The 288,358-nt window shown below is 37.3% G+C and overlaps 1 protein-coding gene across 1 annotated transcript; it reads left to right on the top strand.

Moving 5' to 3' along the window:
• Nucleotides 1–218,832: 218,832 nt before the first annotated feature.
• Nucleotides 218,833–219,907, top strand: LOC149190036 (uncharacterized). The gene is made up of 2 exons (XM_089410418.1): nucleotides 218,833–219,540; nucleotides 219,641–219,907. Exons 1-2 carry the CDS (start codon nucleotides 218,833–218,835, stop codon nucleotides 219,905–219,907), a joined length of 975 nt encoding a protein of 324 aa, XP_089266544.1.
• The last annotated feature ends 68,451 nt before the right edge of the window (nucleotides 219,908–288,358 follow it).

Below are 288,358 nucleotides of genomic sequence, written 5' to 3' on the forward strand. Positions count from 1 at the left end.
GCAGGTTGCAATTTTAGAACTATATGATCTAAAAGTATAGAGATACATCAGAGGCAATATCGAGCTCATACAAAGTGAAAAAAGGTGTGTAGATTCTTTTAAATTTTTGCTTAAGATTGGTTTGAAAATTTATTTTGAAGGAATTCAAAGGGCTAGTAGAGCATTATTATCAGTAACTGATGCCCCGAGGAAAGAAAATGCAAATACCTAGTAAGCAAATTGAAAGATTTAGCATGATTCATGAAGAAGAGGAAGAAATGCTACATGATATATCAAAATTACAAGAACAAGTGCAACAAGTGTCACTTGCACAAAAAGAAACAGAATTAAGATGGATGGTTTAAGGAAAGATGTAGAAGCTAAGATGGATGGTTTAAAGAAAGGTGTAGAAGCTAAGATGGATTTTTTAAAGAAAGGCGTAGAAGCTAAGATGGATGGAATGGAAGCTAAGATGAATGGCATGGACGCTAAAATTGATGGCATGGATGATAAGATGGAAGAATTGAAGATAAATATGAATAAGTTGCTACAAGAAATGGTCACTAATGGTGAAAGGGTACTAAAGGAAACTCATGATGAGAACAAAAGAAATGTTAAACATGATTCCATAGACTCTAATGTTGGATTGAAGACCCACCATATTCCAAAAATCGATATGAGGAAGTTTGATGGCAAGGATCCCGCAACATGGATATTACAGATGGAGCAATTTTTCGATCTCAATAATGTGAAAAACACACAAAAGGTACGTATTGCAACTTTATATTTGGAACCAAATCAGTTTGTATGGTATCAATGGCTTTTCCCTAGTAAAAAAATTATCAATTGGATAATTTTTACGAAAGAATTGACAGCACATTATGAGGATACAAAAAGCAACACTTTTTTTAGCCAATTGATAAGTCTCAAACAAAAGGGTTCAATAATGGAGCACATTGAGGAGTTCCGAAAATTGAACATAAGGGTAAAAAATATTCCAGAGGAGCATAGGATTGATGTGTTCATAGGGACTTTAGAGGATAATATCCAACATGATGTTCACCTTTGGGAACCTAATTCATTAGAGAAGGCATTCAGGTTAGCAAGAAAAATGGAAAGGAAAATTATGGCAACCAGGAAGCATACCAGTTGCAACTATAAGGATGGAAGTGTTGTTACCCCTAGCCTTCCACAACCTATAAGGTTGACACCACAACAATTGGAAGAAAAAAGAGCAAAAGGGCTTTGTTACAGTTGTGATAGCAAATACACTAAAGGTCATAAGTGTGCTGAAAGGAAATTATTCTACATAGATTATGAAGAGGAAGAAGAAAAGGAGCAAGAAAGGTCAAAAGAAGAGGATATACTCTAGGAACAAAGCCTAGATAAAGAAGAAATGAATCCGACCATATCTTGTAATGCATTGGCTGGAATTACCACTCCTCAAACCATCAAGATAGAAGGACAAATCAAGAAGAAAAAGGTAATAGTGTTGATTGATTTAGGAAGCACCCACAATTTTATTCATTGTAAGGTAGCAAAAGAATTGAATTGCTTCCTATATCCAACACCAGAGTGTCAAGTGATGATTGCAAATGGAGGAACGATAAATTTCTCTGGAAAGTGCCATAATATCAAGCTATCCATGGGAGAATATGCATTGACTAGCCTAATGCTTTCCATTCCAATGGGAGGTGCTGATGTTGTACTAGGAGTCCAATGGCTACAATCCTTGGGTACAATAGCTTTTAATTTTAAAGAACTTTTCATGAAATTTTCTGTGGAAGGAAAGGAAGTTGAATTAAGGGGTATTGCAGGGAAACCAGGAAAGATAATCAGCTCTAATGGTATGACAAATCTTCTAAGAAAGGAACAAAGAGGTGTAATTGCACAATTATGTTCGCTAGATGTTTCCACATCGGAATCATCTATTTCTCCAAATCTCAAAAAAGTCCTGGACAATCATTCCAAGGTATTTGAGACTCCCAAAGGTCTCCCACCTATTCGTGATCATGATCATGCTATTCATATGATTCCAGGAAGTGCTCCTCCAAACATCAGGCCATACAGATATCCCTATGCCCAAAAGAGTGAAATTGAACGTATGGTTGCAGAAATGCTAGAGGCTGGTATAATTCAACCTAGTCAAAGTTCTTTCTCTGCTCCAGTAGTATTGGTGCACAAGAAGGATGGATCATGGCGCATGTGTCCGGATTATAGGGAGCTCAACAAGCTCACTATTAAAGATAAATTTCCCATTCCTGTCATTGATGAATTACTGGATGAATTGCATGGATCAATTTATTTCACCAAGTTGGATCTTCGTTCAGGATATCATCAAATCAGAATGAAGACTGAAGACATTTAAAAAACAACATTTAGAACTCATGAGGGTCATTATGAATTTTTGGTCATGCCTTTTGGCCTTACCAATGCACCTTCTATATTTCAAGGTTTGATGAATTCCATTTTCAAACCCTTCCTTAGAAAATTTGTGTTAGTATTTTTTTATGATATACTAATCTACAGCAAGCCTTGGAAGGATCATGTTGAACATGTTGACAGGGTGCTACAACTATTGGAGGAGAAACAATTATATGCAAAAATATCCAAACATTTCTTTGGAGTGCAAGAGGTGGAATATCTGGGTCATATTGTATCTCATGAAGGAGTTAAGGTAGACCCTAGCAAAATTAAAGCCATTAAGGAATGGAAAATCCCCGCATCCATAAAGCATCTGCGAGGATTTCTTGGGTTGACAGGGTATTATCGCAAGTTTGTTAAGAATTATGGGAGAATAGCAGCACCTCTAACAACATTATTTAAGAAAGATTCATTTTCATGGACTCCAGAAGCAACAAAGGCCTTCGAACATCTTAAAGAGGCAATGTGCTAAGCACCGGTCTTAGCTACACCAGACTTCACAAAAACCTTTATTGTGGAATGTGATGCTTCAGGAAATGGAATTGGTGTCGTTTTAATGCAAGATGAAAGACCCATTGCTTTTGAAAGTCGTCCAATCAAGGGAAAGTTTTTACACAAAGCTATTTATGAGAAGGAAATGTTGGCAATACTACATGCACTTAAGAAATGGCGACCCTACCTAATGGGAAGACACTTCAAGGTAAAAACGGATCATGATAGCCTTAAATACTTTTTAGAACAAAGATTATCCTCTGAAGAGCAACAAAAGTGGGTCACAAAGATGTTGGGTTATGACTTTGAAATCATCTACAAAAAAAGGGAAGCAAAATGTGGTGGCAGATGCACTCTCAAGAAAGGATGAGGATGTGGAAGCATTGTTGTGCGCCATTTCTATTATCCAACCAGATTAGATAAATGAAGCAAGGGAAGAATGGAAGAATAATGAAGAAGTGTGGGCACTTATTCGAAAGTTACAACAAGATTCTAGTACATCTGATACATTTAGCTGGCAAAATGATTCATTATGGTACAAATATCGCTTATACCTCTATAATAATTCACAACTCAAACAAAAGATTCTTATGGAATTGCACACTTCTCCCTTAGGAGGGCACTCAGGATTTTTAAAAACTTACCACAGGGTTAAGAAGGAATTTTTTGGGGATGGCCTTAAATCGGATATTCAAAAGTTTGTGGTGGAATGTTTGGTTTGCCAACAAAATAAAGTTGAAACAATTAAGACCCCGGGTTTATAACAACCTTTATCCATTCCAAGCCAACGTTAGGAGGAGGTTTCAATGGATTTTATCACAGGTTTACCCAAGTCTGAGGGAAAGAGTGTTATCATGGTGGTAGTTGACAGACTTACCAAGTATGCACACTTTTGTGCATTATCACATCCATTTAAAGCCAGTACAGTTTCTATTGCATTTATGGAAACAATTCAAAAGCTACATGGAAACCCAAAGATTATTGTAAGTGACAGAGATCCCATTTTCACTGGAAATTTTTGGACAGAATTATTTTCTTGTCTTGGTACTCAGTTATCTCATAGCTCATCTTATCGTCCTCAATCTGATGGGCAAACTAAGATAGTAAAAAAATGTTTGGAGGGATATCTTCGTTGCTTTGTATCTGATAAACAGACACAATGGGTCAAATGGTTACCTCTGGCTGAATGGTGGTATAACACTTCCTTCCATACAACAACAAAAATGACCCCTTTTATGGCACTTTATGGATATCAGCCACCATCCATCACATCATATTTAAGAGAAAATTCTAAGGTTCAAGCAGTGGAACATCACATCGAACATCAACAACAAGTCCTCCAACTCTTAAAGGATAACCTTGTGTTGGCACAGAATAGAATGAAACAATGGGCAGATCAACATCGCAGCGAAGGAAGTTTTGATGTAGGTGATTGGGTATTCCTACGGCTACAACCATATAAACAAATGTCCCTCAAGCAAGCTAAGAAGGATAATAAATTATCACTAAAGTATTATGGTTTGTACAAGGTGTTGCAAAAAGATTGGTACTATGGCATACAAATTGGAGTTTCCTGCAGCATCTCGAGTGCACCTAGTTTTCCATGTTTCATGTTTAAAGAAGGTTATAGGCGACAAGCTCCCATTTCAAACAATATTACCAGAATTTGACGAGGAAGGAAAAATTATATTGGAACTAGAAGTAGTCACAGAAACAAGAACTCGACAACTACGAAATCGATCAATTTCGGAGTATCTCATCAAGTGGAAGAACTTATCCACTGAAGATTCCACATGGGAGGATGAAAATTTTATACAGGAGCATCCAAAACTACTCAAGCATTGAGGACAAAACTTTTTTTGAAGGAGAGGGGCATGTTAGGTCCCTATAATACTAGTGATTACCCCATTACTATTGTAGTTGTATCCCTTATTAATATTGTTGTGCCCCTATTGTCCCCATATTTTTATTATTGTGCCCCATAGAATACCTCTATTGTTATTTTTGTGGCTTTATATTATTATTGTTAGGTTGGCTAGGTTATATTGTGACTCCTTAGACTCCTATATATAGAAAGGAGGTTTTGTCATTTGAATCATCCAAGAAATTTTCATTTATGTAATGTAAAGGAGGTTTCTCCCTCAAAGGCTGAATTCTAAGGCGTTGATCTATCTTTTCTCTCTTTTCTTGAGCTAGTTTCATAACACTGTATCCTCCCGCTCTATGTGACAATGGTTGATCTCCCTTTCACGAGAGGGAGTATTCCTTGGTGATAATCAAAATTGAATAGTTGTTGTAACTAGTGTGAATTAAATAGATTTTCTAATTAAACAAATAAATAGACCAAATTATTGAATAAAGAGTGTTTTAAATAAAATAATGTTTTTTTTGGGAAAAAGAGAGAGTAGGTACATAACTCATGAAAACATATTAAGTAAAAACTTCATTAATGATGAATGAATTAAATTAACATATATCATAATTCACAAAGGTTAACTAGAAATATAAATATAAAATTATAGAAAAGACAGAAATTAAGGCACACTAGTGTTAAATACATCTAATTGAACTAGGTAGTTTAAATAACATAACATCAAGTATTATTTTTATTTAACATGCATAACAATTAGAATAATTTAATTTAATAATTTGAAATAATAAATATTGGAGAGTTATTAAATTAAATGTAATATGTGAAACATTAGACAATCAGAACAAGTCAAATAATAGTTAATAATTTCACTTTTTACTATGGAAAATATTGAAAAAAATAAAAAAAATTAAAGAACTGGTTTTTATGGCATTTGAATTTATGGTGCACATAACCCTAAATATCATGTACTCATGGAATTAAACCTGCAACCAATAAACTCAAAATATGATTTTAAAGCCCTAGATATCAAATATTCCAAAGTATTTAAAATCATTTAATATATTTAAGGATAATGCATAGTCAAGTTAAGCCACCATTATGGAACAATGAACCAACACATAAAATTGAAATTACAATAGAATACAATGTAAGAAGAAAAAAATGAATTATATTATTATTAACATAACCTTGATGTCACAATGAAGGAGGTCATTTGTAGCATATACAAGATGGTTTTAATAGTTAAAGTCTTCTTCCTCAGAGCTACCATCCTCCAACCTGCCAAAAAACTCCTAAAATAAACTCTTACATTCTCTTTTATATCTTTGGGAATTCGTTTCCTTTTTAGTTCTCATAACTTCCCAAATGAAATTACATTAATCATAATTATTTTGACTAAATGTAATACATATTCCATTATTTAATGACTTTCGGCTCAAATCATCCACCTTAAAAATCCTTTAAATAACATCTCTCGCATTAAAAAAAAATATATAAATTAATTCTCAAATATAAAACATTATAATAAATGAAAGTAAACCATAAAATTACATTTCATAATGTTCTCATTATCTCACGAATATTATTAATGAAATTTATTTTTTTATCTTAAGTGAGACTCAGTAAATTGTTTCCCACTATATAAAACATTAGGTCATAATTATGTATTTAATGTGAACATATTTTCTAGAAACACAAGATAGAATCCAAAATATTAAATTTAATATAGTTTTCCTTTTTAATTGTTGAATGTTTTGCTCCTCCCATGCTAAATTGATGTTGTAAAATCTCTTCACCCAACCATTGAAAAGAACAATTTTAAGTTTAAATAAAAGATATCTGAAACTTATATATATCGAAAATTTTAATTATAAATTTCAAATTTCTACTTTGACATAGATTTCAAATAAGTTTCTAAACAACTTAAACAATATAATACTGTATACAATATCGTTGAAGTTTTGTGATCAAATGATTGTTGGCTGTGGAATGGCCCAAAAGTTAACCTCATCGGCAGGCTCGATGGCTTGGCATGCTACGTCCATCATATTCAATGATTGGTTTATGAGTCGAAGTCATAATTTTGAGGAGGGAATACTAAATTCATTTAACCTCTCAAGTTCATTTTTCAAATTTATGTCCAGTGGTGTAGTTATAGTGGGTGGTTGATTTTACAAATGAACCCGACAACAAGGATTAATTCTAATTTTGGTACTGGTCATCGAAGTCCAATGAAGTATAAACCATCAGATCTAAAGTTGGTCAACGACCATTACTTTTCATTGGACCCATTGATATTATAACTCCAAACATAAGTCATAAGTCACATTGGGTAATCCGAATGGTCTAAATCATCAAACATTCATTCACCTTCAATATTATTAAAAAGCACAAAATTTTATAAGGGGATTTTTAAAATTCGTTGGAGAAATTATGTTGCCACTAATATTTGTTCTATTATTTTATTTTTGTTAAGCTTGGCAGGTCCATTCCATTTTCTATTATAAAATAAGCAAGCTTACACCACATAGATTAACCAGGTGGCCTCAACTTGCCCCGAAGGGAAACCAAGTCTGTTGGTCACCAGTCGGCGTTGTAAGCCATCTAAAAACAATATTTTCTTAATCTTTCCAGAGAAGCTAGATATGTATCTATCTCATGTCCATACACTACATAACTGTAAAAACTGATATTTGCAACATAGAAATTAAACGCTAACTGCATAAAGCGAAATTATGCATGGGTAAGAGTCTAATCCTTCTGATCCTCTGAGGCAGATGCAATGGGTGCTGGATCCTTGGCAGATGCTCCTGGCATATCATACAGCTCCAGTATGCAAGGGATATGGTGGTCAATTCTGTCCAGCCTAATATCCTATTTATGCAGCTGGAAGAGGATTTTCTCCATATCCTTCTTATAGTTCAGCATTCCCTGTAGTGTCACTGCCATACCCACGGAGATCTTCTCCATCGCCTTGCCTAATAAGCTCTTCGTTAACCAGTACAAGTACAAGGTTTGCTTGAACTGTGTGATTATTCCACGGGTGTTACCTGGATCCAGGATTAGGGTCCTCCAATTATCCATTTCTTCCTCTATCTCGCTTCCTTGTTTTACCTCCTCTTCCCATTCTTCTATCAATTTTCGGATTCCAGCATCTGTCCCTTCTTAGTAAGCCTCCGTTGCTTTGGTGATGAGATCTTCTACTGAATTCCGACCATTACATGGTTCTAGAATCTCTATCACTTTCTTTGCGAGCTGCAGACATGGATACACCCCAAGCCCCCTACCAGCTACTCCCCCCACCCCTTCCTACGAGCATCTAACTGACTAACCCTCTTGCATTTCCTCGCCACATTCAAGCTCCCACCTGACCTTGTTTACAAAGCGCGAAGCTTCGCAACCCCACAACAAGCAATTTCCCCCCAACAGTCATGGGTTTTACCGATTTGACAGAAGGTATGGACACAAAACCAGGCAATGGAAAGAAATTTCCTTCCCCATTGCCACCAACAAGTTTCTATCCCCCAATTCTCTTACTAGTTACCCTACTTTCACCCTGACAAAACCCCAACCAGAACATAATTACAATGTTGAAGTGGAGCCGAATTATATAACCGAAGTCCGTAGGCGTTCGTCATTGGCCTTGGTTCTTCACGTTCCGACATCCTCCCACTGCACTGTAACACCACCCTTCTCCACTAGCTTTCTTTCTAACACTACACGTTGAGGTACCTATCCTGCCAATATACCCTGCCTTACTTCCAGTCCCGCCACCTTGCCCACCTCCCCAACATGCATTCATGTCAAGGGGTCACCGCACCCCTTGCCTTGACCATGTGGGTGATGGCAGTATTAATATCCCAGGTACCATTCATGACTACATCCAGGTTGTCGCAACTGTCATCCCGCATCCCGTTCGAGATAATATTTGTTCTATTATTTATTTCGATGACATTTTAATGATAAGTGTATGTTCATGTGGTAAATACCATCGAGTTCTTTTATTAATCGTTGAGTGGAGTGAATAAGAAGTGAGGTAAGAGGATATGTTAGTTAGGTTTAATGATTTTAAATATTTTTCAAATTTTTAATTATTTAATTAATGTTTTTCTTTATATTTTATTTTTTATTAACAGTTAAAACTTGTGTTTTGGTTATTTAATTTAATTATTAGTTAATTTGATTTGATCTTTTTATTTTTTATTTCATTTTAATTTTAACTTATTATAATAATAATTGTTATTATTTATTTAAAATTAAGATATTAATTTTTTAATTAGTATAATAGTTATTTTATTACAAGTTATAATAATCATTACAATAATATATCTAATGCAGGGCAAACATGAAAATTGAAGGAGTGATTTTTTATTATGAGAATATGAGAGAAATTTATATAACAAGGGAGACATGAGGCGAAACTGACAAAAGGAGCCAAGATCTAATTAGGGTCAGATTGACGATAACGTTCAACACTAACTAGGGATGATGCTCCCCTACAAAGGATCAAGAACGTATACCAAATGCATTCACATTGGCCATGGAGTTGACTTATGAGGACAAGACAACTCAAGGACAAAACATAAAGTAAAAGAAGGAAAGTATTTGCATGTCAAAGTTTTGATTTATCAAAAACAAGAATGAAACAAGAGTTAGACATATGAGATCCACAACATGCAAAAATTAACAAGTTTAGCGAATATTCAAAAAATATTTGTTCATAATTTTCAGTTTATTGAGTAATTATAATACCGAGTTAGGGCACATAATCATATTTTAGTATATGTCATTCTTCATAAGAGCGTTCAACACTATAACAAGTCATACATTTTTGTAGTTAATTATCAAGAAAATACATAAGTCATAGAACTAATTAAGATTCATAAGAGTGACTTCCATTTTTTAGTAAAGTTTTATTGAAACTAGGGAGACTAGTTGTTAGGGATTTTGGTTCCCGTTTGGTTCCATGAAATGAGTTTCCAGAATTGTATGTCACTCCACTGCCAATGAGCGTCCATAGCCCCGATGTAGTCATCCACTATCCTGAGATGAGGAACTCTTTGAACTCTTGTTTTACCCTTCATGTTAGAGATCTTCGTTAAATATATTTAGCAAATATTACATTCACAGCATGGGATGATTACGCACTAGAGTTAGTCCAATATCACTGACCTTGCTCTGCTACAAGTGAGTGTCCATAGCCTTGACGGAGATATCAACATACCCCATCGAAAGTTACCTCAACGGAAGGAATGGGAGGATTACACACTAGATTTTAATCTAGCACCATTGGCCTTACTCTCCTACCAATGAGAATTTATAGTTTTGATGGAGATACCAGCATGCCCCACACAAGAAAACATCAGTTCCTATACCAAGGGTAGTATGGTGATAAGGGAAGGTCTCATGCATGGCTATAATGTAACTAGTCCTACCAAAGTTTCAATTATATTTTATGAAAGCCCAATCTTATGGTTATAGGTCTAGCTCTTATGACTCAATGCAATCCCTTAGTATTTATGTGCAAATAGCATGAAAGAGAGTTGTGGTGAGCAATGTTAAACATGAAGAATAAATTAAAGAAATTGAGATTTGATCCCTTTAAATATGTTACCCCTTAAACATGATTTACAAACAAAGTCTTTAAATAAGTATTAAAAACTCGTTAATATAGTTCGTGCTAAGAATTCATAGATGTGTATTCCATTCTACTACGATCGCATAAAGACTCTTCAAGATGCAAAAACCTTCATCTTTATTGATTCTAAACCTAGTAAGAATAAAAGTTCTATTTATGTACATGGTTTACATACAATATGTTTCAATGACTATATTTATCAAAGAAATCGAAAATCCAGTGTAGCCAAACATGAATTTTATAATGACAAGCTTACTAACATTGGGTTCCATTCTTAACCAAAATTGTAGTATAGGAAGTAAAGAGTAAGATTTTTCAACTAACTTGCATCCTATAAGAGAGTAGATATACAAGCAACATGAAATTGATGTTCTTTTAAAAACTTGATTCATCCATTCCTCCACAAAGTCATGATATCCCATTTGAAAATTTAAATGATCAAGATTTTCAAGCATGAATTTTTTAACAATTATTTCATAAGAGGGATTCTTGTTGCTTTCTGAGATGGTGATAGAGTTAGTCCCACAAAATCCTTTAGATTCATGATTTAAAACATATAAAGAGTATTCTTCGAAATAGTCATCATGTTTCAAATCAAAACTTGTAGTACTATGATCAAATTCCTTAGTACGTCGCAAAAGAGATTGTAAATGAAAATAATTATTGTCATTATATGAGGCAACAACCTCAAATTTTGAATAAAAGTGTCATTATTAGAAACATGGGAAACTATGTTTTCCTCATTATAAGATTTATGTTTTGAAAACCATGAATTTAAATCATGGTTATATTGTAGGATATTACATCGGTTATAGCTATAATAACTGGGAGGATATGAAAAGAAATAATTGATACATTCAATTTCATTTTCATTTATAAATTCATTTTCCTCATAGTTATCATAAACATGTTGTGAAGATAATGATTCAATTAAGTTATCATAGCCCTCATTCTGACAAGTATTAAAAATATCTAAAGTATGTTCAAAACAAGAACTAAACTCGTGATCATATTGTAAGTCTACTTCATGACTCAATTCATCATCATATTGATCATAAAGAGGAGGTTGGGAAAACTCAACATGAACATCAGGTGAAGTTGAGTTAAAATAGTCAAAGATAAGTTCATGTAATAGTTTCCCTGCGATATCCCAAAAAGGTTTAAGAATATGATCAATAGGTGGAAGAATCTCTTTGTTTATCAGTTGTTGTCGAGGATTTTCAAGAATACGTAACATAATGTCTGATTAGTTAGGTGTAGAATCAAATATTTCAAATGCAACCTCTCGATTACTATTATTATTATCATCCTCTAAGCATGAAATCAAAGATAGATTAGATCCACTAGGAGATATATAATATGAATATTTATTTAAGAATAAATGTGTTATATGATATCATATTAAAGAAAGAGAAATGTTTTGTTCATGATATTCAAGATTTGACAACACATCCTGTTCATTAATAAATTTCATAAAAGGTGATTTTTGAAGGTTTTCAAAAATAGATTCATTAATGTTTCCTTCTAATTCAAATTCATAATCCATTTGGGTTTCTTCATTTTTATCATCATATTGATTTTCAAGGTTATTATCATCATTATATTTGCAATAGTCAAAGTCAAGTAATCCTATAGGATACATACATTTATGATAGTCACGAAAACTTGTATGAAAACTTTTGAGAGAGGAAATTGTACCAGGACGGATACTTTTGTACCACTTTCGAGCATCGCCTTCCAAGGACATCATGAATAACTTCATTAGAACATCTTCATGGTGTATCTCCATCTTTGGTATGCACTTGTGGAAATCTCTAATATTTTGTGTCAGATTTTCACCATCGTGATTTTGAAAATGGGGCAGGTAAGCATCCCATATTTCTATGTCTGGTGACTCATGTGGACAATCTGCAACATCAGAAAAATTCAAAGGATCAAAATGTGAAGAAATCCATGAAACCGTCCTTGAAACAAAATCTACAATAAGCCAAATTAAGGAGTTGCCAGTTGAACAAATAAACAAGAAAGATTTACCTTCAACCCTATAAGGTGCATAAAATTGTAGTCATGTCTACCAATGGGTCACATAATTAACCATTAACTTAGTTACCAGAGGAAACAAAATCTTTACAATTTGATCCCCGACAACGATGCCAAAATATCTTGGTGCTCAAATTGTCTCGGTGACTGAGGACAACATGAGACCACATTACTGAGGATCCTAGATCCTCCCCCTCTATGTGATAAGGACTGACCTCCCTTTCATCACAGTGGGTATTCCCTGGTGATAATCAAAATTGAATATTCGTTATAAAATAGTTTGAATTAAATATATTTTCTAATTAAACAAATAAATATTGCATCTTATTGAATAAGAAGTGTTTTAAATAAAATAGTTTTTTGGGGAAAATGAGATGTTAGGTACATGTTGAAGAATCTAGGGCAAAGTGGTGTAGTGTGATTCTTCGTTACTTGATAACAATTTGTGGAGTTTTTTTACTTTTCTTGTTAGCTTATTATTCTTCCTTTCTTATTAGTGCATACGTGTGTACGTCAGCAAATTGCTATCAAAACATAAAAACAATAACACAAGATGTTGGCTCTCTTCCAAGGTGAAAACCTCTCTACTCTTGAGAGGAAAACCCCTTAGTGAATTTCTCTTATTGAAGCTTCTATTGATCAATGCCAAACCCTAGACCCCTGACAAAGAGACCCTCCAAGCACAAGTCAAGTCTTCACTCCTTTCTGCACCTTATACCTTGGCACTTCTTCTGGCACTTTGTCTTCCAACACTTCGTCTTCCAATTAGATTCCTTTCACCTTATAATGATGGGCTCCTTCGCTAGGCTTAGGAGTCCTTGGAGGCTTGATATCTCACACAAACAAAGGACTATTAGCTGTTGTCATCCCTTATTGCACCTCGCACATGTGACTGTTTTTATCACTAGAAACAATGCTTTATACTTGGGTTTTTTGCTTCCTTACCTCGCTTGAGGGCATGTATATTTTGAATGTATATGTGGTGGAGTAGTTATAGTGGGTGGTTGGTCTTACAAACGAACTCGAAAACAAAGGTTAATTCTAATTTTGGTATTGGTTATTGAAGCCCAATGAGGTATAAAGCATCTGATCTGAAGTTGTGAAGTTGGTTAGTGGTTTGAACTTTTATAAGGGGATTTTTGAAATTCGTTGGAGAAATTATGTTGCCACAAATATTTGTTTTATTATTTATGTTAATGGATTTATAATGACAAGTCTATCTTCATGCGGTAAATACCATTGAGTTCTTCTATTAATTGTTGCGTGGAGTGAATAAGAGGTGAGGTAAGAGGATATGTTAGGTTGGTTTAATGATTTTAATTTCTTTTGTTATTATTTAATTAATTTAATTATTTATATTTTATTTTTTTATTAATAGTTAAAATTTGTGTTTTGGTATTTAATTTAATTATTGGTTAGGTTGATTTTATTTTTTACTTTTTTATTTTTATTTTTAATTTATTATAATTTAAATTGTAATTTGTAAGTGTAATTATTAATTTAAATTAAGATATTATTTTTTATTTAATATAATAGTGATATTTTTACAAGTTATAATTATTATTATAATAATATATTTGATGTAAGGTAAATATGAAAATTTAAGGAACAATTTTTTATTATGAGAATATGTGAGGAAGTTATATAGTGATGTAGGCACGAGGTGAAACTGACAAAAGGAGTCAAGATATAATTGGAATCAAATTGGCGACAACATTTGGCTCCAGTTGGAAATCATGCTCCCTTGCAGAGCATCAAGAATGTAGATCAAATGCCTTCGCATTAGGCATGGAGTTGACTTATGAGGACAAGGAAACTCAAGCACAAAACATAAAGCAAAATAAAATGAAACAAGAGTTAGACATATGAGATCCATAGTATGCAAAAATTAAAGAGTTTAGTGCATATTAAAAAAAAAATTGTTCATAATTTCATATGACTTGATACTTAAAAGGGATGAGTAGTTGATGCACTATTGCAAATAGTACCTTGCAAGAGAATTCAAGATGAAATACATGGGCTTGATGCATTACTTCCTTGGGCTAGAAGTATGGCAAGGTGATGGTGATTTGTTTGTGAGTCGGGGAAATTATTCCTCTGAAATACGACAAAGATTTCATATGCAATATTGCAAGCCTATAGACAGACCTCTAGCTACAAACTGGAATAAGAAGCATGGTTCCTTAGGAGAGGCACTAGATTCTACCATCTATAGACAACTTATGGAATCCTTGAAGTATCTGGTGAACACAAAGCCTGACATATGCTATGCAGTTAACCAGCTGATTCAAGCCATGGTGAAGCCTACCAAGCTGTATTGGAAGGCAACAAAACATGTGTTAAGATACCTTAGAGGTACAACCAAGTATGGGTTATGGTACAGGAGGACATAGGGAGTGTGTTAGGCCCTATAATTCTTCTATTTGTTTCTAAAAATACCCCTTCCTTAACCTATGTTTCACAAATCAAACAAGTCTCCAAGAATACAATTTTAACTTTTCTTATGTTTCTTTGGGTATAATCGATATATGTTGCCTATCTATATTAAACGGGTAAAATAGATTAATATTTTAACTAGAACTTTACCATCATGTTACCTAAAAAATATCTTACAATGGTTGTCATTAATTTCAAGATCAGAGTGTTATAGTACAGGAAGATCATATCCTGAGATTCTTGCACTAATCTCGGTTCTTGCACTAAAGAAGGGAGACTATTGTATTTGATGGTTTGACTGAGAATTTGATTGTGAGTTGTCAAGGAAGGAACCACATGATTCTACTCTTAGTCTTCAATATAGTTTTGGTTATTGGCCTCTTGCAAATGGTTCGAGTAAAATAGAGTATGCAAGGGTTTCTATTGTCAGGAGTCAATTGGTAACAATATGTATTTTTGTGACTGGCTTGATATGGATGATAGCATGTGTAAAATGTATATATATCAGTTACAAGAATAGATAGGCTAGCAATACTATGGATAGTTTCTTGTGTTGATACTTTGAAGGCTTGTATTGCCACAACCTCCTTTGAAGTTAGATCTGTTATTACACTGAATGTATTGAGAAAAGACTTTTTGCACACTAAAAGGAGCTTAATTTGTATCGCATAAGTTAATTTATTTTATCAAAGGGAAACAATTTGGTTGGCTAGGGTCCAACCAACTCAACTTGTTCTCCCTCAAATTGTTTATTGTGTGATATATTATGTGCTAAAGCTGGTGTGTGCATTTGTGCATTTTCGATTGCTCATGTTGGGTTCATGTGAAATAGCAAGAAACCTTGTGCATTATCTGTGAGGAAAGGTAATGAATCAGATCTGAGATTTATTATGATTTTTAAGAGTTATTTCTTGAATGAAATGTTTAGAAATCATGTGCATTGTTTATGAGAGCCAATAATGATTAAGATCTGACAATGTATCTTTTCATTTTCAAAGTTATTTCTTGAACCAAGTTTTAAACCCTAGCAAGTAGTTTTGTAATAGTTCTTTTATCTTATAACAAATCGAGACAGGGAGATTAGGTTGATGGTGAAAAAGACATGTTTCACATTGAAGATTTAGTTTCACAGCAAGAATATGCATATTTAAGTTTTTTTGGCACACATTGAATATCCCTCCAAGTAAATGAATGATGAATGTTGATATTGTGTTAAAAAACTTGAGGATCTCTGTATGAAACTACATATTAGTGAGTAGGTTTACTCTCTTCTATAAAGTTTTATGATTTGAAAGATACATAGTGTCACTGGTCCTGTGAAGCCCAGGATAGCAACTCAGTTTCCTTGAGACTTTCAGTGGGGGAACAAAGATTCCTTTGTTATTAAATTATCATTCTAAGTTCCTTATTTTGGGTAACTTATACCATATTCTCAGATAAACATATATTTCTTTTGAAAGAGGGTATTGATTGAACAGGAGCATTGTATTATTGAATTTGGTTGGTGTGGTATTCTTTGTCTTGTGTGCATAGGTGTGAATTGTTTCATTTATGTTTGATAAAGTTTCTATTCCATGTCAAGATTTGATTTTCAGTCACAAAACAATGTGTGTTGAGACCGAGAATGCAATTTTAATTTGAGCAAGCTTTTATTTCACACCATAATAGCTAGATTTCCACACGTTGTCTTTAGTGCAAGAACAAAATATTCTGAGAGTGAAAGAACAAAGTTTGTTTAAAGTACATGACCATAATATTTTGAATGGTTCTTTAGAACAGGAACACATTTTTCATTTGATTGATTATGCCATTGAATCCTGAGTTCATTTGTTTTGATATGAAATATTTTTGAAAAGCCTCTAATTGTTATTTTATGTGGAGATCCAGTTTCTGGAGTGGTTTTGGTGTTACTGTGTGAACAATGCAGGAATAAAAGTCAAGGATTTTAATTTAAGCCTTTTTTAACATGATTAATTTAATTGTCGGGATAGAGATAGGAGTTACAAAATTTGTCCAAAAAAATTGGAATTGATTGTGCTATGCCTTGAAGTATACGAGGCCCTGGTTTGACAAGTAAATGTTGTGAATTGAATGTAAAATTCCACCAAAAAACATTTCGGCACCGTTGTTGGGGAGGCACTTAAAGGAATTCTGGTATAGTTTTGTTTTTTTTTTTTATAGTGGTAAGTATGCTTTGTTTTTTATTTGCAGTGTGCTTATATTTCTTGAAGGAATTTCCTTGGCATTAATTATGTGTTGTAGACATAATTTTTTGAATTAGCTACAACATTTGAGTTTGAAATTATTTTTTCTAGCAAGAATTTTAACAATTCTATTGATTATTTCTGGTTTAATTTCTTTCAAAATGCATGACTAGGAGAGGTAGTGGTCCAAAGCCCAGGAAGGGAAGACCAAATATTGATAAATCATAAAAAAATTCTCATGGTGAACCTTTTGTTGTAGGTAAGAATTCCAAGTAGATACATACCAATCACAATAGTACCTTTCACCTAGACTCTCGAGACAGTAGTTTAGGAATCTCACAGCCAGTCGAGGGGAAGAAGGAGACTATTTGGACTGAAAAACTAAATCTGAGACACAATCAAACTTCATAGTCTACAAGAAGTGGTCTATTTGGAGGAGGAAAGATGGAAAATAATGAAAAAGTGCATGGAGAAGGGACTGGCGAGAATCAACCACTAGAAGAACAATCCACTTCTGGATTTCCTATTGTGGACCCAAATGCAATTGTTCAAATGACAAGCATTCCACCTTCTCTTCTTCCACGCTTTCACAGTAAGGCCCATGAATATCTCAACTCTTTTATTTTTGAGTTTGATATACTTTCTAGAAGTGATGACTATTCTTTGGATGCCTAGAAGCTAAACATTTTCCCGGCCACTACAAGAAAAGAGGTAATTGGTGAGGGTCATGCTTGTGACGAACCTTTAAGGTCCATCACCAATGTGACATATGGTGACAGTCTTTAAAAAAGCGTTGTTGTAAGTGTATATAGTGATGGTCCTTTAAGGTTTGTCACCAAAGCCATTTTCAATGACACTTTTGGTGAGGGTCGTTAAAGGCTCGTCACTAATTCTCTCTTCGGTGACACTTTTGGTGAGGGTCATTAAATGCCCATCACTAATTCTCTCTTTGGTGACACTTCTAGTGACAATATTTTATTGACCGTCACCAATAATATTTTTGGCTACTTTTGGTGATGGTCAATAAATGTTCGTCATCATTGATCATTCCAATGAGTTTTTTATAATGCTTCATGCCTGTGACAGACCTTTAACGTTCATCACCAATGTTGCATATGGTGACGTTCTTTAAAAAATCGTTGTTGTATGTGTATATAGTGATGGTCCTTTAAGGTTTGTCACCAAATCCATTTTCAATGAAACTTTTGGTGAGGGTCGTTAAAGGCCCATCACTAATTTTCTCTTTGGTGACACTTTTGGTGAGGGTCGTTAAAGGCCCATCACTAATTCTCTTTTTGGTGACACTTCAGGTGATGATATTTTATTGACCCTCACCAATGCTCTTTTTGGTTACTTTCGGTGACAGTCAAAAAATGTTCGTCATCATTGGTCATTCCAATGAGTTTTTGATGAAGCTATGTACTTGTTACTATATTTGTTGTCAAAAAATAATGATTTAAGACCATTGTTGTAGAGTCTTTTTTATTATGTGTCCGAGGTCATAGTGGTTATAATAGTCAGTCAATTTGTTAAGAATTAATTAGTGTGTATCATTTCCCTCAAGTCATAAGAATATAGTTTTCCTATGAGTCAACACATGATTCATTTCTATTAGGTTTATTATCTAGCAAATTTCCTTTAAATAAAGTTCCACTTGTGTGTGTAGGAACTATATTATTTAATACATAATCCAGCTCTATCAATTCTATTAATGAGAGAGACCTAACATTCCTTGGCACCTCACATGTCTTGGAACTTCTTTGTACCTAGAACATCTTGCCATGAGTAGGATGCCCAAGCACATGTTGGCATGCCCTAGCATAGCATAAAACTCCCATATCACGTGTTGGCATGGAGTAGAACACCTTGGAAAAATACTGCATTGAAAAACATTAGAAGTTGGCACACATTGGCACTTGGTATGTATTGGAACATATTATAAGTGTGCCTAGCATGCCCCTTTTGAAAAAGATAAATTATCGACTTATTAACCCTCTTATGTGTTCATTTCCCTGAATTTTAGCTTGTTTATTCCTTTTTTGCCTTGAAACTCCTTGACGCATATTGGCATACTATGGTACCATGCACATCCTAGCATGTCTTAGCACCTGGAATGCCCTGGAACTATTTGGCACATGTAGCACACCCCAAAAATACCTAGCACACTCTAGCACTTCTTGATATTCCCTGATATTACCTGGCGTGCCTTACCCGTGCTTAGCATACGTTGTCACTTCGTCCTTCGCATGAAAACTAGCTCTCATTAACACTCCCCGACGAACCCTTATATTCATTCACTTCCATGAATTTTGACCTAGTGCTCCCTTGTGTTGTCCTAGTACTCCCTAGCACTCCTCAGTATGCATTGGCACTCTCTAGCACACCTTAGCACTCTTTGATACGCTCTTCCACTTCATATCATGCATCACACTCCCTAATGCACATTGGCACATTGGCACGTGTTGGCACTTGGCAAGTATTAGCATGTTTGGCATGCGTTGAGATGACTTGGTATGATCTGGCATGGTTTACATTAAATTTATTTAAGATTAATTATTGGAAACTAGATGAGAAGAAACAAAGTAATATTTGGCACTTAGAATGCATTGACACTTGGTACTTGGCACCTATTGGAATGTAGTGTTGGCTTTCCTAGCATGACCCTCATGGAAAAGGTAAATTGATGACTTATTAACCCTATTATGTGCTCATTTACTTGTAGTTTAACTTGTTCCTCCATTTTATTCCCTTGACATCCCCTGGCATGCATTTTCACACCCTTGTACATCTTGGCATGCCTTCGCACTCGACATGTCTTATCTTGTTTGACATGTCTTCGTACTATCTGGCACATGTCAACATGCCCTAACATTCCCTAACACACCTTGGTAGTCATGACCTTACAACTAGAAATACATTTTTCCATGACTTGGGAACATTACATTCACTAGAACACCTTGGCACTCCCTAGTTTTCACGCCCTTTATTATCCTCCACAATGTCCCAGGCTGATGAAGAGATTGACGGAGGTAATCACAGACAAAGCTTTTAGTTTGGTAGCTAGTCCTACCAAACCAGATAAGGCTCACTCTATGAAATCACAACAAAAAGATGACTGGAATGTAAAGGATTTTATGGTAGATAGCTAGGTTCAAGTGGGTTTTGGAAAATTTAGGGTTTTGTTGCTGGATAAAGGAGAAAAACCAAGTAGGTAGGTCAGCGGATCAAAACGTTACAACAAAAAATACAAAAAGGATAAAGGTAGCATTATTTTTGTGATGGATCTTAGGGTTTCTCGCTGTATTGTAGTGTTTAGAAGAAGCGAAAGGTATTAATGAGCATGAAACATGAATTCATTAAGCAAGAATTAAAGTAACACATAATGATTTTTCCATCAAAATAGAGCTTTATGCAAATAATTTTGTTTATAAAATGTAAGGAAAACCATTGAATAATTGATGAATGGAAAGAGAAGATTAATATCTTTCATATAAAGCTATAACAGAGAAAAAATAACATCACAATCTTACTGCACATGAATTCCTAGATAATAGTTGCAAATTGTGTCCTTTTATTTCCAGAAAATGTCCAAGTGCAAGTTACAATAGTTCTCTCCTCTGAAATCCAACCCATTCTATCACTAATAAACTGATACATAAAGACCAAAACAACATCTCCCCGCTCTTAGGGGTTGAATCAATGACTCTAGGAACTGTTCCATGAGGTGTTCTAACCAAACCCTAATGTCTAGGGAAGTTAAAAATGACTTCTACAGTTAACTTTGACTCCAACCTCTCTCATAAATGTGGTCAAATTTGCATCAAAAAAACTTATAAATACTAACCACCCATTATTTACATTTACTTTCACCCCTTACATTCATCTACTTCACCCTTTTGACTTTTACTAGATTCAAACTAGGAATTACAAAAAATTACATAGTGAAAAATTTACAAAAATCTTAGAAATTTCCAGGTGTACAACGAGCTATTAGAGGCCATTTTTGAGTGCCTTTATGAAGTTCAAATCTATATTGAAAGCCTTTTCTTGAAATATGGGAGAGTGTAGATGTAAAGAAAAACTATTTAATTTTCTATTATAAATGTAATTTACATATGCATGTACATGCACTCGTTGATAGTTATAAATCTAATAGGGAAAACTCAAAAGAAGAGACTTTAGAAGAGGCTAATTAAGTACCAGACAGTTAAGCATTTGTGATTCTTGTCCTTCCTTTCTTTAGAAGCAAAGACTTCTCAGTGGAAAGGAAGGAGGTTCTGATTTTTTTCCAACTTCCTGAGGAGGGAAAGAAGATAAAAATTCAACCAAGAAGAGCAGTGAAGATTGCAGGCAGAGGAAAATTCTTGATATGGGCTGGACGCAGTGGAATACCTCACATAGAACTACTTTGGACTAGATTGGTAGAGGTCTTGAGATCTGCAAAGTATCTCAGGCTGGGAAAAACTGTTCTGGTAGTTGGAAGCTCGGGGGGGTGGGCATGCCAAGGGGGGGGGGGTAATGCAGACGTCATTATCAATCCCATTGGAAGGGTGGAGGGTACTCTTCCTATTTAGTTATTCCTAAACTGATAACCAACGGATAAGTATAAGTATATTAGTCATTTTACTGTGTTTATTTCTTTTCTTGAATATAGACAGTAATGTATGTACACAGTATAATATGTTTGAGTTCGAGTTCAGTGTAGAAAGTGTGATTTTGTAAAGATGAAAGAAAATAGTAACAGATACTGTAGTTGACAACTAAGTAGGTTGTCAAGTAAGTATAATCATTAACTCTTTTTATTTTAATGGGTTTGTCCTAGTTTCCAGAGACTTAGTTAGTTTGGCCCTTAGGCTGAAACCAAAGGCTAAACAATTTGGTATCTTGAAGAAATAAATTAAAAACCCTTGCGGGAGAAACTACCTAAGAAACTGTAAATAATAGGGTAACGATTGATTATACTAAATATGATATAAATACAATAGGAATAAAGAAACAATAGAAAGGAAATTGTACTAGATACTAGAAACATGAAAAGATAATGTGGTGACACACACAAACTTTGGAAAATAATCATAAAACTATATACAGAAACTCAGAAAATGTGAATACATCTGGAGATAATCATAACATACAAACAAGAATTCGGAAGATGTGAATATATTTTAAAATAACCAATATATATATATATATATATATATATATATATATATATATATATATATATATATAAAAACAATAACTTAGGAGCTGTAGGGATATGTATTTACTAGAAATTGAAGAGAAGCCATTTCTTGTTTCTTAACAGTGATTTCCATAATCATACGAACTAAAATAAGAAATAGTTCATGAACTAGTTGAATAAGAGAACTATAATTCTATTGGGACCAAGAAGTCTTGCTTAACTTAACAAATAGGTTCAATAAAACCAAATAAGAAAGTCCTTAATAATTTAAAGGAGCAGCCATATTCTTGTCTAAAACCCTCGGCTTAATTAACAAAAAATAATCTGAATAGGGCATGAACAAATTTAATTCAACAAGAAATAAATGTAACAACAAATTATGTACAGTGTCAACACAGAATCTATAATGAGACTTAAAATTTAGAGGGCTTGACCAGTGGTCATCCCTTTGAAAACATTTACACCTATCCAATGAATGCAAAGCATCCATCTAACCAAGCTACTAGGGCCAGCCATGAATCAAGTAACTAAGATAATTGCCATGAAATTGCCTAGTCAGTATTGGGTCGACGAAAGAGGTTGAAACCCCAGAAGGAATCCTTAATCGTCACTGGTGTTAAGGGGTACCTTTAAGTGCATCGACTGGGTTAACTCCCTCTGCTTTGCGCATAAGTTTATACAGAAGCCTAGCAGGAACAAATTAAAAATGGTACCTGCAACATCCAACCGGAGGGTGTCTCAGTTAGAACTGGACACATGAAGTCAATAGGGTAAACAGTGAGAGAAACACAAACCCTGCAAAACTGAGAAAGAAATTGGGCATACATGTGTAGGGAGAGGTAGTCTATAGAATTTGTGACCTGAAACAATTATTACTCTTTAAAACCTTCATTAACTAGGGGAGAAGTTTATTAGACACTAATGATCACTGGATTACCTCCAACAGAGAAGGGCGTAACTCATTGCAGCTCACAAAGAAGGGCGCAGTTCATTGCAGCTCGCAGCAGAACCCCGAACCTCTTACAAAGGGAGTGAGATTTAAAAAAAACAAGTCAGGATCATGAATCCCTCCATTGTTGACATAATGACTAGCAGAGATACCTTACCTGCCTCATGCCCAAAGCTGTGACAATGAAACTGTGCAAATGCAAGTGCCAGGCGAATGAATTAGGGCACCAGTTGTAGAGCGATTTCACCATACCGATGGAAACGCAATGAGGAACGGGTTGAGGTTTCAGGGAAGGGTAATACCCTAACTACTCATTTAAGCTGAACCGTTGATCCTCAATGAAATCGATGATGTAGGTCAGCCCAGGTGTCAAATGTAAAATGAAGCTTGAGAAGGTTCTTCCACTACTGAGTTGATTTAATGGATGTCGACATTGAGTTATATAGTAGGTTATAAAAACCAAAACCCAATTCAAAATGTTGTGGTCATCGAGGTAGGTTGTATCAGAGGTTAGCTTTACAGATTAAATCAAATAAAATAAGATAATCCTTACATGAATATACATGGTAACTTTAAAAGGCAATCTTGGGTTGTTCAAAGAATAATTTTATTTTTTATTTTTTTACTTTATAAGAGTTACATATATGAGAATGACCCAAAGGGGTGTTACAGTTGGTTAGACCTTCCTAACTTTGTTGTTGAGGATTTTTCTGGAGGTGTGGAAGACCTTTGACTAGAAGTAGCTAGCCTACCAGAAGATGTTAAAGGTTGCAATTTCGGATTTCCAGTTTGACTTGAAGATGCTCTACCTTGAGAGTAAGTATTTGACCCACTTGAACAAGAAATAGTGTTATATCTTCATGGATTAGCATTGATTCATGAAATTGGAGAAGTAGAATTTCCCTAAAGCATTGTAAATCAGTGAACTTAGAAAAAATAGGAAATACGATTTATTGATCATTACCCCTTGGGAAAACTAAAAGATATCCAGAGAACAATATGCTCCTAAATAAACTTTCCAAAACTTCCATCAGTAGCAATAAAGAAAACATCCCTTCAAGTATAACAGATACTCATGAAAATTTGCTTGAACTAAAGAGAAGAAGCTTGTGCTCCAATTGCTTGAACTAAACATGAGAAGCTTGTGCTCCAAACATTAGGGATTCATGGAGACAAGTGATGTTGTAATTACCACAACTCTTGACATTAGAAGAGAGAAAATTTGCATCAAAGCAATTTACCATAACTACATAAAGAATGAAATAGGGATAATGGAGAGAAAGATTTAGTAATAAAAAGTAGATCCATTTTACATGTAGAGTGAGAAGTGTCTCGCCCTTGAGGTTATTCTGCTTAATACTTGTGGCACATAAATCACTCCACTCCGTAGTGTACTTGTCTCAGAAATGTGTTAAACACAGGGAGCATCTTGCTTCAATGAAGGAAAATGTGGAGTGCCTGGGGAGTCAGAAGCATGTCATTGCATTACAAAGCAATCTTAGGAATAGAAATGCATATGTGATGAGAAAATGGCTTTGGAAAACCATCAGTATGCACCAAAAGAAGTGAAAAAGAGAAAATATGTACCAACATTAATTTGGCAAGTAGAAGAAGAAAAGAAAAGAAAAGAATATATATATATATATATATATGAAAAATAAATGAATATTCTGAAGGCATAGTCATATTTCTATAGTGCATAGTGACAAGTGCATATTGCTAGTAGAAACATGAAAATTCCTTCCAACTCTTGCTGCATGTGAATTATAATCCTACTGTGAATTGTGCAAGCGATAAGATGCATTTAGAGAAGCACTGTCCCTTTAATGTTGAGCCTTTCCATCAAATCTTATACTCTGTGCTGATCAGTTTGCATCAAAGTTTCTACGCTCGTACATATCTACTTTTCTACATGGTGATTTCTCTTTATCTTCTAGCTCTGAATGACATTTTGTTTACTAATTTTTATCTTCAGCGACTTTTAATGTGTCATGATTCTTCTTGAATTTATGCCTTATGGTGTTTCCTTTGCAACATCTGGTACAATTGCTAGTTTAGATCCATCTTAACTCCAAATCAGTCAAGCACCGAGAGGTATCAAATCTCTTTTCACTCTAAAATAGGTGTGCATATAAGTTATACTCCACATGAATATCATGGATCAATACCATGAGTCATTTTTATTTTTATTTGTTTTTATAGGATTGTTTTTGTTTCATTATTTTTATTTTATTTTATTTTAAATAGTTTAATTTAATTTAATTTATATTTTATGTAATTTGACTTAGTCAAAATATTAAACATTACATTACAAGTGTCTTTGGATGCAATAAATTTTATTATATATATATATATATATATATAATTTAACTTTTTAAATATACATTTTATTTTTAATTTTATTTTGTTTTCTCTTATTAACTATCTTACACACAACGAATTTCTACTTTATTAATGCAGTCTAGCTTCAAAGGATCTCTCACTAAGTTCACAAATTCACTCACTTATATATGAGATCTAATCCCAAATGTTGAAAGAACTATTAATGGAAACTCCAAGGGAATAAACTTAAACTAAAAGAGAATTATATGTGATCCGAAATAAATCATATTCATTAAAATGTTTTAACATAGACATATAAATAAGTTTGAGAGATATTTATTTTTTAATATTATTAAATTCTTAGTAATTAATTAAATAAATAGTTGTTAATTATTATAACATTTTTTTCCAAATTTTAATAATAAATATTATTTTTCCTTATAACATTTTTTTATAAATTTGCCATGGTTCTTTGAGTACATTATTTTCTAAATTCACTATTATTTTGTGAACCTTGTTAGGCTAACTTTATAAATTTACAAGTTTGATCACTTATATATCTCTCTATGTGAAATTTAATTCCAAAAGTCTACTAAAAACTTGATCAAAACTTTAAAAGAGTAAATACCAAAAAAATTGTAATATAACCATACTACTAGCTCAATAAAAAAATAAAATCACATTCTTTAAAATACTTTAACATAAATACAAAACAGGTCATAGAAATATTTGTCTATATACACTATAAATCCACAAATGACTAATTGAATAAGTAATTGTCAATTAGCATAGAGCATTTTCCAATTTGTTAAAACACTTTGAAAATATAAAACAAGACTTAAAAATATTTATCATCATACATATTAAATAATTATTAATCATTACAATTAATCATTAAATTTTTGTACGTTGAACGTTTATCATAATTTCTTAACTTTTTTAAAGTTTAAAGGACTATATTGAATTGATAAGAAATTTGATCAAATACGACCTAACCATATTATATTTTTGTGGATTATTTTTCCCAACATTGTATTCAAGTAAATATAATAATCTATACTTTGTCAATTGATAGAAAGGAATTGGAATAAAGGTGGAAATTGTAGAATAATTACAAGTCACTTTTATATGTTATTCATTGTGCAAATTATTAGTTTTTATAACATTATTTTGCTCTACTAAAAAACAACCTTCCTTTTTTGTTTCATATATTCTCATATACTTATCGAATTTTAGTTTTATTATGTTGAAAAATATATTTGAGAGTATAATTTTTTTATTTACATTGGAATTGAGAATGCTCTGGAGAAGGTAAAAAAGGTACAGTAGTGAGGAAGGTGCATGGAAATTCAATAATATTCTCTTTATATCGCCAATGTTAAAAAAACGATAGTTCCGCCTCCCCATTCATAATAATGACAACAAGTGGGAATGTGAATTTTGAGTGAGGCCCAACTTTTTGATTTTATTTTTCCAGGGCCCTCCACTGGTAGCTGGGTGCGAAGGGAGGGTTGTCAAATCAAGTTACTTTCCAGCTGTTGGAGACTGAATTTCTCTAAACGTCACTGTGAAAACGAGGTGAACCAAAACTGCCAATTATTATAATTATAATTAAAAATGTTAATAATTGAATTAAAGATAAATAGGTTTAAGTTCTTTTCAAAGAAACCGAGTTGATGGATAATCTTAACAGAATCCAACATAATATATAATATATTTCGTTGTCATCTGTCCCCACCCATAAAGGACCGTTCGGTCCATGGAGGGATGGACGATTTCTTTTTCGTATATATTTTCTTTCAGGGCCCCTTGGCTTGTTTCCTTTTCGTATATATTTTCTTTCAAGACCCCTTGGCTCTTTACCTTTATCAACCCAACAGAATAAATTAGACGTCTTTTTGCTTTGGTATGTTTGCTTTTATTTGCTTTTACTAACATGATTTAATCCAAATAAAATTAATGAGGGCTTTCGCTAATTTTATAATTATACAACATTTGATTATGGTTAAGGTGACAAATATTTTTGTAAATTTATTTATTTTTAAATATTTTATAAGTATAATTATATTAATAAATGAGGTTTTTATATTATTGATTAATTATTATTATTAGTTAATGTTACTGGTTTTATCTCATTGTCATTAATGGTTTTATTGATTATTATTATTATTATTATTTATGATAATTATAAATTTAAAGGATAAACTCTAAAACTCCTATGCATTATAAATTCAAGGGAACAATACGAAAAGACTAAAGGGATTAATATTATAAACTCAAGGTATAAAAACTTTAAGTTAAATATTTTAAACCCTAAAATAAACATGGTTGACCATGGTTCATTTTCATATTTGGACAATCTTTATCTTGGATATTTTTTGTCACAATGTGACGTTGGACTATGGTTGATTTTCATATTTAGGAAATCTTTGTCACAATGCCACAATGGACTATGCTTGACGAGAATTATAATCCCAAAAGACTAATATTATAATCTCTTAGACGAAGCAAAGTCTTCCCCAAACCGCAAAAAATAACCAAACCTTAAGACAATGCCACATCTAGACTGTTGGAAGAAGCCAAACCTGGAGACAAAGACAAAACCAGACTATTCGCTGAAACCAAACCCTAACATGGTGCCAAACTCTAATTAATGGGCCAAACCAGCCCTTACCTATTGGCTCTTTAGATGCATTAGGTTTTCAAATATGTAATATAACTAAAATTTGTGTCCGCTATTCCATTTTGTGCTTCAAACATTTGATAGTTTATAAAGCAGAGTTGGAGTGGCCCCGAACACAACCAAAAGTAAAGTATTACGTAAGCCACGAGATGGCTTCGCGTGAGTTAAAGAACTATGAAGAGATGGACTGCTTCTTTTTAGGGTATATATTTTCTTTCATGCCCTCTCGTATTTTTACTTTTATGAGCCCACCGGAATAATTCATACGTCTTTTACTTTGGTGCGTTTGCTTTTATTTACAATATAACAATATTCTTAACCATGACTATTCACCCATTTTACAGTGGATGTTATTATCTCTTAAATAGGCTTTCTTTCAATACCATGGGCCAATACCTTGAGTTATCAATACCACATACCCAAACTCATTTCGAAAAAAACAAAATTAAATTATTTAATTATAATTCAATTTTATAACATTTTTATATTAAAACCTAATACTTACAATAAACATACAATATAACAAGATTATAACAAGATTCTCAACCATGGATATTCACCCTTTTTTACCATGGATATTATTAACTTGTTTCAAAATCAAAATATTTTATAAATATTTAATTTAATTTTTATTTTATATTATTTTTAAACTAAAATCTAAAAGAAAAAGCCATGGGGAGATGTTGTAGTTGTGTAAATATTTGTAAACATTTACATGTGGTCTCAATTAAAAAGTAATAAAATGTTAAGAATACATGTCTTTCATCCCAAATCCCTCTATACGAGCCCATATCCATCTTAACTTTGGATCTACCAAATGCTAAGAGGGATCGAATGTCTTGAGATGCAAACCTCTTTTAGAGTGAAAGGAGATTTGATCCCTTTAAGGGCTTGGTAGATTTAGAGTTAAGATGAATCTAAACAAGTTATAAAACATTTGATTATGGTTAAGAAGACAATTATTTTTCTATATTTTATCTTTTTAAGTATTAGATTATAATAAAAATGATTAAACCATTCAAAATTTATAATTAATTCATAATATAATAAATATGAAACAAATAGGTTAATTATTATACATAATTTAAATCATATCAAAATTTCAAAATAATTGTTCTACAAAAATTTAATCATATTGAAAAGAAAACAAAATATCATTAATAAATTTATTATTATATTTAAATAAATAAAATAATTATTACATAATAATAATATTGTTTTTTTTTTTTTAATTTTTAAAATTTCAATCAATTGTATTCGTATCAAAAGAAGTTTACATCTGATTCCAAGGTTCAAATAGAAATCCATAGATTCAATCCAAGAAGAGAAGAATGAAATTGCTCATGATCAGACCATTTAACCCAAAAATAATTATTGTAGAGTGAGAGCCCAAGACCTCGCTTATAAATAATTGATCAATAACAAAAAAATGCATCATAGCCACATAAAATTATAGCCATATACATCACCCTATGGACACTCTGACACCAACAAATAGAAAACGCATGGATGATTCTTCAGATAAGCCAGAGGGAATTCAAAATCAAACCCAATCCCTGATAAGTGTTCAACATATGCAAGGAGTTGGACAATCACATAGAAGAATATGACCCTCCTAGAAATCCCCTAACTCTCTGCCAACATAGCACATAAGAAACAACCTCCATCGAAGACATAGAATTTTGCAATTATAACAAATCCAAAATGTTGCAACAACACAAAAATGAATTGTGTCCCTTTAACCATTGAGAGACATAATAATTGAGGTGGAAAAGAGATAGGAAACATAAAATATTTAACGACTGACAACAACCATTTGACATAAGAACCTTTTCCCTTACCAAAATTCAGATATACCTGGCTCCCATAGAAAGAAAAAAAATGGTGCAAATAAAACAAACCATTTCATGCCCCATAACAGAGATAAGATGTAGACTGCCCTGTAGAAACCAAGTTGTAGCAAATGAAAAATGAGAACGAACTACCTAAAACCACCTCCATCACTGATCATGATCTGAACAAATTAAGGCAGGCGCTTTATTGTCATCATTGAGAGGAGGGTCAATAAGATCTTTGCAAGCAAAGTAGCTCACAAAAACACCTTTCATTGAAGCCAAACATTGGTCGACATTATCCAGACAAAAGATTTGATTTCTCAACACACACTTAATGTCCTCTAACGAAGAAAAAACATTATACTTATCCACTTGCTTGTCCTTAAAATTAAGGTGCAAGAGAGTGATCATCTGTTGATGAAGAAACAAAGAACTTGTTGCTGCTCAAATTGTCCCAGTAACTGAGCATAGCCTGAGACGACGTCGTTGAGGATCCTATATCCTCCTGCTCTATGTGACAAGGGTTGATCTCCCTTTCACGAGAGGGAATATTCCCTGGTGATAATCAAAATCGAATAGTTGTTGTAACTAGTGTGAATTAAATAGATCTTCTAATTAAACAAACAAATAGACCAAATTATTGAATAAAGAGTGTTTTAAATAAAATAATGTTTTTTTGGGAAAAAGAGATAGTAGGTACATAACTCATGAAAACATATTCAGTAAAGCCTTCATTAATGATGAATGAATTAAATTAATATATTTCATAATTCACAAAGGTTAGCTAGAAATATAAATAAAAATTAAAGAAAAGACAGAAATTAAGGCACACTAGTGTTAAATACATCTAATTGAACTATGTAGTTTAAATAACATAACATCAAGTATTATTATTATTTAACATGCATAACAATTAGAGTAATTTAATTTAATAATTTGAAATAATAAATATTGGAGAGTTATTAAATTAAATGTAATATGTGAAACATTAGACAATCAGAACAAGTCTATTAATAGTTAATAATTTCACTTTTTACTGTGGGAAAATATTGAAAAAAATTAAAAAAAAATTAAAGAACTGGTTTTTATGGCATTTGAATTTATGGTGCACATAACCCTCAATATCATGTACTCATGGAATTAAACCTGCAACCAATAAACTCAAAATATGATTTTAAAGCCCTCGATATCAAATACTCCAAAGTATTTAAAATCATTTAATATATTCAAGGATAATGCATAGTCAAGTTAAGCTACCATTATGGAACAATGAACCAACACATAAAATTGAAATTACAATAGAATACAATGGAATAATAAAAATATGAATTATATTATTATTAACAAAACCTTGATGTCACAATTAAGGAGGCCATTTGTAGCATATACAAGATGGTTTTAATAGTTAAAGTCTTCTTCCTCAGAGCTACCATCCTCCAACCTGCCAAAAAACTCCTGAAATAAACTCTTACATTCTCTTTTATATCTTTGGAAATTCATTTCCTTTTTAGTTCTCGTAGCTTCCCAAATGAAATTACATTAATAATAATTATTTTGACTAAATGTAATACATATTCCATTATTTAAATGACTTTCGGCTCAAATCATCCACCTTAAAAATCCTTTAAATAATATCTCTGGCATTAAAAAATATATATATAAATTAATTCTCAAATATAAAACATTATAATAAATGAAAGTAAACCATAAAATTACATTTAATAATGTTCTCCTCATTATCTCATGAATATTATTAATGAAATTTATTTTTTATCTTAAGTGAGACTCAGCAAATTGTTTCTCACTATATAAAACATTAGGTCATAATTATGTATTTAATGTGAACATACTTTCTAGAAACGCAAGATAGAATCCAAAATATTAAATTTAATATAGTTTTCCTTTTTAAATGTTGAATTTTTTGCTCCTCCCATGCTAAATTGATGTTGTACAATTTCTTCACCGAGCCATTGAAAATAACAATTTTTAGTTTAAATAAAATATATCTGAAACTTATATATATCGAAAATTTTAATTATAAATTTCAAATTTCTACTCTGACATGGATTTCAAATAAGTTTCTAAACAACTTAAACAATATAATATTGTATAGAATATCGTTGAAGTTTTGTGATCGAATGATTGTCGGCTGTGGAATGGCTCGATAGTTAACCTCATCGGTAGGCTCGATGGCTTGGCATGCTACGTCCATCATATTCAATGGTTTGTTTATGAGTGGATTTCATAATTTTGAGTAGGGAATATTAAATTAATTTAACTTCTCGAGTTCATTTTTCAAATTTATGTGCAGTGGAGTAGTTATAGTGGTTGTTTGATTTTACAAGTGAACTCGACAACAAGGAGTAATTCTAATTTCGGTACTGGTCATCGAAGCCCAATGAAGTATAAACCATCAGATCTAAAGTTGGTCAACGACCATTACTTTTCATTAGACCTGATGATATTATAACTCCAAACATGAGTCGTAAGTCACATTGGGTAATGCGAATGGTCTAAATCAACAAACATTCATTCACCTTCAATATTATTAAAAAGCACAAACTTTTATAAGGGTATTTTTAAAATTCGTTGCAGAAATTATGTTCACTAATATTTGTTATATTATTTTATTTTTGTTAAGATTGGTAGGTCCATTCCATTTTCTATTATAAAATGAGCAAGTTTACACCACATAGATTAACCAGGTGGCCTAAACTTGCCCAGAAGGGAAACCAACTCTGTTGGTCACCGGTCGGCGTTGTAAGCCATCCAAAAACAATATTGTCTTAATATTTCCAGCCAAGCTAGATATGTATCTATCTCATGTCCATACACTACATAACTGTAAAAACTAATATTTGCAACATAGAAATTAAACGTTAACCGCATAAGACGAAATTATGCATGGGTAAGAGTCTAATCCTTCTGATCCTCTGAGGCAGATGCAATGGGTGCTGGATCCTTGGCGGATGCTCTTGGCATAACATACAACTCCAGTATGCAAGGGATATGGTGGTCGATTTTGTCCAGCCTAATATCCTATTTATGCAGCTGGAAGAGGATTTTCTCCATATCCTTCTTATAGTTCAACATTCCCTGTAGTGTCACCGCCATACCCGTGGAGATCTTCTCCATCGCCTTGCCTAATAAGCTCCTTGTTAACCAGTACAAGTATAGGGTTTGATTGAACTGTGTGATTATTCCACGGGTGTTACCTGGATCCGGGACTAGGGTCCTCCAGTTATCCATTTCTTCCTCTGTCTCGCTTCCTTGTTTTACCTCCTCTTCCCATTCTTCCAGCAATTTTTGGATTCCAGCATCCGTCCCTTCTTAGTAAGCCTCCGTTGCTTTGGTGATGAGATCTTCTACTGAATTCCGACCATTACATGGTTCTAGAATCTCTAACGCTTTCTTTGCGAGCCGCAGGCATGGCTGCGCCCCAAGCCCCCTACCAGCTACTTCCCCCACCCCTTCCTACGAGAATCTAACCCTCATGCATTTCCTCGCCACAATCAAGCTCCCCCCTGACCTTGTTTATAGAGCGCGGAGCTTCACAACCCCACAACAAGAAATTGCCCCCAAACAGTCATGGGTTTTACCCATTTGACAGAAGGTATGGAGACAAAACTAGGCAATGGAAAGAAATTGCCTTCCCCATTGCCACCAACAATCTTCTATCCCCCAAATTCTCTTACTAGTTACCGTCATTTCACCCCGACAAAACCCCAACCAAAACATAATTACAATGTTGAAGTGGAGCCGAATTACATAACCGAAGTCCGTTTATGCGTTCGTCGTCGGCCTCGGTTCTTCATGTTCCGACGTCCTCCCAATGCACTGTAATGCCACCCTGCTCCACTAGCTTTCTTTCTAACACTGCACGTCGAGTTACCTATCCTGCCAATATACCCTGCCTTACCTCCAGTCTCGCCACCTTGCCCACCTACCCAACATGCATTCATGTCAAGGGATCACCGCGCCCCCTGCCTTGAGCATGTGGGTGATCGGAGTATTAAAATCCTAGGTACCATTCATGATTGCACCCAGGTTGTCCCAACTATCGTCTCGCATCCCGATCGGGATAATATTTGTTCTATTATTTATGTCAATGACATTTTAATAATAAGCGTATCTTCATGTGGTAAATACCATCGAGTTCTTTTATTAATCGTTCAGTGGAGTGAATAAGAAGTGAGACAAGATGATTTGTTAGGTAGGTTTAATGATTTTAAATATTTTTCAAATTTTTAATGATTTAATTAATGTTTTTATTTATATTTTATTTTTTATTAATAGTTAAAATTTGTGTTTTGGTTATTTAATTTAATTATTAGTTAATTTGATTTGATCTTTTTATTTTTTATTTTAACTTATTATAATAATAATTGTACTTATTTATTTAAAATTAAGATATTAATTTTTTAATTAGTATAATAGTTATTGTATTACAAGTTATAATAATCATTACAATCATATATCTGATGCAAGGTAAACATGAAAATTGAAGGAGTGATTTTTTATTATCAGAATATGAGAGAAAGTTATATAACGAGGGAGACATGAGGTGAAATTGACAAAAGGAGCCAAGATCTAATTAGGGTCAGATTGACGATAACATTCAGCACTAACTAGGGATGATGCTCCCCTACGAAGGATAAAGAACGTATACCAAATGCCTTCACATTGGCTATGGAGTCGACTTACGAGGACAAGAAAACTCAAGGACAAAACGTAAAGCAAAAGAAGGAAAGTATTTTCATCTCAAAGTTTTGATTTATCAAAAACAAGAATGAAAGAAGAGTTAGACATATGAGATCTACAACATGCAAAAATTAACAAGTTTAGCAAATATTCAAAAAATATTTGTTCATAATTTCAGTTTATTGAGTTATTATAATACCGAGTTAGGGCACATGATCGTATTTTAGTATATGTCATTCTTCATAAGAGCGTTCAACACTATAATAGGTCATACCTTTTTGTAGTTAATTATCAATAAAATACATAAGTCATAGAAGTAATTAAGATTCATAAGAGTGACTTCCATTTTTTAGTAAAGTTTTATTGAAACTAGGGAGACTAGTTGTCAGGGATTTTGGTTCCCCTTTGGTCACATGAAATGAGTTTCCAGAATCGTATGTCACTCCACTGCCAATGAGTGTCCATAGCCCCGATGTAGTCATCCACTATCCTGAGATGAGGAACTCTTTGAACTATTGTTTTACCCTTCATGTTAGAGATCTTCGTTAAATATATTTAGCAAATATAACATTCACAGCATGGGAGGATTATGCACTGGAGTTAGTCCAATATCACTGACCTTGCTCTACTACAAGCGAGTGTCCATAGCCCCGACGGGGATATCAACATACCCCATCAAAAGTTACCACAACAGAAGGAATGGGAGGATTACACACTAGATTTTAATCTAGCACCATTGGCCTTACTCTCCTACCTACGAGAATTTATAGTTTTGATGGAGATATCAACATGTCCCACACAAGAAAAAATTGGTTCCTATACTAAGGGTAGTATGGTGATAAGGGAAGGTCTCATGCATGGCTATAATGTAACTAGTCCTACCAAAGTTTCAATTATATTTTATGAAAGTCCAATCTTATGGTTATAGGTCTAGCTCTTATGACTCAATGCAATCCCTTAGTATCTATGTGCAAATAGCATGAAAGAGAGTTGTGGTGAGCAATGTTAAACATGAAGAAGAAATTAAAGAAATTGAGATTTGATCCCTTTAAATATTGTTACCCATTAAACATGATTTTACAAACAAAGTCTTTAAATAAGTATTAAAAACTCGTTAATATAGTTCGTAATAAGAATTCATAGATGTGTATTCCATTCTACTACGATCGCATAAAGACTCTTCAAGATGCAAAAAACTTCATCTTTATTGATTCTAAACCTAGTAAGAATAAAAGTTTTATTTATGTACATGGTTTACATACAATATGTTTCAATGAAAATATTTATCAAAGAAATCGAAAATCCACTATGGCCAAACATAAATTTTATAATTACAAGCTTCCTAACATTGGGCTCCATTCTTAACCAAAATTGTAGTATAGGAAGTAAAGAGTAAGATTTTTCAACTAACTCGCATCCTAGAAGAGAGTAGATATAAAAGCAACATGAAATTGATGTTCTTTTGAAAACTTGATTCATCCATTCCTCCACAAAGTCATGATATCCCATTTGAAAATTTAAATGATCAAGATTTTCAAGCATCATTTTTTTAACAATTATTTCATAAGAGGGATTCTTGTTGCTTTCCGAGATGGTGATAGAGTTAGTCCCACAAAATCCTTCAGATTCATGATTTAAAACATATAAAGAGTGTTGGAAATAATACTGAGAGGGGGGGGGGGTGAATCAGTATTATCAAGTTCTTTTAACAAATCTTCCTTATTTATACTTTGAATTATTTTTGCATATCAGTACCATAAAATAATGAGCATGAACAAGAAAAACAGATAGTCACACCAAAGAACACCAGATATAAGGTGGAAACCAAATGTGGGTGAAAACCACCTGCTGCAATATGTCTCTATCTTCTTTCAAATTAGAAACTCCTTTTACAATGGTTTTGTACTGGTGTAGTCCTTTACCAGTACGCAGGCTGCAACCTGCATAGAGCTACAACTCTCTCTCGTTTTCCAGTCTCTCCTGGAAGGGAGCTACAACCCCCTACTTCTTTTCTTACAAGGACCACTTTTCATAAATTTTCAAACTGGATCCATAAACATCAAATGATCATCAAGTATAAGAAAAACACCAAGTCAACTGTAGTAACCAGATCAACAATAAACCCAGAACACCTTATCAACAAAAAAATACAGCCAAACAAAATGTCTTAAGACAGATACACAATTTTTCTTTCTCTGGTCTGCGTGCGTACGCACTTCACCTTCTGCTCCCCTGCGTATACCCGCAGAGACCCTTCTGCCACACTGCGTGCCCACGCACTGTTTCTTCAACCGCACTGCGTACTGTTACTGTAGGTACGCACCCAGAGACACTATCGTGCCGTGTACTGTTACTGCAGGTACGCACCCAGAGACACTATCGCGCCGCGTATTGTTACTGCAGCCACGCACTCATAGACACTATCACGCCGCATACTTTTACTGTGCATATGCACCTGAACCTTTGTCGCGCTGCATACCCACGTAGTTCTCCTGTTTCTGCTCTGCGTACCCACGCAGCTCTCCTGTTTCTGCTCTGCGTACCCATGCACCTGTGCCGTCAAACACCTGCGTACTCCTGATTAGGGCCGAATTGGCAGTCCACAAGTGTGGCACAGTTAGTCAGATGACCAGATCTGATCGTGCGCTCGAGAGATCACACTTCATAGATTCCCTTTCCACTTATCTTACATATAGACCAAGATTTTAACCCAATATTTCAGATCTTAAGATATTCAATTGCAAAGATACTTAGCCAAGTGATCTTCTTTGCTTTATATAGGCAAACTCCTCCTAAAATCATGGATGAATACCACGAGCCAAAACCATAATAACACAAATACCTTCGGCTAAATACCAAGGGTTAAACACAAGAAACCCCACGTGTTCTTTTCTCTGCCTTGAAGTGAGTGCACTAGGGGTACGCACCTTCTGAACGGCTGACCTGCGTGTCTGGCCGCGGTCCCTTCACGGTGTACCTGCGGGTACACATCTTCTGAACTGTTCTCCTGCGTACTTCTTAATTTTCAACAAATTAAGAGCCTTGCCACGGGTGTTGCCATCAAGTACAACATCTGTAACATATAGCCATACCAGAAACATAATGGCAACAAAGAGTATTCTTCAAAATAGTCATCATGTTTCAACAGGAGCATTGTATTATTGAATTTGGTTGGTGAGGTATTCTTTTGTCTTCTGTGCACAAGCGTGAAATGTTTCATTTATGTTTGATAAAGTTTCTATTCCATGTCAAGATTTGATTTTCAGTCACAGAACCATGTGTGTTGAGACCGACAATGCACTTTTAATTTAAGCAAGCTTTTATTTCACACCTTAATAGCTAGATTTCCACACAATGTCTTTAGTGCAAGAACAAAATATTTTGAGAGTGCAAGAACAAAGTTTGTTTAAAGTACATGACCATAATATTTTGAATGGTTCTTTATAATAGGAACAAAGTTTTCATTTGATTGATTATGCCATTGAATCCTAAGTTCATTTGTTTTGATATGAAATATTTTTGAAAAGTCTCTAATTGTTATTTTGTGTGGAGAACTAGTTTCTGGAGTAGTTTTGGTGTTATTGTGTGAACACTGTAGGAATAAAAGTCAAGGATTTTAATTTAAGCCGTTTTTATCCTGATTAATTTAATTGTCGGGATAGAGATAGGAGTTACAAAATTTGTCCAAAACCTTTGGCATTGCTTGTGCCATGCCTTGAAGTCTACGAGGCCCTGGTTTGACAAGTAAATGTTGTGAATTGAATGTAAAATTCCACCAACCAACATTTTGGCACCGTTGTTGGGGAGGCATTGAAAGGAATTCTGGTAAAGTTTTGATTTTTTTTGTAGAGGTAAGTATGCTTTGTTTTTTATTTGCAGTGTGCTTATATTTCTTGAAGGAATTTCCTTTGCATTAGTTATTAGTTGTAGACATATTTTTTTGAATTAGCTACAACATTTGGGTTTGAAATTATTTTTTCTAGCAAGAATTTTAACAATTCTATTGATTATTTCTGGTTTAATTTCTTTCAAAATGCATGACTAGGAGAGGTAGTGGTCCAAAGCCCAAGAAGGGTAGACAAAATATTGATAAATCATAAAAAATTCTCACGGTGAGCCTTCTATTGTAGGTGATAATTCCAAGTAGATCTAGACCAATCACACTAGTACCTTTCACCTAGACTTTGGAGATAGTAGTTCAGGAATCTCATAGCCAGTCAGGGGAAGAAGGAGACTATTTGGACTGAAAAACTAAATCTGAGACACAATCAACCTTCATAGTCTATAGGAAGTGGTTTGTTTGGAGGAGAAAAGATGACAGATAATGAAGAAGTGCATGGAGAAGGGACTGACGAGAATCAACCACTAGAAGAACAATCCACTTCTGGGTTTCCAATTGTGGACACAAATGCAACTGTTCAAATGAAAAGCATTCCACCTTCTCTTCTTCCACGTTTTTACAGTAAGGTCCATGAAGATCCCGAATCTTTTATTTTTGAGTTTGATATACTTTGTAGAAGTGATGACTATTCTTTGGATGCCTAGAAGCTAAACATTTTCCCCTCCACTACAAGAAAAGAGGTAATTTGTGAGGGTCATGCCTGTGACGGACCTTTAAGGTCCGTCACCAATGTGACATATGGTGATGGTCTTTAAAGAAGCGTTGTTGTAAGTGTATATAGTGATGGTCCTTTAAGGTTTGTCACCAAAGCAATTTTCAATTACACTTTTGGTGAGGGTCGTTAAGGGCTCGTCACTAATTCTCTCTTTGGTGACACTTTTGGTGAGGGTCGTTAAATTCCCATCACTAATTCTCTCTTTGGTGACACTTCTAGTGACGATATTCTATTGATCGTCACCAATGATATTTTTGGTTACTTTTGGTGATGGTCAATAAATGTTCGTCATCATTGATCATTTCAATGAGTTTTTGATAATGCTTCATGCCTGTGACAGAGCTTTAAGATCCATCACCAATGTCACATATGGTGATGTTCTTTAAAAAATCGTTGTTGTATGTGTATATAGTGATGGTCCTTTAAGGTTTGTCACCAAATCCATTTTCAATGACACTTTTGGTGAGGGTCGTTAAAGCCCCATCACTAATTTTCCCTTTGGTGACACTTTTGGTGAGGGTCGTTAAAGGCCCATCACTAATTCTCTTTTTGGTGACACTTCAGGTGACGATATTTTATTGACCCTCACCAATGCTCTTTTTGGTTACTTTTGGTGACAGTCAAAACATGTTCATCATCATTGGTCATTCCAATGAGTTTTTGATGAAGCTATGTACTTGTTACTATATTTGTTGTCAAAAAATAATGATTTAAGACCATTGTTGTGGAGTCTTTTTTATTATGTGTCCAAGGTCATAGTGGTTATAATAGTCAGTAAATTTCTTAAGAATTAATTAGTGTGTATCATTTCCCTCAAGTCATAAGAATATAGTTTTCCTATGAGTCAACACATGATTCATTTCTATTAGTTTTATTATCTAGCAAATATCCTTTAAATAAAGTTCCACTTGTTTGTGTAGGAACTATATTATTTAATACATAATCCAGCTCTATCAATTCTATTAATGAGAGAGACCTACAATTCCTTGGCACCTCACATGTCTTGGAACATCTTTGTACCTAGAACATCTTGCCATGAGTAGGATGCCCAAGCGCATGTTGCCATGCCCTGGCATAGCATAACACTCCCCTATCATGTGTTGGCATGGAATAGAACACCTTGGAAAAATACTGCATTGAAAAACATTAGAAGTTGGCACACATTGGCACTTGGCATGAATTGGAACATATTATAAGTGTGCCTAGCATGCCCCTTTTGAAAAAGATAAAGTCCCGACTTATAAACCCTCTTATGTATTCATCTCCTTTCATTTTAGATTGTTTATTCCTTTTTTTGCCTTGAAACTCCTTGACACATATTGGCATACTATGGCACCATGCACATCCTAGCATGTCTTAGCACTTGGAATGCCTTGGCACTATTTGGCACATGCTAGCACACCCCAAAAATACCTAGCACACTCTAGAACTTCTGGATATTCCATGATATTACCTGGTGTGCCTTATCCATGCTTAGAATACCTTGTCACTCCATCCTTGGCATGACAACTTGCACTCATTAAGACTCCCCGATGCACCCTTATATTCATTCACTTCCATGCATTTTGACCTAGTGCTCCCTTGTTTTGTCCTAGTACTCCCTAAAACTCCTCAACATGCATTGGCACTCTCTAGCACACCTTAGCACTCTTTGATATGCTCTTCCACTCCATAGTATGCATCACACTCCCTGATGCACATTGGCATACTGGCACGCGTTGGCACCTGGCAAGTATTAGCATGTTTGGCATGCGTTGAGATGACTTGGTATGATTTGGCATGGTTTACATTAAATTTATTTGAGATTAATTATTGGAAACTAGATGATAAGAAAGAGAGGAAGATTTGGCACTTAGAATGCATTGACACTTGGCACTTGGCACCTATTGGAACGTAGTGTTGGTTTTCCTAGCATGAACCTCATGGAAAAGGTAAATTGATGACTTATTAACCCTATTATGTGCACATTTACTTGTAGTTTAAATTTTTCCTCCCTTTTGTTCCCTTGACAACCCCTGGCATGCATTGTCACACCCTTGTACATCTGGGCATGCCTTCGCACTCGACACATCTTATCTTGTTTGACATGTCTTCGTACTATCTGGCACATGTTAGCATGCCCTAACATTTCCTAACACACCTTGGCAGTCATGACCTTACAACTAGAATTACATTTTTCCATGACTTGGGAGCATTACATTCACTACAACACCTTGGCACTCCCTAGTTTTCACGCCCTTTATCATCCTCCACAATGTCCCAGGATGATGAGGAGATCGACGGAGGTAATCACAGACAAAGCTTTTAGTTTGGTAGCTAGTCCTACCAAACCAGATATGGATCACTCTATGAAATCACAACAAAGAGATGACTGGAATGTAAAGGATTTTAGGCTAGGTAGCTAGGTTCAAGTGGGTTTTAGAAAATTTAGGGTTTTGTTGCTGGATAAGGGAGAAAAACCAAGTAGCTTGGTCAGAGGATCAAAGCGTTACAACAAAAAATACAAAAAGGAGAAAGGTAGAATTATTTTTGTGACGGATCTTAGGGTTTTTCAGTGTAGTGTAGTGTTTAGAAGAAACAAAAGGTATTAATGAGCATGAAACATGAATTCATTAAGCAAGAAATAAAGTAACACATAATAATTTTTCCATCAAAATAGAGCTTTATGAAAAGAATTTTGTTTATAAAATGTAAGGAAAACCATTGAATAATTGATGAATGGAAAGAGAAGATTAATATCTTTCATATAAAGCTATAACAGAGAAAAAATAACATCACAATCTTACTCCACACGAATTCCTAGATAATAGTTGCAAATTGTGTCCTTTGATTTCCAGAAAATGTCTAACTGCAAGCTACAATAGTTCTCTCCTCTGAAATCCAACCTGTTCTATCACTGAAACTAATACATAAAGACCAAAACAAAATCTCCCCACTCTTAGGGGTTGAATCAATGACTCTAGGAACTGTTCCATGAGGTGTTCTAACCAAACCCTAATGTCTAGGGAAGTTAAAGACAACTTCTACAGTTAACTTTAACTCCAACCTCTCTCATAAACGAGGTAAAAGTTACATGAAAAAAACTTATAAATACTAACCACCTATAATTTAAATTTAATTTTACCCTTCACATTCATCTACTTCACCCTTTTGACTTTTACTAGATTCAAACTAAGAATTACAAAAAATTACATAGTGAAAATTTTACAAAGATCTTAGAAATTTCCAGGTGTACAACGAGCTATTGGAGGCCATTTTTGAGTGCCTTTATGAAGTTCAAATCTATATCAAAAGCCTTTTCTTGAAATATGGGAGAGTGTAGACGTCTTTAGAGTATTGTTTCACTTAAAGTTACCAATGTTTGGCTAAGATATGGCCATTCTCCCAAGGTGTCTCTAGGTGCGCAACGAAATGGAAAGAGGTGAGAAAAGGTGTTTTTTGGCCTCTTGTTTTCAAATTTCTCAAAACCTGAGTCCCATACCAGGAAGGTGGGAAAATGGGGTTTGAGATGGGGTCATAAGCTTTCCAAAAATGCTGATTTTATGTCATTTGGAACCCCAAGGAAGAAGCAAAGCGTGAGCTCATTGTGCTGCTAGACAAAAAATTGCTAAAAAATTGCAAGTCTACACCAAAACACAAAAGTTTCTCCAAACTCTCCCAAAATTTGTCCAGAGATGCCTCCTTATCATACCCAGAACTTTCTAACACTCCCTATCATACACTATTATTCATTCATTTCCATGCAATTGAAACTAGTCCTTCCTTGTGTTTCCCTGACACTACCTAACATACCTTGTCAATGTGTCCTTAGCACACCAAGAACTTGCTAAAACTACCTATCACACACCCTTATTCATTCATTTACATACAATTGAAACTATTCCTCCCTTGTGTTTCCCTGGCACTCCATAGCATGTGCTGGCACCACACCCTAGCACCTGACACCTCTTGGCATGCCTTAGCACTTGCCATGTCTTGGAATGACTAACATGCCTTGGAACTTTCTAGCATGTGTTATATCTTCCTAGCATTCCTTTCACACCTTGGCACTCCCTAGTTATCATGGCCTCATAGATATCCTTACTTTTTTTGTGACTTTGGAACCCAACCAATTCATTGAAAAAATAGTGTTGTCCCTAGACAAAAGTCTCCATTTGTCTAAAATTGATTTTTCCATCCCCTTATCGTAATCGTAGTCTTACCTATTGCAAGTCCTATTATGAAATTATCCTAATATACTTCGTCCTTGGGACACTTGGAAGACACTCTTATTCGTTTGTTTCCATGCACTTTGACCTAGTTCTCCCTTGTGATGCCCTCACACTCCCCAACACTCCTTGACATGCATTGACATTGTCTGGCATGTGTTATCACATATCTTCATTCCTTGGCATGCCCTGGCACTCATTTATTCCTCATAACTACCCTTATTGGTTTTAAGACTTGGGAACCAACCAAGTCCTACCTCGACTACAACCTCTTGACCAAGTTACAGTTACTACAACTATACTATCCCTTGTTCACCTAAGAATGGCTTATAACTCATCTTAGACTACTCATGCCCAATCTTAGCTCCTCTAACTTAAGAAGTTACCAAGTCAAGTCTCATGTCTAACCATGGCCATAAAACAACTAAGCAACATAGTTTACATCTTGACATGGCATAGTACTTGGCATGTCTAACAATCCCTTGGCACTATGTGGCACATGTTGGCATTCCCTGCATGCCATGGCATGTTTTAGCACTACCTATCCTACCGTACCACTCCTTGACATGTCATGGCACTCTTGCATGCCTTGGAAATACCTACCATATAACTTTGTCACTCCCTCCTGAGCACACTTGGAATTCACTGACACTCCCTATCATACAATCTTATTCATTCATTTCCGTGCATTTTGAACTAGTTTTCCTTTGTGTTTATGTCGCACTCCTTAACACTCCCTGACACACATTGGCACACCCTGACACGCATTGGCATACCCTAGCAAGTTGCCCTAACACTAGCATTTCTTGGCACCACCTAACATACCCTGTCGTCCCCTCCTTAGCACACCTAGAACTTGATGACAGTCCTTGTCACACACTCTTAGTCATTCATTTCCATGCATTTGAAACTAGTGCGCCATTATGTTTCCCTGGCACTCCATAACACTCCGTGGCATGCATTGGCACACGTTAGCACCTGACACATCTTGTCATGTTTCCCTGGATTCTAATATGCCTTAACACTGCCTAGCATACCTTATCACTCCCTCCTTAGCACACCTAGAACTCACTAACACTTCTTGTCACAAAATATTAATCGTTCATTTGCATGCATTATTTTCACCTATTGCTCCCTTGTGTTACCTTAGCACTCCTTAACACTTCCTAGCATGTATTTTTGATGGAAAAAAAACTATATATAGGGTAACTCATCCTCCATTTGTGGACAAGCAAATTTGGTTGAGTCTGTAATAAGAAGTGCGAAGATAACCAACCAAGAGAAGGAAACAAAGGGAGAAGATTTTGGTGTTGTTTAGGGGTCTATTTTAGGGCTAATAGATCCACACGTGCGAAGGAAGGAAGACGTATCTACTATAGTAAAGGTCGAAGATCTTGTTATTGTCCAAGAAGTCGAATCAAGGAAGAATATAAGCAAGGTTACATGCCGAATTATAATAAGAGTTCATACCATCCAAGCGAAAATGATCAAGGTTCAAAAGGTTGTTCAACCACACATTCTAGGGTTTATGCAAGAGGGCCAAGAACTACAAATCTGATCCATCGAACTGGAATTCGAAGGATAGCCGATTTATTGAAGGAAGAAGCTTGATCATCATTGACGCAAGGAAAAATAAGGAAGTTGAATCAAGGAGGCTTGTGACTTAGTCTTGGAGAGGTCATTGAGTCAAGGGTCTAGGCCATGGTCTTGGTATTCATCAATTGAAGTCTATATAAGAAGAAGATCTCGTTTGGGTTTTCCTCTCATTTTGGAGAGGTTTTGGCCCTGGTTGATCGCATATTTTATATGTCTCCTGTCTCCTCATTGTTTATGCACTGGTAGATGTTTGATGAAGAATATTGTTTTGAGAATTTTTTGTTATTGTGGATTAGTCTTGAATGTGTTTGTGTACGAAAAATTGGTTGGGTTTGTAAACTATGAGTAGAGCAATGTTTGATTGATGCATGCTTCCTACAATAGAATATGTCTCTTACTTAAACAATTAATTTAGTGGAAACATGGGTATTTGGACAATTATTTTGGAATTTATGCACCTTACAAGTACATCAAATCATATAATGCATAAATGTAATGGAAAGTTGTAACATGTTACATCATAGAAAGGATGTTGATAAAATATGATAGCTTAAATGTACATGATAGTTTGGAAAGGTGGGGAATAACTCTTATTTAGTCATAGGTAGCCTAATCAATTCCTTTTTTAATATTTAAATGTCCATGATGATTTTGAAAGTAGGTGGGTAGCAATTCTTACTCATGTCATAGATAGCCTAACGAGTACTTTTCTCTATCTAGAATGATACTAGATACAAAACTTTTTTGTATTGTGTGCTTCTTCAAATTTTCTTACAATATATCATGTTAAAAAACCTTTAAAATAAGCTTCTCACTTTGGTTCTTGCATTTGTGGTAAAATCTAAACCTAGCTTCTGAAAGTAGTGTTATTCTAGAGGATACCAACAATATTTTTCACTCCATAAAGTTTTTAACCTATCTTTAGTCTTTGATGAGTTTTTTTGGATGATTTTACTTTAAAAATAAAGATGCATATGCAATTTTCTCACTTGCTAATTTAGAATCAATGAAAAAAATCAAAATAATTACTTACATTTATTTGCAGAGTTTACCTGAAATTGATGGAACATGATGATTACATCAAATGAGTGTGAAATTGAATTTTGAAATTTTATTAATGTCCTCAATGCATGGAAAATGTAATGGGATTAGATGATAAGTTAACATGTAAGGTATTTAGTGAGACATTGCTTCTCTTCTAAGAAAATTATATCTAAACCAAGTGCAATACCAGGGAAGGAGAGGATTATGTAGTGTGCAAAGCTTAGTTGTGTGGGTTTGGGGCTAAGGCATAGTTGCTCCATTTAACTGAAGTAAAATGAGAGGAAATGAGGCAATGCATACTTTGTAAATCTTAGCTATGAGGATTTGGGGTTCAAGGCTTAGTCACTTCACAATTGAAATAAATGGAGATGAAATGAGACAAGGAATTGCAAATTATTAGTTATATGTAATGAAATTAAAGTGAGTAAACACAAAGTATCAAAGTTCGAAGTAGAATCAACCCTTGTGTATGAAAATTCAGTCAAGCATTTTTTATGGCTGAATTCCCCCTCAAATATACATTTGATTAATGCAAAATCTTAGAAAACCACATTTATGTAATCGAGGTATCCCTCTTAGATGCACAAACCTTTCCCCTTGGCTTCCCATTGACTTTGAGGTTGTGTTCCCCTACACTCCTATATGATTACTAGGGATACTACACTCCAACATGATGGATTCTAAGATATATTGTGATAGGGGGGATGAGGGTTTCGAAAATTCTTGTTGCCACAGGAAAGTCTTGCCATGTTTAGTTCAACAATACGGTAGCAAAATGCTCATGTAGAAGGAATTATGGTGCTTTTTCAATTGTGGGGAATAGAAATGCCATACATTATGGTGCTTCCTTGTACAATATTACCAATTCATGGAGAAAGATCAATGGTTCCTTGGGTGGAACTATACCAATGTGTGGGTGGGACCAGGCTCATGAGATTCATTTTTTACTACCATCACAATGAATTGCAACCAAATTGACTCATGAGATTAATTTTTTATTGCCATAACAATGAACTACATCCAAATTGGTTATAAAAGATTACATTGTTAAAAGTTAATTTTTAGCTTTAATGTTTGACATAATAATTATAAAACCAAATCTCATTTGTTTAAATAACATGGAAACCCATAATATTAGTATTAGATAATTAAACATTAATAAAAAATATTTATTATTTTTTTATTAATTATATAAAATCCAAATCTGAATTTGTTTAAAATTACAACTTACAACTTGGTTAATTATTTTGTAATTTTGAAAAATAAAAAATATAATTTTTTGAAATGAGTATACAATAAGATAAGAAAATGTACATTCCATACATTTTGATATATTCATAAAATATAACGTTTTTAAAATTCATAAAAAAATAAATAATTATAATTAAAAATGTTAACGATCATCCAAATTAAAAATTCAATTTCTACCACGTTTTCTTGCCTTCCTTAGTGTATTTGAATGAATGTTGAGTAGTTGAAAAAAAAGAAAAGACCATTTTGCCACGTTTTATTCCCCGCCTTACTACATTCGAATGAATGTTGAGTAGTTGAAAAAATAGGAAAGCTCAATATGTGGCGTTTTCTTCCCCACCTTAGTGTATTCGAATGAATATTGAGTAGTTGGAAAAAAAGGAAAGACAAGAACAAGTTTTCTTCCCCGCCTTAGTGTATTCGAATGAATGTTGAGTAGTTGAAAAAAAAGGAAAGACCACGGGCACAGTACAATCTGATTTGTGGCTATATGGAAATAGGTACAGGTTGTTGGATCAATCTTTAGGGTTTCTAGATCGATGGCCATTCTTAGAATTGATTTGAAAATTTGTTTTATATTTTCACATGAAATGTATGTTGAGTAATTGAAAAAAAAAAAGAAGACCACGGGCACAGTACAATCTGATTTGTGGCTCTATGGAAATAGGTACAGGTCGTTGGATCAATTTTTAGGGTTTCTAGATTGATGGCCATTCTTAGAATTGATTTACAAATTTGTTTTATATTTTCACATGAAATGTTGCAATAACTCGCTGGCAGTTATTGTTTCATGGTTCAATTTGGACGCATTGAGAAATAAGATTGAGGAGGATCTCTTGAATGGCTTGCTCACAAAACATGGATCTATTTTCGCTAGGCAAATTTGGACCACGATGGAAGGATTAGAAGCCTTGGTCTTGTTTCAAGAGCCTAAGAAAATACTTGCATAGGTACCATTTCTCTCCTTTAATTCCTTCCTCGATTTCAATTGCTTCAAACAATCTACCAACTTTTTCACCTGAAATTAGGTTATTTGGGTTTTTTTTTTAAGAATTTAGCTTCAAATGAACTAGCCCCACAATTACTATAGTGGCAATGAAATTTATATTAAATATAGGTTGAACTCTTATAGTAGTTTGGTAGTATACCACACTAGAAATTACAAAAATAGTAGTTTGGTAGTATACCACATGATGAAAAAAACGGAAAAAACAACAATGTAGACTTCTCAAGGTAACTCCTTGCCCTCCCTCATTTCAATGCAACACGAAAATATTTTCTTTCTCTCTTCCATTTCATGGCAGTTCTTAATCAGAAATCTCAATTTCAAGCTTTGTTACCAGAAACACAACATAAGTCTTAGTATATGAAAAAAACCCTATAAAAAATGGAACAGTACGGAAAACGATGTTTTATACGGTAGTTTTCATTTTATAATGCAAGAAACTGGGTTTTCCAAAAATAATTCGTTTCTTGAAACTGTTATATGGAAACCGTTAATCTGGTTCATTTGCAATATGGATATCTTCCCGATTGGACGTTGACATGAATCATAAAAAGCATTGGTTTTCTGGATATTTTTTGAAGGTATTTTCATAGTCTATGGTTAGAAGTCAACCATATATAGCTTAGGTGCGTTCTCCCTAGTGACAACACCTTGCAATAGTGTTTAATATATATTTAACAATGTTGACTATTTAGGGATTTTATTAGTTAAGGTTATGTTATTTTTTTAATTGTAGCCTTTGATGTGTAGCAGTGTATGGTTAAGTTTTTACAATTTTTTTTTGTTATTTTTGTGTTGCTTTTATTTAAAAGTGGATTTAGTGATTGTATCTAATATTTAAAATGTGTATTTTTATATAAAATTATATATATATATATATATATATATATATATATATAAGCTAAAGTATGACCTTTAATTTTCTATTGAACCAGGTTGAAATAAGTACAAGCATTTGGTGGCCTCAACCTGCCCCAGAGGGAAACCGAGTCTGTTGGCTACCTTAAGTCTTTATAAGCCGACTAGTAGCAAAAAAGAATAAGTCTGTCTATCCATGCAAGATGAACTATACTGCCAAAAATATTGATCTGATTTCCTATCAACATTAGAAACTATAAACAAAAGGAGAGCTACTTCTTGACTAACTATCAAGGAAACCATGAGCACAACTTGAAGGATTAATCTACTGTGTTTTCAGGAGGGATGTCTTCATCTTTTGTTACTGGAACTATCTTCTTCAGTTGTTGTTGAATCTCTTCTAACTTGTTGTCCTGCATGCGCAGAGTGATCTGGAGGTTCTTCATTTCTCTCCTTAAGTTTGGGATGCCCTGAGCCATCTCAGCCATTTCCATTGCCATATGCTCCATAGATTTTGCCAGTAATCTCTTTAATACCCAGTATACATGAAGGGCCTTCTTGTAAAGAGATAGGTGTCCCCTGGTATTACCCGGGTCTGGAATCAAGTTACCTCAGTCCTCCATCTCTGGTTCTAAGTCCTCCTACATTGCATTGGCCTCTAGTTCTTGGATTATCCTGCGGATATTAGCGTCGGTGCCTTCGTTATATGCTTTTTCGCCCTCCTATACCATATGCTTCATGGTTTTCTGGCCACGTCTCTGGCCAACTGGAGATGCTGGTCTCTGTTCCTGTCTGCAAAGTTGACGACCTCTACCTTTGCCCCTACATCCTCTTCCTCAACCTGGGTGCGTGGGTTTGTTCTGGGTGGGTGTCCTGCTTCCCTATCCAACTTCGAAGGATATATTCCCTGTAAATTCCTCACCTCCAGGCCCTCGGGTTTTCTTTTCCAGGTTCGTTTTCTCCTCTTGCTGGTCTCTCCCAGGGTTTCTGACTTTCCCTACTCCTCCTTTCCTCGAGTGGATTTGGTGAAACTTCTCTGTGGTCTTCGCTTCCTCCCTAAACATCTGTTCTTCTGTCTCCACCTGGCCCTGATCTATGTCCACCCGCATTCCTTGCATGGTTTTATCCTGACCTGTCCGGCTTCCTCCCTTGCTCGTGTCGGCCTCTGCCTTCCCCATGCTCTCACACTCTGTCTTCTGACTGATATTGAAATAGGTGAGCTCCTAGTCCTTCTCCTTTCGACAGTCTTCTACAGCTGTTAAACCTCTTTCCGTTTCTATACTCCCGCCTGTAATCTCAGTATAGGCAGTGGACTGATTCACGTATACATTTCTACTCCCAAGGAAGGTTGCAGAGTGTGCCACCTATTAGCACTCAAATCCGCCTTAGGCTGAGGAAGGCAAAACTCAAGGCAACATCATACCACACTTAGCCTCGTAGCTAGCCCTACGAGGACAGGAGAGGGCTCTCTCCGGGTCTATCTCGGCAAAAGGTTTTCAAAGGGGCTGAGATGACCAATAAGGAATACTAATCTTAGGCTAGATATTAAGTGCAGAGGTTTAAAGGTGATTTTTTGGGATTTTTGTTGAATCAAAGGGAAAAGCAATTTTGGGTGCGAGGATGAGACACAGTTTCTGCAGAGGTCTGAATGGAGCAAGGTAGGCAACTGTTTTGATGCTTTTAAAGTGATGAGGTGAATAGATCAGACAGGTGAGGAGCTAAGGAGAGCAAGCAAGCACAAGGGTTCTCCTTAAACTGAAGAAAACATGGAAAATTAAACAAATTTAAAGGCAGAGCATAGCAAATTTATGGATTCTACCTTAACACTTCATTTGTTCAATTGCAGAAGATGAGAGAGGGAAAATGATACACATAACAAACTTACAAGTACTGAAAGAAGCACACCATCAAGACATAAAGCCACAAGAATTCCAAATAGTGCTGCAAATCCCTGGTCTTCCCTTTGCCAAAATGCTGAAGTAAAATGTACAATAAAGTCTCAAAGCCTCTTCCCAAAGAGTCCAACCATGAAAATGACTAAGAAAATACATAATATAGGCAAGCTAACACATTCCCTTGCCTCTAGGGGTCGCGCTCGTCATCCTAGGAGCTGTTTCAACCAATTCTAAACAAAGCACTATAATCTAGGCAGTCAAAACAACTTGCCTCTATAAGCTAGGAAACCAATTCATTCATTAAATGTTTGCTATTTTATGAATGAATCATCTAGAATAGGTAAATAAGTGTCAAGTCAACATAAAATTACATTAGTTACATGAAGGAGGGTGAAAAATCCCATCACAAGTCAAAACTGGGCAAATTCCTGAGCTGGAAGGTGCAAAATGTGCAAAAAATCCTGATGCATAGCGCGCCTGAGCCCTACGCGTAGCGCGCCTTTCCACCTACTTTTGGGGCACTTCCCGGCATCCAAATTGAGCTCAGGTTGGCTTGTTGGAAAGCCCTGGATATCTAATTTCCAACCCAAGTTTAATTTTCCAATTTTATGTCCATTTGCCCCTCCAAAAGTGCATTCGCCCAAGGCTGCTACCTGTGTGTCCAAAAATGGGCAGTGAGGTCATTTTTTGCATGTTTTTTTGACCTTTTGGGGACCCAAACCTTGATGAAATGCCTTGGCAGTGGCTGAGAAGATGTATTTCATCATGAAAAATCCAAAAATGAAAACCTTTCGTGATTTGGACCTCCCAATCTTCAGGGTAGCGCGCGTTGAGCCCAAAAACCTGTTTTTTACATAAAAATTTCAAAATTGACAAAATTTTCCCCAAATTTCTTGAAATTTGGGCTGGGGGTCCCCAATCAAGTACTATGCTCAATAAAAGAGGCTTCGGCCAAAATTTGGAGTGGATCGGGCCTTTTCCGCCGTTTTAGTGCCTTGCTCAATCGCCTCTTAAGGATCTTAATTTTTGCTTTGCAAACATGCATGCGGGCTCAGTAATGATTCTTCATGTGACGAAGCAAGTCTTTGTCTCTATTAGCTTTCACCAACAACCCCTCCAAGTGTCGGTTGACCTTCTCAAGCACAAATTTCCACGCCACAGGTGTCAAGTCACCCGGTCTTTTACGGGCCAACCTACGGCCTTCACGGATTCGTTGCAGCTCTATAAGTGTGTGCTCGTCCACTAACTGTTTATTGTGCTGCTCTAGGTACCTGATATATGAAACTGTCTCATCATGACTAGTAAAAAAACCTGATGGCTCACCTGAAGGCCTCTCCTCATGCTTGGGATTCTTGCCCTTATCCTGTACTTGCAGTGCTGCTGTCGAAAGCGAGGCCCCTTCCACACGAGGTGGAGATAACACTCATTGTGCTGATGAAGTCAACGAGACCCCTTCCACCTCGGTTGGAGATATTACTCGTCGTGTAGATGCAAATAAGGCCCTATGTCCTCGCTGATATGTCACACATGCGGGAGTGCTGACATGCTCTATCTCAGGAATATCAAACTGATGTGAAGGGCCTCCCTTGTCATGAACAATCTCAGGAGGTGGCTGTGGCGCTGTGAAAAGGTCACGAGAAATAAAATCCTCCCAAGTAATGCCCTGCTGTGCCAACTGATGCATCACTATGATTTTGATCAATGCATAATGATAGATGCTTTTATGTTGATGTGCTGGGCTCTTCCTTTGTACTAAAGGCACCATCCTCTCTATGTTGCGACACATGAAAAATGGAATGTTCATCATACGTACCCTTGTAAAATGCATCAACAAACGGACATGGTACATGTAGAGACGTGAGAATCTGCCCTCACAACTGAAATATCGAATGATGAGTTTCATCAATGGTGCATACTCATCCCTTAGGAATCTGAAAGGAAAAACTGCAGTCAAGTGTCTTACACATCCGGGCTTAATATATGGCTCATAGTGAAATCTGTCTAACTGATGGCGTTTACTCCATTCCTCCCCTACATTTGGTATCCTAGTGGCCTAAGCAATAGTCTCGGGTGACAAGGTGAAATTCACTCCGGCAAGGTTTACATGACCATCCTGCAAATGTAGAACAAATAAACGGACTAGTTCCCGATGATGCTGGATTTGTGAGATCCGCTCACAGTATTCAAAACATGATAGATACCGAAAAAAATCCATTGCAAGTGGACAAGCTTGCAATTGAGCCAAAGAGGTAAGCTCCTCCCTAACATGTCGACCACCTTTTCCACCTTTGTGATACCTCCTTGGCACACTTACCTCTAGTGTAGAATCACTATCATAATCCTGCTCATAAGCTGACTCGGTCTCTGACATGTTATATATGCTGATATACAACTGTGTGCAAAATTTGACTGTAGACTTTTTCTTTCTCTCAAAATGTTGTGACCAAGGGGACACAAATATACAAGGGAAATGTTAGGAAAGGGGAAACATTAGGGAAATGGGGACAATTGAAATAAAAAAGGAATTTAGGGAAGGGAAAGGACATGAAAATCTTGAAGTTTTAGGGTTTGGGATGAGGTAGGGTATGAAAATATGTTTGTAGTAGAAGGGAGGGGTTTAGGATTTGAGGGAGAATAGTGTAGGGTTTTAGGAGGAATTATTGGGGAAAATAATGGTAAATATAGGGGATGGGGAATCAAAAGGAAATAGGAAAATGAGAACCTTGGTTAACATTTACTTTTGAAACCCTACAGCAATCTTGGCATTTAAATCCTTACAGCAAATTAATGGACAAGGAGGGTTTTTGTACTTGGTTTTCCATGGCAAATATATCATAATCTCTTACATAAAACGTCCAAAAACCAAGAACAAGCCATGAATGTAAGCCTACCTGTGATTTGATGCTTGAGAAGAGGTGTTTTAGTGATTTCTGGCCAAGTTCTAGGCATACACTTCAATGCGTAGCGCGCCTCACCCAACATGTCGCGCGCCCCTGATGCGTAGTGCCCGTGCAAAATTACACTGAAAATTTCGGCCTGATGCGTAGCGCGCAACCGATGTGTAGCGTGCCCAACCTGATCCGTAGGGCGCCTTGGAAATAGCCCGATTTGCCCTCAAATTCACAAAATCTCCTTAACACAATGCTCTTTTCTTTTGGAATGTAGAATGGGTTGCAAATGAGGAGAAATATCTTCATATAGACTCCTCGTTGATTTTTGCTTAACCCAAAACCCATTTTCTTATGTTTGGCTGTTGACACTTTTTGAAAATTAATAGGCTTTGACCTTTTTGATTTCCCCTTTAAAATTGGTTTAAATAATGATTTTATTTGATAATTTTTGCAGGGATAGCTCTGATATGCTCTCGCAAAGGAGACTAAGGCTGCACTTGAACGATTTGAAGAGCTGAAAATTTTGACAATTTTTACAAAAATGAGATGGCAACTTATCTTCAAAACAGAGTTTTGAAGAGAAGTCCTAATTCAGCTGTACAATGATGAAAATTATTGAAGTGATGATCTATCAAAGACATCCCTCTGGCCTGCTGGTCTTCTAAGACTTTTTCAAGACAAAATTGACTCAAACCTAGACCTAAGACCTAAAAATTTAAAACATGATTGTAAATGACCTTTGAAGACTTATTTTAATAAGCATGCCTGAACAAGCAGTGCCAAGCACGAGGGGAATGAATGACACAACCCACTCCATCAAAGTTATGGCATGCCTAACGAAATGCAACTGATCAAAACTGGTGGGACACCTAATCATGAAATGCAAAAGAGCTTTGATCTCTGGTGGAGGGATAACTAGACCGACTCTAACACCACCTAGCCTTGAAATCCTTGCTTCTCCTTTCTTTGGCGCATGTAGTCCTTAGGATCGCCCTCTCCTACCCTTATTAATCCTGTGCTAGCTACTTGACGCCCCATCATTTTATCGACGCCGATCTTACCATCTTCCTTCATCATTTGATCACCGCCGTTCTTGCCACCTTCCTCCTTCATTACTCTGTCACCTCTATTCCTCGGGATTCTGCCGAACCTGCAAACCATCACAACGTCCTGTATAATTATGTTGTTTCGTGGTGGCTTGCATTGCCACCTTCCTGCCTTCATTATGTTCCCGCACGTCGCCACCTCTTCCACCCCGATCGGGGGCCATCTGTAGCCTTTATCATGAAGTTGTACTCTCATTGTCATCCTGGGTAATGATTAAAGTGAGGGTCTCCCATCGTGGCTTGTCCATTTGAGTTGGCCATATACTATCTACCTTTCCATCCTGTTCATTGCAACCCCAATTAGCTAGGAAGTCTGCTGCTTTATTACCGTCCCTTCTAACATGGTTAAATATTTTGTAGTCTACGTGTTTCATTATGTCTGCCAGGTCCTGTATTAGTCCTGCCGTCCTCCAGCTCTTCGCTACCTATTCCCAATCCTTTCCGTTATTCAGTTTCCTAAGAATCTCTATAACTAACTGTGAGTCTCCTTCAATCTCCAGCTGTGTATATCCATTTCTTATTGCTATTCTGATGCCTTGGTAAACTGCCATCAATTCAGCTTCATTATTACTCATTATGCCTCCCCGATCCGCATAAACCCATCTGGTTCATCCTTGATTATCTCTGAAGATGCCTTCGAATCCTGCTGGCCCTGGGTTTCCTTTAGAAGCCCCATCAAAATTTAGTTTGATGAAGTTTTCTCGAGGGTATTTGAACTTGGATGGGCTCTGGTTCTAGATGATCTGGTTTCTTTTCTTTTGAGGATAAACCATGCCATACTCCAGATTTACACTGGCTAAGATTCGGCCCTCCTCTGGGGTTGTTTTCCAGTCCTCTTCCTCCCAGGTCTCCGCTAGAATAGTTTCTCTTATGAGATTTTGGTTTCGCTTCCATATCATTTCTGGAGGATTGGCTTTGTCTTGAAATATTCTTTGATTTCTCTCTTTCCATATTAGCCATATATTAAATCCCATTACTAGACTCCAGGCTCTCCTAACCACCGGACTTGAGAATTGACCTTTTCCCCAATGGAGGATGGTTTGTTTGATGTCAAGGGGATCCCTGTTTGATTTTCCAAAGAGGTTCCTGACTTCTTCCCATTGTTGCTGGGCAATAGGGCATGAGTTCAAGAGGTGTTCCTGCATTTCTGTGTCCCGTTTGCAAAGGCTACATCTAGGAGGTCCATAGAATCCTCGCTTTTGTATCTGGTCCCAAGTCAGGATTCTTCCTTTTCCTACTAACCAGGCGAACAAGGTTACCTTTGGCCACCAGTTGTTCTTCCATATTTGTTTCCACACTGGTGCATCCTCTTCTTGTTCCTGACGAGTGGTTAGATAGTAGGCTTCCTTTACCGTGAAAGTTCCCTTTGTGGATCTACCCCATCGAAGTATATCTGGGCCTGTTCTAATTTTGATTCTTCTTGATTCCATTTCTTTTACAAGTAGCGCTCTCTGTTCAGGATCTATGTTACTGTCCCATTCTTCTGGATTCCTCCAAATTCGCCAGGTCTCATCTTGCCTTTCTTCTTTCCAATATTCGTTAACATAATGTAACCCTTTTGCTGTAGCCTTTTGATATGTATTTTGTAGGGCTTGTATCTCTATCATCCTCTCTCTTTGCTGCCAAGCTTCCTCCCAAAATTTGGCTATATTTTCGTTTTGTATTTCCCAGAAAGCATGCCTGTCTATAATATCTTTGTTTTGACTGGCCAGGTCCCATATTGTGGAACCTCTTGGAACTTCCTCCAATCTAAGAATGTCTTCAGCAGTTGTGGGCATAGAGTATTTTTGGGTCCAAATCTTTTTCCATAGATCTTCTCCTCCCCTTATCCATCTCCACCATAGCTTCGCTCCTAGAACTTTGTTCACAGTGCGTGGATCCCTAAGACCTAGGCCCCCTTCTTCCTTATGCTTTGTTAGGCCTTTCCACGATATTAGGGCCCATTTCTTTTGTTGTTTTGGACCTCCCCAGATGAATTTTCTGAATATTTCTATCATTTTTGTACATACTCCTTTGGGGGCCGCCATTACCGAGAGAGGATAAATAGGAATTGCTTGAAGAATTGATTTAAGGAGCACTAGTCTTCCTGCTATGTTCAGCGATCGGAAGGACCAGTTTGCCAGTATGTTCTTGAGTTTCTCCACAATTTGCTACCAGTTTTCTATCCTTAGAGGGTGTAATGCTAATTGATTTCCAAGGTATTTTGTAGGTAATTCTCCAGATCGGAAGCCCAGGGTTCTGGTTAGGTGGGCTTTGACCGCTTCTGGTGTGTTGAAAAGGAAAGTGCATGATTTCTCCCTGTTAATTTCCGTGCCTGAAGCTTCCATGAAAAGGTCCAGAATCCGTTTTACCCTCTTAACTTCTCTTAATGAAACAACACAAAAAAGCATAATGTCATCAACGAACTGCTGATGAGTAATAGGTAAGTTGTTTCCCCATGGCCTCAGTCCTTTGATTTTTCCTTCCCTCAATTCTTTTTTGAGATATCGTCCCAGACCTTCTGCTGCAATTATGAACAAGAATGGGGATAAAGGATCTCCCTGTCACAGTCCTCTTGTAGCATTGAATGTTGAGGTTGGTGACCCATTTAAGAGAATGGAGAAATTGGGGGTGGATATCATCTCATATAAAATTATAAATTTAAATGTATAAGGTTTTTTATAAGTTAGTAATGTTTGTTATATGTTTTTATAAATTAGTAGTTAAATAATTTAGTTAATTTTTCTAGTTAATTAATTATTTTATACAAACATTGGGACACAATATTTTTTTTGCCATTAGTCTAGTTTATAACCTCTCAAATGATTGGAAAAGTATTTTGATAAAACCATCCTATATAAAAATTTATAACTATTAGACTATCTATAATATTAAATATCATCAACCAAAGACATTAATTTAATATATAAAAAATAATAATTATCTATTATCCACCCCATTAATAGTTTTATCCCATAAATACTTTTTTCATCGGTGATAAGAGAGATTATGTTAGGTAATTTGCAATAATAAAGCTTAATAGCAACAAGCTATTGATTAATATGTCCATAATACAAACATAATTTCAACTATGATAAATATGGAAAGTTTCATAATTACATAAAATAGTAATAGAAATAATTGTAAATTTATAAAAATAAACAAGTCTCAAAAATCAAAATACAAAATAGAAATCCATCATTTAATAAATTTTAAATACAAAACAAATAGGGGTACTACTAGAAGAAAATACTCCTCTTCATTTATAAATAACATGTAGATCTATCTCTCTCAAGCATCAAGAGAGATCAAATCTCTCTCTCTCTCTCTCTCTCTCTCTCTCTCTCTCTCTCTCTACAAACCTCTTTAAGTGAAGAGATTTGATCCTCTCAACGCTTGATCCACAGTTAAAATGGATCTAGGTTGCGTTACTTATTAGCCTTTGAATATGAAATGGATCTAGGTTGCTTTAGTTATTAGCCTTTGAATAGGAAATGGATCTAGGTTGCTTTAGTTATTAGCCTTTGAATAGGATACATTGTAGAAAAATACCATGGACAAAAACCATGGGTTAGGAGTACCATGGGAAAAAACCATGGGCAAGAAAAAACTATGCACTGGATAATTTTATGTTTTTTAATTTTTTTATTTGATTTGATTTTGTTTTATTTTGACTGAGTTAAAATGCCAAATATTATAACATATTCTCCAGGTGGAAAGGGTCTCTTGGCACAAAAATCTAACAACCAAAAATATATTAAGAGGGGCCTAGAATAAAATACCTATATTATGACATTTCTTTTCAAGACTTCAAGGTCTCTCTCGCTTGTTTCAATTTATGAAAGAAAATTGAAGAGAAAAAACTAATAAATTAAATAAATATTAAATACAGAACCATGGAATCTAACAAAACCATGTGCAAAAACTAGCAAATTAAATGAATATAAAGTACAAAACCATGGAATATAACCAAACTAGTGGTCATAACTTTTTTCAAAAGTTATTTTAACATAAACAAATCTAGGGCCTAAAAAAGAATGATTTGGTAAGTTCTAACCATGGGTGATAACATTTTTCTTAATGTTATTTTAACATAATCATATTTAACAACTAAAAATGAATGGTTTGGTATGTTATAACCACAAGTGATATTTATATATAATATTTAACAAGTAGAAATTAAAAAAAAATCATAGTTTAATAATTTATTTCACTTATTTATATTGATCAACCACATGTGTTAATTGGAAACATTGACTCAGATAACAAATTTTAATGGATCCAATAGAATAAAATGAAAAATAATAAACAATAACTAATATCAAGAAAGAATATCTAAATTTAACTATTAAAATTTAACATAAAAATAAATTTACTATACAAAACCATATATATGATGCATTAAAATAATTAATATAAAACATGACTACATATAATAATCATTTAATCAATGCAAATACAAATATGAGGTAGCCATTATACACTTTAACAATAATTATGGTAAATAATATATACTAGCATAGATCCATCTTAATTTCGGATATACCAACACCCTAACGGGATCAAATCTCTTTTATAAATTAGTAATGTGTATAGATATTATATATATATTTTTATAAATTAGTAGTTAAATAATTTAGTTAATTTTTTTTTCTCACAAACTAGCATTTTAATATCTAGTTCAATTATACTTTTAAAATATATTATTTTTATTATTATAAATATTAGTTTTCTATTAAAATGGATTAAAGATAAATTTTTGAAAGTTTTCTCTTTAGATTTTGTCTTCAAACACATGCTATAGTATTTATGGTTCTGCAAGTGGCAATAGTTTGAGACAACCCTTTATTTTTGGCTCTATATCCAATGGATATCAACTCAATCTCCACCATCTTATTACCCAACCATGAAAACAATAACCCAATAATTATGTGGAAAATGATACAATAGATCCCAAAATTGAGGTCCACTCATGTCACATCCAAGAATATATACAATGTATGTGGGATCATGTACTCATCCGAAAAATGCAAAGGCTAAATCAAACTTGAATTCGGTGACAAGTGTTTCTTCACTATTATATTTGCTAGCCTAGAGGATCAAACATGGTTATTCAAGAATGGCTTATGTGAGAAATGGAAACTTTGTTGATCACTATAAGTATTAAGGAATGGCCAATGTGAGCAGCTAAAGCCTATGAGAAACTTCCTATGAACCATAGTATTTGAGAATGTTAATGATGAATGCTTGATTTTATGTTTCATATTTTGCTTGTTTTTTCTCTCTCCTCGTTTCTTGAATGTGAAACAAGTGCTTGGTTGTATGTTTCATATTTGTCTTGTTTTTCTCGCTCCTCGTTTCTTGAATGTGAAATCTCCAAACTCCGTTTCTCGTCTCATTGTTGTTTCTCATTTCGTTTCCCCTTTCTGGTTTCTAGTAACATAGATTTCAAGCCCTTCCTTCTAGCTTTGGTTGAATTTCTGCATTGCTCTCAACTCCAAAAGCAGGTGATAGAAGGGATGGGTAGAAAGCTTGGTACCTGAGATAGAGTTCAAGAGGAAGAAACATTGAGTCAGTCATTGCAAGATTCCTCTCGTGGGGTAAAAAGATCACAAAAAGGCCACAGTAAGCCCCCAAGAGAGAATGAAGATGCTATCGCATTCAGTGGTAACAATCAGAGTATAGTGCAGTGTCATATATTCAGGTCCACCAATGACATCATATTAGCAAAAATCTAAGCATGAAAATATATTGAAACAAAAACAAAAGAGAAACCCTCACTAACTCGTTAGGCCCTTGCTCAATAATAGGCAACATTTGGGTATGAAAAATCAGGGATCCCTTCTTCAAAGTCCCTGATTTCTTTTATAGATCTCTTCATATTGATGGATGGCTTCGACCCTCCTCGAATGGCCATTGGATGAGTGTTGGGCAGTTGCATTCATTAAAATTCCTGGCAACTGTTTGAAATTTTTTTAATTTAAAACTTTTATACAGAACTTTGACTTTCGCATTTTGTAATTTGGTGCATATGTTTTCCGATCATGCCACATTTGTTAAAATAAACTACATATTTATTTTCTTTTGATTACGTTTCTCAACTATGGTCGTGGATTTATCTTGGAGAAGTAATGAAAATAATATATGTTCCAGGGAATTGAACATATGTTTTTTCATCACTTGTATCGATATACTTTGACAGCACGGGAATGGAAAGTCGAACCCATCACTTCATCACATTATGACCGATACAGACTTTCCTAGCTGTTGAGAACAACAAATATCCCATATCATTCGAAGATATACTAATGTTATTCTTTCACCTTGAGATGGATATATATTGTTTTATTGCTGTAGGGAAACAACCAGTACATTACGATACATCAACTATACTCAAAGGCAAAAACTATTTTTCCTGTACAACCACGTTGAGAGTAATAAGTATCTTCCCATGTGTCATCATAGCAATAGATTCCATTTTGCTAATACATTTTGTTTCTCATTCTAGTGGCCACCATTATTGTGCAAGTTTCTCCTGTCACTTTCTGCCTCCATGAAAGTTGATAAGAAAATGCTAAGATAATGCTAAATGTCAAATTTTAGCAGACATTTTGAAAAACTTTTCGATCCATTTTCTAACAAGGTCCACAATCTGCTTTGATAGTACTATGATGTATATATTCCAAAACTTGATTGTCTTTCATAGCTAGACAACTAATTTGATAAATGATCTCTTTAAATCTATCTTGGACTCAAACGTTATTGGATGTTCTTGAAGATCGGCCAAGTCTTCACCCAAAACGTCCAAACATATCAATAACAACACATAGTATAACATAAATATTCATCCTCATCCAATTATTAGATGCGGAAATGTTCCTCTAAAAGCCTGGATTTCCCATACACTGGGGTTATTACTTATATAACCCCTAGTTTTAGTTTCTCTTGCATGTTTGATGATTCAGCTAGAATATGTCAAAATATAGAGTTCCTTGATGTCTTCACTCCAACTTCTTGGATGCCATCTCAAAGAAAGGCTCAAAGGATATTCCAAATATTATCTTTAGAGGCGGCCATATCGACCCGAAAGGTCGAGTATCCATGCCATCAGTCACAATATTCTATGCATGTGTACATTACCAAGAAATTTATCATCAATAAACATTGTTGCAAGACAACAATTGTTCAAATAAATTTCTAAGACATTCTGGATATCTAAAGAGATTTCCTTTTAAAGTTCAAGTTCAGTAAAGCATCCAACATATGGATCATGAAATAGTGGATCCTTACACTAATATATTCACCATGGGATTGAGACAAAGATATACAAATTGTAAACTCCCTCATGTAGATGAGAAAGTGGTGTTGGAAACTCTCCACGTTAGAATTGACATTCTTACCATATTCAAATGGCATCCTTCCTCAATGTAAACAATTCTTCAATAATATGGCCACTCTTCCACATGTGTCACTTGTCCCAATCCTCATGCTTAATTGGCACACTGCACCTATGCATTTCATTCGACAATGCGTATGTCTAGGGAATTTATATCCACTGTAGTGGGTCTTCATTCCTCTTCTATTACAAAGAAAACTTCTCAGGGTAGGGGAAATCACAACTCCCTGGCCTCTCTCATTTCATTGCAACACGAAAATATTTTCTTGCTCTCTTTCCATTTCACGAGAGTTCTTCAATTAGAAATCTCAATTTCAAGCCCTTCCTTCTAGCATTGGTTGAATATTTTAATTTCTATCAACTTTAAAACAAGATGATAGAAAGGATGGGTAGAAGGCTTGGTACCCAAGCTAGAGTTGAAGAGGAAGAAACATTGAGTCAAACACTGGAAGATTCCTCTCATGGGGTAAAAGGATCACAACAAGGCCGTAGTAAGCCCCCAAGAGAGAAAGAAGATGCTACTGCATGTAGTGGTAACAATCAGAGTATGGTGCAACATTGTATATTAAGGTACCATTACCATCCCTTCAAAACTTCGATTGCAGAGGAAAGAAAAAATATTTTAAAAGCAGAATTTGGCAAATTTGAGGCTATAATTAGCAAAGTGGAAAGCTTGCACAATTTTGTTTAGAGACCTCGTGGGAAAGTTACATATGTTGATACACTCTTTGATCTCACATCCACACTCCTCACTACTGTTAACAGATCACAAAATATTGATGGTGATACTCCAGTTGATTTTATTAGTAGTGATATTCTAAGAAAATATAGTGACTAGGCATATGGAAGCAGGTCTTCGAGGGAAATGATGATCAAACCCAAATATCATGGAGATATATTGTGCTTTTAGCTGCTTCTTTTTTCCAGCATTGTTATAGACATTTTTGGGCACTGCAACCCCAATCATAAATGTCCATAAACCAAGGGCTCTTAAGTCCCTAAAAGTGTTATTCCAACCCCTAAAAGAATAAGGTCAACTGATTACATCATCTCCCAGAATTTCTCCATGAAAAACTACTCAGAATTGGTCAAAATTGGACCACCTCACCTGCTCCATGGTCAAAGTGCGCTGCATCCCACCTAAATGCACACGGGAGGTGCGATGCATACTGAAACGCCCTTCTATGGGGTGTGATTGGCGAGAGTGGAAAAATGGCAAGGTCAATCTGCAAGGTGGAGGATCATGGAATCTTCTAAAAACTTCTCCTGTGACACTTGCCTCTCTGCATTCGCCCATGGATGAGTAAGATATAATCAATATCCAAGTGGAATCAAGAACTATCAGAGAGAGGACACTAATCAAATCTCAAAAGCTGACTCAACCCCTTGCAAACATCTATATATGGATCCCTCATCCCAGAGATCCAGAGGCTGGAATTTTGTATCTTGTAAGGAAGTGCTGCTGGTTTGTTGGTGTAGCATCATAGTGTTGGGTGATCTAAGCTTTTCATGAGGTGAAGAAGGGCTTTCTTGCGGAGAGGATGATGTTGGATCAGAACAATTGGTTGTAATCCTCTTTGCTATTCTTGATTATTAATAAATATTTTCAATTTTTCCTCGACATTCTTGTGTGATTGACGATATATGCATTTGTGTGGTCAATATATATCTGGTCCTATATTGTTTATGATAGTAGATCTATGTTCTTGGATAGTGTTATGCTGCTATGATTCTACAGGTGATCTTTGAAGCTGGGTAGACGAGGAAGCGAGTGGCGAAGATCTATCAGAAGGGAGAGGAATCAAGCAAGGAACCAAGCGCAAGACAGAGGTTAGTCTCCTTTATTCCCCTCTTATCTACTTCTCATAAAGGAAAACGAAAGTGGTTTTATTTTGTTTGTTTCTAAGGTAGCTACCAGCCTTAGTGGGACTAGCAGCTCTGCATAAACACTAGATTTCCCGATAAAAAAATGGCGACTCCGCTGGGGAGTGAATAGATTGTTTGCTTGTCTATATTTGTTTGCTTTATAAACTTACAAACGGAGCCTGAAGTCAAGCGAGCTAGCCTTCGAACTGCGTTTTCTATGCAAGTGAAAAGTAGATCAATGCTGCTTCAGTCTATCTCCGGGTTTTGTTTATGAACTGAAAAATTGATTTACAAGCTCTCTAATTGCCCTTGTGGTGGCTCTAGTAGCCTCCTTAGATCTACCCCTGTGGTTTATTTACTGATTACCACTTGCTCGGCCTAAATCCCTAAACTGAGCTGCAAATTGTGACTCGGAACCCATTTGAAGTCTCGTCCCTGGACCATCGCATTATCTCTTCTTTGGAATCTGGATGCATCACACTTCCCGTGTGTAGTAGGTGCGTTGCATCTCACTTTCCCTGTGTTACAGGTGCGCTGATCAGACAAGACCTCTTCTGCTCTTAGATTTTGGTTTCTGTGTTCACTCTTTTCAGCTCTATTCAGGAGTTTTGTTGTCTGTAGTCAGTATACCTCTGTTGGATCCCCCTTCCTTACCATTATTCCGCCTCCATTGTGCAAAGAACTATAAATGTTTTGATGTATTTTGAGCCATTTTCAGTTCTCTTTTACAAAGAAGTAGAGTAATTGAACTGTCGTTTCTTGATTTGGAAGTGTCGCAAGTGCCGTTTTCAGTCATAGAAGAGAATCCAATTGTTCTTGATAGTCAATTACACTATTACTCTTGTATTTGATTTGAATTAGTAGTTTTTCAAGTGTCGAAAGCAAGTTTTCAATTCCAAATCGCAAAGTGTCGTCATTGTCTTCAATTTGTCTTGAAAAGAAACTTGTTAGTAAAGTCGCTTTGAAAATAATTCAGATTTGTGCTTAGCTTTATTTTTATCATTTACACATTAATAAGGCTGAAAAAAAATACATGCATGCACATTTGCATTTAGACTATTTGTTGGTTTGATTTAGGACAGTGCATATAGTGTGTGCTCTCTGCTCTATGTTGAAAGAATGTCATCTTTCTTTCCTTAGTAGCTAGGATTTTCATTGCAAAAAGAAGATTAAACAATTGTTTATCATCTTAGATTGCATTTTAGGAATTGTACATATACATCACGCGGTGAACCTAAAAGGCAAATTTATTAAGCAATATCAACTGTAAAATAAATTTAATGAATCTAAAAATGCTTTGGAACCTAACGCACAACATTTAGAAGTCTAGGCTAGAGACGTATTCCGACGTCGTAGAGCTTGGTAACTGTTGTTTTCATTGTTGGTTGGGTGATTCCTCCAGTTTGAGACGATAAGTGCCAGTACGGACTTGTGCTCCCACATACCGTCGAGTATATTTTGGGAGACCACAATAGGCTTTATCCTTTATACATAGGAAGCCGTGTTTGTCGCCCTATCGATCACAATGCACTGAACACAACATTACGGAAAATTGACTGTCGTATCGTAAAAAGTATTCTGCAGTTTTGCGATTGGTTTGGTAACCCTCTGTCTAGATTTCCAACGTAGTCTCTTTCATTCCTTTTCAAACTCCTTAAAGGAAAAGGTCCATCTGAGCACTTGTCACTTCAAACTCATTAAAAATCGAAGGCGACTAGAGTCATCTTTTGTTTTTTCTCGACTCTTAAAAATTGAAAAAACAAAGTTGTGCCAAAGCGTATAAAATTTATTTTAGTCGGAATAAACATCACCTTTCCTACGTTGGTCTTAGGTTGAGAGAAAAATGGAGTCCACCAACCAAGGATTTCCCCTTGGAGGAAATCCTAGTCCTTTCTCCTCTTGGGGAGATGTTCGCGCACCCCATATGGCCACATTGTCGCTTCCAGGATTGACAATCGGCTTGCCTGTATGGCTCTTCTCGACCTCTATCGTTTAGAACCCCGTGATTCCTGAATAATCAAGTCAGCAACTAAACGATAGCAAAGTTACCCCCCAACCTTCTACTTCGTCCAATTCTTCCTCTCCTCCTTCCTCTTCGCTTGATGAAGCTGGTAAATCCAAAAATCAAGTAAATGAGAAGAAGAAGGAGCCAAAGGCGAAAAGGTACAACTAGGCATTGTATAGCGAAAATCCACACACTGCACCGTCTAGTCCTAAATCACCATGTGTCATTTGCAAAGGAGACCACTATCATTGAGATTGTCCTTGCATCCCTCGGATCTTAAGGGATTGGTCTCCTCGTTTGCACAATCCGGTGTCATCAACCTCTGATGATCATGTTGAAAATAAACCGTCAACTAGTGAAAGTGAAGCCCCTAGGCAAAAAGGAAAATGTAAATTTCCTTGTAAACTGTGTGAAGGCGATCACACCGTCCACCGTTGTCCCTTCTTCGCTGAGGCTAAAAGAGTTTTGGATGACCGTTCGGTTTCACCGTTACGACTTCCTCCTGGATATAAGAAACTCTTGCCGAGTCCATCACTAGTTGAAAATCCGGATGACACGCCATTGTGGTCGGCTGAAGCATCTATCATTGAAGAGGAACCCTCTGAATCCACACCAGATGAAAGTCAAAAGGTCGAGGCGGCAGTTGACCCGGTCTTGCCTTCAGAGGATCCATCTTCAGATGATACAGTCACCGGAGAGAACAAGAACGACACCATCCAAATTCTCTTCGTAAGCACAGACTCCGATGAACATGGGGACAGTCTACCCGTTCCTTTACTGCAGGAAGGAAGTTCGTCATAGTCATATCCGTTCGTCTATTCGGTCCCACCTCCAACCAACCTAGTTGTTTCCTTCGATTGGAATCTACTAGGCAGACCCCGCTTACCGGCTAGTGTACCATTTCGAATCATTGCTCAAATATATAGAATGGTCATGGCCGGTACCATCATAGATGAAAGGGCTTCTGTGAGTATCCTTTCCTCAAATTCTTGGAAAGCGATTGGTCCGCCATCACTTTTTCTTGAAATGAGAAATCTAACAGGCTTTGACAAAGGAACTAGTCGACCGTTAGGGATCCTTCCCAATGTGTCGATAACATTGAGAAGGAAAACCGTTCACATGAATGTAATGGTAGTCCAAGGACCCCTGGATTATAATATACTCCTTGGACGCGACTATATTTATTTCATGGGAGCCATTGTCTCCTCACTCTTTAGAGTAATGTGTTTACCGCATGAAGGAACAGTAGTCAAGCTCGTAGACCAGCTTTCATTCCCCGGTTCACACATAGAAAATAGTCAACTGCCATCCCTGAATGGTCTTTTCATGCAAGGAATGTCTCACCAATCCCCAGTCCGTCTACCTGATGAGCGCTAGTGATTCGGAGGACATGACTGAAACCTAGGGGGCATGCACCCTGGTTTGTTTCAACTGGAAAAACTTGGGTATAGGGTAGGTTTCCGCGAAGGATATATGACTAGTTTATGAGATTAGACTGGAATAAGATTCCTTCGTCAAAGTTATGTGAGTGGAGCCATTTGCGCCACTCACCTTTTTTTATTTCGGTAGACATCGCCGAGGAAGTGTTTTACCTGAAGTATGGATAAAACAATATTTGGTAACCTGGAAATTTTTCGCTATACCTGGGGGCATGCAAACCTTTTGGAGTGCAAGCGAAGAGCGACCATTTATTTTTTAAATTTGTAGGTCCTCTAACCCTTTAAACTCATAGGATTGGTCATTTCCTAACTTGAATAAAGAAAGGATGTGGGGCAAAGCTTTGAAAAAATGCCATTTTAAATGAGACACCCTTATTATACGACTGGATCGAATAGTTTTAATACGGAATTCAAGGTCATTAAAAAATAAACATAAGCAATGAGAAAATGTTCCCCCAGAGTTTAAGCTCACTAAAAAATGAACCAATTTCCTGTAAATAACCATTGTGAATGTATTATCATCAGCCTTTGAAGCCTTGGTTGTGTTCTCATCATCACCTCCACTCAGTATTGGCCGATCATTCACCTCCATTTGATTGTTTACCCCTTTTGAGGAACATCTGCGAAGAGTGATCCTGTTGGCCATCCTTGTGACACTTCCGTGATTGGAAAATTCTAAAAATTACCTGGAATTAGCTGCTACCCGAATTTATCACTCGTTCCTTGAAAAACGAGTCTCCTTTAAGCTCTTTCCAACTGACACGTAAAATATGAAAAGATTACCGAGCAATTGGCCTCTCTAGCTCGTTAAAGTGACTGGAAGTGCTATCACTCCTCTAGATTTTAATCTTTTTGGACTTGAGGGATTATTACACAAAAAGATCAAATACTTGTTTTGTTCGGCTCGTTAAAAGTACCAAAAATTCATCCCTTTTGTATTGTTTTATACTTTTTCGGACTCAAGGGATTATATGACGAAAAAGGGTTAATGGAGTTTTCTTTATGTCCCTTTCGAGACTCTCTAAAATTGAAAAGGACCGAGTTATCTTTGTCATTAAAATCGTTAAAACCAAATAGCGACAAACTTGTCCATACAGACAGGAACAAGTTTCACTATCGCTGGGCTCATTAAAACATAGCGATGGGTTTGCCCGAAGGGAAAATTATAGAACAAGCATATGCTATCCTCCTCAAGCTTGACAAAAATAAAGAGGTACTGGTCAACAATGACTGGGGAAAAATTGGGAAGAAAACTTGAAGAAACTTTATTGGTAGCAAGTCGCTCTTGAACATGACACTTTCACTCTGCATCCGAGTCAAGTTGGGTTGTTCCGTTCACTGGTCATATCACCATGGTTCGATCACACCATCCATATTTGGGGTTAATGCTACCAATCCATCATGTCAGTGTCACTGGTATGTTCAAGAGAAGTCGCTCAGAGAATTCACCTATGTCTAATCAACTGCAATACATTTACGCTCCATTCTTTCATGACCGCCACCCTGAACCTTATGTCATCAGATCGTTTTCACCTCCATTAAAATCATTTTCTCCGTTCCATGTCATTGATGTGGGATTCACTAAGGCCCTCATATGACGGATCGCTTCTTGTCGCCATCAACTCATTATCCAAGAAGTCAATCTAGGAACAACCCTTTAAGTACTTTGAAGCTTGCATGCCTCAATGGCAAGTTTCTCACTTCTGGCGACAAGTTTACATCAATGGCCTTTGACCGAAATATTTTGCGTGTTGTCGACACCAAGTCCCTTATTCACACCACGTGAATTGTACTTTAGTACCTTGAGGGTCATCATCATTATCGGTGATTCCTCTCGTGCCTGCTAACAGCTTACATCATTGGCTGGTAATCAGGTGATGTCTTTCCATGTTCGACTCCAGAACATATCTCACATGGATCGACTTGTACTTTGAGTGAATATCGAACGAGATTGAAGACCCCGGATCTAGTTTCATCCATCGAGGTTGTGATATATATTCAGGAAAATAAAGACATCAAATGTACATCATTACTGCATAGATAATCATCCAATCCAAGGGATGATGGCTCTACCAGAATCATCAGTCTGCACCCAGACGATTGTCTGTCTTATGTACATGAAAATGAATTTATAAAGTTGAGTCTGGGAATGCCCGCCTCAGCTAGATCATGAAAATATTATGAAGATAATGTATTGTATTGTATCTTATTACAGGTCGCCTTCCAGCTTGAAAAAACTTCAGATCCTCATGATAAAGCATTTCACCCGACATCAAAAGATTACGACCTCATGCTTTAGGGGCAACTGTTATAAACATTTTTGGGCACTGCAACCCCAATCATAAATGTGCATAAACCAAGGGCTCTTAAGTCCCTAAAATTTTTGTTCCAACCCCTAAAAGAACAAGGTAAATTGATTACATCATCTCCTAGAAGTTCTCCATGAAAAACTACTCAGAACTGGTCAAAATTGGACCATCTCACTTGCTCCATGGTCAAAGTGCGTTGCATCCCACCTAAATGCACACAGGAGGTGCGATGCATACTGAAAAGCCCTTCTATGGGGTGTGATGGGTGAGAGTGGACAAATGGTAAGGTCAATCTGCAAGGTGAAAGATCATGGAATCTTCCAGAAACTTCTCCTGTGCCACTTGCCTCTCTGCATTCGCCCAGGGATGAGTAAGAGATCATCAATATCCAAGTGGAATCAAGAACTATCAGAGAGAGGACACTAATCAAATCTCAAAAGCTGACTCACCCCCATTTCAAATCTTCTATATATGGATCCCTCATCCCAGAGATCCAGAGGCTGGAATTTTGTATCTTGTAACGAAGTGCTGCAGGTTTCTTGGTGTAGGATCATAGTGTTGGGTGATCTAAGCTTTTCATGAGGTGAAGAAGGGCTTTCTTGTTGAGAGGATGATGCTGGGTCAGAACAATTGGTTGTAATCCTCTTTGCTATTCTTGATTATTAATAAAGCTATTCAAGTTTCCTCCACATTCTTGTATGATTGATGAAATATGCATTTGTGTGGTCAATGTATATCTGGTCCTATATTGTTTATGATAGTAGATCTATGTTCTTAGATAGTGTTATGTCGCTTTGATTCTATAGGTGCTCTTTGAAGCTGGGTAGATGAGGAAGCGAGTGGCAAAGATCTATCAGAAGGGAGAGGAATCAAGCAAGGAACCAAGAGCAAGACAGAGGTTGGTCTCCTTTATTCCCCTATTATCTACTTCTCATAAAGGAAAGCGAAAGTGGTTTTAGTTTGTTTGTTTCTAAGGTAGCTACCAGCCTTAGTGGGACTAGTAGCTCTGCATAGACACTAGATTTCTTGATAACAAGCATGTGGCAGGAATTTGCACTATGCTTGGACCAATGGATAATGGACCCAAGCAAAGAAAAGGTATAGTACAGAGAAAACAAACTAAGCCGACAAAAAGCACTCGACTTGAAGTAGTGAAAGAGTCCCCAAAAGATGAAAAATCGGAAACAGACAAGAATATGGCAACCATATTTAACATTTTGTGAAAACAGAAGCAAGCCGGATTAGAGAATTTGGTTCTAAATAGAATATAGTTTTCCTAGATAGTAGAAAACATCTTTGCGTTATCATTTCTAGTAAAGGATGGTAGAGTTGAAATAAATGTCAATGAAAATGGAAACATTTTGTTGTCCCCAAAAATGCTCCCAGAGCTACAGAAAGGGCATCTGGAGAAGCTTCTTACAACTAATTTGTTTTTCAGTTTGATTTTAAAGACTGGAAGTTGATGATGGAGGCCGTTGAAAGTAGTGAGGTGTTGATGCCTCACAGAACTAGTCCACTTATGATTCCTTGTTCTCAGAAGGCTGCAGAGACTCCTATCAGAGATATTTCAAGAAATAGGGGCAGAGTGGTACCTGCAACTCTTGAGGTGCAGGAGGATGAATGTGGAAGTGATGATGGTGGTGGAGTACTTCAAAGACCAGCATTGAAGAAGTGAAATAAGTGTCTCCTATGACTTTTGCTGTTTTTTTGGGTGCCTTTTGTGTTTGCATTATGGCATAGGTTTGGAGCTATGGCACAAGTGTTGTCCTTGATGGCAACTCTCTTTGGTAACAGATCTCAATTCAGGCTTTCAGAATGAAGGAAAATACATATACGCAGGTTCATCTAGACGAATATGCGTATACACGCGGGTTAGACGTTTCAAAGGCGCGTATGCGTATACACAGACTTTCATGCAAGGAAAAGCGCGTATATGTTGGAGAACATTCTTTTGGTCCGTGGTGGTTAGTCCTCGGTATTTGAACCTATGGTTCTGGACCATGGTATCTCGTCAGAAGTGTTGACCTCAGGTATTGTGTCCTTGGTATTGTTTATTATGGTTTTGGACCGTGGTATTGTGGAAGGCCTAAAACTGTAAAAGAGGAAGGGGATCAAGTGGCAAAGGATCATCTGAATTATTATTGAATATATAATAAAGTGCTAGACCGGGAATACTGGTAATTGGGTTATGGTGTAGATCTGGATCTAAATGAAGGAGGAACCTTAGCGCAAAGAGAAGGATAAGTTCTATTGATGGGTCATAATCTTTAAGCTTGAATGATAATATCTTTTTATGATTTTGATCTGCTATATGTGGCGCTTGCTTGGTCTATAAGTCTGATAATCTGGGTTAATTAGTGTTTGAATATCTGAAAGAGTGAATTATCCTTTATAGATTTGTACGCAGGTTCAGTGAAGCGAAGGCACATATAAACGCTGGTTCAGTGAAGCGAAGAAGCTTATACGCAGTTTGTTCCATACACAGAAGCGTATGCACACAGGTTTCAGGTTATTAAAGCAACGTATATCTTTTGAGTTGTGATCTAGCTGCCTCTGTTTATTGCTGCAGTGTTCTAGGTTCAGATTTGGTGTATGGTTACGGTTACTATGATCTGGGTACAGTCGTCAGAGAAGTGTTTATTTTGATTCAGTTTTGATTGGTGAAAAGGTGATTGGCTGATAAAAAAATTCTTGATGTTTGATTGATGTTATTTGTGGATCCAGTTTGAAAATTTATGAAACGTGGTCCCTGAAAGAAAGAGAAGGTTGTAGCCTTCTATAGGCCAGCACCTACACACTAGTATCTTGGCTAGTGCAAGAGCTAAGGGGGTTGTAGCTCTCTTCCAGGAGAAGTTGGAAAATGAGAGAGGGTTGTAACTCTCTGCAGGTTGCAACCTGTGTACTGGTAAAGGACTACACCAATACAATTGTAAAAGGAAGTTTGTAACTAAAGAGAAGATAGAGATGAATTACAGCAGGTGGTTTTCACCCAAATTGGGTTTCCACCTTATATCTTGTCTTATTGTGTGCGATTGTCTTTCTGCTCCGTTTTACTGTTTATGGTTATTGGTTATTTGCTTCTGAAACACAAATTAACAATCAACATCAGAAAGTTAAAGTAAATTAAAAATCTTGCATTATATACGCGAGTTTCCTTCTGCATAGTTGTGTATATACACGGGTTTAGTTAACTGAAGTAGCATATATCATTTGACTTTGAAAAAGGAATATTTGACTTGATAATATTGATTCACCCCCCTCTCAGTATTATTTCTAACAATTGGTATCAGAGCAGGTCTTTCAGAAGAAGCTTGATCGCTTGAAGGAAGATCTTTCATCATGAGAAACTACGAGAGGGAAGCATCAATCAAGCCACCGATTTTTGATGGGATAAACTTCCTATATTGGAAGGTAAGAGTTACTGCCTATCTTCAATCTCTTGGTACAGAAGTCTGGGATATCATAGAAACAGGGTATACTTTTCCATCAGCAACTCCTACAGATCCCACTGAGAAGAAGAAATATGAAACAAATCCAAAAGCAGTCAATACTCTATTAGGATGCCTATCACAATCAGAATTTGTCAAGGTTATGCAGTATAAATGCGCTAAAGAAATATGGGACAAGATTGTTCTGAGCTATGAAGGAGATGATCAGGTAAAACGAGCAAAACTTCAAACCCTCAGAATTCAATATTAAAATCTCAGCATGTACAATGATGAAAGTGTGGCTAACTATTTTCTTCGTGTAGATGAGATCGTTAATTGTATGAAAATTTTGGGTGAAGAAATAAAAGAGTCTATTGTGGTTGAAAAAGTTCTAAGATCTTTGTCCCCTAGTTTGAATCTAAAGTTTCTGCAATAGAAGAAAAGGAGAATCTACAAAACCTTAAAATGTCACAGCTACATGAAATTCTAACTGCTTATGAAATGAGGAAAGGAGGTCCATCAGAGAGGAGAGAAGTTGCCTTCAAGGCTTCAGGCAAAGGAGAACACTATGAGTCAGGACACGTGTCAGAAGAAGAAGAAGAATCAAATTTTGTCAGAAATCTTCAACGGGGTACTAGACGATTCCGAGGTAAGTTACCTTTCAAATGCTTTGCTTTTGGAAGATTCGGTCACTATGCTGCCATGTGTCCTCATAAGGATAAGATTGACAAAGGGAAGGAACCTGTTAGATGGAACAAGAAACAGAATGCAACTAAGAAAAGTTGCTACACTCATGAAGATAGTGATGGCCTATCAAACAGTGACAAAGATGAACGAGGTAATGATTATAAACTTTTAATGGCCTTTGAAGATGATGATTACATGGACGATATAGATGCAGATGGTTTTTATGAAGAGATTTCTAGACTCAAGACATGTTTAGAAGAAAAGAATGTGATCATTGATACTCTACAATTTCAACTTGATGAAAAAGAAAAATTTCTTGAGAAGTTAGAATGTGAAATTGTTGGCCTTAGAAAAGAAATTGAGAAAACAAAGGCTCTTAATCTTAAATTTGTTAAAGGATCTGAAACTCTGGATGAGATTATCAATGTACAATGTTCTCCACTAATCAAGACAGGTCTGGGTTATAATGGAGAAACATCTCAAGCATCCACCTCAAAGAGTTATCTTGATGCAGCAAGGAGGAATGAGCAAAAGCCCAATGAAGATCACCAGGTAAAGCAAGGACGAATTACATCAAGAACAAACAAAGACTACCAGGTAAACCAGGGGCAATCCATCTTAAGGGTGAACAAAAGCTACAACCAGCCACAAGTAAAAACTTCTCAATTTGCTTCAAGAATGGATGAAAATAGAAATTACAATCATTTGGATGGTAGATTTGATAATCGTAGAAGTTTCTTCAATGGCCAATGTTTCTCTTGCCATAACTTTGGTCACAAAGTAGCTCAATGTGTTGCCTATAAGACAATCATGACTAGAGAAGCTCAAAAACAAAGAAGTATGACTGGGATTACGAAAAGGACCTATAACAACTTTTCGGCACTTGAAAATGAAATTGAATGTTCTATTTGTAATAACTTCGGTCATGAATATTCTGAATGCAGGAGCAGGTTTCGGCAAACAAAGGAACAAGCCTCAAGCACCAGAACATGGAGAATAAAGGAACCACAACTAGAAAGATGTGGGATAACTTTTTATGCAGAAGGACAGGAAAATCTATGGTACATCGATAGTGGATGTTTGAAGCATATGACAGGTGATAAAGAAAAACTTGAATCATATACTGCTTTAGAAAAGGGAAAGCAAGTTTCTTTTGGAAATGATACCCCTGTAGCCATAAAAGGAAAAGGCACTGCTCAGTTGAAATAAAAGGTCAAAGCTGGAAATGTTTTGTATGTTGATGGCTTGAAGCATAATCTTCTGAGTGTTAGTCAGATGTGCGATCAAGGAACCGAGGTAATTTTTCGATCAAATGGATGTAGTGTTCGTGATCTTGATACAAGAAAAACAATGATCAAAGGTAGAAGAACTCTAAATAATTTATACATATTTGAAGAAGGACAACAACATTGTTATTTGAGCAAGGATGATGAACACTGGTTATGGCACCAGAGGTTAGGGCATCTAAGATTTTCACAAATAAGGAAAGCATGCCAATACAAGGCAGTTCGTGGTCTTCCAGATATCAAAATTCCAGACAACACAATATGAAAATCATGTCAGTTTGGTAAGCAAACCACAACTAACTTCCCTGAGAAGGAAGGATCAGCTAGCAGGCCTCTTGAGCTATTCCATACCGATGTATGTGGTCCATTTAGGACAAGGTCACCTCGAGGAGAAGAATACTTTATATTATTCATTGATGACTTCTACGGGATGGTTTGGTTAGGACTTATGAAGCACAAAGACGAAGCATTCGAAAAATTCAAATCCTTCAAAGCCTTGGCTGAAAATGAATAAGAAGGGAATTCTCTACAGCTAGGACTCCTCAGCAAAATGGAGTGGTGGAAAGGATGAACAGAACGGTCCAACAAATGGCTCGTGCTATGCTTGATGAATCTACAACTCACTCAATCTTCTGGGGTGAAGCTGCATTTGCTGCAATTGTTATTCTCAACAAAACAAGTGTCTGAGTGAACAAAACTAAAACTCCTCATGAGCTCTTGTATGGTGAGACTCCTTCTGTAAAGCATTTCAAAATTTTTGGAAGCAAATGCTATATTAAAAACAATGATGAACAGCTTGGAAAACTTGAACCTATAGCAGATGAAGGCATTCTCCTTGGTTATTCTCCCCACAGAAAGGCATATAAATGTTACAATAAAAGACTTGGAAGAATTGTTGACAACGTTGATGAAAAAGGATACATTCCTAGGCAAGTAAATTATGAAAATATCGAAGAGGATGAAGACTACTCTCCAAATCAGGCTGATGATGAAGAAGAACCTCAAGAGGCATCAGAGGAAAAGATAAGGATAGAAGAAAATACTCCTTCCAGGTATGTTCAGAAGAACCATCCAGAATCTCAGATTTTGGGGTAGAAAGAGGCAGGTGTACAAACAAGAAAAACAATTGCAGAAGCCTCAAGCTATTTGGCATTGCTCTCCTCCACTGAGCCACAAAATGTAAAAGAGGCATGCAAAGATGAATGCTGGTTCAAGGCAATGGATGAAGAACTTGAGCAGATCAAAAAGAACAACAATTGGGAGTTGGTTCCTAGACCAAAAGTTAAGAATGTCATAGGGACAAAATGAATCTTTAAAAATAAGTTGAATGAAAATGGAGAAGTAATCAGAAACAAGGCCAGACTTGTGTGTAAAGGGTATGCTCAACAAGAAGGAATAGACTTTGAAGAAACTTTTGCTCCCTTTGCTAGACTTGAGGCCATCCGAATGTTCCTTGCTCTCTCAAGCTTTCAGAAGTTCAAAGTATTTCAAATGGACGTGAAATCAGCCTTTTTGAATGGAGACTTAAAAGAAGAAGTGTACATTGAGCAACTAGATGGTTTCATTTTTGGGAATGATCCAAATCTTGTATGAAGACTAAAAAGGCTCTCTATGGTCTTAAACAAGCTCCAAGGGCTTGGTACTACTGGTTGGACAAATATCTTCATCAACAAGGTTTTTCAAAAGGATCAGCAGATAGCAATCTCTATATAAAAATTGAAAATGACAAATTGCTAATACTTGTTGTGTATGTAGATGATATTATCTTTGGAAGCAATGAATAAGCTATAAGTCAAAGCTTTGCCTTGGTGATGCAGAAATAATTCGAAATGTCCTTTCTTGGAGAACTGACATACTTTCTTGGATTGCAAATCCAACAAAATGAAGGCGGTATCTTCTTGTCTCAAACCAAGTACCTCAAGTAGATTCTGAAGAAGTATGGCATGGAATATTCAAAACCAGTATGTACCCCCATGGTTACAGGATGGAGCCTCAGTGCAAATGACGAATCAACAACAGTGCATCAACCAACCTATAGATCTATGATTGGAAGTCTACTTTATTGACAGGTACCCGACCAGACATCATGCATGCAGTGGGAATAGTTGGAAGATTTCAGGCAAATCCAAAGGAAACTCATCTTCAGGTAGTGAAGAGAATTTTCAAGTATCTTCAAGGAACTTAAAACTATGGCTTATGGTATCCTAGAGATACAGATCTCACTCTTCATGCTTATACAGATGCAGATTAGGCTGGAAGCGTGGATGACAGGAAGAGCAGAAGTGGTGGTGCATTCTTTATGGGTTCCAGATTAGTATCTTGGTTCAGCAAGAAACAAAGTTCGATTGCTTTATCTACAACTGAAGTGGAATATGTGGCTGTTGCATCTTGTTGCACTCAACTTCTTTGGATGATGCAAACCTTGCAGGACTTTCAAATCACTTGTACACCACATATCTCCATCTTGTGTGATAATACAAGTGCAATCGGCATTTCAAAGAACCCAGTCATGCATTTAAAGACCAAGCACATACCGATCAAGTATCACTTTCTCCGGCAACAAGTGTTGGAACAAAAGGTCAAATTGGAGTATTTTCCTTCTAAGGAACAAGTTGCTGATATTCTCACCAAACCTCTACCCAGGGAGACATTTGAATACCTCAGACAGAAGCTGGGAGTAGTTGATGCATTATCTTGCTGTTAAAACTTGTCTGTTTCAGAGAAAAATGTGTGTATGCGAGTTGCCTGAGGAGGATCCGCGTACATACGCCGGTTTGTGCAGAGATAGTCGCGTATATGGAGATTTGATGGATATCAGTAGGGACAGGCTCTGGTTGAAGATATTCTGATATGGGTCTGACAGAGACCATCCGACACAGGTTCAGGGGGAGCAGATAATCTTCCAATAATGCATCGTTGGCATTATCTTAGAAGATTTTGGTTCTAGTTCACAGCTGTTGTTGGTTTTAGGTGGAACAGAGGCAGAAGGAGCACAGAAGGAAATCTTGGTTGCTGATCTGAATGGTGATTGACAGATGCTGCTGCTATCAGTTATTGGTGACTTTCATAAGTCTTGTTCTAGATATTTCGTCTCTATCTCTTTTGTGGTATCTCTTTTATGGTGTTAAGGTCATGCAACGACCTATTTTGGTTTCCCCACTATGCTTGGGATGAACATGTAATGAACTTGGTTGTCATATGTAAATTTCTAATGTATCCCCACTTGGTTGGGTGGATGATCCCCACCTGGTTGGGTGATGGATGTATGTATTGAGTCTTTTGGTGATAGGAAGGTCGTTTATGATGTATAAGTCATGGTTCTTCTTGAAGAACATATTTTTGCATATCTTGCCTACTTTCAGGGGGAGCATGGTCAGCACAGCAGGGCAGAGATTTCAGCATGTACTCAGGGGGAGCACAACCCTTTTCCCTTGATGACAAAGGGGGAGAATGACTTTGAGGATTTTGGGTTGCCGTCAAGTCCAAAGGGGGAGATTGTTGGCATTATGGCACAAGTTTGGAGCTATGGCACAAGTGTTGTCCTTGATGGAAACTCTCTTTGGTAACAGACCTCAGTTCAGACTTTTAGAATGAAGAAAAAGACATATACGCAGGTTCATATAGACGAAGGCGCGTATACACGCGGGTTAGATGTTTCAAAGGCGCGTATGTGTATACACGCACTTTCATGCAAGGAAAAGCGCGTATATGTTGGAGAACTTACTTTTGGTCTATGGTAGTTATTCCTTGGTATTTGAACCTATGGTTTTGGACCATGGTATCTCGTCAGAAGTGTTGACCCCAGGTATTGGGTCCTTGGTATTTTTTATTATGGTTTTGGACCGTGGTATTGTGGAAGGCCTAAAACTATAAAAGAGGAAGGAGATCAAGTGGCAAAGGATCATCTGAATTATTATTGAATATCTGATAAAGTGCTAGATCTGGAATATTGGTAATTGGGTTATGGTGTAGATCTCGATCTAAATGAAGGAGGAACCTTAACGCAAAGAGAAGGATAAGTTCTATTGATGGGTCATAATCTTTAAGATTGAATGATAGTATCTTTGTATGATTTTTATCTGCTATATGTGGTGCTTGCTTGATCTATAAGTCCAATAATCTGGGTTAATTAGTGTTTGAATATCTGAAAGAGCGAATTATCCTTTATAGATCTGTACGCAGGTTCAGTGAAGCGAAGGCGCATACACACGCTGGTTCAGTGAAGCGAAGAAGCATATACGCAGTTTGTTCCATACGCAGAAGCGTATGCACGCAGGTTTCAGGTTATTAAAGCAACGTATATCTTTTGAGTTGTGATCTAGCTGCCTCTATTTATTGCTGCAGTGTTCTGGGTTCAGATTTGGTGTATGGTTACTGTTGCTGTGATCTGGGTATAGTCGTCAAAGAAGTGTTTATTTTTATTCAGTTTTGATTGGTGAAAAGGTGATTGGCTGATATAGAAATTCTTGATGTTTGATTGATGTTATTTGTGGATCCAGTCTGAAAATTTATGAAACGTGGTCCTTGAAAGAAAGAGAAGGTTGTAGCCTTCTGTAGGCCAGCACCTACGTACTAGTATCTTGGCTAGTGCAAGAGCTAAGGGGGTTGTAGCTCCCTTCTAGGAGAAGATGGAAAACGAGAGAGGGTTGTAGCTCTCTGTAAGTTGCAGCATGCGTACTAGTAAAGGACTGCACCAGTACAATTGTAAAAAGAAGTTTCTAATTAAAGAGAAGATAGAGACGAATTGCAGCAGGTGGTTTTCACCCACATTGGGTTTCCACCTTATATCTTGTGTTCTTGTGTGCGATTGTCTTTCTGTTCTGTTTTACTGTTTCTGGTTATTTTCTTCTGAAACATAGATTAACAATCAACATCAGAAAGTTAAATTAAATTAAAAAGTTTGCATTATATACGCGGGTTTCCTTCTGCATAGTTGCGTATATACACGGGTTTAATTAAATGAAGTAGCGTATATCATTTTACTTTGAAAAAGGAATATTTGACTTGATAATACTGATTCACCCCCCCTCTCAGTATTATTTCCAACATTTTGTTGGAAACTATCTCTGTTTCTATCAGTACACTGTAATTCATACAGGAAGTTAATCTTTAATTTAAGCAATCTAGTATATAAACAATGATACCTTGTTCTCATAATTAGTTATAATTAAGTTTACTGGCAGTGAAAACCCCCGGTCACGTAGTACACCCCTTTAGGCATGATTCCAAGGTCTGGGCAGAAGAATGGCATCACATAAAATGAAATTGTTAATGTAAGATGTCAAGTTTGATATGCTAAACCATGATTAGTCTCCTTGTGACAGTATGTTGTAATTTTATGTTTGAAAAGTATTTTTAGATACCACACAAGAACAAAGTTTTCAATTGTGTAGTTGGTTTAATTTGAGAATACATAGAGATGAGAGTAGGGTAAGGCCAGGCAAAAATAGATGTAAATACAAAGTTTCAAAAAACTAGCTAACAACCCTTACCATACCCAAACCCTTTTACTGGCACTACAGGGATAGAGAGATCCACCCAGAGGCATGTGGAGAATAAGTAGGGATATGCATGCTCTGGATTGACTAATTGCTTGAGCCTAGCTCAAGTAGGCACAACTAGTAGATGGCAAGAGATTGGGAATATATATCTATTAAGTATGTGTATATGAAATTCATTATGTCCCCTTTTGATTTTCAAGGTGGGAGGAATGCAATGGAGAAAGGGAGATCATATTTTTCCTCTATATCCCACCTATCAGGACACTAGGATAAGTCCCAATAATAAGAGTTGGGTTCACTCATAAGTATATGATTTTAAAAGGCCATCATGAACTTTATTAAGCTAAGTCATCCTTTAGTTGAGTTTCATCCTTTAGTTGAAGCTTCAAGCAAGATACTTGGCCGCTTTTCAACCCTTCAGTATTCCTGGAATAGTTACAGAACAACCGTATTTAACCCATGTTTGATGCCTCTTCTTTTTGTGATATTAAACTTCAAACTTGAACCATTCTCCCTACAAGAGAACCCAAGAACGACACTCAAAACAACCTCTATTTCACATGTTGTACCTACAGTAAAACATAAGACTTCCATGTTGCTTCTAGGGCTTCTTTCATGTTGTCTTATGGATCCTTCTTTCCGTGGCTAGGGCCTCCCTTTGACTGCATCTAGGGCGTTTGCGAGTGATGCTTTATACCTTCCTTTACTGCGGCTATATGCTTCTTCTTGATGGCTGATGAGGGCCTCCCTCTTGCTATGGATTAAGCCCTCATTTGCTATGGATAAGAGCCTTCCTTTCACTCTGTATATGGATTCTCTTGACTGTGTCTTTATGCCTCTCTTGACTGCATCTTAGGCCTCTCTCTAGACTATGTCTTAGGAATCTCTCTTGATGTGGCTAAGCCTCCTTTCGACTATGGTTAGGGCTGCCTTTTACTGCAGCTAGGGCTTCCTTTTAGACCGTGGATAGAGCTCCTTCAAGACTGCGTCTAGGTCTCCCTTCATGACTGTAGCTAGTGCTCCTTTGTGACTGCAACTAGGGCTCGCACTATTGGAGCTTGCTAGCCTCGCGCTACCCGAGAACTCCTGCACTGTAGCACTCTCTGCTGCTTCATCCGCATCCATTTCTACCCACATCTGCCAGTCCTGCTACTCTCTCTCTGGGGCTCCCGTAGCAACGTATAATCCAAGAGGTTGGTTACCTCAAGCATCTGCCCCTCATCGCTTGTAGTCCTCCTGACTACAGCTCAATGTCTCCCCACCTCTTCTCTAGATGTACATGAGCACTCCTTGTAGTCCCTAGGATGCCCTGGGACACTACGACATGAGCACTAGTGCATTAACTATGCTAAAAGGTCACTTTCTTGTCAATTTGACCATGAATATCTATTCTACAAAGCAATATTTCTTAGCTTTGTTTACGTTAGTGGTTTGATAAGAACATTTCTACAGTCTCTTCATTGAATTTCTTAAAGTTTTTACATTTATTATTTTTGACAAAAAAGGGCTAACATTTTACCCTAGCTAAGTAAGGATTCTTTAAATAACCTTCTAGCTTGGTTCCTTTTTGTTCTATCTAAGCTTGGAAAAGTGTCATGAATTTACATTGAACAATGTAAGAATCTAGTCTTCTCCAAAAACAATAAAGCCAACTCTTTCATTTTTCAAATTACCTACCAGTTCTAGACATATTCTTTGAAATTTCTATGCTGAAGGTGTTGGATTTAGGTAAGTGATATAGAATGCACACCTACAATTCTATTGTTCACCTATTAGACCAGTGAAAATTATAAGCAAAATTGGAAGGGTTGGATGTGAATGTTCCAACCATACTCTTATTGGCCTGCAATACATATATTCATAACACATACCTACAATACTATTGTTCACATATTCTGCTAGTGCATATTGTAGGCAAACTATTAATGTTGGACTTCGTTGTCTCAAGTTCACACACCGGCACTAAAGATGCAACGTATTGTGTGCATCCTCAGATATGTTTGACATTGCAAGCTAACTATTTAAATAAATGCATATATAAAATTTCTATATTAGCAAAATAACCATCAATATTTTTTTCTAGCATTTTGGGCTGAATTCACAATAGTATGCTAAAAAGTGTCATTTCAATGTCTAGAAATTAGGATATATAAATGTGAGATATATACTCTACATCTTTGGGTTATCTCCTTTTCAAATCTGAGTTTTTTAGGCTACATGTTAATTGTTTGAACTTTGAACTTTGAATAAATTCCTAAACGGACTTCATAAATACTTGAATGAATGGATTTCATAAGGTAATGGTACCATAAATTGTGTTATTTCAAATATTTGACTTCCATATTTTCACAAAATACAATGTCCTCAATAAATACTTATATGTATATGTTTAGGATTATATATATGTTGGAGCAGTTCCTTTATGTTTTACTATAATCCTGATGCTGACAAGCTTTAGCTGACTTTTTTCATCAATTGTTCATAGAATATGAAAAATATTTCATTGTCAAAATGTGGCAAAAATTACATTTCTCCTGATTTATTTTTTTATTGTTCATGACAAGATAATCATGTTGCAGGAATGAGGTATCCTACAGTCTGTTTCAATTTGTGGATATTTTTTTTCCTCCCATTTTTTTACAAGGATGTAGATTTGATTTTCATGTTCATGGTTTTTGGATGTATCTTATCTAGTCCCAAACATTGGTAATGGAGCGGACCTTGAGAAGTAGTCGTGGAAACAGACTATCAGAGGTTAATGTTACAATACCACTTCCACCTGGTATCAAATTTTTTTTAATGGTAAGTGACATAAAGAAGAGTTATTTAATGACGGGGTTGAAAGGGCAACCTCATGTCTTAGTTCTAAGTCATTTATTTGCGTTTCTTAGCTCTAAGTCATCTGTTTTTGAACTTTACTAGATCAATTATCTCAATAATCCAATATGCATGGATTGTATTTCTCACCCGATGTTAGTTACTTGACATGGTTGATATAACATTCAATTCTAGGCCACTTTTATTTTAAGTTAAAGATTTTATTAATTAAAAGGATGTTCATATTTTGATTGTTTTACTTGGAGCTTGATTTAAAAAAAAATTATAAATTCCACGTGGATGTTATTTTTTCAAGGTGAGCTCTTCGCACCAATAAGGTCAGATGAGTCCTAGAACATAGGTATACAACAAGAACACCTTTGGCCTTTGTTGTGTATATGTTATTCTTTATATCATTGATGGATGGTTATTGATTATGTAAAACAAAGGATGGGAAGGTCCTACCAATTCTCTTGACAAAACAAAATAAAATGGAGTGGTAGAATTGTGTTTTAAAGGGTGAGCCAAAAATCAATACTTGAAAGGTAGAACTTGAGAATGGCAAGCTATCTGATCTGGATCTAGAGACACAACAGACCATGGAAAAAAATGATGGTATTGACAAGTCTTCCCAGAAAATAAGCTCTAATTATTAGACCACTGCCCAAATTTCAGTTATCTGCAATGGAAATAGTGACTCTAGCTTTATTTGTATGAATAATGACTTTGGCCATTGTCCTATTCATTTCCTATGAATGCTTTTTATTTTCAAACTCCAACTATTTTGTTGTTAAATTAAGTAAAGCTTTGATGACAAACTTATAGTTTTCAAATCTCTTTTCTAAATCTATTTTATTGAGCAAATTTGTCTTTTTTACTTTAGGTACTGTAGATTGCTATTGTGTGACATATGCTATGATATAATTGCCTGGATAAATAGACAGAAGTGTTGTACAACATAGTCTTTTTTAAATCTAAAGAAACAATATTTCCAAATACAAAGTTTATTAATTAAGAACATCTTTTAGACTTCTTTTCTAAGTTATGATTATATTTCGGTAGGGGATTTTGTGTACGCTGATATTGTGTTGTCTCTTTGGTTTTTGTTAGGTAACAATGGTTAATAAGGAATGTGTTTTTGAGTAGTAGGCACACATCTTATTCTATTATCAACAAGAAACTCCATGATGTTAGTGGGATATCCAAAGATCGTGTTGGATGGATTTAATAGTAGTGATGATTTTGATTCATTGTCAGATAAATAATGTCATCAGTCAAATTCAAATAAAAAGAAGGAACTCAAGAATGAAGGTGAAGCTATTGCTTTCTATCCAAGTCAATTTCTTTTATTTGTTGGTTGCTGTCATGTTTTGAGTGTGGACTTGTGAAATTCCAAATTGCATGTTGGTTTATGTAAAGGGGATATATATATAATTTTTTTTTATCATATGTCATTCATGGTTTCCGGAGATCCGTGTTACATTTGCACAGAAGTTTAGATATCATTAAGATATCTAAACACCAAACGACAACAACATTGATATTTTTCTTTCACTCAACCTATAACATATTTCATCTATCTTCATCAATTTTCTTCTTCCATATGTTATCAACTTATGACATTTCCTTTGCAATATTTGGTGCATTTTCTAGTTATAGGTCATTATAGATTCTCTTATACATAATTATTTATCCCTCCACCCACTTTTCATAACTTCCATAACCATTAGGTAGGGACCTGCAACTTCGATGTTGCTTTGCTTGTTTAGTAAAATATTGTCGAGACTTTAATTTATTGAAAGTTGTAGAATTTACAATTTACGAAGTTTCAAGGTCTAATTTTGAAAGTTTAATTCTTTAAAGGGTGCTAGCTCAATGGAAGATCACCTGCTTTACAGGCAGGAGGTTGGTGGTTCGATTCTATCATGCCCTGACATGATCCATATGGAACGAGATTTTGACCATCACCAATGAGCTTTGGTGACATTTTTCAACTGTCACCAAAATATGAAATGGTGACAGTCAAAAAACACCACCATATATATGCATCAATAGTGACGAACCTCAAATGTATGTAACCATAAATCGTTGTTGTTGATATGAAATGGTGACGGTCGATGTTCGTCATTATAGTCATTAGTCATGACGAACCTTGAATGTCACCACAACACCTATACTTATGGCAGTGCACTTTTGATGAGGGTCAATAAACGTCACCATATATATGCACCAATAGTGATGACCATGAAATATCCATCACAATAAATCATTGTTGTTCATATGAAATGGTGATGGTCACTATCCATCATTATAATCAATATTCGTGATGGACCTTTAATGTCACCATAACACTTATATTTTTGGCGACGCCACCTTTGGTGATGTTAAGCTTTTTGTGATGGAGGCTATGGTCCATCACCATTGCTCATATGAAATGGCAATGGTTTCTATATGTCATTATAAATCATTATTGGTGATGAACTTTGAATGTCACTACAACACCTATACTTTTGGCAATGCCACCTTTGGTGACATTCAGTTTTTGGTGACAGAAGCTATGGTCCGTCACCATTGCTTATATGAAATGGTGATGGTCATTATTTATCATTATAAATCATTATTGGTGACAGACTTTGAATGTCACTACAACACCTATACTTTTGGCGATGCCACTTTTGGTGACATTCAGTTTTTGGTGACGAAGGCTCTTTTGACCGTCACCAACGAGCTTATGGTGACATTTTTCGCCCCTCACCAATGCCCTTTTTTCTTGTAGTGCGTAACCCTTAAGGACTCAGCATTACGCTGGTTCATGCAGTTGGGAGGAAATACTATTACTTATTGGGAGAAAATGAAGAGGGTTTTCTTGACTAAATATTGGCAATATTGTAAAACACGAGAAATGCAGGATGAAATTTTTACCATTGCATTATGACTATTCTTTGGATGCCCGGAAGCTAAAGCTATTCCCTGAAACCCTTAAGGAATCAACATTACGTTGGTTCATGGGTTTGGGAGGAAATATTATTACTTATTGGGAGCAAATGAAGATGATTTTCTTGACTAAATATCAGGAATATTGTAAAACACGAGAAATGTAGGAAGAAATCTTGACCATTTCACACAGTGATGATGAGACCTTGTAGGATCATTTAGAGAGATTTTATACATCCTTCAAAGGTCAAAGCATAAGTTTGATATGAGCATTGTTATAAACTTGTTTCAACATGGGATTTTTGATGACTCTAGGAATAATTTGAAACTATTAGGGCAAGGGGACATTGCTTGAAATTCTTTTGATCATATTTGTGATCTACATAGGACATTTTCATGAGATTAATCCATATCTGGTAAGGGAATTAGAAGAAATTCCAGGAACAACAGATTTGGATCAATGGATGTTATGATTATTGGTTTGAAAAATAAAATGGATAATATGAAAATTGAAATTATGAATATTCTTAGTAAAAAAATAGATTCTTTAAAATTTCAGAAGAAATTAGTAGAAGAACAAGAAGCATTGTCCATTTATTGTCCAAAATGTAGAAAAAATCATCTTTTACGTGAGTGTCCTACATATGTCAAAAGTGTTAATAGTTGTGTAATATGTGCAGGAAATTATCCTACTGAGGAATGCCTATCCATACTGGATTGAAGGAAGCATTTGAAGGAGATAATTTGATCCCTGAGCCATTGCATGTTGTGGGGGAATGTAAATCATGGCCACAGGTAAGTATAGGTATGATTTCTGAACCTGCACCATATTTTCCTAGTTATAATGCACCACAATATTCTTTTCAAAACATGAATTATCCTTAGTCTTGGCAGCATGGGTATCATTCTTAGTATGGGTAGTATCCTCCTCCTCCTTGGAAACAAGGATGGAGGGGACCACCACACTCTCATTTTCCTTACCCCATGCATACACAGTCATATCTTACGTCGTATGCACATTATCCTATGACACAACCTACACTACCAGCCTTAGAAAATGTAGCCTATCCACCACCACTACCATTACCACCACCATTCCAACCACCTCAGTTTCTAGCACATCTTGTGCCCAACCCAAATAATAAAGAGGTACAAATAATTCACTCCATTGGACTGCCCCCTTTCCCTATTTATCATAACATGCTAGTTGGGATCAATGACCTCCCGCTAAGATTGGGAAGGGTACTAAATTTAGAAAAACAAAAACAACTGAGAGTAATCATTGAGGAGAAAACTAAGGAGGAAAATCCTAATCTTTCAAACAATGATGTTGCTCCTCAGTCGGTTTTCATACACTCAAATTCCTTACCTTCTTCTTTGAACCAACCTCCCTTTCTAGAGAGGTTGGTTGTGGAGAAAGTTGACCCCACCCCTGAGTATGACCTAGCTTCCGAGTTGAAGAATCTTTGCATAAAGGTTCCTCTACTGTAGGCTATAAAAGAGATTCCTATATGTACCAAAATTATTAGGGAACTTTGTCTTAAAAATCTAGGGAGGAAGAGAGTTGAGCCCTGCACTATCCAGTTTGTTGGGAGAGTAGTTGAGTTGATGACAAGATGTGCTCAGGTTGAGAAATATATTGATCCTGGAAACCAAGTTGTCTCTATTAAAATAGGTGATATCCTCATTCCCAATGTGTTAATATATCTTGGAGTGGCTACTAATGTCATGATTAAGAAAACCATGGACCTGCTTCAGTTAACTCACATTTGTCATACCCCACTGTGCTTGAACTTTCTAATAGATCTAAAATCAAGCCGAAGGTTGTGTTAGATGATGTGGTTGTCTCAATTGATTCATGGGAGTACCTCGCAAATTTCATTGTTTTACAACCAAAGAATCCTATTGGGGGACACCCTTTGATCTTGGGACGACCATGGCTTGCTACAGAAATGCCTATATAGGTTGTCACTCCAGTGACATGTATCTTTCCCATGGGGATGCTAGGAAGAAGGTCACCTCATACCCACCTACCATATCTATCCAAGAGCTTTTTGATACCTTGTGGTTGTATTATGATAGTAGTGATGAGGAGACTCAGTCTCTTTCCATGATTCATGAGTATACTTAGTCAACTAAGGAGAGTGTGATCCGAGATTTTCTAGATAACTTAGACACTATGCAGAATTTTGAATCACTTCATCAAATTTTTAGTCCAATTTTCCAAGAAAATTGTGATCCCCAATCCTCATCACCATCATTACAGAGTTTGGTAGCCACCAAAAATGTTCACAAGCTTGACAGTACTCTTGTTGAGGTAAGTCTAGGAAAATCCTTACACATTGGTTTAGACCTAGACCCATCCCAGCAAGAGTAGCTTGTGAGCTTGTTGCGAGATCATCTTGATGCCTTTGCATGGAGTTACGAGGACATTAGGGACATCCCTCCTGAAACATGCACTCATCATATTTACATACAAGAGGGTGCTCGGCCTGTTCGAAAATGCAAAAGAAGAATGAAACTTGCACTAAGAGATGTTAAAGAAGAACTCCAAAAACTCATAGATGTCGGTTTTATCTATCCTATATCTGATACCTAGTGGATCTTTCCATTGGTAACAGTCCCAAAGAAATATGGGAGATGAAGAATTTGTATCAATTATAGAGAATTAAATAAAGCCACTCTCAAGGATTAATTTCCCATTCCCTTCATTGACAAGGTACTAGATACCCTTGCACATAAAAATTACTTCTCATTCTTAGATGGCTTTAGTGGCTACAACCAAATATAGATCGCACCTAAGGATCAGGACAAGACTACCTTTACTATTCCTTAGGGAACATTCGCTTACCGAGTGCTTCCCTTTGGACTTTGTAGTGCTCCAACCACCTTTCAAAGGGAAGTCCAGGCTATTTTTGTTTACCTTACATGTGCAGAGGTTTATATGGATTACTTCTCGGTATTTGGTGATTCTTTTAACGAAGCTCTCCAGAATTTAGAGAAAGTACTAAATAGATGCCAAGAGGCCCACCTTTCTTTGAGTGACAAGAAATGTAGATTGATGTGCAAAGCAAGGTGTAGAAATTTTGAATAATTTAACACATATTCAATGGAGATTATCCTGATCATGTACTAATGCGGAAAACATACACAATACATAAGCTCCTCTACGTTGATCAAGAATATAGCAGCATCAATAACAATAAAACATCAAGAGCATTCACACATTAACACAGTATGTATCACGGGGAAAGCATCTCGCTAAAAACCCCACACTATCTGTATATTAATGATTGAGTCATGTAACATTACACAGCATAATACTTCTCACAAGTATCTCCACCTCTGTTACACACAATACAGCTCAGATCTGATCTCCAAATCTCTTCCACTGCTTGCCTGCCTCCACTGCTCAATACCTGCTCAAGAACTGATGAGAATTGCTTCCCAAACTCGTTTTTCACCTGCAAAATAGTCACTCACTCTTTGTGGACGTGAGCAAAGGCTAAAATGTGGGCCAAATACGTGAGCAAACTCATTGGCATACTCAATCCCTTGATTGTGCAAGATCTGGTGCACAACTATAGTCACAACTGATAGCAATCTGATTCTCTACCACCTGTCCCTGTTGAACTGAACATGCACTGACATGCAACTGAGTTAACTGATGTATTCTTTAGTTGTCTTATGATTTAATAATTAGTTTAACAACTCATCATTAGTCTATCTGCAGTTAGACTAACTACAACCAGTTTAACTAAGTTAAACTGAACACAACTCCATCAACTGTACCTCCAGTCCACTAAACTCAACTCACTTGAGTTCTAACTGAAGTCATGCATGCAACAACTCAACTGACTCATAAGAAAAACGAATTTCCTTCTGACAGCTGCATGTGCCACTTCCGTAGCTCAAACTGAAGTGCTCCAAGAGAATAAGATTAAGTTTATAGTCCAAATATTATTGTGAGATAATAATATTTGACTTTTCTATTTTTGACAGCCAGTTTAAAAATAGACTTGATCACTCACACTGTGATCACTCACACTTTCATCAAAAATAGAAGTCCATCTATTTTTCCCAACTTGATCAATCATCCATAAACATAGACATGATCCATATGTCTAAAAATAGACATAGTCTAAAAATAGACTTGCGCCAAAAATAGCCTGCGGGCCCACTTAGTGAAGGCGACTCTTTTCACTAAGCTCCATCATCTTGTTGCAATCTCAACACTCCCTCTCGACAAGATATGGATTATCAGCAACCCCTATCCTGCCTCGGTGGTACTCGAATTTTCTCCTGGTGAGAGCCTTCGTCAGAATATCAACATCCTGATCCTCCGTTGGAATGTACGAAAGTAACATGATCCTCCGCTGCACACAATCTCTGATATGATGGTACCTGATGTCAATATGTTTAGATCTATCATGAAATACAGGATTAGCCGAGAGTTTAATGCAACTCTGGTTATCACAGTAAATCACAGTAGGATCCAAATGAGAACCGAACAAACCAACCAGGATCTTCCTCATCCATATAGCCTCGCATGCAGCCAAACTTGCTGCCACATACTCGGCCTCCGCTGAACTGAGTGCCACGGATCTCTGCTTCCTGCTTTACCAAGAAACTGTTGTCGATCCAATACTGAAGATCCCTCCTGATGTGCTCTTTATGTCTGTTGGGCTCCCTGCCCAATCTGCATCCGTGAAGCCACATAGCTTCACCTCATCCTCCTGTCTGTACCACAAACCATATCCCGATGTGCCTCTCAAGTAGCGATATACATGCTTGCCCGCCTTCCAGAAGAGCTTGGTAGGCTTAACCATAGCTTGTGAAAGCTGGTTAACTGCATAGCATATATCAGGTCGTGTATTGACCAAATACATCAGCGACCCCACCAACTGTCGATAAACAGTGGCATCCACTTCTTCTCCCGAAGTGGCATCCTCCTTCCTCCAACCTCCAGGAAGAGGAGTATCAACAGGCTTGTAGCCATGCATGTTGAACTTCTCCAGTATCTCCCGAGCATACTTGCCCTGAGAAACAAACAGTCCACCACTGCGCTGCCATATTTCCAATCCTAGGAAATAGTGAAGGAGGCCCAAGTCCTTCATCTCAAACTCTGTAGCAAGATCCTTCTTGCATGACAGTATCAACAGCTCATCACCCGTTAGAATCAAATCATCAACATACAGTACAATGATAAGCAACTTACCCTCCACCACAATCTGGTATAGGTTCGGATCCGCCTCGCTCTTGGAGAATCCAAGTCCTGTGAAATAGCTGTCTATCCGTGTGTACCAAGCACGTGGTGCTTGCTTCAACCCATACAGCGCTCTCTTGAGCCTGCACACATGCGACTCACTGCTGAAGACTTCAAAGCCTTCGGGTTTCTCAATGTACACCTCCTCCTCAATGACTCCGTTGAGGAACGCAGTCTTCACATCCATCTGATGAATGTGCCATTCCATCTGCGCTGAGAGAGCAAGAATCGTCCGTATGGAAGAATACCTTGCGACAGGTGCAAAGGTCTCCTCATAATCGATCCCCTCAATCTGTGAAAAGCCTCGGGCAACAAATCTTGCCTTGTACTTCTCCACACTCCCGTCAGCTGCCTGCTTAACTTTGTAGATCCATCTCGAACCCACCACTGATTTCCCTTCCGGTCTAGGAACAATCTCCCATGCACTGTTTCTGACAATAGAATCATACTCTTCCACCATGGCGTCTACCCATGCGAGATCCTCCACAGCTTCCTCGAAAGAGGATGGCTCAGTCACAACACACTTGCTCATAAGAGCCATGTATCCAGTGTACCGATCAGGTGACTGTCTCTGCCTGCGTTGGGCTGTAGGTGGTCCTACAACTTTCTCTGCATCTTGAGCCAGTCGCTCAGCTTCTGTCAAGCGCTTTTGCCCTCTGATGGTTGGCGCTGCATGAGTGGTCTCTTCCACTCCATGAACCTCGTCCTGTGGCTGATCCACGTCCTGAAGCTCATCCTTAGGAACTAATAGCTCCTCATCTGCATGCAAGTGTAGCTCCCTCTCATGCGAACACTTCATGGCTTTCTCCTCCTGAAATTTTATATCCCATCGCACAACAGTTTTTCCACTGTCTGGCAAATACACATGATAGTTGTGGGGCGTATCAGTGTACCCCACAAATATCCCAACCTCTGCAGTCGGCTCCAACTTCTTTCTGGCATCCTTCGTCACATGCATGTAAACGTTAGCACCAAAAATCCTCAAATGAGAAAGATCAGGCTTCTTACCAGAATAAGCCTCCTCGGGTGTACTCATGCCAAGTATCCTATGAGGACAACGGTTCTGCACATAAACTGCTGTATTGCATGCTTCCGCCCACAAGTGAAGGGGTAGGCCCTGATCATGCAACATTGCCCGTGCAGCACCCACAATCGTTCTGTTCTTCCGCTCAGCTACCCCGTTCTGCTGTGGGTTATGGGGAGCTATGAGCTCTCTACGAATCCCTTCTGCCTTGCAGAAATCCTTGAACTCGTCCGAGATGTATTCACCACCATTATCGCTCCTAAGAGCCTTCACCTTCTTCCCCGACTCCTTCTCGACCAGTGCTTTGAATTCACAGAACTTTGAATATGTCTCGCTCTTCTTCTGCATGAAGAAGATCCAGCACTTACGAGAGAAATCATCAACAAAAATCACATAATACCTGTGTTTTGCTGTCGAAGCAACTGAGAAAGGTCCACACACGTCTGTGTGAATTCTCTCAAGGATCGTCGTGGCGCGACTATCCTTCTCGTGAAAGGTGGATTTCACAAACTTCCCCAAAGTACACCCCTTGCACTGATCTGACTGCGCAAGTGTGCCTTTAGGAAGCCCTGTAGTGATCTGCTGCAGTATCTTCAAGGCTCCATGGTGAAGGTGACCCAATCTCCTGTGCCACAACTCGCCATCATCCCGGCTCACCAATCCTTCTGCCTTGCCTGCCATTGCTGCGCATCCATCTACATGCAACTGATAAAGGTTCCTCACTCGAACCCCTATCTTCCGGGTCTCACCAGTTGTCTTGCTGCGCAGGAAGGCCTTTCCCTCGATGAAAACAACATCATACCCCTTGTCTTCTAACATCGCCACTGAGATGAGATTCTTGTTCAATCCTGGAACATGCATGACTTCCTTCAATACAAAGGGTTTACCAGACTCCCTCTCAAAGGAAATGGTACCGATACCGGTCGCACTGTATCTACCATCATCGCCCATCTCGATGTGCACTCCAAGATCTTTGTCCTCCAGATCAGAGAACAAATCTCTATCTCCCATCATGTGAAAAGACGCACCACTGTCCAGGAACCACACTGATCCCATCACACTTGAAACCAAGCATGCGATCAATGAAAAATCAAGCTCAAACTGAGAAGCTAAAGCCTCTCCCCCTGCAGATCCAGCAGCTTGCTTGTTCTTCTTCTTCTGCGGACAATTTGTGGCATAGTGTCCATGCTGGTGACAGTGAAAACACTTCACTTTGGACATATCCTGCTTCTTGCCTTTCGCACCAGACTGAGAAGCTTTCTTGCTCTTCCCTTTCTTTGCTTTGGCAGCCAAAGCACAATTCTCTTCATCAGATACCTTTGATGAAAATCCATTCTCACCTTTATTGTTATTGAGTTTATCCTTGAGCGCCAGGTCGCTCTTGCTTTGGAATAACATTCGCAATCTGTTGAAAGACATTTCAACAACACTGTTGCAAATTCGAATTCCACCAGCAACCAACTCAACTGCTTCCGATCTAGAATTCGTGAGTAAGCACTTCCTGAATAGTAGATCTGATGATCAACCCTCGCTTGATATCCCGTAAAAATCTCTTCTACAAATCAAGTTGCTCCGATACCATGTAGAAACTTTTTCTACAATTATCTAGCTCTGATACCATGTAGAAATTTTGAATAATTTAACACATATTCAATGGAGATTATCCTGATCATGTACTAATGCGGAAAACATACACAATACATAAGCTCCTCTACGTTGATCAAGAATATAGCAGCATCAATAACAATAAAACATCAAGAGCATTCACACATTAACACAGTATGTATCACGGGGAAAGCATCTCGCTAAAAACCCCACACTATCTGTATATTAATGATTGAGTCATGTAACATTACACAGCATAATACTTCTCACAAGTATCTCCACCTCTGTTACACACAATACAGCTCAGATCTGATCTCCAAATCTCTTCCACTGCTTGCCTGCCTCCACTGCTCAATACCTGCTCAAGAACTGATGAGAATTTCTTCCCAAACTCGTTTTTCACCTGCAAAATAGTCACTCACTCTTTGTGGACGTGAGCAAAGGCTAAAATGTGGGCCAAATACGTGAGCAAACTCATTGGCATACTCAATCCCTTGATTGTGCAAGATCTGGTGCACAACTATAGTCACAACTGATAGCAATCTGATTCTCTACCACCTGTCCCTGTTGAACTGAACATGCACTGACATGCAACTGAGTTAACTGATGTATTCTTTAGTTGTCTTATGAGTTAATAATTAGTTTAACAACTCATCATTAGTCTATCTACAGTTAGACTAACTACAACCAGTTTAACTAAGTTAAACTGAACACAACTCCATCAACTGTACCTCCAGTCCACTAAACTCAACTCACTTGAGTTCTAACTGAAGTCATGCATGCAACAACTCAACTGACTCATAAGAAAAACGAATTTCCTTCTGACAGCTGCATGTGCCACTTCCTTAGCTCAAACTGAAGTGCTCCAAGAGAATAAGATTAAGTTTATAGTCCAAATATTATTGTGAGATAATAATATTTGACTTTTCTATTTTTGACAGCCAGTCTAAAAATAGACTTGATCACTCACACTGTGATCACTCACACTTTCATAAAAAATAGAAGTCCATCTATTTTTCCCAACTTGATCAATCATCCATAAACATAGACATGATCCATATGTCTAAAAATAGACATAGTCTAAAAATAGACTTGCGCCAAAAATAACCTGCGGGCCCACTTAGTGAAGGCGACTCTTTTCACTAAGCTCCATCATCTTGTTGCAATCTCAACACAAGGGTAGTCCCTGGTCATCTCATTTATGATAAGGGTATTGAGGTATATCTAGACAAGATAGATATTATCATAGACCACCTTGCACCGAAAAAAAAAGGGAAGTGAGAGGGGTCCTAGGTCATGTGGGTCATTACTGAAGATTCATTGAGAATTTTTCTAGGATAGCTACCCCCCTTTTTTGATTATTAGCTAAGGATAGTGATTTCTCTTGGATTGAGGCTTGCTAATAGGATTTTGAGAATCTGAAGGAGAGATTAGTACAGGCACTAGTCTTGAGGGAACCTAATTGGTCCCTCCCATTCCACATCTCCTCAGATGCCTTAGATACTACCATCAGTGCAACATTGGGAAAAGAAGAAAATAAACAATCCTATGCCATCTACTTTGTCAGTAAAAACTTGTCATCTGTTGAACTTAACTATATAGTAACATAGAAAGATTTCCTAGTTGTGGATTTTTCTATTAATAAATTCAGACACTATATTACAGGATATGAAGTATTTATACACACTAATCACTCTACTATAAAATATTTGATGAATAAACCTTTAAATAGTGGTAGGATAACTAGGTGGTTGCTTTTACTACAGGAATTCAATGTTACAATAATTAATAGGCTAGGAAAATCAAATGTAGTAGCTGATTATCTTTCTAGATTGAATAATATTTGTTAAGCAATTCCTGTAGATGATTCATTTCTTGATCAACATATTTTTATTGTTTCAACGAACTCCCCTTGGTTTTACGATAGGACCTGAATTCAAGGAGATCTTTTCTACATAGGACCTAATATTATTATTCATAGATGTGTAAGAGAAGAGGATGTGTTTGATATCTTAAGATTCGCCCATGATGAGCCTTGTGGAGGCCATTTTGCTTACAAAAGGACAACATATAAAATCCTTCCCACATGCTACTTTTGACCTTCCTTGTTTAAGGATGCCAAACAATATGTTAAGCATTGTGATAGTTGTCAGCGAATGGGCCAACCTAGTCAAGCCAATGAGATTCCTTTATGCCCTCAAGTAATGTTAGAGCCCTTTGAAAAATGGGCCATTGACTTTGTGGGACCCATAGCCCCAACATCTTTAAATAAAAGACATATCTTGGTTTGTACATATTTTGTAACAAAATGGGTAGAAGCTAGAGTTGTTTCTTATGCTACTAAAAGAGTTGTTGTTGATTTCTTATTTAATGAAATTTTACTTGATTTGGTGTTCCACAAGAAATTGTTACTAACAATGGATCTCAGTTTGTTTCTAATATGGTAAAAGGAATTGTAGATCAATATAGGATTCATAACAAGAAGTCTACATCGTACCACCCATAGGAAAATGGCCAAGTAGAATCTACAAATAAGGTGATTGACTCCATCCTTACAAAAACAATAAATCTTCATAAAAAGGATTGGGAAAATAGATTACTAGAGGCATTATGGGCTTATAGAACTACTTGGAGGAACAACACAGGTCATACACCTTATGAGTTGGTGTACGGGAAACAAGTATTGTTGTCGATTGAATTCCATATTAAGACCTTTAGAACTGCAGTCTAGTTTGGATTAGATCTCGTGGAAGAACAAAAATATTTCCTTTTGTAGTTGAGTGAAATTAATGAGATGAGAAGGAATTTTGTTCAATAGACTAACTTGATGCAGCAACAATGCAGTAAATGGCATGACAAGTTAATCAAGAAAAAGCAGCTCCAACCAAGTAATTTTGTGCTTCTCTATGATTCAAAGTTTAAAATTTTTAAGGGAAAGCTTCATACACGTTGGTTGGGGTCTTACGAAGTGGTAAAATTCTTTGAGAATGGAGCAGTGGAGATAAAAACCATTGATGGACAGGGTATTATTTTCTTGGTGAATGGACATAGGCTTAGAGTATATCTTCATCCCACCACCAAGGAAGATTTCATGCATCAAGTACAACAACAGTCAGATTTGAAAATGGTAGGTAGGGGAGAGTACCAACCTGTTGTGGGTATCTTTTGATATACTCTTTTCCTAGAATAATTGAACAAAAAAAAAAAGCAGAAAATAAATAAATAATAATAACATTAATACCACATGACTGTGAAAACTAGCTTGCTAGCAAAGTTGTGTAGGGGTCTGCTTGAAAACCAACTCGTTGGCAAACAAGTTCCTTTTTAATAAAATGGGATGCCACTTGAATTTGAATGCATGACTAACTTACTTCTAAGAAGAAGCATGTTTCTTCAGGAAATTCTGGTGGCAGCAGAAACTTGACCCTTATTAAAGTTCAGAGAAAGTAGCACGATAAAAATTTAAGGAGGTGGCATAAAAAATCCTATTGCGGTTAATTGATTTACACAGGTCACAACATTATTTGATGGAGGGACCAACTATTCAAGGTGGATACTTTGTCTTTCTTCCTCTCCCTTTTCTGAAATTTCCCTCTGATTGCATCTTTATTCCTTAACATATAATGATGCCCTCCCTATTCTTCTATTAATTCCTTATTCCCACTTCTATTTTTTCCCTCTTGTACCCTTAAATTTTTCCCCTTGTCCCTTTTTATTATCTCCCTTTGGATCAATCTACCTTATTTTAAGTGTCCTTGATGATTTTCCTTCCCTTTTCTTATGTAATATCCCCATCCCACTTCTTCTTTTTTTCCCTCTTATTTTTCAGGTTCTGGCATCTTTGAAGCCTTGTATATTTCAGGACCAAAGCATAGTAACATTAGACCCTGGCGATTAATCCTCCTTAGCTCTGCAATTTTTTTTTTATATAGTCTAGCATAAATTCTTCAAAGACAAAATAATTGGTCACTATAGTACAAAAATCATTTTTATAACAAGTGCAAGAATATTTTTTATCACGTCATGGGTTGATTTTTTTTATGATAGTGCTGGAATTTTCCTTATGAATTGATTTTAATAAAGTGTAATAATTTCCTTTTCAAATGTCATAAGGATGGGTCATTTTTTATGACAATTATATGTAGAAAAAATTGTGACTTTATCCCGGGCATGAGTACCTAAACCTTCATCTTTAAAGTGGCCATTATTGTTAAGGGTTCTAAAGGAATATGAATGGTTAGCATAAAATTAACATAAAATCTAGGTGACCTCTTATCATTATAAGTAACATCCATCCCCATGGAATATCATCATGAAGGTTGAAATGCATGTATGGAGGCCATCCTGCTTATCCTTGTCATTATGTTTTAATACCACCACTAAACATATTCCCTCCCATCATGTGAGAATTGGCCACTATATACCATCCAAATATTTATGCCTTGGAATTATGACCTGTATGACCGTTATATTTTAAATGCTGGTGCTAATCATTATTTTATGCATGTTTTAGAAACTTTACCGAATTCATTGTTTTTAACTGAACCCCATAACCTCGTGGGTCATAACTATTATCTTGAGTAATAAGGGGTTAAGCATGAGGTGTCAGTGCAGGAATTGGGACATGGAAGGAGCTCGTATTTCAAATGAATGCATGGCATAGGAATAGTTTGATCCTTAAAATGAAGTCATTCTTGCACCATTCAAATTTCATTATAGTATTATGTCGATCTGTGAATGCAAGCATCGAAGTTATTTGAATTGTCAAAAGATTTATAATTATAGGTTGCATTGGCATCACAGGTACCATGGCACCAATGCGAATTGAACCATTCTCTGTCAAAGAAGTCGAGGGAACAGTAGAATATGAAGTTATCCTTCCCATTTTTCAAGAAGCGAGATGGCTTCCCTTCCTGTACAAGTTTAATGGCTATGATTCAGGGGTCACCAAGGCTTTTGCATAGAATTTTGATGGGAAGATGGTGACCATAGGCTCATTGATATTCAAATTGACAGAGAAATTCATCACGTAGGCCACTGAGCTTCCTGTCACAGGGGAACAATGGTTTAAAAAAGGAGAAATAGTGAAAGGAGTTTGTTGCTAGTTTCTGGTAGAGACAATATGTACAATTGATTGGAAGAAGGGAGTGGAAAGGAGTGAAATGATTGAGAAATGGAAACATTTGTTGTTTATCTTATAGAAATTCCTAACTTGTGAAGGTAGGTACTCCATGACTTACCTTTATCACATTCGTCTCCTGATGCACTTTGAGTCCAGCAAGTTAATTAATTTTCCATATTTCTTATTAAAGAGCCTAGAAAAGATGTCTAGGAGCGTCTAGAAAACTTCAGAGGATCAAGTAGGCTATAAATTGTGTCATTACGGGTTGATAAAAAATTTAATCAGTGAGGAATCGAAGAACAAGGGTTTTACTTGGGAGAAATTCTTGGATATAAATCAAAGTGGAGGAGCCATGAAGGTCATTAGCATAAAGAATTAGCATGGAAAGAAACACAGGGAGGCTAAGGAATCTAGGGTTACTGCGCTTTAGAAATAATAAAACCAACAAGGAGGATAATCTAAAAAGGTTAAGGAGTCCAAGATTGTTTGACCTCGACATCTGGAACAACATGAGAAAAAGAGTCAGAAAGAGAAGAAGAGTGTGACCCCTGAAGTTGTTGTGCTAGAACCACCCTGAAGGATAACACGAGGGTTACTAAAAAGATGTTATACTTATTCTCGTTGAAAGACATCAGGATCTCTTGGTTTGCCTGAAGTTGAAGTCAATAGGTATTCTGAATCAGATGGTGCTTCATTGGGAGAGCCTCCATTGGATATCCCTGAAAGAAATGATGGAATGTTTAGTGATAAGGTTTCAGTTTGCCAAAAGAAGCACGATCTTGATGAAAAAAATATCTGCCTTTTAACAGGAGTATTAGCAATGGGTACCCCTATTACTAGTCATGAGCGACGAGAAGAAGAACATGAGGATGATACTCCTATGGTGTCTATAATGAGAAAATTTAAAAAGCAAAAAGTGGTCCATGAAGGAATTCAAGAACAGAGGGAGCAAGAGCACGAGGAATCTATTCCTCTTGCATATGTAATGAAAAAAATGCAGAAACAAAGAAAAGTTCATGAGCAGAAGGAGAAAGAATTGAAGGACTCTGTTCCTGATGTACCTCATGTGAATAAGTCAGAGGAAAATTAGAAAATAAGACAACAAGTTCAAGAGTTGGAGGTGTTGAATAGGTGTATTAAAACTCAGAATGCCACATTGACCACTAGAAATGAAGAGTTTCTTGTAAGGGTGGCTGGAATGAAGGAGCAAGTTAAGAAATAGAGAATTCAAGTGACCTACATGAAAAATCATGCCAGGAGGTTCAAAAGACAAGTAAATAAGATCCAAGTTGAAGGCTCCGAAATTAATATTCAAATTCAAAAATGAATAGGCGGGATTTAAAATTTCTGTTTTTTGCAGAGTTTAGTAAGCAGTTGTGTGAGGACACACAACAAGATGAGGTTGGGGGAATGTTAGGCCCTATAATTGTTCTAATTTTTACCCAAATACCCCTGCCTTAACCTTTGTTACACAAATCAAACAAGCCTCCATGCATACATTTTTAACCTCTCTTATGTTTCTTTGGGTATAATGGATAAATGTTTTCTTATCTATATTAAAAGGGTCAAATAGATTAATATTTTAACCCAAAGCTTACCATCATGTTACCTAAAATATCTCTTGCAATGGTTGTCACTAATTTCAAAATCAATGTGTTATGGTACAGGAAGATCATATCCTGATATTCCTTCACTAAAGAAGGGAGACCGTTGGATTCGACAATTTGACTGAGAATTTGATGTGAGCTATCAAGGAAGGAATCACACGATTCTACTCCTAGTCTTCAGAATAGTTTTTTTTATTGGTTTCCTGCAAATGGTTCGAGTAAAACAAAGTATGCAAGGGTTTCTATTGTTAGGAGTCAGTTGGTAACAAGATGTATTTTTGTGTCTGGCTTGATATGGCCAAGAGCCTGTGTAAAATGTATATATATCTAGATACAGGAATATATAGGTTAGTGATACTATGGAAATTTCTTGTGTTGATACTTTGAAGGCATGTATTGTCATAACCTCCTCTGGATTTGGATCTGTTATTACACTGAATGTATGGAGCATAGACTTTTTTTATCAATAAAAGGATCTTAATTCCAGGTTCATGAATTTTTTTTTTTCATGTATATTTTTAATCTGTCTCGCATAGCCCACTGGGCTTTGGATTGATGGTGAATGGGTGCGCTGTTAAGGCACTCCTTGTGAAAGGTCACCAGTTCAAATCCCCCGTGGGTACTTAGCTGATTGGCTAGGGCTCAACCAACCCAACTTGTTCTCCAATAAATCGTTTGTTGTGTGATATATTATGTGTTGAAGATGGTGTGTGTGTGTGTGTGCATTTTCGATTTCTTGTGTTGGGTGTGTGTGAAACAACAAGAAACCTTGTGCATTATTTGTGAGGAATGGTAATGACTCAGATTTGAGATTTATTTTCATTTTTAAGAGTTATTTCTTGAATGAGATGTTCAGAAATCATGGGCATTCTTTATGAGATGTAGTAATGATTCAAATTTGAAAGTGTATTTTTTCATTTTTGAAGTTATTTCTTGAAAAAAAGTTTAAACCGTAGCACGTAGTTTTGTAATAGTTCTTTTATCTGAGAATGAAATGAGACTTGGAGATTGGGTTGATGGTGAAAAATATCTTTTTCGAATTGAATATTTAGTTTCACAACTGGAATATGCATATTTAAGTTTGATTGACACACATCGAATATCGCTCCTGGTAAATGAATGATGACTAATGATATTGTGTTAAAAACCTTAAGGATCTCTGTATGAAACTACATATTAGTGAGTGGGTTTACTCTCTTCTGTAAAGTTTTATGATTTGAATGATACATAGTGTCACTAGTTCTATGAAGCCCAAGATAGCAACTCAGTTTCCTTGATACTTTCAGTGCAGGGACAAAGTCTTCTTTGTTATTAAACTATCATTCTAAGTTCCTTATTCTGGGTAAACTATATCATATTCTCACATAAACATAGATTGATTTCGAACAAGGGTATTGATTAAACAGGATCAATGTATGGTGGAATTTGATTGGTGAGGAATTCTTTTGTCTTGCATGCATTGGTGTGAAACATTTCCTTTTTGTTTGATGAAGTTTCTATTCCATGCCGAGATTTGGTTGTCAGTCACAAAAAAATGTGTGTTGAGTCTGAGAATTCACTTTTAATTTAAGCAAGCTTTTATTTCACACCAGAATAACTAGTTTGTCACACAATGTTATTTGTGTAGGAACATAATCTTTTGAGAGTGCAAGAACAAAGTTTGTTTAAAGTACAAAAATAAAATATTTCGAATGGTTGTTTAGTACAAGAACAAAGTTTTAATTTGATTGTTTATGCCATTGAATCCCGAGTTCATTTGTTTTGATATGAAATGTTTTTGAAAAGTTTCTGATTGTTATTTTGTGTGGAGATCCAATTTCTGGAGTGGTTTTGGTGTTACTGTGTGAACAGTGCGGGAATAGTAGTCAAGGACTTTATTTGAAGCCTTTTTCAACCTGATTAATTTAATTGTTGGGATAGAGATATGATTTACAAAAATTGTCCAGAACCTTTGGCATTGATTTTTCTATGCCTCGAAGTCTACAAGGCCCTGGTTTGACAAGTAAATGTTGTGAATTGAATCTACAATTCCACCAACCAACATAGTGAAGCTCCAAGTCTTCACTAACGCATATTGGGAAGGGAGTCCATCAAACATGGAAAGTACTTTAGGTGTTATCTTTAGTGTTGGGTTTGCAACTATTTCCTGGTATAGCATGAAACAAAGGTTTGTGGCACTCAACTCAGTAGAGGCTGAATACATGGCAGAGGGTTAAGCAACATGTGAGGCCATATGGATGAGGGAAATACTTGTGGATCTTTTCATTCAGGAGATGAATTTGAAGGTGATTTATTGTGATAATCAGAGTTGTATTAAATTATTTGAGAATCCAATATTTTATAACAAGTCCAAGCACATTGATATCAGGTACCATCACTTGCGAGATTATGTGTAGAGGATAATTATGATGCTACAGTACATTCCAACTAAGGAGTAGGATGTATATATCTTGACAAAGGCATTATCAAGAGGTAAATTTGAATTCCACAAGTGTAGGATAGGGGTGGTGAAAATTCCCTTTCTTTTTAAGAGGGATTTAGAAATTGTAGCAAGAAAGGCTCAATTTGACTTATTCCTTAGTCAAATTGAGTAATTCAATTTTCCACATTAGTAGGATGACTTGGATTGTAGTTAGTTAAAGTGACATGGCCTTGTCTACTAGTTAGGTTAGTAAATTCCGGTTATAGGCTCTGAATAGAGTTGTGTAGGTAGTGATTGCTAAAATTTAGCAATTTAGTTCAGTTATTTTCAATTTAACTTATTTAATTGAGCTCAAGTAATTAATTGAGTCAGTTGAAGGTCAATTGAATAGTAGAATTGTTGTCAACTCAGTGATCTCTCAGCTAAACTAGTTAATCAACTAAAAATAGCCCAGACATGCATGAAATTCGATTTGCTAGGCTGGAGTGAAGGAAAAGGCACATTGTAATCATCAATCATATACTATTTGAGTGTACAAGCTTGGCAGTTAAGAAGGTGATCAATTCCTTGGGATTTGTGCAAGGAAATAGGGAATTTTCCTATCTTTTAGGAGCTAATTTCCTCAAGGATTGTGCAAGGAAATAGGAGGAAGTTGGAGGCTTGAATTAGCTAAGTGTTGGCTAGAGAAGGACAATTAGTAGGAGAACAAGTTTTCTTAGTTGGGTTCCACTATAAATCATTGTGTTCTTGTTCTTTTAGTGGTCGCATGTGTTTCTAAATTTTGATTTTCATTCTACGCAATTGTAGAGGAAATTTGTAATCTCTTGTTTTCAGTTCAAATTCATCAATAGTAGCAAATTTCTATTAATTTCTACATCTCATGCCTAGGGGAATCTATGGAAACTGTAAAGCTAATAAGAAATGGCTTGTTGCATTGACTTTTTCTTATTTTATAAGTGGCCTTTTGTTTACTAACTCCAATGCTTGGATCTTGGATTGTTATTTGTTGTAGAGTTTGTCTTGGAAAGGACAAACCATGTGTGTGAGAGTATTAGAGAAACACATTCTCCACCTTTTGTAATTCCCTTCATTTAAAAATATCCTTCTTCCCCTCATGCACCATCTCCTCTCCCCTAGCATCCCCTGAACTCTATATTTCATAATGACATTTTTTGATGATTTTATACTGTGGTTTTAGGCTCACTTTTCATTATATCTAAATTGAGTTTGTGCTAATAAGAATTTAAGAAGATATTTTGAATTAAATTGATACACGTAGAATTATATCTATCACTTTGTTTGAATGTGTAGGTCACTCAAGAAAACTGGCTTACATTATTTCACCCTAGGATACACCAAGAGATATATCAACATGGCACCAATATCGAGTATATCCTCCCTTTCTTTTCTTCAATTACTTTCTCATTCAATGTTATTTTGGTTCTTAATATAATTTGGAAATTTAGAAAGAACACAAGTACCACCCCTTTTATTTACCTATTGTTTTTGTCAAGAGAAATTACCTTATTGTGGGATTAGTGTGAGGATATTACCTGAAATCCTAAACAACAATATCTATGATAGTTTACATATCACTCAACATCGGTTTCCCAAGTGTATTTAATTCTTTCATTGTCGTTTGTGTTCTCAATGCCCTAGGTTCAATGTCCTAGGATTCTTGAGCATTTAGGGTATCATAAGAATCCTTGGCATTTTAAGTGTTAAATGAGTATCATATGTGATCATGTTATTACTAATGAATTATTGGGTTTGAACAAATATATCTATCATAAGATTTTTTTTTTTTTTTTTTTTTTTTTTAAAAAGTCATATCTCTAATCATGTACTAAATTATTTGTAATCTAATAAAGAACATTTTCAATATGGTTTTTCCTTACTATGATAAGACTTCCCACTCTAAGCCTTTGTGTTGATGTGATAAGTATATGCTCTATTAATATTATGAATTTTATTTTATTATTCTTTCTTTTATACTAACACAATAAGTATTTTTTATGATAATGAATAAATAAAAATATGGTTAACATTTTTATAAAACTATCATTTATTAAATAAAAATGTCTATATATTTATTTTAAGTAATGTCATACTTAGAATTTAAATGCATTTCCATTATGATACTGCTAAAAGTAAAGTAAGAAAGCATTGTCACTCCCGTAAACATGATATTTCCTTACACATTTTTTGTTAAGTAATTTAATTTTAAATATTTAATTAAAACTCCTCACATAAATAATAATAATAATAAATTAATTATAAAGAAAAAAAAGTTATAAAACAACAATTGAAAATTATTAATTTTTCGAAATTTTTGAAAATAAATATGTCTTTCTAAATGCTTTGTAATATTAATGCACAACTATTCTCCCTCATTGAGATCCACGAAATAATTTGTAGCACTTAAAAAAAATCTACGAGGAACTTGAACTTATATTCATTTTAAATTATATTCACTTTTTATATAATTATGCACATGGTTCATGATATCATTTTCCTGAGGTTTTTCTTATTACTCTTTAAACTTAAATATTGGCATGAAGGAAAAAGATAAATACCCACAATTAGAAGGTTTTCATAGGTTCTATAGCTTTTTTTTCATCAACTGATCTTCGCTGGAGCACTTCTAGATAATTAAGAGGTAACGAGGAACTTGAACTTATATTCATTTTAAATTACATTCATTTTTTATATAATTATGTATATAGTTCATGATCTCATGTTTTTGGGTTTTTCTTATTACTCTTTACGTTTAAATATTTATGGTTAAGTATTGCCTAAGAAAAAAGATAAATACCTGATAGGTTTTGTAGCTTTTTTTGTCAACTGATCTTAGCTGAAGCACTTTTAGATAAATGTCAGCATTTTTTAATTTTATAAATTTGGCATCAACCTCATTTTTTAACTGAGATTGCTCATGATTATATTTTTATTTTCACTTCAATTATTTATGTATGTATATTTTCTAAGATTGTTAAAAGGTTTTAAGGTTTTGATATTAGGTAACAATGGATGCATACAATATGATCAACTTTTTTTATGTTTAATAAAATAGAAATTTGTTAAGTTATATGGTGTAAACCAATCTAGATTTATCTTAACTTTGGATCTACCAAGTGCCGAGAGGGATCAAATATCTTTTCACTCTAAAAGCCATTTGCATATAGGCTATATTCTACATGAATAGCATGGGTCATTTTTATTTTTATTTTTATTTTGTTTTTATAGGGTTGTTTTTATTTCATTATTTTTATTTTTCTTTTATTTAATTTTATTTTAAATGAGTTAAAATGTTTACATTACATTACATTAATCATTTTTTTTTATTTTATGTAATTTGACTTAGTCAAAATTTTAAACATTACATTACAACATCTCTACCATATTGGGCTAGAGAATGTCTTTGGGCGCAATATGTTTTATGTAAAGAATAATGTCTTATTATGAAAATGAAAATATATGTCACATTTTTTTGTTGGTCAAAGGAACAACATTATATTATCATTAGTGAAATCCATAGTACAAAAATAGGCTGCATGCCCCACTTAGCTTCGTTACATTCAAAGGGGAGAGAAAATGGTGCTAGAGATAACAGAACATGCAACCATAAAACCATTATTTATGATAGGCTTACTAGCCTTACATAACAAAATGACAACAAAAAATACCAAGAACTTGAGATAATAATGTCATAGAGGGTGGTGAGGCAGAAGTTCGTGGAGATTGTTATAGAAATTTTTGGGCCCTACAACCCCAAGCATGAAATGTCCATAAATCAAGGGCTCCTAAGTCCCTAAAAGTGTTTTTCTAACCCCTAAAGGAACAAGGTCAACAGATTACAACTTCTCCCAGAAGTTCTCCATGAAAAACTGCTCAAAATTGGTCAAAACAGGATCATTTTAGCAGCTCCACTGGCTAAGTGCATTGCATCTCACCTAAATACACTGTGTGGGTGCGTTGCATTTCAAAAATCCCTTCTGTGGGGTGCGATGGGCAAGAAATGACAAATGGCAGTGTCATTCCGCGAGGTGGAGACGCAATGGAAGCTTCCATAATCTTCTCCTATGACACTTGCCTCACTGAATTCGACCAAGGATGAGTAAGAGACCATCAATCTCCAAGTGGAAGCAAGAACTATCAGAGGGAAGACACTAATCAAATCATGAGCTGACTCATCTCCATTACAAACATTTATATATGGATCCCTCATTCCAGAGATCTAGGGGCTGGAATTTTGCATATTGTAAGGAATTGCTATTGGTTTCTTGAGACAAACATCAGATTGTTGGGTGATCTAAGCTTTGTTTGAGGTGAAGAGGGGCTTCTTTGCTGGGAGGTTGATGTTGGGTTAGAACAACTGGTTGTAACTCCTCTTGGCTCTTTTCTTCTTTATCAATAAAAGCTATTCGAGTTTTCCTCCATGCTTTTGTGTCATTGATGCTTGCTACATTTGTATGGTCAATTTACATTTGATCCTAGATTGTTTATGATTATAGATCCATGTCTTTGTATAGTGCTATGCTTCTGTGATCTTACAGGTGCTTTGTGAAGCTGGGTGTGCAAGGGAGTAGGTAGCTGAAGACTATCAAAGAAGAGAGGGATCAAATCATGAGATTAGCACAAGACAGAGGTTGGTCTTTCTGTTCATCTCTATCTATAATTCATAAACGAAAAACGAAAGTAGTTTTTCTCTGTTTGTTTCTAAGGCAGTTGTCACACCTTAGTGGGATAGAGCAGTTCTATATAGACACTTTTCCCTGTAAGAAAATGGCGACTCCACTAGGGAGATAATTAGTTTGTTTGTTTATCATTCTTTGTTGTTTGTTTCATAAACTTACAAGTAGCATTCGAACTGCATTTGCCATAACGAATGCAAAGTAGATAACTGCTACTTCAATCCATCTACTGGATCTATTTATGATTTAAACAATTGATTCACAAACTATCTGATTGCCCTTGTGATAGCTCTTAGATCCTCCTTAGATCTACCCCTGATTGTTGCATTACTGATTGCTTTTTGCTCGGCCAAAACCCAAGAACTGAACTGAAAACTGTGACAAAGAACCCAAACAAAGTCTCGTTTCTGGCCTAGCGCAGGTACTGTTCATAGAATCTGAATTTCAACACACTTCCCGAATGGACAAGCTGCGCTGCATTTCAAGTTCTCTGTGTTACAGGTGCGCTGATCAGACTAGCTCTGTGCAGTTTTGGCTTCTGTGATTCATTCTTTCCAGTTCTATTCCTGAATTTTGCTGCCTGTAATCAGTATATGTCTGTTTGAAACCCATTTTCCTTGCTATTATTCTGCCTCCTTTGTACAAAATAATTGTAGCTATTTTTGTGTGTTTGTTGAGTCATTTACAGTTCTCCTTTGCAAAAGTAGCATAATCGTATTGTCGTCCTTTGATTTGAAACTATTGCAAGTGTCGATTTGAATGGTAGGAAAGAGTTTGATTGCTGTTGATGGTCAATTATCCTTTTACTATTTCTTTTGGTCTGAATTTGTAATTTTCTAGTGTCGAGAATAAGTATTCAGTTCAAAATCGTAAAGTGTTGTGATCGTCTCCATTTTTTGATTTCGAAAGGAAACTTATTGATATTTTTCGCTTGAAAATAAATTCAAATTTGTGCATCAACTTTCTTTTTAGCATTCATATACTAAGAAAGTCGAAAACAAATACATGCATGTGCATTTTCATATAGACAGTCTGATTGGCTTAATTTAGGAAAGTGCATTTAGAGTGTGATCTTTGCTCTTCGTGAAAAGATTTTGTCTTTCTTTTCTTTAGTAGCTAGGATTTTCATTGCACAAAGAAGATAAAAAGTTTGTTTATCATCTTAGATTTCATTTTAGGAATTACATCTACATCTCGCGGTGAACTTGAAAGGCAAACTTCATAAACAGGATCAACTTAAAATAAATTCAATGAATCTAACAACGCTTTGGAACTTAACGCAAAACATTTAGAAGTCTAGGCTAGAGACATATTCCGGCATCGTAAAGCCTGGTAACTATTGTTCTCACTGATGGTTGGGTGATTCCTCCACTTTGAGACGATAAGTGCCAGTACGGACTTGTGCTCCCACGTACCATTGAGTATATTTTGGGAGACCCCAATAGGCTTAATCCTTTATCCATAGGAAGTCGTGTCTGCCACCCTATCGATCACAATGCACTAAAAAAATCATTTGGGAATATTGATTGCCGTACCGTAAAAAGTATTCTGCAGTTTTGCGATTGGTTTGGTAATCCCTCTACCTAGATTTCCAGAGCAGTCCCTTTCGTTCCTTTTCAGAATCCTTAACAGAAAAGGTCCATCTGAGCACTTGTCACTTCAGGCTCATTAAAAATCGGAGGAGACTAGAGTCATCTTTTGTTTTTTCTCGACTCTTAAAAATTGAGAAAACAAGTTGTGTCAAAGCGTCTAAAATTTATTTTAAACTGAATACTCATTACCCCTTTCCTACGTTGATCTTGGGTTGAGAAAATGGAGTCCACTAACCAAGGAATTCCCCTTGGAGGAAATCCTAGTCCCTTCTCCTCTTGGGGAGATGTTGGTGCACCCCATATGGCCACATTTTCGCTTCCAGGACTGACAATTGGTTTGCCTGTATGGCTCTTCTCAACCTCTGTCGTTGAGAACACCACAATTCCTGAACAATCGAATCAGCAACTAGACGAGTCCAGAGTTACCCACCAATCTTCTACTTCCTCGAATTCTTCCTCTCCTCCTTCCTCTTCGCTTGATGGGGCTGGTAAAGCCAAAAGTCAAGTACCTAAGGAGAAGAAGGAAAATAAGAATAAAGAGAAGAAGAAGAAGGAGCCAAAAGCGAATGGGGGCAAAGGAGTGTCATCTAGCGAAAATCCACACACTGCACCGACCAGGCCTAAATCGCCATGTGTCATTTGCAAAGGAGACCACTATCACAGAGATTGTCCTTGCATCCCTCGGACCTTAAGGGACTGGTCTCCTCGTTTGTACAACCCGGTGTTGTCAACCTCTGATGATCATGTTGAAAACGCACCATCAACTAGTGAAAGTGAAGCCCCAGGACAAAAAGGAAAATATAGATTTCCTTGTAAACTGTGCAAAGGCGATCATGCCGTCCACCATTGTCCCTTCTTGGACGAGGCTAAAAGAGTTTTGGACGATCGTCCGGTTTCACTGTTATGACTTCCTCCTGGATATAAAAAACTCTTACCGAGTCCGTCACTAGTTGAAAATCCGGCTGACCCGCTCAGGTGGTCAGCCGAAGCATCTACCACTGAAGATAAACCATCTGAACCCATACCAGACGAAAGCCAAGAGGTCGAGGCGGCAGTTGACCCGGTCTTGCCTTCAAAGGTTCCATCTTCAGATGATACAGTCACTGAAGAGAAAAAGGATGACACCGTCCAAATTCTTTTCATAAGCACAGACTCCAATGAACATGGGGGCAATTTACCCATTCCTTTACCGCAGGAAGGAAGTTCGTCAGAGTCGTACCTGGCCATCTATTCGGTCCCACCTCCAAGCAACCTAGTTGTCTCCTTCGACTGGAATCAACTAGGCAGACCCCATTTACCAACTAGTGTACCATTCCGAATCATTGTTCAAATATATAGAATGGTTATGGCTGGTACCATCATAGATGAGGGGGCTTTTGTGAGTATCCTTTCCTCAACTGCTTGGAAAGCGCTTGGTTCGCCATCGCTTTTGCCTGAGATGAGAAATCTAGCAGGGTTTGATAAAGGAACCAATTGACCATTAGGGATCCTTCCCAATGTGCCCATAACATCGAGAGGGAAAACCATTCACATGAATGTGATGGTAGTTCAAGGACTCTTGGATTACAATCTACTCCTTGGACGAGACTATATTTATTGCATGAGAGCCATTGTCTCATCACTCTTTAGAGTAATGTGTTTTCCGCACGAAGGAAGAGTGGTCAAGCTCATAGACCAGCTTTCATTTCCCGGATCATACAGAGAAAATAGTCATATACCATCCCTGAATGGTCTTTTCACGCAAGAAATGTCTCAATCTCTAGTCCGTCCACCCGATGAGCGCGAGTGATTCAGGGGGACATGACTGAAACCCAGGGGACATGCACCCTGGTTTGCTTCGGCAGGAAAACTTCGGGTATAGGGTAGGTTTCAGCGAGAAAATATGACTAGTCTGTACTCCCGTCCGTGATTGGAAGAGGGGGTTATTCTAGAACAAGATTCTCTTGTCAAAGTTATGTGAGTGGAGTAGCCTCCTTCACTCACCTTTGTCTATTTTGGTAGACATCGGCGAAGAAGTGTTTTGTTTGCGCTGTGAATAGAACGATCTTTGGGTAGCCTGTAAGAGGTAGGCCTCTCTCGGTAAAATAAATGTTTTAACGGACTAAAGAAGGGGTAACCTTGAAACTCTGTTTTATGCCTGGGGGCATGCAAACCTTTTGGCTTACAAACGAAGAGCGACTATTTTTTTTTTTTAAATTTGTAGGTCCTCTAACCCTTTAAACTCGTAGGATTGGTCGTTTCCTAACTTGCATAAAGAAAGGATGTGGGGCAAAACTCCAAAAGTTGCCGTTTTTATATGAGATATTCTTATCACATGACTGGATTAATCGAGCAGCTTTAGCACATAGTTCAAGCTCGTTAAAAAATAAACATAAGCCATGAGAAAATGTTTCCCCCCGCGTTTAAGCTCGTTAAAAAATGAACTATTCCCCGGTAAATAACCATCGTGAATGTAGTACTTCAGCCATTAAAGCCTTGGTTGTGTTTGCACCGTCACCTCCACTTTTACATTGGCCGATCATTCACCCCCATTTGATTGTTTACCCATTTTGAGGAACATCTGCGAAGAGTGATTTCACTAGCCATCCTTGTAACACTGCCGTGATTGGAAAATTCCAAACCTTACCTGGAATCAGTTGTTACCCATTTTATCACTCGTTCCTCAAAAGACGAGTCTCCTTTAAGCTCTTTTCAATTGACTCGTAAAATATGAAAAGATTTTCGAGCCATTGGCCTCTCCAGCTCGTTAAAGGGACATGAAGTGCTATCCCTCCTCTAGATTTTAATATTTTTGGACCTGAGGGATTATTACACAAAAATATCGAGCGCTTCTTTTGTTCGGCTCATTAAAAGTATCGAAAATTCATCCCTTCTATATTGTTTTATAATTTTTCGGACTTAAGGGATTAGATGACGAAAAAGGAATTTTGGAGTTACCTTTACGTTCCTTTTCAGACTCTCTAAAATTAAAAAGGACCGAGTTATCTTTGTCATTAAACTCGTTAAAAGTGTAATAGCGACAAACTTGTCTATAGACGAGAACGAGTTTCACTATCGCTAAGCTCGTTAAAACATAGCGATGGGTCTGCCTGAAGGAAAAATTATAGAACAAGCATATGTTATCCTCCTCAATCTTGACAAAAATAAAGAGGTACTGGTACGCAATGACTGGGGAAAATTGGAAAGAAAACTTGAAGAAACTTTGTTGGTAGCAAGTCGCTCTTGAACATGACACTTCCACTCTGTGTCCGAGTCGGGTTGGGTTGTTTCATTCACCGGTCACATCACCATGGTCCCATCATACCATCCACATTTGGGGTTAATGCTACCAATCCATCACATCAGTGTCACCGATATGTTCAAGAGAAGTCATTCAGAGAATTCACCTGTGTCTCACCCACTACCATACATTTATACTACATTCTTTCATGACCGCCACCCTGAACCTTATATCACCAGATCATTTTCACCTCCATTAAAATCATTTTCTCCGTTCCATGTCATTGATGTGGGATTCATTAAGGCCCTCCTGTGACGGATCACTTCTTGTCGACATCAGCTCATTATCCAAGAAGTTGATCTAGGAACACCCCATTCAGTACTTTGAAGCTTGCATGCCTCAATGGCAAGTTTCTCACTTCCAACGACAGGTTTACATCAATGGCCTTCGACCGAAAGATTTTGCGTGGTGTTCGATGCCAAGTCTTTTATTCACACCACGTAAATGGTACTACAGTACCTTGAGGGTCATTATCATTATCGGTGATTCCTCTCGCGCTTGTTAACAATTTACATCATTGACTGGTAATCAAGCAATGTCTTTCCATGTTCGACTTCAGAACATTTCTCACATGGATCGACTTGTACTTCGAGTGAAGATTGAACAAGATTGAAGACCCCGGATCTAGTTTCATCCATCCGGGCTGCGATATATTTTCAGGGAAATAAAGACATCAAATGTACATCATTGCTGCACAGATAATCATCCAATCAAAAGGATGATGGCCCTATCAGAATCATCGGTCTACGCTCAGACGATTGTCTGTCCTATGTACATGAAAATGAATTTATAAAGCTAAGCATGGGAATTCCCGCCTCAGCTAGATCATGAAAATATTATGAAGATAATGTATTGTATTGTATCTTATTACAAGTCTCCTCTCAGCATTGAAAGAACTTCAGATCCTCATAATATAGCATTTCGCTCGACATCAAAAGATTAACGACCTCATGCTTTAGGGGGCAACTGTTATAGACATTTTTGGGCCCTACAACCCCAAGGATGAAATGTCCATAAATCAAGGGCTCCTAAGTCCCTAAAAGTGTTGTTCTAACCCCTAAAGGAACAAGGTCAACAGATTACAACTTCTCCCAGAAGTTCTCCATGAAAAACTGCTCAGAATTGGTCAAAACAGGATCATTTCAGCTGCTCCACTGGCTAAGTGCATTCCATCTCACCTAAATACACTGTGTGGGTGCGTTGCATTTCAAAAATCCCTTCTGTGGGGTGCGATGGGAGAGAAATGACAAATGGCAGTGTCATTCCGCGAGGTGGAGAGGCAATGGAAGCTTCCAGAATCTTCTCCTATGGCACTTGCCTCACTGAATTTGTTGAAGGATGAGTAAGAGATCATCAATCTCCAAGTGGAAGCAAGAACTATCAGAGGGAAGATACTAATCAAATCATGAGCTGACTCATCTCCATTACAAACATCTATATATGGATCCCTCATCCCAGAGATCCAGGGGATGGAATTTTGCATATTGTAAGGAATTGTTGTTGGTTTCTTGAGACAAACGTCAGATTATTGGGTGATCTAAGCTTTGTTTGAGGTGAAAAGGGGCTTCTTTGCTGGGAGGTTAATGCTGGGTCAGAACAACTGGTTGTAACTCCTCTTGGCTCTTTTCTTCTTTATCAATAAAAGCTATTCGAGTTTTCCTCCATGCTTTTGTGTCATTGATGCTCGCTACATTTGTATGGTCAATTTACATTTGATCCTAGATTGTTTATGATTATATATCCATGTCTTTGTATAGTGCTATGCTTCTGTGGTCTTACAGGTACTTTGTGAAGCTGGGTGTGCAAGGGAGCAGGTAGCTGAAGACTATCAAAGAAGAGAGGGATCAAATCAGGAGATTAGCGCAAGAGAGAGGTTGGTCTTTCTGTTCCTCTCTATCTATAATTCATAAAGGAAAAACTAAAGTAGTTTTTCTCTGTTTGTTTCTAAGGCAGCTGTCACACCTTAGTGGGATAGAGCAGTTCTATATAGACAGTTTTCCCTGTAACAGAGACTTATAGGGAAGTCGACTCTTTCATTCATATGGAAATCAATGTGTTCCACACGGGCCTCCAAAACACACAGTTTGTCATTGAGGCATCTATGGTTTCGACAGATACTCTCAAGAAAATCCAAAGTGTCATTGAGGTAGATTTGGATGTCATTAAAGTAGGCCACCAATTCATTTTGATCTTCATAATGGTGCTCTCTCATGATGTCCAGGTTGGCCTGGATGCCTCTCAGATGATATTCAATGGTTTCCAGCGAGGTTGGAGCCTCCACTTTACCTGGTGAACCCTTGTGAGCTGGAACAACCTCATCCGCCCATTCTCCACTGACCGCATCCTCCGAAGCCAAGCTCGAATCACTAATTTTATGTCCAACATGACCCTGATGCCCACCTCCACGGTGGGGATGCCCATGCTGATGGGGCATGGCTAGCCACTCTCGAATACCGCCAACCAGAATGACCAGAGAGGATACAACCTCCTAGGAGGAAACAACCACCTACACACGCCCGAGCAACCACGAACAATGCCACACTCACCCCACTTTAGCCTTACAACTATGACCAAGCTAATCCACCCAAAAAATCTACACAATTACCACTTGGTTGAAGCCCCTAGATGGCCCTATTCCTCTATCAGTCCTCAGCTAGAACAGGGGAAGGTGAGCCGCAATTCTCTACCCAAAAGCACACAACCTCACTCCCGACGACTTGCTCTATACCTCAACACATGCAACCAAGAGACAAATAATAAGGAAATTATAAACTTACCCACTACTATAAGCACCCCTCATGTTGTGGAATTTTCCAAAGGGACTTAGTAGAAAATAGTGCCACCACAAACCTTGATTGTCTATAATAAAATTGACTTTAGAGATAAAGTGTCGCCATAGATAAGGACACACCCTCCACTAAGCAATGGGAAATGTCGACTTACTAACCACCACCAAAAAAGAAAACATAGGGGAGGACAATAAACAAATGTGTACAATAACCTAGAGTCCATTAAGTACCCACCAGCCTAGAGCAACCCTCCTTTGGTGACAAGTATACCATATAAATGAATAAAATCTCATTAGAGAAGCCACAATAGTAGAGTCCAAACACTTTGAATAATTCCAACTACCCCATGGCCCTAGCAAGCTCGCTTGGCCTTTAACACTCTCATCCACCACCCTACACGTTGAGTTCATCGTCCAAGATACAACAGTTGTTACGTTGTGACAACTACATAATAAAACAAGAGGAGGCAGGTTTGGAGAGTTTGACAACTATCGACCCGTCATATCACCTTATGCTTCATAATTCCTTCACCTACTGTGTGCCTCGTGAGGCGAACTCCGAGATGGTTCAGCCAAGTGTTTGTACACCCCCATTGGGGTAATAATTATCTTCTTCTAGTAGTTTTGAGGGGTAGTCCTTTTCTCCTAGGTCCAAATCAACTGAACTTAGAGCTAGATGCCACATGACTGAAAAATCACCATGACCTTCCATTGTTCCCCAATTTGCGAGCCAGTTAGCTACCTTATTACCCGATCTCAGCATGTGACTTGTTGTAACATAGGAAAACATGTTTAAGAGGGACTTGATCTGAGCTACTTGAGTCTCCAGTCATCAGTTGCACACCAGCTTAGATGGAAGGGATTCATCCACGAGTTTTTGAGCTATATGAATGACCATTTTCGAGTCTCCTAATATTTGAATCTTGGAGCAACCAAGGTTTAGCGCCAGATGAAGGCCTTTACCCATACCCATTATCTCTGCTACATTATTTGTACTTACAACATTGTTATGTGGAATATACGATTCCAGACATAAGTATTTTCCGTAGGTCTAGTGGACTGACCTAGAACAACAGAAAGGAAAAAAAGTTAATGGTTTCCTTAAAGTAAATAGATATCAGGATGAAGCCTACCTGAAATTTATCCTATGCTTCATTCCTTCCTTAGCTTGTATGCTCCAATCCTAGCTCTTATCACTATAATTAGAACCTGCACAAGTAGACAACATGAGTCAATGAACTACGGGATCTATGTAGCATCATGTAATCACTTTATTTAATAGACCAACATGGTATTGAAATACATGAAATCATAATATCATCTATAGGAAAACAAATAACTCTTTGCATTAATAGGAATGGAGTGAGTTACAACCAAAAATAGTTGTTGATCTTGTAGAAAATCTCCTCCAAGTTGGCTTGTCCTTTCGTTGCCACAAAGTGCACCTATAGTCACCCTAATGCATGGAATAATGTCTCTCACAACAACAACAAAACGGTATAATCAATCTCCAAAATCCAACCCCTTGCTTATGGATGGTTGTAAATATATAGATGAGGGAGCTAGTTCATGATATCTTATCCTTTTACTAATGTAGGCTTGAGATCCACTCTTGATGGGAGGATGAGCTCAAGGGATAAGGGATGAAAACTACAAGGTATGATAGGATATGATTCAATTATTTTATCCATGATAAATAGTTACAACAAATCCTGGAAGCTTCTGGAAGAGGAAGCTTCAAGATTCTTTTTTTGGTTTCCCAAATTTCTAGAATCAACACACCCACAACATAGGGAAACTTGTAGGTGATCAACACAGTCGCATAGTAGGAAAACTTATAGGTGAGTGTAGACCAATGAGGGGCCAAGGTGCATTGGGCCTAAAAATAACTAAAATGAGGTAGTTTTAGGCAAAACTCAAGGATATGAGAGAGGCATACTTATGTATTTGTGTAGGGAGGATGACAAAGTGTTCAGAGGATGTGAATGTTCCTGTTTGAAGGCCTATTGACCATATGTGACAAAATGGCCTATAAATGCTTGTACCCTAAAACAAAAAATCATAAATGGTAGCTGATGACTGAAATGTTTTACCTTGTGACAAGTCAGGATCAAGAACAATCGGCAAGATCGTCATATGTTACAATACATATACATCATGAAATATTTCTTGAGGGAGGCATACCAATACTGAACACATAAGCTAACATTACACGTACAACAATCAAAATACACATCCACAGATGAAAAATGGTGCACTCATGACTGGATGCCTATATTTATGACCATAGCCATCATACATTTTGATCTTGTATTACTCCTGAAATCGTAGCTCGGATGAATGAAACTAGATTTGGGGTCTTCTATCTTGTTCACATGACTAACTATTGTATGAGTCTAACCATGTGAATCAATGAGCTTAGGTCTAACATGCTAGGCATCATGTGATTATCGACCAATGATGTAAGTCATTAACATATGCAAGAGAAACCATGGATGATGTTAATGGCTCTCAAGCAACTGCAGTAATATCTGTTTGGTGTGAATAAATGAGTTGATGTCGAACACCACATAGAATATTTTGGTTAAGGGCTAATGACGAAAACTTGTCGTTGAGAGCAAGGAAACTTGTCATTGATGTATGAAAGAACTAAGGTACCAAGAGATGTTCCTAAGTCAACTTCCTGGATAATGAGTTGATGTCAGCAGGAAGTGACCTGTCGCAGGAGGGCCTTAATGTATCCCCCATCAATTACACAAAATTGGTATCATGATTTGAAACAGAATGATCAAAATGATTCTCCTACAAAACTCGATCAAGAAAGGAAGAAATGGAATGAAGGCTTAAGAGTATTGTAGCAGATATTGGTTGAATGACTTCTCTTGAACACAACAACGACATTGAATGGAGTTGGCAACATTGACCCAAAACTGAAAATGAAGGCTTTGAAATGGTATGATAAACCAAAATACAAGAAGATTTACCAACCCAAAAGCCACTGAGATGAAGTGGAAGAGTGTCACATTCAAGAGCGACTTTCTGCCATTAACAAATGGAGTATCCTGTTTTCCTAATTTCTCCAACCATATTGGTCAATACCTCTTTATTTTTTAACAAGATTGAGGAGGATAACATATGCTTGATTTGTAAGTTCATCCTTCGGATGAATCCCTTAGAGAATATTTAACGAACCTAAAGAAGGAGTTGTTCAGTCCTGTCATGAATGACGATTCCATCATTGTTAGATGGTTTTATGAGTCCAGCGAAGGTGAAAACTCGTCATCTTTTTCATATTTAGAGAGTTTGAAAAAGAAGAAAAAAAGAAAACTCCAGATGTTCCTTTTTGTAGATAGTCCCTTAGGTCTGAAAAGGCAGAAAATAATACCCAAGAGAACCTCTTGGCCATGTTTGAATAAGGTATTCCTTTTTTGTAAGTAGCCTATCTCAGGTTCAAAAAGGTAGAAAATAATACCCAAGAGAACCTCATAGCCATGTTTGACTAATGTATTCCTTTTTCGTAAGTAGTTTATCTCAGTCCGGAAAAGGGTTAAACTTATACTGAGTAGACATATTTTCTTTTACTTTAACGAGTTCGAAAAGACAAGTTATCTACAATATTTTCACATTTTGGGAGTCTGAAAAGAGCTGAAAGAGGAATCCGGGGGGTTCCTTTTTCATGAGTTTAAAGAGCCAAAAAAATGATAAAATTGTGCTCCTTGGTCAAAATAATATGTTAAAAACATGACAAAATCCGTCAAACAGTTGTCGACATGCTCAGAACATCACAAAAGGGATTAAAAATACTTGTTTCATGGTAAAAATGGGTTGTAACTAGGTCAAAATATTAAATATGAGTGGAATAATTGAAGAAACAACCATAAATATTGAAAATGACTATTCATCCTTACCATTTCACATTCACCTTGAATAGTGAGAGTTTTGAGTAGTTTTTTTGTCAATATTCTGTAGCTGATTGCACTCAATCCGATGGATTGTTTCAAGCACCGTCACTTCTAGGTAAGAGCTAAGACCTTTCTCTTTCAATTCATGGTTTCATTTTGTGATTTCATGAAATTTTTTAGTGTTTTTTAGGGACCTGGGGTTCAAATAACTCACCCTAGGACCAACACAACCTCATATAGTTGAAAGGTACATTGCACCTAAGTGAAAATACACTACAAGGAGGGGTGAAATGTACCATCTCTCCTTATAGGGGTGCATTGGGCACAAATACAAAGTTTTTTTACTAATTTCCCTTAAAAAAAATAAATTTTCTTGCATGGAATTGATCCTAATGAGTCTCTTCTTGATGTTTCAGGTCTTCATTAGCACAAAATTTCCTTTGTATGGAGAGAAAGAGAACATGAAGAAAAATATTTGAATGCACCCAATGATCTTGTAACTATATAGACACTAAAAAATTGTGGATTGTTAAAATTCTTTTGGCTTCCTAGGATGAGGTAGTAGATGGAATTAATAGAGTATCTTGTTCATTCATTGGATGTTTAAGCACAAGCATTCAGATTCGAGGAACATTTACTCAAGATAACGGTAGAGGACATATATTTTCTGACAAATTTATCCATAAGAGGCGCCCCCATCTCTCTCCTAGGTGGGAGAAGGGGTGGAAAAACAATGAAAGATTATATTGCCACTTATTGTAGACATCGAGCCAAGCCAACTATGGATGGAAAATTGGCATAAAAGTTATAACCCTTTTTCCTTTAAGAATGATCTTATTCATCATCACCAGATTGGTAGGTAGCTCAACACTTCAAGTAGCTAGAAAATCATACATGCAATATGGTGTGGAGTGTTTGGAGCCAACAGTCTTCAACTGGAGTGGGAGAGTGTTGGTCAATTTGAAGGAACAACTTTCTAAAGAAAGGGAGGGGAAGTTTAAAAACTTCGGATATAGTTCCATGTTGGTCTCTTTTTCTCTAGAGTGGGTCCATTACTACAACCTTAGTAGATTACACTCTAGCTCATTAATCCAAAGGTTCCACAGTTGAGGAGGTGGATAGACCATGTGTCCCAACATGCAAGACCGCCAATGATCAGTTTCTCACCAGCCTTCTTTGGATGGCTACATAGGTAGTTGATTATGATAAACGATTATCCAGATGTAGGGATGGATTTTTGTGATGACCTTGAGCTCATGCTTCTGGAGGGTGAGAAATGGGGTGTTACAAGTAAGATATTTCAACCATTTGATTTTTTGAAGTTTTACAATTTTTTTTTTTTTGTGTTTTTGATGTTTTCGAGACTAAACTATTGATTTGTTCATGCAGATATTCGACCTGTTTGACCTATAGGTGCTTGATATCTTCGTTGTGTAGAAGATAAACCACTGGAGGTAGTAGTACCAGTACAAGTTGTTGTAGTAGGATAGGATTCACTATGGGATCTTAATGTAGCCAAGATCCTAATAGAGGGTGAATTCTACATGGAGGGTTTGACACACGGGATAGATGAGACTGTGGTCGACTAGATTTTGATGTGAATTCAACAACACACTACTAGAGTGCCTAACCATATTGGTCAACTACTGCAGAAAATATCTCATGCAGTGGCATGTTATTATGAGCACTTTTATTAGTCTACTTAGATATTTGCATGTAGCTTTTTATATGGGCCTTGCGGCCATATGTGTCTCGGGAAATTTTTTCGTAAAACCAACTTTATATATATCTATCTTCAATGTTTCCATGTTCCTATTATGATTTCAATAGATATGATGTGTATTGAAATTTATTTACATTCATTGCAAATGTCTATCTAAAACATGATTAGCAAGAGCATCTGTCAATGTGTTTAGATTTCTAGAAATATGTTCATATTGTATGAAATCAAAGTGTCCTTTTAGAAGGCGAACCCCGAAGAACATGTCAAGGATGGTTGGAATTATAACCGAATAAATGTTAGTGAGTTGTAGTACCATGAGATGTGAGTCAAGTCTGATGACTGAACAGTGGATACCATGTGAAATAGCATCAGATAGTAGCTCAACCATTGTGCTATACTCAATGTTGTTATTAATAGAGTGACCGATACAAATCCATTTTAGACTCACTAACTTGCCATTTGGAGTAAAGATAGCCCATGATGAAGAGGATATGTCCTGAGTACTACCACTAGGACCATCAGCATAACCAAAATATGCTTCAAGGGATGTCGAAGTCTATAAACCAAACGTAAATGGGATCAATAGAAACCATAGGAAACTATAAAGAGACACACTAAAAACACACTCAAAAAAATTATATATAGTATGCACACAATGCACTATGCATGAGATCAAGCATATTATTTCTTTAAGTACAATCCATTTCTAGGTTGCACCAGTGGAACTCCATCAAAATCTACTAACTCATAGGCCCCTATAGAAAGAATGTGCATGAAAATATATGGACCTAACCTCATAGGTTAGAACTCTCCTGGTCATAACTTATCAGATTCTTGATCATATAAAAGAAAAATGTCTCCTTCCAAGAAGACACGAGGCTTGAAACTTTTGTCATATTGCACCTTGATACATCTTTTATGACCTTCATTAGCTAAAGCGACATCACATCATGTCTCATCTAAATGGGTCAAATGTAAAATATTTTCCCCTTCTAGGTAAGTGGAAGGAAGAAGTTATACAACTAGGTTCAGTGATGGAATCTCACATTCAATTGGAAGGATTGCTTCCATATCATAAACCAACTGAAAGAGTGTAAATATAGCAGCAATCCTGATTGAGGTTCAGTACGCCCACAACGCAGCATAAACAAGAAAATGCCAGTCTAATTTATGGACCCCTGTGACCATATGTTGAAGCATATTTTTGAGAACTTTATTGATAGCCTCAACCTATCCATTAGCTTGAGGATAGTAGGGAGTGGAACTTTCATGGGAAAGTCCCAACTTAGCAGTTAGTTCAAACATCATATGATTCTAGAAATGCTTTCTATGATCCGTAACTATGGTTTTCATAACACCAAACTATGCGATAGCATGATTGAAGAAGAAATATGTAGTCGTTTCACCAATATTGTTAGATGTAAGCATTTCCTTGACCCATTTAGTTAAATAATCTATTGCGACAATGATATAACCATGCCCCCTGACCGAGTGAGGGTTACATGTCATGAAGTTGATACCTCATTTCTCAAAAGGACTGACAGTGATAACGAGATGTAATGGAGCAGGAAGAGCACAAGCCTTACGATCATAAATTTGGCATGCATGACACTTCTAGATAGCAAGAATACAATTCCAAAAAGTGGTAGGCCAAAAGAAACCATTGCGTAGGATCTTATGAGCGCTAGCATAACCAGAAAAATGATGCCATAGCCCCCGAGTGGAATTCATTAAGGACTTTATTAACCTCGTCATGTGTGAGGCACCTTTGGAAAATCGTATAAATACTATGTCGATAAAGGGTGTTGCCAATAATGATGTAATTTTTGGCTTCATATTGAATACGTCATTACTTAGAGCGAGAGGTATCAGACCAGAAAGTCTATGTCTGGAGATATATCAGAATGTCTCCATACCACGGGTCAGATGAGGAAATAAAAAACAAAGACTCAACAGGGATAGAATCTTCATATGTCGATTTAGAATCAGGAGAGGGAAGGTCACACATAAGCTCAACAAAAACTATGGATTTATTTGACTTGAATTTGATGAACTCTAGGTCAAACTCTTGTAGGATGATGATCCACTTAGATTATTTCCCCCCCAGTGATTGACGTGACAAAATATATGTCATAGGGTTGCAATATGAAACAGTCATATTTTTCCTGAGAAAGATGTAATTGAGGAAGCTTTGAATGGCTTGAATGACTGCCAAAGCCAACTTTTCTATGTGGGCATACCTAAATTTGGTATCATTGAGATTCTAACTCAGATAATACATGGGATTTTTAGTCGTTACGTTGTCTTCCTAGACCAACACCATTTCTATAGTAGAAATGGAAGTATAAAGACATAAGAAATAGTCGCACTGGAATCCAGGGGGATATAAGAGAGATGCCCGAACCAGTACATCTTTCAGGGCATCAAATGTATTTTGAGTAGCATTTTCCCAATGGAAGGGAACCCTTTTCTTAAGCAGGTGAGTGAATCCTTTGGTCAACTCAGCGTAATTAGGGATGAACCTTCACAGGAAGTTAGCCTTCCCTTGGAGTCGTTGAAGCTGAATGAGATAAGAAGGTGTGGCAAATTGATGATTTCCTATAATTTTTATAAGATCGATACGAATTCCAAGTTTTAAAATGAAAAACAAAGAAGTTGACTAGATTTAATGAAAAACACACATTTGTATGGATTAAGTTGAATATTATAGTATCTACACATAAGAAAATGGCCCTAAGATGTATCACGGGTCAATCCAATGTTGAGAATGAGAAGGGAGATCATCAAAATAAGGCTACAATATGTGTTTAATGTCGTGAAAAGCGTAATCCATTGCCCATTGAAATATTTCCCTAACATAAATTGGAATTTCTGGTAGGTGATTGTACACCAGGGACATATAAATGTAGTTTTAGGTTGATCTGCTAGGAGAATGTTGATTTGATTTTATCCAGAGAAACCATCCATAAACAAATAGATTTCACAACTAGCACAATCATCAAAAATTTGATCGGTGAATGAGGTTGGGTAATTGTCCTTTGGACAAACACAATTTACATCCTGATAATTGATGCATACACAGATTGTCCCTTGTTTCTTCATGAAAGGAACAATATTTAACACCGAATCGGTCAAAGGAACGGGGTAGATGAAACCAGCACAAAGAAGTTTTTCAACTTTAGTCTTTATCACTATGACCTTCTTAGGATGGACCAGATGGAGGCATTGCTGAACTAGTTTAGCATTTGGACATGTTTTAATTTCATGCACCACTATATTTGGGTCGATACTTGGAATTTCCTCATAGGTCCAGGAAAAGACATCTTGAAACTATTGAAATAGGGATTTATAGATCTTAATGTCAGATGGAGAGAAAGATGCACCAATGTGTAGATTTTCGGCAATACTCAATTTAACAGATATATCAAGAGGTATCATTTCTTCGATATTCAAGAGATTCTTTTCAGAATCAACTTCGTGAATAGAAACAAAATTCATAAAAGACTCAAAAATATTGGGTAGATACACATCACTGAGATTATCCTCAATGGAATCTGGTAAGGAGGAATGATGGTGATGATCATCCCATGGCGCATCATGATCTCCATGATTCTCTCATCAATAGAGAATATATGAGAGAATGGATAAGAACATGTACCATAATCCAATGATCGATCAACCCAATTGATCAAAGAGAAGGAATCAAAACAAGCCGCACGAGAAAAATAGATGGCTTCATAATCAAGCACAATGGGGTAAGCAGCATCTAGTCTCCAAAACAATGGATGTTAACTTTATCTGGTAGAATCCATGGATCAGTTGGGATAGTATAAGATGATATCATATTGATATAAGAAATCGATGGTTAGATGTCGAGTAGTAGAGGAGGAGGGAGCAAAAATGTTCCCATAAGTGTGGAATCCTTCAGCAGTCCAACACTGACATCATTATAAGAGTGTAGAGTTTCCCCTACAAGAGCAAAACTTCCAGTAACATGAGAATCAAAGGCGAAGAAGGTGAGTTAGTTGATGGAAACAATCTCACCCTTATGAGGAAATATGATCATAGGGAAATAGGTTGAAACGACAACAACCATGGTGTAAACCCACATGCAACCCAATGAGAGGTTTGTCAATAACTTCAACTTCTATGGATATAGTTTTTCCCCTAATTCTACTTGCAAGGAGTTCAAAATACCACAAGGTTTATACGTTCTCCCACCAAAAACTTTCAATGTGGTGGGTGACTGACTTAGTTTAGGAGAACCAATCTCTTTCCAGCAAGACGTAGAAATGATACATGTCAAGGTTCCCTTGTCCATAATAGAACAATGAATTTTCTTGCCACGGATGATGACCTGGATGATAAAAGCCAATTGAGACTAAAGTCGAGAGCTATAGTTCTCATGACTAAAAACAACTAGGTTGGAATTCGAAGGATCCAAACATCCGATAGCCGAAAGAAAAACCTTCTTTTAGGTAGGATAATTTTGCAATACCTTGAGGGTTGACATAATTGATGGAGACTGAGCCAAGTCTTCAACTACACTATAATTTTCAGCAGCCCTGGCATGAGGGTTGAAAGTAGATTTATGAATAACACCCTTCATAGGCTTAATAGTTAACTCCATAGGAATCATGGGCAGAGTGGGTGTTATATACCTAGGGGGGATAATATGGGGTACCAAGGGAGGTACCCAAGGTAATAATGTAATAATGGGATGGGCCATAGTAATAAATAAGGTGGTTAACCCATGTCATGTAAGGGACCACAAGTAGTTAATAATAATGTAATGGGCCCATGGTATTAGTTGATGGTATGAGGAAACCATGGTAATGATGCATGGTATTGTATGTATGAGGCCTATATAAAGGCTAGAGACTCCACATATGAAGATGAAGAGAAGTATTCTTGTATGAACAGGCATATGGCTTGTGGAGTGTTCTCCTTCCTTAAGGAGTGAATGTATGGTGTTGCCCTACCTTAAGGGTCTTGATATCAATAAAGTGAATCATTTATATATTTGGATCTTATACCTAGGGGGGATAATATGTTATATACCTAGGGGGGATAATATGGGGTACCAAGGGAGGTACCCAAGGTAATAATGTAATAATGGGATGGGTCATAGTAATAAATAAGGTGGTTAACCCATGTCATGTAAGGGACCACAAGTAGTTAATAATAATGTAATGGGCCCATGGTATTAGTTGATGGTATGAGGAAACCATGGTAATGATGCATGGTATTGTATGTATGAGGCCTATATAGAGGCTAGAGACTCCACATGGATGGAGATGAAGAGAAATATTCTTGTATGAACAGGCATATGGCTTGTGAAGTTTTCTCCTTCCTTAAGGAGTGAATGTATGGTGTTGCCCTACCTTAAGGGTTTGATCAATAAAGAATCATTTCATCTTATTCTTGGGTTTCTTTGCATTATCTCATATTTTTATATCAGATCTATAATATTCTTGGGTTAGATCTACAACAAGTGGTATCAGAGCTACAACAAGTGGTATCAGAGCACTTTCTTGGGCAAACAGTGGAGAATTTTTTTTTATTTTTTGCAGGGTTTAATTGCTACAGGTGTCTCCTTATTGCAGATCTGTATTCCTTGTGCAAAAATAGCTGACTTCAAAAAAAAAAATCAGTCGAATCGGAGCGCGGATGAGGGAGATATCGCTGATTTAAAATCAGCTCTTTTTTGTAGAAATTTTGGTGACGACGGGGGAGTTGCAGCGCAGATCTGGAGTTCTAGTGCCTGGATCAGGATTTCTATCACATGGGTAGATGCCGAATGGTTGTTCAATTTCTAAAAACAGGTTATAATAAAGATTCTAAGCAATATTGACGAAACTGTGACAATTTCAATTTTTCGCCAATATTTTTGTGATGGCGGGCCTAGATCAGGAAGAATTTTTTTTGCATCGTCTCGTTAAGCTCCGACAGACTGGTATAGTGGAGGAATATATTACCGCTTTTGAAGCCTTAGCCTTCCGCACTTGGGGTCTCACAGATGCATTCTTCAAGGAATGTTTTATCAACGGTCTTAAAGAAGCCATCAAAGCTCAAGTTCTACTTCACCACCCTTCCACGTGGAAGGAGGCTTGCCAGTTAGCTCGTCAGGTCACATTGCCTAGCAAAGATTTTAATTTTACAGAAAAGAAGGAAACTAGGGAACCTAAAGGGTTATTTTCTTCTGGTATATCTTTATTGCAGGTTCATGGATTGATTCAGAAGGAGAAAATCGTTGTGTCTATAAATCCTAGTTGCAAACAAAATCTTATAAGTATTAAATTGGCAAAAAGGTTGCAAGTTCCAGAAAAACACAATGAAACTGCACAGATTGATAATGAGGATGTTCAAGTGTATAAGGATTTGAAGATTTCTATGGATAAGTATGTGTTTCATGGTGATTTTTATGCTTCGAATATGGATAACATGGATGTTGTTTTGGGATACCCTTGGATGGAATCCGTGGGTACTATCAATATTAATGTGCAGAAGAAATTCCTAAAGCTATGGTATAAAAAGAAGAAAATTACATTACAGGATATTTCCATCCATAAACAGGTAGAGCACATGGAGGTTGAAGCAGAAGATGTTCAAGGGACTGACATATCAGATGATGAGCCTTTGATGATCGACAATCAAACACAAACAGAGGCTGCAGAAGAAAAGGTTACAGGTGATGATACATCAGAGGAGGGCTCAGTGGTTGAAGTCATATTGACAAAGAAGACACCACAACAGGCACCACAACAGGGTGAAGTCAAGCAAAAGCCATCTTGGGTTAAAACTTCAACATATCATCACCCACATCACCCAGCGAGACAACCATCAAGATGGAAACCAAGTCGTCACATGACGGATCGCGAGGAGAGAAGATCCACCCACTACACATCAACACAGAAGAGCAGGCACGGTCAACTTCCATCTCAAGCGAGCGAGGCACCAGCGAGATCGAGGGTTCACCTTTCTCTTGGATGGCTAGATGCATGTGCATGGTATCAGTGGACTACTCTTTTGAGTAGATCTTATTATTTGTGTTCTTCCCATGTTTCGGGGACGAAACATGCTTAGGGGGGTGGAATGTTATATAGCTAGGGGGGTAATATGGGGTACCGAGGGAGGTACCCAAGGTAATAATGTAATAATGGGATGGGCCATAGTAATAAATAAGGTGGTTAACCCATGTCATGTAAGGGACCACAAGTAGTTAATAATAATGTAATGGGCCCATGGTATTAGTTGATGGTATGAGGAAACCATGGTAATGATGCATGGTATTGTATGTATGAGGCCTATATAAAGGCTAGATACTCCACATATGAAGATGAAGAGAAGTATTCTTGTATGAACAGGCATATGGCTTGTGGAGTGTTCTCCTTCCTTAAGGAGTGAATGTATGGTGTTGCCCTACCTTAAGGGTTTGATCAATAAAGAATAATTTCATCTTATTCTTGGGTTTCTTTGCATTATCTCATACTTTTATATCAGATCTATAATATTCTTGTGTTAGATCTACAACAGTGGGATCCAATGAAGGTGATGTCGAACTGGTAGGTTGATCAATAGCCTGACTGTTCAGAGGGTTCACATTACTATGGTAATTATTCTAAGTAGCCACCATAATGTTATATTTAGGATTCGTGGAAGAAATTATTGAAATTGTGTTAGAGGAAGAAGGGTCCTCAGAAATTATGTTGGTCTCCTGATTGGAAATGGGTCAGCCAACATAGTGGGAGAAGTGGATGATTTGAGAAACTGTTTCACTTTCGTGCGATGAGGACAGTCAAGAGTAAATTGCTCCTCATTACAAATCAAGCATGGGTAGCGAGGCTTTCATTTCTCATCAAAGGACTGATTTGTTTGTTTATCCTGTGGTGAAGAATCTTTTTTCTTTTTCCCCTTCCCTTTCTTCCTACTTTTTGGTTGTTGTTAAGATTTTCTTTATCAGATGAAACAACATTTATCTTAGAAGTAGAAGCCATAGGAGGATTGGAAGGAGGGTTTTGGGAAAATGCAGTGATAGCAACATCATATGGTTTACTCACCGTCTGCAAACTGGAAGAACCAATGATCTCATCAACAACATGAAATTATTTACTAGAAGTTGGAGGGACAATGTTTGAAGGTCTCAGAGCATCTAGTATATTCTCATATAGCATGCCAGATTGGGTATAGATGAGGTCCAAATACTGGGCACGAGAAATCACTTGCTCTTCAGTCACGAACCCACCTTTAGCTACATCCTCTGTGATAGATGGAAACAAGGATTTAATGAACTATTCCGCTAACAATTGATCTAGAACATAGGCCTTAACCAACCGTTGATGATGCCACCACTCATGAATGTGATATGAGATGTGAATAGCCTTAGTTTGTTTAAATTTGGTCAAATGTTTTGTTCTAGTTTCATATTGGATGGGAAACTGGAAATGTGTGAGGAAGGTGGTAGCTAAGGAACTGAAATCGTGAAATGAAGCTTTAGGTAATTCAATGTACCATTTAGCTCTGGTACATCTAAGAGTACATTGGAAAAGATGTAATTGAATGGAATCATCATTAAGGTACTTTGAAGAACACCACAAATGATACTTCATGACATGGGTTGATGGGTCTTCTCCAGGATTCCCATTGAATTTTGGGATATCATAAGGAAATTTGGTAGGAATTATTATCCACCAAGGTGAATGAGTGATAGGATCATTGGTGAGCTGAGTCAGGTATGGAAATCCGAGAGTCACCATAAAGGTAACTGTCAGTTAAAATATGGTGGAGGATAGCCTGGATAGGAAGGAATAGCTTGAGAAATAGGTACTTGCATTCCTAGATAAGGAGGGTTATGATAAAGAGGAACCTGGACACCAGAATAAGGAGGATTCTGGTAACCAACATATGCGTAACCTTGTTGACCAGTTTCAGAGTAACCCTATAAAGGCTAGAATGGTTCGGTTTGGATGTGTTGGCCTTCAAAAGGGACTTGAGGAATCCCCTGATAAGGTCTATATTATTTCCCCATGGGATTTTGCATCATCTTGGCATAAGGTGGATTTGATTGAGGCTTTGCAATACCATACATAGTCTATCCTACTGGAATTTGAGGAATACCTTTCCCAAGCAGTTGAGATTGCAAGGTACCTTGTAAAGGTCTTGTGAGTGGAATCTCAGGGGTACTAGATACCAATGGAATAGGTTTATATGCAATAGCATCCTGTAAAGGTTGACTTACATGTATTTGAGCTTGTTGAGGTATAGATTGAAGGGTAGGAATTTGAGATGAAGATGACACAGGTTGAGAATTCAACAATGGGTCCAAAATCGAACCAGGTTGGATGGGAAAAGTAGGTTGCCAAACATTGGTAGCCATCCCAAGATAAGGAGGATTATAATAAGGTCGGTTACCGATTTGAGGTATACCAATGACAGGTTTCGCCCCTTCCATAGGAGGAGGGTGATGATGGAGGAAACTACACCCTAGGTGGAGAGTACCCAACATAAGGAGAGTTAGTTTGTTGAAGATATCCTTGCCCACTAACATAAGGGCCAACCTGTTGTTCAATTGTAGGTGTAGGCAGAGGCGAAGGAGCAGGCTAAGTAGCGTTCATAAGGGAAGTACCAAATGAAATTCATAAAATAGATGATAGGGGAGAGGTTTAAGGACTGGAAGCTGCACCATAGATGGTACTAGATAAATACAGATATCTAGGTGGGACGAACATGCCACCATATAGATGCGCCTTTGGTGATGTTGTAAACATGGATGAGGAAGAAACATTTGAAGTCTCAACCATAGTGGTGGGCACAGGTTAGGAATCCATATTGGATCCAATCATGGTTAACAATCCCAATGAGGATTTTCACGAGAAATTTGAGGGTGAGTCAAAAGAATTAGGTAAAGGAGTTTTAGGAGGAGGAAGAGGTAAGGTCAGATAAAAATGGAGTCCACTCCAACAAACACGAGTAGAAGGACGAGGCTCTTCTTATGGGATCTCTTCAATACTCACAAGACCAGGTGGAAGAGGAGGCTTATTTTTCATTCTACATGAACGAATGAGTGGGGGATCTTTTTCTTCCACGTTGGATAGTAAATTTTAGAAATTAACACAAAAATAAATCAAAACGAGGGTAATCTAGGCATAAAGGATTACCAAGAAACCGTAAACTACAATATACACCTTGGCTAACTAAGGACTTAACATATGTTCAGGAAATCTCCCAAAATGTTGTGTTTGGTGTATCATAGTATACAAGGTGACCAAATCGGTTACCTATGGCAAGGATATTGGCCTATATGGGACTTCTAAAGTATACTCGATGGTATGTGGAAGTGCAGTCTGTAGAAATGTTGACTAATGCGTAATTGTTCAATGAGAGCATTCCCATATACTTTTCATGTGTGGATCATCATCCAATACACTCAAAGGTATGTGGAGAATGATCCTATACACTTACATACATGGAACAGGATTTCACCCCCAGGATACAATGCTGGAAAACAATGATAGCTCCTATGTTTAAAAACATCGGAACAAGTCTCTATCCTACACCTCTAAGTGTTTTCATTAATGTTACAAATTCTCCTTTGTTTGATTCAATAAATTTTAATGTTTGTCTTAAACTAAGTTTCAGTTTTGAGGGTCACCGTGAATTTCACCTAAATGTCGTAAATTGAAAACTAGCATGACGAAATGAAATATTTCTCATTCAATGAAAATATATCTAAGAAAGAGGAGGGACAAAGAGTATGTCACAAACAATATGCAACAAACAATGTGCAAAGTACAATTCCCTTTTAATGCAACTGTTCAAATGTTGATGCACACACAAAAACCTAAATGCCAATGCAAATATTTTTCTTTTCAAACCATTTAATTTTCGAAAATGATCAAAACTAAGATGAAAAGTTTAATCATTGATTCAAACAAACTTTTCAAAATGATGACTAAAACAACAATTCATCTAAGCACTCAATGATCAAACGAAATCAATTTGAAAACAACCTAATAATAAGAACAAAGGAAAATCTAAGCAAATCATTACCAAAGGCACTAAAAAATGAAAGAAAACCAAATGGAGGCTTAAGAGAGACCACAAGACACTCAAAGACTTAAGGAAGAGCAGCTAGAAGAAGGTTGATCAAAGAGAAAATCAAGACAAAAACAATTTTTTGCATGAACAGGGGACACCGCAAGTGTAAAGGAGGCACCATTTCTTTGCAACGCAGGCATAGAGAAGGCTCAGATGGGGTGAACCACTCTTTCTCTAGACTAGAGAGTGCGTTGGTCAAGGGATGCAAGGCTCTCACACAAAAATTGCAATTGAAACTCATTGAAGGGTCCTCCTAGGTATTTTCTTCACTGAATGAGACAGTAAAGGTATGAAGAAGAGGTAAGGCAAGCACAATGGAAAAACAAACCACTAAGGGAATACACTGATCACTAGTATGCTCGCCAATTTGTCATGCAGAATCTACAACTAAGGATAGAAGCATCTTCCCTAGGCCTGTTGGATGGACCTAGAACAATAGAAAGACAAAGAATATGACGTTTTCATTGAATTAAATAGATAATAGGATGAAGCCTACTTGGAATATGTCATATGCTTCGCTCGTTACTTGGCTTGTATGCTCCAATCCTAGCTTTGATCATTATAATTAGAACCTGTATAATTAGACAACACGAGCCAATGATCTATAGGATCTATGTAGCATCATCTAATCACTTTATTGAATATATCAATAGGGTATTGAAATACATGAAATCATAATAATATATATTGGAAAACAAAGAACCCTTTGCATTAATAGAAATGGAGTGAGTTATAACCAAAACTAGGTGTTGATCTTGTAGAAGAGCTCCTCCAGGTTGATTTGTCCTTTTCTGGCCATAAAGTGCACCTCTAGTCACCCTAATCTATGGAATAATGTCTCTCACAGCAACAACATAAGGGTGGAATCAATCTCCAAAAGCCAACCCCTTGCCTATGGATGGTTGTAAATATATAGATGAGGGAGGTAGTTCATGAATTCTTATCCTTTTACCAATCTAGGCTTGAGATCCGCTCTTGATGGGAGGATGAGCTCAAGGGATAAGGGATGAAAACTACAAGGTAGGGTAGGATAGGATTCAAGACTTTTATCCAAGGAAAGTAGTTACAATAAATCCTGGAAGCTTCTGGATTCTTTTTTTCTTTTCCCGACTTTCTAAAATCAATGCACCCCCAACATAGGGAAACTTGTAGGTGATCAATGTAGGCCCAGAGTAGGACAACCTATAGGTGAACATAGGCCAAAGAGGGGCCAAGGTGCATTGGGCCTAAGAATGACTGAAATGAGGTAGTTTAAGGCATAAACTTAGGGATATGAGATAGGCTTACTTAAGGCATTGTGTAGGGAGGATGAAAAAGCGTTAAAAGGATGCGAAAGATCCTTTTTGAATGCCTATTGACCAGATGTGAAAAAATGGCCTGTAACGCCACAATAGCTGGCATAGATGCCTTGGGAGTCACGAATCACGCCCCCAAATCCTGTTGGACATGGGTTTCCTTTAGAGGAACCATCAAAGTTGATTTTTTCAAATCCCATAGGGGGGAAAATGAATCTAGAAGGTGATGGAATTGGAGCAGCTTGCAGAGGAAGAAACGACCCAAAGGTTAGTTCAGGGGACAATTTAAGCAAGGAGAGAATCCCATATTTAGCTGGGTCCTCTTTCCAGTCCTCCTCATCCCATTTTTCTGCCTGGATAGATTCCCTGAGATTATCTTTGATGATCTTCCATATGGAAGAACTCGATAGGGTCACATTATGAAAGATAACATGGTTCTGCTCATTCTAGGTATTCCAAAGGGGAAAGCATAGGACTACTATCCATGGTCTATTTACTATCAAATTTTTGAAGTGCACCCTCTTCTAGTTATTGATCATTGTAAGCAGATCCTCGTTGTTCCATTCCAATGGTCCAAACAACTTACCCACCTCTATCCATACTTCATTCGCTATTTTGCAAGTGTTCAATAGATGATTAATGGTGTCCTCCTATTTTTTGCACATTGGGAATTGGGATGGCCCAATAAAGCCTTTCTTGATCAACTGGTCCCATGTCGATATTCTTTTGTGACCCAAAAACCACAGGAAATGAGCAAATTTAGGCCAAAGTTTCCACCCCCAAACTTTCTCCCATAAACCTACTCTTTGAATTTCTTGAGCGTTGATCTTGAGCAGATAAGCCTCTTTAATAGGAAATGAGTCCCATGACTTATAACCCTAGTGAAGCTTGTCTAGATCTAAGGAGACGAGAATAAGGCGTTCTCGCAAAGCTTGAGTCAGGACCTTGTAGCGATCTAGAGGATCAACTAACTTCGAGTCTCGAGTTGATTTCCAAATACTCTAATCTGATTGGGAGGGAGTCTCTGACCAAAAGTATGCAAATGTCCTATTATTGAGTTGGGTCAGGCTTCCTTTCAGGCCTTGTAGAGAGACATTCAAATATAAGCATGGAAACTTTTACCAGGATTCTTCCCAGAAGAGAGCAGTAGAGCCATTCCTGATCTCCCAGAAGAATTGGTCATGAACAAGGAAACTATTACGACAAGCTAAGTTCTAAATGGTCGTGTCGGTAGGCATGGAAGGGTCACGCGGGAGGGAGGCTTGAGATCTACCTTGCCCACATTTTGGTTCCATATGTTCTTCCATTGTTCAGTGCCACCTTGCACCCATCTCCATCAGAGCTTCACACCCATGTCTGAATTCATATCTTCAGGTTCCCTCAGTCCTAGTCCATCATGAGTCTTTGGGAGGCAGAGCTTATCCCATGCCACAAGGGACCAATTTTGTTTTTCCAAATTATCTCCTTGCCATAATAATTTGCAGCATATTGATACCAACTCTTTATATATGCCTTTGGGAGCTGGGAGGACTAAGAGTTAATAAACATGGATAACTTGCAATATTGATTTCAGAAGAGTGGCTCATCCAACAAGGTTTAGTACATGAAAGGTCCAATTAGACAAGTGATTTAGGATCTTGTTGCAAACTTCCTTCCCATAGGAAATTCGCAGAGGATTTGCAATGAGATGGATCACCAGGTACTCGGAAGGGATTGAGTCAATAGAAAAATCCAAAATGTGTGCCAAGTGTTGTTGCACCAGTTTTAGAGTGTGGAAAAAATAAATATAAGCCTTTTCCTTATTAAGGAGAATACCTGAATCCACTTGAAATTCAGCTAGAATCATCAAAGGCCACTGCTTCTTAGACTAAAGGTTCTCCATACAACAAATTATCATCTATGACCAATTGATGGGACATATTGACATCAATTCTTGGTATATGGAGGCAAACTATCTCATTATCTCACACTTCCTTACCAATTAAACAAGCCAAGCCCTCTGCAACAACGATAAACAAGAAGGGGGAAATAGGGTCACCCTGGAAAAGCCCATGAGAGGATCTGAAAGTAGCCGTAGGAGTGTCATTAAGGAGGATAGAAAATAAAGGGGTGGAAATCAAGGAACGTATCCACTAGATCCATTCCTCTTCAAACCCAAAATCCCTTAAGACAAAAATAAAGAATTTCCAATTGAGACGGTCATAAGCTTTAGATAGGTCCAAGTTCATCAACATGCCAGGCAACTTACTGCTCCTAAGGGAATGGATAACTTCATGAGAGGATACTATCCCATCTAAGATCTATCTCACCTCCACAAAACCAGATTGCTCTAGGCTAATAATATGGTGTAGGATGGGCTTAAGGTGACGAAAAAGAACAAAAGATAGGATCTTATAATTGATGTTATAAAGGGTGATGGGGAAAAAACCACTAGGGTCATTGGCAACATTAGGCTTAGGAATAAGAGTAAGAAAATTTGCATTCAAACAATACCATACTTAGCGATGTTGACGGGATTCCTCCACCAGGTCTACTATGTCAGAGCCTTAAAAGGACTAGCACGCCTTGAAGAATTTTGAAGTAAAGATGTCTAGTCTCAAGGCTTTATTTCCAGTCATCTCTTTGACAACCACTTCCACCTCATTAGCTAAAATTGGGAACATTAGAGCCTCATTGTGGTTTGCAGTCATAATTCAAGGAATACACTGAGTGACCATTTCTATTTCTTCAAAGCAGTTGAGTACATCCTATGAGAGTAAATTTTAGAAAAAGGAGATGAATTCTTGCTCCATGGCCTAGTGGCTTTTATGACAATATCTGTTTCTAGAGGATAGAGAGGTAATGTGATTATGCTCATGATGATTGATCATGGACCAGTGGATGAAATTTGAATTTCTCTCACCCTCTCTTAGCCATTGAATTTAATATTTCTAATGCCACAAAGCTTCCTCTTGTTTCTGCTGCTCTTCAAGTTGATTAATTAAACACCCTTCTTCCTTCTCCAGTGATTCTGATCGACCTTCTTGACTAATCTGGGTCTAGATCTTTTTCATCACTTCCTCTAGCTGACGCTTTGCTTTAAATATATCCCCAAATTCTTCCCTACTCCAAATCTTGATTTTAAGTTTAAGGGCCTTGGTCTTCCATTGGAAGGTTTGCATTTTAGATCCTTTTGGCACCTCCAGAGATTCCCACCACTCTTTATATTTCTTCACAAACCCTAGGTGACACAACTAGAAAAATTCAAACTGAAACAAATGGTTTTTGGGAGGGGAGAGAAGTGCCAAGTCAAGACAAATCGACCAATGATCTGATCCCAAAGAGGGAAAAATGGAAACGTCAAGAAAGGGGTCTCCCAGAGCAATTCCTTTGAGACAAGGAATCTATCCAGATTACTAACCACTTGAAACTGCCCACCCCTTCTGTTGTTACAACTATGTAGACCATTTTTGGTATCCAAAAGAGCATTGAGTCAGAAAGTAGATGAATACACAAGAATACCATTATCATAACTGAATGCAGAGGAACACACCAGAATTCCATTCTCATCCTTAGATTGAGAATCATATTCTGGTGGATACTCACCTAAAAGATAGCTGCCAGTGGCCCACTTTACCCACACAAGGACTTGTAATGCACCATACACCCATCTACCAAAATATTTTGTGCCCAAAATTCCTAATAACAAGCTACCACATAAAATACATATCAATTCCAAAGCTATCACCACTTGAACCAGAACTTTTGGACGCAGCAAAGTCTTCCTCAAACCGTCAGGAAAATACTGAACCTTAAGACGACCCCAAAACCGGAGTATGGGATGAAGGCAGACCAGGAGAGGAAGGAAAAATTGGAGCATCCACTGAAACCAAACCTTAACACGACAACCAAACACTAATTACTAGAGCAAGAAAACCCTTACCAGTTGTTGCTTCTTGGGAAGAAGTAGATGTTGGCTCTTTCGGTTCATCGACCTTAACAGTTGGCTCCTTGGATGCACTACTAGATCTGGAATCTATTATCAAATGCAAATGTAAGCAGTCCATGCCCAAAGCAATACCAATGCCTACCAATATGGCAACAATAACACTGTATTTGGAAGGCGATTCAAACTGCCTATTGTACCATTTTCCAATGTTTATAGGTTGCAGAGAAACGAAGAGCACCCAAAATATGGGGCAAAAGAGGTTGAAAGATCCTACTATATAGGACAAGGTTCTAATGTCCAAATGAGTACCTCTAAAGTTCAACACCTAGCAATAGTAGTTGTTTTGGGCCATACCATTTGTTAGAAAAGCACCGGCGGCAAAACCACTTCCCTTACTATCTACTACATAATATTTAATTGCTCTTATTGCCACAAGAGAGATGGAGAAGCCATCCACTCTAAACCAACCAGTCAGTACAAGATTGAGTGATATCTCTGTTTACCTTGGCACTATTAAAGACGTGGTGTTGTAAGCACTGTCAGATTCTCCCGTAGCTCTGAAAGATCTATTCAGCAGCTTTGTCCAGTAATCATAGCATGATGGAGAAAGTGAAATTCAAATGCAAGGATGCTCCCTTTTCATGTCTCCGCTAGAAATATACTCAAATATTTCATCCACTGCCTTCTTTCCTTTCTTAATGTCATCGTCTGATAGTATCTTCCTTCCAGATTCATCAGTCTCCTCCACATTCAACTGGCCCTGCTTGCACCCATCGCACCCAGTTTCCAGGCACTCTGGACATAGTAGCAAGCATAGGGAATCAGACAGTCGTTTAAGTGTTCTGGGAATTCGATGATCAAGCACACTTACGATCTCTTGCACATTCTAGAATGCAATGCATTTGCATTGATCAGATTTACCATCCTCAAGCTTGCAATTATAGATCCCAGGAAGGAGTTCAAAAGATTCAATGGGATTAGCACATCGAGATTTTAAAGGAAAAAATTGAAGCAGAATAGAGTGCACCTTATAGGTATTGCAGATATATTTCATAAATTGCTTCATCGATGAATTGGGCAGGTTGTATGACAACATTACAACAGAAGCCAAGATGTTAATGGGTGACTGTTGAAAGTAGGTTTCCACAAATGTTAATGGGTGACTGTTGAAACTAGGTTTCCACAGTCAAATGGGATTTTCGTGAGGTTCCATCATCATCCCTAAATGTAGGAATCATCTCAAATCATTTCGTAAAATAATCCACAACTAGGATAATATAGCCATGCCCCTTAGCTGAGTGAGGGTTACATGAAATGAAATTGATGCCCCATTTCGCAAAGGGGCTAACAAGGATTATTGGGTGAAGAGGAGTAGGAGGTGTGTGCATTTTGTGATGATATATTTGACAACTGTGACATTTCTGGACCACAAAAATGAAATCTTTGAACATAGAAGGATAGAAACATCCAACACATATTTTTTGAGTAGTGGAAAACCTTGACATATGACTGCTAGATGCCCAAGAGTGACAGCCATTCAAAGTTTTTTCGGCTTCATCGTGTGTTAAACATCGTCAAAAATTCGAATCGGCACCATGACAATAATGTGTATCGCCAACAATAGTGTATTGTGAGGATTGGTATTGAATGCAAAGACGGTCAGTTTGAGATAAGTCTGACCGAAAAGTTTGATTTTGGAGATAAACAATGATATTTCTATACCTCATATCTAGTGTTGATAAGAAAGAGAGACTCATCAAGAAGAGAATCCCTTGCCATTGTTTTTGTCTAAGAATAGGGAAAGTCACAAATAAGCTCAACAAACCCTAATGATTTCTTTGACTTGGATTTAAAAAATTCTAAGTCAAATTCTTGTAGGATAATAAGCCATTTGGAATATTCCCACTAAAGAAATTGTTTGGTAAGAATATAAACCATGGGGTTACAATCTGAAACTACTGTTCTTTTGTGTAATGGAATATAATGGCGAAATCTCTGGACAACTTGTACAATTGTCAGGGCCAATTTCTGCACAAGTGCATATTTTATTTCAGAATTGGTAAGATTCCTACTCAAGTAGTAAACAACATGTTAATTGTTTAATTCAACCTCTTGGAATAGTACCATACTGAAGGTAACGTCTGATGCAACAAAATAAAAAAATAATCTCGGTGATAATTAGGCGGAAGCAATAAAGGTATGTGAGTCAACACGTATTTAAGTGCATCAAAAGTTTTTTTTCACAGTTTCATCCCAAATGAAGGGATGTTTTTTTCAAAATTCGAGTAAAACCTTTAGTTATCTCTGCATAGTTTGGAATGAATCAACATAAAAAGTTTCATTTCCTGTAACACCCTCCTCCCACATCTACCCAAGTAATCAGCCAACTGGGCTAAACATGTGACGAGAGGCTACTATGATTAGATTCAACCTCCTATTTCACCTTAAGGAAGTGGAATCGATGGAAACACAACATACAAACCTTCCATATAAGCTATAGGAGTCCCATGAGCCATCCCAACCACTCAGGTAGCTAGCCCCTGGGTCCCACTGAGGTTTTAGACCACTTAACCCCTAGATTCTCCCATGATATGTTCCTGACAACATCAAGGAGGCTCTGGACGCTCTCATGCCAAGGCATGTCAATGTCTAGGGACAATTTTTCCTAGTGTTGTGCCAGCATCCCTCAGATTTGAGCCACTTTTTTGGGCCTAGAGCCCAGGTCGCTGCCTAGAATTGAATTGCACCTTCAGTACAGAGAGATAACAAGGAAACAATGATGCAAATGTAAATACTTGAACAAGCCCTTAAATAGACCCCTACAAGCCATGATAGGAATTTCTTCAAACATATGAAAAATATGTAATCTACAGGTGTAAACAACAGATTTAAGCATAGGGGTCTCATATTTATCTGAGAATCGATATCAATCATTGTTCCCTTATATCATATGTTGCATTATCATCTTTTACGTCATAGATACATTGGTTTTTCATATACAAGTAAAAGCATGATGAGAGGCATAAATAGTCACTGTCATAAAACATAACCAACATAATAGAAACACAAATACCAAGGAAATCACAACCATATGATCCACATATAAACCAGTATAATACTCATAGAAATACAAGGAGAAATGATCTCATATTGATGATGCAAAATCTAAACCGGAGATGGGACTACCATGTTCCACCCGACCATAGAATGGATGATCCAAATATCTTTTCATCCATTCACCCCCATGCCATATTCCAAGCATGAATATGGGACTCAAACCAAAAGAACCAACTAGGGCATCCCAAGGCTAAACCACCTCACCCTCATCAATAGAAACTAGGCTTTACCGTAATCCATCAAGGATCACTAGGCCAACACAATAAACATGTAATAACAGGATTTACCATGATATACACCTCATTACTAGGCCAAACAAGCATGGAGGCCACCAAATTTATCCACCTATACCATGAGGAATTTTCAAGCCTCATAGTCTCTTAGGCTTTACCACTATCCACATCGGATCACTAGGCCCTAAACTGAGACCCACTCTACAAGCTTTACCGCATATCCTAGCTCGAAATTACTAGGCCCAACGGAGAGCAATCCACCTCTTGGATTTACTGTATATCTTCCATTCACCGGCAAGGATTCCTAAGCCCGCTGAGGCAGCGCAATCCTAGCTTTACTGCAACCCACAATCTGGCTTAGGGGTTACTAGGGTAGTGGCTTTACCCAGATCCACATTTTGGTTTAGGGACCACTACTTCAGGTGCTTTAACATTCAAAGATCCAACTCACTCAACTTCAAATCCATTCGGCAATCCAACTCAACCAAAACATGAGAACCCTATCACACCATGGCTATCCAGAAATGGAAAGGCTAGGCTCAAAACATTGTCACACCTAGAAAAACCCATGCCATATTAGCAAAAGAACCACATGAAATACCATGCATGCCAAATCTAGCAAGGAAAATACACATGCAAATCGATATCTGCAAAGAATGTTGATGTAGCTACTTGTACCTTCCCTTCCTTGCTTGGTCTCTGCTTCCTCTTGCCTTCTTTGCCTTTCTTGATCAAATTCCAAAATGATCAAAGAAAAATCGAAGTGTGCAAGGGTGAGAGAGAGAGGGAAAATAATGAAAGAGCTCCAAAACCGAACTAACAAAAGGTTACAAACTGATCCTCAGAAGCCTTTTGATCAATTAGGCCTCTAATTTCTTAATTTTCCTCCTCACATGCAACCTGTGACCTTTCACCTTCGTTTTCTCCTAATTTCCATTATTTTCATAAATAAATGTGCCAAAAATGTCATTTTTCCTTTCCAAAGCCTTAGCCATTTCCTTTAGCCATACTAAACCAATGGACACTCACACTATGATGTTTTCCCCAACATTCAGCTTACAATAAGAGTCCCATCAACCATGGTTATTATTTTTCATTTATTAACTTTTATTGCATGGAATTTTCACCAAGGTTGTTATAGAACCCTTCCCCTTGTGGAATACCATCCTCAGAGTTCAACCACACCTATACCTCAAAAAAATGGTTGAAAACAAACATAATTCCCATGGAGCTTTATAACATAGCTTGATGTAGTATTTACAATAATCACCACGTTTTGAAGCAGAAAAACATGACACCATAATAAGAATAACATCATAATGACATGACACCCATACCGCTTATTGGAGCTTTATAATATAGCTCATGGCAGTACTTACATCCATATACATATGTACATATACCAAAACATCACCAAACATGTACCAAAACATATACCAAAGACATATACCAAAACACCGTACCAAAACTTCTTTGCCTCAACCAGCAAACAATGAAGGTTACATAGCTTACATCTGATCCACCATCTCCCATGTAGCTTCATCGGGCCCAAATTGCTTCCACTACACTTTAAACTGCTCGATTTCTTGGTTCCGGAGCATGAGCACCTTTTTCCTGCAATATACATTGAGGCTTTGGCTGGAATTCTCCAACTGTTTCCACCTACAATACCAACTAGTCAATCAGATGATCAACATATTTAACATACCTCTTAAGCAATGACACATGGAACACATCATGGACTTTCACTGTCAGAGGCAGTGCAAGTTGATAGGTTACTAGCCCAATCCTCTCAACAATATTGAAGGGTACACAAAACCGTGGTGCTAGCTTTGCACATCATCCAATCTGTAAGGAGCTCTTCTTTGGTTTGATGCACAAGTACACCTTCTCCCCAACCTAGAACTCCTTGAACAACCTATTCCAATCTACATATCTATTCTACCTATCTTTTGCTACCTTTAGATTCTTCTTTATAGCCTGCATTTCTTGTTCCATCTTCGCCAACATGTCTGGTCCAATGAACACCCTATTAACAGGATCACTCTGACTGATGAGAGTATTGCAACTCCTCCCATACAATTCCTCAAACAGACTCATCCTCAAATATTCATGATACCCATTGTTGTAAGTAAACTCTACCAATGGAAGATACTCTTCACACTTTTGCTGTTAATGCATCACGTACATCCTCAACGTGTCCTCCAATATCCTACTAACCCTCTCAGTATGTCCATCTGTCTGCGGATGATAAGTTGTACTGAAGGCCAACTTTTTGCCAAAACCTACAAACAACTCCTTCCAAAACTTGGAAGTGAACTTTGAAACCTGTCTAACACAATATTCTTTGAAACACCATGCAATCTGACCACATTTATAAAAAATACTTGTGCTACATTGCTAGCTAATACGGTAGACTTCACTGAATGAAGTGTACAACCTTTGTCAACCTACATACAACAACCATGATGGAATCATGTTGTCTCACTGTCCTCGGTAAACCTGTGATAGATTCGATGGAAATGACTTGTCATTTCCACTCTGGAATCACAATCGGCTGTAGCAGTTGACTTGGATGCTTACACTCTACCTTCAGACGTTGATAATCGAAACACCTAGCTACAAAATTCATGACATCCTTATTTAGATTTGGCTAATAATTAAATTTTTTCACTAAAGTCAACGTCTTCTAGTAGCCTAGGTTACCTGAATATGGTTTTCACATGAAACTCCCTCAAGATCACCTTCTTGAGCTCACTATTGTCTAACACGTATATCCTGTCTCTAAATCTAACCAAGCCGTCTCTTGTAAGACAATAGTCGACATCCTGTGCACCTGTACCCGTACTTGTACCTGTACCACTACTTGTACCTATACATATGCTACTACCTATACCTTTACCTGTACTCTGTTGCACCCTATGCACAATCTCCATATACTGGACATCCTGTTGACCTTCCTACAAGATCTTGTCCGGTAAGTCTGTCCCATAGGACCTCATAGCTGTTAAGTGATTTACCTATACCCGCCTGCTAAGAGAATTTTCCACCATGTTCTCCTTCCCTTTGATGTACTTGATCTCCAAGTCAAAGTCACTAATTGTGGTGAACCATCTAGCCTATCGGGCATTCAGATTTGGTTGGTCAAAAAATGCCTCAACCCAATGTGATCACTCATTAGCACAAACCTCCTGCTAAGAAGATAGTGCTTCCACATCTTCAATGCATGTATGATTGCTTCTAACTTAAGATCATGTGTTGGGTAGTTCTACTCGTGCTTGTTTAGTTTTCGTGACTCATAGCATACCACCTATCCATCTTGTATAAGGACTCACCAAGTCCTCTCTTGCAATCATCTGTACATATTACAAACTCCTTGTCCGAATCTCCAATATTTAACATTGGAGCATGTGTCAACAACTTCTTAAGCTGCTCAAAACTGGCCCCACACTCCTCAGTCTAGTCAAACTTCTTACCTTTCCTCTACAATGATGTAATAGGATAAGCAATCTGTGAGAAGTTCTTGATGAACCTCTTGTAATAACTTGCCAACCCCATGAAATATCTCACCTCATCCACATTTATAGGAGCTACCCACTCCATGATGGCCCTTATCTTTTCTGGATCTACTGTAATGCCCTCCTTAGAGATAACATGTCCCAAGTAATGTACCTCAGTCTGAAAAAAAATTGTACTTGCCGAGCTTAGCATACAATTGATGCTCTCTCAACAATCTGAAAACTGTTGCTAAATGCCCGGCATGCTCTTCCTCATTTTTAGAATATACCACTATGTCATCAATGAACACAATAACAAACTTATCCAAATACAAATGTAACACATTATTCATCAAGCATATAAATGTAGCTAGAGCATTAGTCAAACCAAATGGAACTATGACAAACTCATAATGGCCATACCTGGTTCTGAATGAGATCTTGTAGATGCCCTCTTCTTTGATGCGTACTTGATGGTATCTGGATCTCAATTCGATCTTAGAGAACATTGTTTCTCCCTTCAGCGAATAAAAAAAAGCATCAACCCTCGGTAACAAGTACTTGTTCTTGATGGTCACTTTGTTCAACTGCTTGTAATCAATGCACAATCTGAGAGTACCATCTTTCTTCTTCACAAACAATACCGGTGCACCCCAAGGTTATACACTTGGCCTAATGTATCCCTTGTCCAACATTTACTTCAATTACAACTTCAACTCTACCAACTTAGGTGTGCTCATCCTGTAAGGTGCTTTTGATGCTAGAGCTGCCCCTGACACTAACTCAATAGAAAAGTCTACTTCCCTGTGAGGTGGAAACTCTGAAATCTCCTCGGGAAACAAACCCTGAAACTGTTGTAGAACTAGGTACCTACTCAAAACATCTGTATCCTCAACTTCTTTACCTTTGTCACTAGAAATATGTACGGAAAATAACACATACCCTTTCCTACGACTATGCTTTGCATGCATAGTTGTCACCATCCTAACTAATCTGGCTTTCTTATTTCCATGCAAGACTCTTGGTTCTCCATTGTCATCCACACACTCAATTTCTTTATCATAACAATCCACCTTGGTTCTATGAAGATACAACCAATCCATGCCTAACAACATATTGTATGATTCCAACGGTAATACATTCAAATGTGTTGCGGTAGGCATACCATCCAAATCAAATGCACAAGCTCTTACCCAATGATGAAATCGCTTCTTTGTACCTGTAGCCAACTGCACTAACCAAGATTCTGCATGCAATTCCTTACTCAAACCACACTTATCGACCAAGTCAGGACTAACATAGCTATAATTAAATCCAGGGTCAATCAAAATAGAAATAACTTGATCACAAAGCTTACCGTCCATCTCAATGATACATGCATGATGGTCTACCTATTTGTTGTCCAATGTTGCATAAATATGAGGAACGCTTTGATTAACATCCCTAGTAGTTTGTGCCTCCTACGCACTTATATATCTGAGGCCTACCACCCTGATTCTGTGGAAAATCTCTCTTAAGGTGCTCCTCTCCGCATGTCCAACACTCCAACCAACCAGTACCATCACCTCTCTATTGTTGCTATGATCCATATCCCTGTCTAGTTGTATTGAACCTCTTTTGTGGTGCCACATTCTCTTTTTCATCTGCATTCTAAGGCCTTGCTCTTTTCAGCTTCCATTTACCTTTACCTTTGTCATTTCCTTTCCATCCTTGCTTGGATTCATTCTTACGCTTTGATTTTTCATAGCAATGCTTCAATTTCCCAATAACTTCCTCAAGTGACTGAGGCTCATCATACTCAATATGATCTCTAAATGCTAATTGCAATCCACTAACAAATCGCTAAACTTTAGCCTTATCATCTTTAAGATATGGTACATATCTCAATAGCTCCAGGAACTTAGCCATGTACTCTTCATATGTCATTGATCCCATATTTAGCTCATATAATTCTTTGGCCTTACTGTCGTAGTACCTTTCTGACAAGTACTTCTTCCTAAAAATCCTCTGGAACTCGTGCCAAGTTAAGTCATTTGTCCTGATGTCTCTAACCCGCTTCACATCTTCCCACCAGATATTTTCTTTACCTTTCAAGCTGAAGATAACAATTTTGGCCTTCATGTTTTTTGTGTACTCATGCAACTCAAAGAATTTCTTCATCCCAAGTATCCAAGCCTCTGCATCTTCTGGCTTCTTCACATCTCCATCAAAATTAGGTGCCTTTTCTTTCTTAAACTCATCTGGCAAGTATCCTCTATCACTCCCCCTGTAAGGATGATAACGATGACAATCATGATGCCTATCAGAACCAGAACTATAATAATACATGTATCCATCACCTCTCCTATCCAAAGTATCCAACAATTTGCCATCTATCACCATGTCATCTCTATCCGACCTACAACCACCATGAGACCTACTTCCATATGCCCCATTATTTTTGTCCTCCTATCCATGGTTAATCCAAGGTGGCCCTTGTCACTGCAATTCTAACAAACTTTGAAGAAGTATAGCATTAACCTTCGCTTGTTTCTCTTGTGCATGTATGATTTTGTCATTGTCTACCTTACAACTCCTTATTTCTTCCTTCAAAATCTTTCTCAATGTGTCTGCCAAATCATAAGAGTTCCCAACACCACATTGCTCACCTAATTCATAGGGAGAGTCTTTTTAGTCTACCATCTTCCTAGTCATTTTGATTTCTTTCCTACAAGGCATACTATGTTAGCTAAACCAAATTACAAAAAAACCAACGTACCTTAGCATAATGTGGGGAGGATATCTCATTTTACAAGATCATCGAATCAATGTGATACATGTATAACATAATCATAACAACATATAAACATATAATACATAAGCATATAACCATGTAACCATCAGCCTAGCTAGAGTCCAGGCATCAATGAATGACCATATCAACTACACATACCATGACCTTATGCATGACAACAAAAACCATACCAATGTATACCGACAATACACAAGCATAAACAACATGTAACCAATCATGCACTCATGACGACATACTTCATAACAACAACATCCTCTTTCACATGGCGACATCACTACAACCATGACTGACACCATGCATATGCAACAAGAACATATACCACAAAAATGATTAACACACATGCAAACGAAATGAATGCATGACCAACACACCACCCATCCATTCTGATGGTTGAACCATGCTCTGATACCACTTTGTAACACCCTCCTCCCAAATCTATCCAAGTAACTGACCAACTGGGGTAAACATGTGATGAGAGGCTAATATGATTAGATTCAACCACCTATGTGACATTAAGGAAGTGGAATTGATGGTAAAACAACATACAAAACTTCCACATTAGCTACAGGACTCCCAGGAACCATCCCAACCACTTAGTTAGCTAGCCCCTGGGTCCCATTGAGGTCTTAGACCACTTGAACCCCTAACACTCCCATGATATGGACCTGAAAGCGTCTATGAAGACATGAACGCTCTCATGCCAAGGCATGCGAATGTCCAGGGACAAAATTTCCTAGTGTTGTGCCAGCGTCCCCGGGATTTGAGCCACTTTTTTAGGCCCAAAGCCCAGGTCACTGCCTAGAATTGAATGACACCTTCAGAACAAAGAGATTACAAGGAAACAATCATGCAAATGTAAATACTTGAAAAAGCCCTTAATTGGACCCCTACTAGCCATGATAGGTGTTTTTTCAAACATATCACGAATATGTAATCTATAGGTGTAAACAATATGTTTAAGCATAGGGGTCTCATACTTATCTGAGAATCATTATGAAGAATTGTTCCCTTATATCATTTTCTGCATTATCATCTATTGGGTCATAGATACATTTTTCATTCATATAAAAGTAAAAACATGATGAGAGACATACATAGACACTATCATAAAACACATACATAACCAACATAATAGCAAGAAAAATACCAGGGAAATCACAGCCATATGATCCACATATAAATCGGTATAATACTCATAGAAATATAAGGAGAATTGACCTCATATTGATGATGCAAAATAAAAACCCAGGATGGGACTACTAGGTTCCACCTGACCATAGAATGGCTGAGACAAATCTCTCTTCAGATATTCACCCCCGTGCCATATTCCAAGAATGAATGTGGGACTCAAACCAAAAGAACAAACTAGGGCATCTCGATGCTAAACCACCTCACCTTCATCAATAGAAACCATACTTTACTGTAATCCATCTCGGATCAATAGGCCAACATAATGAACATGTAATAACAGGCTTTACCATGATCTCCACCAGATCACTAGGCCAAACAAGCATTGATGCCACCAGATTTCTCCACCTACACCGTGAGGAATTTTCCTGTCTCCTAGTCTCTCAGGCTTTACTGTAATCCACACTGGATCACTAGGCCCTAAACTAAGATCCACTCTCCAAGAATTACCGCATATCCAAACCTAGGATTACTAGGCCTAACAGAGAGAAATCCACCCCTTGGATTTACCATATATCCTTCCATTCACCAGTAAGGATTCCTAGGCCCACCAAGCCAACACAATCTTGGCTTTACCGCAGCCCACAGTCTGGCTCAGGGGTTACTAGGCCAGTGGCTTTACCATGATCCACAATCCAGTTTAGGGACCACTAGGCCATGTTCTCTATCATTCGTAGATCCACCTTACTCAGCTTCAAATTCATTCGGAAATCCATCTTGACCAAAACATGAGAACCCCATCACACCTTGGCTATCTGGAACTAGTAAGGCTAGGCTGAAAACACTGTCACGCCTAGCAAAATGCATGCCATCACAACAAAAGAACCACATGCAATACCATGGATGCCAAATCTAGTAATGAATATACACATGAAAATCGATACTTGCAAACAATATTGTTGTTGTTGCTTGATCCTGCTCTTCCTTGCTTGATCTCTACTTCCTCTTGCCTTCTTTTCCTTTCTTGATCCAATGCCAAAATGCTCCAAGAGAACTCTTAGCGTCTAAGAGTGAGAGAGGGAGATAGAATAATGATAGAGCTCCAAAATTGCACTGAAAAAAGGTTACAAACTAATCCTCAAAAGCTTTTTTTATCAATTAGGCCTCTATTTTCTTCATTTTCCATTATTTTCTTTCATTTCCTCCTCACATACAACCTGTGACCTTTCACCTTCCTTTTCTCCTAGTTTCCATTATTTTCATAAATAAATTTGCCAAAAATGCCATTTTGCCTTTCCAAAGCCTTAGTTATTGCCTTTGTCAATTTCCTTTAGCCATACTAAGCCGATGGACACCCACACTAGGATGTTTTTCCCAACATTCAACTTGGAATAAGTGTCCCATCAACCGTGGTTATTATTTTTCCTTTATTAACTTTTATTACATGGAATTTTCACCACGGTTGTTACACTTCCGCTGCAAACTTTGGAGTTGGCGTAAATTGGAAGGAGGAGGCAAATTCAATGTAGCTTCTACCTTGAGATGACCAGGACGAATGCCTTATTTAGACATGACAAATCCCAGTAAACGACCACATGTGACACAAAAAACACATTTATGTGGGTTTAAGCGTATATTATAATGCCTAAATCAGAGAAAAATCACTCGTAGATGCATTGGATGATTTTGACATCTTAAAAAATGTGTTGGTAGATCATCTAAGTATGGTTGTACAATATGCTTAATATCATGAAAGGTATAAGACACAAGCCATTGAAAAGTGGAACCAACATTCTTTAGCATGAATGGAAGCTTTCGATAGGTGAAATTTCCCCATGGAAGAATGAATGTGGTTTTATGTTGATCTGTAGGGAGTATGTTAATTTGATTGTAACTAAAAATTTTGTCCATAAAAGAAAATATTTTGTTATCGACACAATCATCAATTATTTGGTCGATGTAAGGAGTAGGATAATTATCCTTGGACAAGCTTTATTAATATCTCTATAATCGAAGCATACTCTTATTGTCCCTTGCTTCTTACTAACATGAATGATATTAGAAACCCAATCGGTCAAGGGAGAAGGATAGATAAAACTAGCCTTGAGAAGTTTTTCAACTTCAGCTTTGATAGTGGCAATTTTCCTAGGATGCACTGGACGTAATCTTTGTGTGATAGGCTTAGCATTCAGGTAGGTCTTTATTTCATGAATAATAATACTTTGGTTGATTCTGGGAATTTCCTCATAATACCAGGAAACATTGTCATGGAATTATTGGAATAGGGCCTTATAAATCTGAATTTCATCAAGTGAGCATGAGGCACCTATATGAATGTTCTCTGTAATTCCAGGTTTCACTGAGATATTGAGTGGAATTGTTGTAGATATATTCCCTAAATTCTTTTTAGATTCAGATTCAAAAATCAATGTAGGGAATTCAGGGTCATCTACAATCTCAAGTGAAAACATTGTAGAAAAGTTGTTCTCAATATTTTCGAGGTTGGGAAGAAAAAAGGAAGGATGATGATAATTGTTCCAAGGCATTTCATCTAAATTCATAAACTCCATTATACTCTTGCCTGTTAGAAACATGTTATCGAAAGGGTCAGAGAATGATATAGGTTCCAACCAAGATGATTCAGAATACTCATTGATGATCACATTTAATCGATCAGTTTCATTAAGAAGGGGTTCTGAAAACGATTGAACAACCTGATAAGCTAGTTCCAATGGGCTTAGAGGCATTTGATCGTCATAAGTAGTCAATTCTAATTGTGTAGGCATGATCCAATGATTTTGGAGTGTTTGATGAAATAATATTGACCCGAGAAATAGTAAAAGGATTGTTGGCTGGGGGGAGTGCAAAATTTCGCATCAATGATGAATCCTTAAGCAAACCAACTCCAACATTCTCATAAGAACTAGTCATTTTCCCCACAAAGGGTACACTACGAGTGGAATTTGGATCAGAAGTGTAAAAATCTATTTGGTCTACTTTAACTATCCTCCGTTAATGAGGGAATAGTATTAATCGAAAAAGTAATGAGACCATTACTGACATTGCATAAATCCAACTTCGACCTAGTAAAATATTGTAATCAAGTTGAGCATCAACAACTTGTACTTCAATAGCAACCATTTTATCCTCTAACTCTAATGGTATGTCATTTTAAATACCATAAGGTTGAAATCCTCTTCCATCAAAAGCTTTGAGAGTGGTAGGCGATTGATTGATTGTCAAAGAGCCCAAAGCTTTCCAACAAGCAATAAACATAATACAAGTAGAACCTCCCTTGTCAATTATTGTACTAAAAACTCTTTTGGTTTTAACAAAAACTAGAATTTGAAATGCTAGTTGATGTTGGAGTCTAGGTATATTACTTTCAAGATCAAGACTATGAGGTTAGAATCTTGTGGATCGATTGCACCAATGGATGAAAATAGTAATTCTCGTTGTGTTGGACATGTTTGAAGCACTTTGAGAGCCAACATTGCTGAAGGAGACTGAGCCAAGAATTTAACAATGTTATAATTTTGAGCCGCTATGACATGTGGATTAAAAGACAACTTTCGAATAACACCTTTAGGAGGAGGACCTATTACTATCTAAGAGGTTGGTTTCTCAATCTCTAAAGGTTTAGAAAGAGGTGGAACCAATGTGGAAGGTTGATTGGTATCTTTTCGTTAAAAGGAGTTTTAGACCCGTAATATTTATACCTTATTGCTAAAAAACTTGAGAGTACATCATTATGATATCTACAAATGTGGATGAAGAAGATGAATTGTGAGCAATCGTTTATTTTCCTTAGAAGGAAAATGATCTTTTAAGACAATAGGTGTAGAGGAACCTTTGAGGAATTTATTAACCTCTACACAATGCAAACATTCCTTAGTATAATGGTCATCATTACAAATCAAACAAGGATGCCAAGGTTTCCTTTTCTCTTCACAACGTTTGTTTTTTGTTAGTTTTTTCTTTTGAGAGTTATTTTGTTTTGATTTTCCTTTTCCCTTTTTCTTACTTCTAGGTTGCTGAGGCTTACCAGTAGATGATTCTACTGCATTAACGATGTCAAAAATTTAGTACTAGTGTCATATTGAATATGTAACTGAAAATGCGTTAAAAATTTCGTTGCTAAGGAGTTGAAATTGTGGAAGGAGGCACATGGTAACTCAATGCAGCATTTCGTTGTTGGACCTGTTAAAGTCCACTGAAAAAGTCGTAACCTAATGGAATAATCATTTAATGAATTTGAAGAACACCATAGGTGATAAGTCATTATGTGATTCAACGAATCCTCTCTAGGATTACAATCAAATTTCAATTTGTCACTTGGTAATTTAGCAGGAATCATCGACCAAAAAGGATAATGATAAATTGGATCATTCATGAGACGAGATAGATTTGGTAAATCTAACATCACAATGAAAGGTAACTTTCGGTTAAATTATTGCTGAGAATACGAATATCCTTGAGGATTTAGCCCAACCTGTGGAGGAGGATATCTAGGGTATCCTAAAATAGCTTGTGTAGTTGGAATTTGTATTGCTCTAGGATAACCAGGGTAAGTCATACCAGGTTGAGTTTGAAATTAAAATCCTTGAAAAGGTTGACCAAGATATGGTTGACTTTGAAAAGGTTGACCCTAATACGACTGACCCTATACCATTTGACCCTAACCTTGAAAATGTTGATTTGGTGATCTAGGTGGCTGCAAACACGCTTAGAAATCAACAATGGCTATGGAAAGGCTCGAAAATCAAAGTCTTCAAAATGTATCCAAACCAATACCAAGTTAAAGTTCTCGTCATTAAGATTTTGGTGGCACAGACAACACTCAAATCCGAGTCTGTATGACCAACTGATGGCTCTTTAAAGTTTGACAAGACAAGAAAAGAAAAAAGAAAGGCCCATCGTTTGCCACATGGCATCTCAGTAAATATGTGAGACCGAGAAGCTTACATGGAAATCAAGTGTTTCCCTACAATACCGTAACACATGACACCCTTTCATTGGCTTCTTACACTTGAAAAACAAAAACAAAAACTATATATTAATACCCTACATAAAACAAAATTGTAGAAATTTCACTGTAGATTAAATTGATTATGCAATGTACTAAAGCAAAATACTTAATCTAATTATACAATCAAACTTGCGGAAGCTTAATAAATTTTGAGCAAGATCAAATAGAACACATATAACAGAGAAGAAGATTCAATCACACATGAAACACAAAAGAATACTTTGGGGAAAGCCTCAGCTAAAAACCCCACTATCTGTGTTGTCATACAAGTGGAAATATCTCAGGATTACACAAAGCTTTAGCTCACAAGCTATCCAGCTCTCAGTAAAATCCCTCACTGGTGCTCATAGACAGAATAGACAACACATATGCCTTCCTTCAGTCCTCCAAGCCTCCTATTTCCTTGTGCAGTTTCTCCTGGGTCCTCTAGCTGCAACTTGTGTGAATAATCCTGTCACACACAACACTGGGATAGCTGTTGCATGTCTTCCTCAATCAAAGGGATAGCTGTTGCATGTCTTCACATAGACTTCATGTCTGATTTTCTCCAACTAATAAACTCAAGATGAATTGATTAATTATTTTTCAAACAGCTATTGAGACCAAATTCGAATTTTATTTCACAATTTTAATTTAGGGACTAATTAAAATTGGAATGTATCCTGAAATGTTATTTATTACAATTTTATTTTTAGCATTTCTATTTTATCATTCCTTGCTGCTATTTCCAACACTGGTACCTAAAATGTTATTTATAGTTTTCTTGTTGTTATTTTCAACAAAAATATCAACAATATTAAAGTTGGATTTGTTGGTTTAAAATAAATAAATTATAAAGGGTCATTAAAAAATGGTTAACAACCATATAAAGTCAAAAACCCATATTATAAAAAGGGCCATGATCCAACTCAATATAAAAAACCAAAGTTAAAAAAAATACACATATATTAAAATAACTCAGGGTGGGTGCCATATTAAAATGTCATAGTGGGTTATTTAAAGTATGGGTTTTAACAAATTAAACCAATGAATATAATCAAAACCAATGTATACCAATACACATTCCAAAACAAATGTTATATTAAAGTAACTCCAACTGCAACGCGTCATATAAATTGTTATCTTTGGGCTACAAAACAGTCAACTCCGTTGTAACCACTAACAAACGCTACCAAAATTGATATAAACACTCTGTGTCGTTCCAACAACAACCAATTCATTTAACTACCAGTTTAAAAAAACTAACACAAAGGGTTGAACCTGCACCTATTGCCCACCTAATCTAGGTGCTTCACTGTTAGGCCAATAGTCATGACTTCGTTATTTTCAACCAACTAGTATAAAACCTAAGTTTATTTTCCCAGTGATAGAGGCATATTGGTGGAGTGGCAGAACCATGCCCAAGAGGAGAAGTGGAAACCTAAACGTGGAGACTCTTAAGATGCTGAAAATATTTTCTTAGCGGGCAAGAGATGCTAGCGACAAAATTTGTTAAGCGTATAGTCACTTTACACTTTTCTTACCAGGAATCCAACCGTGCAGTCAAAATATCCATCTGAACAACATAAATGTAAGTTTTTAGCAGCAAGAAGTTTTTGGAGAATTTATGGAATCTAAAAGATTCCCTTTGAGGTAGATTTTGACTGAGACTGGATGATGCCAACTTTATAGTCATTTTCATAGAATTTCATAGCAAGCGTAGTGGTGTGCTTAGAATGTTCATCCGAGTAGCAAATTTTTCAGCTATCTTCAGGAAGGAATCTTTGAGGGAATCTTCAAGATGTGTGAGGGTCTAGAATTTGACGGTGTCAGAAAGGGGCCAAGTTTATATTTGTTAGACATGATTTTGTGCCACAAATTCAATAGTGATGTCCATTTCAGCAGCTGAGCTTTGCATTTTTCAGCCATCCCCGAAAGTGGAGGTATATGATTCAGTTATGCCATGATTTTCTTAAGATTTGTTGAGATGATTTTTTTGTTGTGGAGATCCTTGATTACTATTATGTTGAGGGATACTTGTATGCCACATATTGTGAGATTTTATTAGCTTATCATGCTGAAGGAATGCCCATTTGAGTGAGAGTTCCTATAGGACGTCTCGTGGAGAGACATGTCACTCTTGTTGAGGAAATTTACCCATATGAGTGAGTTCCTAAGAACGTCTCGTGCAGAGATAAGCCACTCTAGTTGAGGTTATTCATCCTTGTAATGATAAAGAACATGCCATGTACATCATCATCATTTGCAGCATAATGAAGCGGTCTCCCCACTCTTGATACCAGGGCCCGAAGACATAACCCACACTGGGTGAACTCCGTTATCAATGTGTTTTGTCCTTTGATTTGATGGTTTTCATTATGTTTCATCTTCTTTATAGCATGCACATGTGGTTTTTCATACTCTTTTATATGCAATTCTGCTAACATCGCAGAAGTAAAAGATCTTGGTTAATTCCAGTAGTTGAAGAGATCTTGATGACCTGGGTAAGGTTGACCTATATACATTGTTTGAATTGTTCCTACACTAGGTTGACCAATAGGTATCTAAGCCATAGACTAGAAAGTTGGACCAATAAAAGATTGAGGTATAGGCTGGCTAGTTTGATAACCAAATGCTTGAGGCATGGTCTCTATAGGTTGTTGAACCGATATTTGAGGCATTCCTTGCATAGTCATTTGTGGCATAGATTTGACATGTGTTCAAGGTGTACTAGGAACCGGTTGTTGAACATTTGTTTGCACAATAGGATAAGAAAATATTTGAGGAATACCCTTGACAGGTTGTTGAGCGTATACTTGAGAAGTAACCTTGAAAGTTTGTTGAACATGTGTCTATGATATAGTTTGGCCAGTATCTTAGACATGTTGATAGACAGGAACTTGTGGAGCAACTTGAATAGGATGTTGAACATAAAGCAGGTTCCAAATAGTACTCCCCATTCCTAGAAATGGAGCACCAATCAAGGGTTGAGATATAACATATTGACTTGGATCGACCTAAGGTATCTGACCAAGGTTTATATAAGTTCTAGTAACAGACAGTCCTACAAATGGAGAATAAATTCCTCGAGGAGGTTTCCCTCTAGGAGAAAGATAGGATGGTTAACCCCCTTCTAAAAACTAAATCCCAGTTGGAGCCAGTTGAGGAATACATGTGTTGTCAGATAACATATGAATGTATTGGTATAATGCCAAAGGTGTTTCAGGCATGGAAGTCATGCTCTGAGTAGTAATTTCTACATTGGTAGTAGATAAACCAAATGATATTCCAGAAAGCCAAGTAGAAACTTGAGAAGAAGGAGTGGCTCTCGAAAAAGTTCCATTGAGTGTTGATACCCAATAGGAACAAAAAGTCCACCATATAAGAATGATTCCTATAATCCTATAAACATAGAATTCATAATAGGTTGGCTAAGTGGTCTACTCATTTGAAAAGATGAGGTTTGACTTACAGGAGAAGCTTTTGACATGATTCTCCTAGGTGTAAAATCAAAAGGAGTGTGTAAATGAGGAATACCTTGACCTAAAATTTTTAATGGAGTCGAATACAAAGGATCTAATAAAAAAGGTTCAAAAGGAAGAGCTTAAAAAATTAACTAATCACCAGTACTAAGAAGAGGATATAAAATATTTTCCTCTTCTCCTTCAGTAATATTTTCAATACTTAGAAGATTGGGAGGTAGACCAGTTGCAATAATAGTTCTTTTAGATGAAACTTGTAGAGGGCTAGGAGTTATAACAACTGAAGGTGACTCAGGTTCAGAAATTTCATATTCAGGTTCTTCAATGTTAGTTTGGTACATTATGTTTCTAAAATTCTACTGGTATGTGATTCACCCTGAATCATCTCAGGTCCTAGGGTTTCAATAACTTCGGGTTTAGATTGAACTATCTCTAATTCTATCCTTTGTGGTTGAGTTACTTTAAATTTTGTCGTTTCAAGTTCTGCAACACTAGATGTTTCAAGTTGGTTTGACATTCCAGATTCTGCTGATTTTAATTTCTCTTCTTTGATTTGTTCCAATTGACCAGTTCTATATTCAGAGGGTAAATTTCGCATTCTACGTGAATGTCTTGGTAATTCTTCCACAATGAATTTTATTAAAGATTTGTTCCAAATTTTAATCAACCAAATAAATAACCAAAATCAAAGAAATGGGTAACTAGCTGCAAAAGGACTACCACGCCCTTGTGAACTATGGAATACTGTTTCCAATATGTTTAGGAAATCTCCCCGAATGTTGTGTTCAGTGTATCATAGATGACAAGGTGACTGACTCAGTTAGCTATGGATGGTACACAACCTAGAGGGGGTCTTCTGATATACCCGAGTACGTGGAAGCTATGTTTATATTAATTTTTTCTAGTGTGTCCTGTACAACAAGTAGCTTTCTGATATATTTTTCATATGTGGAGCGCCATCTAATATACCTAAGGGTACATGGAGAACGATCCTATATACTTAGGTACGTGGAATACCGACTACCCACAAAATGTAACACAGACAATTAAAGACAAATTTTATGTTTATAAACATTGGAACATGTCTTCTAATCTAGAACCACACTAATGTTCAGTTGATTTAATGTTTGATTGATTTTCAAGTTCCTCTTTTCATTAAAGTTGATTTGATATTATGTGATGTAAATGGTATAAAGATTTCAATTCTAATCTAATGCAGCCAATATGAGAAAATGTATTCTTTAATTCGATGAAATTCTATCTATGGGAAGGAGAAAGTTATTTTGGTATTCTAACAAAGTGCAAAAAAACAACTTTCACCACATTTCCTTTCACCAAATGTAGAAATTTCACTTTCATATTTCAATTCATCAAATAACACATAGCAAAAAGCTCTTTTCATTCACAAAAAACCCTAAACTTCAAAATACTAAATATAAAACCAACAAACTCTTAAAAATAATAATTTAAAATTGATTTAATGAGTATCAAATCACTGTAAGCATATTTCGGTGTTGTTTTATAATAAAGGAATAATCACTATTCTTTTAAAAACAACCAATAGTGATCAAAAGTTCTCACTTTGAAAAACTCTAACTTTTCACCTATGCTAATGAGTCCTTGGAAGCATGAATACATAAGTATTTAATTCAACCTACTAAGAGAAGAAAGAAAGACTCACACTAACCCAACAATGACCTGTAGAAATTTCACTGTAGATTAAACTGATTATGCAATGTACTAAAGCAAAATACTTAATATACTTCTACAATCAAACTTGTGGAAGCTTAATTAATTTTGACCAAGATCAAATAGAACACATATACCAGAGAAGAAGATTCAATCACACATGAACATAGAAGAATACTCTGGGGAAAGCCTTGGCTAAAAACCCCGCTATCTGTATTATCATACAAGGGGAAATATCTCATGATTACACAAAGCTTTAGCTCAAAAGCTATCCAGCTCTCAATACAATCCCTCACTGCTACTCATAGGCAGAATAGACAACACATATGCCTTCCTTTAGTCCTCCAAGCCTCCTATTTCCTTGCACAATTTCTCTTGGGTCCTCCAGCTACAACCTGTGTGATTCTCACCTCACACACAACATTGGCCTCTAAAATAGCTGCACAATCCTGAAGGAGATAATTCCTTCTTCATGGATGATTTTCCTTTATAGGAAAATTCCTCCAACTGATAGTACACTGTCACTTCCTTTAATCTCAACTGGGTCTTTCTCTAAATTGACATGCATGAGTTATTTATGAGAGAATATTCAGTTATCTGGAGAACGCTAGTTGCATGCATGCATGCATTAACTGATTGAACTCACAATTAGTTCCTCCAACTGTTTGGAACTAATCTAACTAGAATTAACTCAGTTAACTAAGCTAACTAATGACAACTCAACCTTATCTCCTTAATGAAGGGATAATTTCCTCAATCAAAGGAATAACTATTGCATGTCTTCACATAGACTTCATGTTTGATTTTCTACAACTAATTAGCTCAAGATGAATTATTAATTATTTTTCAAATAGTTGTTGAGACCAAATTCAAATTTTCATTCTCAATTTTAATTCAAGTGCTAATTAAAATTGGAATCTATCTCAAAATGCTATTTATAGCAATGCTATTTTTAACATTTCTTGTTGCTATTTTCAACGCTCCCTCTCAAAAATAAAGGCATTCAACTCGAACCCAGTCCTAAACCTTTGGAATGTTCTACATGCAACACTTCTCTCAAGTGTTGTTGCTCCAACAACTCTAAACAAAAAATATCGAACCTAAATCAGAATGATTCCTCTATCATCAATGTTTTTGAATGCTATTGCCTCTATCAACTGAAAACTCTGCAGCCCTTCAGTATCTGACTGCTCTAGCATCTGTCACTTTGACCTCTGACTGCATCAATCACACTAATTCCTCCTACTGGATCCATGCTGCTATTGGTCCTATCTCCCAACACTGCATCCACATTGCACCTCTTCTCATCATGTTACATCATGCTAACCACTGTTGCACTGCAACTCAGTTACTGAGAAGTAAGTAACTGATCTCCCAACTGACCTCCTTATTGGGCTAGAAACACCCTCTGATGTTGAAGCTCCCTTTTCCGCTAACAAGTGCTCCCTCTCTGACCTCTACACTACTGCAACAACTCCTTGCATCTCGTACTGTTGTACACCTCTATGTGCCATCTTGCACTGGTGCAACAGTCCTATGCGTCTCGCATTACTGCATCCTGCTAGCTCTACGATGTCTTAGAACTCCTGAACTGTAGCTCTCTTTGCCACTTCATCTGCATCCATCTCTACCCACTTAGTCAGTCCTGCTACTCCTCTTCGGGGCTCCCGTAGCAACGTCTAATCAAAGAGGCTAGGTACCTCAACGATCCTACCCCTATTCAAGCCTTCTTGGGACTATCGCTTCAAATCGCCCCACCTCAAACCTGGAGGTATGGAATGCATGTGATCCCTCTGCCCACTTGACTCGAAATTCCCCCCTACTAGAGGTCTCTGCATGAGTGGATGCCTCCACTTGGTCTCCTCTCGGATTCTCCAGTTGTGGCTGCTCCACAACCTCCTGAAGCTGCTTCACCAATTGTGGCTCCTCCGCATTTGTCTGAGACTTCTTTTGGCGCTGCATGTTGAGAGGTAATGTACTCTCCCTCTCAACCACCAAGTCTCCAATAGTTGCCTTGCTCTTCAAGGATTTGCATGTATCTTGAACCTCAAGAGCACACAGGTTCTTGACTCGTGAATCGATCTGCTTCACTTATCTCATGGTGATGTGTCTAAGGAAAACCTTTCCCTTACTGAAGACTACATCATAGCCTTTGTCCTCCAACATCGCGATTGATACCAAGTTATTCTTCAGTCCTGGCACATACTTCACATCTTCCAAGGTGATGCGAGCTCCATGCTCCCTCTGAAAAGCAACTGTACCTTCACCTGAAACATGGTAGCTTTCATCATCACCCATCTCTATGAGCATCTTGAGGTATTTCTCCTCCAAGGTACTGAACAAAATATTATCGTTGGTCATGTGGAATGGGGCTCCACTGCCAAGAAACCAACCACAACCCATCATCAATGAAACAATGCATGTGATGAGGGTAAAATCCAATTCGAACTGAGAGGAAAATGCCTCACCTTTAGATCCTTCCGAGGATCCCTTCTTGGATTTCTTCAATGGGTAATTAGTTGCATAATGGCCCACCTCATGACAATTAAAGCATCTGACTTTAGATTTTTAAATCTTCTTCCCTCCATGAGAAGAACTTGATTTGGGATGAGAATCCTTCTCCTTCCATTTCCTTTCTTTACTCGCTAAGGCAAAATTTTCTTCATCCTCCTTGGATGAAGAACCATCTCTGGTGGTTCTCCTGATCTCCTCATGCATCAGATCCGACCATAGTCATTCCCAATCTGGTAGTTTCTCTCTTCCATTCACTGAGTCCTGGTAGCTATGCCAGCTCTTAGGAAGACCGAGGAGAGCAAGACTCACCATATCATCATCGACTGTCGTGATTCCTACACTTCCAAGCTCATCTCTGCAGGTGTTGAGCTTGTTCAGATATGTAGAGATCGTGTTTCTCTTTTCACACTTGATTTTCCAAAGCTTTTCTTTTAGCGCCAGCTTCCTCTGGTTGCTGTTGTTCTGATATAGATCCTTCAATGTCTTCCACATTGAAAATGGTGTCTCCTTCCCATGGAGAATTGAGACAATATGGTCTTGAACTCCCTCCTGAAGAGTCCTCCTCACTCTAGCCACACATTTCTTCCATTTCGCCAATTCTTGGGCATTAGCTACTACTGGCTTGGGGACTTCTTGATCAATGAAGTCCTTCAAACCATTGTCCTCTAATACCGCTTCGATGCGATCCTTCTAGGCTCTATAATTCAAGCTGTCATCCCGGGCATACTCAAGTCACAAACTATTGAATGCCATTGGTGAACTTTGAGATGTGATAAGAGTTCAATTTCTATAATCAAGAATTTCGAACCTCGAACTTCTCCCTTCTTTGTATACTATTCTATGCTTTGATCACCTTTGCTCTGATACCATGTAGAAATTTCACCGTAGATTAAACTGATTATGAAATGTACTAAAGCAAAATACTTAATCTACTTCTACAATCAAACTTGCGGAATCTTAATCGATTTTGAGCAAGATCAAATAGAACACATATAACAGAGAAGAAGATTCAATCACACATGAACATAGAAGAATACTCCGGGGAAAGCCTCAACTAAAAACCCCGCTATCTGTATTATCATACAAGTGGAAATATCTCAAGATTACACAAAGCTTTAGCTCACAAGCTATCTAGCTCTCAGTACAATCCCTCACTACTGCTCATAGATAGAATAGGCAACACATCACCTTCCTTCAGTCCTGCAAGCCTCCTATCTCCTTGTGCAGTTTCTCCTAGGTCCTCCAATTGCAACCTGTGTGATTCTCACCTCACACCCAACACTGACCTCTAAAATAACTGCACAATCGTGAAGGAGATAAGTCTTTCTGCATGGATGAGTGTCCTTTATAGGAAAATTCCTCCAATTGATAATACATTGTCCCTTCCTTTAATCTCAATTAGGTCTTTCTCTGAACTGACATCCATTAGTTATTTATGAGAGAATATTCAATTATCTGGAGAACACTAGTTGCATGCATGCATGCATTAACTGACTAAACTCACAATTAGATCCTCCAACTGTTTGGAACTAATTTAATTGGACTTAACTTAGTTAACTGAGCTACTTAATTACAACTCAACCTTATCTCCTTAATTAAGGGATAACTTCCTCAATCAAAGGAATAACTGTTGCATGTCTTCACATAGAATTCATGTTTGATTTTCTCCAACTAATTAACTCAATATGAATTAATTAATTATTTTTCAAATAGTTGCTGAGACCAAATTCAAATTTTAATTCTCAATTTTAATTCAGGGACTAATTAAAATTGGAATCTATCCCGAAATGCTATTTATAGGAATGCTATTTTTAGCATTTCTTGTTACTATTTCAACATGAGCAACCTTTCTTTTGATAAGCCAATAGATCAAACTCTAAACCCTAGTTTGTAAAGATAAGTGACTTTTCAAAATGAGGATCCAAAACATCAAATCAAAATACAATTGACTTCTTCATAATGTATATGGACCCAAGAAATCATAAGAAATTTTTTTCAGACCCAAATGGAAAAACCCCCATCTTTTTCATATTTTCTAAGTGTGTCGTAGGTAAGTTATTAATGCCAGTGTGGTGTTGCATTATTGTTATTATTAAATTTCCAGACTGTCGCTCTAGTGTTGCTAAATAGAAAATCATGACACTCGAAAAAGATAAATAAAATTAAAAAATGTAGCCACCGATCCAAAAAATTTAACTTTTCAAGCATATAAATACAGTTAATCAAGGTAGTGGAATACAATCAGAGAACACAGGAAGGCATATAGAAGAACAAAAAAGTTCCCCATTATGGTGACCAATTTTTTAGGTGAACAAATCTCGTCTTGTGGACAAGAAAATATCTTCCTAGACTCAATGATTGAATCTATTAACAAGCAAGCAAAACTAGTTTCCCTAGGTCCATTTATATTAAATAATAAGAAAGAGCAATGAAGTATTAAATCCATACCTTTCAAATGAAATTCCGAATGAAGATCCTCACTATGGTTTGATGCAACTTCCCAATGCTCAGAATTCAAACCCGCAAACACAATAACAAACAAAGGATTAAAGGCATATGATATATAAATGATTCAATACAACCTATACTAGTGATTAAGGAGACTAGTACTTAATATCATAACCAATGGAAAATGAAAGTAAACATCCAATATATTAGATACAATGGACAATATAGTGAGAAAGAAATACTTTTTTGTATTATAATTGAATAAAAAGGAGTGATACAACCTAGCCTTGATGTTGGAAAATTTCCTTCCAATCCTCCCTTAAGTGACACACGTTCAGCCTCAAATTGACAACATAAGTTACATCAAAAGTCAACAATTTTCCCTTTGGTCTATTAGTGAATTTATAAGACAAGAGGAGAGGGTTAGAGATCCTCTTTCATAGGATAAGATCCACAAATATGGGGATTAGTGTTCCATAATGAGAGGGAATATATTCATAAACCATGGGATGAGGCTCAAATAGGTACGGGTTCAAGTCCTTCTTGTTGAGATAATATTCGCCAACATGGCTTCTAGAAATTTCTTTTTATTTTTACCTACGTTAAAATATTGTCACACTTTTTAATGGAAAACAAAGCGACAAATTATGTGGGCTACAATAATTAAAATTGCATTTACGCAGATAGTTGCTAGGAAAAGTGCGACAATATTTCAAAATTGGTTTTTTAGCAATGTAATCTAGGATTCTTGTTGTTTTCAGAATGTTTTTTCTTCCAACATTGTAGGGGATTGCTTGCAAGAGTTCATCAGATAGTGAGAGATCTGGATTTGCGGTCATTTGCTAATGGTGAGAAAATGACGTGTAACACTCACTCTCCCATCCCTGGAACTCTATCTTTCATGATGATGTTGTTTGATGATTTTATACAGTGGTTTTAGGCTCATTTTTCATTATATCTAAATTTATTTTATTCTAACAAGAATTTAAGAATACATTTTGAATTATTTTGGTGTGAACACTCAAGAAAAATGACTTACTTTCTTATATTCTAGGATACACAAAGAGAGATATCAACATGGAACCAATATTCGGTATCTCTTCCCTTTATTTTCTTCGAGGACTTTCTCATTCAATGTTATTTTGGTTCTCAATATAATTTGGAATTTTGGAAAGAACACAAGTACCAACCCTTTTATTTACCTATTATTTTTGTCTAGACCAATCCCTTTATTGTGGGATTAGTGTTAGGATATTATATAAAATCCTAAAGAACAATATCTATGATGGTTTACATATCACACAACATCAGTTTCCCAATTGTACTTAATGTCTTCAATCTCTTATGTGTTTTCAATGCCCTAGGTTCAATGTCCTAAGATCCTTAAGCATTTAATGTATCATAAGCATCCTCAACATTGTAAGTGTTAAATGAGTGTCATATGTGATCATGTGATGAATAATGAATTGTTGGGTTTGGACAAAGATATCCATCATAGTAACTTGTTATAAAGGTCACATCTCTAATCATGTACTATATTATTTGTGATCTAATCAAGCTGATTTTCAAAGTGGGTTTTTCTTGATGTGATAGAGCTTCCCACTCTAAACCTTTGTGTTGATGTGATAATTGTATGCTCTATTAGTGTTATGCTTTTTATTTTAATGCTACCACATTAGGAATTTCTTATCATAATGAATAAACAATGATAATGTTAGTATCTTAATAAAATTACCATTTATTGATTAAAAATATGGTTATATTTATGTTAAGTGATGTCCTTAGAGTTTAAATATATGTGCATTGAGCTATTACTAAGAGTACAATAAGAAATCATTATCACTATCAGGAACATGATATTTTCCTACCCACTTTTAGTTAAATAATTTAATTTTAAATTTTAAATTAAAATTCTCCACATAAATAATAATAATAATAATAATAAATTAATTGCAAGAAAAAATCATAAAAGAAAAATAAAAAATTATTAATATTTTGAAATTTTTGAAAATAAATATGTTGTTCTAAATGTCCTATAATATTAATGCAAAACTCTTCCTCCTCCTTAAGATCCACTTTAACATTATTTCATTATTTCCATTATTTGTAGCAGGTCATTTATAGTGTATTAAGAGAATTGTGATTTTAATAGAAACCAATATTTTTTATATTTAAATATGAGTTATACAAAAATGAAATAAAAATTAAAATATGTAATAAGAAATTTATATTTATTTTAAATTGTATTATTTTTTATATAATTTCAGGTATATTGTTCATGATACCATGTTTCTGAGGTTTTTCTTATAATTATTTAAATTTGAATATTTCTGCTAAAAGGAAAAATAAATACCAATAATTACAAGGTTTTCATGGTTTTATAGTTTTTAAAATTACAAAGTTCTCATGAGTTTTGTAGTTTTTATTTCATACTACTCATGATTATATTTTCTGTTTCACTTCAATGTCACATCATATATGTGTACACATATTTTATAAGATTGTTAAAAATGATTTTAACATAAGTTATAATATGATTAATTTTATGTTTAATAGAATAACAATTTGTTGAGTCAATAGTGTAAATAATTTTTATATAAGAAATAAAAATATATATCACATTTTGAATTTTATATATATTAACTTTTCAAATGTACATTTAATTTTTTTTTTTCAAATCTTACTTGAACTACTTTGTGAGTGGATTTCTCTCATCAACAATGTTACACATAATAAATTTCTACTTTATTAAAGTAATCTCACTTCAAGCAATTTCACAATAGGTTCACAAATTCACTCATATGTTATCTAATTCTAAATGTTGAAAGTGCCATTAATTGAAACTCCAAGAGAATAAATTAGAAAAGAATTATAGTCTGAGTATAAAGATAAATCATATTCATTAAAATGTTTTAACATATATTTATAAATACAAACAAGGCTAAGTGATATTTATTCTTCAATAGTATTAAATTATTAGTAATTAATTAAATAAGTAATTATTAATTATTATACCATTTTTTTTTCCAAAATTTAATAATAAATATTGTTCTTGTAATATTTTGTTATTTATGATATGTTTTGAGAATACATTATTTTCTAAATTCACTGTATTATTTTGTGGATTTTTCATAGTAACTTTATAAACTTACAAGTTTTCTCACTTATTTATCTTCACACATAAAATTTAACTCCAAATGTTAGATGAATAATTAACAAAACTTCAAAAAAATAAACTCTAAATAAATTGAGTTATAATCATGTTGACTCTTTAACATATATTTATGGATACAAAACAAGTTATATCATCTTCATACACTATATAACCACAAATAGCCAATTAAATAAGTAATTGTCAATTAATATAACACTTTTTCAAATTAACTTGAACATTTACTTAAAAATATAAAACAAATCTTACAAATATTTATCATCATAAAAATAATTAATTGAATATGTAATTATTAAATTAAATTACTAATTGAATACGTAATCATTATTAATGAAATCATACATGGGAAAGCAAGATTGCATAGCCATCCCATAGTATGTATGGCCTTCCTGAGACACCCATCTCAAAATTGAACGAACGATGAAGTTTTCCAAACCTCTGATAAACAAAAATTTGAGTTCGTTCACTTATGGCATATTGTGCTTCAACATTGACGGTTTATAAATCAGAGATGGAGTGGCCCTGCACACAACCCACAGTAAAGTAATACCGAAGCTACGAGCCCGATTACCCTGACGTAAAGGACCATGGACGTAAAAATTTTATTCCAAATAAAATTTTTACGGTGGTAGATTGTGTGTGCAGCGTTATTTTTACGGTGGTAGATTGTGTGTGCTGCTTGAATCTCATTGGCGGAGAGCCAAGTGGAAAAAGCACCATTTACTACGTATGTAACATCATTTACTACGTATGTAACATCAGCCACCAATAATGAATGAATTTCAAATTAAACGGTCATAACATGGTTAAAATATAATTAATATAATTATGAAGTAAAATTAGATTATTTTCATTTTTTTCCCTAATTTGAAAGTCATAATTTTATAGCCATAAAATTATGTTTATAAAATAACTGAAATTATGAATATTATCATGATAAAAGGAATTTAATTATTGTAAAAAAATATTTGGTTTTAAGATTTTATTGGAGGATGCTAAGTTAATTTAAAAACAACCCTTTGCATTAGAAGATGATGGTTGAAGACATTAGATTTAGAAAACAAATGACTAATACCGCTAGTTAGTGACTATCACAACCAAATTTCTAAAGCACAACACAATCCAATAATATATAGTCCTAGTATAATACAAGAAGGAACTATATAGAAAGACATAAATGCACAAGATCATGTGAATGAGTTTGTCATAAGAGACCGTAACTCCTTTTGCTATAGGGTCTTGTTTCATGTATCTAGGCATGTGATGTCTTGAAGGAACATTATGTGATGTGACCACCATACAATGAAATTATATAATGGGTAAATAATATTTGTGATCATTAGTGTTAATGATTATTTATTTTAGTAGAGTGGTATTGTTAAGAAATTTATTCAGAATTTGATTGTTTCCGTACATTGAAATAAATAGATACTAATGAATTTGAATGTTTTATTTTTTTTTCTCATTGAATCCATAAAGGTGAAAATTTATTATGCTTTGGAGACCAATTTGTCACTAAGAAGCTTCGTATATTTAATGATAATCTTATTAAATATTAAATTTATTAACTAATTTAAAGTTTTACAATAATGCGTAGGAATTTATTACATCAGGGAGGATACACTAAAGCCCTACTCAAATGAAAATTCTAAGATTATTCCAAAGTTAGTGATAATTCCTCACACGTCTACTACCTTAATATATAAATGCAATTTTACAGTATTTATTTTCTGATGTTGATATAAATGATGGCCTTCAATATTGCAACTTCAAAGGATCTTAGCTTTAAGTATCAATATGAGGTTCATACAAACTTAATAGGGGTCGACACTACATGTACAACAAGAATTATTTTCTTCTCTTTTTGATCTTTATGCAAGTGGGAAGTATTGAAATAAATGTTAGATGCACAAAGATGAAACTAATTAAGCCATGCTATAGAGAAAATAGATTCACATATATGATCAGTAGTAAAAGAAACGGCACACACATCTATGCTACTTGTAATGAAAGAAAAAACAATTGTTGAATGACACACAATTATATGCTTTTTGCAATAAATGGAAAATGAAACTTGTTGAAATGAAGAACCAAGAACAAAACCCTAATTTTCTGAAAAAACAACATTCAGAAAACAATTGATAAGGGTATCTATAAGGTCTCTATACTTCCAAGTTTCATTATCAGTGTCTCATATGTGTTGTAATACCTTGTGTTTATTGTGATGCTGAGCAAGAAAAGAGGGTTGGTTATAGATTGCTACAAGAGTCTCTACTTTTCTATAGGAAACAATCCAACAAGCACGTAAACTAGATGCAATATAAATATGAGATGAGAAAAGGTTGTGTAAATGTTAGGAAATGATATCATTCAACTGATGAAAGCTCGAGAAAACGAAATTCAATCTTATCCATATGAAATGAATCTTTGTGTGTTTCCTATAGTTGTAAAGCCAATTACACAGCAAAACAGTGAACAATAAAATCTATAACAACAAGAGAAATAAAATGAAGGAACATTAGTAACTGCTACTATTTCTAAAAAATGCATAAATGATCTATAAACTACTGTGTTGATATTCCACTGGACAGTTCATCACAAGAGACCCACTAAAACCATATTTACAAATCCAAAACCTACACTATTGGCTTATGGGGGTCTGACCCAGGTTCAGATTTATTTAGCCAAACAAGTCTCACCCGAAGAAGTATGTGGGAATACTAGAAACAAGTTTCTACACCCTTAAGATGGATGTGATGTTGGTTTAGTCCAACTAGACCTGCCTTCGTGCAGGTCACTTCGCGCTCTGTTCTAACCTTCAATACCTTCACGATCGGTTACAATCAGCTTTCGTGCATCCCTAACTAGGGGCTGGAGTCCTTTCACGCTGCTAAGGCAACGAACTGCACTAATTTCTCGACTTAGACTAAGTATCTTACTTATCTTATCGACAAATCTTAATTATCTTCGCGTAAAAAAATATTCTTACTTGCGTTCACTTAGCCAATATAATTATACACATTCGCACATCATATAAGCATTAGAAGTGAGATTCATGCCCATTATAAGAGATGCATAAACAGGAAATAAATATGCAGAATTGATATAAACTTCTCTTTATTAATACTTCACATGGTTTCAGACTTGACTCGCCCTGCATACTCAGCTGCAAGGGTCCGCGTACTTAGCTACGAACTACTAGGCCTCTGTGCACTCAACTGCAGAGCCTCTTCCTACTCTAAGACCCAAAACTAGACTTTACACTTCTAAATTATCTCGCATACATCTTCATTCCTTAGACATTATGTGATGCCTTAACTACTTAGAGCTTCGTTCTATTTATACAATCCCATGGTCTGTGGACCATGGGTAGATCCTCTACATTTGACATTACATTATCAAAATAAGGGCAGACAACCCTATGACTCTTTAATAACTATGCGACCATAAGATGCGAAGTCTTTACATTGGAATTACAAAACTTCGACCAAAATCTAGTCTCTAAGCCCCAAAACTGCCCTTGGGGGATCCCATGCCCAATAGGACCCAAACACAAACATCATAACTCACCCTCAAGTCACTCTGTAGGTGCGGAGATCTTAGCATGAAGATATCGCAACCGTGATAGGATCGTTGCAAGTTTGGTAGCGCACTGAGTGGTTGCCTGCTGGACTTCCTCTATGCGTTGTTTGGTGACTGCTGTCATTGAAATGCTTCCCTGAATACTCTCTTGAGTTGCTTGCAGCTACGCAAGATTTGCTTCATTGGATGTTGTAATTGTATACGGCTCATCGATCCATGGTTGTAAACGCGCTTTCAAAACTACCTCTTTATGCCGAGCGGCATCCACCTGCTCCTTAAGCGCCTTTTCCTGTTGCATCCTTGCAAGCCTTCGTGTAAGGGAAACCGTTTGCATGGTCCCTTTTACTTTGTCATACCTCTATTGCAGCTCAAGCACCTCTGTCTCTAGGCACACTATGTTCGGGTCCTCCTACAGGGTGGTGAGGACCTTGAATGACTTCTTGAACAGTTTGATGCTGTCTGTCACTGCACTGTCAACTACTATCATTGTTGTTGTGACCGCGTTGGTGCGTTGTTCTCTGACCTCTGGCGGAATTGAAGGTTGAGCCTTCAACTGTAGTTCTGTGATCTGCAGATTTAGATCCAACTGAACCCTAGCCATTTCTGCTCTTACTTTACACACCTCTGTCACTAACTTTCAGACATGCGCCTCCACCGGTTCCTCTTCTTAGATGGCCAACTCTAGGACCATCTGGAAAGCTTCCTCCACAGCCTGCACTATTTGTTTTTTCTACTCGACGGCCTCATTACGCTGCAGGCTCAACTTCTCAATGTTGATATCTTGCTCACTCATTACCTGTATAGCGTAGCTTTCCCTAACCCATAGTTCTACAATGACTCCATCCTGCAAAAGATAGAGCGTCTCCCGAGGGAGCGCAACCATGTTTAACCCGACCCCTTTCAAGCTACTAACCATAGGCCTGTTGGCCTCATTCTCTATCATAAGTGCACCATCTTGTAGCACTATTTCGTTAGTCATCTTGGCATGCAACATCCCCTCGGCTGCTGCAGTGCCAACTGCGAGGCTGTTTGACAATGTGCCAGCCTGTGGAGTGCACACCTGCAAATCTTGTATCTATGTCCGGAGAGCCTCCAATACCAACTGGTGTTGCTCATCAAACTATTTGAGGGCCTCTGCAGTGACATCCCTCACCATTTCGCCGATATCATATAGATCCCCCTCAGTGAGGGTGATTGGGTCGAATGAAGCCTTTGAGGCCTTTGTCTTCTTTCATGGCCCTACCTGCTTTCGTGGTCGTGGATGCTTTAGCTAGGTGGACGTTGTCTGTGGGTCCGCGCCACCTTGTTCTATATCGGTCTCTGTCTTGTGCAAAGGCGACTTCTATCCTTCATGCTCTTCTTTTGTTGTCTTTTGCTGCTCCTCAGCTAACTTCGCAGTGTAGTGTGCTGCCTGGGCCTTAGCCACTTCTTCTTCCTTCCTCTGCTTTTCCACCAGCTTCACCATCCACAGTTTTGTCTCTTCCTTGTTCCTCTGTGTGACAAACTTCTTTGCTTACACCATGGAGCCCACTGGAGCATGCCACTCCAGCAGCCAAAACTAAAGGACCGTGAAAATTACATCATCGTTCGCCAAGTATGGTACCTCATGCCACGTCTTCATGGGTTCCTTCCGTGCCCTGATGAAAACATGGTGGAAATCTGCCTTGAACTCCGCAAAGCTCTGCAGACTGTTGTAGACCATGTGTGATAACCACGGCTTGCGGTTAATCCCCATCCTGATGTTCATCTCCATGAACACCAAAAATATCTTGCTCTCCCTTGTCCTTTGTGTGTCCCTGGTTGCGCACAGCAAAGCGTACTTCGCTGCCTCTCAAAGGTCCTACGTGATCAATGGGAACTAGCTATCTTTGGGAAACTCCCATGCCACCATTATTATCGACAACAGGATCCATACATAATGAAATGTTTTTCCATGCAGTTCGCAAGGAACTCACCGCATAGATAGTTTTCCCAATTGAATTGGACCCCTTCTACGCATTGCGCTACTAATGCAACCACTGGCATAGGAACCTCATCCGTGCAGCACTTTCGCATCACTTTTCCTACCAATATTTGTGTCGTGACCTTGATAGCAGGGTTGCTGATGCTGGAGATGGCATACCCTCGCTTCTTCTTCTCTAACTTAAATTTCTTTTTCATAGCCTCTGTAATGGCCAAGTCATCCCCTTTTCCCTCTGAAATGTTTGATGCATCCTCCCATGTGCAAGGTGTCATGTGATCCAGTGAATTAGATGATATGTGATGGGTATGGGCTTCTCCAGCCATAAGCACCCATCATGCACCAAGCATAACAACTGCCTGATGATGAAAATGGTCACTGGGGCACGATGGTAATGCAGCACCTAGAGCAACTTTAGCAACCCTACCTTCTCTACACCTCTTAGCCATTTGCGTGGCTCCAACTCTATTATTCTAGCCGATGCATCTATCTTCTAGTGCATTAGCTATGCAGTCGCTAAATGTGGGAACTTCTCATGTTCCACGAGGTCCCAATCTTCAAATTTTCACATGGGGATCCCTCCCAAGTGCGCTCCTTCAAAAATAATATCATCTGGAAGAAGCAGAGATTGCAGAGAGATCTTGTTCTCATATATATCCTTGGGTACCTTGGATTTACCCTTCCGTGGAGGAACATATGCATGCAGCCTGATGAGAGGGTCTACATCCTGCGTTTCGACTTCCATCTCTACATCCTCCTCCTCCATCGGGATTTCTTCAAACTCTTCATCCTCATCGGCATCCAAATTAATGGCCTTCCCCTTTTCCTCCCTTTTAAGCTTGGGCCTCAGTGGATTTCGGGGCGAGACGCACACTGGTACCATGGCCTACTTATCCTTCTTAGGTCTCGGTGTGTAAGGTAATTTAGGGACCTCAATGATTATTCCGGTGCTCTCTGGGGCTTCTACTTCTGCAATTGCCTATGCAGCTTCCTCGTCTATCATTGCTTCGGTATTCATGACTTCTTCGGGTGCTGCCATAGTGCGATTCCATAGTTCTCTTACTGTCTCTGGTATTTTCTCAAGCAACGAATTCGCTTTCAGAATATTGAATAAGTCTCGGTTCATGAATATCTGAGCACGCAACAACTCAGTTCTCAAATTTCCAAGTGTTGTTTGTTGGAAAACCATTTGTAATTTATAACGCCTTTTGAATTTTAATTTGACCCCCGCACATTTGGTCCATTAATAGATTGGTGGCAGATTTTCAAGAATCTAGTCCATAAAGTTTGCCTTAAATCCATGCTACCCACTCCATTTGGCCTCAAACCAAGCATCACATCGTGAATAGTGACTAACAGTCACTTTCTGGTTGACTCGAGCGGCAGTGCAGCTATCCTCGTGTTGTCACGGACCCTGTGACACTTCACTACTCCACATAGTCCTAACATTGCATAGTTCTCAGGCATAGTAGTTTATAGTCCCACGCCTCCTTTCAGCTGCCTGGAGCGCTAAGACTGTGCTTCTGTTAGCTAGTCAGATGGTCAGGTCACCTATGTATGGCTTCAGACAACTGCCATTCACTTTCCTAGGAAGGGTTCTCCATTTAAGTTTACCAACTGCACTGCACCACCATCTGTAATCTCCTTAATAACATACGGCCCCAACCAATACATTATGAGCTTCCCTGGAAATTTATCAAACTTATTATCATACAACAGTACCAAATCATTCAACTTAATGGTGTGCAACTTAATATGTCGATCATGCCATGCCTTTTCACACTACTTCTGGACTTGCTGGTGAAATCCAGCCAAAAATCGTTCTTCTTAGAGCTCATCTAGCTGTGCGAGTCTCTCCTATAGGGCTTTGTGATCTGTCATATATGTGAACATTGCTATCCGCAGGCTAGGAATGATGTATTCCATAGGCATTACAACTTCCACTCCATAGACAAGCCTAAAAGGTGTCTATCCTGTTAGATTCTTGCATGTCTTCTATAAGTCCATAACACTGTAGGTATGTGTAGGTCCCAACCTCTTCGCTGTGTATTGCATACCTTGGTCAATGCAGTTTCTAGTACTTTTTTGAATGCTTCTGCGTGGTTTCTATTCTTGCATAATATCTTCCCAACATTAAGAGCCATCTGCAAGTTCACCCCCCCAATGCATTCTTATTGACCATGTATTTTAGCACGGTGTACATGTGCATCTGCATAGGTTGGGCCTCTTCTCCATATGCCTTCATCCATTTGGCGAGATGCGTGCATGGGCCGTCTTGTCCATCGTACTTGATTGTTAGTCACATCTTAGGTTTCCTAATTCGTACTCGCATCATTCTCCTACATTCATGCCAATCGTAAAAACTCCCTTTGTGTGTACCCCACCATCTTGCGGACATAGCGCATAGTACCCAGTCCAAGGCCTGGAAGCACTGATTTTTTGGCACCTCCCTTTCAAATGAATCCAAGAATGTATCTACCTCATTTAGACCATCATAAGTAGGCATATCTCTTACTTCTGTCGACACGCAGCACAATGACTTGGTCATCATATTGTAATTCAGTGTCGTTACTTCATGTAACCGATTCTACCATCGTTTTATTTCTTCATCAGAATCCGAAGTGCAACAGATCTCATGCTCCCATGTAATCTACCCATCCATGGTGGGATTCACCCAGTCTTTTTCTCGTGTTGTTATCTTGTAGATACAGTCCAAATCGTCATCGCACTCATAATCGCAAACTGGTTCCGTATAGCACGATCCTTCAGCAGGGTTCAAGGGTACAATTACACGCAGTGATTTCTTCTCAAAGATTATTTTTCGCTTCTTCAGATTAATTACCCCATTCATATCAGTAGCCTAATCAATTCTTAATAGCGCGAGGTAGGGATTGTTGTCGTCAACAATCTCTATCACTTCGAAGTCTGCCAGCGCTCTTGCTCCCTCAATATCCATAGTTATTCCCTGTAATTGCCCCATGGGTATTATTTTCTACTGGTTCGCCATCCTTAGCTGAATTAGAGACCATTGCAGTGTAGGTCTCCCCATTCACTCCCATGTCTAGTTTGGTAGAACATTCGCATCTGATCCCAAATCCAAAATGACTTGATCCATCTCATATTCTTTGATCTATGTGGTAAGTCTCATTTCACAGCATGTCCTTGTCTTATGCTTTCTGATATTTCAGACTACGCACGGTTCTCCTGGCATAGTCTCAGTGCATCTGTTGATGAGTTACTATAACCCTTTTACAACCTTATTGTCGCGTAGTAACTTCATACAGGTTTCAAGGAAAGTTATCAGCATGGATGAGTCCATTTCCTGCTCCAGTTTATCTCTATTTACTGAAGTGAAGGCATCAGTGAAGCTCTTCTTAGCTTCCATGAACATTTCTCTGGCACACTCCAAATCAAACTCAACTTCTTTCATCGGGGCTTTGCAAACCCATGTACTATCCATAGGTTGTTTTCCTTTGTCATCTCTCATCGCGATTCCACTTCGGAGCACAATGTTTACATTCGGTTCTTTCTCGCGTGGATCAGACCTCACCATTTGCAGGTTCTGAGTCGGGGGAGGTGGTAGTGCCCCTTTGTCATGTATCCTAGCTATCAGCGTAGGACAATCTTTTGTCTCATGATCAAACAACGTGCAATACTTGCATGACGGGCGTGTTGGATTCATGCACTCGTGGGCATAGTGTCGTGGCCCTCCAAAATTGTAGAAAATAAAATGTCTACGACCTCTACCAGGTCCTCCTCCACCTCAGCCTCATCTGTGCTCCTGAAATCCTATTCACGCCATTCCTGCATTCTGGTCAAGGGGTTGCATTTTGGCTTGAACCCTGTAGGTGAGTGTTCTATCCATCATCAACTCATAGCTTTTGCAAGTATGCACGTCATGTCCCATCGACCTACAAAAGTTGCAGAACAACTATTGTGAATTTTGCGTATACTTTTGTAACAAGTGGTAGTTGTCCGTGGCATATCTTCCTACTATTTGACAAATAGCACACCACAAAGCAGGTGCCACACTAGGTCCTGCTTGAACTTCCGACCTTATAGGCATCGGTCCTCCTCCTACAAGGTAATTTGTAAAAATTGGGTAGTGGTCTTTGTCATGACCCTGATTCTTGCATTTCACGCACCATACTTCTTTGCATACCTCTGGTCGAACTGTCATGTCCTATTTTAGAATCTTCATCTCAAGGCACAAATTATTTAGCTACGCGTGGATCTGCTCAACTCCTAGGTTAGGATCTTGCATCGGTGTCTCATTAAGCCTCATGGAAATCTCCAAAACCTCTACCTAAGTTGTTATCTTCTGCTGTGATAGTGCACTCCTTAAATGTGGTAGTAGCGAAGCTACAAACCACTCGCGATGCTTTCCATATGTCATATTCATATTGGTTTCTTGAATCATACATTTCAACCTCTGATCTAGCTCCCAAGGAGTCTCGCCTGATAGCATCATGATCTCTTTGAATCCCACAATCGATTGTGCTTCAAACTTTAGCTTGCTAAATTACCTATTTAACGTTGTTTGGATATCCGCAACTCTTGCATTCGGGTTATCGTTGGAGTACTTAATATACCAAGTCAGCGCGTGACCCTGCAGGGTGCTAACCAGTGTCGCTTTATTTATATGGTTATCTGTAACACCTTGCGCTTCCCATACAACCCATACAATGAACCAGAATTGGTTTGGATCCTCATTTCTCAAACCTTTGAACACAAGCAACTTCACTGTGGTTGCCATACTGAATCGCGGTGGTGGTGGAGTTGGTATGGGTGAAAATGGAGGTGATGCCAGTGAAGCCAATGGTGGTGTAGGTGGAGGTGGAATTCGCAGAATTCTTTGTCTTATCAGATGAATAACATTTCACAGAGAGACCTTCGCAAGCTCTTCCTTGTCCCCTCATGGAGGTGAGATCAAGGGGCTACTTTCTGGACCCTTATTTCCTTTGTTCCTGTAAACCTTTCCACTTTGTGTAGCTTCGAACATCAAGGTAACTGCATAACCCACTTTTCGCATAATAGCATTTTAATCCAAGTATTCAAAGGCTTTACGTACTTACCTCACGGTCCTTTGAGGTGTTGACCGCGAACGCAGTAACAAATCCTCCTATAATATGATCGAGCCAATGATCAATGATGCACGCGATCTTATCTTCCGATGCTTCCAACCTTTGCACTAGCTATGGGGTCCGCACAATAGGACTGTCAAGTTTTCACCTTCCTTAGCTATCTGCTAGCTTTGCGATCCACTCATATGGTTCAGTAGGGAAGAATGTGGAAAATATTTCGTGGATCTCCATATACAAGTAACTGTCTAACCACTCTTATTTTAAGAGTCCCAGGTTTCTGTTCTCTTGCACCACGAACTTGTGAATTCTTCTGTCCAACCAGCCTTTGATTTCTTTCTTAGTTGGATTCCAATGATATGACATCACACATCTCTCATGCATATTTCGGTCTCGGCAACGGAACCATTTTTTGGCTTATGGGGGCCTGACCCAGGTTCAGAGTTATTTAGCCAAACGTATCCCCATAGTATTGGCCCTTTTGACATCAGCCTGTGGAGCATGGACTGAAGTCTCACCCGAAGCAATATGGGCGGATGTTGGAACCAAGTTTCTGCACCCTTGAGATGGATGTGATGTTGGTTTAGTCCAACTAGACCTGCCGTGCAGGTCACCTCGCGCTCTGTTCTAACCTTCAGTGCCTTCGTAATTGGTTACAATCAGCTTTTGCGTAGCCCTAACCAGGGGTTGGAGTCCTTTCGTGCTGCTAAGGCAACGAACTGCACTACTTCTCGACTTAGACTAAGTATCTTACTTATCTTATTGACAAATCTTAATTATCTTTGCGTGTACAAATATTCTTACTTGTGTTCAGTTAGCCAATACAATTATACACATTCGCACATCATATAAGCATTAGAAGTGAAATTCATACCCAATATAAAAGATGCATAAATAAGAAATAAATACACAGAATTGATAGAAAATTCTCTTTATTAATACTTCATATGGTTATAGACTCGACTCGCCCTGCACACTCAACTCCAAGGGTCCGTGCACTTAGTTGTGGACTACTAGACCTCTACACACTCAGCTGCAGAGCCTCTTCCTACTCTATGACCCAAAACTATACTTTACACTTTAGAATTATCTCGCATACATCTTCATTCCTTAGACATTTTGTGATGCCTTAACTACTAAGAGATTTTCTCTATTTATATAATCCCATGGTCTGCGGACCATGGGTAGATATTCTATAACTGACATTACATTATCAAAATAAGGGCATACAACCCTATTGGAATTACAACACTTGGACCAAAATCTGGGCTCTAAGCCCCAAAACTGCCCTTGGGGGATCCCGCGCCCAACATACACTATTAGGGTTTAATTTCTCTTTAAATTTCTAGATTTGTAAATTACTATTATTTGTGTATGCATGCAAATTAAAATTATGTAGAAAATAGAAAAAAATGAAATAAAAACTCACAAACCATGATTTGACACAAGAAATGACATGGGGAACCATTTCGGGAGAAAACCTAGTTAGAAGATGAGGTCACTCTACTTTCTTTCTCTAGATAGAAAATGGTTGCGAGCAGAAAGAAGTATGGTCTGTGTTTGGTAGGCTACAATAATGCATAAGTCATATTTGTGCACTCTATCACCTATCCCTCTCAAATTTTTTTCTCATCTATGAAACAAATGCACTCAAAAAGAATGGAACCTATTTTCCTCCTGGTGACCTGGTTATAACACATCTTGATAGCTTACTAGTGGCTAGATTTAACCCACTGAAATCCTAACCAGAGTTATAATATAGACTATTTTATATTCTTCTTCATCATAATCACATGGATAGCTCCATTTCTATGAATAATGAGGGCTAGTATGGCATCCTCTCCAATTATGGTGGTGAAAACAAAAATGTTAACTTTCGAGTGGAAAAAAAATTGCATACAGACTCTGATTGATGTGCTTCTTACACCGTTGGAAAGGTCTCTATGTGTAGAATATGAAAAAAAGGATGTGCTGACGGTGTCAGAAATCTATCAACTAGGGGGGTCTCCCCAATGTGAAGTCCCAATTATACCTCACACTGTTTGGAGTGGGAGCCCCATCCAGAGTATCAACCTAGCCACCATAACTCTAAGGATTTCCGTAGATGCAATGAATAACATAAGAGAGTATGCACATAACCTTTGAAATCAACAAGTAAGTTGACACTATGAAACACCAATTGAAATGTGTAAAAGGATACTTTCACGAGAGGGGAGTAAAGAGTGAGTCTCTAGAAGGAAAGTAATAGTACTATCATAAGAGAAGCACACAAGAGCAAGGAAAGGTTTGTTTGATATCTAGAAAAGTAGTTCACATAGACAAAATGATCATTAAATAAAATACAACACATATTCAACAATATAAGCACCAAATCGAATGAAATAGTTCAATTTCTTTAGTACATATACCGCATACATCCAAAGAATAGTCTTACAATATTCATGATACATGCATGAAAATGTGTTGGCTCAGCGAGCTTCTGATTATTAGGTGATAGATCCAAGTACACAATTACAATGGTGGGACACTAGATTCAATAGTGGAACATTAATTAACTTCTTTCTTCTCCAAAGAATGATCTTCTCTCCTATGCCAAGCTAGAGAAGCCAAATCTAACTCTCCAAAGCTTAAGCCTCCAAAAGCCATTTGCTTGAGTTAGGAGGGTGTATTTATAACAAGAGGAATGGCCTTTCATATCCTCATGAATTTTGATCTGCCCTCATTAATATTGGAGTTCCAAGTGACTTTTAAACTTCTACAAGACTCTTGGACTTTTTATAGTGACTCTTTAGTCCACATGTGACTTTTCATATTCCACATGTGACTCTTGGACTTCCACACATTTGAATTTTTTCATTTTTTAAAAATACATAATTACACTCCACATCACGTGGAAAGACCCATTGAAACACATGGCATTGTGATGAAACTTGTATAATCCATAACTTGGAAATGATGACATGGAACTTCATGATGGTGTGGAATTTCCAAGCTTCTCTTCTTGCTACTTTGAATTTGACATCTTCATGATAGATATTTTCTTGTTCTTCATTTCCACCCTCCAAAATGGTCTAGGTGAATGTTGAAACCTTCCAAGTCATCTTGTTTGTCTTGATCCAAGGTTCCTTTTGTGTTCTTCATGATAGTTCTTCCTCTTCTCCTTCACAAGTACTCTCTTGTAGTCTCTCCTTGATGGCCTCTCCTTGATGAACTCTCTTAAGAATTTACCCTGTCATGTTGTGATGATGATACTTGTTGATGGATACCACTCATGACAAGCAAAAATTAGTCCAAAAACCACCTATTATATCTCTTATTACTCATGGGATATGTTGATACAAATGTGACAACATGTAAGGGTAATTGCATAGTTGAGGGCTGTAAGAACTCAGTGATGCCACACTACTCACTGGAACTGCACAATACATAATACAAGAGGTTGACAATTATTACTACACATTGAAGGAGTCTAGGAGGTAAGGTACGAAACATGTTGATTGATGCAGTAAAATGAGGAGTGCCCAAGCTGAAGGAGATAGAGATTGCACAGTTGGGCATCACAGGGACTAAGGGAAGGAATCAATGTAAACTAGAACTATGTAATGCATAGTAGGGAACAATCCAGGACAAAGGATTGCAAAATGATGGATCTTAATTAGTAGGAGGAGCAGGACTAGTCACTGTAACTATGCAATGCATAATGATTGAGAAATAGGCTCAGTGAGTTGAGATGTTGAGGACTTTAGTGACACATAGATGATCCCTTTCTCACTAGAAATATGGAATGTGCAATATGAGGCTCAAGTGATGAAGATAATTGCATAGTTAAGAAACTCAGAGAGATAAGGAGGCATACTTGCTCACGAGAATTTTGCAATACGTAGTGACTGAGGGGGGGCTTATGAAACTACGTAGTTGGCAAAGTTAGTGATACAAAGAGGCCTAAATTCCCACTGCAACTAAGAAATGCATAACCTAGGGAAAGATAGAATAAGAATTCCATAGTTGACAAGGTCAGGCAACTAAATTCATGACTTAGATTTCAAGGTTGCTCAGTGTGTTGATGGAGTGAGATTGTTCTAGGACTATGCAATGGACAGTTTCAGGAGATAGGGAATGCTTCATTGTGGCCTGGGAAAGCGTAGTGTGTATTTCTAGGAGAGAGAAATATTTGTTTAATTTTGAGCAAGTTGCAAGGACAGTGAAGGCTCCAAAATGGATAAGTATGGGATCAATGAGGTAAGAGAGAACCAGGCATGCAAGAAAATCCTAAAATGGTGATATCACACTTAGATAACATCAACACATGCCATATAATTCAAAATTTACATGCATTAATTGAAACGATAGCAAAGTGACACTTATTTCTAAGTGTGTCAATTGAAATGTCACTTTGTGACATTTTGAATACAACTAAAGATAGGAGTGTCGAATGCAACCAAATAGTGTGCTAAGCTATGGGAAAGTGTCTAGTGCATATTTTTGTGATATATATGATTTTATACAACAGAGGAATGCACTAGGGTGGTCTCTAGTGTTACAGTAAAATGTGACACATGGAAGAGTGAAAACAATGAAAAGCGATAACTGTGATAATAAGAAAACGTGAAAATGACACTTTTAAAAGATAAATAAAGTGAAAGTGACACATGCTATAGTGAAGAGAACAAAATGACACTTGTTAAAGTGAAAACAAGCAAAAAATGATAGTTGCAAAAGTGAAAGCGTCACAAATGAAAACCAAAGTGCAGAAAAGCGACAGTTGAGAAAGCTCACTGGGGACATGATGTAATTACTATTAATGGTGAGATATCTATCAACATAGGGTTGTGCATTGATTTTTTATAGGGGTCGTGTGGTCTCTATCTCTAGTAATTGCACAAGCACTATCTCTTGGGACTACACAGTCATCATCCACGGAGAACTACACAGTCACTTTCCTTAACAACTGTGCAGTCACTATTAGCAAGGATTGTGCAATGCTTGACTATATAAGGTACATCTTGAATGTTAGGCTTACTTGAAAAGAAGTTTCAAATGACTTAAAGGCTAAGCATGTGTAATCAAGTGACTTTGACAATTCAAACCCTAGGAAAAATTAACCGACCATGAAGCCATTATGAACAATCAAGGAACGTAAAATCATAGGATCACAAGTAGGCTCCAACATTCTTTTGTAGGGAAACTTTTGGAGGGATTTTATTGCAATGAAAACACTTGGTGGCACACTGGAAGAACTTCAACATATCTGTTTCAGTCTTACTTTATGCACAAGGTTTAATCTTTCAAGTAGGCTCCCCATTTTTCTCGATTATAGATGTAGTCTCCTTTATTCCCTTTCTCAGTTAGCACATTCATAAAGCTTGTTGTGTCAAAATTATTTTGATTTAGGAGAAGGGTAATATAGTTGTGAGTTTAGGATGATCAGTCTTAGTTTTCATTTTCAGTGTTGCTTTGCTGCCAATGAGCCTGTGCAATATCTTGACAGTGTCACCATAGGAACATAAGCATCGCTTCACTACCAGTAGGCCTATTCAATACCCCGACAAAGTGACTTGCTTCACCTCTTTGCACATGGAGCCATTCTCTTCGTTCAACGCTTATTTTATGTTTTATGCACATTTCATTTTATTAGTGTTTCTATCGCCAAGATGGAAGAGGGATCATGAATTATTGAGATAAAAGGAGGTTGTTCCTTTAGAAATAGTTATATATACCATTGAAATTGATATACTCGCCATTAGTTTTCTTTTTTCCCTTCTCTACTTGATTGGATCAGCGATGAAACACCATTGAATTACCATACCAACTCAAGGAATGAGCATCCTAGAATAGATTTGGGCATCATTATTCTTCTTATGGCTTTCCATTTGAATGGATCATATTTTCCATTTAGACATCATTGACTTTAAAAGATATATAAACCAAGACAAATAAGAGGATTACAAATTAGCCAAGGGTTTTTTTCTGTCATCATTTCCCTTTTTAAGTTTCGTCACATTGTCTTTTGAGCCAAGTAAGATAATTTTCATGTAAAGTCTTATTGAACAATAAAAAAAAAAGAAAATACATGAGATCAAGACCAAAAGAATAAAGGAAATGGGAAACTAAAAGGAAACACGTGAGACAAAGTAAGAAAACCAAAGGAAGAATGAAGGAGAGGAAGTGCGGGATGAATGTAAAGGAAACTAGAATGTAGCTAGACCTACTCCTAACTTAACCAGCTAGAAGATTAATGAAATTTCCAATGAAACCACTATAGTTGTTTGCGACCTGCAATCACAAAGATAAGAGCAATTAAAACTAATATAAAGTAATGTTAAAAAATAAAGATAACAAATTGCATACCTTGCACAAAAGATAGAAGGTCTTCACTCAAGACATAAAGATGTGCCATAACAACTAACCTTAACCAACCTGCATCCTTAACTTTTAGATTAGAACAAGAGTCATATGAATCTCAAATTATTCTTCTAAATGTTCCTTTGTTTTTGTTTTCTTTCTTAGAAAATAACATGAAATATTGAAACTTATTATTATCAAAATAACTTTCTAAGTAGGATGTTTCTAGTCAATCATATATTTGTCCCTGAAATTAAAAAAATCATTTCAAAAACCTTAAAACTCTCAAGAGAATGAGCTTTCAATTAGTGCATGTGAATCATTGGGAGAATATTGCAAGGAAAATATAACCTGATCTTGTTTAGAAACATTGTCCAGATTTTGAGCAACTGACGTATCCATTAGCAAAGGTTGATGTGCCTCAACTGTTTGACAAGTATCTAAAAAATGAAATCATAAATAATTAAGATCAATGGATTAAACAATACCAATTGACGTAAAACAACTATCTTAGATATACAAGTGGGAATATGATTATTTGAATGGAAGTTGTTAGACCCAATGTTATGATCAGGTTGGTAACATGACTTGCAATATTCTTGATTGTCGATCAGTTCCCTTTCTATCCAATTCCATATTAGACTAGTAATATGGAAGCTTGGGGAATCAAATGAAATTGCTAGCCTTTTGAATGTAGGAATAAATTAAAACAACTTGTTGAAAAAATGTTAGAAGGATATGTCAAATCAAATCTAGTATCCATATCAGCATGGGGGTTTTACCCACTAAATGGCTCAAGAAATTAATGCTACTCAAAAGGATTGATTGGGCTAGAAAAAAAATGATTAGCTACATAACATTCATGGTAAATATTAGGAGTTGATTGTCCACAAAATCACTTAACATATATGAATTTCTCAGTCAATGTTCATATTTATCTTGATTAAGAGAATGATAGGCTTCATAGATTTGTGCATCCATGAAAGATATGCATTCCAAACCTAAATTTCCATCGACATTTTCGTGGAGATGAAGCAACTAAAGCAGAATCATTTATTTTATGACAAACCCAATCTTGAGAATTAGAAAAATGATATCGAAGAAACACAAAATCCATGAAGAACAAGTTTTCATCCAATGAAATAATATGAAGGAAATATTTTTGTGAAAAAATATTGATCTGACATGGTTTGGGGATCTTATTAGGATGCCAAGAACCTAACATAAATGTTGATAAACCAAGGGGAAAATTAATTAAGTGATTTCTCTTACTTTGATAACTGCTTGTGATATATTTTTACTTAACTTGATTAACTTATTCTTTCACTTGATTACTATTAGTATTATTATCATCAAATATCTACCAAACTATGAATATCAATAAGACAAGAGGACACAAAATGTAGGCTGCAAGCCAGGGCCAAAGCCTCTCCTTTTGAGAGGAAAACCCATAAGAATTCTTCTCTTTTTATAGAAATTTAAATGACTAATTCAAAGATCTAAGACCCTTGTCAAAGACCCCTCTAAGACCAAGTCAACAACTTCCATCAACTTATTTAACAACTTTGATCCCAAAAACTTCTCCAACAACTTCGACCCTAGCAACGTTCCTAGCAACTTTGACCCCAACAACTTCTCCAACAACTTTGACCTCAAAAATTTCTCTAACAACTTTGATCCCAATAGTTTCTTCTGTAACTTCGACTATTGAAAAATCCCTGGTTCTTTCACATGTAGAAAAGATTGTGATTTCTTCCTTCCTTCTCCTTCGCTTGACTTGGTTCTTCCTTATTTGGAACTCAACTTGCAAAGTAGAACTTTTGGTGCCTTAAATCAAGTCCTTTAGATACAATTCGATATAGTTGTAATGATATAGCCTTAATCATTGCACGTGTGTGGAGATGGTAGTCTAAAAACTTTTTCAAAGACTTCGTTTATTTCCTTATTTTAGTCCTCGTTTTCTTCGCTCTTATAGGTAGATTTTCTTTCTTTATCAAACTTATTATGAGTTGAATGGATTTCCTTCAAGTGAGGTTGATGTCTCTTATATATAGGCTTCTTAGGAGGTCAAATTTGTAGTCCATGAGGCCTAATTGATCCTTCTTGTAGGCCGACTTGTTTGACAAGGTCTTGGAGGGTCTTTATGACACTTTTGAATTTACAAAAACTTTCTTTACAAGATAAAACATGCCCAAAGGGGTCTTACATGTATGAAAATGACTCTTTTGAATTCATATTTATATGACAAAACTAGAAGTACTTAATGGGTTCTTGACCTATAAATAAATTTGTCTTGAGCATGAAACCCATGTGTCAAGAATGAAAATAATAAATTTCTTTTCTCTTTAATATAAAATACATAAAAGCATGATTAAAATAGAGATTGTGAAGATTGAACCTAGTTACACATTTCAACACTCCCTCTTAACTAGGGAGGTATCCATAATCCATACATGGTACTTAGAAATTCTCATACTAAATAACTCTCATAAGAAGAGTCAGATTGGTAAGTCATCTCATATGATATCTTATCACCTTATACCAATGCATCTCATCATATCAACCAACATTGTCACATTGACTAACAACCATATCTCTCCAAAAGATCATAACACAATGTTGGTGAGATAATGTCTAATAAAAAACTTTCATCATTGTCTCTCAAGGCACATACCCCATCTAGATGTTCAAAAGGTATGTACTTTTAGGACCATTCCTATATTGGAATAACACATCCTCAAGGAATTTTCTCTTTGACTACTCTTTCCTATTGGATTCCCTACCACATCCTCAAAGAGTACCAGAATCAATCTCATATGCTTACCCAATCCTCCATTCTTTCTTCATAAAATGAAGACAAGAATGATGTGTCTATCTCTTCCTCTTAACTAGGGAGGATATACTCATTCATATAAAAGATATATACCCTAGCTCCCTCTTAACCAAAGACTTTCCCAAGTTCCCTCTCAACTAGGGACTTGTTTTCAACAACAACTATCTACTCTTTGGTGGAGATTATGGTACTATCAGCTGCTTGTAGGGAACCTCTTTCTACATCATGTCATGAACTTCATCTTCTTCATTATGGAACCTATTTCATCATAATAACATCTTCGTAGAGCATCAACCATATACTACATCACTTTCTTTTCAACAAGACATAATGTTGAACCAATATTCATGACATCCTTCTCTTCATCGGAAAGTGATATTCTAGTCCACATCTGGCTATCCTTCATACAAATACATCTTCCAAGTCATGTTTCTTTCAGGATCTTCCATCCAATCTCATGAGTACTAGTTATAGGTGACATCTACAACCCTCTTTCAGTAGCCTTGTTTTAACTCAACCAGATGTTTTTAAAAATCAAAATGAACATCAAATAAAAGCTACCTATTTATGATAGCATTTCATCATGACATCAGATTCTTGCAACATCAACATCATGCACATGTATGAATCCATCTCCAATACATTCATTACCAATATTCTTCTCTTGTAGTATACATATCAGGGTCTTCATACCTTCTTCTTCCATGGATATCTCATAGCTAAATCTTCTAGTTGTTGGATGTTGATCACTTATCTTATCTTACGTGACTATAGGTGCATATTTCATGAACTCTTCTTCCTGTCTTCACATATTTCTTTCCTCGGGATCTTCTTTATATGGTTCTTTCAACATAGGAACCATGATTTTCAACCACCACATATTCCATATGATGTCATATTATGTTGATTTCATCTTATCAATATGTAGAAGAGTTCAAGGCACATTGTCTTCATGCCTTGATGCATCATTCTAATGGAAGAGATCCTTCTTATTTCATCATGCTCATGAGATAAATCATTCCACCATGCTATCTGCAACTATATGATGACATGACTTTATCTATTAAATATATACATACCTTTTCCTTCTTTTGGTCATCTATACCTCCTTCTAGTAACTTCATCTTCTTTCTTGAAGATGAAAGTACTTCAACCAACTTGAAATGCTGCACATCTTGGTCATCATACCTTACCAGTGGATCCCACACATGGGGGAATTTATATTGTCTGTGAGGCGCTTGATTATTCTAAGTAGAGGTGAACCTTCTTAATTAAGATTCCAATGGAGGATCTTGATGATTCTCTTTCTATAAATTCTCCTTTCTAACGATGATGATGTATGATTATTTATTTATATTCTATCTTGCTAGATGAGCTTCCTCCAAACATATATAATTCTACTTTGGTTGTTCTTATATGCTTCCAAAGGAGATTCCATACTGACTGCTATAACCATGTAGACTTTCTACTTTATCTATCCTTCCATTCTTCTTTGATGATGTCATCTCTATCTTTCTATAATGCATCCTATCATACTTGTGATGCTTTCTATTTTCTTTAATAACTAAAAATAACTAAGTGAAGGAGATTATCTCATTCACAGTATAGATCTTTCACTTCCTCCTTCTTTGACTTCTTCTTTTCTAATTCTTCCACTTCTTTGGTAGCATGGGCTTCATTTTTTTTCCTTTCTTTTCCTTTTGTCCTTCTTGATTTGAGGACAATTACTTTAAAGTTCCCATATTCATTACACTCATATCATTATATCTTTGGCATATCCATATTATTATTTTTCTGAGGATCAAAATTTCTAAGCTTTCCCTTTCTCCTAGCCATGGTAGTATATGCTTGAACTTGTTAATTTGACCCAACATTGCTTTTGCCTTCAACCTAGTTTCTTTAATTTTGGATATTGACCAAATTTTACTTAATGGAGTGGCTTCCTTCTTTCCGTATAAACTTGATACCAAGTTTCCCCATTCATCAGATAATGCATTGAGCACAATGATGGCCATCTCTTTATCAAACATTATTTCTCCTAGTTCTTGTAGTTGATCTCTTATTTGAGAGACCCTCATAAGGTATGAGGCTACCCCTTCTTCCTTTGATATCTTAATTTTTTATAGTTCAGTGTGTTGGAAATAATACTGAGAGGGGGGGGGGGGGTGAATCAATATTATCAAGCCAAATAATTCCTTTTTAAATTCCAGATGGTATACGCTACTTCAGTTAATAAAACCCGCGTATATACGCAGCTAAAGATAAAGAAACCCGCGTATATAAATCAGATTTATAATTTGAATTATCTTTCAGATGTCAGTTATTAATCTGTGATTGAGATGCATATAAACAGTACCAGGAAACAGTGAAACAAAGCAGAATACAATCACACACAAGAACACAAGATATAAGGAGGAAACCCAATGTGGGTGAAAACCCCCTGCTGCAATTTGTCTCTAACTTATTTTTAATTAGAAACTTCTCTTTACAATGTCTTGTACTGGAGCAGACTTTACCAGTACGCAGGCTGCAACCTGCAGAGAGCTACAACTCTCTCTCGTTTTCTAGCTTCCCTGGAAGGGAGCTCCAACCCCCTTAGTTCTAGTACTAGCTTGAGATACTAGTACACAGGCTCCTACCTGCAGAAGGCTGCAACCTTCTCTTTGCTTTCAGGGTCCTCATTTCATTAATTTTCAGACTGGATCCACAAACAACATTAATCAAAAATCAAGAATTTCTGCATAACCCAAACTCCTTTTCACCAATTGAGGGCTGAAACAATTAAGCACTTCTCTGACCACTGAACCCAGAACACAGTAACTGTAATCGAACACCAATTCTGAACCCAGAACACTGCATCAATAAAACAGAAGCAGCTAGAAAATAAATCAAGACATATACACTACTTCTCTATTCATCAACCTGCGAGTATACGCTTCTGTATCACAACCAACCTGCGTATACGCGACTTTCATTCACAGAAAACGCGTATATATGCACCTTCAATTCACTGAACCTGCGTACAGATCTATAAAGGATAATTTATTCTTTTAAGCATTCAGACATCAGTTAGCCCAGATTTATAGATCAAGAGTGCGCCACACATAACAGATCAAAATCATACAGAGATACCAATGTTCAAGCCTTGAGATTTAGATCCATCAATAGTCCTTATCCTTCTTACGCTCAGGTTCCACCTTCATTCAGATCTAGATCTGCACCATAACTCAATCACCCGTATTCCAAATCTATCACAATATCAGATATTCAATCATTCAGAGGATGCATTTTCACACGATCTCCTTCCTCTTTTATAGTTATAGGCCTTGCACAATACCACGGGCAAAAACCATAGTAATCCAATACCAAAGGCCAAAAACCTGGGTTCAACTCTTCTGCCGAGATACCATGGTCCACAACCAAAGGTTCAAATTCCAAAGACTAACAACCACGGACCAACAATAAGTTTCCCATCATGTACGTGCTTTTATGTGCATAAAAGTGCGTGTATACGCATACGCGACTTCGGAACGTATAAACCGCGTGTATACGCGACTTCGGCAAAGTGTACCTGTGTATACAAGATTTCCTTCATTCTGAGCACTAGAACTAAGATCTGTCACCAAAGTGAGTTTCCATCAAGGACAACACCTGTACCATAGCGCCACATATGTGCCAAAATGCCAACAATCTCCCCCTTTGGACTTGATGGCAACCCCAAGATCCTCAAAGTCATTCTCCCCCTTTGTCATCAAGGGAAAAGGGTTGTGCTCCCCCTGAGTACATGCTGATATCTCTGCTCTGCTGTGTTGAACATGCTCCCCCTGACTGTAGGCAAGATCTGCAAAAAGATGTTCTTCAAGAAGAACCATGGCTTTTACATCATAAAAGACCTTCCTATCCAAAAAGACTCAATACATACAACTATCACCCAACCAAGTGGGGATACATCAGAAATTTACATATGACAATAGATCACAATCATCCCAGGCATAGTGGGGAAACCAAAATAGGCCGTTACATGACCTTGATAAGCAAATATACATGACATAGAGATGAAATATCAAGACTTATGACGAATAACTACTATCAGCAGCATCTGACAATCACTGTACATATCAACAATCATGTTCACCTTCTGACCTTATTTCTGCAGCTGATCCACCTGAGCCAAAAACAACTTGAGTACTAGGTCCAAGAGCTTCTAAGGTAATGCCAACAATGTATTATTAGAATATTATCTGCTCCCCCTGAATCTGTGCCTGATGGTCTCTGACAGACCCATCTCAGACTCTCTCCAACCAGAGTCTACCCTTGCTGATTTTCTTCAGAACTCCACATACGCGACTGCACCTGAATAATTCGGCGTATGTACGCGGATACCCCTCATCCAACTCGCGTATACCAACTTTTCTTGGAACAAACAAGCTTCAACAACAGGATGAATCATCAACGACTCCCAGCTTCTGTCTGAGATATTCAAAAGTTTCCCTGGGTAGTGGTTTGGTGAATATATCAGCAACTTGTTCCTTAGAAGGAACATACTCCAATTTGATCTTTTGTTCCAACACTTGTTCCCGGAGAAAGTGATACTTGATCGGTATGTGCTTGGTTTTTGAATGCATGACTCGGTTCTTTGAAATTCTTATTGCACTTGTATTATCACATAAGATAGAGACAGGTGGATTACAAGTGATTTGAAAGTCCTGCAAGGTTTGCATCATCCAAAGGAGTTGTGTGCAACAGGATGCAACAGCCACATATTCTGCTTCAGCTGTAGATAAAGCAATCGAACTCTGTTTCTTGCTGAACCAAGATACTAATCTGGAACCCATAAAGAATGCACTGCCACTTGTGCTCTTCCTGTCATCCACGCTTCCGGCCCAATCTGCATATGTGTAAGCATGAAGAGTGAGATCTATATCTCTAGGATACCATAGGCCATAGTTTTGAGTTCCTTGAAGGTATTTGAAGATTCTTTTGACTGCCTGAAGATGAGTTTCCTTTGGGTTGGCTTGAAACCTTCCAACTATTCCCACTGCATGCATAATATCTGGTCGTGTACCTGTCAAATAAAGCAAGCTCCCAATCATGGATCTATAGGTTGGTTGATGCACTGCTGCTGATTCATCATTTGCACTAAGGCTGCATCCCGTAACCATGGGGGTACATACTAGTTTCGAATCTTCTATGCCATACTTCTTCAAGATCTGCTTGAGGTACTTGGTTTGAGACAAGAAAATACCAGCTTCATTTTGTTGGATTTGCAATCCAAGAAAATATGTAAATTCTCCAAGTAATGACATTTTGAATTCTTTCTGCATCACCAAGGCAAAACTTTGACTCATAGCTTCTTCATTGCTCCCAAAGATAATATCATCTACATACACAACAAGTATTAGCAATTTGTTATTTTCAATTTTCATATATAGATTGCTATCTGCTGATCCTTTTGAAAATCCTTGTTGATGAAGGTATTTTTCCAACCGATAGTACCAAGCCCTTGGAGCTTGTTTAAGCCCATAGAGAGCCTTTTTAAGTTTGCATACAAGATTTGGATCATTTCCAAGGATAAAGCCATCTGGTTGCTCAATGTACACTTATTCTTCTAAGTCTCCATTCAAAAAGGCTGACTTCACGTCCATTTGAAATACTTTGAATTTTTAAAAGCTAGAGAGGGCAAGGAACATTCTAATGGCCTCAAGTCTAGCAACATGAGCAAAAGTTTCTTCAAAGTCTATTCCTTCCTGTTGAGCATATCCTTTGCAAACAAGCCTGGCCTTGTTTCTAATAACTTCCCCATTTTCATTCAACTTGTTCTTGAAGATCCATTTTGTTCCTATGACATTCTTGTCTTTTGGTCTAGGAATCAACTCCCAAGTGTTGTTCTTTTCGATCTGCTCAAGCTCTTCATCCATTGCCTTGACCCAATACTCATCCTTGCATGCTTCTTTTACATTTTGCGGTTTAGTGGAAGAGAGCAATGCCAAATAGCTTGAAGCTTCTGCAATTGTTCTTCTTGTTTGTACACCTGCTTCTTTCTGCCCCACAATCTGAGATTCTGGATGATTCTTTTGAACATATCTAAATGGAGTCTTGTCTTCTATTCTTGTCTGCTCCTCTGGTTCTTCTTGAGGTTCTTCTTCTTCATCATTCTGTCCTTGAGGGTAGCCTTCATCTTCTTCGATGTCTTCATGATGTACTTGCCTAGGAATGTATCCCTTCTCATCAACCACTACATCAATGTTATCAACAATTCTGCCAAGTCTTTTATTGTAGCATTTGTATGCTTTGCTATGTGGAGAATAACCAAGAAGAATGCCTTCATCTGGTCTAGGTTCAAGCTTGCCAAGTTGCTCATCAGTATTCTTAATATAACATTTGCTCCCAAAGATTTTGAAGTGCTTTACCGAAGGAGTCTCTCCACACCAGAGCTCATGAGGGGTTTGAGTGCTGTTCACCCGAACATTTGTTTTGTTGAGAATAACAACCGTAGCATGTGCAGCTTCACCCCAGAAAGTTGTGGGAGTTCCCGACTCATCAAGCATAGCACGAGCCATTTGTTGGACTGTTCTATTCATTCTTTCCACAACTCCATTTTGCTGAGGAGTTCTAGCTGTAGAGAATTCTCTTCTTATCCCATGTTCTTCACAGAAATCGAAAAATTCATTTGAGGTAAACTCCCCACCTCTGTCGGATCTGAGGCACTTAATTTTGTATCCTGATTCATTTTCAACTAAGGCTTTGAAGGATTTGAATTTTTCAAATGCTTCATCTTTGTGCTTCATAAGTCATAACCAGACAAACCTGGAGAAATCGTCAATGAATAATATCAAGTATTCTTCTCCTCGAGGTGTCCTTTTCCTGAATGGACCACATGTATCTGTATGAACTAGCTCAAGAGGCATGCTAGCTAATCCTTCCTTCTCTGGAAAGTTAGTTCTGGTTTGCTTTCCAAACTGACATGATTTGCATATGGTGTTGTCTGGAATTTTGATATCTGGAAGATCGCGAACTGCCTGATATCTGCATGCTTTCCTTATTTGTGAGAAGCTTAGATGCCCCAACCTTCGATGCCATAACCAGTGTTCATCATCCTTGCTTAGATAACATTGTTGTTGTCCTTCTTCAAATATGTATAGATTATTTGGAGTTCTTTTACCTTTGATCACCGTTTTACCCGTATCAAGATCACGAACAAGACATCCATTTGCTCTAAATATCACCTCGGTTCCTTGATCACACATCTGGCTGACACTTAGAAGATTATGTTTCAATCCATCAACATACAAAACATTTCCAGCTTTGACCTTTTCTTTTAACTGAGCAATGCCTTTTCCTTTTATAGTTGCAGGAGTATCATTTCCAAAAGAAACTTTCTTTCCCTTTTCTAGAGCAGAATATGACTCAAGTTTTTCTTTATCACCTGTCATATGCTTTGAACATCCACTGTCAATGTACCATAGATTTTCCTGTCCCTCTGCATAAAATGCTATCCCACATCTTTCTGTTTGTGGTTCCTTTATTCTCCATGTTTTGGTGCTTGAGGCTTGTTCCTTTGTCTGCTGAATCCTGCTCCTGCATTCAGAATCTTCATGACCAAAGTTATTGCAAATAGAACATTCAACTTCATTTTCAAGAGCTGAAAAGTTGTTATAGGTCCTTTTTGTAATCCCGATCATACTTCTTTGTTTTTGAGCTTCTCTAGTCATGATTGTTTTATATGCAACACATTGAGCTGCTTTGTGACCAAAGTTGTGGCAAGAGAAACATTGTCCATTGAAGAAACTTCTGTGGTTATCAAATCTACTGGCCAAACGATTGTAGTTTCTATTGTCATCCATTCTTGAACCAAATTGAGAAGATTTTACCTGTGGCTGGTTGTAGCTTTTGTTCACTCTTAAGACGGATTGCCCTTGATAGTCTCTGTTTGCAATTCGTCCTTGCTTTACCTGATCGTCTCCATTGTGCTTTTGCTCATTCCTTCTTGCTGCATCAAGATAACTTTTTGATGTGGATGCTTGAGAAGTTTCTCCATTATAGCCCAGACCTATTTTGTTTAGTGGAGAACGCTGTACATTGATAATCTCATCCAAAGTTTCAGATCCTTTGACAAACTTAAGATTAATAGCTTTTGTTTTCTCAATCTCTTTTCTAAGACCAACAATTTCACCTTCTAATTTTTCAAGATGTTTTTCCTTTTCATCAATTTGAAATTGTAGAGTATCAATGATCATATTCTTTTCTTCTATACATCTCTTGAGTCTAGTAATTTCTTCAAAAAGGCTATCCACATCTATAGCATCCATATAATCATCATCTTCAAATGCCATTAACAGTTTATAGTCATTACCTCGTTCATCTTCATCACTATTTGATAGACCATCACTATCTTCATGAGTGTAGTAGCTTTTCTTATTTGCACTCTGTTTCTTGTTCCATCTAGCAGGTTCCTTTCCTTTATCCTTATAAGGACATTTTGCAGCATAATGACCTACTCTTCCACAAGAAAAGCATTTAAAAGGTAACTTGCCCCTGAACCTTCCAGAACCCCTTTGAATATTTCTGACAAAATTTGATTCTTCTTCTTCTTCTTCTGGCACGTGACTTGCTTCATAATAATCTCCTTTGCCTGAAGCCTTGAAAGCAGCTTCTCTTCTGTCTGATGGACCTCCATTTCTCATTTCATAAGTAGTTAGAATTCCGTGTAGCTGAGACATAGTAAGAATTCGTAGATCTTCCTTTTCTTCTATTGCAGACACTTTAGATTCAAACTTGGGGGACAATGATCTTAGAACTTTTTCAACCACAATAGCCTCTTTTATTTCTTCACCCAAGTTTTTCATGCAATTAACAATCTCATCTACCCGAAGGAAATAGTTAGCCATACTTTCATCATTATACATTCTGAGATTCTCATATTGAATTCTGAGGGTTTGAAGTTTAGCACGCTTTACCTGTTCATCTCCTTCGTAGCTCAAGACAATCTTGTCCCATATTTATTTTGGAAATTTATACTGCATAACCTTCACAAATTCTGTTTGAGATAAGCATCCTAGTAGAGTATTGACTGCTTTAGCATTTGTTTCATATTTCTTCTTCTCTGCCGCATCTGTAGGAGTAGCTGAAGGAAAAGTGTAACATGTATCTATGATATCCCAAACTTCTGTACCAAGAGATTGAAGATAGGCAGTAACTCTTACCTTCCAATAATTGAAGTTTGTCCCATCAAGAATTGGAGGCCTGATTGATGATTCCCTCTCGTAGTTGCTCATGATGAATGATCTTCCTTCAAGTGATCAAGCTTCTCTGAAGGACCTGCTCTGATACCAATTGTTGGAAATAATACTGAGAGGGGGGGGGGGGTGAATCAATATTATCAAGCCAAATAATTCCTTTTTAAATTCCAGATGGTATACGCTACTTCAGTTAATACAACCCGCGTATATACGCAACTACAGATAAAGAAACCCGTGTATATAAATCAGATTTATAATTTGAATTATCTTTCAGATGTTAGTTATTAATCTGTGATTGAGATGCATATAAACAGTACCATAAACAGTGAAACAGAGTAGAAGACAGTCACACACAAGAACACAAGATATAAGGAGGAAACCCAATGTGGGTGAAAACCCCCTGCTGCAATTCGTCTCTATCTTCTTTTTAATTAGAAACTTTTCTTTACAATGTCTTGTACTGGAGCAGACTTTACCAGTATGCAGGCTGCAACCTGCAGAGAGCTACAACTCTCTCTCGTTTTCCAGCTTCCCTGGAAGGGAGCTCCAACCCCCTTAGTTCTTGTACTAGCTTGAGATACTAGTATGCAGGCTCCTACCTGCAGAAGGCTGCAACCTTCTCTTTTCTTTCAGGGACCTCGTTTCATTAATTTTCAGACTGGATCCACAAACAACATTAATCAAACATCAAGAATTTCTGCATAACTCAAACTCCTTTTCACCAATTGAGGGCTGAAACAACTAAGCACTTCTTTGACCACTGAACTCAGAACACAGTAACTGTAATCGAACACCAATTTTGAACCCAGAACATTGCAGCAATAAAACATAAGCAGCTAGAAAATAAATCAAGACATATACGCTACTTCTCTGTTCATCAACCTGCGAGTATACGCTTCTATATCACAACCAACCTGCGTATACGCGACTTTCATTCACAGAAAACGTGTATATATGCACCTTCAATTCACTGAACCTGCATACAGATCTATAAAGGATAATTTATTCTTTTAAGCATTCAAAGATCAGTTAGCCCAGATTTATAGATCAAGAGTGCGCCACACATAACAGATCAAAATCATACAGAGATACCAATGTTCAAGTCTTGAGATTTAGATCCATCAATAGTCCTTATCCTTCTTGCGCTCAGGTTCCACCTTCATTCAGATCTAGATCTGCACCATAACTCAATCACCCGTATTCCAGATCTATCACAATATCAGATATTCAATCATTCAGAGGATGAATTTTCACATGATCTCCTTCCTCTTTTATAGTTATAGGCCTCGCACAATACCACAGGCCAAAACCATAGTAATCCACTGCCAAAGGCCAAAAACCTGGGTTCAACTCTTCTGCCGAGATACCATGGTCCACAACCAAAGGTTTAAATTCCAAGGACTAACAACCACGGACCAAAAATAAGTTTCCCATCATGTACGCGCTTTTATGTGCATAAAAGTGCGTGTATACGCATACGCGACTTCGGAACGTATAAACCGCGTGTATACGCGACTTCGGAAAAGTGTACCTGCGTATACAATATTTCCTTCATTCTGAGCACTAGAACTGAGATCTGTCACCAAAGTGAGTTGCCATCAAGGACAACACCTGTACCATAGCGCCACATCTGTGCCAAAATGCCAACACAGTGCTCAATGATATGACTTCTCCTACAATGCTTACAAAAAACAATTCTACAAACTTTTCATAGATATCCTTTAATTTCTCCAAGTTTTCTACATAAGGGATGAGAGAATCCTTGATTGATTTTATGAGGATTAGTTGAGACCTTATTTCCCCTTTCATATACTTCTATAGTGCTTGGTCTTGATTATGATATGGTTTGGAGATTGAAGCCTTAACATATTTAATAACTTCATTCTCTATTAGGATAAAATATATACTCTTTTTCCATGCAAGGAAATATGATGACCCAATCAGTTTGTTTCTCTGCTTGAAAAATGAAGTCATGTTGATAGTAGATTTAGACACAAATATAAAGATACTTACATGTCAAGTGGATATGCTCCTAGATGATGATATCTTTAACTTGATGCCTTCTTGATGATGTTTCTTCCTTGATGACTTCTTCAAGGATATTTGAGTTGTGGTCTTTGCTTCAATGTGAGGGAGATCACCTTGGCTTCTTTGATGATGATGGAAATGCTCCTTTTTGTTTCCTTTGGGTGTAGAAATGTAGAATATGGAAGCTTTAAGATGCTTCAAATGTGTATTCCTTCTTTCTTTGAGTGTAGGTAGGGTCCTTGAGGTCTTATTCTCCTTGTGATGATGTGATCCTTGAGATGATTACTCTTCCTTGGTGCTTCTTAGTCCTCCTTAATGATTTCCTTATGCTCAACCCTTATGTACCCTTCCTTATCGAATGTGATCTTCAAGTTGCCTCTTATTCTTGTTGTAGACACCTTAGTTCTGATACCATGTTGAGAAATCAAGAGGTAACTTAACTAAGCGATTTCTCTTACTTTTATAACTACTTGTGATATATTTTTACTTAACTTGATTAGATTCTTCTTTCACTTGATTATTATTAGTATTCTTATCATAAAAAAACTACCAATTTACTATGAAGATCAATGAGACAAGAGGACACAAAATATAGGTTGCAATTGAGGGCAAAAACCTCTCCGTATGAGAAGAAAACCCACATGAATTATTCTCTTCTTATAGAACATCAAATGAAGAATTTCAAGACCTAAGACCCTTGTAAAAAACGCCTCCAAGACCAATTCAACAACGTCCAACAATTTTTCTAACAACTTCTCCAACAACTTCAATGCTAACATATTTTCCAACAATTTCGACCCCAACAATATTTCCAACAATTTTGACCCCAACAGTTTCTTTTGCAACTTCAACTATTGTATAAACCCTAGTTCTTTCACATGTGGAAAATATGGTGATTTCTTCCTTCCTTATTGGTTCTTCGTTCTTTGGAACTCAGCTTGCAAAGTAGACCTTTTGGTGCCCTAACTCATCTAATTTTTTCAATTTGATCTATATATAATGATGTAATCCTAATCTTTGTACGTGTGATTTAGGAGATGATTTCCCATAAACAACTTGCAAAGACTTAATTTCTTTCCTTATTATAGTCCTCCTTTTCTTTTCTCTTCTAGGTCTCTTTTCCTTTCTTGATCGAAGTTCTTGTGAGTTGATTGGATGTCCTTCAAGTGGGGTTGATGTATCTTATATATAGGCTTCTTAGAAGGTTGAATTTTCTATCCACAAGGCCGACTTGATCCTTCTTGTAGGCTGACTTGTTTGAAAAGGTCTTGGAGGGTCTTTATGACACTCTTGACTTTACAAAAATTTTCTTTTCAAGATACAACATTCCCAAAGGTGTCTTACATGTATGACAATGACTCCTTTGATTTCATAATTCTAAGAGAAACCTAGAAGTACTTAATGGGTGTTTTTCCTATAAATAAATTTATCTTGATGATCCAAGGGATCAGTGAAGTGATCAAAATTCAAAGTGTTCAAAAGTGCTCAAAACCTATACCAGAGAGTATATCTCTACAACCTAAATCCAACGAAATTTGAATCTCTCAAAATTGATATTGTATGCACCTAATATCACGTTCTAATCATTTTCCTAAATAGGTAAAAAAAAGCAGGTTGGTTGCAAGACTGTTGGCTGGGCAGTTCATTCGATGATCGCGCAAGGTGACTGGGTAGGTTGATTGTACAACTTGGGCCAATGGCAGGCTACCACTTTGCCTCATGGAATTGGTAAAATTTACTGTGCATTTGATTGGTGAATGAGGTTTTGAGTTGGAAATTGGATCAATGGTGGGATGCCATGTGGCCCAATCATGGGCTACCTCGGGGTTCAATAGAATTTGGTTATGGCCAAATTAAAACCAAGAAGAATCAAACACAAGACCTCTAGAGTAGCAATACAATGCCTTACCACTAGCGCGTAGGTGGAACTTAATTTCTATTGTGGTAAATTTATATTTAAACTTTCTGCAATTAATGTTTTTGGGATGAGGTCGAGGCTAAACCCTGGCACCCAGCTACCCCACACCCACGAGACCACAAGCAAGGGAGCCAAGGGCTCGGGCTCAAGCCAAGGCGAAGGTTACGACACCATATGAATCAACCACTAGACAATATTCCAACAACACCAATAATCGTAGTAGGGCAGAGCTTTAGGGATCAACCCACTGTCACCATAGCCCATGGAACCACAACCATTAGAGCAGAGGGCTCAGCGGAGAATTTTATGACGGGTGTGAAGTTTAGGGGAATGAACCCAGTTTTATGCGGCACATATAACCAATCGCCGAAGATCCAAGGGGATATGTTGACGAGGGTGGGTGGTTAGCCTCAGCCCTCGGACACATGGCCCCATGTGGCCTAACTTTTCTGCCATAGACCTTAATGGTCATTTAAACCGGGCAACAAAATGCAGCCAATTTGGCAGAAATTCTGTTAGAGCAGGGTGGAATTGTCACTTAGCATGCCTTAGAAAGGTGGAATTCATAGAACCATTAGCAGTTTAGTCTAGTTGGTAGATTAGTTAGTAGGGAAAACTTGGGGATAGCATAACTTCTTCATTGTTTGGCCAAATTAAGCTCAACAAGGGCCCAACTGGGGGTTTTTTATTGTCCTAACACCACTGAAGGCATAATATTTACATCCTGAGCATTATAAATCCATGTAACCACAAATTTGAGCACTTAATAAAGGAGGCCCAACATTAGAAGCTAGACCAGAAGATGTAGCTGAGGAGAGGGGTGAACTCCTTTATCATTTTTTTTGTTATGTATTTATGATATGGTATATTTGTCTTTGTTTTTATTGTTAACTATGTTTAAAAACCATTATTTTATGTGTTTTTCAAAGTGATCCATTGCCTAAAATACATAAAATTTTACTTGCAATTTTTTCATCACCTTCAAGTTTACATTAGAGATCAGTTTGGTATCAAAGCTCAAGGTTATTTTGAAGGTTTGATTTTGTTTGCAAGTGTTTTCTTATGCTTACAAGGTTGAATCTTAAAAGAGGAGAAGGAGAGCTTGTGGAGCTAAGGTCTCACATTGTTTCAAGGTGAACACACATACCTCAAGCTTCACCAATCATGTCATATGAAGAAGGTCTTGAAGGAATGTCTGAAGATGAAAGGACTTTCAGAAAATCCTTATTTGAGACATCTGAAATGGTAAAAGTTCTTTATGAGGATAGGAACTCAAGGTTGCAAGGAGAGAGCTCAAGAACTCCAAAAGGAGATGGATAAAAAGGAGACAAAACTTCAAAAGGGAATGGAGGTAATGGTGACAAGCCACCACCTTCACCTCCATCATCCTCATCCTCATCTTCTTCCACTTCTTCTACCTTTTCACAAAAACCTATAAATTCTTCAAAGGGACATGGTAAAACTCCTTTGTTAAAGATTGACATAAAGTTTGGATTGCCTATGTACAATGGAGAGGTAAATGCTGACAAATTAGATAACTGGGTTCATCATATTTAAGTGTATTGCAGGATACAAAGAATCAAGGATGATGAGACCAAAATTCAGCTTGCTTCTCTTAGGCTGGAAAGTGGAACACTTATTTGGTGGGAGGAAAAAACTCAAGAGGACATAAATAAAAGTGGTAAGGTTTTATCCTCTTGGAATTATTTTTTTGTTGCAATAAGAAGACAATTTTTTCCATTAGTATACATGCAAAAAACTATAATGGGTTGAAAAACTTTAGGCAAGCTAAGGGTCAAAATGTGCAAAATTATACTCAAGAATTTAGGAAGAAAGCTTTGATTTTGGGTATAGATTTATCCTCTCAAAACACTTTACTCAAATACATTAGAGGATTACACAGTTATTTGAGACACACAACTCTCATGTTTAACCCTACAAAACTAGATGAAGTTTGTGTACATGCAACTCATTTATAAGAAAGAGAGAAGAATCTTCCTCAAGAGGGAAGAAAAAATCCATTCAAGAGTGGAGACAAAGAAAATGGGAAATTCAAAGGAAAAGGGAAGAAGAATGCTTCAGTCAAAAAGGAGGGAGAAAAATCACATGTAATTATTGTTCAAAACAAGGCCACGTTGAAGACCATTGTTGGAAACTTCATCCTGAAATGACACCCAAAAATTTTAACAATAAAGGGAAAAAAAATATTGCTTCAACTAGACAACATGATTTAGGATCCAATTTGAGGGATGAAAAAAAGATCACAACCATGGGATTTAAAGGTAAGGACTCTATTACAAGTACTAGTTCTTCAAGTAGCCTCAATGAAACTCAACATGAGAAAATAAAAAAATAGAGATATTCCACATTAGAGTCATTTCAAAAAATACCAAGATAGATACTCTATTTGATAGTGGATCACAAGAAAACCTTATTTCAGAAGACATTGTTAAGAAATTGAATTTGGAAACCACTCCTCATACTAAACCTATCCTTTAGGATGGATATGTGACAATGCAAAATTGCATGTGGCAAAAAGATGTAAACTAAGATTTTCCATCACTACAAATTTTATAGATGAGGTAGAGCTTGATGTCATTCTACTTGAAAATTGTTGTAATGTTTCAGGAAGCCCATATCTATATGATAGGAGAGCCATATTTAATCTCCATTAGAACAAATATCACTTGTTTAAATATGGGATTGAGTACATTGTTAGAAAACATAGCAAGAAGTTGAATTTATCACTTGTGTATGCTGGACAAATGAAGAGGCTTGTTAATGCTAGTAAGAATATTGTACTCTTAATGATCAAACCAAAAGAGAATGTTGAAAATGAAGCCTTCTGAGGATGTGATGAAAGATTAAAATTTGATTTGTTTGAGGTTTTTAACACCTATGATGAGAAGTTTCAGGAACCCAAAGGATTGCCTCCCAAAATAGGAATCCAACATGATATCCAATTGTAGCAAGATTGTCCTCTTCCAAACATTGGCATGTATAGGATGTCACTCATGGAGAATGTAGAAATCAATAAACAAATCCAAGAGTTGCTTGATAAAGGGGTCAGTGAACCAAGCACATCACCATGTGAGTCACCAATTTTTTTAGTACCAAAGAAAGATGGTACATGGCATATGTGTTTGGATTTCAGAGCCTCAAACAAGATCACGATAAATAATTGTTACCCTATTCCTCGAATTGATGATTTACTTAATCAGTTGAAAGATGTTGTGTATTTCACTAAGTTGGACTTGAGAAGTGGCTATCATCAGATTAGGATTGTCGCGTTAGATTAGGATTGTTGAAGGAGACATATGGAAGAAAACCTTCAAAACAAAGAAAGGTTATTTGAATGGTTGTTTATGCCTTTTGGGTTTTGTAATGCTCCCACAACATTCATGAGAGTTACGAATGATGTCTTAAGGAATTTTCTTGATGACTTTGTGATTCTCTACTTAGATGACATATTTATTTTCAGCAAAACCCATGAATAACATATCAGGCATGTTAGGAAAGTATCATATGTGTTGAAGGAAGAAAAGTTGTTTTTAAATATGTCTAAATGTGAATTTGGAAAGACCTCGTTAGTGTATTTGGGACATATTGTTGGAGGTGGTGAATTGAAGATAGATCCCTCAAAGGTAAAAATCATTGTAGATTGGCCTAAACCCAAGAATGTAACAGAGTTTAGGAGTTTTTTGGGAGCAACTCAATATTGGAGAAAGTTCATTTCTAACTTCTCATCAATTGCAACTCCATTACATGCCTTGACAAGTGTGAAACAGGTTTTTCAGTGGGGAGGCAAGCAACATAAATCCTTCTATGCATTGAAGGAGAGAATCAATACAACTCCAATTCTTTCACTTCCTGATTTAATACATCCATTTGAGATACAAATAGATGCAAGTGACTATGCCATGGGAGTGGTCTTGATGCAAAATGGTAAGCCCATTTGTTACCATTATGAAAATTTTAATGATGTAGTAGTTAACTATCATACATATGACAATGAATTGTATACATTAGTGCAAAGTGTGAAAAAGTGGAAACACTATTTGATGGGAAACGAAACTATCATTCACATTGATCATCAAGCATTAAAGTACTTGCAATAAAAAACCAAGCTACAACAAGCGAGGCATTTCAAATGGATGGGTTTCTTGCAGCAATGCCACTTGGTGTTAAGGTATAAGAAAGGTATCTATAACAAGGTTGCTGACATTATTTATAGACAAAATGTTAGTGTTTTAGTTATTATTAAGCATAATTCCATCATGGATGGGAGCTATGTTGAAAAATATGAGTTATATGACGATTTTAAAGATGTATATGCAACTTTATGTCAAGGCAACCAAGTAGAGGAATTATATTACCATGTTCATGATAAAATTTTGTATCATCTTGGCAAGCTATGCATTCCATAGGGTGAAAGAGTCAACATCATAAGGGAAGTGCATACTTCTCTTATTGCTGGCCATTTTGGTGTAGTCAAGATGGTGACACAATTACAAAGGTATTGTTATTGACCTCGTATGAATGAAAGTGTGTCACGATATGTAAGAGGATGTTCATTATGTGCTACAAGTAAGCCTAGAAATAGAAAGTTAGGATTGTATACTCCACTTCCAGTTCCTTCCCATCCTTGGGAAAGTGTTTCTATGGACTTTGTAGGAGGATTTCCTATGTCTAAAAAAATCATGATTATCTTTATGTTGTGGTGGATCATTTCAACAAGATGTGTATTTTGATGCCTTGTAAGAAGTAGGTTACAGTTGAACAGACTGCACAAATGTTCTTTCAAAATGTATGGGTACATTTTAGGTTGCCCAAATCCATTATTTCTAATTGAGATTCTTGATTTGTCGAGAAATTTTGATCAAGCTTATGGGGACTCATGGATGCTAAGTTGAAAAAGATCACATCATTCCATACACAAACCGACGATTAGACAAAAGTGGTGAACATAACACTAGTACATGTTCTTCGTGGTTATTGCAGCAAACATCCTAACCTTTGGGATGAACACTTACACTACATTCAACATGCTTATAACTAGGCAAAGCATTCATCGACTCAAACATCTCCATTTGAGGCATGCTTTGGTTACTTACCAAAATCTCCTTTAGATTTTATCTTTGGGAAAGATGTTGCTATTGATGGTCATAATGACATTGATAAGGCCAAGCAATTCATTGAACAAGTTCAATTGGTGCATCAGATGGTTCAAGAATAGTTGGAGAAGAGCCAAGACAAGTACAAGACAAGGCATGATAAGCATCATGTTGACTACAGTTTTTAGGTTGGAGATGAAGTTTGGCTTTACATTAGAAGCGAGAAGTTTAAAGGAGAAGGTAAAAAACTGAAACCAATAAGGTATGGACCTTTTAAGATTCTAGAAAAGATTGGTAATAATGCCTTATATTGGATTTGCCTCCATATATGCAAATGTATGTAGTTGTTAATGTTGAAAATTTAAGATTATATGAGCCTCCTTTGATTGAAGATCAAGGAAAGCATGTTCATATTCCTTCAATAGAATATTCTCTCCTGAATTTATTAAAGAATTGCAGGAAACTACTATCCTTGATAGAAAAACAAGAACTTTAAAACAAGGGAATGTGGAGTACCTTCATGTGGGACTCAAAGGAACAAATCCAAGAAAAGCCAAATGGATTGATATTGGAAGGGTGAGGGAACTGTAGCCTCATCTATTTTTTGACTAAAAGTAGTGTTTTGGAGGTCCAAAAACTTCCAGTGGGGAGGAGTGATCAAAGGGATCAATAAAGTGCTCAAATTTCAAACTGTTCAAAAGTTCTTAAAACCTATACCCGAACATAGATATCGATGGCCTCAATCCAATGCAACTTGAATAGTTAAAAACTGATATCTTATGCTCCCGATATCATGTTCTGATCATTTTCCCAAACACGTAAAAAAAATTACAGGTTGGTTGCAGGACTGTTGATTAGGAAGCCCATATGATGACTGGGCAAGGAGACTAGGTAGGCTGGTTGTACAATTTTGGTCAATGGCAGGCTTCCACTTGGCCTCACTGCATTGGTCAAATTTACTATGCATTTGATTGGTGAATGAAGTTTTGAGTTGGACCAATGGTGGGATTCCACGTGGCACCTTGGGGTTCAATAAAATTTGGTTGTGGCCGAACTGCAACCGACCGGATTCAAACAGAATACCTACAGAGCATCAATATAGTGCCTTACCGCTAGGTTGTAGGTGGAACTTAATATTTATTGTGGCAAAATTCTATTTAAAATTTATGTGGTTAACGTTTTTATGATGGGGCTAGAGCTAAGCCCTGCCCTTTGGTCACCCCATGCCCACGAGGCCGCAGGTAGGGGAGTCGAGGGCTCGGGATTAGCCTCAACCCAAAGTTCCAACACCATATGAATCAACCACTAGACCATATGACAACATCTCCAATAGTCGTAGAGGGGCGGAGCTTTAGGGACCATCCCACGGTCACCATAGCCCATGGAACCACACGCCATCACAACATAGGACTCGACGAAGGATTTTGAGATGGGTATTAAGTTTAGAGGAATGACCCTAGTTCTATTTAGCACATATAACTAACCAGCGAAGAGCCAGGGGGCTATGTCATCAGGGGCGGGCTGTTAGCCCCATCCCCCAGACACATGGCCCCATGTGGCCCAACTTTTCTGCCACAGGCCCTAATGGTCATTTAAACTGAGCGATAGAATGCACCCAATTTGGAACAAATTCCACCAACACCAGGTGAAATTGTCACTTAGTGCCTCCTAGAAAGGTGAAATTTGCAGACCCTGTAGCAGTTCATTTTAGTTGGTAGATCAATTAGCAGGGAAAACTTGGGGAGAGCATAACTTCTTCAGGTTTTGGCCAAATTGAGCCCAACAAGGCCTAGTTGGGGTCTTTTACTATTTTGAATCCATTGGGTACATAATATTTACATTCTGGGCATTGTAAATCCATGTAAAAAAATTGAGCACGTAATAAAAGAGGCCCAACATTGGAAGCTGGACCAAGAGATGTAGTCCAGGAGAGGGGTGAACTCCTTTATCATTTTTGTTGTTATGTGTTTCTGATATGGTATATTTGTCTCTATTTATTCTGTTAACTAAGTTTAAAAACCATTATTTTATATGTTTTGCAAAGTGATCCATTGCCTAAAATTCATAAAATTTTACTTGCAATTTTTCCATCACCTTCAAGTTTACATTACAGATCACTTGAGCATGAAACCCATGCATCAAGAATGACAATAATAAATTTGTTTTCTCTTTAATATAAAATACATAAAATCATGATTACAATAGAAATTATGAAGGCCAAACCTAGTTATACATTTCAAAAATAACCATCGACGAAAGTTTAAGTCAATTGATTCCCTGACTAGCCCCAAAACTTTCAAGGATTGTGTAATTTCATTTTCAATATTTGATTGTATCATGCATGGTGTGTGGATAGCCACTATCAGTTGAATAAACAAGATCATTATTATCCATATGGAAACCATCTACATCACTGGTTTTATCATATTTTTCAACTTCAACAAACAAATTACTCATGTCATATGATTCTTCTCATTGCAAATCTAGAGATGTATAAATTAAAGAAATCTCATGAGCAACCTTATTTGAATGGTCATCCTCATACAAAACATGAGATTTCAGGGAATGGAATGTATGATTTCATTTCTTTCTTCTTCATCATTGATAATATCACTATGCCGTGTCAATTGAAAATCTTCCTCGTTGGATGAGAGATTTGAAGAGCATATCATATTTTCATTACAAGAAATAGGACACAAGGAATAGTGAGATTAAGAGGAGGTTCTCATAAGAAAATATTTTTTTACAAACTCATATTTAGTATCTAAATCTTTCAAATCAAAATATTCTTGAGAAACTGAGAGATTGATTGGTGCACTTCAACACTCATAATTATATACATCAATGGAGTCATCATCATCAAAATAATGGTTTCCCAAGACTTTATATTGATTAGGAAAATTGATTTCATTTGATTTATTGCCAATATTAATATATTCTAAATTATTCAAGACTGAAGGAACATCATCTTGACATAGATTATTTTCAAATAGGGGAGACAAATCGAAATGATTTTCACCTTTCTGCTCCTATACCTATGAAATGCAATTGCTATGCACCTGATCATTGTTTAGATTAATAAATTGAGAATCAAAAGAGTTTGAAAGAGACTGATCAAGCACATCAAGGAATAAGGGATCATGAGAATGGGATGATAGAGGAGGAAAAACATCCCTTGAAGAGATCATGCTTTCAATCAAATCAAATTCAATATTGAATTTGTGAGTGTTATTATCATCTTGAAAGGTCAAGGGGTTATCCTTCACCTTTGGCTTTATGAACCATTCCAAGATTTCCTCAATTGAATCTAGATCATGGAAAGTGGATGAAGGTTGAATATGCATAAAAATAATTTGATTCCTAGATTTCCCAACTTCAATGACATCACAAGGAGGCACCCAGATTAGTACTGAGAAAGGAGGAGGAAAAGGAACAAAAGGGATAGTAGGTTCCTCCTATGAAATTATGGGTGTCTCATGGTTTATAGAAGTTGGGGGAGTGCAATCATCTGGAGGTTTAGATTCATAGTGTTTCAAAGATATTCGAACCAAATATTGAAACTTTTCTTTGAAAAATTACCAATTTGTATATTCTCCATGAAACTCATAACATAGGTGAAGGAATTTGTTAGAAAACTCCTCAGTGGACTCATCATGTATCATTCCTAGCTTATTAATACTTTTATAAATATCTTGATAATCAAACTTGTCAAAATCTTTACAAATCTCCTTAATAGGTTGTTCGAATGAATGAATGGAAGTGGTTGGTAATGTATGACACCATTGTTTGATTCGACATTTAATGGTGAGGATGAACAACCCTCAGTAAACATCTTTACAATGAATTCCATTAAAGAGAAAAAAATGAATGAATTAAAATATGTGTTTAACGAAAATTATTTCACCCCTTCCATCAAACTTAAATTAAGACAAGTTATTGACTATTATCATGAGGAATTTAAGATCTATTATTTTAGAAGAATCCCACGAGATTATGATTTGGGAATAAGCCATTTAGGATGAGAGGTTCAAAATAAACTCAATGAGCACAACTTGTCATTTGGCCCTCCTTCTAGAGCCAAATGTTGATAGTTCTAGAAATCCATCAACCAAGGGGGTATCCTTGATGTGAAGTCTTAATTAGACCTCACATCATTTGGAGTGGGAGCCCCATCCAGAGTATCGACCCGACTACCATAACTATATTTGGTGTTCTTTTAAGCAACGGTCCCAAAACACATCTCCTTATAGTTTGGTTGTCAACTACAAAGAGCATACAAACAGTTGGACAATGTTAGTGCTTGTGTAAGAACTAATGAATCATGAGTGAGGTAAGAACAATACATGAACAAGTTTAAACAAAACTAAAACAAAGAACATAAAACAATGCTTAAATGAATCATTAGCACATCAACAAAAGACATAGGTATACAATGTCCTTTATTGATTGCTGGTAGAAGAGATATAAATGAGATATCAAAACACTTTAAGAGAAAATTCTTGAGAAATAGTTTTCAATTCTGCAATCTCCTATGCAAGCTCACTCTCTCTCAAAGATGATGGAACTCTCTCAACAATGTAATGCAGGATTGCCATGGGGCAGTTCTACCAACATAAAAAAGCTCCAATTTCTTCTTCTCAATAATGGAATGCATGATTTCTTGTCAGAAAATTTTCTAGAGAAACATTGCCTTGTTCTTCGTATTCCTATGTATTTTTTTATATAAAATTTTAACTCCTCTTTCCCTCCATTAGCTCATTAATGAGAAAATGAATTGGTAGGAGGGAAAGAGGATCCCCTTGGGGATTAAATATCTCCAAGTCGACTCGAAATCAGTTTTCCTTCGGTAGTACATGTCAGGGAATTGAAACTAAAATTAAGTGAAGTGGTCCCAAATTGCTGACTCAGAATTTGGTTGACTTGTGTGGCTATCGAAGAAAAATCTGCACGATTGTTAATTTCTATGTTTGGAGAGCCCACACGGATTGATTTTTTAACTTGAACGTTGGAAACTTTTGATTTTTTGGGTTATATGATGTCTTCAGCTGGAAGAGGTTTTCTTTTACATGTTGTTTTCTGATTCTGGGTGTCATCTAACTTGTACAAATGTGCGTACAATTTTTCCATATTAATAGCTACCCCCTAATGTATGAGGTTAGGATCAAGTGTATAACCAAAATACATAATGTTTTGTGTTTCTAACTATGGGTATGATGCGATTTTTTGAGAGAGATAAGATCACTTCATAGATGATTTGGGAGACATCCTTAACTGAGAACTCACAGATAACCATTTTTATGAAGAAATGATGAGACAAAAGTGTTTAAATGAGGCAGGCATGTCCCATGCTCGTTATGATTACTAGACTAACATAATACAAATATACAGGAAAAAGTATTTTCAAGTCAGTGATGAGGTAGCTGAAATGTTGATAGTTGATGAAGATACTATTGCTTTTTCCCTCAAGGGAGTTTCTGACAAACAAGTTGATTTAGATGCCCTCATGCATATGATGTATGGCACTGCTAAAGGGGGGTGTGCTAAGATGCATGGGTCTTCAACTAAATGAGAGAAAATGCAATGGACCAATGTATGATACCCTGATATGAAAACTTATGTTGAGGTCGAATGTCAGGGAGATCGGTGGCATCAATTAGCAAATGATGGTTCCCACTGTTCCACCAAGATTATCCCTATAGGATTGGAGTAACCAAGGTACTACTTCAATTCTATAAGATGAGTGCTAGCGTCGACAGAATGAAGTGCCAACTTCCAAGAAGATGATTGCAGAAAATATTTGTGAGATCGATATAGATATTTGTGATAGGAAGGGTCCATAGAAATGATGGTGAGTCAATTGACAGAATCCGAGGAATGCAGAAAATGTGCCTGAGGTTGGAGTATTGATGCAAGTGGTGGTAGTAAAAACAATAGTATTGAAGTAAGTGCCCCTACAGCTGGTAGGGAAATTGCGTGTGGGGGGGGGGGGGGGGGTTAAATGATTATTCTTTCTATCATGTTATGGTGTGATCAAATGGTGATCATGGAAAGGGATATGAGATGGGAAAAAATATAACTCCAACCAAGTGTGACTTAGGACTTCCGCCAAGTAATTGAGACAAGAATACGGGTGACCATTATGTCGCTAAAAAATATTTTGACCACTTGCCAAAATAATTTAAAAAGTAGTTTGGGATGTAAAAACATGGATATGGGTGCCTCGAGAGAATGTTGGCTTCCGTGATGTTGCAAGTGGGCTTCCTGTTATGGGTGGGGGCCCAATTGGTTGGTCATAGCATGAGGTTATGAGTCAAATGGAATGATGTAGATGGTATATTGTAATGTGGAGGAATGGTAGGACATGTGTAGAGTGTAGAGGTGCATTTGATATGATCCGATAAGTAAACATGAGGGGTAGATTGGGAGTGAGGGTGGTAAGTAATAAGCAAAGAATAGAAATATGAGGTTGGTATTCTTAGACAGGTGAGTGAAAATGGCTCCTGGGCCCGAGATAATGATCATGGATACTAATCCTGTGATGGGTAGTGTTAGACTTTGTCTCATGTCAGAGATAGATTCTTCTTCAAAACCCTGTTTTGAAGAAGAAATCATTAATGAGTTGTTTAAATTTGTGTAATTTATTCTCTAACCTCTTCAAAACACAACCATTCCAGTCTTTGGTGGAGAAGAGCGAACATTATACAGGGAATCAAGGTTTGTAAAAACCATTACCAAAGAAGTTGTGCAGAAAGCAGAAGCAATCCACAACTCCATCTGGAAGTTGTACTTTGATGGAGCATACTCTAGAAAGGGTAATGGCGCAGGAGTTTTGTTGATTTCTTCTAAAGATGGAGCAACCTATGATTCCTTTCATCGGGCCTTTGAATGGATGAATACATTTAACTGTCTTTCATACATAAAAGTATATCATGGATAATCCAAGGAATGCACAGTCTTATTTGAGCTATAAAAGATCATCTACAGACAGTGGGAAAGCATCTCTTAATAAGAAATATGGTAACAAGCTCTGAGCTCTGGACAGATGGGTTTATCTGTGTATTTGAATTTGTTTCTGGACGTAAGAGGAAATGCAGGGGCAGATCCAGTTATAGAAACCCATTAACACCTGAAAAACATGGTCAAAATATAACCAAGGTTAAACAAATGTCTCATCCAAATGATTGCCCTGAAATCAATACAAGTGAAGGTTATTTGCAGCACAAGAAGGTTGCTGTTGTTTCAACAGATTAATGTGATCAGTTTCCGGATTTGTTACATGTTGAAGAGCCAACCCTTCAAGAGGTCATGACAGACACCAAAGAAAGTCCAATTGTAAGAAAATCTGATGGTGGGGATAAAGTCCAAGAATGTTATTGGGTTCCAGTTGGATGTGCCAGATTTAAGGAACTTGTCCAGATGGTGTATGTATGCAGAAAGTGGGCTAGACGAGCATCAATGTTGGTTGCTCGTACAATGTTTGCTTGTTGTGTTCTGGATAAGAGTATTATTGTTGCAGATTTCGGTACAAATATAATGTGAAGGTTTGCTCAAGACAATTTCGGTGACACCTCAGTGAGAGGTTCAGTGTAATCTCAGAGAGGATGCTTCAGGAGCTCGGATTAGGCACAGTAGAAGGATCTCGGTACTACCACAAGCAGAAGAAAAAGGGTCTCCAGAAGACTCAGTCACCATGTCAATACAGTCTCGGTGTTACCTTGGTTCAGCGCTATTACAGTGACCTCAATTTAATAAATCACATGACCACAGTAATCTCAACTCAGTGATATTTCAATGATACTAGTGCAGTGAATAGGACTCAGTTCTATCACAGTAGTATAAGCTTCGGTACTATGAATACATTTCAGTATTGTTACAGTGTATCACGGAGAATAAGTCTTGGTAAAACTACAGTGATGCCTATCATAAGAAGTATCACTACAATGGTATCTGTCATGGCCATAAAGAGAATACGGGTAAGAGAGATTGAAAGGCGATTTTAGCAAATTTGCAGCAGTTTCAGTCTTTTGGAGAGTGCGCGACCACCTGGGAGGGCTGCAGCCATATTCTATGCGTATATATGTCTGGTACCGCTTGGATGTTACTTCCTACTTCATGTACTTGGGCATATCTTTGAGCTTAGTGGAAATATGGTGTCTGTATGGCTGTTCTCTGTTCATCTTCGTTCCAGCTTCATTCCTCTTAATAACACCAACAGTTTATTAGCGGGATTTCTGTTCTTACTTATTGGATCTCAACTTATTAGTGGATCATTTCTCTCAAACATTGAGCGGAGGCACAAACTTCTGAACCAGAACTTGGGCATGCCTTAATGCGGTTGGTCATAACTGGTCATGACATGCCTCATGCCTGTGAGGTTGAGTTGCTCATTTTGGCGTACCATTTCTACAAGACATCTGCATGTCTTGATGGAGTGGATGTTCTTGTGGCCCTTGCAGCAACACGAGTTGAGTCATATGTTGCAGAAGGGGATTTTTCGTGTTTGGCTCGCTTGGTGACAGGAGTTGGGAATTTCCATGCTCTGTATTTCATGCTGGATATTCTCATTGAAAATGGTCAGCTTGAGCTCCTTCTTCAAAAATATGCCGTGGCAGATGCAACAACAGAATCGGCAGAAGCTATCAGAGGTTTCCGGATGGCTGTTCTTTCAGCTCTGAAGCATTTCAACCCTGATGATCTTGATGCATTTGCCATGGTATACAATCATTTTGATATGAAACATGAAATGTCGGCTCTGTTGGAGTCATGTGCACAGAAGACCCTAGATTAATGGCTTCAGCGTCGTGATAAAGAACAGAGTGAGGAGTTGTTAGAAATGATGCGCTTCTATGTAGAAGCCGCTGAAGTTTACTCAAGCATAGATGCAGGAAATAAAGCAAGATGGTCTTGTACACAAGCATCATTAGTTTCCCTCCAAATACGAATGCCAGATACCATGTGGCTTAATCGTTCTGAAACAAATGCACGACGAACTCTTGTTGAACAGTGCCGATTTCAGGAAGCGCTGATTATGGCAGAGGCATATAACTTGAACCAATCGGGAGAGTGGGTTCTAGTATTATGGAATCAAATGCTGTGCCCAGATTTGATAGACCAGTTCTTAACTGAATTTGTTTCAGTGCTATGCTGATGCACTTAATGACACTGAAGAACATAGTCACGACAATATGCCTTCTTTCTTATCCAAAAAGGAAGAGCAAATCAATAATTTTGATGAAAGAGAATTTACTCCCTCAAAACAACGACTGGAGACTAATGGATCAGATAGCCGAGAAGATAATGGTGTTATCTTTAGGGAAACTACAGCTTGCTTTCCAGATACAAGCATTTCAAAATGCCTTACAAGTGTTGAAACCGTAGAAGACCGCGTGGCTGGCCAGTTGTGAACATGGGAGAATTGTGTCATCAATGGGAGCCTGCGTAATAGAGAAATAAGATTCGATCTTCTATTAATAGCTTTAGTTAAATCTCCAGGTGGATCTACGCCCCAGTTGATATCTTTAAATGGCCATCAGAGGATTTTAAACCGCATTGAGTTGTTGATACATAAGTCGTTGTTTTATAGAACCTTCTGCATATGAATTAAAGCTATCAGTTACGTGGCAATCGTTGCAAAGTGGCATTCAAAAGTGCGATTACCTATTTCTATCATCAGCTAGTTGTCGCTGGAATAATGGAAGGCTTTTCTATCTTTAGGAGCAGATGGAGGATTCTCCTCTATTTTTATGGCTTTAGTTAAAACAGCGCCTCTGTTTTGGGCAACAGTTTACTTTTAATGTATTTATTATAAAAACAAAATCTATTTGTAAAAAGAGTGGGAGGAGGGAGAGTTTTTTCTGAGCGCTGGGAGCTGCTGGAGAAGCAGAGAGCTTTTTATTGTACAGTTTTATGACAGAGAATTTAATGGAATTTCATAGCTCTGTTTGTCGAGATTCATGTGGTATGTTGATTTAGCATAAGTTTTTCCCTTTGTCTCATATGTAATCAGTTATGTTCCATTTCATTTCATGACCCTTTCAAGCTGAACAAATGAAGTGATTAGGTAGGAATTCATAGTATTATATGCTCCTCCTATAAGTTTGTTCGCATTCGATGTTTTCTACTGTTTAAGGAGGATTCGAAGTATTATTTTCCCTCCTTAGCTCCTCACCGGTCTTGCCATCCCATTTGAAACCAGATTTGGTGTTAAATTGCATGCCTCCCTTGCCTCAGTTGATAACCTGTGTAGTCATTATATTTCTCTGTTTCAAGCTGTGATTTTGCCCATGCAGCCCAGAAAAGCCCCGTCATTCCATTAAAAAACCCCAAAAATCATTAAATCAACCCCCCTCTATCAATTTACTAGCCTAATATCTTTGATCCTAATTGGTCAGCCTAATTATATTATAAGATCTATCAAATCTGACCCGAGAGATCCTTCTCATACCTCGTAGGGCTAGCTACGAGGTGAAATGGTTTGATGTAGCCTTGAAGGTTTACCTTCCTCAGCCTAGGGTGAAATCTCAAGCGCTAACATATTGGCGACCATACTGGGGAGAACAAACTTGTCTGTTGATTGATGTGTTTGTTTCACAAGTCTTAGACGGAGCCTGAAGTTACGCCAGAAGCCTTCGAAAACGCTCTTGTTTTACATCAGCGTTAGTAGATAAACGCTGCTTCAGTCAATCTCCGTGAGCTTGTGAATACGACCACTTCGATTGCATTTTACCCCAGTACATGTATCAAATTCAGATCTGATGCTGATGGTGGACAGCAGTCAGATACTTATGCAGGCTGAATCATTCACCTGGCGACTCCAACTTGATCCAGACATTCCAGTGCCTGTTGATATGTTCATGCAATGGTAGGGTATGTGGCAAACCCTGCACTGTGTGAAGCTCTAAACGAATTTAGAGAATGCTTAGTGGATGTTGAAATTAATGAAGAAGTTTTAAGTTTTTTCCTTCGATGTTTGAAATCTCCGGATTATCATCCTAGCGTCTGTGAGTTACTTGTGGAAAGAATTGAAGATGAGATTCAACGGTTAGATGAGCAGATCCACTCTTATGATTTCCAAGACCCTAAAAAGTTCTTGGAAATCCTTTCTCATTCGAAACAAGAAACAACAGACTTGCCTATAGATGTATACATTGACAATGTGCAGCTGGAAGTATGCATTGCAGAGTTGGGGCAGCCAACAGAGTCCGGTGTCCGTGATCCTATTGCGGCCTACATGGACACATTTTTCAGCTTGATTGACCGATCGGGCTGTCTTCTCGGTGACCATGATCATTATGAGCATGAAGGGCTGCCAGCAATTGCATCTGTGACTTCGTGGCAGCATTCTCAAGCGGCTTCATTGTCAGGTTTACTTGAATGGTTAATATGGCATTTTAGCATTACCTGATCTATTATTTGTACAGCAGATTAGAGTAGGTTATGTACATAAATAAGCAGCCATAAGGGCAGCATCTTGTTTCAGTTGGCTTTTAGTTTGTTTGAGTTCAGTTTCAGTTTGAAAATAAGTCAAGTGTTGATTTGTTGATGATGACTCCATTGCCCAATGGTGGAGGCACTGTCTGCTCTCCCAAAGTTCTGCGGTTCTTGGCACCTCCAGGAAGCTGCAGCTGCCATCCCAAATGGAGCCAATGTTAGACTCCGTCTCATGTTAGAGATAGATTCTTCTTCAAAACCCTGTTTTGAAGAAGAAATCATTAATGAGTTGTTTAAATTTGTGTAATTTATTCTCTAACCTCTTCAAAACACAACCATTCCAGTCTTTGGTGGAGAAGAGCGAACATTATACAGGGAATCAAGGTTTGTAAAAACCATTACCAAAGAAGTTGTGCAGAAAGCAGAAGCAATCCACAACTCCATCTGGAAGTTGTACTTTGATGGAGCATACTCTAGAAAGGGTAATGGCGCAAGAGTTTTGTTGATTTCTTCTAAAGATGGAGCAACCTATGATTCCTTTCATCGGGCCTTTGAATGGATGAATACATTTAACTGTCTTTCATACATAAAAGTATATCATGGATAATCCAAGGAATGCACAGTCTTATTTGAGCTATAAAAGATCATCTACAGACAGTGGGAAAGCATCTCTTAATAAGAAATATGGTAACAAGCTCTGAGCTCTAGACAGATGGGTTTATCTGTGTATTTGAATTTGTTTCTGGACGTAAGAGGAAATGCAGGGGCAGATCCAGTTATAGAAACCCATTAACACCTGAAAAACATGGTCAAAATATAACCAAGGTTAAACAAATGTCTCATCCAAATGATTGCCCTGAAATCAATACAAGTGAAGGTTATTTGCAGCACAAGAAGGTTGCTGTTGTTTCAACAGATTAATGTGATCAGTTTCCGGATTTGTTACATGTTGAAGAGCCAGCCCTTCAAGAGGTCATGACAGACACCAGAGAAAGTCCAATTGTAAGAAAATCTGATGGTGGGGATAAAGTCCAAGAATGTTATTGGGTTCCAGTTGGATGTGCCAGATTTAAGGAACTTGTCCAGATGGTGTATGTATGCAGAAAGTGGGCTAGACGAGCATCAATGTTGGTTGCTCGTACAATGTTTGCTTGTTGTGTTCTGGATAAGAGTATTATTGTTGCAGATTTCGGTACAAATATAATGTGAAGGTTTGCTCAAGACAATTTCGGTGACACCTCAGTGAGAGGTTCAGTGTAATCTCAGAGAGGATGCTTCAGGAGCTCGGATTAGGCACAGTAGAAGGATCTCGGTACTACCACAAGCAGAAGAAAAAGGGTCTCCAGAAGACTCAGTCACTATGTCAATATAGTCTCGGTGTTACCTTGGTTCAGCGCTATTACAGTGACCTCAATTTAATAAATCACATGACCACAGTAATCTCAACTCAGTGATATTTCAATGATACTAGTGCAGTGAATAGGACTCAGTTCTATCACAGTAGTATAAACTTCGGTTCTATGAATACATTTCAATATTGTTACAGTGTATCACGGAGAATAAGTCTTGGTAAAACTACAGTGATGCCTATCATAAGAAGTATCACTACAATGGTATCTGTCATGGCCATAAAGAGAATACGGGTAAGAGAGATTGAAAGGCGATTTTAGCAAATTTGCAGCAGTTTCAGTCTTTTGGAGAGTGCGCGACCACCTGGGAGGGCTGCAGCCATATTCTATGTGTATATATGTCTGGTACCGCTTGGATGTTACTTCCTACTTCATGTACTTGGGCATATCTTTGAGCTTAGTGGAAATATGGTGTCTGTATGGCTGTTCTCTGTTCATCTTCGTTCCAGCTTCGTTCCTCTTAATAACACCAACAATTTATTAGCGGGATTTCTGTTCTTACTTATTGGATCTCAACTTATTAGTGGATCATTTCTTTCAAACATTGAGCGGAGGCACAAACTTCTGAGCCAGAACTTGGGCATGCCTTAATGCGGTTGGTCATAACTGGTCATGACATGCCTCATCCCTGTGAGGTTGAGTTGCTCATTTTGGCGTACCATTTCTACAAGACATCTGCATGTCTTGATGGAGTGAATGTTCTTGTGGCCCTTGCAGCAACACGAGTTGAGTCATATGTTGCAGAAAGGGATTTTTCGTGTTTGGATCGCTTGGTGACAGGAGTTGGGAATTTCCATGCTCTGTATTTCATGCTGGATATTCTCATTGAAAATGGTCAGCTTGAGCTCCTTCTTCAAAAATATGCCGTGGCAGATGCAACAACAGAATCGGCAGAAGCTATCAGAGGTTTCCGGATGGCTGTTCTTTCAGCTCTGAAGCATTTCAACCCTGATGATCTTGATGCATTTGCCATGGTATACAATCATTTTGATATGAAACATGAAATGTCGGCTCTGTTGGAGTCATGTGCACAGAAGACCCTAGATCAATGGCTTCAGCGTCGTGATAAAGAACAGAGTGAGGAGTTGTTAGAAATGATGCGCTTCTATGTAGAAGCCGCTGAAGTTTACTCAAGCATAGATGCAGGAAATAAAGCAAGATGGTCTTGTACACAAGCATCATTAGTTTCCCTCCAAATACGAATGCCAGATACCATGTGGCTTAATCGTTCTGAAACAAATGCACGGCGAACTCTTGTTGAACAGTGTCGATTTCAGGAAGTGTTGATTATGGCAGAGGCATATAACTTGAACCAATCGGGAGAGTGGGTTCTAGTATTATGGAATCAAATGATGTGCCCAGATTTGATAGACCAGTTCTTAACTGAATTTGTTTCAGTGCTATGCTGATGCACTTAATGACACTGAAGAACATAGTCACGACAATATGCCTTCTTTCTTATCCAAAAAGGAAGAGCAAATCAATAATTTTGATGAAAGAGAATTTACTCCCTCAAAACAACGACTGGAGACTAATGGATCAGATAGCCGAGAAGATAATGGTGTTATCTTTAGGGAAACTACAGCTTGCTTTCCAGATACAAGCATTTCAAAATGCCTTACAAGTGTTGAAACCGTAGAAGACCGCGTGGCTGGCCAGTTGTGAACATGGGAGAATTGTGTCATCAATGGGAGCCTGCGTAATAGAGAAATAAGATTCGATCTTCTATTAATAGCTTTAGTTAAATCTCCAGGTGGATCTACGCCCCAGTTGATATCTTTAAATGGCCATCAGAGGATTTTAAACCGCATTGAGTTGTTGATACATAAGTCGTTGTTTTATAGAACCTTCTGCATATGAATTAAATCTATCAGTTACGTGGCAATCGTTGCAAAGTGGCATTCAAAAGTGTGATTACCTATTTCTATCATCAGCTAGTTGTCGCTGGAATAATGGAAGGCTTTTCTATCTTTAGGAGCAGATGGAGGATTCTCCTCTATTTTTATGGCTTTCGTTAAAACAACGCCTCTGTTTTGGGCAGCAGTTTACTTTTAATGTATTTATTATAAAAACAAAATCTATTTGTAAAAAGAGTGGGAGGAGGGAGAGTTTTTTCTGATCGCTGGGAGCTGCTGGAGAAGCAGAGAGCTTTTTATTGTACAGTTTTATGACAGAGAATTTAATGGAATTTCATAGCTCTGTTTGCGGAGATTCATGTGGTATGTTGATTTAGCATAAGTTTTTCCCTTTGTCTCATATGTAATCAGTTATGTTCCATTTCATTTCATGACCCTTTCAAGCTGAACAAATGAAGTGATTAGGTAGGAATTCATAGTATTATATGCTCCTCCTATAAGTTTGTTCGCATTCAATGTTTTCTACTGTTTAAGGAGGATTCGAAGTATTATTTTCCCTCCTTAGCTCCTCACCGGTCTTGCCATCCCATTTGAAACCAGATTTGGTGTTAAATTGCATGCCTACCTTGCCTCAGTTGATAACCTGTGTAGTCATTATATTTCTCTGTTTCAAGCTGTGATTTTGCCCATGCAGCCCAGAAAAGCCCCGTCATTCCATTAAAAAACCCCAAAAATCATTAAATCAACCCTCCTCTATCAATTTACTAGCCTAATATCTTTGATCCTAATTGGTCAGCCTAATTATATTATAAGATCTATCAAATCTGACCCGAGAGAGCCTTCTCATACCTCGTAGGGCTAGCTACGAGGTGAAATGGTTTGATGTAGCCTTGAAGGTTTACCTTCCTCAGCCTAGGGTGAAATCTCAAGCGCTAACAGGTAGTATGAACTTGGGTAATCGATGTGGGTGAGGAACTATTGAACGTCATGGATGTTTACCATGTGTGAGTTGAGGGTGATGGTAAATGTGATCAAGATGGTGGACCCTATGGTTTCTTGCAAAGAAATGATGTCTAGATATGAAAATCTTTGGAGGAAGTCTATCATGCTAAGTGACGAATGATAACTATTGAGTGGCACTAGGGACTAAGCTTACTGTGAAACTATTGAAAACCCTACAACTTCAAAAGAAAATACCCCAAGTGAAAACATCTTAATGTGATAATATGTAAATTGGGACGAACTCAAAAAGATGTATTGAAAAACACAATAGAGTGCACTTGATGGCTACTATGATGTGAAAAATGAGCCTAAAAATGAAAATACCAGTTGAATGGAATAGAGTGTATGATGATGTAGATGAAGATGTCCTGATCCCAAAGTTTTTTATGGTTTTGTGAAAGAATGTCGTGGGCCCCTAAACATGCCTCTGGAAAAATACAAAGAGGGTGATATATAGGGGTGTGTGGCCCATATAGCCACTTCATTTGTACTTTTTAACATGGAATTCTAGAGCAGAGTTCATGAGCTATTTCAATTGTAGTGGTCAGGAAAAGCACTTGAATAGTGCGGAAGGAGAGCCAAGTAAAAGGTCATGGCCTCACCTTTGTGAATTCAGTAGCCTAGAGTAGGTAGGTTGTACAAGATGGCATGTACGAGCCATTTTAGGAAAAATCATGGGAAACTATGTAGGTGACTTTATGTTAGTCATCCGAATCCACATGAGCAAGGGTGATATAGTCGTATAGTGTGCACGACTATGAGGGAGATAGCTACAAGGTTTTCGAGTTGAGTAGCTCATGGATTAATGAGTGACATCCAAGCATTGTGTGCAACTATGTAGGAAACAGTTGTGCGTATCATACGTATGTGATGAAAACAATCGTGTGGTTCCTGGGCCGAGGTCCTTGTGACTAGAGGAATGATAGTCGTGTAGTGTGCATGACTGTGTAGGGTAAATCTGCACAAGGACACATTCTTGTTTGGATAAGAGACGCACAACCATGTTCCTATTTTGAAATCAAACACGTGGTACTGATGAAAGTCATGTTTTTAACCTTTGGGTTGATTTTTTTTTCTTATTTTGGGTTTAATGGTTGTGACATGGCATGAGTGAGATTGGGACCACTTGTGTACTATTGTGGCTGGTTTTGGTCAAGATCAAGCATAGTTTGTGAGATGAGGGTTGCTGAATTTTGTTCAGAGCCCTTTGCTAAGGTCAGAGGAGGAGTTCCTGCAGTTAATGATTTAGATATCGTAACCCAATAGACAAGTTTTTGACATCTGGATCAAAGATGTGACTTGACCACTAAGGTGGATGTGTATTTTGTTACTGGGTTGGTACCTTGAGGTGAGGTACTACCAACAAAGCTCCCCCTTGGACAAGTGGTATTGATGGCATTGACCTTCCATCACTATGGGGATGATGCATTCTAGGAAGGGTGCATCCACATCACCTCCATTGTGGATTTAGCCAAGCATGAGGTAGCAGTGAGGATTGTATTGTTGTTGGGGTCTACAACGCGAAATCATATTTTAGGACCATAACTAGCAGCGCTCGAGAGGATTCAAGCGGGTGTATCTTATGACTAGATGAGCTTTATCGATAGGAGGATGATGATGCAGCTATATTAGGTTCACAAGGGTGAGGTAGCAGCTTCTGTTATTGCAACAAGTTATGCAAGATCTTGTATGATATAATGGTGATGTTGCGTCTAGTATTGGAGGTGCCTTCCGGGCCACCGAGATATCCATAGATATGATGATGGGCACCTATGATGCCACAACCAGGAAAATGGGAGGTAGGGTGGCACTGGATACCCACATTTGAGGTTTGGTTATTGTCCAACCCTTAGGTTATCCTTGATTTCTCAAAGGTTGGCATGCATTTACAAGAAGATCTAAAGATGGGCTTTCCCCCATGCAATGATTGGGGCCCAACAAGTATGTCATTATGATTTTTGCATTTGATTATTTACATGTTTTTGGTTGATGATATATATATATATATATATATATATATATATATATATATATATATATATATATATATATATATTTATACCCTACATGTTTTCTTACATATGTTGGACCAAATTGGCATCCTTTGGCCAGGTTGGTCGGTTTTGATCCTAAGTGTCTAGATGTTGTGGGGTGGCAACGTATATGTGATGATAGAGCATAGGAGGATCAAGAGAGGTTGATGCAGAGGGCATGCCTAGAAAGAGGTGGCCTGTATGAGGAGGGGGAGATTGCATCACTCCGGGCAGTGGTTGAGAGGTTGTGGACGAGATCAAAGGCTACTGAGGATGCATGGGATCATGTGACAAATATACTCTAGGGATTACTTGATGCTAGATGGGCCATGCTAGATGAGGAGACCACCAAGAGGATGATGGTACGAGATAGAGTGAGGTGCCTTGTCCTCCATTTGCTGACAGTGGTAATGACCACTGTGCAATCAATATTGGCTCCAACACCAAGTAAGGCAGGAGGGCCTCGCGTAGCTAGCAAAAGGGGTGTATGGGGTGTTGGACCGCAACCCTAGATGTAGTTTTTGTATGTACTAGGGGAAGCACCCACTATGAGGATGCTCCCATTTTTTATGACTCATTTTTTCTAGCGTGGGCCAGTAGATGTACTTATGTATATTTTTTGGATGATGATGATGATGATGATATCTATATATATATATATATCTATGAGTTTATTTGTTGTGGCTCTCATGATGTGTTTCTATGTGCTGTGTGTATACATGTGATGTACTTGGAATTTTTTTATGCATATGTTCCGTATGTTTTATGTGTCTCGATGATGATATATATGTGATGCATGCCACTCTAGGATTTCATTAGAAATGCGGCCAACTATATGATTCTGATTTCTTGGTATATGTGAAAATGTGATATGATAAAAACCATGAGCTAACCTTTGTGCATGCAGGTATTTCCAAAAAAAATAAGGGTCATGTACCCTGAAAGTTCTGTTCAACTGTGATATAATAAGCTGGGAATAAAGGAACGCATGTAGGTGATTAATATCTAGGTGGGATGCATCGACCAAGAGGCCTATGATGGCATCATATTCAACTTGATTATTAGTGGTTGACTCGATGCAAAGGCCATTCTGGTGGTAGGGTGTCTAGTTAAGGGAGTATATAGCCCATGCCACTGCAACAAGATCTTATGACGATTAAGAAGCACCATCATCGAACCCGTTGTGGTAGGTTGGCGAAGGATCCATCTACGACACATGAGGATAGTATGGTATTTATAATACATCCATGATGAGGTGATCACCATAAAAATAAGTCAAGTTTCATGCATTCACATCACAGGGTTGAATTGAAGGTTGTGCATATAATTTTTTAAGGTAGATGCCATTGACAGGGTCTTTGAGGGAAGTTTCATCAGGCTCTACCAACATCTAGGAACCTTTTAAGAAGAAATGCTTAATGATGTAAGGTCCTTTCCATAAGTTCTTAAACTTGCCTGGTCCTAAGGCTTCTTTGGCTACATCATGCCTATGTATGAGATCTCCCTTGTTAAATGTGAAGGGAGTGATGTTGCAGTCAAAATAGGCCTCGGTTCTCTTTTTATGGGATTCCTTGTGCTAGAGAGATTCAAGCCAGCTTTTGTCTATGTGTTTCAGTTGTACTAGTCGTTGTTCTAGGGGTGAAGTTTCTACAAGAATCTTGATGACAGTGAGTAGGGTAGGGATCTCACACTCTATAGGGAGTACGATCTCCACACCATATACTAGGTGTAAAGGAGTAAAGGTTGTAGATGATTTTACGGATGTGCAATTTGTTGATAGGGTAGAGAATAACTTGTAATGCTAGTTGGTTTTATGATTTTTCACGATGCACAGTAACATTGTCTTCAGGAATTTATTTATGGCTTCTACCCATCTGTTGTACTAGAGGTAGTAGGGGGAAGAAAAATCATGCAAAAATCCAAGGAGATGGGATAATTCTTGGAAAATATCATTTTTGAAGTGTTTACCATGGTCCGAGAATAACTCCTTGGAAATGCCAGATCATGTGATGACATTGTTAAGGAAGAATGTGGCAACGATATCAATAGTGTTATTGAATGTGGGCATGGCTTTGACCCACTTGGTGAAGTAGTCGACGATGACTACTATGCATTTGTGGCAATTTTGAGATGATGGGCTTCAAGCCATAAATTAAATCCCCCATTCGCAAAATGGGCTGACGATGATGACTGGATGTAGAGGATCTGGAGGAGCTTGGGCTATGTGGGCATATCGCTGGAAATGTTCACACCATTTTACTACTTGGATATAGTCGTACAAAAGAGTAGGCCAGATGTAGTAAAAATAGAGGATCTTTTGGGCAGTGGCCATCCCTGATAGTGTTGGCTTGAGGGGGCTTGGATCCAGGTTCAGAGTTAGCTATGCTAGCCAAAAAAAACCTACACTACCAGCCATTTCGGAAACAACTCCCTTAGCACAGGCTACAATCTCACCCAAGGCAGTATTGGGGGATGCTAGAACTAGGTTTCTGCATTCGGAGGGACATGTGATGTGTTTTATACATATCTAGGGATTTTTCTTGACCTTCACGGACCCTAAACCTTGAAACCTATAATTTATAGTAAATAATAGTTAGCACATTTATGTCCTTCGCTGTTTGTGTTAAAGATGCATGCCATCATATAAATAAGAAGATCTACATCTTCGTGACTCTATTAAGTATTTTTCCAATTAAATGCATTCAACAGTTCATAAATACAACAATTTTAGAGATAAACAATAATACACAGATACACAGATAGTTCTTCAAAATATGTGTTTAGTATACTTCAGATTCTCGGTTACAACCCTTTCCAACCCTACACACACAGCTGTAGGGGCCCGCGCAATCAGTTGCAGACTTACCAAGGTCTCCACGAATACAGCTGCAAGAGCCTTCCCCTTCGCCCAAGTAAAAGATAAAAAATTCAGAATCAACTCATGTACTTCTCTACTTAGATGACCTATGACTATTCTATGACTTCCTTTTATAATATTCCTTCATTGCAATAACATGGTCTATGAACCTATTGTACTGTTAAGCAACCCCCCCATTTATTAATTTAAAAGTTAATATTCTATTAATAAATGGGGACCCTTTAAAAATTTTCAAAAAACATAGAAAATGAGAGCTTCCTTTTTTAAACTATTTAGAAATATTTTTATTAATAAACTTAAGATATCAAGCTGAAATCCTTTCTTGACTAGGCATTCTCACTTTATCGCAAATTGCCGGACCTTGCATAACAAAGGTTAATTAACAATTAGAATCTGCAAATGGCAATAAAAGGCACCATTGTAGTAAACTTATGATATCATTTGAACTTTTCATTAAATCTAAGGCTTAACAATTTCTTATGAAATAAAGTACTTAACGCAATCGCATAGCTACATTCATAAAAGCGCAAAACAAGCAAACCTTAATGATATACGATTTGTGATATTACGATATGATAAGTAAAATTCTCATCACATCATGGCTTTTACACAAATGCCAAACTTGTGAACCATGAAAAGTTGCAAAGTGCGATGTGATTCGGACCCGATAGAATTATGAAAGCTGTTATAACTTAGATCAAGTCTGGCACATGATAAACAACTCATTTATGAAATAAATATTCTTTTAAGTCAAATGCGTGTAAAAGGGTAAAAGGTATGCCACTCACATCGCATATCACAAAATACTAAATGAATTTGAATTGAGCCATGACTGATATTGCGATGTTTCGATTTGGGTTTCCCTGCACTAGTGCAGTCTTCTTGCACTAGTGTAGGAACAAAGATTTATGCAGAGGGTATAAATAATGTCTTTACTAAAAGCGTTTTACTTCTTGCAAGGGCTTGAAATTTTTCAAGTTAGGAGCACTCAGATCCCGTGGCAAGAAACTAGCTCTTGCACTAGATCAGAGCTTCTTGCACTTAGCATTTAATCCTTAAGATAAGTGCTTAGTTACTGCAAGTGTTATTATACTGTAAGATCAAATTGCACACATAAAAAATGAATGTTTCTAATTTTGACAGAGTGCAGACATAAAGAAACAATCCATATAATTTATCCTGTCATAAATTATTTAATGAAAGCAAGAAAATTGTGGGAGGTAAACTAGAAAGGCTTGCTGCATCACACCAACGTGCACTAGTGCAGGTTCATTTCTCCTACTTGGATCAGGCGGGGAAACCAAACCAAACAGAACTGCAGAAAAGGAATAGCACACCAACGTGCATTGGTGCAATTTTATTTCTCCTTCTTTGAGCAGGCGGGAAAACCAATCTGAAATTAGGTGCAGAAAAAGGAAATTTAACTACTTCACATCCGCCTTCACTCAAACATGAATACGTGTGCTTGAAATTAAATCACATTTTACAATATAAACATAAATTACAAGAAACAGGAAATAGGGTAAACACGCTGGGTTGGATGGGCCTTAGCCAACCAGCACATTTCCCTTTCAAATAGAAATGTTGCATAGTACTTTATCAATTCATCATCTTTCAAACACATAAATACTATTTGTAAAGCATGAGGGGGAGCTCCCTTCTTATTAATTCACTGAGGCAAATACATGCGTGAATACATAATCTAGCCCAGATTTAGGCAATAGCAAAACATAATAACCTCTTACCACCTCTCTGGCTGTGTCTCTGTTATATACAAACTTCTATCAAAAACCGTCTCGTCCTCTTTACATTCTTCATTATATAGATCTTTGGTTGAAGGGCAAAAAGATCGTTTAACCAATTACATAACTGATATGCAAAATTTAGCTTCTCGGCCTTCAAAATTAGATAGTTCAACAAAACTGGTCATAGTCAATCTCTAGTTGTTTGTTCTTCATAAATTCGATCTTGGCTGCCTTTGTATTGACCTTGCTGTCGTGGCTGGGGCTCGGCTGCCTTTAGATCTATATCGCTTTAGTGGTTGAATCTCCTCAAAACGAGGCGGTGATCAAGGAGGTTCGGATCTGCTACAAGGATTTGCTATGCGGGCACTAGTGCAAGATCTGATCTTGCACTAGGACCAGTGGTTATGATAAGCACTTGACTACCAAATAAACATTGGAGATATCGATAAGTTACAAGAGTGATTATAAGTAAGAAATCATGTAATAAAAAATTAATTAATGCTAAGCTGAGTTAAAAATATGAAATATAAAGTTCATACGATATATGTCATTGTTCTTGGACTAGTGCAAGATGAGGGTGTATAAGAGAGATAAAACAACGGTAAATGGTTATGATTTAGGAAGGGGAAAATGGAAGAAAGAGAGAAAATTAGGGGGCTAACATCCTCCCATCCCTAAACTGTTGTGTGTCCTCACACAACTCTTTACCTCTGCAAAAAACTTTAAAAATTTGAGCATTCCAGCTCAATCCTACTCTGGCATACTGTCATCAACCTGCACTATTTCTGACTTCTTCTTTCTGATGTTCTTTAGTTTCTTTGTCACCTTTTTAAGTCACTTGAAACATTGCGTAGCTCGGTACTTCTAGATTTTAACTTCTCTTTTCTTTCTCTAGATCTCCACCATAAATTCTCGTCAACTTTGTTCTTTATCCTCCTACACCTTGGCTACAAGTTGTTCTAAGTTTTGCACTTGAAGCTCTAGTTCAATTACCTGAGTAGCAGGAGTTACCAAATCTTTTACTTTTTTTGTTTCAGCAGGGGCTGTGTCTTCCTCAGTGACCTCAATATCTGTCATGGTTACATCAAGAAACTCTTCTTCCTTTGGTCCCTCTTCTTCTGGTTCTTCCTCCTATAGTTCTTCTTCTTTTGGTTCTTCCTCCTCTAGTTCTTCTTCTCCTGCCACTCCTTCTTCTGCTTCTTCTTCTGTGGGTTCTTCTCCTCCTACTTCTTCTTCTTCTTATTCATTGTCTGGTTCTTCTCCTCCTATCTCTTCTTCTTCTGCTTCTTCATTTTCTGCTTCCTTTTCCAGTTCTTTTTCTCGCATTGGTGCTTTTTCTTGTAATAGTGTAGGAGGGGATTCAACGCCCTATGGGGGCTGTGGTTCTTTGCTTGCATCAGATACATTATCCTTTTTCTAGCGTTTTTTAATGAAATCAGCCAACAGAGCATCGTCTAAGACCTCGGAAAATTTTGTTGCGTCTGCAAGGACTGAAAGATTGTCATTTTCAGGGGTCTGTGTCTGTACTGGTGGCATAGAAGGAGTCCCTTCAACTAGTGCACTAGCTGTCATCTTATTTGAAGATGGGGTTGTTTCTGCTTTTTCAAATCATTTCCTTTTTTCACTAGTGCAAGAAGGACTCCCCTTTTCATTTTTACTCAGGCCCTTGCTTAGGCTGGCAGGGTCCTTTGTCTCCTTTCCATTGGCTGTCTCTTTGTGCAGTTGCTTTAACATCGCCTCCCATGTCATGCCTTTAACTTCTAGCTATTTCAGGACCAATTTTTTTATCAAGCCATGGTGATATAGCTTCATGTTGACCTCATCTACTCGTCCATCCTGCACACTTTTAGCCATTTTTTGAAGCTCTTAAGCAGAAAATAGGGGAAATTTATCCTCCACCGGACGTGCCGGTCGGCTTCAAAATGCTGCAACATCCTAAAATTATATACCAAAGTGTGGGTGTATCTTCCCTCACAGGTTACAAACTTCTATAGGATGAAAAGTAGGTCTTTCCACTGTCCTAGTAGGGCACTATGTGGAACTCCTACCTTCTAGTCTACCTCTATCTTCTTGTCGATGATGAAACGCTGCCATCGCTTCCTTTATAGCTTATGATTTTTAAACCACTCTTCACCAGTGTTCTCCAAGCCTGTCGCTACTGCTATAAATTCTTCCGTGACTTTAAAGTTGAGAGGCCCAATTTTCACTAGGCTATTTCTGAAACTCCTGGCAAACTATGAAGCCACTTTTTTATCATGCCAGTCAAACTTCTGCAAGAACTAAAGAAAGCTTGAGTCTCGCAATAGTGCAACCTATTGCGATACTCGGTAGTCTGCTCTACCCTACTGAGATACGAGGGTTCATTGAATAGGTGGCATCGTTGTTTAATGGCTATGAACAGTTGAGAATTTTACATGGAATACTGAGGAAATCGGCTCTTATAAATAGAAATCCAGCTGTCCGTCATCTTTTCCATCTTATCACCTGTTCATTCGCCATATATGCACGACAAATTTGAGGTTAGGTTTGATTGGTACTTGCGGTGGCGTTTTAATAGCTAGGTGAGGTAATCATTATGAGTGAACGACATCAAGGATTATGGTGGAGAGGGGTAATTATGTCCAAGAAATGGTTAAAACATTTCCACATTCCTTCATAATTCAAAAAAATAACTTAGCATTCATTAAAAAATGATCATGATTTCTAACTTAAAAACACCTTGTACTTTAAATAATATTCTCCTAGTTAGTACAATAGCATAAGTACTCATCAGCTAAGTGAAAGGACTTCATATAAATTTTCATGATGACCACTTCCCTATGTTTTATGCTATGAAAAGAATAAATTGTACTATGTTTCTGACAGAGTCCATTCTTGCACTGATCTGCTTGAACCTCTTAAATTATACTATTCTGCTGGTACCATTCTACTTGCTTTATCACATAGGACAACATGCTTGCACTAGTGCAAGCATAATATCTAAAAATAGAAAAGTTAAATAAAATATAGGCTGGACTTCCACATGACTTTCCCAACTTATACTGGAAGTTTGCTTCGCCCTTTCTTGATGCTTTAGAGCATATCCTTTTTCTCTTTGTGTGTGAGATCCTACAATAAATTCATGAGGGAATAAAGAAGTGGGAAAAGGGAAATTTTAGAATGGGAAGGAATTTTGTTACAGGGATTCCAGGAATAGTACCAAAAGAGGGAATAAACAGAAATAAGATAGGGAAAAAAATTTGAAGGGTAAAGTGGGATTTTTTCGAAGCGGACAGGGTAAATTTAGAAGAATGTGGGAAGATTAATCATTCTGGGATTGAAGAAGAAAACTGAGGGAATATTACGAAAGTGGAATATGAAGAAAAACATAAAATTTTCTGGAAGGTCTGCGTGCACTGGCGCAAGAAAAAATAACTGCAACAAAAATTAAGCATTACTTGAGTAAAAAATATCCATGCTAATTACCCTGATTATATAAAGGTTGGTTCCATTGAACCTACTTTTACTTGTTGGTCGCTAGCATATCTAAATATCAAGCAACATTTTCTTTTTCTTATAAATTTTTGATCTTCCTGCTAGCAAGCTGGTTTTCAGGTTGATCCTTCTGCAATCATGACAGTGAACTAATTTTCATAATTACAGAAAATTATTTTTTCTTATTTTATATTTTATATTTTTTTCAATTTTTTTTTTTGAGAGGAAAGAGAATTCATGTTTTCAAAAGGTTGTTACTACCATTCACCACTACCATCCCAAATTGCTGTTGGACTTGTTGTGTAAAATATTTCCTGATAGGTGGCTGAAAATACTTCTTTAGCCTATGTCCATTTACCAAGAATACTGCATTTTTTCCATCAATATTTTTAACTTCTACCGCTCCATTCTCAAATACTTGGATCACTTCATAAGGTCCTATCCAATGTGTATGGAATTTCCCTTTAAATATTTTTAATCTAGAACCATAAAGGAGCACCCAATCACCTGATTGGAATTGCTTTTTCTGAATAGACTTGTCATGCCACCTTTTACGTTGTTGTTGAATTAGTATGTTCTGTTGAATAGCATCCCTACGAAATTCATCTAACTCATTTAATTGGACAAGACACTATTGTTGTGCCTCAGAGAGATCTAGTCTTAACTGAACTGCAGTTCTGAAACTTTTGATCTGGATTTCAATTGGTAACAGACCCTATTTTCCATATACCATCTCATATGGTGTATGTCCCGTGCTATTTCTCCAAGTGGTTCTGTATGCCCACAAAGCCTCCGGTAATCTTTCAGCCTAGTCCTTCCGATGCATATTTATTATCTTTGTTAGAATGGACTCGATCACTTTGTTCGTGGATTCCACTTGGCCATTTGCTTGCAGGTGATACAGTGTGGATTTCTTGTTCCAGATCTTGTATTGCTCCATCACACCCTGTACCAGATTAGAAATAAATTATGGACCATTGTCAAAAACAATTTCTCCAGACACACCAAATCTAGTAAAGATTTCAGTAAAAATAAAATCAACAACAACTTTTTCTGTAGCAAAAGAAACAGCTTTAGCTTCTACCCATTTCGTAACAAAATCTGTACAAACCAAGATATGTTTTTTACTTAATGATGTTGGATTTATTGGCCCTATAAAATCAATAGCTTATTTTTAAAATGGCTTAATCATAACTTGGGGGCATAAAGACATTTCATTGGTGTGATTAGGCTGGCCCATTCGTTAACAGCTATCACAACGCTTGACATATTGTTTGGCATCCTTAAACAAGGAAGCCCAGAAGTAACCAACATGCAATACTTTATATGCAGTCTACTTATCGGTGAAGTGACCTCCACAAGGTTCATCATGAGTAGATTTCAATATGTCAAACACTTCCTCCTCTCTTACACACCTACAGATAATCAGATCTGGATTAGTGTAAAAGAGATCTCCTTGAATCCAGGAATATGCAGTGCTTTTCTGAACAATACTTCGCTTTTCACGAGCAGACAAGTGGGGTGGTGTTTTCTTAGCAAACCACGAGGAATCTGTTGACATAGAAAAAGGATGTTCATATGGAAAATCATCATTAATAGAAGTTGCTTCACTAGGATTATCTAATCTAGAAAGAAAATCTTCTACAACATTAGATTTTCCTGGTCTATCAACAATAGAAATATTAAATTCCTGCAACAATAGTAACCACCTAGTCACTCTACCACTAGTGAATAGTTTATTCATCAAATATTTAATCTCGGAATGATTAGTATGTACAAATACTTCATATCCTGTAATATAGTGCCTAAACTTATTAATTGCAAAAATTACAGCTAAAAACTCTTTCTCTATAATTGTATAATTTAATTTAGCGGAAGACAAATTTTTACTAATATAATAAATAACATAGGAATCCTTATTTTCCTCTTGTCCTAAAGCTGCGCCAATAGCCAAATTTTAAGCACCAGAGGAAATGTGAAAAGGAAGAGACCAGTTAGGACCTCTCAAAACATGTGCATGTACTAACTTTTCCTTCAATGTTTCAAATGACTGTTGGCAAGCTGTGGTCTAAGAAAATTCAATATCCTTAGCTAGAAGTCGAAAAAGAGGGGTAGCTATCTTAGAAAACTTTTCAATGAATCTCCTCTAGTAACCAGCATGTCCTAAAAAACCTCTTACTTCCCTTTGAGATTTGGGTGCAGGAAGATGCAGAATGATTTCGATCTTTGCTGGATTAGCTTGGATACCTTTACTAGAAATAAAATGGCCAAGTACCATTCCTGCTTTACACATTAATATGCATTTCTTGTCACTCAAGGCGAGGTGGGCTTCCTGACAACGAAGAAGTACTTTTTCCAAATTTTTGAGAGCTTCCCGAAAAGAATCACCAAACACAGAAAAGTCATCCATATAAATTTCTACAAATTCTAGATCAGCAAAAATGGCTAGGGCTGCCCTTTGAAAGGTAGATGGGGCATTAAATAAACCAAAGGGAAGCACTCTATAAGAAAATATACCCCATGGACATGTAAAAGTAGTTTTATACTGATCTTCGGGTGCAATTTGTATCTGGTTATAACCACTGAAGCCATCCAAAAAGGAAAGATATTTATTTCCTGCAAGGGTATCAAGCACTTAGTCAATGAAAGGGAGAGGGAAATAATCTTTGAGAGTGGCTTTGTTTAATTCTTGATAATCAATACAAATATTCCATCTTCCATCTTTCTTAGGTATTAGCACTAATGGAGAGACCCAGTGACTGTCAGAAATAGGATAGATAAAATCAGCATCCGAGAGTTTTTGTACTTCTTCCTTCACAATATCTCTTAGAGCTGGATTCATTCACCTTTGGGTTTGTTGGATAGGTTGGGCTCCTTCGTGAATATAGATATGATGTGTACAAGTTTCAGGGGGAAGACCCTTCATATCTTCATAGCCCCATGCAAAGGCACTAAGATGGTTTTGCAACAAATTCACAAGCTGCTCTCGCTGAGATGAGTCCAAATCTAAACTAATATACAAGGATTTATCGGGGCTAATATCAACAAGAGTAGTATCAGGCTCAGGAGTACTCATTGGGATGGTCAAATGCAGTGGTATAGAAGAATGAAAATCATGGTTATCTTGAAACTCTAGGCTGAAAATCTAGCTCAATAGCTCAAAATTAGGCATAGTGTCTAGATTATTCAGGAAATCTTGAATCTCATCTTCTTGTGAAGACCCAATGTGCTGATGGATAAGGGAAATGGGTTGAGTCTCCTCATCACTACTCTAATCCAACCATAGAGTATCTCAAAGGTCCTAAATGGATCTAGAAGGGGGGTATAAGATAACTTTCTTCCTAGAATCTCCATGCAAAATACACATATCATCGGAGCGACATCCAATATATACATCGGCTGTAGCAAGCGATGGTCGACCCAAGATCAAGGGATGTCCTCCTACTGGGTTCTTTGGCTGAAGCACAATGAAATCAGTAGGATATTCCCAAGAATCTAATGAGATGATCACATTGTCCAATACTCCTTTTGGCTTAATTCTAGATCTATCTGCTAATTCAAGCACAGTGGGAGTAAGGCGAAGATGAGATAACCAAAGTTGATCCATGATTTGCTTACTCATGACATTAATGGATGCCCCCAGGTCTATAAGAACAATAGAGACAAGGAAATTACCAATATGAACTGAGACAATAGGATTTCTAGGATCAGTATATTTTTCCATAGACACACATCCTGTCATCAACTCTGCTACCCTACCAACAAATTGAATGGTTTGGGCTTCCAATCTCTTCCTCCCAAGTTTCTTGAGACAGAGTTCCTTAATAATCTTAGTACACATAGGGGTCTCTTTGTTGGCTTGGAGTAGAGGTATCTTAATGAAAATATTTCAAAGCACCAATGCCAAGCTAGTCTCAAAAATAAGCTCACTTCTTTCCATTACTAGCCTCTCTGGGAAGGGAGGCTAGTTGGAAGAAGATGGAAAGGGTTCAGAGAGTAAGGGTTGCTTAGTGACAGATTTCGGAGAATGATTAAGAGTTTCCTATTCTTCTTTCTCTTTAACAATCACTTTAGGTTGCTTCTGATTTTCTGATGTTATAGTCCTTCCTGATCTTAATTGAATATCATGAACCCCAATTGGAATAGACTTGTAGTTGAATAATGGTGGGTTTGTTACATAGATCATTTTCACTGCTTTATTATTGTTAGGATTGGGCATAGGTTGAGCAGGCAACTGAGGAGGTCGAAAAGGTGGAGGTAAAGGTAATGGTGGAGTAGACTGACTCGAAGGTTGAGGAATTGAATAAGGTGTATGTGTAGATGGATATGACTGCATGGGTGGCTGGTAGGAATATGGAGAATGAGTTGGCCCTCTCCAACCTTGTTGCCATGGTTGAGAAGGTTGCCCATGCTGATATTGGTTCCCATACTGCCACTGTTGATTAGTGTTAGGATAAGAATATGCATGTGAATTATAACCAAAATAGTGTGGAGAAAATTTAGGAGCCATACCTGCACCTACCTGAGGCCAATTTCTTTTTGCTCCCATAGCATACAAGTATTCAGCTTCAGGCTATCCCCCTATAAATACAGCTTTAAGTCCTGGTATAGAGGGACATTTTTCTGTGACATGGTATTCTACACAAATAGCACACTTATTAGTTTCTTTCAAATTAAGAGGACATTCTTTAGGAGGATGCTTGTCTCTACATTTAGGACAGAAAATACTTAATGACTCTTGTTCCTTCATGAGTTTTTGCTAAAATTTTAAAGAGTCCAATTGTTTGGTAACACTATTCATTATATTAATTTTCATGTTTTCCGTTTTATTTTCTAGTCCACTAATCATAACATCAATAGATTTGGTTTTTCTATTTCTATTTCGAGGTCCTCTACCAGATCTATACTGATTTCTTGAAAATTTCCAGCATATTTCACAATTTTTTTCAAAAGTTTGTTGAGAAATATCACCTTCTCCTAACATATTTAAATTATTTCTAGCATTATCAGTAAGTCCTCTTAACAACAAGGTTCTAATAATACTAGAATCAAGCTTAAGTTTCGACCTTTGTAAAATACATAGAAATATTTCTAGGTAATCTTCAAGAGTTTCATCATCATCCTATATGATTGTGAAAATCTCATCCTGCATGCCTCGAGTTTTGCAATATTCTTGATATTTAGACAAAAACACTCTCTTCATCTGATACCAAGAGGCTATAGTGTTTCCTCCTAACCCCATAAACCAGCGTAAAGCTGAGTCCTTGAGAGTAATAGGAAATAATCTTAGCTTTTGAGCATCAGTTGAATAATCATAACTTCTACACAAAATATCAAACTCGAATAAAAAAGTGTGAGGATATTCATGAACTTTACCATGGACATGAGGGAGAGTTGATGGTGGAATATTCTTCAATTGCGCCACAGTATTAGTGTCCACAATTGGAAACACAAAAGTGGATTGTTCCCTACTTACTTGGTTTTCACCAGTCCCTTCCACATGATCTTCATGGTCTACCATTGTTTCCCTTTTGCTCCCGAAAGATTGAACCACACCTGAGCTGTTGTCACCAGAATCTAGGTGGACTATTCCTACATGATGGGTTTGAATTGGATCGGGCTTCTTGCTCACAAAAGGAGACCCAATATGAGATTTTTTTATAGAATTCTTTCAACCCTTAGGGGGCTAACATCCTCCCATCCATAAACTATTGTGTGTCCTCACACAACTCTTTACCTCTGCAAAAAAATTCAAAACTTCGAGAATTCCAACTCAATCCTGCTTTCGCATACTGTCATCAGCCTGCACTATTTCAGACTTCTTCTTTCTGATGTTCTTTAGTTTCTTTGTCACCTTTTTAAATCTCTTGAAACATTGCGCAGCTCGGTACTTCCAGATTTTAACCTCTCTTTTATTTTTCTGGATATCTGCCGTCAATTCTCCTCTACTCTATTCTTTATCCTCCTGTGTCTTGGCTACAAGCTATTCTAAGTTCTGCACTTGAAGTTCTAGTTCAACTACCCAAGCAGGAGTTACCATATCTTTTTCTTTCTTCGTTTCAGCATGGGTTGTGTCTTCCTCAGGGACCTCAATATCTATCATGGTTACATCAAGAAACTCTTCTTCCTCTGGTCCCTCTTCTTCTGGTTCTTCCTCCTATGGTTCTTCTTATTTTGGTTCTTCCTCCTCTAGTTCTTCTTCTCCTGCCACTCCTTCTTCTGCTGCTTCTTCTGCGGGGTCTTCTCCTCCTGCTTCTTCTTCTTCTTCTTCTTCTTCTTCTTCGTCTGGTTCTTCTCCTCTGTCTCTTCTTCTTCTTCTGCTTCTTCATTTTCTGCTTCCTTTTCCGGTTCTTCTTCTCACACTGGTGCTTCTTCTTGTACTGGTGCAAGAGGGGATTCAATGCCCTGTGGGGACTGCGGTTCTTTGCCTGCATCAGATAATTTATTATTTTTCCAGGGTTTTTTAATGAAATAAGGAAACAGAGCATCATCTTCGACCTCTGGAATTTTTGCTGCATCTGCAAGGACTGACAGATTGTCATTTTCGGGGGTCTGTGTCTATACTGGTGGCATAGAAGGAATCTCTTCAATTGGTGCGCTAGCAGTCTTCTTATTTGAATATGGGGTCGTTTCTGCTTTTTTAGATCGTTTCCTTTCTACACTGGTGCAAGAAGGACTCCCCTTTTCATTTTTACTCGGGCCCTTGCTTGTGCTGGCGGGGTCCTTTGTCTCCTTTCCAGTGGTTGTCTCTTTGTGCAACTGTTTTAACAGCGCCTCCCATGTCATGCCTTTAACTTCTAGCTGTTTCAGGACCAGAACTTTTATCAGGCCATGGTGATATAGCTTCGTGTCGCCCTGGTCTGCCCATCCATCTTGCACCCTTTTAGCCATTTTTCCCAAGCTCTTAAGCAGAAAATAGGGGAAATTCATCCTCCACCAGACATGCCGCCCAAATTCAAAATGTTGCAACATCCCAAAATGATATACCAAAGTGCGGGTGTATCTTCCCTCACAGGTTACAAACTTCTGTAGGATGAAAAGGAGGTATCAAGGTAAACTTTGAAACGGGAACTGATAGTATTACCCATTTTGTAGAGATAGCAAAAAAGTGACCCGATTTTGAAAAGGGGTGATGCGGAACACACATGTTTTTTTAGAGCATAGTTTTTGGCATTTTAATTTTTTTTTTTATGTACATTGCATTTTAGAATGGTAGTGATTTTCATGTTGATTTAAAAAAGTGGTTATTCTACATCAGACAATTTTTTTAAAAGACCTATTTTTTGATTTTAAATTTTCTAATGTATGAAATGTAAATAATTATTTTGTAAATTTAATAATTTTAGAAGTGGTCTTCTTCTTCATATTTTCTTATTTTCATTTTTTTTGTAGTGAAGTTTTTATTGATTTGCATATTTAAAGAAGAAGGTCGATATTTTTCATTTTTGATATTCTACATATTTATACATCGTTAATTAAATTTTCAATCCACATTAAATAATTGCCTCTAAAAAACCAAATATAAAATTATTATATAAAAAAAGACAAAAATATAAAAATATAAAATGTTTAAAAAAGATATCTTATAAACCATAAAACAATTTGGATATATATATATATAAAAGTAAAAATTGAGAAATTAAAAAAAAAAAAAAACATTAGCAAAAACTGGGGGAAAAAATTAAAATCAAACTAGTTTAAAAAAAAGAAGAAATTAACGAAAAAAATTAAAAAACTAGTAAAATTAATATTAAAAAAAAAAAAAAAATCTAAATTTATTTAAAAAAAAAATCAAAATATTTTTTATTTTCAAATAAAAAAAATGTTTAAAAAAAATTATAATTTTTTTTAATAATAAAAAAAATTGTTTAAAAAAAATGTAATTTTTTTTTAAATATAAAATATAGGTTTAATTTTTATTTTTTATTTTTAAATATAAAAGGTAGGTTTAATAATTTGTATTTTTAAATTAAAAAAATAAAAATAAAAATAAAAATTGTTTTAAAAAATTATAATTTTTTTTTAATAATAAAAAAGATTGTTTAAAATTTTTATTATATTTTATATTTTATTTTATTTTTTAAAATAAAATATGCATGTTTAATAAAAAATAATTACATTTTTTTTAATAAAAAATACCCACTTTTTTTTTTTTAAATATTAATTTTACTAGTTTTTTAATTTTTTCGTTAATTTTCATTTTTTTTAAAACTAGTTTGTTTTTAATTTTATTTTTTTTTCCCAGTTTTTGTTAATGTTTTTATTTTAATTTCTCTGTTTTTACTATATATATATATATATATATATATATATATATTCCAAATTCCTTTATGGTTTGTGAGATAATTTTTTGTTAACATTTTTTATTTATTTTTTATTTTTGTATTTTATATATATTTTTATATTTGTTTTTAAGTAATCAACATTTTAATCTTAATTTTAGTAGTTTTTTATTCTTTTGTTAATTTTCTATTTTTTTTAGATCTAGTTTGTTTTTAATTTTAATTTTAATTTTTTTTGTTTTTCTTAATTTTTCTATTTTTACCTACTTAATTTTTTGTTTATTTTAAATGTTTTATTTATTTTCCTTTCTTTTGCCAATTTTTTTTTATGGATTACAAGATAACTCCTTTTTTTCCCCATTTTTAAATTTTTTTTTTTTTTTATATTTATTTGTTTATAATTTTTTTTTTCATTAATTTTGTTTTTTTTTTTACATTTTTATGCTTGATTTTTTTTTCATTTTTTTTATTTTATTTTATGTTTTTTTTAGCATATATTTTAATTTATTTTTTGTTATTTTTTTTTTTACTTTTTTGTTTTTTCGTTGTTTTAATTTTTTATTTATTTATTTTATGTTTTCATTATTTTTTAAAATTTAATGTTTTTCGGGGTCATGATAAAATATTTTACGCCATTATTTCGAAATGTTGAAATTTTACTTTTGAAAAAAAAAAAGGTGTTCTCCCAGCATTCACACCTTTCGTTTTGAGGGTGTTTTTTGGATAATTTTTTTGTAAAAAATTGGTTTTCACCGCCATTTTTAAAACATGTTGAAAATTTACCCAAGAAAAAAGAAGGTGTTATTCCAGCATCAACACTTTTCATTTTTAGCACTGTTTTTGATGTTTTTTTCGGGGTTTTTTGGCCAGAGTTCCCATTTTGAGTTTATAGTTCCCGTTTCAAAGTTTACATTGATAGGTCTTTCCACTGTCCCAGCAGAGGACTGCGCGGAACTCCTACCTTCCAGTCTACCTCTATCTTGTCAACGATGAAACGCTGCCATCGCTTCCTTTATAGCTTTTGAATTTTAAACCACTGTTCACCAGTGTTCTCCAAGCCTGTCGTTGCTGCTATAAATTGTTCTGTGACTTTAAATTTGAGAGGCCCAATTTTCACTCGGGTGTTTATGAAACTCCTGGCAAACTATAAAGCCACTTCTTTATCGTGCCCATCAAACTTCTGTAAAAACTGAAAAAAGCCTGAGTTTTGCAATAATGCAAGACTATTGCGATACTCAACAATCTGCTCTACCCTACTGAGAGACAAGGGTTCATTTCGAACAGGTGGCATCGCTGCTTAACAGCTATGAACAGTTGAGAATTTTACATGCAATACTAGGGAAATCAGCTCTTATAAATAGAGATCCAACTATCTACCATCCTTTCCATCTTATCACCCGTTCATTCGTCATAAATGCACAGCAACTTTGAGGTTAGGCCGGATTGGTACTTGCGGTGGCGTTTTAGCGGCTAGGTGAGGTAATCATTATGAGTGAAGGACATCTAGGATGATGGCGGAAAGGGGTAATTATCTCCAAGCAACGGTTAAAACATTTCTGCATTCCTTCATAATTAAAAAAAAACTTAGCATTCATTAAAAAATGATCATGATTTCTAACTTAAAAACACCTTGTACTTTAAATAGTTTTCTCCTATTAGTATGATAGCATAATTACTCGTCAACTAATGAAAGGAATTCATATAAATTTTTATGATGACCACTTTCCTATGCCATATGCTATGAAAAGAATAACTTGTACTATGTTTTTGACAGGGTGCATGTTTGCACTAATCTGCTTGCACTACTTAAATTATATTATTCTGCTGGTACCATTCTACTTGATTTATCACATAGGACAACATTCTTGCACTAGTGCAAGCATAATATATAAAAACATAGAAGTTAAATAAAATATAGGCTGGACTTCCACATGACTTCCTTAACTTATACTGGAAATTTGCTTCACCCTTTCTCGATGCTTCAGAGAATATCCTTTTGCTCTTTATGCGTGAGATCCTGCAATAAATTCATGAGGGAATAAAGAAGTGGGAAAAGGGAGATTTCAGAATGGGAAGGAATTTCGTTACAGTGATTCCAAGAATAGTACCAAAAGAGGGAATAAACAGAAATAGCATAGTGAAAAAAATTTCAAGGGTAAATTGGGATTCTTTCGAAGCGGACAGGGTAAATTTAGAAGAATGTGGGAAGGTTAATCATTTTGGGATTGAAGAAGAAAACTGAGGGAATATTATGGAAGTGGAATATGAAAAAGGAAGAAAATTTTCTGGAAGGTCTGCCTGCACTAGTGCAAGAAAAAATAATTGCAGCAAAAATTAAGCGTTACTTGAGTAAAAAATATCCATGTTAATTACCCCGATTGTATAAAAGTTGGTTCCACTGATCCTGCTTTTACTTGGTGGTCACTAACATATCTAAAGATCAAGAAACATTCTCTTTTTATTAGAAATTTTTGATCTTTCTGCCAGCAAGCTGGTTTTGAGGTTGATCCTTTTGCCATCATGTTAGCGAACTGGTTTTCACAATTACAGGAAAACATTTTTTCTTATTTTAGATTTATTTTTTATTTTTTATTTTATTTTAAGAAGAAAGAGAATTCATTTTTTCAAAATGTTGGTATTACCATTCACCACTACCATCCCAAATTGTTGTTGGACTTATTGTGTAAAATATTTCTTGGTAGGTGGCTGAAAATACTTCTTTAACCTGAGTCCATTTACTAAGAATACTAAATGTTGTCCATCAATAGTTTTAACTTCTGCTGCTCAATTCTCAAATACTCGGATCACTTCATAAGTTACCATCCAACGTGTATGGAATTTCCCTTTAAAGATTTTCAATCTAGAATCATAAAGGGGTACCCAATCACTTGGTTGGAATTTCTTTTTCTTATTAGACTTGTCATACCACCTTTTACGTTGTTGTTGAATTAGTATGTTCTATTGAACAACATCCCTACGAAATTCATCTAACTCACTTAATTGGAGAATACATTGTTGTTGTGCCTTAGAGAGATCTAGCCTTAACTTAATTATAGTTCTGAGAGTTTTGATCTGGAATTCAATTGGCAATAGAACCTTTTTGCCATATACCAGCTCATATGATGTATGTTCTGTGCTATTTTTCCAAGTGGTTCTATATTCCCACAAAGCCTCTGGTAATCTTTTAGCCCAGTCCTTCCAATGCATATTTACTGTCTTTGTCAGAATGGACTCGATCACTTTGTTCGTGGATTCCACTTGGCCATTTGCTTGCGGGTGATACGGCGTGGATTTCCTATTCCAGATCTTGTATTGCTCCATCACACCCTATACCAGATTAGAAATAAACTACTGATCATTGTCAGAAACAATTTCTCTAGGAACATCAAATCTAGTAAAGATTTCAGTAAAAAGAAAATCAACAACAACTTTTTTTATAGCAAAAGAAACAACTTTAGCTTCTACCCATTTCATAACAAAATCTATAGAAACCAAGATATGATTTTTCCTTAATGATGTTGGATTTATTGGCCCTATAAAATCAATAGCCCATTTTTAAAATGGCTCAATCATAACTTGGGGACATAAAGGCATTTCATTTGTTTGATTAGGCTGGCCCATTCACTGACAGCTATCACAATGCTTGACATACTGTTTGGAATCCTTAAACAAGGAAGGCCAAAAGTAACCAGCACTCAGTACTTTATATACAGTCCGCTTATTAGTGAAGTGGCCTCCACAAGGTTCATCATGAGCATATTTCAGTATGTCATGCACTTCCTCCTCTCTTACATACCTACGGATAATCAGATCTGGACCAATGTAAAAGAGATCTCCTTGAATCTAGGAATATGCAACACTTTTATGAATAATACTCCACTTTCCACGGATGGACAAGTGGGGTGGTGTTTTCCCAGTAACCATGTAATGAGAAATGTCAGTAAACCACGGGGAATCTGTTGACATAGAAAAAATATTTTCATCCGGAAAATCATCATTAATAGGAGTTGCTTCGCCAGGATTATCTAATCTAGAAAGAAAATCTGCTAGAACATTAGATTTTCCCAGTCTATCAACAATAGTAATATTAAATTCCTACAACAATAGTAACCACATAGTCACTCTACCACTAGTTAATGGTTTATTCATCAAATATTTAATCACAGAATGATCAGTATGTACAACTACTTCATATCCTGTAATATAGTGCCTGAACTTATTAATTGCAAAAATTATAGCGAAAAAATCTTACTGTATAATTTAATTCAGTGGAAGACAAATTCTTACTAATATAATAAATAGCATAGGATTGCTTATTTTCCTCTTGTCCTAAAGCTACACCAATAGCCAAATCTGAAGCATCAGAGGAAATGTGAAAAGGCAGAGACCAGTTAGGACCTCTCAAAACTGGTGCATGTACTAACTTTTCCTTCAATGTTTCAAAAGACTGTTGGAAATCTGTGTTCCAAGAAAATTCACTATACTTAGCTAGAAGTCGAAAAAGAGGGGTAGCTATCTTAGAAAAAATTTCAATGAATCTCCTCTAGTAACCAGCCTTTCCTAAAAAACCTCTTACTTCCCTTTTAGTTTTGGGTGCAGGAAGATGCAGAATGATTTCGATAATTGTTGGATCAGCCTAGAGACCTTTACTAGAAATCAGAGGGCCAAGTACCACTCCTACTTTTCACATTAATCTACATTTCTTGTCACTCAAGGTGAGGTGGGCTTCCTGACAACGAAGAAGTACTTTTTCCAAATTTTCGAGAGTTTCTTGAAAAGAATCACCAAACATAGAAAAGTCATCCATATAAATTTCTACAAATTCTACTTCAGAAAAATGGTCAGGACTACCCTTTGAAAGGTAGTCGGGGCATTACATAATCCAAAGGGGACCACTCTATAAGCAAATGTACCCCATGGACATGTAAAGGTAGTTTTATCCCGATCTTCGGGTGCAATCTGTATCTAGTTATAACCCTTGAAGCCATCTAAAAAGGAAAAATATTTCTTTCATACAAGGGTATCAAGCACCTGGTGAATGAAAGGGAGAATGAAATAATATTTGAGAGTGGCTTTGTTTAATTCTCGATAATCAATAAAAATACACCATCTGCCATCTTTCTTAGGTACTAGCACTAATGGAGAGACCCACTGACTATAAAATCAACATCCAAGAGTTTATGTACTTCTTCCTTCACAATATATCTTAGAGCTGGATTCATTTGCCTTTGGGGTTGTTATGATGTGTAAAAGTTTCAAGGGGAATACCCTTCATATCTTCATAGCCCCATGCAAAGGCACTAAGATAGTTTTGCAACAAATTCACAAGCTGCTCTTGCTGAGATGAGTTCAAATCTAAACTAATATACAAGGATTTATCGGGGCTAATCTCAACAAGAGTAGTATCAGGCTCAAGAGTACTCAAGGGGATGGTCAAATGTAGTGGTATAGAAGAATGAGAAACATGGTTATCTTGAAAATCTAGGCTGAAAATCTGGCTCAATAGCTCAAAATTAGGCATAGTGTCTAGATTCTTCAGGAAATCTTGAATCTCATCTTCTTGTGAACACCCAGTAAGCTGATGGATAAGGGAAATGGGATGAGTCTCCTCATACTGCTCCGATCCAACCGTAAAGTATCTCGAAGGTCCTGAATGGATCTGGCAGGGGGGTATAAGGTAACTTTCTTCCTAGAATCTCCAAGTGAAATATACATATCACCATAGCGACATCCAATATATGCATCGGATGTAGCAAGCCATGGTCGATCGAAGATCAAGGGATGTCCTCCTACTGGGTTCTTTGGCCAAAGCACAATGAAATTAGCAGGATATTCCCAAGAATCTAATGAAATGATCACATTGTCCAATACTCCTTCTGGCTTAATTCTAGATCTATTTGCTAATTCATGCATAGTGGGAGTAGGGCGAAGATGAGATAACTGAAGTTGATCCATGGTTTGCTTCATCATGACACTAATGACTGCCCCTAGGTCTATAAGAACATTAGAGGCAAGGACATTACCAATCTGAAGTGAGACAACAGGGTTTCCGGGATCAGTATATTTTTCCATAAACACATCCCGTCATCAACTTTGCAACCCTACCAACAAATTGAATGGTTTTGGGTTCCAATCTCTTCCTCCCGGGTTTCTTAAGACAAAGTTCCTTAATAATCTTGGTACAAATAGGGATCTCTTTGATGGATTGGAGCAGAAGTATCTTAATGAAAATATTTCAAAGCTCGGATGCCAAGCTAGTCTCAGAAATAGGCTCACTTCTTTCCATTACTAGCCTCTCTCGGAATGGAGGTTGGTTGGAAGAAGATGGCAAGGATTCAGAGGGTAAGGGCTGCTTAGTGACAACTTTCAAAGAATGATTAAGAGTTTCCTCTTCTTCTTTCTCTTCAACAATCACTTTAGGTTGCTTCTAATTTTTTGATGTTACAATCCTTCCCGATCTTAATTGAATATCATGAACCCCAATTGGAATAAACTAGTACTCGAATAAAGGTGTGTTTGTTACATAGATCATTTGCACTACTTTATTATTGTTAGGATTGGGCATAGGTTGAGTAGGCAACTAAGGAGGTTGAAAAGGTGGAGGTAAAGGTAATGGTGGAGTAGACTGACTCAAAGTTTGAGGCATTGAATAAGGTGTATGTGTAGATGGATATGATTGCATGGGTGGCTGGTAGGAATATGGAGAATGAGTTGGCCATCTCCAACCTTGTTTCCAGGGTTGAGAAGGTTGCCCATGCTGATATTGGTTCCCATACTGCCACTGCTGATTAGCGTTAGGATAAAAATATGCATGTGAATTATAACCAAAATAGTGTGGAGAAAATTCAGGAGCCATACCTGCACCTACCCGAGGCCAATTTCTTTTTTCTCCCATGGCATACAAGTATTCATCTTCAGGTTGTCCCCCTGTAAATACAGCTTTAAGTCCTGGTATAGAGGGACATTTTTCTATGACATGGTCTTCTACACAAATAACACACTTATTAGTTTCTTTCAAATTAAGAGGACATTCTTTAAGAGGATTCTTGTCTCTACATTTAAGACAGAAAATACTTAATGACTCTTGTTCCTTCATGAGTTTTTGCTAAAAATTTAAAGAGTCCAACTGTTTGGTAACAATATTCATTATATAAATTTTCATGTTTTCTAGTTTATTTTCTAGTCCAATAATCATAGTAGTAGTAGATTCGGTTTTTCTATTTCTATTTTGAGTTCCTCTATCGGATCTATACTAATTTCTTGAAGATTTCCTGCATAATTCGCAAATTTTTTCAAAAGTATGTTGAGAAATATCACCTTGTCCTAACATATTTAAATTATTTCTAGCATTATCAGTAAGTCCTCTTATGAACAAGGTTCTAAGAGTACTAGAATCAAGCTTAAGTTTCTACCTTTGTAAAATATACATAAATCTTTCTAGGTAATCTTCAAGAGTTTCATCATCATCCTGTATGATTGTAAAAATATCATTCTACATGCCTCGAGTTTTTCAATATTCTTGATATTTAGATAAAAACACTCTTCATCTGATCCCAAGAGGCTATAGTGCTTCCTCCTAGCCCCATAAACCAGCGTAAAGTTGAGTCCTTGAGAGTAACAGGAAATAATATTAGCTTCTGAGCATCAGTTGAATAATCATAACTTCTACATAGAATATCAAACTCAAATAAAAAAGAGTCAGGATCTTCATGAACTTTACCATGGAAATGAGGGAGAGCTTATGGTGGAATATTCTTCATTTGCACCATAGTATCAGGGTCCATAACTGGAAACACAAAAGTGGATTGTTCCCTACTTACCTGGTTTTCACCAGTCCCTTCCACATGATCTTCATGGTCTGCCATTGTTTCCCTTTTGCTCCCAATAGACTGAACCACACCTGAGCTGTTGTCACCAGAATCCAGGTGGATTGTTCCTGCATGATGGGTTTGAATTGGATTGGGCTTCTTGCTGATAGAAGGAGACCCAATATGATAATTGTTTTCATAATTATTTCGGCCTTTAGTGGGCTTTGAAACCCTACCTTTTCTAGGCATTCATTTCAGAAAAAGGAAAGAAAAATAAAAAAACAATTTCTAATAAAAAGTGTTGTCAGAAATCAATTAACACCAGTAAAATTCCTTCAATGAAGTTTTTCCTGCAAAAAATAAAGGAAAAATCACCTCTATTGTATAATCAGAAAATTCTTACCAAATCAAATCGCCTCCCCGACAACGGCGCCAAAATGTTGGGTGTAGGAATTACACTTTAGCAAGCTACTCAACACTTAAATTGTTAACCCTGGAGATTCATAAACTTAGAGATGAAGTACAAACAATGCCAGAGATGGTATGAATATTTCTAATGTCAATCCCTACTTTCTTTAAAGGAAAGATTATAGAATCAAACTAAAAAGGGAAAAAGGCAACTTGAACCATCAAAATAATCAAAGACTGGAACAAGGAAGAATGCATTTGCAAAATGGATTTAGAAATAAAGGGGAAATCACTCTAGCTAAATATTGAATAACTACTGAGTGTGTGTTTTTCTTTAGCAGAGACACTTGGCAGTCTCATTAGATGGGCCCTTTAAACCTGCTCCTTTAGAGATTTCCTTCCTGCACTTAATCTATCCTGCACTAGTGCAGTCTACTTGCACTAGTGCAAGAATAGAGATTCATGCAAAGGGTATAAATAGTGTCTTTACTAAAAGTGTTTTGCTTCCTGCAAGGGCTTGAACGTTTTTTAGGTTCAGAGAACTCAGATCTTGTGGCAAGAAACTAGTTCTTGCACTAGATCATAGCTTCTTGCACTTAGCATTTAATCCTTAAGATAAGTGATTAGTTATTGAAAGTGTTATTATACTGTGAAATCAAATTGCACACATAAAAAATGAATGTTTATGATTTTGACTGAGTGCAAAAATAAAGAAATAATCCATATAATTTATCCTATCAAAAAGTATTTAATGAAAGCAAGAAAATTGTGGGAAGTAAACTAGAAAGGCTTGTTGCATCGCACCAACGTGCAGTGGTGTAGGTTTATTTCTCCTTCTTGGACCAGGCGAGGAAAACCAACCAAACAGAACTGCAGAAAAGGAATAGCACACCAACGTGCACTGGTGCAAGTTTATTTCTCCTGCTTGAACCAGGCGAGAAAACCAATCGGAAATTAGGTGCAGAAAAAGGAATACAACATCAACGTGCACTGGTGCAGGTTTATTTCTCCTGCTTGGACCAGGCAGGAAAACCAATCCGAAATCAGGTGCAGAAAAAGGAGATTTAACTACTTCACACAGTGGATCCGCTTTCACTCAAACAGGAATACATGTGCTTGAAATTAAATCACTCTTGACAATATAAACATAAATTACAAGAAACAGGAAATAGGATAAATGTGTTGGGTTGGTTGGGCCCTAGCCAACCACCACGTTTCCCTTTCAAATAGAAACGTTGCTCAGTACTTTATCAATTCATAACCTTTCAAACACAAAAATACGATTTATAAAGGATGAGGAAGAGCTCCCTTCTTATTAATTCACTGAGGCAAATACATGTGTGAATACATAGTCCAGCCCCGATTCGAGCGATAACAAAACACAATAACCTGTTACCACCTCTCTGGCTGTGTCTCTGGTCTATACAAACTTCTATCAAAAACTATCTCGTCCTATTTACATTCTTCATTATATAGATCTTTGGCCGAAGGCCAAAAAGATCATTTAACCTATTACATAACCGATATCCAGAATTTAGCTTCTCAGCCTTCAAAATTAGGCAATTCAACAAAATTGGCCATAGCCAATCTCCAGTTGTTCATTCTTCATAAATTCGATCCTTGTTGCCTTTGGATTGACCTTGCTGTCATGGCTGGGGCTTGGCTGCCTTCAGATATATCTTGCTATAGTGGCTAAAGCTGCTTAAAACGAGGTGGTGATCAAGGAGGTTCGGATCTGCTACAAGGATTTGTTGTGCTGGCACTGGTGCAAGATCCAATCCTGCACTAGGATCAGTGGTTATGGTAAGCACTTGACTACCAAATAAACATTGGAGATATCGATAAGTTATAAGAATGATTATAAGCAAGAAATAATGTAATAAATAATTAATTAATGATAAGTTGAGTTAAAAATATGAAATATAAAGTTCATATGAAATATGTCATCATTCTTGGACTAGTGCAAGATGAGGGTGTATAAGAGAGGTAAAACAATGGTAAATGGTTATGATTTAGGAAGGAGAAATGGAAAAAAGAGAGAAAATTAGGGGACTAACAGGAATCCTAGTTCAGTTCCCATTTTTACAAAATTTTCCATGGTATTATGTTACCAATTTATAAAACTACTTTTTATAAAAAAAACCCCATACTTTCAAAAGAAGAAAAGATAGACATCTTTCCAGTTGCAAGATGGTTTGATGAAGAAAAATTTACTTATACCAGAGTTTTTGGGAGCATTGCAACTCCACATGTCCTCCCTTATTATGTACCAGCCAAACTACTGGCAAGAGGGATAACTTACTGGACAATAAGGGATGGTTTAACCAAATCCCTAAAGGAAATGAAAAAGTCCATTTGGCTAACCTTTCCACTGTAGTGTGGCACTTTCACACTGCATGATTATGGGCATGCAGTAAAATAAATAGAGAATATTACATCTCTAAAACTAGCCACGATTCTAGGTTGATAGTTTGAACCAAATCAAGTTGCCAAAGACTTCACTACCATGGTTAAAATTAGACAATTTACTCATGAGGAAGATCCGTTTGATGACCTCTTCTAGGCAGCCAAATCATTTACATAGGTCTTTCATTTAGCATCGCTACAATTAAGCCCAAAAGATATCAATGCTTTTCATGTATACAAAAATAAAATATTTTTGAAGGTCCCATTGCACCTGTTACACATTGAACAAATAAGAGAACCGACTCCTAGCATGAGCCTAGAGGGAAGTTCTAAGGATAATTCTGATGAAGAATCACAAGAAAAATCAATTCGGGGATTAGAACATTAAGAGCATTAATTTCAAAGTGAAGAAGAAGGTCCCAATAAATTTTCTAAGAAGAGTAAAGAAGGAAATACTGAGGAAATAGATGTAAAGGCCTCAACAAAGAAAGATACAGAGATTGACTCCACATCGGCTCAAACATGGGAAATTCTAGTTATTGATCTAGACAAGGAATGGGAGCAATTAAATCAAAAGCTCCAAATAGGAGCAAGTCTTGAGGAAACATCTGGATTCCATACCCTAAAACAAACTCAAGAGGTAACAAATCTAGAGACAATAGAGCTAAGAGTCACAAACACTTAAGATATTGAGGTCATCCTAGCTTCCCACTTTTGAAATTATCTTAAAAATTGAAGAAATACCTCCTCTCGACATATTTTACATCCCTACACACATGGTTTTGGTAAAAAGACAAAGAAAGAAGAGGAAATTAGACACAAAAATAGTTTCAACTCTTGAGAATGAATCGATGGAAGTTGTATGGAAAGCCACTCCTATTGATCCATCTGAGAACCTTACAAAGTTGTCATAGTTTACAGGTGCCTCTGCTACTACAACTATTGATAAAGCAATAGAGGTCCGACTTATACTTAAAGAAAAAGAACAAAGAATACAACTGTTGGAACAATAATTGGAACAAGAGAAATGGAGTGCCAATTAGCAACCAGAACAATAGGTAGCGCAACTTCAAAGGGATTTTGAACAAATGAGGTTATAACACTAGGCAAGCATGTTAGAGAAAGACTCACAAATCTGCCAAATGCAAGCCACGGTAGACGGATTCAAAGATAACCCTCATACATATGAGTTCATTAACGAGGCAATCAAGCTAAATTCCCCATTAACACAACAACAAGAGATGTTCTGCAAAAATATCTTCACAGATCAATCCTTATTGCGAAACAAGTAATAAATTGACTAACCAAGTGATTGATCTACGATTTGAATATGAATAAATCTATAAAAAGATTTCAGAATTTATTGCCTCGAAGGAATCTGATGAAGGAATAAAAGATGATTTTCCAAAGATAGAAGAATCCCATAAAGAAATTCTATTTGCAGATTTGGATACACAATTAAAGCATGAAGAAAGGGAAACGACAACAACGAAAGGTAAAAAAAACAACATAATTGAGGCCATGAATGAAAATCTTCACAATGCCTACCTTGTTAAAGAATGCATACTAGGGGCTCTCCCAGACATCAGATGTTTAGAACAACAGTGGAAAGAAACAACTCAAACCAAAAAGGAAGAAATCAAACAGTTATTCAAACTTGATTGGGAGTCATACTCCCAATATTTGGTAAAACGACATAGCTATTGGATGACTCTATGATGCTTAACTAGTTTTTCACAAAAATGGTGCCAGCTCTCTCAGATGCCATATTTGGATGAAAGTTAAAATTTACAATCGGTTAGTCTCCCCAGGTGAAACCAATGATGGATATCTGCATTCTCAAGGATCAAGGTTGTTTGATGGATTTTATCTTGCTTACTCTAAGGAAGGTTGTTTTAAACCTCCTCAATTTTTTCTGTAATAATCTATTTTTGAAATATGTATTATAGTATTTAAGCCTCTCTCATGCATTTAGAGAGGGGTCCAGAATTTTATCAAAAACACTTTGCAAGAGATTGCACTTTTGTACTTTTGCAATTGCTTTAATAAGATAATTGGAATGAGATCTAAATTTTCTTGAAAATTGAAGTATACCTTACTGAAATTGCACTTCTGTACTCTTCGGGTATATCAAATTGAAAAGGGGGAGATCAACATTGTTGATTTCATGAGTAGGACCTTTTATATTTGTTACTATTATCTTTATGGTTAAGTTTTATTTATGAATTGGAAATAGTCTTTCTTTTATTGTCCTATGTATGAAAATCTAAGTTATAGTTTTACATTATTGCACTTTTGTATGATGTTTCAGCTCTGGTTACTTATTGAATTCATGGACAATTACTATATGCGATAAAGTTTTCTCAATTGTCTTGCCCAACTATTTAGCCAAAACAATTACTATTCACAATTTCATTTATTTTAGTAGTTGAATAACCTTCATTACCAGTTGCTTAGATCCTTGACTACAGTGGCCAGATTTTTCATATATGCTTTAATGATAGCTTCACACCTCTCTTTAACCTCCAGAGGTGTGGTTGGTAGCAACTTTGGTTGAAGCTCTGAAATCTACAGTTGCATCTCAAACTGCACCTTTTCTATTTCCTCCTTGGATTCCTTCACTGCAGCAGCTAACTTATGAATTTTCTCCATAGAGGCCGCCTCGGCTAGAATTTGGAGCTTAGGGAGCTTGTTTCAAAATTGGGTAAGGGTTGCCTCTAGCTATTGATTTTGCTACATCACCTCGTCGCAGGCCTGCAAGGCCTGTGATTTTTATGTAAACATTTGTTGATTATTACTCTTTACTTCATCAATAATCAATAGAGCTCTTTTCTCTTGGATGCGGAGCTTGTCTGAAATTCTTTGGTGTAGCTCCTGCAAGGTCTAGATAGGTAGTGCTCGAAGGTTGATACTCATGGTTGTTATATGTAGTAGCCTGACCTGATCCTTAGTTGTTTATATAAGTAAGGAACCTTCCATCAGTGTCACTGAGCAAAGGTTTGAAGTCAGTTCTGTCTTTGATGTCTCACTTACTTGACTCAAGCTCGCTTGACCCACACTCTATTGTCCCACACTTTCCTGGATCACTCTTGTCTAGACTTTAAATTTCTTTAGGCCCTGTTGCACTTTGTCCAGTACCTGCTGGTACTAGTCCTCAATGTGTCCCCATATGTTTTCAATAGTGGAGCAGACAACATCGCCTATCTCATCAAGGTCTCACTCCGTGAGGATCAATGGTGTAGTACTCATAGACTTATCAAACTTCTTCTTCTTGCGAGGTCTCGTCAAACATTGCTTTTGTCTCTTCCTAATCCTAAAGGGGGAATCTAAGTCCTTTGCTATGACATAGGGGTCTACGCCCACTTCCTCTTCATTTCCAATTTCTACTTCAACATCTATGCACTTTGTCTTAGGTTCTTCGAGGTCAATGGTGACCTGCGTTGTCTCTCCCTGCGAATATTTTTCCCTCTGCACTTCCTTCTCTTTCTTAGAAGCCTTTTGTGCTTCTTTCTCTTTCTTAGAACCCTTCCATGCTTCTTTCTCCTTGTCTTTCATGGCCTCTGTTGCAGCTATTATTTTCCCTATTTCTACTTCTACGGAATTACTTGTTCTTGCTACTTCGCGAGATGGGGTGAGCCAATCACTCAACCATAGGCTGATGACCTCCATAACATCATCCTCCATGACTAAATAAGGAAACTTGTTCCATGTTCTTGTGTCATTATTCTTCATGTGCATCGATAGATTGTGAAAATCCGCTTTCAAGTCTGCTAAATTTTTATACTGCACATGTATACTAGGTGACAATCGTGGCCATTGGTTTGATCAGCATACACAATTCTGATTCAAACAGTACACAAAACATCTTGTTTTCAATAATACGACCTGTCTTTGCCCATAGCGAGGTGAATTTTGTAGCTTCGTACAAGTCGAGATCCGATGTTGGGAACTGGGAATCCTTGGGCATCCTCTAAGCTATTAGCGCAATCAATAACAGTAACCATGTGTAGTGGAGAACTTTTTCGTCTTCCTGGGCTTCGCGGCAATAATTCATGAATTCTTAGCTACCTTGCCCAATTGAATTGGACCCTCTGGCTACTCTGCGTAGCTAAGGATACCACTAGTGATGGGCACGACACTTCCACATTACTTGTCCTACCAAGATTTGTGTAGCAAACAACACAACTTAATTCGATATAGAGCTAATGGCACAACCTCGTGACTTCTTCACTAACCCAAAGTCAATCTTCATCTGATCCACAAGATTTTTCTCCTGTGATTTCCTCACAAAAGTGTCTACTAGATTCGTGCGTTGATAACGTAGCATTGTGATTTTGTGGACCAACATATCATTAATTGGTATGGGCCCTCCCACTCAAAGGCACCCATCATGAACTAGCACCAACAATTGACGCAAACAGATGGTATTAATGATATTGTGGCTAAAATGTGGTACATACAACATGTTGAGAAAACCTTGCACACTCAATATCGCCTACCCACTTCATTGGTTGAAGCCTTGTGACGCCCACCTCCTCATAGTGGACTAATTTCAAGAATTTACTAGGTTCTAACTGTGGAAACTTCGCATGATCGCCTAAATACCAATCCTCCATCTTCAAAAATGGTACCTGGGCCAAACATTCGCCCACAACAGCTACTTCCTCTGGCAGTAATGGTGTGAATACCTAAAAATTCAATGAGTCAGGGTCCTTAGTGACTTTGGCAATTGATTTCCTAGAGGGTATATATGGCAATAGCTGACTAATTGGCGTTGCATCCTCTGTGCTAATGTTTTAAATCCCCATAGTCAACTCTTCTTCATCTAGGTCCTGGGGTTACATTAGTTTCTTATTTTTATCCATACAACCCTTCTGTCTAACCTTAGTTGGGGTCTTTGTGTAGCAATTATTGAACTAGGGTTTGTTGCGGATTTTTCTTCTTTTTATCTCCTATCGTGGAGGTAGTAGGTTTTGGAATTGACAACCTAGGTGCTGTGGTAGTGACTAGTGGTGTTGCAATCATCTTGTCAAGGCTCTCCCAAAAGAGTTTCTTCTGCCACTCGAATAAATCTCGCTCAAACCCAAGACCCTTCTGCAAAAATTCCTGCTCTACCTCTTACCAATCTCGTCCAAACATACAACAACCTTCTATGCTCAAACTTAGCTGCAAAAGTGAAAAATAATCTCTCTAGAAGCAAAGTGTTCAAATTGGGAGTGGGATTATATATTTATAGTCCTTTTTTAATTCAAACCCATCGATTCCCTCCAGATATCCCTCATTAATGCTCTTTTGGCGGCAGATTTCTAAAAATATGCTCCCTAAATGATATTATATACAATATTATGTTGTTTAAGTTATTTAGAAACTTATTTGAAATCTATGTCAGAGTAGAAATTTGAAATTTATAATTAAAATTTTTGATATATGTAAATTTTAGATACCTTTTATTTAAACTCAAAATTGTTATTTTCAACGGCAAGGTGAAGAAATTGTACAAACATCAATTTAGCATGGGAGGAGAAAAACATTAAACATTTAAAAAGGAAAACTGCATTAAATTTAATATTTTGGATTCTATCTTGCGTTTCTAGAAAATATGTTCACATTAAATACATAATTATGACCTAATGTTTTATATAGTGGGAAACAATTTACTGAGTCTCACTTAAGATAAAAAATAAATTTCATTAATAATATTCGTGAGATAATTAGGAGAACATTATGAAAGGTAATTTTATGGTTTTCTTTCATTTATTATAACATTTTATATTTGAGAATTAATTTATATCTTTTTTTAAGGCAAGAGATATTATTTAAAGGATTTTTAAGGTGGATGATTTGAGCCAAAAGTCATTTAAATAATGGAGTATGTATTACATTTAGTCAAAATAATTATTATTAATCTAATTTTATTTGGGAAGTTATGAGAACTAAAAAGGAAATGAATTCCCAAAGATATAAAAGAGAATGTAAGAGTTTATTTCAGGAGTTTCTTGGCAGGTTGGAGGATGGTAGCTCTGAGGAAGAAGACTTTAACTATCAAAACCATCTTGTATATGCTACAAATGGCCTCCTTCATTGTGACATCAAGGTTTTGTTAATAATATTATAATTAATTCTTTTCTTCTTCCATTGTATTCTATTATAATTTCAATTTTATGTGCTGGTTCATTGTTCCAGAATGCTGGCTTAACTTGACTATGCATTATCCTTGAATATATTAAATGATTTTAAATACTTTGGAATATTTGATTTCTAGGGCTTTAGAATAATATTTTGAGTTTATTGGTTGCAAGTTTAATTCCATGAGTACATGATATTTAGGGTTATGTGCACCATAAATTCAAATGCCATAAACACCAGTTCTTCAATTTTTTAATTTTTTCTCAATATTTTCCCATAGTAAAAAGTGAAATTATTAGCCATTATTTGACTTGTTCCGATTGTCTAATGTTTCACATGTTACATTTAATTTAATAACTCTCCAATATTTATTATTTCAAATTATTAAATTAAATTATTCTAATTGTTATGCATGCTAAATAATAATAATAACACTTGATGTTATGTTATTTAAACCACATAGTTCAATTAGATGTATTTAACACCAGTGTGCCTTAATTTTTGTCTTTTCTTTAATTTTCATTTTTATTTCTAGCTAAACTTTGAGAATTATGATATATATTAATTTAATTCATTCATCATTAATGAAGCTTTTATTTAATAAGTTTTTGAAGTTATGTACCTATTATCTCTTTTTCCCAAAAAACATTATTTTATTTAAAACACTCTTTATTCAATAATCTGGTCTATTTATTTGTTTAATTAGAAAATCTATTTAATTCACACTAGTTACAACAACTATTTGATTTTGATTATCACCAGGGAATACTCCCTCTGGTGAAAGGGAGATCAACCCTTATCACATAGAGCAAGAGGATATAGGATCCTCAATGATGTGGTGTCAGGCTATCCTTAGTTATCGAGACAATTTGATCAGCAACAAGTTCTTTTTTACTTCATCAACAAATGATCACTCTCGTGCACCATATTTTTAATGACAAGCAAGTGGATAAGTATATTTTTTTTCTTCCTTAGAGGACATTAAGCTTATGTTGACAAATCAACGCTTTTGCCTCGATAATGTCGACCAATGTTTGGCTTGAGTGGAAGGTTTTTTTGTGAGCTACTTTGCTTGCAAATATCTTATTGACCCTCCATTGAGTGATGACAATAAAATGCCTACCTTAATTTGTTCAAATAATGATCAGTGATGGAGGTGGTTTAAAGTAGTTCATTCTCATTTTTCATATGCTACAACTTGGTCTCTATAGGGCAGTCTGCATCTTATCTCTATTATGGGGCATGAAATGGTTTGTTTTATTTGCACCATTTTTTTTTTTATTTCTATGGGAGCTAGGTATATCTGAATTTTGGTAAGGGAAAAGGTTCTTATGTCAAATGGTTATTGTTAGTCATTGAATATTTTATGTTTTCTATCTCTTTTCCACCTCAATTATTATGTCTCTCAATAGTTAAAGGTACACAATTCATTTTTGTGTTGTTGCAACATTTTGGATTTATTCTAATTGCAAAATTCTATGTCTTTGGTGGAGGTTGTTTCTTATGTTATATGCTGGCAGAGTGTAAGTGGATTTCTATGAGGGTCATCTTCTTCTATTTGATTGTGCAACTCCTTGCATATGATGAAAACTTATGAAGGATTGGGTTTGCTTTTGAATTCCCTCTGGCTTATCTGGAGAATCATCCATGCATTTTCTATCTGTTGGTGTCAGAGTGTCCATAGGGTGATGTATATGGCTATAATTTTATGTGGCCATGATGCATTAATTTGTTATAGATCAATTATTTCATAGTGAGGTCGTGGGCTCTCGCTCTACAATAATGATTTTTGGGTTAAATGGTCTGATAATGAGAAATTTCATTCTTTTATTCTTGGATTGGATCTATGGATTTCTATGTGAACCTGGGAATCAAATGTAAACTTCTTTTGATATGAATATAATTGATAGCAATTTTAAAAGATATAAATATTATTATTATTATTATTATTATTATGTAATAATTATTTTATTTATTTAAATATAATAATAAATTTAGAAATGATATTTTCTTTTCTTTTCAATATGATTAAATTTTTTATCGATGAGTGGATTCAGAGGGTTGTGGAGCAGAGACAGAGAAAGGAGATGGGAAACTAGGGTTAGGGTTTGGGATCAGACATCCCCGGACAGATGTTCTCCTGGTCAGGGTGCAGGGGATCCCGTACTCACCTGCAGAATCACAGACCAATACAATGACAATTTAAAGAAGGGAAGAAGGAACTGAGAACAGGCTAGTTGGAGAGGAAAATGACCAAAGCGAGCGAGGGGGAGAGATCCCTTCCTACTAGGAGATCACAGCAGGGGAATCAAGCCGAATCGGTGCAAACAGCGGATTTGGGAATCGCAGCAAGGACGCGTCGGTTATGGGAGCGGTATGGCAAGCTAGGACGGGGAACAAATGCTTACCGTAAGCAACAGAAAAACCTAGGTTTGTTGTTACAAATAAGAAATTAGAGGAGTACAGAGGTTATATGAAAGACCAAGCACTCATCTGTAAGTTCGTATGAACATGGCCGTTTGAGAAAGATCTGACAAAATGGATACAACAGAGGTGGAAGCCCAAAGGGCATATAGATCTTAAATTGGGGGAAAAAGGTTTCTTCACAGTAATATTTGCAAATTTGGAGGATAAGGAGAGGATATTTGAAGAGGACCCATACTTCTTCAACAATGCAGGACTATTTATGAGGCAATGGGAAGAATGCTATAATTCGAAAAAAGAAAAAATGTTGGCAGCACCAGTTTGGGTCAAACTATTTGGGCTCCTGATAGAATTCTGGGATCCAGAGATTTTAGAAGGAATTGGGAATTCAATTGGGACCTTTGTGAAGGTAGCATAAACCACCAAGAGAGGCAGATACACATCATACGCCAAAATTTGTGTCTACATGAATATCATAGAACCACTACCGGGTCATATTGAAATAGAACATCATGACGAGGTCTGGCAATAGCTAGTTGATTACGAACACATCCCTTTTAGATGCAGATGGTGCCATGAGTATGGCCATTTGTTTAAATATTGCCCGATGAATGAAGTCAATACACCAATAAATCAGGGGGATGGCAAGGGAACTACAGAGCAAGAGAGGAAGACTAACGAAGGAAACAGGGTAGGGTTCACAGAAGTACTGAGAATAAGAAGACCCCAAAAAGGAAAAACCAAACTAAACCCCTCTCATCTAGAAAGCACTCAGAAAATCCAGAACCAGTTCGAGGTCCTATGGGAATTAGAAATGGAAGCGGATGGTGAAGAAGGGGAAGATGGAATAAGGGAGATCCATAAAGAAAATAAAAAGGAAAACAAGGAACCAAATAATATGGAATTGGAAAAAGAGGGAGAGAACAGAGATCTGGTTCAAGAACAGATCCAAATGGAAATAGATCCTCAGTAGGAACAAGAAGGAGAGGAGGAACATGTCATGAGGAAACTGCTACAGGAATGGAAGCATCTGGATGAAAGGTTCATACCAGATGACCAGAAATAAATTTATAAATATATGTTCCAAAGATACAAAGAAAAATGAGGGATATTGATACCAAAGCAACCAGAGCAACTTGGAACACAAGGAAATCAAAACAAAGAAATATGAATCACAAGAATCACAGGGAAGGAAGGAAGGAAAAGAGGAAGGAGACCTATGAGTGAGACCATCCAAATGGTAGGAGATATGTTGGTGAATTCAGGAAAAGTTGTACCATTGTCAGAGGTTTTCCAACAACCCCTCAAACTATTGAGATGATTATTACAACTTGGAATATTAGAGGGCAGAATAGTAAGGGAAAACAAAGATATCTAAAAGAGAGACTCAAAAGAGATAAACCAGATATAATGCTAATCCAAGAAACAAAATTACGAGAAAGCAACCTAAAAGAAGTAATGAGCGATTTCAAGCCGCATTATGAGATCATTGATCAAGATGCAGTAGGCAGTGCAGGAGGAGTAGCAATCCTTTGGAACTCAGAGGAAGTCCAATTTGAAGACTGGATCAGCATACCACACATCCTCTTAGGAAGATTCAGAATTATAGGCTCTCAAGAATGGATCCTCTTACCCAATGTATATGGACCCCATATACAGAGCGATCATAGGCTTTTCCTCCAGAACCTGCCAGTTATGTGATCCTTGTATCCAACCTCTCCTTTGATAGTGGGAGGAGATTTCAATATGATAAAATCAATAAACGAAAAAAAGGGTGGGCTCAGAAGAACAGAGGCAGACATGGAAGCCTTTGGTGATTCGATAGCAGATCCAAGGCTTGTAGACATACAGACAACAAACAGGATCTATATATGGAACAACAAAAGGGAAGGTAGACACCAGATCACTTCCAGACTAGATAGATTTCTAATGTCAGAACAGATTATAAATTGGGATATTTTCATTGAAGCAGTGATTCTTCATAGAATGGGATCGGACCATTGGCCGATTAAAGTAGAACTGGACATTAAAGCAAGCCCTAAGAGAAAGCCCTTTAGGTTTGAAGCCTTCTGGCTCAGGGATAAAAATTTCATGAAGAAAGTAGAAGAATGGTGGAAGCAAAGTAGATAGAAAGGAAGAAACAGAATGCAGACATTTCAGCTGAAACTAAAAGAACTGAAAGGAAACATCAAGAAATGGAATAAGGAGGAATTCAGACATATACTCAAAGATCAACAGATTTTAGAACAGAAGATGAAGCAAATCCAACATGAAATAATTACTGCAGCTAGAAGTGATGACCTGGCCAGAGAGGAAGGGATCCTGATAGGGAAAATGGAAGAAATGCGGAAACAAGCAGAGATCTTGTGGAGGAAAAAATCCAGAGTAAATTGGTTAAGATAAGGGGAATGGAATACAAAGTTCTTCCACCAAGCATATCCAAATAAGGCAAAGAAATAGAAATTTTTCTATAAAAGATAAAGCAGGGACAAGAGTTACACAGCATGAGGAAATAGAACAAGTCTTGGTGAAACATTTCAAATAAATACTCATGGAACCCAATGTAGACCGCGGAGGAGCTATAGAAGGAATTTTTAATGAGATTCTGAGTAGGATCACTAGAGAGCAAAACCTAGCCCTGATGAGGGCAGCCACTTTGGAGGAAGTAGAGGAGGTAGTAAAAGGGATGAAAAGGAATAAAGCCCCTGGTCCTAATGGATTTATGGCAGAATTATATCAAGCAAGATGGGAGTTCCTGGGACAAGACATATTGGACGTAGTGGAAGAATCAAGAAGAAACGAGAAGGTAAGTATAGGCTTAAACTCAACCCCCTTATCTCTAATTCCTAAGGAAACTAATTCTGAAGTTCCCCAGGGCTTTAGACCCATTGCCCTTTGTAATGTTATATATAAGATAATAGCTACTTTAATGGCTAAAAGACTTAAGCCTATTTTATCTAGCATTATCTCTCCGGAACAAACAGGTTTCGTTGAAGGCCGACAAATCCTAGATGGACTCATGGTCTCCCAAGAAGTAGTGCACTCTCTGAAAGTCAAAAAGGAAGCAGGTATGATGATTAAACTTGACCTCTCCAAAGCCTATGACCGTCTGAATTGGAAGTATCTGATAGAAGTTTTAAGGGTTTTTGGCTTCTGCAATATATGGATCGATTGGATATCTACCATGATTTCCTCAACCAATTTCTCCATCCTTTTGAATGGAACCCCCTCCCAACCTTTTAAAGTGATTAGGGGACTCTGACAGGGTGATCCACTGTCCCATTTCCTGTTCATCATAGCTGTAGAAGGCCTAGGAAGATACCTCATAAAAGAAGTAAGAGAGAGAAATCTTAAAGGAATCCAAATATTGGGTAACAACCTTCCTATTACTCACCAGCAATTCGTAGATAACATTATGCTGTTTTGTAATGTGTCCCTCAGAGAAGCCCGTAGAATTAAAGAAATTCTATAACTTTTTATGACAGCTTTAGGTACACAAATTAACAATGACAAGTCCTGCACTTATTTTTTCAACACTACTGGAAATATCAAATTTTTTTTAACAAGAACTCTAGGATTTCAATAAGGAGAACTCCCAACAAGATATCTAGGAATGCCATTAGCCCTGAGTCCTCAAAGGCTATCGAATTGGCAACAAACCATTGAGAAAATAGCTAGAAAACTAGCTAACTGGTCTTTCAGAACTTTGAATTTTGCGGGCAGAGTTATTTTAGTTAAGGTAGTCCTTCAATCGATTCCAATATACTAAATATCGGCAATGGTAGCCCCTAAAGGAGCGTGTGCAAAGATGGTAGAGATCTTTAAACAAATTATTTGGGGAGGTCAGAAGGATCAAAGAAAATGGTCTCTAGTATCTTGGAAGGATCTAGTGAAAAGCAAGAATGAGGGAGGATTAGGCCTTAGAGACCCCTATATCCTGAATCAAGCAATGGGTGCTAAGCTGTGGTGGTGCTGGATGAATGGAGGAAACGACCTATGGAAAAGAATATGGACAAAAAAATATAATATGCCAACAAAACCAAAGGAAATATTAAGAATAAGGGATACACCAAAAGGGTCGACAATTTGGAATCTAGCCAGTCTAAACAAAGAAATAATAACTAGGCATGCGTTTTGGGAAATTAGGGATGGTAGCTCAGCTAGGTTCTGGGAGGAGGCCTGATAGAAAAGAGAAAGATTGAACAAACTTCAAGCCTTAATGGATATATGCCAAAAGGTAGCTGAGAATGGAATGAATCTTGTAAGGGATTTCTGGAAGATGGGGAGCCAAGATGAAGAATGGAGAATCTGGAAAAATCCAAAAGAGTGGATGGATCAAGTCGATGAAGAAAAAAGGGAGCTGTACCAAAAGGAAATGCAGACAAGGAGAATACCTATAAGATCTGGACCGAACATTCTGAGATGGGGATACACAACAAAAGGAAACTTCTCAATTAAAGAGGCATATCATCTCTTAACTCCTAGAGAACCAGAGGATACGAAAGTGAATTGGAAACAAATATGGAATAGTAATTGGTGGCCGGAAGTGGCACACTTCCTATGGCTGGTAAGCAAAGGTCGTATTCTAACTTGGGACCTGTTAGCGCTTGAAATTTCACCTAGGCTGAGATAGAAAAATCTCAAGGCTACATCAAACCATTACACCTCGTAGCTAGCCCTACGAGGAAGGAGAAGGCTCTCTCCGGTCAGCCTCAAGGTATTTTCTCAATGGGGTGAGCAGACCAATTAGGATCAAAGATATTAGGCTAGTAAACTGATGAGGAGGGTTGATTTAAAGTTTTTGGGGTTTTTGGTGGCAATTGGAGGGAGTGCAATTCAGGGTGTGGGGATTGAGCTCAGTTTTTGCAGGTGGGTCTTTGGGGCAAGGAAGGAGTTTGTGTTGATGCCTTAAGATGGGATGGATGATCAAGGAAGAAAGAGAGGGAGCTAAAGAGGGAAAACAATGACTTTGAATCCTCTTTAGACAGTGGAAAACATAAATATTAAACAAAATTGAAAGCTGAGCATGGCATGCATGAATTCAAACTTTATCACGTCTTTTGTTTAATTAGCAGCAATAGAATAAGAGATGGAACACATAAACACACTTACAATGACAAGTAGGAAACACACCATCAACACAATAATCCACAAGAATCCACAATGATGTCTGCAAAACCGTGGCCTTCCTTTTCCTCAAATTGCAGAGATACAAGTAAAATATACAATAGAGCTTCTCCCTCAAGAGTCCCACCATGAAAATGAGCAAGAGAAGGCATAATATAGATCATCTAACTCCTTTCCCCACCTCTAGGGGTCGAGATCAGCTTCCTAGGAGCAGTTTGAACTAATTCTAAACTGAGCACTAGATAATAGGCAGTCAAAACAACTTGCCTCTAAAACTTAGGTAACCCATCCATGCATTTAATATTCACTATTTACATCAAGGAAACTTCTAGAAGTGTTAAAGGAGAGTAAATGTATCCATGTGCCATGAAAATTACCCAACAATCCATCATTTACATACATCAAAAGTCAACCAAAGTAAAAACAGTGTTTTGCAGGCCGAAATAGTCAAAATGGTGAAATTTCCCTGAGTGGTCGCACCCCTCCCTTGGAGTGGTCGCGCACATTGGCAGCTGTGTTTGAAGGCCTTCCTGGTGTCCAAATCAAGTTAAAGATAGCTTGTTGGAAAGGTCTATGAGTCTACTTTCCAACCCCACTGGAATTTCTGAATTTGGAGTTGATTTGACCCCTCAAACGTCATTTCGCCTAAGGCAGCTTTCTGCAACTCAAAAAAGGGGCAGAAAGTCAAAATTTGCATGTATTTTGAGCTTTTGGAAGTCCAAATCTCCATAAAATTTAAAGTCCATCCATAGGCAAGTGTATTTTTGCATGAAAATTCCAAAAATGTAGAGTTTTCCCCACGAGTGGTCGCGCGCGGGGTGAGACCACTCCAATGGCCAAAACCTGTAAAATTCTCAAAAATGCCAAAAATGGGCCAAAACTTCCAAAAAATTTTGTGCTTGATGCTGTGATGAGGCTAATGAGTGTCATGATGGGTGAGAGAAGTCTCAACCAAGATGCAGAGTGGGTTGGCCTTCTTCTTCCTCCCAAGGGCCTCGGTCAACCTTCTTTGGACTATTTTCAACTTTGCTTTACAAACATGCATCCTAGCCCAATAGTGGTTTTTCATGTTCCTCAACAGCCTCTTGTCTTGGTTGGCCTTCGCCAACAGCCTCTCCAAATGTGCATTGACCCGGATGAGCATGGATTCTCTCTCAGCAGGCAATAGGTCACCGGTCCTCCTACGGTTTAGGACTCGATCATTTTGAATCCTCCATAGCTCATCAAGGGCCTTCTCCTCCTCTAATTGTCTGTTGCGCTGCTCCAGATAAGTGATGGTCCATTGAGCCATTTCGAGCTTCTACTGCAACACGAGGTTCTCCTCCTCTCTCTATCTGATGATCTCATGCAAATCTGAAGTGAGGGAGTGAGCATCAAGGTCAATGAAATCATGATGTGTATCGCCAACTCTCTCGTCCTCAACCATGGGCTACTTGCCCTCCCGTACTGCCTCTGCTGATGAAGAATGCGAGGCCCCTTCCACCTGATGTGGAGATAACACTCGCTGACCTGCTGCAAATAAGGTCCTATGACCCCTCTGATATGTAAGCTGCGGTGGGGAAGCAACATGTCTCGGAACAATAATCTCGGGCTGATGTGATGGACCTCCCGCCTCATGAATGGCCTCTGGCTCTGGTTGTGGCTATGGTGGCACTGTAAAGAACTCATGATAAATGAAGTCTGCCCATGGAATTCCCTGCTGACTCAACTGATGGGAAACAATGAGCTGGATGAGACCATGATGGCACAAACTCCTATACTGCTGAGCTGGGGACTGCCTCTGAAACACGAACACCATCCTCTGAATGTCCTGGAAGAAGTAAACCGGGATGTTCATCATCCTCACTCGGGTAAAGTGCATCAACAGGCGAATGTGACAAGCAAAGACTCGTGAAAACCTTCCCTCACAAGTGAAGTAATGCATGATAAGCCGCATGATCGGAGCATACTCCTCTCAGAGAAATCTCAAAGGAACGTTCCCTGACAAGTGATGTACGAATGCTGGCCTGACATATGGCTCAAAATAAACAAAATCCAGCCATTTGCGCTTTGGCCACACCTCACCCACATTGGGTATCCCGGTAGCCTCTGAAATCATCTCAGGAGAAAACACAAAATTCACCCCTGCAAGATTAACCTGCCCATCATGAAGGCGCAAAACAAATAGCCGGGCCAACTCCCTATGGTGCTGAATCTAGGCAAGCCTCTCGCAAAACTGGAAACATGACATGTACTGGAAACAAGTCACTGCCAATGGGCAAGCCTGTAATTCTGCTAAAGATGTGGGCTCTTCTCTCCTATGATGACCACCTTTGCCACCCCTACGAGGCCTCTGTTGTGCCTCAACCTTCGTAGAAGAAGACCGGTCATCACCTTGCTCATTAGTTTCAGTGGTTGACATGGTGTTATTGAGCAAGGTGGAGAAAATAGACAAAGTTGACTGCTGCCCTGCCTGCAAAATGCTGAGAAGTATGTTGTTTTCAAGGGGAAAAAATCATGAGGGAAATGTTAGGGGAGGGACTTTTTCATAAGGAATGGGAAAATATATAAAAATAGGGAACTTTTAAGGAATGATTCACAAAATGTCAAACATGTTATCTCATCTCTCATCATCGGGAAATCATTTGCAAAGAAATATCTTTATTAGGGAAGACATGTAATAAGGTCACCAAGGGAAAGGACAATACATTTTTCAACAGAGGGTAAGGGGTAGCATGTAATACAGGAGATGGGGCAGCACTGATTACTAGCATCAACAGATAGCTCTTAGATTTTGTCCTTTGACTGTACATTATTAGGCATACTCTGTTTTTCCAAGGGATTGATGTACTTTTGATGCTAAGGGGAAATAAGGAATTAACTTACATTTGTCATAAGGGGAGGAGGGCTTTACTTAACAAATTCAAAAGAGAAAGGAGATGCATTGCATCAAGGGTATTAGGGGATAGAAGGGAAAAGGATGCGTAGGGTTTGGTTTTGGAGACACAACAACATTCTTTTGCAAACAGTATTTCAGAGCAGCATGTCCTTTAATAAATATGTACTGCTGTATTTGCTTTATTTTTGCTTTGAATAACACAGCCTTCTTTTCACTGTATTTGTGAGGACTATGCACAGCAATAAGTTTCTTTTGTTCTTGCAATGGCTTGGCTACACATAGTAATCTTTTCCTTTGTTTTTTGTCTTTTTTGTTTTATTATTTTTACCATTGCAATTGCTCTTTCCTTTTACACATCACTATTTTGATTCTTGCTGCGTTTTTATATATATATTTTTTATAATATTGCTGTGAGGAAGGAATTAGGGTTTAAGGGATGCATATGAGAGGGATTAGGGTTTTAGGTATAGGGAATGGGGAATTGATATTCATTGCAAATGTGATGAGATAGAGACACATTATGACAATTGTAAATCTAATAGGAGTAATGGAGGGAATAAAGAGGAATTAAAAACCTTGAAAGCAAACACCAACCTTAGCAAAATTGCCTACATGAACAAACAATCACTAAACCTATTTCTCTTCATATTTTTGATGGTAAAAATGCATGAACACAAGCTCATCATCCATGTTTCAAACACTCAATACATTAGAGAGGCCTACCTCGAGCAATTAGCAAACCAAAACGTGATTTGAGTGGATTTAGGAAGGTTCTGTGAGTGGGAGCCCAAGTGGTCGCGCGCAGGCTCCGAGTGGTCGTGCACACCCCGAGTGGTCGCGCGCGTTAGAAATTTTAACTGTGGAGGAGGCTCCGAGTGGTCGCGCATCGCCCAGGTGGTCGCGCACACTGCCCGAGTGGTCGCGCACCAGAAATCTCCTTAATTTTTCTGCAATTCGCCCTCTTTCTCTCTTTCTGCCCTCTTGCTCTTCTTTTCTAGCTCATAGAGGCATAATGAAAATGTTTAGAGGGAAATTTACCTCTTGTAGGTTCAATTTGAAAAAATTAATTTACAAAACCCACTCTCTAATGTTCTATTTTGACATTCACTTTTAACACTGCTTTTTGAGTTGCTTTGTCCTGAATTTAGCTTTTGAGGCGCTTTAACTTCATTCTTTTTGCAGGTTGACCATCTGATGGACTCTGGCGAAGAGACCAGGGTTATTGCCGGCATTTTGAAGACTTTTGAAATTTTCCTTATTTTTTACAAATATTACATGACCTTGGGTTTAAAAACAGGGTTTTTAAATCCAAGGTATAAATGAGTTGTACCTGATGAAAAATATCAATGGAACATATGTACATACATCCTTCTGGCTTGCTGGGCACTCATGGACCTTTGACTCATGACCTTGCAGTGATTTTTGACCAAAACCCTAGACCTAAGACTTGGGACTTCAAGACAAAACAAAACAAATATGACACAAGGTTAATACCTGACATGACCTGATCCAGCAAAGCCAAGAAGGGGACAAGGACCAACTTCCTCCATCAGTTTTATGGCATGCCTAACGGGATGCAAAACTGACACTGATGAGACACCTACCTATGCATATGCAAAGAGCTTTTGATCACCAATGGAGGGCTCAAGACCGACACTAACATTGGCTCCAATGGGGATGGTAGCTCCTTGGAGGTGCCAAGAACCTTAGACCTCTGGGAGAGCAGACCAGTGCTTTATTCATTGGGCAATGGAGTCAACTTGTACAAACGTGACCATACTCGAAATGACTTTATTTGACTTGGACTATAAACTGAAATTTTCAAAGGATTTTGACTCAAACAAACTAATTTTTGCAGAAAATAAACAACCTGAAAACTTCACACCAACCAATCCCCATCCTCAGAATTATAGCCTTCACCGCGGGCCCCAAACTAAGGATGAGAGATCAGTTCACACTTGTTGTAATGAAAGGAAAACGGTAATTACAATGAGGATGATTAGAGCAGCATTGCTCAAGCATGATATCTTTTCAGAAGCCGGCCATTCACCGACCCACCGGGACATTCATCCCCATTCAACTCTTTGAGAATGAAAGCATTGGGACCACGATATGCAGCAATCTTATAAGGACCTTTCCACAAATTATCAAATTTACCGTGCTTACCTTTGTCCTCATTTCGGGCATCCCACCTTAAAACAACATCCTCCAGCTGAAAGTTTTCTGACTTTGCCTTCTTGTCATAGATTTTCTTGATACGCTCTTGCAACCTTAAAGAATTTTGGAGAACCTCTTCCCTCGTTTGCTGTAAGTGAACCATTTGATTGATTCGCCTTTGCATTGGATCCGGATCCTCTCCCACTTCTTGAAGCAATCTCGCGACCGGTACACTAACTGATGTTGGAAAAACCGCATCAACTCCATAAACAATCTCAAATGGCGACATGCCAATAGACTTCTTTTGACTTACCCGATCAGCCCATAATGCATTTACCAACTTCTTGTGCCAACTTTTCTCGTTAATTTCCAGCATCTTCTTGATAATGTTGACTAGTGACTTGTTTGATGATTCGGCCAGCCCATTGCCTTGCGGATGATAAGCGGTGGAGTGTCCCAAGATGATGTTATACTTATAGCAAAATTCAACCATCTTATTGGACTTAAAAGCTGCTGCATTATCTGTGATTAATTTGAATGGACAGCCAAAACGTGACAAGATATTATTTTCAAGAAAAGAGATGATTACCGAATCTGTGGCCTGCCGAGTGGGAATTGCCTCTATCCACTTTGTGAAGTAATCAGTGGCAGTTAAGATCCATCGATGCTGCCCGGATGATGCTGGGTGGATTTCACCAATGAAGTCTAGGCCCCACTGCTGAAATGGTGCACTGATTTCCACCGGTTTGAGAGGCAATGGTTGCAACCTTTGCTTCCCTTGGAATATTTGGCATTCATGGCAGCTTTTCACTGCTTTGTATACATCAGAAAATAGGGAAGGCCAATAGAAACTAGCTCTCAAGATTTTATTGGCTGTAGTTTTCCAAAACAAATGACCTCCACAGTTGCCTTTATGGAAATCCTCTACTGTTGCCTTTGCTTCCTCTTCAACCAAACAATTCAGCAAGATGCCCCTGGGATCTTTCCAATACAGTGCTGATTTCATAATGCAAAACTTAGCAGCCTTTAGCTTCAATGTCCTTGCTTTGTTTCTTGACATTCCAGGAGGTGTGGATACATGCTGAAGCACATAAACTATATCAGCATACCAAGGAGAAGTAATAAAAATATCCGATACCTGAACCACTGAATTTTCTTCCCCATCATCGGATAAGGCAGCAATCAAATTGATATCAAGGGCATGGAGGTTTGTTTTAGCCATCAATTTTGCGAGACCTTGGCCTTGAATCAGCTTGGTAGGCTTGATTTCAACATCATATTCCAAAAGAGCAGCAATCCACTTACCCCTCCTACCTTCCGGCTCCGTTTGTACCAAGACATCTTTTACGGCTGCACTAGGGACATATGCTAATACATGAGAGTTAAGAATATATACCCGGAAATCTTTCAAAGCCTTAATCAGTGCCAATGCTTGTTTCTCAATGATGTTATAATTTAGCGCCCCATCTCTTATGATTCGGCTGAAAAATGAAATTGGGCTCTCAACTCCTTCTCTCTTTTGCATTAATACGGCTGCCAATGTATGCTCAGAAGCAAAAGAAAACAAAATGAAATCCTGAGTATAATCGGGGCTGATCAAGGTTGGGGCTGAAGACAAGATTACCTTGATTAAATTGAAAGATTTGACCGCCTCCTCGGTCCATTTGATCTCGTTGTCCTTCCGAAGCATATTGGTTATCTCTCTAAGGTGCTCTGCAAGGTTAGGAATGAAGCGGCGCAGAAAAATTAATTTGCCATTAAAAGATTGTATTTCCTTCTTGTTCTGGGGCTGCTCTAGCTGCTGAATTGCCTCCACCCGTGCGGGGTCAATTCGTATGCCGTCTTTGGAAATGATATGTCCCAGCAACTTGCCTTCACCCATGGCAAAAAGACTCTTTTTTGGATTTAAAGAAATGCCATATTTTCTGCATTTTTGGAAAACTTTCGTCAAATGAAATAAATGCTCCTCATCTGATTTGGAAAATACGGTTAAGTCATCAAGATAAACAACTAAGAATATATCCTTTTCATTGGCAAAGGCCATATCCATAGCTCGCTGAAATGTAGCACCGACATTCTTTAACCCAATTGGCATTTTGGCATAGTGAAACGTTCCCCACGGTGTGGTGAAGGCTGTCTTGTCACGATCATCTTCATGCACTAAAATCTGATTGTAGCCAGAGTATCCATCTAGCAATGACATCCTTGAGGCACCCACTACCCGCTGCAATATGTAGTCCATTTTGGGCAATGGATAGTTGTCCTTGAGAGATACTTTGTTCAAATTTCTGAAGTCTATGCATAAGCGTATTTCACCGGTCTTCTTTCTCACAGGCACTAGATTGGAGATCTAATCAGAAAAGCGAATAGGAACTATAATTCCGGACTTGTAGAGCCTATTGACTTCCTTCTCAATCAAAGGCAACAACTTGGGATTGATCCTCCGCAACTTTTGTCGAAAAGGCTTTTGATTTGGCTTTATGGGGATAGTATGTTGAATAATGCTTGTATCATAGGTCCTTAAATCTGAATAATCCCAAGCAAACACATCAGAAAATGATGACAATAATCTAATGTATTGATTCTTTACCTTGAGCGGCAATGCTTTTGATAATTTCACCATCTTTGGATTCTCGGCTGTCCCAAGATTCACATCTTCCACACCTTCTTCTGTTGGCATCAAAGTTGGCTTGCGGGCCACATCATCTTGATCAAAAAGTTCCTCTAAAGGAATTAACCCTTTAGGAATATAATTGTCTTTCAGTTGCAAAAGATCCATTTGATTTACTCCTTTAGGCTCCATGTCTATTGAGATTTCTTCGAATTTACCTTCTCCATGCAAGAAGTCTTTGATTTCTTCGTCATCCTGGAAGACTTGCCAACACCTTTGATTATCCGGGATTGTAGGGCGATGCTTCACATAGATTTCGAACTTGTTGCTTGAATTCATTGGTATTTTCAAATTACTTGCTGCTTTTGCCAATGCATCCGCAACACCATTTTGAATCCGGGGCACACATGTCAAAGTATGTTCAGAAAATCTTTTCAGGATATCTAAAACAACATTTCTATAAGCTCTCATACGTGGGTGTTTGGCCTGAAATTCACCTTTGACTTGTTTGATAACTAGTTCGGAGTCGCCATATACTGCTATTTTCTTTGCCTTTAACTTCAGGAGGATTTTCAAACCAGCAATAAGAGCTTCATATTCTGCCTCATTATTTGAGCAATCAAATGCTAATTTATAAGAACATACTCGTACCTTGCTTGGAACTCGATCTTGGGCTGAGAATGGACTTCGAATCCACACACCAATACCAGCACCATCGCTGCCCACTGCACCATCAAAATCCATAGTCCAAATACCCTCTTCATCATCTTCTAGGTGCTGAAAATCTGATGTTGTTGCAGTGGCGATTTGCTGCCCATTTGTTTCAGCGATTGACCTTATGACAACAGTCCTTTCTTCACTTTCCTTTCTCAATACTTCTCTGAAATTTTCTGCAATGCCTGGGATATCTTCTACCTGAACTAGCTGACTATCTATATCATTTAAATTTTCCGCAAACAAAACAAAAGATTCTAAATCTGTTTGTACATAATTTACAGGATGATTTACTGGCTTTTCCTTGCTAGTAATCATATACTTCATCTTTTTCTCTCGATACACTTTCCTCATCTGTCCAAACACCGGAATAGTAGCATATGAAAAATCCAGCTGAAGAGTACCTTTAAGCTTGAATCCCCATGACCTTGAGAGGAGCATGCCAAATCGTGGAGGAATGTCCGCCACTACCACATCCATCAATAGATTCTTTGCGGGAATTTGATCCAGACTAACAACCAAACCTTTAATTAAGACAATACATCTAACCCGGCTGGAATCAAATGAATATAGGTCATGGTACTTTTGAGTAATATCAAGCCCCAACTTCTCCATAATTGCCTTGGGCATTAAATTATGTGACGCTCCCGAATCGGACATAGAATTATGAAGCACATAATCATGAATTCTCAAGCTGATATAGAATGGAGGAACCTCACTCTCGGGGGACTCACCATTTAGAGCTGGTCCAAAGATCAATTCCGGTTGGTCATCCTCTACGTTCACCGCATCTAACATTGGGTCAATGTTGAACACTTTAGAAATTTGTGCACGATATGTACTGTTCTTCATGACTTCTGTCAATGGAATGGTCAATTTCAATTTTGCAACTTCATTCTCAATGCTGAATGCTTGACTCTTTTCACCTTCCTTTGCCGGATTGTCTCGTTTTTCTGCTCTATCTTTGGGTACATTTGATGGCTGATCCATCTTGTTTGCTGGAACTGTTTGAGTTGATGAAGGATCCATGACTTCTTGACCTTTTCTCTGTGGAACAGCAGCACCATATTTTGCCAAGTTTTCTGCCCTCTTTTGAATCGGATGTATGGGAATTGTCCAGTTTCTCAATTGTCTCTGCTGGCCTTGCTGAGCTGATAAAGCGTGTAAGTAACCTCGTTGATACTCTTCCGAATCTTCTTGAAGTACAACATCATTAGATAGAATGTAATGCTCATCTTGAGGTGTATAAGCATTACTTACCAGCTCTTCTTCTTCCGTGATGTATGTGGGCAGATCATCGGGAGTGAAAAAATGATTCTCTTCACCAAGACCTTCACCTTCATCTTCTGATTCTTGAGTGACATAATTTTTCTGAAATGGGGGTTGGATTGGCTGCTGCACGGCAACCTCTTGTGCTCGTGTTTCCCGCTGTTTGATTCTATATTGGGGCTGCTGTTGTTGACCTCTTAAATTTGGGTTTCGAACTTGTGGTTCCGGTTTGCCAAGACTAAGATTTTGGAGTGCCTTTTTCATCTCCTCAACTGTACGAAGAACCTAAGAAGTGGATGCTGCCTCTTCTTTGATTGTGACCTTCTTCTCCGCTTTCATTCTTGCCCTTTTGTCATTCAAATTAGCCTCCACACTGACTGCAATTTTCTGCATTTCATCCAAGGTAGGAGGATCTCGGTCCCGCAGTGAGTAGGCCATCTCCGGATCGAAACCATCCGGGAACTTAAGCAATGCGGACTTTCTTGATGGTTTCAAATCATCGGGTATAGCTTTATACACTGAATTAAATCTGATGATATAATCTTGAACCGACTCACCCAGATTTCGCTTGAGGTTGTTGTATTCGGCATTGATTTGCAGCGGGTCTTTCCTTATTTCCCATCGGTCCAAGAATTGATTCTCGAGTGCTTCTAAGGTGGTGATGTTGTTAGCTGCCAACCCTCTGAACCATTTTCTTACTTCTCCGGCAAATGTTTGCACGAACAACCGCATGGTAACATCTTCTTCATCTAACTCATATAGATCAAAGAAAGTGGACATTTTATCGATATGTTGCTATGCTGTAATACTTTGTGGAGTGCCATCAAACATTGGAATTTTGCTTTGATAATCAGCAAGCATATCATGAAGATTAGCAGGCAACACAAGTGGGGCAAACCGGGCTTCCATTTTTCTAGGTAAGGTAGATCTTGGAGTAGCAGGCAGGGTAGGCGTGGCAGTATGAGGAGTAAGAGGAGGAGAAGTAGTATGTGAAACCGAAGGTGAAACAATTGTAGATGGGGGATGAGTAACTATGGGAGTGATGGCAATATAAGGGGGATTTGCCTGTTCATGCGCCGTGATAGAAGATCCAATATGACCAGAGATATTTTCAAGGAAATCAGCAAGAGTTGTAGTTTGTACACGTGTCTGGAGATTCCTCAAAATGAAATTTTCAACTAATTTATTATGCCTCTCGAATTCAATAGCAGCTGCAAAATCAGGATTAGGAACTAGAGTAACAAGTGCACTTTCAGATTTAGCTTTGAAAAACGACAACTCAAAACTTTCATCGAAATCAAGATCTTCAAGATACTCAAAAATAGCTGGGCATGAATTAGATCTGACAATTGGTCTTGGATCAGTAGCCAGCTTGTTTTCGCGAATAGACTAGGAAAGGAAAAACCGCTCAGCCGTATGGAAACACTTAGCCTATCATCCAAAGCTTAGAGTCCATAATGATACTGGGATAAAGATGTCACTGAAGTGAGGGTTTCAGAAGCTCACGGAGATTGACTGAAGCAGCGTTTATCTACTAACGCTGATGTAAAACAAGAGCGTGTTCAAAGGCTACCTGGCGTAACTTCAGGCTCCGTCTAAGACTTGCGAAACACACACATCAACACACAAACAAGTTTGTTCTTCCCCAGTATGGTCGCCAGTATGTTAGCGCTTGAAATTTCACCTAGGCTGAGATAGACAAATCTCAAGGCTACATCAAACCATTACACCTCGTAGCTAGCCCTACGAGGAAGGAGAAGGCTCTCTCCGGTCAGACTCAAGGTATTTTCTCAATGGGGTGAGCAGACCAATTAGGATCAAAGATATTAGGCTAGTAAACTGATGAGGAGGGTTGATTTAAAGTTTTTGGGGTTTTTGGTGGCAATTGGAGGGAGTGCAATTCAGGGTGTGGGGATTGAGCTCAGTTTTTGCAGGTGGGTCTTTGGGGCAAGGAAGGAGTTTGTGTTGATGCCTTAAGATGGGATGGATGATCAAGGAAGAAAGAGAGGGAGCTAAAGAGGGAAAACAATGACTTTGAATCCTCTTTAGACAGTGGAAAACATAAATATTAAACAAAATTGAAAGCTGAGCATGGCATGCATGAATTCAAACTTTATCACGTCTTTTGTTTAATTAGCAGCAATAGAATAAGAGATGGAACACATAAACACACTTACAATGACAAGTAGGAAACACACCATCAACACAATAATCCACAAGAATCCACAATGATGTCTGCAAAACCGTGGCCTTCCTTTTCCTCAAATTGCAGAGATACAAGTAAAATATACAATAGAGCTTCTCCCTCAAGAGTCCCACCATGAAAATGAGCAAGAGAAGGCATAATATAGATCATCTAACTCCTTTCCCCGCCTCTAGGGGTCGAGCTCAGCTTCCTAGGAGCAGTTTGAACTAATTCTAAACTGAGCACTAGATAATAGGCAGTCAAAACAACTTGCCTCTAAAACTTAGGTAACCCATCCATGCATTTAATATTCACTATTTACATCAAGAAAACTTCTAGAAGTGTTAAAGGAGAGTAAATGTATCCATGTGCCATGAAAATTACCCAACAATCCATCATTTACATACATCAAAAGTCAACCAAAGTAAAAACAGTGTTTTGCAGGCCGAAATAGTCAAAATGGTGAAATTTCCCTGAGTGGTCGCGCCCCTCCCTTGGAGTGGTCGCGCACATTGGTAGCTATGTTTGAAGGCCTTCCTGGTATCCAAATCAGGTACACGATAGCTTGTTGGAAAGGTCTATGAGTCTACTTTCCCACCCCACTGGAATTTCTGAATTTGGAGTTGATTTGACCCCACAAAAGTCATTTCTCCTAAGGCAGCTTTCTGCAACTCAAAAAAGGGGCAGAAAGTCAAAATTTGCATGTATTTTGAGCTTTTGGAAGTCCAAATCTCCATAAAATTTGAAGTCCATCCATAGGAAAGTGTATTTTTGCATGAAAATTCCAAAAATGTAGAGTTTTCCCCGTTTTGAGCTGTCCCCACGAGTGGTCGCGCGCGGGGTGAGACCACTCCAATGGCCAAAACCTGTAAAATTCTCAAAAATGCCAAAAATGGGCTAAAACTTCCAAAATTTTTGTGCTTGATGCTGTGATGAGGCTAATGAGTGTCATTATGGGTGAGAGAAGCCTCAGCCAAGATGCGGAGTGGGTTGGCCTTCTTCTTCCTCCCAAGGGCCTCAGTCAACCTTCTTTGGACTATTTTCAACTTTGCTTTACAAACATGCATCCTAGCCCAATAGTGGTTTTTCATGTTCCTCAGCAGCCTCTTGTCTTGGTTGGCCTTCGCCAACAGCCTCTCCAAATGTGCATTGACCCGGATGAGCATGGATTCTCTCTCAGCAGGCAATAGGTCACCGGGCCTCCTACGGTTTAGGACTCGATCATTTCAAATCCTCCATAGCTCATCAAGGGCCTTCTCCTCCTCTAATTGTCTGTTGCGCTGCTCCAGATAAGTGATGGTCCATTGAGCCATTTCGAGCTTCTGCTGCAACACGAGGTTCTCCTCCTCTCTCTGTCTGATGATCTCATGCAAATCTGAAGTGAGGGAGCGAGCATCAAGGTCAATGAAATCATGATGTGTATCGCCAACTCTCTCGTCCTCAACCATGGGCTGCTTGCCCTCCCGTACTGCCTCTGCTGATGAAGAATGCGAGGCCCCTTCCACCTGATGTGGAGATAACACTCGCTGACCTGCTGCAAATAAGGTCCTATGACCCCTCTGATATGTAAGCTGCGGTGGGGAAGCAACATGTCTCGGAACAATAATCTCGGGCTGGTGTGATGGACCTCCCGCCTCATGAATGGCCTCTGGCTCTGGTTGTGGCTGTGGTGGCACTGTAAAGAACTCATGAGAAATGAAGTCTGCCCATGGAATGCCCTGCTGACTCAACTGATGGGAAACAATGAGCTGGATGAGACCATGATGGCACAAACTCCTATACTGCTGAGTTGGGGACTGCCTCTGAAACACGAACACCATCCTCTGAATGTCCTGGAAGAAGTAAACCGGGATGTTCATCATCCTCACTCGGGTAAAGTGCATCAACAGGCGAATGTGACAAGCAAAGACTCGTGAAAACCTTCCCTCACATGTGAAGTAATGCATGATAAGCCGCATGATCGGAGCATACTCCTCTCGGAGGAATCTGAAAGGAAAGTTCCCTGACAAGTGATGTACGAATGCTGGCCTGACATATGGCTCAAAATAAACAAAATCCAGCCATTTGCGCTTTGGCCACACCTCACCCACATTGGGTATCCCGGTAGCCTATGAAATCACCTCAGGAGAAAACACAAAATTCACCCCTGCAAGATTAACCTGCCCATCATGAAGGCGCAAAACAAATAGCCGGGCCAACTCCCTGTGGTGCTGAATCTGGGCAAGCCTCTCGCAAAACTGGAAACATGACATGTACTGGAAACAAGTCACTGCCAATGGGCAAGCCTGTAATTCTGCTAAAGATGTGGGCTCTTCTCTCCTATGATGACCACCTTTGCCACCCCTACGAGGCCTCTGCTATGCCTCAACCTCCGTAGAAGAAAACCGGTCATCACCTTGCTCATTAGTTTCAGTGGTTGACATGGTGTTATTGAGCAAGGTGGTGAAAATAGACAAAGTTGACTGCTGCCCTGCCTGCAAAATGCTGAGAAGTATGCTGTTTTCAAGGGGAAAAAATCATGAGGGAAATGTTAGGGGAGGGACTTTTTCATAAGGAATGAGAAAATATATAAAAACAGGGAACTTTTAAGGAATAATTCACAAAATGTCAAACATTTTATCTCATCTCTCATCATCGGGAATTCATTTGCAAAGAAATATCTTTATTAGGGAAGACATGTAATAAGGTCACCAAGGGAAAGGACAATACATTTTTCAACAGAGGGTAAGGGGTAGCATGTAATACAGGAGATGGGGCAGCACTGATTACTAGCATCAACAGATAGCTCTTAGATTTTGTCCTTTGACTGTACATTATTAGGCATACTCTGTTTTTCCAAGGGATTGATGTACTTTTGATGCTAAGGGGAAATAAGGAATTAAATTACATTTGTCATAAGGGGAGGAGGGCTTTACTTAACAAATTCAAAAGAGAAAGGAGATGCATTGCATCAAGGGTATTAGGGGGATAGAAGGGAAAAGGATGCGTAGGGTTTGGTTTTGGAGACACAGCAACATTCTTTTGCAAACAGTATTTCAGAGCAGCATGTCCTTTAATAAATATGTATAGCTGTATTTTCTTTATTTTTGCTTTGAATAACACAGCCTTCTTTTCACTGTATTTGTGAGGACTATGCACAGTAATAAGTTTCTTTTGTTCTTGCAATGGCTTGGCTACACATAGTAATCTTTTCCTCTGTTTTTTGTCTTTTTTGTTTTATTATTTTTACCATTGCAATTGCTCTTTCCTTTTACACATCACTATTTTGATTCTTGCTGTGTTTTTATATATATATTTTTTTATAATATTGTTGTGAGGAAGGAATTAGGGTTTAAGGGATGCATATGAGAGGGATTAGGGTTTTAGGTATAGGGAATGGGGAATTGATATTCATTGCAAATGTGATGAGATAGAGACACATTATGACAATTGTAAATCTAATAGGAGTAATGGAGGGAATAAAGACGAATTAAAAACCTTGAAAGCAAACACCAACCTTAGCAAAATTGCCTACATGAACAAACAATCACTAAACCTATTTCTCTTCATATTTTTGATGGTAAAAATGCATGAACACAAGCTCATCATCCATGTTTCAAACACTCAATACATTAGAGTGGCCTACCTCGAGCAATTAGCAAACCAAAACGCGATTTGAGTGGATTTAGGAAGGTTCTGTGAGTGGGAGCCCGAGTGGTCGCGCGCAGGCTCTGATTGGTCACGCACACCCCGAGTGGTCGCGCGCGTTAGAAATTTGAACTGTGGAGGAGGCTCCGAGTGGTCGCGCACCGCCCAGGTGGTCGCACACACTGCCCGAGTGGTCGCACACCAGAAATCTCCTTAATTTTTCTGCAATTCGCCCTCTTTCTCTCTTTCCGCCCTCTTGCTCTTTTTTGCTAGCTCATAGAGGCATAATGAAAATGTTTAGAGGGAAATTTACCTCTTGTAGGTTCAATTTGAAAAAATTAATTTACAAAACCCACTCTCTAATGTTCTATTTTGACATTCACTTTTAACACTGCTTTTTGAGTTGCTTTGTCCTGAATTTAGCTTTTGAGGCGCTTTAACTTCATTCTTTTTGCAGGTTGACCATCTGATGGACTCTGGCGAGGAGACCAGGGTTATTGCCGGCATTTTGAAGACTTTTGAAATTTTCCTTATTTTTTACAAATATTACATGACCTTGGGTTTAAAAACAGGGTTTTTAAATCCAAGGTATAAATGAGCTGTACCTGATGAAAAATATCAATGGAACATATGTATATACCTCCTTATGGCTTGCTGGGCACTCATGGGCCTTTGACTCATGAACTTGCAGTGATTTTTGACCAAAACCCTAGACCTAAGACTTGGGACTTCAAGACAAAACAAAACAAATATGACACAAGCTTAATACCTGACATGATCTGATCCAGCAAAGCCAAGAAGGGGACAAGGACCAGCTTCCTCCATCAGTTTTATGGCATGCCTAATGGGATGCAAAACTGACACTGATGAGACACCTACCTATGCATATGCAAAGAGCTTTTGATCACCGATGGAGGGCTCAAGACCGACACTAACAAGACCAACTCCAAAAGAGAGGCATACATGGCCCCCCCAGATGTAATCTTTGCAAACAAGAATAGGAAACACAAGAACACCTCCTGAATTCATGTAAAGGAGCTCAAAAACAGTGGGAAGAGGTTAGGACTCTCTTTGGAAAAACTCACAGAGATCAACAGAGCATTAAAAACACAATTAAAATATGGGGAGGTTGTTATGCTCTTAACCTACAAAATGATACCCAAATACAGAACATGCGAAGAAAAGATACCTAGAACACAGAATAGCAATGATTTTATTATTCAGAGAGTAACGTTCACTTGCCTCTTTGAGGGGGCAACCTCCAATAGAGCAGAGCTCGACTACAAAATAAGACACAATGCTCCTCACAGGGAGTCTCTATCCTTTATATATGACTCATACATGCAATACCATGGGCCCATACCGTAGGTTTTATTAATACCATCTATCTAATACTACGGCCCATTTGCAACTAACTGTGGTTCCGTCATTAATTGTATATTAACCACTTACAATTATTAATATGGGCTTTATTGAATCTTGACTATGACATGATCCCATTACATAAATAAGGGGGTTAGGGTGGGAACCTAACATGCCCTCCCCCTTAAGACTAGCCTTGTCCTCAAGGCTGAAGCTGTGGAAACTGCTGAAGAATAGTGGTTGGTTCCCAAGTTGCATCTTCCGGAGAGGTGTCTTTCCATTTGAGAGGACTTCCTTAATCATGCGGCTGCGCAGTTGCTTGTCTCGTGTGTCTAGGACCTGTTCGGGTTGAAGCCAGATGGACCCTTCTTCGTCCAATTCAGGTAAACTGGTCTGAATTCTACAATTGTTCCCAATCACTTTCTTGAGGCATGAGACATGGAAAACTGGATGGGTTTTTGTAGTAGGTGGCAAGGCCAACTTGTAGGCCACTTCTCCAATGCGCTAAAGTACTTGATATGGTCCGTAGAATTTGGGAGAGAGTTTCTAACACCCCTTGTCTTTGAGTGATGTTTGCTTATATTGTTGGAGCCGTAAAAAGACCTGATCCCATTCTTGAAATTGGCACTCTGAGCGATGCTGGTCTACCTGCTGCTTCATGCGGTTATGAGCTTGATGAAGATTCTCTCAAAGATGGGCGAGCATGGTTGCGTGGTGTTGTAGGAGTTGATCCACTGCTTATACTTTTGAGCATCCCTTGAGATACGAAGTAGTTGAAGGCGGGAGTTGACCATGTACTGCTTCATAGGGAGCCATTTTGGTGGTGGTGTGATAGTTGGTGTTATACCACCATTCAGCCAGAGGTAGCCACTGTACCCAAAGGTGTTGCTTTTCTGAAGTGAAACACCTAAGGTAGGTTTCTAGACATTTGTTGACGGCTTCGGTTTGACCATCTATTTGCAGATGATAGGAAGTACTGAGTTTTAGTTGAGTGCCTTGTATTTTGAAGAGTTCCTGCCAAAAATTACCGGTGAAGATCGGGTCGCGGTCGGACACAATAGAAGTGGGCATGCCATGCAATTTGAAGATCTGATCCATGAAAGATTGAGCAACCAAAGTTGGTGTAAATGGGTGGGGTAGGGTGCAGAAATGAGCATACTTTGACAGAAATGAGCTTTATTGAATCTTGACTATGACGTGATCCCATTACATAAATAAGGGGGTTAGAGTGGGACCCTAATAGAGGTGGAAAATTTATGAGCCCGGTGGTAAGACGAGCATGGAGCCTAGCAGTAGGGATGAATATGTGGATGATCTGGAAAGAAAGAAATAGAAGAACCTTCCAAAACAAAGAGATGACAAAAGACCAAATCTGGAAAAAAACCTTGAGCCATATTCGTGAGACTATACTTGCGGATACTTGGAATGGAGAAGACTAGGAAACGACGCCGGAAGAAGATCATATTTTAAGGAAGGGATGGTGGCTCCATAGATGTGGAAAGAACCCAGGATAGGATATAACGGCACCATGCACTTCTCTCGTCCCATGGATGGATTCATAAAGTTAAATTTTGATGGAGCTTCTAAAGGAAATCCAGGCCCAACAGGGATTGGAGGTCTCTTTAGGGATGATCAAGGCAGAACAAAATGGATTTACTCAGACAATGGTGGCATCATGAGTAACAATGAAGCTGAATTGATGGCAATACGTCAAGGATTAAAGATAGCAATCATAAATGGATATAATAACCTAGAAGTGGAAGGGGACTCCCAAATGGTCATACATGTAATAAAAAACTTAATAATGGGACCTCATGGGACAAAGTTACGCAGAGTTGGAGAATGGCTAGTCTAATCCAAGAGTTGGAAATTATCCTAAAAAGATTTGATTATATGATCATAAAGCATGTTAGAAGAGAGGCTAACAGAGCAGCAAATTTTCTTGCGAACTGGGGCTGCCAGGAACAGGGAAGGAAACTAGATAACATATGGACTATGCATTCAGAGGACTTATAATTAGAACAGCTAAGAATGATTCTAAACTAGGATACTCATGAAGACACAATTAAAAGGCAATAGAGACAGATGGCTCCCGATCGGGATGTGGAAATGGGTAGGTGAGGGTATCACGGCAGGACAGAGGGACGAAACCACAGGTACGAAGCCACCCTTCCAGCCAGAACAATGAGTACCATGTCAGTGCAATTCTAAAAAAACTGGAGTGGGGGAGGTGGAATGAATGAGATTAGCAGTAGTGGCAGCGATAGTGGAAGAGGAAAAAGGATGGTGAAGTTGCATTATATGAAGGTGACGAAGTTTAGAAGAAAGGGTAAACTAAGCGGGGAGAAAGAGGAGCAGAGCGCAGCACAAATAGAAGGATCTTTCAAGGAGGTTAGCAATTCTGGGTATGTTAAACCTGAGACCCCTTCACTCCTTTTCTCTGTCATAATAGGTATAATGGATAAATATAATACATGTGAAGCCTCTAAGGAAGAAAAGGGCTGGTGTGAGTTCGCCCTCCACTCAAAAATGCATAGTGAGGGTCAATTGGGTCAAAATTGGGGGGTGGGGATTCTTGATGAGAGAGGTAATTATTGCCATGAGCACAATCCGGGAAAAAACTGGCGAGATTGTATCAATCAATCCACAGCAGGAGCAAAGGGGGAATTTGAAGGAGGTGATACGAAAATCTTTCCCCTAGCCCAACAATTGATTCGCATGACTGAGGGCCTTCTTCGCTTCTTGTATCCTAAAAATGACGAGCAGTGTAATACCCGAATAAATGGCGATGATTGTAGCAGGAATAGAGGAATAACCACAAAGAAAATGGAGGTGGAAGATAGTGATGAGAAACTTCAAAAATTGACCCCTGTGAATGATAATTGTCAACAGGATAAGATAGAAAGCAAGATGACGTGCCCAGGATGTGGCAGAGGATGCGGAAGCCGAGGACGACCGAGGCAAGGGAATCAAGAGGGCCAGCCAACAAATGCTCCAAGAAACCAGGGCAGAGGGAGAAGATCTACTTTGACAACAGTCCACGAAGTTGCCAGAGCTTACAGGGAAGGTACGAGTGAAGACATTTGTTGAATCATTCAAGACATGGAAGCCAGCATGATGGAGGAATAGTCCGACTCTGAGATGGAAGAATGGGCTGAAATGATTAGAAATCTAGGGAATACGTGGGGAAGGCTGACGCTGTATAGGTAGTATCTACATATCTACTCAGTACTAAAATGCCTCCTTGCAAAAGCTCTAGAGCATGTGGCGAAGGAAATGGCCGAGATTGCAAATGGCATGCCAAATCTACAAAAAGAAATGAAAAATTTCCAGGTTATCATGATCAAGTAGAACAACAAACTGGAGGAGATGCATCAGCTGCTGTTTCGGATGGATCATACAACCCCAAGTCAATCTAAAACAATGGATACTCCAATAGACATGGACCAGGATACCGACTTCAGAAAGGAATGATCCTCTCAAGTTTCTTATGTGTTTCAGTGAACCTTTTTACTCTCACATTTTTATGCATGCTAGTAGCTTAATAGGTAGTTTTACTTGTATAGTACACATAGCCAGAATGGAAAGACTCATTAAATTTTATTTTTGGAATTCTTATAGCAAACTAAGGTGGCCAACCACAGACCTGGTTTCCCTTTGGGGCAGGTTGAGGCCACCACAACGATGTATCTAGTCTCTTTGGTCATTATAAATAGAAAAGAAACGCACTACCTACACTTACAAAAAAATGATTAAATTTTTATAGAACAATTATTTTGAAATTTTGATATGATTTAAATTATGCATAATAATTAACCTATTTGTTTCATATTTATTATATTATGAATTAATTATAAATTTTGAATGGTTTAATCACTTTTATTATAATATAGTATTTAAAAAGATAAAATGAAGAAAAATAATTGTCGATCTTAACCATAATCAAATGTTTTATAACTTGCTTAGATCCATCTTAACTCTAAATCTACCAAGCCCTTAAAGGGATCAAATCCCCTTTCACTCTAAAAGAGGTTTGCATCTCAAGACATTTGATCCCTCTTAGCATTTGGTAGATCCGAAGTTAAGATGGATATGGGTTCGTATAGAGGGACTTGGGATGAAAGACATGTATTCTTAACATTTTACTACCTTTTAATTGAGACCACATGTAAATGTTTACAAATATTTACACCACTACAACATCTCCCCATGGATTTTTACTTTTAGATTTTTTTTAAAAAATAATATAAAATAAAATTAAAACTAAATATTTATAAAACATTTTGATTTTGAAACAAGTTAATAATATCCATGGTAAAATAGGTTGAATATCCATGGTTAAGAATACTTTTATAATCTTGTTATATTGTATGTTTATTGTAAGTATTAGTTTTTAATATAAGAATGTTATAAAATTGAATTATAATTAACTAATTAATTTTTTATTTTTTATTTTTATTTTGAAATGAGTTAAGGTTTTTGGGTATGTGGTAGTGATAACTCAAGGTATTGGCACATGGTATTGTAAGAAAGCCTATTTAAAAGATAATAACATCCACTGTAAAATGAGTGAATATTCATGGTTAAGAATATTGTTATATTGTAAATATTAATTTTTTATATGATTATTAATTAAATTTAAATATGATTACAAAACCATTCTTTTTAATTTATATGATAAAATGGATGTTAATTTATAGCTATTGTGTATATGTTATCTATTTTAATATGATATGTATATTATGATTTTCTTTTATCTAAAAAATTGTAAGTAATTTTATTAATAAAAAAATAGAATATTAAAAAATATTTACATCTAAGTTCTAATATCTAACATCTAACGCTTATCTTTTAATGTCATTATAAAATAATACCTATATTTGACTAATATAAAATTGGTAATTTATTGGCACAACCACATTAATAAATATGATGATAGGCAGATATCAACTATACACACAACCATATTAATCTACACATACTATTATTAAATATATGATGGAAATTTAATATTAATATAAATATAAGTTATTGTATAATTATAATATTTATATGATCAATAATTAAGTTTTATAATATTAAATTTAAAATATTGGGTAGACTTTTAGTATTAAGTATTAATAATAGAATTTAATATTGAAATTTTACAGAAAAAAAAAAAAAAAGTAAAATAAATATTATTCCATTTTTATATTAATTTTAAAAATATAAAAACAATTAATAAAAATTTATAAAATATATAATATTTTATATAATTAATTCAAACAGTGGATTAGAAAATGCCCTTAATTAATTTTAGTTGGATTAAATTGCATATGTAAAGTAAATAAAAGCAAGCATACCAAAGCAAAAGACGTTTGAATTAAGGTGGAGTAGAACTGGAGGGAATTACTGAGTGACTAGGGTTTTGAACAGGGGGCGACAGGAGCGAGTTGGTAACTATGGAGGGGCATGGAGGAGGGAGATCCACTCCCTCCTACAGTAACGTGGTTTCAAACAGAAGCAAGGAGGTGAGTCTAAACAATTTTCGGAAACCAACGGAGGCAGAGACAAAGACAATTGGTACTCAAAAGCTAGAAAGCAACAACTCACTTGAAAATGAAAGGACCCACAAGGAAGCTAGGAGGGAAACAAAATCTGGAGACAGTAGTCAGAGAATCAAGAACATATCCACGATGGGACCCTACAAGCCCAAGACAAACATTAAACCTTGGGTGGTCTTAAATGATCCTGCACTATAGGTGCACAGAGACCACATGGCGATTTATGCAGTCATATGTAAGTTTATGGGTATATGGCCCACAAAGAAAGCATTGTACACATGGATAAGAAACCACTGGAAACCGAAGGGAGAAATAAATCGACATATTGGGTCCAAGGGTTTTTTCACAGTGGTTTTCACTAACCTGGAGGAGAAAGAGAGAGTTTTCGAAGGAGGACCCTACTTCTATGCTGCTGCAGGCCTTTACATGCGACCATGGGTGATGAGCTTTGTTCCGGGGTGAGAAGCGTTCACATCGGTCCTGGTATGGATTATATTATACTCCTTACCTTTAGATTATTGGCTGCTAGAATCCTTAAAATCTATAGGTAATAAATTAGGGCATTTTATAAAGATATCAGAGGCAACTCTACGAGGTAAATATACCTCCTTCACCCGCATATGTGTAGAAATGGACTTATCGGGAGCACTCCCAGATGAAGTCATCCTAGAAGTATATGATGAGGAATGGGTACAAGAGGTTGACTATGAACACATCCCATTCAGATGCCGTAAATGTCATGAACATGGGCACCTCTTTAGAGATTTCCCACTCAACAAAAGGGAGGACAACCTGAAAACCAACACAGGAAAATACCCTGAAGGTTTTACCAAAGTGGGAGGCAGAGGGAAAGGAGGGGGGAAAAGTACCAAAATAAACCTAGCGAGAATAAGCAACCAAGTCATAACAATTTCAATATTTTAGAAGAAGAGGGGGGGGGGGGGGGGGGGTTGGATGGAACGAACAAGGAATCGGAGGACAATCATGTTGAGAAGGAAAAATAGGATATCATGAAAATCATACAGGAATACAATGAACAAAACAAGGACCTACCAAGCACTATGGAACTTGGTAGGGACCATGAGATGACCCCAAGAAAAGGTGGTACAGAGGACCAAGACCTACAGGAGATTCTTGAGAGAGAGAATCTTGATCTAGAAAAGTTTCTAGAGTAGGGAACCAACAAAGGGATTGGCTCTCTACCATAAGAGGAGTTTGACAGAGTACAACAACTATTCCTTCGAAGGTCTCAATCAAAGGTTGTAGGGGTCAATAGGAACCACAATAGCCAAGAGAACATAGGGGTTAAATCAATGGATTTAACATTAGGACACTCCATCAAAAACCCAGGCAAGAAAAGAGGAAGGAAGAGACAAAATGAACGGCTAATAGAGTGTGGGAAACTAATGATAAATTCATGTAAGATGAAAGATATCACCAGTTACTCTTTTACAAACCCATCATTGTGAAGCTAACAACCTGGAACATTAGAGGACTAGGAAGTAAAAGAAAACAAAGAAATCTCAGTAACATAATAAAAGAAGAAAAACCAGATATGGTGTTTATACAGGAAACAAAATGCTCAGTAGACAAAATCAGAGAAATACATATAAAATGGCTTATTCAATATGAGTACCTAGAATTCGAAGCAAATAATATAGCAAGCGGAATTCTCACTTTATGGAATTGTCATAAATTTGGAATCTTGGATGTTGAGGCATCTAAAAACCACCTTTCAATGGTTATCCAACCTTTGGGGGACAAGGAATGCTAAATTATCATAAATTTCTATGGTACTCAACATCTTGAAGACAAACTCAGGCTCCTTACTCTCTGGAGGAGCTGAGAGAGAGTCACCCAGTAATGCATTGGATTCTGGGAGGGGACTTTAACATGATCAGCTCTCTCATAGAGAAAAAAGGAGGGACCAGAACACTTGGAAGAGACTTAATTTCCTTCCAGAACTTCCTAAACACAATGAGAGTGGTGGATATGGAAACAATAAATGGTACCTTCACATGGAATAACAAGAGAGGAGGAATTTCTCAAGTTGCCTCGAAACTAGACAGATTCATAATCTCGGAGGATCTCCTTCTCACTGGTCGTATCATGACAACTTTTATCCTCCCTTTCGGAGGCTCGGACCACTGGCCCATCCAGTTGGAAGCTTCATTCATTGGCACCCCAAGGAACAGACCTTT

Source organism: Pinus tabuliformis, chromosome 3_1 (assembly GCF_031772625.1).
Source record: "Pinus tabuliformis cultivar Carrire ecotype Pingquan chromosome 3_1, CPIR1, whole genome shotgun sequence".
NCBI lineage: Eukaryota > Viridiplantae > Streptophyta > Pinopsida > Pinales > Pinaceae > Pinus > Pinus tabuliformis.

Excerpts from the sequence above, each read along its gene's own strand:
- LOC149190036 (XM_089410418.1), top strand. The coding sequence starts at position 218,833 with ATGCGGTTGGTCATAACTGGTCATGACATGCCTCATCCCTGTGAGGTT. Across the intron at positions 219,541-219,640 it reads AAGTGTTGATTATGGCAGAG|TGCTATGCTGATGCACTTAA; the intron begins GCATATAACTTG and ends AATTTGTTTCAG.